The sequence below is a fragment of the Rhipicephalus microplus genome, unplaced genomic scaffold (genome assembly GCF_043290135.1).
Source record: "Rhipicephalus microplus isolate Deutch F79 unplaced genomic scaffold, USDA_Rmic scaffold_23, whole genome shotgun sequence".
Lineage (NCBI taxonomy): Eukaryota > Metazoa > Arthropoda > Arachnida > Ixodida > Ixodidae > Rhipicephalus > Rhipicephalus microplus.
In genome coordinates this window covers 7620222-7908579 of record NW_027464596.1, presented here as the reverse complement: position 1 = coordinate 7908579, position 288358 = coordinate 7620222, and the positions used below count along the sequence as shown (strand labels likewise).

Here is a 288358-nt window from a genome sequence, read left to right as displayed (position 1 = left end):
TTAACCGGGCACAGGTTCGCCCAAATAAACAGTTAAATTCCAACACGAAGTCTCCTGTCTTCGGCCACGTCACGACCCGGTGACATCTGGTGGAGGTGCTGCTTCGTTCAAGTACCGGATGCCCCCGTCAAGCCGTGAACCCAGCCCACGTCGCGGAGAAGACACCGACGCCAACCAGGAGCAGCGAACAAGCCGCCGACAGCAAGGGCTACCACTGGAGTACGGGCTTCTAGAAGACAAGGCGCGGAAGACCAAGGCCATGACCATGACTGCAGCGACAATGACAACCGCAGCATCCCAGCCCACGATGGTCATGCATCAACCCAGGGAACCACCAATTTTCCATGGGTCATCGTTCGAAGACCCTGAGTCCTGGCTAGAAACATACGACCGTGTGGCTGCCCTCAACCATTGGGACCATGACGAAAAGCTGCGTCGTGTGTTCTTCTATTTGGAAGACACCGCAAGGACCTGGCTCGAAAATCGGGAGTCCACGCTCCGAACGTGGGATATTTTCTGCGGCGCATTCCTACAAACGTTTGCGAGCGTCGCTCGCAAAGAGAGGGCCGCTGCTTTATTAGAGACCCGGGTTCAGCTACCAAATCAAAATGTCGCCATTTTCACAGAAGAAATGACCCGACTATTCCGTCACGCTGACCCGGACATGCCTGAGGAGAAAAAAGTTTGTTTCCTCATGTGAGGGGTCAAACAGGAGCTCTTCGCGGGACTGATTAGAAACCCACCGAAAACCGTTCAAGAATTTGTAGCCGAAGCGACCACTATCAAAAAGACCCTGGACATGCGCACCAGACAGTATAATCGTCGCCTGACTGCAGACTGCGCTGCTGCTCAAGCCAGTAACTCCGGAGACCTGCGTGAAACGATCCGAGCGATCGTGCGGGAAGAGCTGCGCAAGCTGTTGCCTTCGGCACAGCCTCAAGTGGATTCAATCGCCGACATTGTGCGAGAAGAAGTTCGGCAATCGCTTCAAGTTCCCCAAGCACCGCTGCCCGAGCCGGAAGCTATGAGCTACGCCGCTGCACTGCGCCACAACGCTCCTCCCCGTCCACGCCAAAACGCCGCCCCAACGCACTTCCGTCGACAGACGCCACCGTCGCCACCACCCCCACCGACGTCATACCGTTCGCCAGCGGCCTAGCGCAGTGCACCGAGGAAGACTGACGTCTGGCGCACCCCTGACCATCGCCCGCTTTGCTACCACTGCGGCGAGGCCGGACACACATACCGCCGTTGCCAGTACCGACAGATGGGACTGCGAGGCTTCGCCGTCAATGCACCGCGTCCATAGCCAGGAGAACGACCTCGTGACATCGCCGACTACCTGACAGGAACTCGGTGGACACCACGAAGCCCTTCGCGTTCGCCGTCGCCCAGCCGCCACACGTCACCGCACCACCGGCAGTATTCTGGCCCAACGCGGGGCCGGTCTCCTAGCCCATATCCGGGAAACTAAGGGCAGCAACCGGTGGAGGTGCGGTTGCTGTGCGACGAACTACCGAAGATCCTCCGACGACGACGACGCCGCGACGGAGGTTTCCGAACGCAACGCCAAACAGGCAAAGCCTTGACGGCGAAAGCTCACTTACTGAAGGTGGCATGACGATGCAACATGGAAGCAGCGGAACAAGCCGACGCAGCCGTGACCCGACGCCACGCCCTAACTGTAATGCGAGACGGCGAACTAGCGACCTTGACGTTCTTGTCGACGGCCACAGTGTGACCGCTCTCGTCGATACTGGAGCCGACTATTCTGTCATCAGTGGGTCGTTCGCCGCGAAGTTAAAGAAAGTTAGAACAGCTTGGAAAGGCCCTGAAATCCGCACAGCCGGAGGTCATCTCGTAACGCCTGCAGGAATCTGCACAGCGAGAGTCACCATTAACGGCCGTATTTATCCTACAGACTTCGTAGTCCTACAGCGTTGCTCGAGAGATGTCATCCTTGGCATGGACTTCTTATGCCTCCATGGTGCTGTCATCAACCTAAAAACAAAGTCGATAACGTTATCCACAGAAGAAGCACTACCGCCGCGCACGCCGTCAGGACATCATGCCTTGAATGGGCTGGAAGAACAAGTCACCATTCCACCTCGCTCAAGCGCCATTATTTTAGTCGGCGCTCCTAAATCACCTTACTTGGAAGGCGTCGTTGAAGGCAGTCAGCATCTGTTGGTCACCCGAAATATTGGCGTCGCAAGAGGAATTGCAGAGCTGCGGGGTGGCTAAGCAACGGTTATGCTCACAAATTTCAGCAATGAGTACAAACATGTGAACAAAGGAACAACGGTCGCATACATCGAAGAAATTATCGAAGCCACCAGTTCTTTCGCCCTCGCCGATTCTGCCGAACCTGCTCAGAGGAACCAAGCCCCTCCCACAGCTTTCGACGTCAATCCCAGACTTTCGAACGATAAGCAAGAACAGCTCAAGGCCCTGCTCCTGCAATACGAAGATTGCTTTTCGTCGTCATCGAAAATTCGGCAGACCCCAATCACGAAACATCGCGTCATAACCGAAGAAAATGCCAGACCACTCCGTCAGAGTCCGTACAGGGTTTCGACGCGAGAACATGAGGCCATGAAGAAACAAGTTGATGAAATGCTGCGGGAAGACATTATCCAGCCAACCAAGAGTCCATGGGCATCCGCCGTGGTGTTAGTGAAGGAAAAGGATGGGACCCTACGTTTCTGCGTCGATTATCGCCGCCTGAACAAAATCACAAGAAAGGACGTGTATCCTTTCCCACGAATAGACGACGCACTTGATCGGCTCCATAACGCCAAGTACTTTTCGTCAATGGACCTCAAGACTGGCTATTGGCAAATCGAAGTCGACGAAAGAGACCGAGAGAAGACGGCGTTTATAACACCGGACGGCCTCTTCGAGTTTAAGGTGATGCCCTTCGGTCTTTGCTCAGCGCCTGCAACTTTTCAACGCGTTATGGATACAGTACTGGCAGGATTGAAGTGGCAAACTTGCCTTGTGTACTTGGACGACGTCGTCGTGTTTTCCTCGAGTTTCGATGAGCATCTTCGGCGCCTTGAAGCTGTACTTCAAGCCATCAAGACTTCCGGGCTCACACTGAAGCCAGAAAAGTGCAGATTTGCGTATGAAGAGCTCTTGTTTCTGGGGTACGTTATCAGCAAGTCTGGAGTTCGTCCCGATCCACGGAAAACAGCCGCCATCGCCGACTTCCCGCCACCCACTGACAAGAAAGCCGTGCGCCGATTTCTGGGCCTGTGCGCCTATTATAGGCGATTCGTGAAAAACTTCGCCCGCATCGCCGATCCTCTTACTAACCTTACCAAGGCCGACGTGGAGTTCAAGTGGGAAACGCCACAGGAACACGCTTTCCAGGAGCTTAAACATCGCCTCCAGACGCCTCCGTTACTTGCCCAATTCGACGAATTCGCCGAGGCAGAAAAACATACTGACGCAAGCAGCGTAGGTCTCGGCGCCGTTCTTGTGCAGAGGACTGACGGACTTGAAAGGGTTATTAGTTACGCCAGCCGATCGCTGTCCAAAGCAGAAGCAAATTATTCCACAACAGAAAAGGAGTGCCTCGCCATCATCTGGGCTACGTCGAAATTTCGCCCCTACCTCTACGGTAGGCCCTTCAAAGTTGTGAGCGACCACCTCGCCTTGTGTTGGCTAGCCACCTTGAAGGACCCTTCTGGTCGCCTCGCACGATGGAGCCTGAGACTTCAAGAGTATGACATTTCTGTCATTTACAAGTCCGGCAAAAAACACTCCGACGCCGACTGTCTCTCTCGTGCGCCTGTCGACCAACCGCTACCCGACGACCCGGATGACGACTACTTCTTGGGAACGATAACTACCGACGTTCGCTGAACGACAGCTGGCCGACCCGGAACTTAAGGCCCTAATAGAATACCTCGAAGGCAGGACCGCCGAAGTCCTGAATGTATTCAAGCGCGCACTTGCGTCGTTCTTTCTACGAAACGGTCTTCTACAAAAGAAAAACTTTTCACCGCTTCGAGCTAAGTACCTCCTTGTGGTGCCTTCAGCTCTGCGACCAGAACTCCTGCAGGCCCTGCACGACGATCCGACGGCAGGACACCTCGGTGTTTCTCGCACGCTCGCGAGGATACAAGAAAGGTACTACTGGCCACGTCTTACCACTGACGTCACTCGTTATGTGTGAAAATGCCGGGACTGTCAGCGACGCAAGACACCGCCGACAAGGCCAGCGGGACTTCTGCAGCCAATCGATCCACCTTGCCGACCTTTCCAGCAGATTGGTATGGACCTACTGGGGCCGTTCCCGACGTCAGCTTTCGGAAACAAGTGGATCGTGGTAGCTACCGACTACCTCACCCGCTACGCCGAGACAAAAGCCCTGCCAAAAGGCAGTGCATCCGAGGTAGCTAAGTGCTTCGTCGAAAATATCGTCCTACGTCACGGCGCCCCGGAGGTCCTTATCACCGAGAGAGGAACGGCATTCACTGCCGACTTAACTCAAGCGATCTTGGCATACAGCCAAACAAACCACCGCCGGACGACAGCGTACCACCCAAAGACCAACGGCCTCACCGAGCGGCTTAACAAGACGATCGCCGACATGCTGTCAATGTACGTCGATGTCGAACACAAGACGTGGGACGCCATTCTTCCGTATGTGACCTTCGCATACAACACGGCGGTGCAGGAGACGACGCAGATATCTCCATACAAATTGGTCTACGGAAGAAGCCCGGCAACGACGCTCGATGCCATGTTGCCCAACGTCACCGACGAAGAAAGCCTCGATCTGATCGAGTACTTTCAGCGTGCCGAAGAAGCCCGACAACTTGCGCGTCTCCGTATCAAGAATCAACAGACGACAGACAGCCACCGTTACAACCTTCGACGACGCTTCGTGGAATACCAGCCCGGTGAACGTGTTTGGGTGTGGACGCCGATACGCCGACGTGGACTAAGTGAAAAGCTTCTGCGGCGCTACTTCGGACCGTACAGGGTGGTTCGACGTCTCGGCCCACTTGATTACGAGGTTGTCCCCGACGGCATCACGAACTCTCAACGACGCCGATCGCGACCTGAAGTCGTGCATGTCGCGCGCCTCAAGCCGTTTCATGTGCGTTAACAAACTGAAACTGTTTTTTGTATTATTGTTTCATCGTAATTTATTAATTGTACTTTCTTGCATTATTATTCTACCTTCATCTTTAGTTAAAGCATCGGGACGATGCCTTTTTTCAGAGGGGGGCAATGCCACGTTCCATTTCCCAAGTTTTTGTTATCGTTCCAAAACAACACACGATTCTCAGCGTAAACCGCGCCTGCAGTTTTCCAGAAGGTTCCGCACTATAGTAGATCATTTCGATGAGATCACACCCACTGTGCGAACGGTACAGATTGTTCTGAAACCTACGCCACCGCCAGCGATAACGCTAGAACATTCGACGGCAAGAGTATAAATGCCGACACGCTTCGCCGCTTGTGAGTTGTTGATCGAAGGCCGACGCTCCGTTCGCCGCTATCAGTCCGAGACTGCTATCTGTGCGAGACTGCTGCTGTAATTGGACTTTCCTTTTACCGGGCACAGGTTCGCCCAAATAAACAGTTAAATTCCAACACGAAGTCTCCTGTCTTCGGCCACGTCATGACCCCGTGACAATATTATCTTCCGCAAAATCGGCATGATAAAACGGAATCGTCACCAATATAAATGTTGTAACAACGTTACTTATACTCGGGTTTCTCATGAAACAATCAAGCGCATGTGAACCCATACGAGGATCAATGCTCTGGATATTGTAGAGACTGCCGACAAAACAACTGCATAATTTAATCACGGTTTTAATACTACTTCCCTCTTTGAATTTCGCTAGTAGTCACTTATGATATAGCGCAGCTCAAAGCGCTAGTTAAGTGAGAAGCTAGCCGGATCGATGCAAATTCCGATTTTACGTTTCTTTTTTGATTTTGTTTTTGTGGGTCCGCAGGACCTTGGAACAGTGAATGTATCGACGCAATTTCAGCGTGCCTGCATATTCTCTCGTGCACCATGGTGCGTAGCAGGTGAGTCCACTTATAAAGGTCCAGAAACGCATTAAACGTGCTAAAAATGAGCAATCTCACGCTTTCATGGACTACGGCGCGCGCGCTCCCGATTGAGACGCTCCTGAGATCTTCAGTACCATAGAACAACAGCACCGCCGATTCTGTCACCTTCCGGAGAATCAGCCGAGATGCGCCGCGGCCACCTCGTTCACTCCACTGCCCCCTTTCAGTACACTGTAGCAGGCCCCGGAAACTCTCAAGTTTTCGCGATGGCCGTAGAGGACGAAAAAATCGACTACGACAGGTTTCGTCATTTTTGCGTATAGTGGAACTACTAACTCTCTGTTAGCGGTCGGATAAGTTAGTGCGCAGTTTTTCTGCTAGGGGCGCTACTTCAATAATTGTTTTTACTTAAAATGTTTCGCGCAAGTTTATAAATCGCTCAAACACGTAGTTTTGGCTCACAGAAACAGCGTAGTAATTATACGTACACGTCATTTGTATTGCTGCTTTCTAACTGAAGTGTAAACACTTTTAATTTACAGCGACGGTTAAGTGGGCTGAAATCCAATTGCTATCGATTTCTTCCGTGGGCATTGGCGTTCGAATTGTTAGGCGGCAAGGGCGGCGACAGAAATTATTAGGGATGGGCGAATAGTGGATTTGACGTTCGAAGCGAATTCGAAGCGAATAATGATTTGGTCGAATAATTTCGAATCGAATAGTTCGAATAGTGTGCATAACATATTATAAAGAAAAATTAGCATTTTTTCATGGGCCGAATAAATTACACAATTTTAAAAAAAAATTAGAACTCATGTACGCACAGCATTTTGTGAAATTGAAAATTGTTAATAGTTAAATTTTATTCACAAATCTCACTTTTTTTACTGCACGTACTCGCAAGTTTTCATGCAAAAATACCAGCTGCTCCACATGGTCTGGGAGCAGCAGTTCCCACCGGCTGCTGACAACATTTCCTGCTGTTGAAAGCAGCCTCTCACTTCTTGCCTGTGTGGCAGGAATTGAGAGGTACTTTTGTGCCACCTTGGCCAGTGCTGGGTAAAGTCGGCTGCCATGGGTCTCCCACGACTCTAAAGGGTTTTCTGACCGGGGAAGCACTGGGGCGCCCAAGTATTCTGCCACTTGAGAAGGGACACTTTCGTGCGCGTTGTCTTGCTGTGCATTAGAGGTTAATGAAGAAAAAACACTCCAAAGAGTGTTAGCTGGGGCTTCTCCATGGCTGGGCAGACAGGTGCCTGGGAACATTCGTGTTGGGCTGGCATTAGCTCATTTGCTGCAGCTGCAAGTGCGGATTTTGCCCACTTTTTTTGACTGTCTTCAGCGTAGCAAACGTCTTTGTAGCGAGGGTCAACTAGCATTGCATTTGCCGGCACACTTGCCATTTTCAAGCCAGGGAACCTTGTGGCAAGACTGCGCAGAAGGCTCCTTGCAAACGATGCTGCTTCCTCGCCTTGAGACGCGTGCTTATGTAGCACCACTTGCACACAATGCACGAGAGGTATCCCTTGGGAAAGTGTCGGATAGCGGTCCGCGAACAGCTCTGTCGTTGCTCGGTCCAGAGGCTGCAACACGTTTACAGCCACAGCCATTAATTTCCATTCTCTGGAGCTTAAGTTGTCCACATCCGAATCGCAAAGTTCAACTGAAATTGGGGCACGAAGTTTGACGAGTCTCTCCATCATGGCATACTCGCTGTTCCAGCGTGTGGGAACGTCTTGAATCCCTTCATGCTGGGCCATGTGCATGTCCTTTTGTATGTCCATAAGCCGTGCACGTGCACGTGCGCTTCTTTTGTCGCGACCTACAATCGATCTACTCTACACTTTGCACAAAGCTGGGAAAAACTTGCCACTTCTCTTTTGGCGTCATTTATGCACAGCTGCAGGGTATGTTCAAAGCAGAGGAGTCCTGACCAGTTGGATTTGGCAACAGCTGATGCGAAGTTCCTGCTGTTGTCGGTAATGACAAAAGTCGGGATGTTGTCGGGCAGACCCCACTCTTCGATCACGTCTCGGAAAAACTGAACTATATTTTCTCCAGTATGCTCCTGCGGCATTGGTTTGCAGGCGAGGGCATAAGCGTGCTGCCTAAAGTCGCGATCCATCATGTGGGCCGTAACACACACGTAGCTGTCGCCGGCCCTCGATGTCCACCCATCCGTTGGTAAAGTGAAGCACTCAGCACCACCGTCGTCGAATATGGCCCTAACGTGCTTCTTCAGTTCATTTTTTTTTGGCCACGTACAAATCCGGAATGACCGTTCGTGAAAAAGTATTCCACGACGGAACGAGGTACTCTGGAATTGCACATCGCATCATCTCGATGAAGCTCGGTTCCTCGACCACGCTGTATGGCTGCAGGCCGCAGGCAATGAACGCTGCGATCTTCTTAGTCATCTCTTGCGCTTTTACCGATGCCCCGCCGCGGTGGTCTAGTGGCTAAGGTACTCGGCTGCTGACCCGCAGGTCGCGGGTTCGAATCGCGGCTGCGGCGGCTGCATTTTCTAAGGAGGTGGAAATGTTGTAGGCCCGTGTGCTCAGATTTGGGTGCATGTTAAAGAACCCCAGGTGGTCGAAATTTCCGGAGCCCTCCACTACGGTCGCCTCTCATAATCATGCGGTGGTTTTGGGACGTTAAACCCCACATATCAATCAATCAACCCTCTACTACGGCGTCGCTCATAATCATATGGTGGTTTTGAGACGTTAAACTCCACATATCAATCAATCAATCGCTTTTACCGATGGCGGCTGAAGTGTAGGCTTAAACAAGCTGGTCACGGTCAGCTGCGATGACAGCCCCTTTGGTTCACTTTTCTTTTTCGGAAAACTGTAAAGCTGATGCAATTCCGAGTGCTCTTTGTAGTTGCCTGGGTGTCTCTTCAAGTGGGTGACAAGCGTTGTCGTGGTACCAGTAGGCGTCTTCAAAACAACTCCGCACGTCTCGCACTGCGCTTCGCCTCGAGCAGGCACTTTCAGGAAAAAGTCCCATATCGGATTCGTGTACGCGCGCTTACAGGACACGGGCGCGGTTGACACCATCTTCAACTGTGGAGGCAGCGGTTACCGAGGGCGAGATAAGCCAACACGCGTAAGCGCGGCTGAAGCTCGAGGAACACAAAGAAAGAAAGCAAAAAAATTATGTCTACAGCAATGCGGGGCGGATTACGCAACGAGCTTTTGGGTGAGGGTTGCCGTGAACATGGCAGCGATGACGTATTTCCGGCTCCTCAATGCATGGCGGAGATTAACAGATGTATGGCAGTCGAGACGTGTAAAGCATAGTCTCAGAGATTTGTATTTGTACCGGCCGTCCGTGGCTTTTGCGGCCTATTCGAAAGCACCGAATAATTCGAAAATACCGAATACCTGAATTCGTATCGAAGCGAATAACGAATAGGGCACAATTAGATCGAATATTCGCAACACCGAATATTCGCCCATCCCTAGAAATTATGAATGCGGAAGCGACTTTCGCTTAATTTGTAGAGCTTGTGCAATTCTTTTACCTCAATGGTACCCAAGTCAGTTTAAGGGCGAATTCAAGAATGCCGCAGTGACCAAGATTGAGGCGTGCGTTTGAAGCTACGTTTACATGGAGTCGATCTGTTGATTCCGCACCGTAAACAGGTAAACCGACACTTCGTTATGTTCTTGTTCAAAGGTCTGACATCGCTTCTATGATACAGTATCTACATATACTAATTCATCATTTGCAGTTATACTGAAAAATACATCAATCACACTTTGTGCTGTGTCAGCTTTGCGTAGCCGTGCAACTGTCATGCACGACACATCCGGTGTGCTGTCATTTAGATGATTGTGTATTGCGTGTGATTTCATATCCTGTATGATCGCGCAATGCAAAGCCTGGTCCAGTGGTTCTCCAAAGGGTGTGTGGGTGGTCAGAGCAATTTTCGGGGTTCTCAATAAACTTCCTGTAACTCTCCATAGGCGCCAGCAGTAATGATTAGTGGTTTTGGTTCGACTCAAGCCTTCGTATTCGGCATCTGTCGGATCATTCAAGGCAAATGGCCACAGAGATAACTTACTCGCACAATAGGAGAAAAATTGTTAGCCACCACGGAAACCGCCGGCCCGGTGTCGCCGCGGCGCCCGTGCTACGGCATCGCGGGCGTTTCCATCATCCCACCATCTGTATGTAAAAGGATTGAACTAGCTTACTGACGGCGGGGGAAGTTCAAACAGTAGTAAGGCTGTTTCCGCGTTTCCCGGCGGCATGTCGCTTCAAAGCACGAAAAAAAATACAGAAAAAACAAACACGGTTCGTCTACCGCACACGCAGCGACCCTCCACTTCGCCCCCCCCCCCCTTGCGCATTCTGCCTAAGGGGAAACCACCGATGCTTAACCCGTCCCTGTCGTGGTGGCGAGATTCCCTCGCGGATAACCATTTATGTATGCTCAGTGAAAGGGGGAGGAGGCACCACCCCTTGCGTGTGGGGAAGCGGCCCTTGGCACGGCGACGCTCTGCCAATAATGGGCTGCAGTAATTAGGCGTCTCATTCAGCCTCGAACCACCAACAACGTTTCTATCCCTTCGGGACGCAACTGACTTTCAACAATGTTTCTCCCGCCAGGTTTAGTTTTTATCTTTACTTTAGAAAACTGACGGCCGATTTGGTCTCTTCTGGAGGTCATTGTGTCACTGTTTGACAAGGCACCATAGCAAAAGGCGTAAAAGCGGAAGTGTCCTCTCTACCATCGCTGTCCTTCAGTTGCCTTCCCCACTGATTTTGAAGGCAGCTTCCCCATTGAACCGGGCTCTGCCGTGTCTTCTTGGGAGACAGAATATAGTTTTTTTTCTCAAAATGACCACCACCACTACTACTGGCTGTTGATGATTTTGGCTCCGCTTGTATGCGTCACTAACCTCTTTTTCAATGGCCCGGGCACCGCCAAAGTTGATGCAATGGTCCAGCTGTTCTGCGAAAGCTTTTCCTTCTGTGTTCAAGCTGTGTGTGTCGTTTCTGTGCTGGCGTATTCTTTTCTGAAAGTTTTCGTCTCGCCGAACTTGGGGAGGGAAGAATGGCATATGGGAATCGGCACAGGAATCTTTGTTAACTATAGCACCTGGAAACGTTCTTCTGGCGGCCGATCTTGGCAATGGTTCTGGGGCAAAAAAAAAAGCACATAATTTTGTCCCCAAGTGGGGACGGCTAGGCGCCTGCCTGAAGTATTAAAACGGGTTTGTGCGCCACCAGGATATCCTCCTTTCCCGCCAACCTCGAACCCATACAGTTGCTCGCTATTGTCTAGATGTGCTGGACTGCAATGGGAAAGGGTTGCTTGAGAAAGGTGACCTTGCTTACGACGGTTCTTTTTGCTGCCAACAACACAATAAAGCTAAATGGATCTCTGCAATCCCTTGAATATAAACGATGCTTCCGAGGTCGAACCCAAAGGGAAAAAAAGAAAGATAATGCGATTTCCTGTGCCATCAGGCGTCGGAGTAAACGCAAGGAGTATTCCGGTCAAACTATTGCTGTTAGCAGGCGTCTGTTACCAGCCACCGTCATTATTTTAAACTAACTTGTTATTCTAGAATCAGAACTCCATCATTAAGTCTCAGTGAAGTTACAGACATTACAGAAGGGGGTTTCAAAGTCAATGTAATGTATGGGGTCTTTTATACAAAAGCGCTCATGATAGGAAACACCTCATAGCAACAGTACCGAAAGGTAACAGTCAAAGAAAAAGACACATCACAATAGTAGCAAATTAAAGAAGTGATTGCATGAAACAGCATTATTGCGACGTATCACAGAAAAAGAAAAGTAACAATAGTGATAATAATAATAATGATGACAATAGTAATATTACATTGAAATTACACAAGAAAAATAAGAAGACATACAGCCATGCATACAACAGTTTCTTAACATTTATGCAAAATACACCGCACAAAAAAGCACGTAATAAATGAAAGAAGTGGTAACTTCTGCTTACTCTGCGTGAAGTGACTCCATTTTTAGCTCTTCCTTTTAGCTTGTGGAATGATCTCGTAGTTTTTCATAGAAAATGGAAGACTGTTCCATAGCGAAATTGTAGCAAATGTTAGAGTTTACATACCATACTTCGTACGAATTGCGGCTAACAGAAAGCAGGGCAGGAAGGAGGGCAGAAATATGCAGGGTATCAGACTACCTCAAAGCTTTATTAAACCATGAAAGCAACTAATGTATAGCAGGGCACATGCTCATGTTTTTTTTGTTTTTTTTTTCGGGCGGATTGTAATACCTCCCGAAAAAAATATATTTCTGGTTATGTATACGCCACTGGACCGGCAACATCGGCAACAACATGGTAACACGATTCATTTATTTCAGTGGCTATATTACTACATTCAGTGAAAGCGCAAAGTGTGTAGTGAATCTTCTGGTATCACTCCCATTTCGCTGACAGTACAAATGCAAGGAGGAGAGAAGCGGCTTGTCTTAATTGTGAACACTATATATATGACTCTGCAGGGACCGCGTGAAAGCTGGGATATTCCAATTGAGGTGACAGCAAAGGTCCCTGAATAGTCCTGCTCTCGCACTTCAGAAACTTGTGCGACGGTTGTCGTTTGTGAAAAAAACTGTGTGTAAAACATACTGATTTAGATGGTAGCCTAATTAAGAACGTACTGGTGTGTATTGTAAAAACTCGCCGTAAAATGACAAAGCAGGAATCTCTACTATATTAAAATTAAGTTACCTAACCGTTCCTGCAAGTGATTTACCTTCTGTTTTATTTTGTGCGCGTGATGAGTGCCAGAAAAAAAAGGAATATTCAATTGAGTGATTCATGAAAAGAGGGAAACAGGCACCTTATTTGTGTCTGCCTAAAAAAATGAAAAAAGAGAGAGAAAGAGAAGCGTCCACTTGCCGTGGTGGTTGTGGGTGGGACCGCTACACCCTCGCTCACTTATTGCAAACGTGCGCGAAACTCAAGGCGCCTGTGTAGGAACGAGAGAGGGGAGGTAGAAGTGGAGGAGAAAGTGAAGGAAAAAGAGGGAAGAAGCTTGTGACAGGCCACTAACACATAGTCGATGACGTTGTCTACTACTGGGAGAGAAAAATACAACGAAAGAGAGGGTGGTATGCACGAAGCCTTAAAATAGAAGAAAGTCCACGCAGGCGCTCGGTCATACCGATACGTGCCTTTGCTAACTTCATCGATGCGCAAACATGCCAGGAAACTGATGCGCCGCGAAATGGTGCCGCAATGTTTCTGCTACAAGCGAGGGATTCTCATTCTTCAGATTTCCTTTCGACTCCAGGTAACTGTCAATGTGATAGGCTGTTTCATGTTTATGTCATACTGTTGTGTTCCCATTGATAACTGTGCACATTGCGGATGTCATTTTGTGTTTGTCAGTGTTTTTTTTCCTTTTTTGACTAACTGTACCTGAACGGCTCTGGATAATTTATGTTGTTCGGAATATCCAAACAGGGAAGAAGTTCACTATATAGAAGATGTAAGCTTGAATAGTTCAGCGGAAAACAGGCGAAATAGCTTTTCTTTATTGCATCAAAGAAATAAGTATTAAGCCGTAATAACAAAAAAATTTTTTAGTTGTCTGCTAGTGTATGTCGGAATGCTATCCTATTTCTGAGCAGATTCTGCTCATGTGCGCCTTCATTAAATTTTGTCGCTTTTCTGTTGGGGGTCCTTCTGGTGCTTCGCCGTGCATGGAGCTCGCCGGGTGCGAAAACTTTCGCTTTCGCCATTGGAAATTCATTACGAATATAAGTATGCAGCTTTCGTATTCATAAATATTGGTACGCCAAAAATTGGTTTTCACGAAAACTTTTGAAGCGCCCTCTACTAAAGATAAATAATTCGCAAGTTTTCGTTAATTAAGCACAACAGATCGAGTCCAACTGCGGCAAAGTATTTTCGTTTCAACATATATGTTGAAACGGAACTAGATGTAGTTCATCACAGTCAGCCTAAGTAGGAGTAGTGCGCGGACTTCGATGAATGCCTTTTTAATGCTCAAATTTAATAGAGCATGACCGCAGCGATATTCCATTTGAAATGTTTATTACAAAACTGTATATTCGATCGAAGCTGTGTTTATATGCTGGGTGTGTTTTTAAAATTGAAATCTCATGACAATTGTCGTTTCGCACAAACTCCGCGTCCACGCTTCAATAGCTTGCCGCACTCAGCATGACACAAGTCAACTCTTTAATTATTGACATGAGCATAAATGTCTATTTTGCAAAGATTGAGTGAGTCCTAATAATACAGGTGCGAATAGCTTGTGATATTCATCACTGAAACTGACGGGCGAAAGCAAAGCCGATCGCGCCCAGCGCGTAGGATGCGTGGCGGGAGACGGGTATGATGCGGAAAGCATTCTTACATACGTCAGCACACAGCTTCGTGTTTTCGTATGATAGATGAAGCATGTCCGTTTCATTCTTATAAATTATAAAGCGGCGCTATTATTATTATTATATTATTATTATTATTATTATTATTATTATTATTATTATTATTATTATTATTATTATTATTATTATTATTATTATTATTATTATTATTATTATTATTTGACCACAAGAAACGTCGCAGTGGCCACTCCACAGTTGTATGCATCCCAGACAAAGAAAAGGTTGCTACTCTAGTTGTTCTATACACAATTTTACAGTAACTGATGAGCACGCGTTCGAAACCCTACGCAAAAAAGTAAGGTGATGCAGCCTCGCAAGTGAGGGGACAAGCAGCTTTCCAGGAAAACGCTCTGCTGCGGCGCGTCATTCAATTTTTGCACGTACTTTCATACGATGATTATCTCTAGAACTACGTGCAACCTTTGTGATTTTTAGAAAAGTAAGTTTGTCATAAATTGGCAGGCACTACAATATTGTAATATTTACTCCTCCACTCAAGTCAATCATTCAAAAGTTAATTAGCAAATTAACCTGCTGACGCTTCTGGGGACACTACCCATTTAATGACCATTCTTACACCATGGCTACTCGAATAACCTTCTGCAGTGACAAATATGCTGTTCATTTTGTGCGTCGAGCATGCACTTTTTTTCATACTAATTTATAATTATCAGCAAGAACTCTCGTACAAAAAATGCAATTACAATTTTATTTACCAAGGGTAAGTCCATGCAAATTGAGATAGCATGCAAGAAAATCTGCATTTGTACATTTCCCAGTAAAGTAGGTTGAGGCAAGTAATTACAGAATTATATCAGGGGCTCAGCTAAAAGAATGCACAGATAAAAGGGTCGAATGTTAATGTATTGGAGTAATGGAGGGCCTGCCACGAAAGAAAACTTCCGTGACCCTCCTCTCTGTTTAGGTTTTCTTTTCAAACTCTGGAGGGTATTTTTGTTTCCAGGTCAGCAGCTTGGATTCATTATGCCAATGCACCAGAGCTGAATGATGCCTCCAAACAAGAGCTGATAAAGAAAACGATGTGCGATATCTACTTCACACCTGAGATGTTCCTGAAACCAGGGCCACGAGCACTTGGCATGCACAGGAGACTCAAGCCAACTGCAGTGCCCACTGTGCCCGTTTACGACCAGACATTGAGGAGTTTTGTATCAAAAGGAAGGCAAGTTTTTCATTTCGTTGCTATGTATTATGATTTGATGTGAAGAGCACAAAAAATAAGATTCAGCTTCAATGGCAGAGTTTTACAGGGGGCCTCAACCACCTCGAGGTATGTTTTTAACTATTGTTTGGTTGGGAATGTCAAAATGCGGCAACAACTTCTTGCAAGGTATGGCAAGTAATTTACCACCAGAGTGCAGTGGTGTGTTAATTTTCTCAGACTTTTACAGGACTCGGCTCATTTTGTATAGCCTTCAAACAGCCACCTTTATCGGCAACGTCTGACTGTGAGACTAAACAGGTGAATTGCACACTACGTAACATCTCTTTATTTATAGTCTTTGCAGCTATCCCTTCAGAGAAGTCCACAAAGTCCATGATAGCAGCGGCTGATGCCTTGCAGACATCTCTCCTGGCGACCAGTATGTTCCTGTTCATGTTACTAGGGTGGGCTATCTCCATAATGCAACATAATCTGTTGTTACATATTTATGCAAACATTGTTTCCTGCAGATCAGCTGCCACCTACTGTTCATGCTGACCATCTGTATTGGAAACTACAAGCTGCATTAGGTGAGTGCAGCTAAAATTGTTGTAGGAAATTCAGTCCCCATTGCTTGGCTTCTTCGAATAGCCATGAGTGAATAGTAATAGTTCCACCAGGGCTAAGCGATGTTCACGTTGATCAATGCAATTCATAAAAAATTTGATCAAAACAATGCTTTTATGCTATATGTAGTACATTTGGTACATTACAAAACCAGCTAGGGATGTACCCTTATTCTGGGTTTTTCATTTCTTCGAGTATGTATCTAGAAGGCCAGCAACAGATTCTCTTTTATAGTTTTTCGACTGAAAGCAGGTTTCTCGCAACAGCTGTGTTGAGCCTATGGTGGTTTTAAAAATTTATAATACCACCTCTGGTTTTTGCCAGTTCAAGGATCACCAAAAAGGTATGGGTCCAGTACACAAGATAGGATACCTAGCTTCTTCAAATCAATGCTCAAAGCTGTTCCCACATATGTTGAAGAAGATACTTGATTTCTTACGATGCATTCACTGCTGCAAAATTTATTCTTCGATTTCATTCCTTTCATTTAGCATCCCCTGAATTGCCGGACTTCCCTGCAACAACAAAAATCAGTGGTGTGCCTAATGGTATGCTAAAAAATTTTATATCTTGATACACTGCAGTGCATTCGCAAGCTGTGTTTTGTGCACATTCTGTGAATAAGCAAAATGTAATCCATTTCTTCAGTGGACACATCTTTGCTACTTGTGTCATCAGAATCTCCAGCTTCTTGCAGTCTTCAAGACTTGTTGAATGCACCGCAGTCATCTCTGCTCATGCACAGTAAGTTCGCTCAGGCAATTATTAAGATCTTTCGTAACAATTACTCAACCTGTACTCTTTGTAGGCACACCTCGAGTTGGGGCCACCGGAGCAATTACCAACAGCAGACTGAGTAGGGCTCAGCCCTTTGTTTAAAGCAAAGTTTACAGCTAGCCAATTACATAGTAACTCCAGTAAGCATGCCTTATTTCTTCAAAACAAGAAAATATTTCCACATACATCATCCACTGTATATATATATATATAAACCCGGTAACCCAGGTCGACCAATCGTATCAGGCATCGGTACAATAACTGAACTCATATCAGGGTAAGTGGACAAACTAATAAGCCACATTCCATGCACCCTCGCGTCGTACATAAAAGACACCACACATTTTCTTCGAGACATTGCAGGTCTCTGTGTGCTGAAAAACTCGTAGTTGGTTACTGTTGATGTCTCTTCATTATATACAAATATTCCTCGCGATGACGGCATAGCTGCATTACAGAACATGTACACAAACCATAGACAATCTAACACCCCAGATTTCTCTGCCATTGCAACTTTGACGAGGATGGTCCTCGAATTAAATTCATTCGAGTTTAACCAAGAGTATTTTCGACAAATCAGCGGGACCGCCATGGGCACCGAAATGGCACCTAATTCTTATACATTTTTAGTTGACTTATGTTGCCTTCCTGATTTGCGCATCTGATACTTGTTTCTTTATTTTGTTTTTTTTTCTTGTGTGTTATATATGTTGTACCCACCCCCTCTTTAATGCCCTACGGGCCCTGAGGGTATTCTAATAAATAAATAAATAAATTATGCCAACTTATTTATGGGAAAGCTAGAATCTGAATTTCTTGCACAAAGTTACTTGAAACCAATGTTATACAGAAGATACATAGACGACGTCTTTCTTATTTGGACCCACAGCGAGGACGAACTTCTCAGCTTTATCGACACTTACAATGCTGTACATCCGAACATACACTTCACACACACATACTCGCAAGTTACCGTAAATTTTCTTGATGTTACCATAACGATAGAAGAACAGAAGCTCTCTACAACCCTATATCGCAAACAAACGGATCGACAACAATACCTCCATTACCAAAGCGATCACCCACGCAACTGTAAAAACAGTATTCCATACAGCCAGGCTCACCGCTTTAAGCGAATCTGCTCTAGAGACGCTGACTTCGACACGAACTCACAGAGGCTAAAACTTATGCTCGAGAAACAAAAATACCCCCCACATGTAATTAATGATGCTGTTCAAAAATCGAGAAAACTAAAGCGTGAAGACATACTTATGAAGCGACCACCACGAGAAGACCCACAATGAACAAACCTCTGCTTGACTTACAGCACAAACTTCCCCAATGTAAACAAAATCTTTAAATGACATTACAACATTCTGGAACAAAGTGAACGTCTGAAACGCGCATTCCCATCCGCTCCAGGCGTCGTTTACCGACGACCACGTAACCCCAAAGACACCCTTGTCCACTCCGAAATTAACACATCACCCCCCAATAATTCATGCCGCCCTTGTTTACAGCCACGATGCCTTGTATGTAAGGCGATGCGAGAAACAGACAAAGCAACCAGCATGCAATCAAAGTTTTCAATTAACATACGAGGAAACATAACGTGCGATTCCTCTAATGTGGTATACCTACTCGAATGCAACGCGTGTGGTATGCAGTACATCGAAACACCATTTAGGATAAGCTTCAATATTCACAGAGCCCATGCGAAATTAGCCCCAAGTCTACCTCTATCAAAACATCTCAATCTTCCCGACCATGCATTCGACAAACTATCAGTAACGCTCTTTTAGACGGGATTTAAATCAAATTGAGAACGTGAACAACGAGAGTCATACCTTATCCACCGATTTAACACCCTCGATAGAGGAATAAATGACAATCCTGGTACACTTGCAGCAATTAAAGCATCAGAAAACAATAACGGCAACAATGAAAATAGTAACTGAGTTCACGGCACTGCAGCTGCGAAGAGCACCGGACAACCCAAAACAATTCCAAGTGTAACTACTCTTCCTAAGTGCAGCTGTCGTCTGTTTTCTGTTTTATTTTACTACCCAATCAATTGTGCCATGCATGACATGCCCAACAGCAACCCTGTGCACAGCCGGGAGGCCCCCACTACACGCGTAATCCAGAAGCGGGCAAGGAATTCGCATTGCGCCCGCTTACCATCTTTTACCGCAATACGGGGCACCCCTCTTTTTCCGACGAAATGTTGACAGGGCGCCGAGTAGTTAAAGGCTTAGAACTTCCTGAAATGCCCGCTTACCAGCTTCTGCCACAATACGTGGCACCCCTCCTTCTACGACGAATTGTTTACGGGCCTCCGAGTACTTAAAGGCTTAGCACTTCCTAAAAAAGTGTAGTTAAAGGCTTAGGACTTCCTAAAAAAGCTTTTTGCCCCACACCGAACCGCCAGTGCCAGGAGGTGCCGTCTGATCGGGAGGAATGCGTTAGTGAAAGGAAACATACACAGACCGCTGACATCAGAAAGGTGAAGGGGAGAAGGGGAAGAGAGATGAAGAGGGAAGTGGAAGGAAGAGTGGAGGGGGGAAGTGGAAGGAAGGGTGGAAGGGGGGCGCCCGAGGGGAGTCCACGGTATACTATTTTTCTCTTCTTCTTCTCTTTTTTCTTCCTTTTCTTTTCTTTTTCTTTACTTTTTCTTTTCTGTCTTTTTTCCTCTTTCCTTGCCCTCTGATTTGAGATTGTATAAAGCTGAGCACCAACAAACTGTATCTTTAATCCTGATGAAGGCCAAAGTCTAGGCCAAAACGTCGAAATAAACCACGTTGAAATAAACCACGTTGTGACCGCTCACGGAGGATCTGCTGGACTAAATGCAACGCTACGGCCACTCAACCACCATGTCTGCCTATATATATATATATATATATATATATATATATATATATATATATATATATATATATATATATATATATATATATATATATATATATAGGATGTAAAGACCTTAAGGACGTGGCTGTCTGCCATAAATATAAAGACAAGAATAGTGCCTCAGGTTCTTGAGTTAATCAAAGAAAAGTTGAAAAATCGGGAGATTCAAGACAGAGCTTGCTGCCTAATTTTTGATGAAATGTCGTTAAAAACAAACCTGCATTATGACCCCAAGGGGGACTTCATTCATGGATATGTTGATAATGCAAGAGAAAGAGCAAGTGGCATAGCAAACACTGCAGTACTTGTGTTAGTTTCTGGGATAGCAAAGAAATGGGTACAGCTTGTTGCATTCTTGACAGGAGATGAAGCAGTTGGCTCAGGACCACTCTTAGTGTTAGTGAAAAAGCTAATCGCTGAGCTGAAGGCATGTGGCCGCTGCGTCAAAGGACTGGTTTGCGGTCAGGGTAGCAGCAATTGCGTTATCGCAAGGACCCTGGGTGTGAGTCCTGAAAGGCCGTTTTTTATCAGCGATAAAGAGAAGACTTACTTCATTTTTGACGTCCCCCGCCTTTTGAAATGTACGAGGAACAATCTCAGAAAGCACGATCTTTACATAGGGGATAAAGTTGCTTCCTGGGGGCACATTAAGACTTTGTATGAGTCGAACATACTGCAGTTTCACGATTGTTCTGAGCATGAAGAATAAGCAATCCAAGGAACTCATGACTTGTGATTGTGATTATGGAGTGGTTTTTGTGAATACGTGTTGTGAATCAAGTGGTTACTTGATAAGCAGGAGTCAACACATCACCTAAACCTTGAATACCTACCCAAGCTCACTGACAAGCACATCTACGAAGGAGCATTTTGTAACATGAAAGTAAAGTGGGCTTCTAAGGTGCTCAGCAACAGTGTTTATCTAGCGATAGAAGCATACATAGCATTTAATGTGCTTCCGCCTCAAGCCACAAGCAGGGCTGAGTATATTGAAGAAATGGATCAGTTGTTTGATTCATTAAATAGTTCTTGTGTCAATATAACGGAGGGAAAAATTAGATGTTCTATTAGTTCCTCAAGAGACCACATTGAATTCTTGCATTGCTTGGATTAAGTATTGGAAATTTCGAGGACCTAGGCAATCAAGAACTATTCAGGGATGGCAGATGACTATAAAAGAAATCTGTATGTTGGGGGAAGACCTACAAAAGTCCTATAACTTCAAATTTTCGCTCACTCGCCGTCTGAATCAAGATCCCTTAGGGAACTTGTTTGGAATCATTTGGCAGCAACATGGCTGTAACAAAACTCCAAACGCTTTTCAGTTCACTGCTGGCCTCAGGCATATTATTGTTGATAAGCTATTCAAGCTGGCTGATGGCAGCAACTGTGAAGCAGATAAGGCTGATCTTCTAACTGAGCTGAAGAACTTAAGACTTGATCAGGGAGGTCCTGCAGTGGCAGATGCCTCTAGCTCAAAAGTTTCAGACATTGGAGGCACTGAAGAGCCAGCAAATGTACTAGAATCAAACATAGTTTGTTATGTATCGAGATACCTAGTGCAAGCATTTCTGAAAAAGGCACCATGTTCGCACTGCAGGGATCTTTTGAAAGACAAAAGGCAAGATCTGTCATCGCCTAGCCAACAATACACGATGTTCAAAGCAGTGGAGGTGCAGGGCAAGACTCTAGGAAATTTGACAGTGCCTACAGAATCAGCTTCCAATTTTGTCAGAAAACTAGAGAAGGCATTTTCTGTTCAGATAGGTACTGTTGCACACTTGAAAGGGGTGTCAGAGAAATTGCTTTGGATGATGATGGAGGTGACCAATGACCCATTTTGCAGTGATCACTGTTTCTGCAAATGTTAGTACATATTAGGATTCCCTGGTATTTGAAATTTAAAAACAGAGAAATAAGGCAATCAAAGGCTTGGAAGTCTACCGCAAAAAGAGAGCAGCAAAAATTGACGTAGCAACTAGAGGCCTCTTTGTGTACTTACATACTGCAGTTTCACGATTGTTCTGAGCATGAAGAATAAGCAATCCAAGGAACTCATCACTTGTGATTGTGATTATGGAGTGGTTTTTGTGAATATGTGTTGTGAATGAAGTGGTTGCTTGATAAGCAGGAGCGCACAGAACGACTAGATCATACCTATTAGGTTTTGGGCACTTGCCCAAAACCTAATAGTCAGACAAGTGGGCTCCGTAACCAAGTGTGATGGGAATCGTCTTAGCCCATTTGTCCGCGGTCAGATGCAAGCTGCAACAAATTCTGTGCTACGAGTCAACAATTGCCTCTTATGAACACAACTTAGCCTATTGCATCTGCAGAAAAAAACTTGAGTTAGGATGATTTTCCACCCATTTCAGGGTGCGTTTATTAGGTTCGCTCAACCAGTTTAACAGTTGTTGCACTCTTAGAACCTTACGTTATTAGTTTTTAGGTGATTGCGTGCCAGAATCGCATGCCGATATTGTCAATAGCCACACCATAGTGGGTACTCTGCATTAATAAGGCCCACCTGTGTTTTTTTAATGAACATAATAATTTAAGCACACCCCACCAGAACGCCCATCCGGGCAGCCACATTGGTTTTGTCTCTTAGTTTTTTTCTAGTTTACAAAGCAATGCAGCCGTCGTGCACACCCACATCCTTTGGCACCTTACCTACTACAGATGGCAGAAACATGTTGAGCAAGGAGCCAGTAGTGTATCAGAAAAAAATCTGAATTTCGGTGGTTTCATAACCTTAAGTCAAGAGTTAAACAGATCGCAACCTAACCGTATTCTTTCGGCAAGGCTACCGGCTAGATTGTTTCAAAGAGGCTGCGTAAAATTGGCATCAGGAAATAGGCAAATTATTATAGTCTACACGGGCGTATGCACACATTTTGTAGCTCAGGTCTTCTCGGCTGTGCGTTCGTGCTTTCAAAGCCACTACCTCACGATGTAACCAAATTGTTTTTTTTGTGTGATTGCTCGCTGGCATATTGAATGATATTTAACCTTGTAATAAAACATTATGAAGCTCACTCTGTCACTCGTGTTGTGTGCGTTAATGCCAGTCGAGCCCTTGATCTCCTGGCACCTTTGCAGCCAGGAGACCTACGCAGCTGACAAACGAAACACAGTTGAAAACATTTACACTTGGTAAGTGAATAAATCGAAGCATATACATTTATTTATATTGAATAACCACAAGCAACCGACGCGAAGAACCCCCAGCTAGCAACGCAGAACGACAGCTATATTACATAACAGCTATTTCCGAGGGATAGACGGATGGATTGATATGGCTGTACCCTTTAGATCAGGCGGTGGCTAGCGCCACCAAGCCGTAATACTTAGTGAACTAAAAAATAGCTTTACTTTTTTCCCCCCTTTAAGTACTGAGGATGAGGACTCATACTGTGTAGTGAAGGGTTTAATTTTAACTTGTGCCTTGACTTTAGCCACCAATCAGGTAACCTCCTTTTTGTTAATTCTACCCGCTTAAAGTCAATTTGCCCTCCCTGTCTTTAAACCCCAGTCGCATGTAGAAGCACCGCCGCATATAGCAGCAACGCTGGATGAATGAATGGATGAATGGATGTGGCTCTACCTTTTAGATTGGGCGGTGGCTAACGCCACCTAGCCGTAATACTTAGTGAACTGACCACTAGATTTATCTTTTTTCTCCCCTTTAAATAGTGAAGTTGAGGACTGGCACTTTGCAGTGAAGGGTTTAATTTTCACTCATGCTTTGACTTTAGCCACCAGTCAGATAACCTTCTTCTAGTTAATTCTACCCGCTTAAAGTCTATTTTGCCCTCCCCGTCTCTAAACCCCAGCGCTTTCAAAAGCTTTGCACCATCTTGCTGAACTATAGGGTGAAGCCCTTTACAGAACATTATCAAATGTTCGACAGCTTCCTCCTCCTCTATACACGCAGTGCATACCGTGTCTACCACTTCGTATTTGGCCTGATGTGTCTTGGTTCGCAATACTCCCGTCCTGGCCTCAAACAGTGGAGAACTACCCCGAGTATTATCACAAATCCTTTCCTTGAAAATTTCCTACTTAGAAGTTCGATAGATCTGTAGTGCGCACTTCTTTATGGTGCCGATTCTCCACATATTTATCTCAAGCTTTCTTCACCTTCTTCCTAACCGATAATGCTTTTTGGTTTGGCCCCTTGCTGTTTTCTAAGTATTTATCCGTCAATTTTCTGGTTCGCTTCCTCCATTTTGTATCGATATTCTTCATGTACAAGAGTCTGAAAACCTTCCTAGCCCAATGCTCCTACCCCATTTCTCGCAATCGCTACTCAAATTTTATCTTGCTAGTAGCTTCCCTGCCCTCAAATGATGTCCATCCCATATCACCTTGTACTCCATGATTTGGTGTACTCCCGTGAGCACCTAAGGCAAGCCTACCTATTCGACGTTGCTCAATTTCCAATCTTGCTTGAACTTTTATTCTCATGCACAAGACCGCATTGCCGAACGTAAGACCAGGAACCATAACCCCTTGACATATTCCTCTCACAACATCATACCTATTGTGATTCCATAGTGCCCTGTTTTTCATCACTGCTGCATCCCTCTTACCTTTAGTCGTCACGTATATTTCGTGTTCCTTTAGGTACTCGGCCCGATGGCTTATTCATACGCCCCGATATTTGTATTTATCTGTTATCTCTAGCGTGACTTTATGTATTCTAAGCTCACTACCTTCATTGTCATTAAAAATCATGACTGCTGATTTTTCCGTACTGAATCTGAAATCTAACCTATCTCCCTCATTATCACAGATGTTTATCAATCTCTGCAAGCCTTCCTTGTTGTCGGCCATTAGCACTATATCATCTGCGTACAATAATGCTGGTAGTGCCGGATCAATAAGTTTTCCTTGTTTGACGAAAAAGAGGTTGAAGCCAAGTCCACTTCCCTCTAATGTGGCCTCTAATCCTTGTAGGTACGTCATGAATAACAAGGGTGACAGAGGACACCCCTGCCTAAGCCCACGTTTCACCTCTGTGGCATTGGATACCTGTTTTTTTCACTTTATAACTACTTTATTACTTTTATAGATTTCCTTTAAAAGATTAGTGACTCCATCTGCCACACCTAGTGTGTCCAGTATTACCAACAAGTCCTTTTGAACCACGCTATTGTACGCTCCCTTGATATCCAGAAATGCTAGCCACAGGGGTCTGAGTTCCTTTTCTGCTATTTTGATGCACTGCGTCAGTGAGAACAGATTGCCTTCAAACCTCCTGTGTTTCCGAAACCCATTCTGCAGTTCCCCCAGCACCCCCTCATTCGGTATCTATGCCAGCAGTCTTTCCTTTATAATCTGCATCGCTAGGCTGTAGACAAGTGATGTCACTGTTAAGGCTGGTGCACACCGGCGACTAGCAGCGATCGCGCGACCATTTGCGACCGGCGACCAAAAAGCGACTGATTGTCACACCGGCAGGGGCTGCATGCGAGCCACCAGAAGTCGCGAAAGCGGAGAGTCACGTCCGGATCTCGTTATCAGCGAGAACTCCAGAGACCTGCGCCGATCAGCTGATCACCGCCAGCTGAGTGAGTGGAGCAAACCGGGCGCGCCGCATTTATTGTTCTCGTCCGTTCTCGCACAGTGTTCCCAACAGCGTCAAGTTCGATTCAAGCGAAGAACAAGACATTGTCATGGTGCTGATGCCCTGGGCCATGGTGTCAGCACTGGCATCACAGATGCCTCCAAGGAAAAAAAAACCGGTAGTGGGTGTGACCGTCCTTTCGATCACGGGAGTTGGCCGGCCATGCGAGCCACCTGCCTCCCGCGCTGCGCTGAGACGACGAGGAGTATTTCCGAGAGTCATACGTATTCAGAAACGGTCCTTGAATTTGATTTACTTGCCACAGCCTACAATACAGCACGAACGCGTGTTGAACGCGGTGTATTAAGTCGTTGTCAAGGCATGAAGCACAAACGCGTTTCAAACGTGCTGTATTGAAGGTGGTGACAAATCAACTTTAAGACAATAAAACGGTTCTGAATACGGGAAAAAGATAGTGCACAGTTTACTTTCTCTTTACTTTGACGGTGTTTAGCTTCTTGCGAATGCCGCCACGTAAATTAGACACTTTGCTCGAGCTGCTGCGCCCCGACATCTCCAAGCCAAGTATTCCGTGGTGGCTATGGTGCCGCAGACCCAGAGGAACGCACTCGTTTGTATTTGGTGGCAGGAAGCCAGCGCAATGAAAAACAAAATAACAAAAATTGAGCATCGCCGATCGGTCCCAGCAGCTTTGCGACTGCAGTCGCGCGACTGAAAAATAGGTCAGGAAGCGACTAGCCAAAGCAGTCGCTTTGCGACCGTTTGCGACCGTTCGCGACTGTTTGCGACCAGTCGCAAATGGTCGCGCGACCGCTGCTAGTCACCGGTGTGCACCAGCCTTTATTAGGACGGTAGTTGTTTATGTCAGCTTTGTCCCCCTTTCCTTTATAGATCATGCTCATCCTAAGTTTTCATCCATCGGGGACTTCACCATCGATTATTGTTCTGCGGACTGCCTCTCTCAAAGTCTGTTTAAACTTCGGACCCAATGTCTTTATCAGCTTTTTCTTTACTGAATCTGAAATCTAAACCTATCTCCCTCATTACCGCAGGTGACCATCAATCTCTGCAAATCTTCCTTGTTGTCGGCCATTAGCACTATATTATCTGCGTACATTAATGCTGGTAGTGCAATAATGTACGCAGATGATATAGTGCTTGTACAGCGCCGGTTGTACAGTGCCATCTCTAGGTCGGATAAGTTAGTTCACAACGCCACCGGTACCCTTATTTTTTTTGCATTGTCAAATTTACTGTTTCCCTTCTTTAAATGGTAGTGTATAGGTGTTCTGCGACAGAACTTTGCCCGAAACGCATCGAGAACACGCATTCGGGCGGTATCATAGCTTTTTTTCGTCCAAATGCAATTTATTGCGTTGGTTCACAGAATTTCGGTGATGTCCGCGACAAAAATTTTGGTGGCCGGTTTCGGCTACCTCAACCTTCGATACAACACAATTAACTTTTTGCCCTAAGCGAGAAACCGGCAGAGGAAAAAAAAAAGAGTTGCGCATTAAGATCGAGCGAGCGCTAGGTGCTCGATTTTCAGCGATGTCATTCGAACAGTAGCCAGAAAAACACGAGAGAAACGCAGGAGAGCGCGTGGTCCGGTGCGATACCCTATACTACTTGTTCTGTTTTTTACGGGCAAACAATCAGTCTGCACACACAAGTCGGTGAACTTACACTCACGTGAAGCAGGCCGCGGACTGCGATGAACGGTGACACTTGGGCACTTGAGCAAATTGCAGAGCAGGGTCACACAAGTTGGCTCGAGTGTGGTCCCTGTGAATGTTCCAGCACTGGAGCGCACACGCACCGATAAACACATCCGCAGGCGCAGAAACGCGACCACGCTGTTGGGACGGATGCGAGCTGGCCATTTGCATGCCAGCAGCAGCACGATGCTGGATCCTTCTCGCCGCTTGCGTGTGCATTGCGCACACTGGCCGCTCTGGCGACGGGCTTTCGCGGACAAGCTACGGAAGAAAAAAAGAGAGAAGGGAAAGGAAAGCTGTCGAAGGTTTCGACGGCTTCTCTTTCTCTCCGATGGTTGGCTCTTTCCACCCGCTCTACGTCCTCGTCTGGTATTCCTTTACTACCCTTTCGCTCTCTCTTTCTCTCAGTCATTTCTTATACACGGAGGAAACGGAGAAAAAGCAGCATAAAAAGAAAGAGGGAAAGCTCTACTCCTTACTTCTTGTCTGCATGCGGTTTACTCGCGGTTTCCAGGCATCGCAAGCGTGGAATAAAAGACTAACGAAACGTAGCACATGACTGGTGAGGTCATCATGAGAGCCGTAGATGCCGCTGTCTTGGTGTGCTCGTAGAGTTACTGTATAAGGTAGCATATACAGTAACTCTAGGTGCGCGAATCGCTTGCACGTGGGAGTGGCGTCATGAGTCCGAAAATTTCGACAAAAAGGAAGAAGAAAAAAAGAAAGGTAATTTGACGCAGGTTCGATGAGGAGAGACGCCTCCCGTTACGTGCCCATGTGGTGGTGGACTGTGCACCGCAGTCGGCGAGCCGACTTCGGTGTCACATATCGTCGGCACGCTGGCCGACAAAACGGCGCGGCAGATATTGCCAGAGGCCGGCACTCCACCTCTGCAGGGAAGAAAATGCAACATGACTTTCCCCTGGGACGTAACATCCCCCGGCTGTTGTATCTTACTAAAAGGCCCCCTCCCTCGAAACATTCGCGTTTAGGGATATGCATTAATTCACACGGCTATTCGTGGGTGAACGAAAACTCAAAAATCATCCCGACATATACAGGGCTGGCAAAAACTGCCAGGAGTGGTGCGAGACGCATAAAACAGCAGTATGCACACGCACACTGATGAAGGAGGGGAGGGCGGGGTAGACACGCAGTGCGTCTGCTCTTAAATTTCAGCTGTGCCTCGAAGGCCGACGGGAAAGCGTCTTTAAAACCGGTGCAGCAGACTGCGTTCAGGTACAATTTCTACACACACAAGCACACGCACACACCAAATAGTTATTACCCGTCACATCCCTTACGGAAACGCCATACATGGCCCATATATAAGTTATATCTGGCCATATATAAGCATATATGGCAGCATATGTGGCCAAATATAAGCATATATGGCAGCATATGTGGCCAGATATAAGCATATATGGATGTATATTTGGCGGAGTCGGTTCATGTATGGGGTTATATACGGCCATATATGACGCGGTTGGCCCATATAAGGAGTCAAGTCCGGCCAAATAAGGCACGGCCACACCATATATAACATATCAAGTGGGTCCTTATATGTGGAAGTGCTCTCTTATTTGGGATGAACCACGTATATATTTAGCACCGTGATCACACTTTTATGCGAATTGTTATAACAATTTGTACACAAAGCTGACCTGCCTATTTTTCATAACAATAGGAGTATTAAATATATATGTGGTTTCTGCTATGCAAAAAAAAAACCGAAATTTCAGGTCAGCTTTGTGTACGTGATAGTTGCAACTCAGTTGAATGCATATATGCATGCATTCGTGTAATTTAACTCGTACATTTTTCATGGCATTTAGGTTTGAAACAATAAGTTGCAATTATTACGACGTAAATAATGTATACAAGAGCAGACATGTTTTACGAGGAAGGAATCGTGTCAAGTCACAAAACGTATTAAAGCTTCCGAACCTCGCTATTATTATAGAGCAATCCTATATGGTATTATGTAAAGACAAAATGCATGCAAGTTATATTGTTCACATTAATGCATTGTTTAAAGTGGCAGCAAGAAATAGTAATTTCAATGCACTTTTAGCTTCCACATCGGTGGACAACATTTCTGATTATTTGAAAGTTTTGATGGCTATATGCTCCCTTCATATAACAAGATTTCTATTAATCCTGTTGACCCCTCATCTGCGATTGCTTTCAGCAGCCATTTACTAAAATTGCATGCGCAGTGCAATGTTTAAGGGAGTATTTTCAAAAACAAAAAGAGCTTACGTGAATGCAACTTGCAGGCACTATTATGATTACATTCAAGATGGAAGTTGTACTAATTTATTGCAAAAATACATCTTGCGTTTCCTTTGGCTACGTATAATGTTCCTGGCTGTGCACATAGTAAATTTATCAAAAACTTTATGATTGCACAAGTGAACAATTATTTATTGTAATGTTTGCAAGCGTCAAATAAATCTCACGTCATAGACATGTACGTTAAGAAAGGTGCAACTGACTCACACGTGATACATATTTAATGGACCATGTAATGAAATGCTGAAGCTTTATAGCAACATTTAACGGAGGCTGCCGAATTCACAAAACTTCTATTTTGTGTCGGTGTGTCATTACTCGGTCGAGGTCACTAAAGCGCACGTGCCATCATCAGGATTAGCCTAAACATTGCCTTGTGAATACAATTAGTATGACACTTTTTTTTTGCGGGCTGGCGTGATACCTAAGCCAAACTCTACATTATGTAAACAGCCCCTTGCTGTGCAGGCGCGTAACGATTCAAACTGCTTGGGAACATATCCTTTCAACACCAACACGGTAGTGCACTTACTTATAAGATATGTATGCCGGTACATACTCACCAAACTGCGCAAGTACACACTCGCGTATAGAGATTCATGGGCACCAGGACACTAGCCTTTCATTCAATGTGGCTAGATATTTTCGGCCATGTCAGAATGATATGAGTGTATTATTATTATTATTATTATTATTATTATTAATATTATTATTATTATTATTATTATTATTATTATTATTATTATTATTAATAATGTTGTTGTTGTTGTTGTTGTTGTATTTCGCAAAACGTCCAACAGCAAATCCATATGCTGTCATACTGTGTCGTTATGTAAGTTTATGAGATCAGTTATCTTGGTGTTCTTTTTGATAGCATGCTGAATTTTTTCTACTTGCATTAAATGTGCTGCCATGCGAGGCCTTCATTCTCTTCCTGTTGGCTCAACATCTCGCGAGAATCCGGTTCTCCTACAGCCTTCTACAAATGGTACACCGTGATATGTTGTGCTCAACTTGAGTACATATGCATATCTGATTTGGAATGGCCTTGCTAAATCCAGCAGTAGCGCCACTGAGTGAGTCCAGAAAAATTTCATAAGCATTTACCCCCATCATTTCACTAGAATCCTTTCAACACTGCTGGAATATTATATTTGCCATCAGTTAATGGCCGGCAAAATCGCGCTGAGCTGTTATTTATTTACAAGCTAGTTCAGGGTGAGATATTCTGCCCTTCTTGGTTGTAATAATTTTCAAACTTTGCGTAAGTTATCGAGAGAGAATCGACCGTTGCATGTACCTACCAGCTTCTTTCAACACTCTATCCTTTACAGAATACCGAGTCTCTCTAACGTCAACTTTCTTGATTCGTTATATTTTTCATAGTCTACAGTCATTTTGTTTTGTCAGTGAGGGCTGCCCTGTCCTAACGTAGATTTGCATATGCACAGATTCTTTCCTTTTCCGTCTTTCAGGAAGCCTTCGGCACGGTTGTGTATATTCCACATTATTTTTCAATCCCATTCCATGAATATCTACTCTTTTGTTTGTTGTTCCCATTGTACATAGATTTTTTTTCGACAGCTCGTTTTTGCTCTTTTCATTGATTTGCTTTTCTGTGGACAGTCTGTAATGTATTGTTTATTTTTGTTTTATTTTCGCGCGCGCCAGCGTGAAAAACCCTGTGGATGTTCTTGGATACATTAAAAATGATTGATTGATTATTGGTTGATTGAATTATAATATTATCATTGTAAGTCCTTGCGAAATAAGATGAAAATTTGGCTGAAGCGCGTCTTCGTAGCCAGCGTACACGAAGCAGCGATTTCAGCTCCACGGAATGCCTGTCTCAAAGGTCCTCCACGTGCAGCTTTTTCGGCTCGCGGGAGTAAGTTGAAATCCATTGTTCGAAAAAACTCGCCTGACTGCATTGGTTGCAAGGGGTGCGCACAGTAAAAAAAAATACAAAAAAGGGCGCCCATCGGATGGGTGGACAATTCGGAGAACGTAGTTTGAAGAAGTGCACGTAGGCGCCCTGCAGCCCTGACGTGGCTTACACCTGTCTGTCCACACAGCAGGAAAGAGAGTGCCGCGGCCCATTTCAAGTAACGACGAAGAAAATAGTTTGCACAAACATTCAGTCGTATGGTAATAACATTGCGTCAATAATTGTTAAAAAATGAAACGTCGTTCGCAAATAAGCTCAGGAAAATTTAGTTCTAGTGAAAAGTGCGTAAACCATTGATCTCAAGGAGTAATGTAATGTTCATTGTGATGTGCATGGCATGCACTGTATCCATCCGCGCCATTGTTGCTTTTTTGCTCGCCGGAGTCATGGGTGCCCTGCTGATCGAGTTTGTTAATTTTCATTCCTTTTGCTCTTATTTCGTGTTTAACTACTGCTCCAATTTACACACGATAATCGCGCAGCTCTCAGGAATCTACTTCGCTGTACGTGGCGAAATTGTGGACGGGCGTGGAAGTGTTTTTGTGTGCGTGTGCGTCTGTACGCTGCTGGATTGGCGATCGTCAACTTTTTGTGCGAGAAAAAAATGGATACCCACGCTTGCGGGCAAGCGTTTCTTCAAAACTTCTTCCTAAAGCAGTACGAATGGACGTGGTGGCTTTAAGGTGTGAATAGGTTATCAGGATTAACAGGCTCCTCGAAAGACAAGTCTCGGTTAAATGTTAAGGTAAGTTCATCATTTTCATTACCTTCGCACGTTGTTCATAAATATTATGATAACTCAAAAACATACCACATTGCATGCTTGCTGAGTAAATAACTTTATGCTAATCGTGGTTACGTCATTAGGCTGTTTTGTTTAAGCGATACGACAACACTTTCTTTTTTTTTTCACTTGATCCAGACAGTGCTCTATTTAATCAAAAAATCTACGCCAGGAAATTGTTGGTTTCGTGCCATTGTACTTTTTCATAAATATATTGATGTAAATATACTTGTGTTGTATTTTTCTCATTTTAACGCTTGAGGAAAAACCAAGGATAAATTACAACTTGCGCAATTACAACTAAAAAAGAGTTGCATATCTCCAACTCCAAGGGTGTCATGAGATTTATGAGCCCACGTTTGAATTTGTCTTGCGTTTGGATTTATCTTTCTTCGTCTACGTTCCACTTGTTTTTATATTTACGCGTGTTTTGATAAGGACACGCAGTTAAAATTTTGTTGCTAGTTTGATTCTTCAAAACAGGGTGCTATGCGGATCTAAATGGAAAACGGATCTAAATGGAAAAACTTAAGAATAACCCGTAATTTCGTTTCCGCCATCTACAATCAGGGTGACATAAGTGTAAATTGGACTGGAATGCGTACATCACAGGCGACATTATCGTTACTGATGTCGCAACATCGCGTGGTTATCTTGAGGAACTGCGCATACCCGCATAAATAGTTACACAAAATAATGCGATGTCACGTTTTAATCCGTGAGCACTGTAGATAGATTTACGCAAGCCGACAAATAAACTGGTATGATGCATTAGGGCTTGCTACTGCGTGAAAAAATTGGGGGACCGTTAAGCTCCGTTTTTCACAGTTGAACGTGATAGCAGTATCGATCCTGTTTCTTGTGCGTAATTCAATCACTTAGTGTGTACTCTTTATTGCATGATGCTACTTGAACAAATTTAATTGTGGAATAGTACTGTGTAATCGAGAAGGTTGAAAGTGTCTCAATGAAGGTTTCGCACATGGCTGCATTTTGTGTAAAAAAGGGGTAACATAGTTTAAAGAACAAGAAATATGTAATTACCGAGTTGCGCGAAAAAATTGAAATACAAAAGGAAGACACCTAGACGCAGCACACACTGACAACTGAAACATTGTTGGAGAAAACAAACATACGTATATATGCGGTTACGGGAACACGTGCGGTGAAAGAAAAGGATTAGATGAGCAGACAGATTGTATAAATGATGGGCTTCCAGGAAAGCTACCTCAGTAGCAAGCAACGTAAGTGAGAGTTACGTGACACATGAATCCCCAGCTTTGTTTATGAAATACGCCTCTCCGATTTCCCGCGCTATACCGTGTCACTGAATCTAGCTTTAACTACCGTATTCCAAACAAGGGCGCGCAGCCACACTCTCTACAATATGATGAATGGTTAGATAATGGTTGTTAATTCCTTTAGAGAAGCTTCGTGATCTACAATTATATAAATAAATTCTAAATAATACTTCCCACACGACAGCGCAGTGCCGTCCACCACACGATGTCCACACTGTGAAAGGAAATGATCAGATGTCTGCTCATCTAGTCATTTTTTTCCACCTCACGTGTTGTCGTAACCGCATACATATGTCTGTTTTCTCCAATGAAGTTTCAGTTGTTAGTGTGCGCTGTGTCCAGGTGTCTTCCTTTCGCACTTCAAATTTTTTCGCGCAACTAAGTTAAGATGAAGTACCAACTCGCCCAGCAGAACGTGCTTCTCAATATAATGTGTGTAAAATGTTTTAGAACTTTATGTACCCACTACGCAGTCGTGAGGGAATACGTGCAGTAACCAGTGTGCCTTTTGTAATGGTTGGCTGTCTTTAGACCGCAAAGTCACGTTGTTAATAACGTGTTGTGATGCTTGATGACAATGTACGCTTGTATCATGCAATATAGCTGCGATAATAAATGTTGTGTTGTGAAACCTGTATGCAGGATACATGTATTTGTTAAGCATGACAGTTATTTTCCTTGCATTTACAACAACAAGAAGTTATTCATGCTTTATTTCCAAGCAGATGCATAGCTGTGTGGTAGAGCACTTGCATGCCATGCAAATTGCCTGCATGATTTCGATCATCACTCAAACCCGAAAATTTACAATATTTGTTTTATTTGCATTCTCTCAATTTTCGATCATTGACAAGACGATTTTTCACGGAGAGCCACCGATGCCTACGCCGGAATTTCTGCAGAATGAGCTCTTTACCACTGTTACGTTAATGGTGCATTATTGGCAAAATGGAAAGTGTATTACGTTTACAAAGTACATTTTTAGTGTCCCGTTGGCAAGAAATATTGTTAAATGCCTCCGTTCCCACGCGCACAGAGACCTTTAGACACCAGTTTTAGCAGTCGTTCTATAGGTCATTAGTCACAATACTTGTAAATAACAAGCTTGCATACCAATCACTTTCGACCGAACTCCTTAAAAGTTGATTATCAACTCATTTAAGTTATTCAATGCACACGCAGTTCATACGGTCAATAGCAAGTCAATATTTCGTTTTGACTGACTATGGACGCTCCATTGACACGCGAGAAAAATTTTAAACATACCACACTGTGAAAAATATCTTTACGAAACTCAAATTGGGTTCTTTTATGCTATTTATTTTTGTCAAGTCGGAATCGATAAAGCGGAATATTTACTTGCACTGTACTATTTCTCAGACCCTGTTGACCATAGGTTCGAGATAAGAATAATCGCATGCAAGACTGACGTGTTTCAAAATGATTTTTACAAAAAAAAATTACAAGATGGAACCAGCTGCCTTCTAGCATTGCCTCTACACTCCCAAATATTTGTTTTATTTCATGTTGGAATTGTTCCGATTTATATGTTAGAACATGTTCCGATTTATATATGAATTTCTCTTGCAGATTGTGATTCAGGTGACTTTATTATTTGTTTGGCTGACTATGTATTTTTTGTATTCTACTTTTCGTAAATGCTCCCCCAATGTAATGCCAATTGGTGCTGTGGGTAATGAAATAAATAGATGAATAAAAAAGTGTCGATAAGTAAGCAATAAATTTAAGCACAAAGAATGTATCTCTTCAGGAAAAGTGGACTAACAGTGATATGTGCCCACCACAAACTTTAAATATGATGCCAAGTTACATTCTAGCAAATAGTTGTTGAGAATAACTTGAGATATAATGAGGATAACTTAATTGAACAAGAATGTTCAGGTGGTATGTACTGCCTTTATTTTGGAGATGATAGTGACTGCATGCAGACCTTTCAACAAACAGGTATATTTCTAGCTGAAGAATGATTTGAGCAGCTATATTTTTTGCCGGTGACACAGGCTGAACTAATATAGATGAATCATTTGAATGGCTTTATATAAAAGCATCCATATAAGGCTATATATGAAAGCATCCATATAAGACCTTATATGGATGCTTCTATATATAGCCATATATGGCCATATACAGCAACACCCATATATGGGATATAAGGCCCATATATGGCTATATCAGGATTTGGACATATCAGGTTATATACGGCCCATATAGGGGATTCCATATATGGGCCAGATATGCCCAATTCCTGATGTAGCCATATATGGGGATTTTTATATAAGTCCATATAGAGGATTTTTGTAAGGGATGTGGTTGTGGTACTCATCCACTGATTCGAAGGTCGCGGCTCGTTGACGAAATGACAGATGCCCTTGTACCAGATCTCGGTGGACACCGGATGATCAAAGTGTCCGAATTTCTCCACTACGGCGTTCCTCATAACTGCATCATGGGTTTGGCACGGATAACACCTATAAAACTAATAAAGAAGGTTGTTAGGAGTTACCGTTAGTTGTAAAGAAGACCGTTATGGTTGGCCGCGGGTTCGATGCCGGCTGCGGTGGTCACATTTCGGTAGAAGCGGAATAGTTGTTGCCCTTTACTGTGCTGTGTCAGTGCACGTCAAAGAACTTCAGATGGTCGATATTTCCGGAGCCCTCCACATACGGCGTCCCTCATTAAAATATCATGATTTCGAGACGTTTGTTTTCAAAATTTATTATTAATATTATTATTAGACATGTTTGCTTGCCGTTGAATATAAGGTTGTTATGCGTTTTTGGGCGCACCATAGTGAAACAAGCAAAACTTTTCTGCTCGCTACTGATAAAACCTGCGTCGACCCAATCTGCTCCTGCGTATCGACTACTTCCGCGAACTACCACGACTTTGTATCTATCTATCTATCTATCTATCTATCTATCTATCTATCTATCTATCTATCTATCTATCTATCTATCTATCTACGGCGGCTGCATTTCCGATGGAGGCGGAAATGTCGAGGCCCGTGTGCTCGGATTTGGGTGCACGTTAAAGAACCCCAGGTGGCTAAAATTTCCGGAGCCCTCCACTACGTCGTCTCTCATAATCATATGGTGGTTTTGGTACGTTAAACCCCACAAATCAATCAATCAATCAAATATCTATCTATCTATGTACTCCCGTGGCTGTTTCGTTAACTTTCTATACATCAAATTGGTATGGCGTGACAATAGTGTATGCTGAACATAAGTGACAGGTCACAATGTGAAAATTATTACGTGCATGTCATGTACAGCAAAATTTAGATGAAATAGTCTTGTGTCGCTGATGGCCGTGTAACTAAACACATATGTACAACAATTGGTAAAGGGCGACATTTTCGTATGAAGAACAAAAACGACAGGTGGCAATGTGAAAATACAACGCACATATCATGTACGGCATTACTTTCATATGCCACGTTGTTGGTGTGATCGCGGCCGTTTCAATATTTATACGTTGGTATACACCAAAATTGGTATATTGGGTGACGTGACTGCATGACAAACATAAGTCATGAAAAAGTTACCAGACAACGCTTCATTTTGATAGTGATGAAATGCAAACATCCGGGCGCTTCGATTTAGGCGCAAGACGAATAACTCTATGTTTGTCTAAATCAAGCCGCCATGCCCTACTGCAGCGCCTCTGTCACAAAAGTAACCTGGTCTTAACATTTCTTGCGCATAATGTTCTACGGTGTGCCCTCAAAGGGGATTTTTCTGCTGGCGGGCAAGGCGAACATGACGTAATTCGCCTCGAAGAATGGTGCACCATGATCACACGTGCGTTCCTTGGTCTTTTTTTTGTTAGCGAGAACCGTAAGAATATGGCAACTCTATGTCTTAGCATGAATGGACCATGTAAGAATTATAGAGGCTCTTGTCTTGTGTAACTTCGAAACTGTCCGCCTGGGTACAGTCTCCCTCCGCAGGCATTAAGAGCGTACGTGCTATAATTCTTGCCTAGGAATGTTGCGCCATTATCGCGCGTGCATCTTTTAGTGTGTGTTTGCATCAGCAGTGAAAAATGTGGTATCTTTGTGTCCAAACAAGTCTGAATCGTCTATGAACCTTGGCTTTTGATTTGTGCAATTTTCTGCTCACGGCAAGTTATAATTCCTTCACCCACTTTTCTTTCTACCTACTTACACTACATTGGTTCTATTAACTTCCCCTATACAATCCTTGGCATTATTGTTTCTGATATTGTCATCTCATAATATTGTGTCAAAACGCGGAAAAAACGAGCCCTTAGGTATACACTTCATATATATATATATATATATATATATATATATATATATATATATATATATATATATATATATATATATATATATATATATATATATATATATATATATATATATTTGCATGTGCCCTGTAGTTCCTGTAGTTGTTGAAACGCAAACGGAACGCGGGCTGCTGTTCTCCAAACATATCAACATTCCTGGTCACTATTTGGAACGCGTAAGTGTCATATTCCTACGATCCAGTGCCATCCTTCATAAAGAAATTCAGATCACTTACCCACGGAATCAACGAGAGCCCTGGGCGACTGACGTGCCTCCGCGAAGTTTTGTGAAACACCGAAAGTTAATTACTCAATTATTTATTTATACATACGTGAAGTCGCGCACATAGGATGATTACTATAGCGCGTGAAATTAAACGAATTCAATGCTACGTGCATCAACCGGCGCGTGTTATTATTATTAGATTTTATTTTCTTGTTTGCGTTTTTGTTTGTTCATCCTTTAAAGAATATCCATTCATTTATTCTGAGTATGACTGGTTGTACACTTTTCTGCAAGAGAGAGCAGATGGGGGGAGGGTGGAGAGGGCACATTAGTTTTGCATCCTGGACAATATTTTCCTAAAGCTGGAGCGGGTCGTGTGTTTCTTGCGTGTGTGTGTGTGTGTGTGTGTGTGTGTGTGTGTGTGTGTGTGTGGCCAGATGCGGCGGGCCAGCCGCCGAACCACGCGAACTTTAACTCGATCCATGTGTGGGATGCGAGTAAGCGGCAATATGTTTCACTTTTTTCCTTTTCCTTGGTCGCCTTCGCTGACGGTGCATCTTAGCTATCCCTAGTAACAATGCAAGGATTACCCGCCCGCTTCCGACTGCTCTCCGTCGTTCCTTTCTTTTTCCTCTTCTTCTTCTTCTTCTTGTTGTCTATTGCATGCCTCGTTGGCCCATTTGTTTCGTTTTTTTCTTCTTCTTCTCTTTTTTTCTTTTTTTTTTGTTTTGGGGGTCTCCAAACTGTGAGGGTGGCCCTCTGCTTACGGGAACTTGTATCATTTCGCTTATATCATCCGAAGAAGGCTGGTCCACCAGCCGAAACTGTTAGGATTCAATAAATATTTTATTGTTTTGTTTCCTATACTGCACTATTCTCGAAGTTTATAGTTTTTATTACAGTAGCCAGAAGAAACTCTGATCATCAAATTCATCTATTTTATACTCATGGCTACTGCAAGTGCTGCAAGGAAACAGTTAACATGGAAATCCCCTTACCATCCCTCAACGTCAGCCATCATCGGTGACTCTCAATCAGAGAACCTGTTCAACCATTCCGACCCCCGTCGAACAAACACGCCCGTCCTCGTGACTCAGTCTGGACTGTTGATGCAGGAAGCACTCTCGCTGCTGGACTTTATTCCACGCACAGTGACCACTCTGGTGTTACATGTGGGTACCAACGACATAGCCTCCTCCCCAGCAGCAGTAGTGTTCGAGAAATACAAAGACATGGTGAGCCAAATCGTGTAGCAGCGACCGCAGATTACGAAGATCTTCACCACATTAGTGCTACCGAGGGCCCCGGACCGCAGGCGCGCCTGCCTCAACCGGCCCTTCGTCGTACGTTTCAACAGAGAAGTGGGCCGCTTCAACCACCTTCTTCGATCGCACTGTCGACGAAGCGGTACTCTCTTCTACATCGATCACGCCTTGGAATGGCTTCAGCCTGGCCGGGTTCTGACGGCTGATGGTATAAACCCAAGTTTTGAGGATGTTCCCTTCATTGCCAGCCACCTGAAATCCTTGCTTCTGCGAAATGTGGTGAGGTCGCCATCAACCTGGCTTGCCGAGCCCACCGAGAGAACATTTTCCTTCCCAGACTGATTTCCCGAGCATCCGCGAAGCAAGCGGGAGCCAGAGCCGACGACCATCACCACGAGCGCCGATGGGGTGCTCCTCATAGATCAAGGAGAAACAGCCCCTACAAGACGACTTAGGGATACGCAGAGGCTGCCGGTGACAGTGCTTCTCCCCCACGCAGGGACTGACTCAACAACCCGTCAGGTACGGCCCGCTCCAGCAGATGTTGGTCTCGTGATTCAATGGCCTTAAGAAAGAATGTTGATAAGCACGTGAGGTTTGAAATGCATGCTTCAAACCTGAAAACATATATTTCATCGGGATTCGCATCAAAGGGTCTCACTGTTCAGCTGCAACCCACAATGAATAACTTCAACGAAAATGAACAGAAACAGTGGAGCAATATCTTAAAAGATACATCTATTAGGTTTACGCAGGTCGTACTACAACACAGTACGCGTAGGGCGGCGGAACTTAAAGAGGAAGAACAGGCGCGGCTAAAACAGTCAAGCTTGACGCAGTCAGAAACAAAAGAGCTGACCAAATACAAAGGAAAAAGATTGACACTTCAGGGCAAGAAAGACAAGAAATTGAAGCGAGACGACGCGTGGCCGACATTAAAATACTCCGCCAGCAACCCTCCCAGAACGTGTACAAATCAAACTGTAACCTCTCGTCGATCTTCCCAAAATAGTACCGATGTCACCAATGAGGTTAACCTTCCCAGAAAATCTTTGACACCTGCGCAAACAAAGATGCTATCAAAAGGTCTACCCTTCTGCCCCGCCTCTGGCAAAATTAAAGAGTTCAAACTTTACCAAGATTTGGACAACTTTGCCAGAACCATGCGTCTAAAAGAATATTTTCATGATCGAAGCAGCATGCAACAAAATAAATTTTCAGATAAATCTTAGACTCCAGGTGAACAACGAGACGAATACATAGACATGTACATTCCAGCCGTCCAAAGTGATATAATCAGGGAATATGAAAAGCACCGAGCCATACGCAACAATCTGTCCAAAGAGGAGCGGGAAGCTTTGCGCTGTTTAAGTGACAGCCAGAGTATCATTATTAAACCAGCTGATAAGGGTGGTGCTGTTTTTGTACTCAACAGGACTGACTACATCAAAGAAGGGCTTCACCAACTGGCCGATGAAAATTTCTTTAAAGAACTCCCTTGTGATCCGACAAAGGAGCATGAAAGTACTATTAAGGCCTCACTAATATAATTACGTAAGAGTGGTAAGATAACGTATATCCTATGCTTAAAATGATGTCACCTGGCAACTCGTCTCCCGGGCGCTTCTATTTACTACCCAAAATTCACAAGATTAACTATCGTGACTAACCTGTAGTTTCCAGCGACGATACTGTTATTGAGAAAATCTTTAGTTTCATTGACTCTCTCATGAAGCACATCCCACAATCATTCCCAGCATACATTAAAGATACCAGCCACTTCCTCCAAGAAGTCTCAAAACTTGTGGTACCTCCAGAATGCTATTTGGTCACCATGGATGTCTCATCATTGTACACAAACATTCCCCACACCGAAGGAATCGCCACCACAATCGCCGCCTATGGGAAAAGTAAATCGACGAGTGAGTTCGTCGAAAGCGCATTAGAGGTGCTCCTAAATCTTGTACTTAAACATAATAACGTTGAATTCGACCGAAAACATTACCTGCAAGTAAACGGAACTGCCATGGGAACCAAACTGGCAACAAGTTACGCAAATAATTTGATGGTTTCTTTGTAGATTCCTTTCCTCGCAAATTCTTCATTCAAACCGATATTCTACCGACGCTTCCTCGATGATATATTCTTCGTGTGGGTTCATGGTGAACATCTTTCCAAATTCATTTCCGATTTCAACTCCCTGCATCCTTCGTTAACATTCGCGCACACGTATTCGCAGAAGCTTGTTCACTTCCTGGATGTCACTGTATCACTCAGTGGCACCACCATATCTACTTCCCTGTATAAAAAACCAACAGACCGCCAACAGCATCTGCGTTTCCACAGCAGTCACCTCCATCACTGCAAAACAGGTGTCCCTTACTCTCAAGCCCTCAGATACAGAAGAATTTGCTCTGAAATCACGCAATTTGACACCCACGCACAGGAATTGAGAACAGCCTTCTTGCGTCAAAAGTACCCCAAAAAAATAATTGACAATGCAATTGAGCGCGCTCGCTCTTTGGACCGAGAATCAACAAAGGGAGAAAAAGGCGTAAATAAAGATATAACTTTAGGGGCAAACTTAATCCTCACGTACTCCGCTACCGCCCTTCGGGTAAATTCTATCCTAAGTCACCACTTCAACATACTTAAACAGAGTAGTCGCCTCTCTGCCACTTTTCAGACTCCACCCAAGGTGGTTTACAGAAGAAATAAAAACCTGAGAGACTTACTGATCAGGGCTAAAACACACAAATCCAACCACCATCAGGGCTATTGACCGTGCGGGAAACCTCGCTGCAGTGTGTGCACATGTATGGTGACCACAGATCCTGCCGAAGACTCCTGTTCAGACTATGTGTACAAAGTAAAGACGACCTTAACTGTGACTCAGCCAATGTGGTATACAAAATTCCCTGTGAGGCGTGCAAACAGGAATATATTGGCCACACGGAAACCGCGTTCCGTTTGCGTTTCAAGAATCACAGGGCACACGTAAAGGGCCTCCCCAATTAGCTGTTCTCCAAACATATCAACCTTCCTGGTCACACATAGGATGATCAATATAGCGCGTGAAAATAAACGAATTTGATGCTACGTGCATCAACCGGCGCGTGTTAGTATTATTAGATTTTATTTTTATTTTTAAGTTCTTTTTTATTATTTTTTGTTTACATTTTTGTTTGTTCATCCTTTAAAGAATATCCATTCATTTATTCTGAGTATGACTGGTTGTACACTTTTCTGCAAGAGAGAGCAGATGGGGGGAGGGTGGAGAGGGCACATTAGTTTTGCATCCTGGACAATATTTTCTTAGAGCTGGAGAGGGTCCTATGTTTCTTGTGTGTGTGTGTGGCCCGATGCCGCGGGCCAGCCGCCAAACCACGTGAACTTTAACTCGATCCATGTGCGGGATGCGAGTAAGCGGCAATATGTTTCACTTTTTTTTTCCTTTTCCTTGGTCGCCTTCGCTGGACCTATCTACCCCTAGTAACAATGCAAGGATTACCCACCCACTTCCGACGGCTCTCCGTCGCTCCTTTCATTTTCCTCTTCTTCTTGTTCTTGTTGTGTGTTGCTTGCCTCGTTTGCCCGTTTGTTTCATTTTTTCTCTTCTTTTTTTTCTTTTCTTTCGTTTTGGGGGTCTCCAAGCTGTGAGGGTGGCCCTCTGCTACGGGAACTTGTATCATTTCACTTAGATCCTCCGAAGAAGGCTGGTCCGCCAGCCGAAACTGTTAGGATTCATTAAATATATATATATAGATAGACAGTTATAGTCTACCGTTAGCGTGATATCGGAGGCTATAGAAATGGCGTTACCATGCAGCAAAAGTTCGTTGCGGACAATGTCTTATAGCTTAGCGCGATAGCGTTTACGTGACCCAGGTTAGAGTTACTGTATATACTACCTTCAGGTAGCATATACAATAACTTTATACCTAAAGGTAGCATATATAGAAACGCTACCCTAGCTGGGATGGTGGCGCCAGCTATCGAAGCGTTAAGAAGTAAGAACAGTGAAAAGGAAAACAAAACAGTATGCCTGCCTGTGCCACACCGCGAAGCATTGTTACAAGTTTATTTTAGTAATATTAAAACTATATAATTATGAACCATGCACGAAACGCGAAAACATTTAGGTTGTCGATTTGTTTACATCGATCTTAGTTACGTCTAGACATGTTCGAAATGGGAAGCTTTCTCGAAAACTATGCCAACTTATCCGTAATACTGGGTCGTCGAAGCACACTGAAGGCACGCGAAGCCACTTTAAACAGTGATTTGCTGCCAACAAAGTGAATCTTTCAACAATTACGCCAAGGTCACTGCAAAGAGGGCGTCCGAGAGCGCCGCCATCGCCCCGCCATGGTTGTCTAGTGGCTAAAGTACTCGGCTGCTGACCCGCATGTCGCGGGATCGAATCCCGGCTGCGGCGGCTGCATTTCCGATGGAGGCGGAAATGTTGTAGGCCCGTGTGCTCATATTTGGGTTCACGTTAAAGAACCCCAGGTGGTCGAAATTTCTGGAGTCCTCCACTACGGCATCTTTCATAATCATATGGTGGTTTTGGATGTTAAACCCCACATATCAATCAATGAGAGCGCCGTCATGTTTTACGTACGACGTACACCTACGCTAACACGGTAACGTTAAATCTGAAAAACATGTCGCGCGTACGGTGGCAGGTACGGGGGACGCACGTATCTGCGCATGCGCACTTCGTTTTTGCTATCACGGTACGCCTGGTATCCCGGTAAGCCCGGCATACTATAACTGTCTAATGATGCGCTCGCTTCCGTGCGCTGTTCCGCTGTTTGCGTTCGATGAATGATGAAAACAGAATCAGTAATGTTGATGGTAAAACAATAAATGTTTACTTTTGTTTCTGCGCAATCACGCACTCGATCGTAGGCCATGTAAGGATTTTACGTAAAAAGGCCTGTGTCGCGCTGCTAACCCCGACGGTGGATTAGATTCCTGTCCCCGGCAGCCGCATTCCGACGGGTGTGAAAAGCAAGATCACACTTCTGCTTGGGTAGAGCAAACTCATTGGTACATTATCATGTGATTTTGAGACGCAAGACACCATACATGGTGAAGATGGACCATTGGCGCACCTATGGGGGGTAAGGGGGTTGTAACTACCCCCCTCCTGTATGCCCCAATATTTTTTTTTCCGAATCCTCTACGTACGCCTTCAAGAAACCTGTCGACCTTGTAATTTCAATTCAGTATATGAATTGACATTGATTTTTCCTGTTAATTCTGAATGAGTGCAAACTGCATCACTAATGGGTCTCTGTTCCAATGTAGTGAAGCAGCTTTGAATGAAAAAGATGCTTTGACATGGTTGGCAGTCACCTGTTTTCTTTTCTTGCCCATTTATTACTCTGACATAGCGCGGAGATATATCAAAATATTCAAAACAAGCTATGGTTGGGGCTGTGTAGAATAATAATGGGTTACCAGACATAGTCATAGACATCGGTGCACATGGTATATGACATCAAAACATATTACAAATATTTATTGTCTAGTTGCATGAGCCATGCGCGCACTCTTACACATGTCCAGTAGAGTTCATTGTGTTGTAACTTTCTTATTCACATGTGAAATCTGATGCACTGGCTTGCATATATTCAAATAATACCTAGTTCGCTGGGACGCTCCCAACGTGTTTGATATCTCATGTACTTAATATATGCCGTCAAACTGTCGCCCGGCAAGATTCCACGACACCAAAGGTGCGAGAGCGATAGTTGCGCAACAAACATGTCATGTTCGTTTGCCTTGAGTGTGCATGTTTTTTTCAGTATAAATGTCATCAAACACATTTTATAGAAGTTATAAGCGCTGTCATGTGCAATAAATGAGTTTTCTTGCTGTGGAAACTAAACACGCCCAATAATGTATATTTCCAGTGACTCTGCCGGTGGCATCCTCGGCACCTCGTTTAAGACCCTTGATACTGCAGTGAATGCGAATTGTGTCCGACAAGCATCATCCTTGTGTTCCTTTAAATAGTAAATAATAGGCTCCAAATTTTTCGCCAACATGTCTTCTTTTTGCGTCAAAGTTGAGCTTTTCAAAACACAAACTGGGAACGATGGCGCTCATGGAACGGTCAATTGAGTTGCGAGAGCTTCTCTGGGTCTAAGCCGCAAATTTTATAACCGCGGGTCGGTACTTGAGATTAAAGGTGTTAGCGATTGGAGCCGCTTTTGGTGCGTGAACGAGGCACAGTATAATTCAATTTGGGACCAAATCAAAGTAGCTGTCCATCCACTAAAAAAAATAACTTTAAGCACTTGCGACCTTAAAAAAACACGTGGTTGGACTTTTCTTTGTGTGTGTTTGTGTGTGTTTTATCGCCGCATATCCAGTTTGCTAAGTATAAAACATGCACGTAAAATTTTGACTGTTTGAAATGGCCATGCCAATATAACTCTGGAAGACATCGAAGAGCAAGCTCACAACTTATTCAAGCCGCATCTGAAAATTATTCTCACATATTCTGAATAACCGTTGTTTATTTGTCAAGAGATGCTAAGTGGTGTATTTTCGCACTCATCTGAATTCCATCAAACCAGAATTTCATTCCCCTTAAATTGGAAGACTCCCTGCTGTCTTTTTTTTTCTCCTGTTCTCGTAACATGAAAAATTAAACTATGAAAACACAGCTTCACTAGTCGGTAGGTTCAGTTCACCTAAAGGAGCCGAAACACCACATCAGACAAGTTTAAAAAAAAGGAAAAGGCAAGATATTCAGGACAGTTACGAAACACGGCTACCCAAAATCTTTCATTCACTACCAACTCGCGGAGAATGGCCGCCGAAAAAAGCAAACATCATTTTAAGAATTCCTTGCTCTGGCTGCGACGCAAACTGCATAGGCAAAACCGAAAACCTCAAAGAAAGCCGGAAACGACATCCGCAATATCGCAGAAAACCACTACACCACAGTCGAACATTTTAAAGACGTGCACCACTGAGTGAATATTTCTGAACCTACTGTCCTGGTGATTGAAAAAAATCACCGGAAACGAATCCTGACATATATGAATGGCTTCAAATAACGCTAACCTCACTCACCTGCCCGTTGTACACGTTGGGCCTTCGCTTCTGTCTGCCCAGTGCAAAAAGGAAACAAAAAGACGTGAGTGTACAGCCTTGCATTTCAAGTATTCTCCTTTCTCTCCCTTACACATCCGCACGTCTCAACAACTTCCCGCCTTCAAATCATTCCTACCCGTCCAGCCCTCTTACTCTTGTGTTCTTGCTGGCTGGATTCCGGGCCGATAGGTAGGTAGTGCGCTCGTGCGCTCCGCGCGCTTGCGATCTCCGGCGTCAGCGCGGCTCTGGCCGACTGGGCTCGCCCTACGCCACCTACTGCCGCCGACGACCTTCGACGACAGTGTGGCTCTGACCGACTGGACTTGCTCTACGCCATCTACCAACGCCGAAAGGAGCTCTCGCAGGTGTGCCCCGTCCTCGGACTCCAGTGACCGTGCTCCCATCTTTCCTGTCTCTTCTATCCCCTCAGTTTGTCGTCGCTCGCTCTGGCTTACCACCTCACGCCTCTTCCTCTCTTCTTCTTCTTCTTACGCTTTCCTACACCTTTACTCCTACCCCTTTTTATCCCTCCTCACCCCCATCCCTTGTGAGCTACTGTGAAGGTGTCGCTGACTGAAGCAGACAGTAACGGGGCTCACTTTTCTCTTCCTTTCTCTTTTAAGAATCACTTCTCTTGTGTTCTTGCCGACACGCACCACCAAGCACCCTTTCATGCGCGCCGAAAGAAAGCCCTCTTCACGCGTCTCCTTTCCCAAAACGTCGAAGAAAGACCCATACAGCTTCCGGAACGCCTGCACAATGCCCGCCCTAATTTCCCAAGATGAGACGACCTCGAGGGTGTTCGCTGCAGTCGATCCACCTGCCGAGCTTTTAGGCACGTTTTCAATTTCGAAGTTAGTTTCGAGATGACGAACCACATTTCCTATTTTATTTGTGAATAGGGGCCACTTACTGCACGCTCATTGTGTGAAATTCCCCACCTTGATCTGAACGATAGTTATAGCACGAGAACAGAACGACGACAAAGAGACAAGAAGGACACGACCGCTAACTTCCAACTCCTTGTACTTCTTGTCTTTTTGTCGTCGTTTTGTTCACGCGCTATAACTATCGTCATATCATACCAACTAGCCCAAACTGCCACACGTCGATCTGGACATTGCAGCTGCTGCAGAAACGCAGGCGGAGTACGCCTGTTCCGTGGCATTCCCCACTGCAAACACCAGAGAAACAATGAGCAACCGCTTCGATGGCATTCCTAGTGTGGGCTTTTTATAGTACAGTTGCTGCGGCGCCAGGCAGATGAATCGTGTCGTCTGTCCTTTAATAGCTGCAGTAGAGTGATCGCACATTTTTCCTGAACCTTATTGACAGTGGAAGGACGTGGCACGCGTTAGTGCGGCAAGGAGAAAGCCGAACTCACACACGGCTTGTTCGTCGAACAGACAGCGACTCCACGGAAGCTGCATAACACGTACGTGCACACGATGATACCACTTGAAGCTTGTTCATATTTGTTGCCATTTCTGAGTAAGCCTTGCTTTTAGTACACTTGTCGGAAGCACGAGTGTCTTTTTTCGTCTGTCAACGACACGATAATACGGTATCTTCAGAGTTACGAAAACCACGTCATCTATAGTAGCACGTGAGCCGTCAGCGTCGATATAGACTCCACCTACCCAGACTTCCCGAGTGCTTTTTTGCACCGCGTCCGTGTGTAGGCAGGCCAAGAAGCCGCGGAGGCAATGATTTTGGGCGTAAAGAAAGGGAAAGATATTAGGCAAGTGTGAAAGGTATTACGGGTGCCATGTTTCTCCTTTTCAATTATTTCTTTTAATATTATTTTCAATTTCTCCTCTCTCTTCTTATTTACCATTTATTTTTAAAGGCGATGGAATCTTTGGTGTGCACCACGGTGTAAGAATGGTGTGCACGCATACCTATACGTTTATTTCTCTTGCTAGAACTTATTTTCGTGTCCGCTGCGTGAATCAGTGCCGACGATGAGCTACCTCGCCAAATCATTCTCGCTGAAGCACCAGTCGAACACGATCCCCATTTACTTCTCCAAAAACGCCAGTGTGCGGATTCACAAGAGCCAGGAACAACGCCACAATGCCACGTCTCCGCCGTGGAGGAAGCGGTGACTAATGAGATGTCGTCCTTTGTTGAGTCTATCGGTCAGGAAAACCTCACCGGCTATTCTTCATTCGAAGGGCATGTGCGGCCAAATGACCAGGTAATATACGCTGGCAAGCTGGTAAGTGGGGTTATAATGGAGTTTACCCATAGTAAGGCTGGGCAGGAGCTATGCCGTGGAGTGTCATCGTCTTGTGACGGGTAGTATACGAGCGCAGGCTTTCCCGATGCAATATCTCGGCATGTTGCGTTTAGGCTAATTGAACTCCCTCATCAACTCTTTCATCTCTTTGCAGGTCAGTGGTTGCTCACATGCTTTGACGGGATTTGAATGGCGTAGGCTGCCTTTCCCAGACGTTTCACCCCTGAAGAATCCGAGTGTCGGGCCGGGGGACGCCTGTGTCTATTCGCAAAATGGGCACAGACATCCCCCGAACCGAACTTGACTTATTCCGCAAAGTGTCATGGTTTTCGGACCAGGAATAAATGGCGCCGACGAGAAGTCACGCTCTCCTGAGTGTTGGCCCAATAAACGTTTTGCAGGCCCAAAACTCGTCTCCGGTAACTGAGGCCTTGCCCCATATACAAATAGAAGAATTTGTGATGTCGAAGTTTGACAACATGGAAGAGTGTGATTGCGGCTTTTAACGAGCATGAGAAAATGTTTCGCAGGAGCAGCGTTCTTGACGCGGACAATTTTCTAGCAGTTTTAGATGGCAAGAAAAACACGATTGGCCATAATCTTGATAATGGTTTCAAGAGAGCAAATAGCCAAGAATGAAAAAAAAAAAACTCTAAAGAGTCCCCTCGAAGAATACGGCGCTAATGCAACTTACTCTAGTTGGAGAACCCAAAATCAGGTTATTTCAGCATTATTGTCAGGTTATCTCAGCAATTGCATTATTCTGCGAAAGCTAGTTTATAAAGTCCATGCTGCTAAATTCTCAATATAGCCAGCGTTAAGCAGTTTTCGATTTGTGCACGCTACGTGGACATGGAAAAAATAGAACTGCGGGAAGAGTTTCTGCAGTTTGTTCCTGTTACTGACCTAACTGAAAGGGGCCTGGCCAATTACATTGGAGCTATAAGGTATAACGGTGCAGCCTCAATGAGTAGTGCTTACAACGGCGTTCAAGCACTCGTCCAACAGCAGTGTGCTAACATCATTTATGTTCACTGTGCCTCTCGCAGCCTCAATTTGAGTCTGTCAAGTGGCATGCACTGTGCTTTGGATTAGAACTTGCATAGTTAACGTGGCGAAAGTGTGAGTTTTTCATGTGAGTCCAAAACGCCAGGCTGCTCTAGGAGGCTAAACTGAAAAGTTAATACCAAAAGCTTGTGTGACATTCCTGAACTCGCTTTGTTCAACGTGATGGGTGCAGAGACAAGATGCTCGCTCTGAATGTGTTTGTGAACATTCTCCACCCAGTTGTGTCTACTGTCCACACATTAGCGAAAGCTGGAATGGTCAGGAATCTTGCTGAAATGCATCTGAGTGCTTTGCAGAGAAGCGAATTTCTTGTCTCTCTCTCTCCTTGTTGCGGAATAATTTTCTCCATGAGCTGGCCGTAAAGCAAATAGTTGCAAACAGTTAACTTGGATATTTCCTCCGCTCTATGTTTGACTGATGACGTTTTGTTTACTGCGCGTAACCTTAGATCCCGCGCTCAAGAGGTATTTCATGATGGTGAAACAAGCGCCAAAAAGCACAAACACCCAGAAAGCAACTCAACATCTTTCTCGCGAAACGAACACTTATATAAGAATAACCCGCGTGTACGTCATGCCAAACCGCCCCTGTTATCATCAACAACGTGGTGTAAAGAAAAAAACCACTCCCATAATCTGTTTGAGCTTGTTTTTGAGCAACTAGAAAATTTCCGTTTGAGAAGTTTTGAGGTCTGTTGCGTGGATATCGCTTTCTTTTACTTTGAAGCTGGAAAAGCTTGCATCTATATCGGCACTCAGCTGGTCTGTCAGAAGCAGAACTGAGAAAGTGGATAGAGGAGGAGCAGGCGAGAGAGCGCGCGGGAGGAAAGAGCCTTAGCGCGAGAGGCTGCAGAGAGAGAGAAAAAGAGAACCAGTGAAGAGCGAACGAGAAGCAGCGCAGAGAGAACACGCAGCGACACTTAAAGCAAGCGAATGTGAGGTAGAAGCATTGCACCAGAAATCGGGGCTTCGAAAGCTTATAAGAGAGAATGTGTTCGTGATGTTAGCGTCACTCAAGAAAGGGGTGCCGACAGCGGCTGGTGGTTTATTGCGAGCAAACTCCTTATCACATTTGATGAAAGGTGATCTTGATGCGTACATGGGCCAATGTGAAGGTATCGCGAAGAGTTAGAGGTGGCCGGGAAGAACAACTCTAAACTGTTCTGAGCACGTGCCTAAGCAGGCAGGCATTAAGCATCTTTGGTGGGTTATTACGGGAATACGCGTCGAGCTACCCCAAAGTCAAGGCCGCTCTCTCGAGGCGCTTTCAATTTACCGTTCAGTGCTTCAAAAGGAAATTTACGACTGCGAAATCAGTGGACGGCGAGACCACTGTGCTGTTTGCGGCTAGGTTGACTCACTACTTTGACCGCTGGGTTGAAATGGCGGGTATAGCGAAGGACTACTCGTCAATTCGCAAACATTTGATTCAGGAGCAATTTCAGAGATGTTGCCACCCAAATCTCACCATTGATCTTAAGGACAGGAAGTCTGAGTCATTTCAGGGAATGTTAGATCTGCCTGACCGCTTCCTATAGATGCCCAAGGTGGAGCTAACCTTGCGAAAGCTAAAAGAGATAGACGAAACTAAGCACAAAGCTACGAAGGAGATAGAAAAAAAGGGCAGCCAGGGAGCATCGCCCAAGTGCTATCTTTGCGGCTAATTGAGACACCAGGCGGCACAATGCCAGAGCAACTTTACAGGAGGACATGATCCTGTTTGTTTTAAATGGGCGGAAAGGATACAAAGCAGAGGCATGTCAACAGAGATCGGAGGAAAATCCTCAGGCTTCACGTGTGTACTCACCCGGCAAGGGAGACTAACTGTAATACATCCATGGTGGATATGTTGAGTTGAAAAGTGGTCACAAGATTCCGGTGGTGAATGCAGTCATGCTGACGCGGCCACGATTCTTAGAAGAAAGAATGCCGGTCGTTGCAGGCACCATTTCCGGGAGCTCTGTGTCGGTACGGTGCGATACGGGAAGCAACACGATAATGGTCAGGCGAAACTTTGTTGAGAACGAGAAGCTCACGGGGGACAGCTGTCCGGTATAATTGGTGGACGGCACCGTGAAGACGCTACCCCAACTCTAATTTATGTTTAAACCCAACTCGGGCACCATCAGCGCATTTATTACGCAGGAGCCCTTGTACGATTTATTCCTTGGGAATATAGAAAGAGTACAAACTGCGGACATCCCGGCAGCCGCCAGTGGAGGACTGATGAAGCAACCGCTGACGGAAGAGAGGGAGACTGCCACAGCCATGACTATAGCCCAGACGAGGAAAGCAGCAAAGAAATTTGAGAAGCTCAAAACACCCGGCGCGGGTGTTGACCCTGAAGCAACGGGTGGGTACGCGGAAGCACAATAACAGGACGATTCGTTGCGAAACTGCTTTTCGCAGGTCGGCAAAAATATACAGGGCAGGAATAAAGAAGGCCCCATAAAATTCAGAATTGAGAAGGGGCTGTAGTATCACACGTTCTTAGAAAAAGTGGGAGATGCGTGAAGCAGCTTAGTTGTGCCGAGGGAACGTCGGGGAGCGGTATTGAAAATTACCCATGACGGAATAATCGGAGGACTCATTAGGAGCCAAAAAGAGAAAAGACCGCATTCTAGACGAATTATTTTCGCGAGCGCTTACCGCCGATGTCAAGGAATCCATTAGTTCCTGCTACATTTCCTTGCGAACGACACCGCAAGGTATAGTACAAAGAGTACCCCTGGGAAAGGCTCCCCTTATCGATACGCGTTTCAAAAGATTGGCGGTCGGTATCGTAGGAACAATAAAATCGCCTCCAAATAATGGAAATTGTTATATGCTTAACCTTAAGGATTATGCGACAAGGTACCCAGACGTTGTCGCTCTACGAAGTGTTGAGACAGAGCAGGTCGCTGAAGCTCTGGTAGAACTGTTCTTGCGCTCAGGGGCACTATGGGCCCTGTAAATCTCAGACAATATCCACTGCCGTTTGCTATGGGAGCAGAAGTAGAAAAGGAGATGAAAGAAAAGGAGCATATGGGGATAATCGAAAGAACCGATCCACCTTATGATTCCCCAGTGTTGCTTGTGAAAAAAATCAGACGGGACAAACAGGCTGTGTATAGATTTTCGTAGTTTGGACGATGTCCTAGTTTCGAACTCAGCGATCCGGGAACGAACTTCCCCTCTGAGCTGATGAAGAAAGTGGCCTGGCTCTTGTCTGTCAAGCAGCTTTACACATCCCCCATCCAATGGCTAATGACATTGGGAAGAAATTCAACGGAACGCCGATGCTTATGCTTAAAGCATGTGCGCTGAGAAGCCTAGAGACTGGGACCGACATTTGGAGCCTTTATTATTTGTCTACAGAGAGGTACCTCAAGCTAGCCTTGGGTTTTACTTTTCAAACTTCTGCACGGCGGCCATGTCAGGCGCCCGTGACCATTTTGAAGGAAGCCTGGAGCAACAAAAACATTGACGAAGAAGCTAAGACTACGCATAAACACGTGATTGACCTTCGCAATCGATTGGAGGAGACTCGCCGAGTGGCCCTCGAAGAACTGGAGAAAGTCGGTGCTCGCTACGCCAAGCTTTACAACCGCAAGGCCAAGGGGAGGTTATTTCAGCCAGGGCACAAGAAGTTGATTTTTCTGCCAACTGGTCAAGGCAAGTTGCTTTTGCAGTGGTAGAGACCATTCGAGGTAAGGTGAAAGAAAAGTGGTGCAGACTACACCATTATTATGACTGGCCGTTGGACTGGCAGAGCTATGACATGGCCTCCAAGAGACGCTCATCGGCATACAGCCCAACCACGGTCGGGGCCTGCTGTAACACCAGAGGTGTCTGTGTGCACTGCAAGAAACACGCATCAGCGTCGCTGGGACACACGGCCTACGTTTGAGGAGATGTGCGTGCACGGACGACGGGTACAAAAAACGCGTCGCGTGTTCGCTCAGCGTTCTCTCTCTCTCTCTGGCCTTTGTTACGGCTGGTCGTGTCTGATGTAAAGGCGCTTCTCGATGCTTAGTATTCTTCACACGTGTAAGTATGTAAATGCATTGTGTGTCTGTGTCGTCAACAAGCCTCGCAAGGGTTCTTCCTTTCACGGCACCTGAGTGACTGCCAGTAGCCCCGCTCCTTGGCCACATCGCCGTCGAGACTCCTGGTGGGCCGAAAGTTTTCCATACAAATTTGTTCAAGAAACGTGATTACAGGAACCTTGCAGGACAAGCAAGACAGTGGAGCGCCATATTTATGGTCATAAAAAACGAAGAGAAGCACATCTCGGTGCCGGAGTTTGAGAACGAAACCATGGAAGACGTCCAAATCACGCCCCAACTGACCGCCATAGATAAATTCTAACTTTATGACAAAATGAACAAGCCAGAAACGATCTTCTCCACCGTTCCGGGAAGGACACGTTTGGTGGAATTCCACTTACAAACGACCACGATGGGCCCTGTAAATCTCAGACAATATCCACTGCCGTTTGCTACGGGAGCAGAAGTAGAAAAGGAGATGAAAGAAATGAAGAACCTGGGGATAATCGAAAGAGCCGATTCACCTTATAATTCCCCAGTGTTAATTGTGAAAAAAATCAGACGGGACAAACAGGCTGTGTATAGATTTTCGCAGTTTGGACGATGTCCTAGTTTCGGATTCAGAGCCCATGCCTGGGGCAGATGCCGTTTTCGCCACAGTCGGAGAGAAGAAATACACTTCTCAAAGGTGGACTTTACAAAGGGATATTGGAAAATTCCACTTTCAGAAGAATCCAAACCAAAGACCGCCTTTTCAACGACCGCGGAGTTCAATTCGTCGTCATGCCTTTTAGGGTAAAGATCTCACCTGCCGTATTCGCCGAACTCATTGGAGGATCGTGGGTTGTCGGGCGAAGCGACGCGGCGCGTGCTGCTCAGATAAACAAAAACAATCTGCCGGCAAATGCCGGCGCTCGGCACATACACCGACTGACTATGGTGGTGTTTTCTGGGAACTGAACCTTCGAGAACACCTAGTGATCAGGGCCGGAACATCTTTTCCAGCGGAATCTATGACCGGGCGGTGGGCCCAGGCGATCGCGGGGTCCTCTGACAGCTACGGCAGCGAGCGTCTGCACAACGAGCTCGGGGCTCCAATTACGACTAAATGCTCGCGACAGACTGTGACTCTGCTGCGCTAAATAGCCCGATGACTAAGGCGTTGCAGACCTTGACGACTGGAGGCATTCGAGCATTGTGCCCAAACCATGGAACGTGACCTTTGTCTGAGGACACCGTGCACGACCTTACGAAGACACCGTGTAGCGGTGTTTATAACAGACGAGCGTGGAGCGTTGGGGGAGAGACGAATTCCGTAGTGCGCCGAGTGCGCATGGTGAATAAACCAACTCTGCATGTTCCCAGTCAGAGTCTCATTCTCAGTAGCGATATACGAGAGCCGGCTTTCTCGGTTCGTACCGGAAAAAGGGGCACACGCATTAACTTCACTTGGGTGAAATCTCGGACGTAGAGCATTACTGCGACGACGTCTTAGTCACAAGCACAACGTGGCAAGAGCACTTTGCTTCGATCACCCACCTGTTTGAACGCACCTAGGCCGCTGGACTGACGGTGCGTCCAAGAAGGGGTAAATTTGGGAAGAGATTGACACCGAGTGGGACGCTGAAGGCTAGAACCACTTGATAAAATTCTCGATAAAATTGAGATCGCACTGCGTCCAAAGACGAAGAGGCATGTGCGAGCCTTCCTATACAGCCCTCACCGGCTGTTACAGAAATTTCATCCCAGGACACGCCAAAATAAGCGCCCCGCTCAAGGAATTGGCAAAAAAGGCGGAAAGGAACATTGTTAAATGGAATTACACGCACGAGAAAGCATTTCAAATGCTTAGGAGCAAGGGCACCCACGGTCCCATTTGACGGCTCATGAACATTGACAAGCAGTTTGTACTCCGCACAGATGCCTCTGACACGAGCCTCGGTACGATTCTATATAGCAAGATCATGAGGGACCACTCCACCCGATTGCTTATGCCAGTAGAAAACTGTGGCAAAGAGAAGAGGCATACAGCACGATTGAACGAGAATTCGGCAATTCCACTCTTTGCCAATTTGCGAACTGGCAAAGGGTGGCATTGTAAAAGCATGTATGCAAAACGCTATAACAAAATCTTGCTTTCACACAGTACAGGGAAGTTTTGACAAGGAGATTTTCTGTCTTGAGACAGTGGGCTATCCCAGTTCGTTGGCTATAGTTTCTGTTTGTGAGAAGCTGCGCAGACAGTCAAGGGTAGGCAACGAGGGGTGTGCTTTACCAGAAACAACTGCCAAGAGAGTGGCGGTGATACCGTATCTACATGGTATATCCCGTAAACTCAGGAAGACAGGCCGAAGAGTGGGTGTTTCAGTAGTTTTTTCCACGCCGAATAAATTGTCTCAGTTATGTGTCCAAACTAGTCCTGTGGGAAGAACGGCGAGCAACTGCAAGATTAAGCACCGTAAAAAGCTTGTTGAGTGTGCAACAGAGATTGTTTGTGGTTTACCTCTGTCTTGTGGACTAGAGTACGTAGGCCAGTCAGGCAGGTGTCTCAATGTAAGACATCAAGAACATTGCCAGAAAGTAAGAAGTGCAGGATGGGACGGTTTTTTGGCCGCTCACCGTTCCGAATTTGGGTGCCAGCCATTGTTCGAAAAAGCAAGGGTTCTCGCGTCCCATCCAAACGAATGCACAAGACTTATTATCGAAGCTATAGCAATCGCTCGAGGCAGCTGCATCAGCAAGCCGTCTATAGCTTAATCTGAAAAAGAATTGGCGTATTTAACATTCGCCACGTTAGTGTCCGGAGCAAGCACGTGGTTTCTTGCAGTCTCTTCTGGCTTTTTGGTTTTGTGTGTTTTTGTTTTTGCTTAAGCAAGTGATCTTACCTGCTTTTCTGTAACATATATATGTGCGTCTTAGTTGTGATAAATCAGTTGAAAGTCCACGCTCATCCTCGTCTCTTGTGTTCGTGTTATGAAATTTTCGCGCTGAGAAGTTTAATAATAGATTACCAATTAGCCCAATCCCACACTTCACTTCAGCTATTTGCGTCGGGTATTCCGATGAAGTTTGCTCCTGCAAGAGTACCAGTCCACCGTAAAACACGTCAAAGTGAAGAAAAACATAGGAGCCCATTGTATGAGCAGGCTGCAAAAAAAACTTTCACAGGGCCGTGCACCAACGTAAGCGTAATAAGGGATTCGAACAGTGTGTGGCGACAACGGCGTCATTTTGTGGTGTCTTCAATATTATGAGGTAGTATTCTAAATGTTGGCGAAGGGGGGGGGGGTTGTGTCAGAAGAGTCACCTGGTCTTAACATTTCCTGCGCATAATGTCCTAAAGTATGCCCTCAAAAGGGATTTTCCTCTGGCGTCCAAGGCGAACATAGTGTTTGTTATGGTGTAATGTGGGCCCAGGATCCAGAATAAATCAACCGGCAGTCAGGTGACTCTGTACACACAACACAGACTTTAACACAACCGATAACTCTTACAATTCACACACAACACACTATAGCGTTCCTTATTTACATGCCAAACGTCCTACGCGCCTCGGCACACGAACTGTCCTACTCGCCGTTATGAATGTTGCCGCTGCGGTGAGGTCGGTCGTCACCGGTGTTCCTTGTGCAGTCACGCTGCCTTGACCGTGGTGAGGTGGTGGTGGTGGTGATAGTGGTGCTGCAGGCCGATAGATCACCAGGCCACTGCAGTGCAGGTTAATGGCCCGTCGCCAACATGAGCCGCCGCCACCTCGTGCCAACACTCGGGCCCCAGGACCCCAGGCCACGAACAGACTATGCTACTGGTCCCCGTGTCAGCGCCGGCCACAGAGCGGGAAGCCAGCTCACCAGGTCCGCAAGGCTGCCGGACACCTGGTTGAGTGACGCAGCCCGAAGCAGGAAGCCAGCTCACCAGGTCCGCAAGGCTGCCGGACACCTGGTTGAGTGACGCAGCCCGAAGCAGGAAGCCAGCTAACCAGGTCCGCAAGGCTGCCGGACGCCTGGTTAAGCGATGTCGCGACCCGAACCGCCGACCAGCAGCTGCCGTTCGAACTGTGTCACGCTCCAACTGCCCGAGCCGCACGCCCCGCTCGCGCTTCCTTTTCCTCGTCTTCGCCTCCAAGGCGTACCGCAGAGCAGAACTGCCATTCCCTCTTCGCCCCGTCACGGGCCACACAATCCACATCATCACACATCCCCCCACTTAAGATAGTTGTGAGCAACTATTCCACTCCACGCCAGGCGGTGAGTAGGCAAAAGTGCAGGCGCATTTGTAAAGAGGGAACAAGTTCACACGAATCCGAATGGTTGTGATCCACACAGCACGTAATTAAAAAAAAAACACACACACATGAAAAATACACAAGTGGAGAAAGATAAGAGCAATTCAGATGCGACTTAAGTAGTCCGCTCCTACATTGTCTGAGCCTTTTATGTATTCTACGGTAAAGCTGTACTCTTGCATTAGTAAGCTCCATCGTAACACTCGATTATTGACGTGTTTGGCTGACTGCAAGTACCGGAGTGGCTGGTGGTCGCACTGAATAATGAAGGGTTTGCCGCATAAGTAAATGTGGAACTTATGAACAGCCCAGACGAGCGCTAAGCATTCACGCTCTATTGTGGAATAGCGGGCCTCTCTAGGCAGCAGATTGCGACTAGCATAATTGATTGATTGATTTGTGGGGTTTAACGTCTCAAAACCACTATTTGATTATGAGAGACGCCGTAGTGGAGGGCTCCGGAAATTTTGACCACCTGGGGTTCTTTAACGTGCACCCAAATCTGAGTACACGGGCCTACAACATTTCCGCCTCCATCGAAAATGCAGCCGCCACAGGCGGGATTTGAACCCGCGACCTGCGGGTCAGCAGCCGAGTACCTTAGCCACTAGACCACCGTGGCGGGGCATCGACTAGCATATGCAACCGGATGTAAAATATCGTCCCCACTGTTTTGCAGAAGCACTGCGCCGATGCTTGTGCTTGAGGCATCACTACGGAGCACGAAAGGCTTCGAAAGATCCGGTGTTTGCAGTATGGGACTTGCGGCGAGCTTGTCTTTCAGCACGGTGAATGCTTTTTCTTGCGTCGGTCCCCACGATACGATGTGATGTTGGCCTTTCTTGGTAAGGTCAGTCAAGGGCTTGGAAATATCTGCGTAGTTCGGAATGAACTGCCTGTAATAGCCCGTAAGACCGAGAAAGGATTGTACAGCTTTCTTCGTCGTGGGGCGCTTGGCGGCTAGGATCTTGTCCAGCGTTTTCAGCATTGGTTCTACCTTCGCCTCGCCAATGCGATGTCCGAGGAATGTAATGGTACGCTCTCCGATCTCACACTTGCTCGGTTTGATTGTGAGGTTTGCATTGCGGATTCTTTCGAAGACAAGTCGTAAGGCTTCCATATGTTCATGCCATGTGCTAGTAGCGATGACCACATCGTCAAAATAATGATGCGCATTCGGCAAATCGCCTAGAACTCTCCTCATAAGGCGTGCAAATATCGCTGGGGCAGTCTTAATCCCAAAAGGCATGTATTTGAAGTGGTAGAGCCCCGACATGCTTGAAAATGCCGTCTTTTCACGACTGTCTGGAGCCATGGGCACTTGCCAATAGCCCTTCGTGAAATTGAATTTTGAGAAAAATTTCTGTTTCCCCACAAGAGCTAGAACAACATCAATTCTCGGAATTGGCTCACTGTCGAAAACCAAGGTCTTGTTCAGCTCCCTAAAGTCAATGCACAACCGTATGGTGTTGTCGGGCTTCTTGACGACAACGATCGGCGCATGATATGGCGACTTTGATTTCTCGATTATGCCCATTCGAAGCATCTCCTGTACCTCTTTTTCGACGTTCTCACGCAGCGCTAGAGGAATCGGGTACTTAGGCACGTGAACCGGCTTTTCGATGACAAGGTCAAGAGAGCATTCGACAAGTTGTGTCTTGTCGGGAAGGTCCGAAAATATGTCTGCAAACTCTTCGCATAATTCTCGAACTTGTTGAAGTTGGTCTGTCTGCAGGTTGGGCGATATCTTGACGTCTGATGCCGTTTGTGTTTGGCATAGACTGAGAGAGGGGATGGTATCCTCAGAGTCGTTGCTCTCACTGTTCGCCTCTTCCCCAGGTGTTGCACTTGTAGTATTCACTGCAGCCACCTGATGAGGAAACGTTATTTCTCTTTCCTCATACTTCTTCAGCATATTCACGTGGAAGACCTTGATGCTCTGCCCTAAGTCAATTGCATAATCAACATCATTCTTGGCTTCAGCAACTTTAAACGGGCCCTTCCACTGCATGAGAAGCTTATTGGTGTCTGTAGGAAGGAGAATTAAAACCTTGCCACTGGGCCGTAGCCTTCTGTGGCGGGTCTTACGGTCGTAATAAAGCTTTTGCTTTTCACGTGCTTTACCAAGTTCTTCATGAGCGAGGTTACAGGTGTGTTCGAGTCGGTTTCGAAGGTCCACAAGGTAAGTGTACGTTGTTCGCACTTCATTCTCAATGTTCTCGTTCGTCCACAGCTCTCTCAAAACACTCAAAGGTGCACGCACATGTCTGCCGTAGATTAACTCAAATGGTGAAAAGCCCAAGCTGGTTTGCGGTACTTCGCGATAAGCGAAAAGAAGAGGAGCAATGTAGCGATCCCATGACCGCGGCTTCTCCTGACACACCCTTTTGAGCATGGCCTTCAGCGTACCGTTGAATTTTTCGACCAATCCATTGGCCATGGCATGATATGGGGTGGTACGAAAAAACTTTACAGTTAGTAGTCGGCCCACTTCTTTCATGAGTTCCGACGTGAAACTTCTACCTTGATCGGTAACCACTTCTCGAGGCAGGCCCACTCGGGAAAATGTTTCAAGGTGGGCTTCTGCAATACTGACAGCGTCGATGCTGGGTAGGGCTACTGCGTCAGGATAGCGAGTAGCGAAGTCAATAAGGGTAAGCACATAGCGGTTTCCCTTATCTGATCGAGGAGATAACGGTCCGATCAGGTCAATGGCGACTCTTTGGAATGGTGTCCGTATGAGAGGCATGTTGCCCAACGGAGCGACTCCGACTTTCCCTTTCGGCGTTGTCCTCTGGCAGACGTCGCACGACTTGACAAACCATCTGATTTCTTCATGCATACCTGGCCAGTAAAAATCTCCAAGGATACGGTCAGTGGTACGTCGCACGCCTTGGTGACCAGCCATAATGCCCTCGTGTGCAACCTTCAAAATCTGTTGTCGAAGTGTCCTTGGCACTACTACTTGCTTAAAGGTCCTCCCCGTAGAAAGGCGGTAATGTCGATACAGTAGACCAGCCTCTTCAGAAAAGTGGTACGTCGTGTCTTTATTGGAGTGAAACTCCTTCCCAATCTTGCTGAAGCAACTTCAGACTTGGGTCGTCTTTTTGGCTTTCAGTTAGCTGCACTCGGGTCACTTCTAGCGAACCAACTAGCGGAATCTTCATCATACTCTCCGTCTTCCCCTGCGTCCGGACGACGGCAGAAAGCAAGGTTGACTTTTCCCAGCATGCCGGGATTTTGCTCGAACCAGTCGATTCAGGGAACAGGGCGTCAGAGTACTCCCAGGTAGTATCTTGCTCCTGTGGTCCTTTTACTCCTGGAATATTGCCGAGCACGAGGTCGTACAAAGGGTTAGTCATGCATAAAGCGTTTACATCACCAACGAAGTAGGGCGTGTGTATCTGTATATTTGCTTCCGATAGTTCCTTGGCCTTTCCATCCAAAAGCATAACTCTTGCCGTCTTCCCGGTCAGGCATCGATCCGGCACGAACTCGCGTCGGACGATGGTCGTGTTGCTCCCTGTGTCTCGTAAGACACGTGCGCCTTGCCCAAGCACCCGTCCTTCGACCACTGGCATGTTGTCGACTAAGAACATAGGTTGGTTCTCGCACTTCTTGGGGCATTCAGCAGCGCATGTCTCATCCTTGGACTTGGCCATAGGGAAGTAATCCTGTTTTTTCTGTTCTATCATGGCACAAGACACCGACTTGTCTTTGCTCTGATCCTTGCAATTGGTGGCTTTGTGGCCAAGCCGCCCACATGTTTTGCATTTCCTCTCTTTCAGGAAGATGGCCAGCTTCGGATTACAGCAACGCAAGAATTGCTCGGCTATGACATGGTCACGAAGACCCTCAAATGTTTTGGGCACATCAGCCATCTCAATCCAGTTATCAAAATAGCTCGAGATCCTTGCTGCTAGTTGTTTCCCTGTTTCGCCATCTTCAGGCCGGGCTTTATGAAATTTGTCTTTATATCCTTGTGCCGTGAATCTGAAGCGCTGAAGTAGGGCTTTTTTCACTTTATCATAGTCGAGGGCCTCGTCAGCAGTCATTCGACCAATGACAGTGAGTGCCTCCCCAGTTAAGCACATGCTTACGGCTACTCCCCATTCATCTCTTGGCCATTCTTGCCCAGTAGCCACACGTTCAAACCTCTGCAAATACGCGTGCAGGTCATCGCGTCGCTCGTCAAATAGCGGTAGTAACTTCTGCGGATTCAGGCATGACGGGTTTGCCGATGGGGCGAGTGCTGCCGCCGCAGATGGCTGACTTTGAGCACTTTCCTGAAGCTGGAGCTTAAGTTGGAGGATTTGCAGCTGCCTCTCGTTTGCTAACCGTTGCCTCTCGTCCGCTAACCGTTGTCTCTCGGCTGCTTCTTTGGCCTCTTCTCTCTCAGCTGCGCGCTCATCTCTCTGCCTAACTTGCTCTCGCTCAATCCATTCGCGAAGTTCCGCACCAGACAAGCCTAACTGAGCTGCTACAGCCGCTAACTTATCGAGATCCATGTCTCTCGTCTTCTGCTGCGTGCACACACCTGACTGGTGATTTCCGCGTTCGAGATGTTACTGGCGGGATCCTGGCAGGCTCACCAAGTTTGTTATGGTGTAATGTGGGCCCAGGATCCGGAATAAATCAACCGGCAGTCAGGTGACTCTGTACACACAACACAGACATTAACACAACCGATAACTCTTACAATTCACACACAACACACTATAGCGTTCCTTATTTACATGCCAAACGTCCTACGCGCCTCGGCACACGTACTGTCCTACTCGCCGTTATGACTGTTGCCGCTGCGGCGAGGTCAGTCGTCACCGGTGTTCCTTGTGCAGTCACGCTGCCTTGACCGTGGTGAGGTGGTGGTGGTGGTGGTAGTAGTGCTGCAGGCCGGTAGATCACCAGGCCACTGCAGTGCAGGTTAATGGCCCGTCGCCAACATGAGCCGCGGCCACCTCGTGCCAACACTCGGGCCCCAGGACCTCAGGCCACGAACAGACTATGCTGCTGGTCCCCGTGTCAGCGCCGGCCACAGAGCGGGAAGCCAGCTCACCAGGTCCGCAAGGCTGCCGGACACCTGGTTGAGTGACGCAGCCCGAAGCAGGAAGCCAGCTCACCAGGTCCGCAAGGCTGCCGGACACCTGGTTGAGTGACGCAGCCCGAAGCAGGAAGCCAGCTAACCAGGTCCGCAAGGCTGCCGAACGCCTGGTTAAGCGATGTCACGACCCGAACCGCCGACCAGCAGCTGCCGTTCGAACTGTGTCACGCTCCAACTGCCCGAGCCGCACGCCCCGCTCGCGCTTCCTTTTCCTCGTCTTCGCCTCCAAGGCGTACCGCAGAGCAGAACTGCCGTTCCCTCTTCGCCCCGTCACGGGCCACACAATCTACATCATCACAGTGCTATTTGTCTCGAAGAATGGTGCGCCGTGATCACACGTGCGTTCTCTGGTCTTTGTTAGCGAGAGCCGTAGGAAAGTTATAACTTCATGTTCTACCAGGGACGAACCAAGAACTTTAGAGGATATTGTCTTATGTAGCTTCAGTACTATTCACCTGGGATGGTAGTCTCCTTCTGCAGGCATGAAGGGTGTAGGTACTATATTTCTTCCCTATAGGAATGCAGCGCCATGAGCGCACGTGTAACTATCGAAAGTAATGAATGTGGTGTCTCTATGTCCTAACATGTCTGCACCCTCTATGAACCTGGACTCTTGACTTGCGTAATTAGAAAAACATTCGCAGAAATAGATGGCTGACTTGCGCTGGCATCAAGGTCGAGCGTGCTATATTGCGTTCAGACGTCTTCGCCACGCCACCGATCGCCAAAGAGAGGGAATGCCTCACAACCCCTTTTCTATCCGGTTCCCTCTTGGCTATCTGTCTCAATCACTTTCCACACACAGGGATTCGTGATGGGGCCAGGAAGTATGAGACGGTACGACCTTTTCTAAATTACTGACGCATTTAATTCAGTAGCAAGTGCAAATAGCGTACACACAAGCTGTCCGCGTACAACAGTTCTGCTGCACAAAATGATAACACACCGGCAAAGTACTCGCGACGTGCGACACAGGATATATGAGCAAAGTAACTGTGACAATACAAGGATGCGCCAATACAAAGTAAACCCACGACGACATAAATGATAAAGTTATTAATTATTAGAACCACGCAATCTCTTAATGCGTCACCTCCCTTCCCGCGAAATTCGTCTAAGAGAGATGAAGTTTGTCTCACGTAAGGTCATGTTGTCGGGGTCTCGGAGCTGGCTGTTCGTGTCTGAGCTCAGGGCTTCCTGGGGTCCCTGTCCAATTCATCAAAGTCTTTATCGTCTTCGTCATCGTCACCTTCGTCGTCTTTCTTAGTCATTTCCATCTTATCCTTCTCTCAATGGGACTCAATCACTTACCTCCTCGTCTTCCATCCCCGACTTCCCTTCCTCATCATTCTGTAACTGCCTCAGTCACCGTCTCATCGACTCTCATCGCTATCTCTTCGCACCGTAATATCTTCCTTTTCAATTCCGTTGTTCTGCCAACTCGATCTCATCGCACCATTCTCTTCGACCGCGGCTCCACGGTATCTTTTCGTAGGACCCGACTCCGTGCCGCCGTGGCACCTCCGTAACACCAAACCAATCGCCACTATCGGCGATTGGTTTGCGGCATATGCGGCATATTTTCTTGTCGGCCGGAGTATGTCAGTTTCGACGGCCGCCCCCGCAGCCTACGCCAGCTGAAAGCCCTCTCCGAAGCAAAGTAGAGCAAGTAACAATGTACAGACTCAGACTTCATAGGGAGAGATGGGCGAGCTGTCCGATGACACGTGAATTACGGGCGACCGGGAGTCCTAATGTTCTGACAAAGCGCGTCGTCTGTAAGAGCCGACGCCCGTAGTTGGAATGCTGTACCGAAATGTTTTCGGCCACCCCAATAGCCCCGGTTTCCAGTGCCCAACGAGCCGATGTCCAGATGGAGTTTTCACGCCTTCATGCATTCTCCACGGCCGCCACTTTTTCGTTTTTCAACGCCACAGAAGGTCACCCAGTGTTGTGACTGGCGCCAGAGCTTACGAGGGAGCGGCGCTCTTTTAATCCTCAAACAAGTAGCCGAACAGCCGGCTGCCTATGCCCGCCAGTTATTGTCCCTCATAGATGGAGGGTGAGGCGTCGTGGTGACAGGACGCCGTAAGCAGTTCGGGAGCCGAACACGAGTACAGTATCTTCCAAGGAAAAGACCGCGGCGGCCACTGCAAATCGCCTCGCTAATTAAGAGAGCTGTTTGGCAGACCCTTTGATGTATGGTGCATTGAGCTTGGGACCCCTCGACCAGCGGCACAAACACTGTGAGGAAGAGCCCCGCTGGCCCCACTTTGGATTGCAGTGATCACGGCTCAATATTGGACGTTCACGTGGGCCGTGCAGGCTTGTTCCCCTCGCCAGTTGTGTGTGATATGTGATTGGACAGTACCATCTGCACGTGTTCCCTGAACTAGGGATCTACGGATCACACCCTTTATAATGGGCCACCCGGCTCATTCAAAGAGCGCCATGTAGAGGAACGCCAGATTCGAGAGCTCGCCATGTAAGAAAGAGCTCGTCATGTACGAGAGCTCACCTTGTATATAATGTAAATGAACCCCCTTCAAGTCGCTCTTCCTCCTGCCTCGACAACTTCATTCCGGACCTCTGGTGCCTGCAAACCCCGGCCGTAACACCAGGCAGAACGCAGTAATGAGCCCTGGAGCCACGGAGGTTGACGGAAAGCCAGACCGGGCCCAGCACAGGCGCTGCAGCAGGCAGAGCACGAGTCTTTTCGGGTTTTCAGTTGCCATAAAGGACCTATACTACTCTCTGCCTCACGATGAGGTATTAGATTGTATAAGGGAAACATAAAAATCTTCGGGGAATTGAACTTCCAATTAAAAACTTACATCAGTGCGCGAGATTCGCTTGCCCTGGTTTTGCGTTAACTTACTTCTACTTTCGTTCAATAGAATGATTGCATTTATCTGGAGAAAATGGGTGTTTCAATCGGCTCATGCATAGCACCTCTACTCAGTGATCTTCTATTGGCAAAAATGGGCAAAAAACTGCAGAAAAAGCTAGAAGGCTCGCATGTCGTGAAAGTATTAAGATACGTGGATGATTTCTTGGTTCTTCTAAATTGTAACTCTTCTATGTTCCACTTGATTGCAACTCAAACGATAGGTGTGTTTGAATATTGTTTATAGACTCTTGTGTTGACACATGAAATGCCCGAGAATGACAAGTTACGCTTTTTAGATTTAAGATTACTTTTTAGCTCACAGCACATCTGTTGACGTTATTAACCACGTGCGCAGAAACCTTTACTTCCCTTTTCTTCCGCTCACAGCAAAGTTAGTTAAGCGAGGCATAGCACGAACCTGTCTTGAGAATGCCTTTAATAGGTCGTGTGCCCACCATATCTCTGCGAGCTTCAAAGCTCAAGTTTCCCGGCTTAAGGCTGCGGGTTTCCCCGAGGCGTTTATCGCTTCCGTTGCTGAGACTATTCTGCGGACTAATAAGACAGAGCAGAGGCAGCGACGAAATCCGAGCAACACCGATACAGAGCATGAAAGGATAGCCGTGATTCCATGCAAACACCAGATATCACACAGGCTCAAGAAAATCGAAAAACGAGTTGGAGTTCGTGTCCTGTTCTGAGCATCGTTCAAATTAATCAGCCTCACCAAATATTCAAACCCCCTGAAAACACAGTCATCAACGGAATGCAGATCAACATAGAAACAGGTATGTGGCATGCTCCCGGGAAGTTGTCTATAGGACCTCAGTGTCATGCGGTGCTTGTTATGTTGGAACGACTGGAACGACTGGAAGGTGTCTGAACAATCGACTTAGAGAACACACTAACAATGTTAGAAACGGGAAAGATGGTTTTCTTGCTCAGTACTGCACTGAGTGCTACTGTGTGCCCCTTTTTAAGGACACAGCGACGCTGTACAAGCACAAAGATGAGCGCCCCCGAGTCATTGTCGAGGCCAGATGGCACGCGAACAAGTGTCCTGCATTACCAAGCCCTCAGTGTCTCTGTTCGAGAAGGAACTAAGGTTCCTCGAAGGTTTCGGTGCGCGCAAGTAGTTATGCTATCTTTGCTTTTCTGGTTCGTTTCCTTATTGACTTTTCTTTGCCTTTTTCTGTGCTTTTTGTTTTCATCGCCACACAATACTGTCCGTAGACAACAAGGCGCCACCCGGTCCTGATGTTTGCGCGGTGGGCCCGCAAGAACTGTCGACAGAATCCTTTCAGGGACTGCAATACGAAATGCGCATTTGTTACCCCGAAAGTTTTCTTTTTCTTTTTTTTCTTCCAATGCATGAGTTTAAGAAATGAACGTAAACATCTTGAAAGGTCCGACGTTCGGTCCGCGTTTGCGGGGACGTCACAATCCCTTCATCTTGCAGAGGAATTTTCCCAGCGGGGAAATTCAAACACGAGAAATACGGGCACATAGCGCCTTCGGGTGGCGCAGTGATGCGGTAGGCAAAGGAATAAGGCATGCGAACGCAGTACACTTGTGATTAGGTCTCGACGGCAGCGCGTCAACGAAAGGAACCAATCTGTGATTGTCCCTCCGTCATCACCCACCACGAAGCCGTTTGATTCCGCGTCTCAACCACGCACAACACACTCGAAACGTTGAGTATTACCGAAGAAACGATGACGCGTTGATAAAATGCACACTGGTCACAGTTGCTCATCCGACGGATGGTATCACACGCAACGTTTAGTCAGATGGGTGGGAGGTTCACTACAATGCGAGCACATCACACACTTCACCTGTAGTGTCCGCCTTTCGCACAATCGAACTTAGGATACACACATTTCAGTAGCATTTTCATACCACACACGCACAAAAATATTTAGAATCTTGTCTAACATCTCAAAACAAACGAAGAGCAAGATGGCGGGGGAACATATGTCATACAGGAAGCAACACTGAGTCGCACTCGCGTATCATCTTCTGCCCGGCCTCTGCTGGACCTGTGGGTGAGGGAAAGGGACCTTCAACGTGAATTGCGTGTTTGAATGGGCTGAGAAAGTAGCGTACCTGCTGTTCTATGCAACTGTGTCATTGGTCGCTGTACCTTAACACCAATCATGACACTCCCTGCCTCCTAACGAGGCGAGATACTTTCGTGCGGGGAGACGCCATGAACCCTTTTCAATTCGAACTTTCACCTCGCCTCGTCGATACTCTGGCTGCTCCATCTCTTCTTAAGGCGCGCACGGAGCATCGACACCGTGTACTGTTCGTAGACAACAAGGCGCTACTTGGTCCTGGTGCTTGCGCACTGGGCCCGCGAGAACCATCGAAGGAATCCTTCCAGGAACTCCACTCCAAAATGCGCATTCGTTACTTCGAAAGTTTTCTTTTCTTTTTTTTGCTTCCAATGCGTGGGTTTAAGAAATGAACGTAAACATTTTGAAAGGCCCGGGGTTCAGTCCGCGTTTGCGAGGACGTCGCAGCGTGTCTAGGAATACGGCCCCATGAGTACACGCCCCCCACTTTTATGTTAGCGCTATATCCATAGCGCATATTGTCACGTTTCTTAAGACAAACTTGGCATGATGGATTCGTTGAGTCGACTAGCCAAGCAGCAGCTCAGATTGATCGTCTTTGTCTTCTGTCCCTCCTGGATCTCACCCAAGCATATCATGTGGCAATAAACCCCCTTTGAAAGCATCGACTCGATGCTCGTAAAGAAAAAAATGCAGGCATACACACGCAGATATAGAGAACCAAAAGAGGGAGAGTGCCAGTACTCGCAGCGCAAGTAAGTAAGTTTCGCCAATGCTGGCGCCAAGCAAAAAAAGAAAAGGCATGAAAACACAGGAGAACACAAACAGCAGCAGTATCGCAATGTCACGGCATATCGCAACACGTTAACCACAAGGGCTACTGTGTGAAATAGGACTTCAGCCGGATGACATGCACGGTTTCGGGCCGAAGCTGTCAACGAGAAGACGCTGCACCCTCCGGAAATACCTCGTAGGTAACATCTGTGACACGTCTAAGAACCTTGTATGGTTCAAAATAACGGCTTAGGAGTTTTTCGGATAAGCCTGGTTGCCAGACAGAGATCCACACCCACACTCGGTCCCCAGGGTGGTAGGTGACGTTTCGATGGCGGAGGTTGTAACGTCGTGCGTCTGCATCTTGTTGGTGACTGGTGTTTATGCGAGCTAGCTGATGAGCTTCTTCGGCGTATTGAGTGTATTGCTCAGCGTCTGGAGTGAGTTTATTGCTTTGGTCGCACGGAAGCATAGCATCGAGCATGGTTCGCACGTTGCGTCCGTAAACAAGTCGGAATGGTGGAAATCGCGTTGTTTCTTGCGTTGCCATATTGTATGCAAACGTGATGTATGGAAGAATCTTGTCCCAGGTTTTGTGTTGTACGTTCACGTACATTGACAGCATGTCCGCTATGGTCTTGTTAAGCCTCTCTGTCAGTCCATTCGATACGGGTGTTAAGCCGTCGTTTTTCGATGACTTGTGCAGCTTAATTTAAAATGTGCTCCATCATTCGTGCTGAAAATGACGTCCCTCTGTCCATAATCACGCATGACGGGGCACCATGCCGTAGGACGATTTGGTGCACAAAGAACTGCATGACTTCAGAGGACGTGCCACGGGGTAACGCTTTTGTTTCAGCATAACGAGTAAGATAATCTGCCACAACTATAGTCCATTTGTTTTCAGAGGACGACAAAGGGAAGGGTCCGAGAAGGTCCATTCTCAAGAGGTCAAACGGTATCTGTGGTGGTGCGATCGGCTTGAGCAAGCCCGCGGGTCTCACAGGCGGAGTCTTGTGACGCTGGCCCTCACGGCGGCCTTTCACATATCGATGTACACTAGTTGATAGTCGCGGCCAGTAATACTGTTGGCGTACTCTGGCGAGAGTTCACGAATAGCCCAAATGTCCTGACGTGGGCTCGTCGTGGCACGCAAGGAGGATCTCGTCACGCCTTTCAGTAGGGACAACGAGTAGGAAGGCTTTGTCGCTACCACGGGCGTCTTTCTTGTAAAGAATGCCTCTTCTTAGACAAAAAGAGGACAGTTCGCGAGCACTGTGTTGAGGGACCTGGGAGTTCCGGCCTTCCAGGGAATCAATAGCTGGGCGTAATTCGTCGTCTGCCCGCTGTTTCGACATAAATTCGGAATCGCTTACTGCGCCGAGAAAGGCATCTTAATCCTCGGAGCCCCTGACAGCGTGCACCACAGGCGCTCGAGAAAACGCGTTGGCATCTTCGTGTTTGCTCCCTGACCTGTGCGCAATCGTAATATCGAACTCCTGCAAACGCAAACTCCACCGAGCGAGACGGCCGGATGGATCTCTCAAATTTGCCAGCCAGCAGAGCGAGTGGTGGTCAGTCACCACTTTGAAGGGACGACCGTAGAGGTAAGGCCGAAATTTGGTCGTCGTCCACACGACTGCGAGGCATTCTTTTTCCGATGTAGAATAGCTGGTCTCGGCTCGAGAAAGAGTACGACTGGCGTAAGCTATTACATGTTCAACGCCACCGTGTCGTTGTACAAAGACAGCGCCAAGTCCGACGTTGCTGGCATCTGTATGAATTTGTGTAGCAGCGTGCTCATCAAAATGGGCAAGAACTAGAGGCTGTTTGCATCCTCTGTCGTAGCTCTGTGAACGTTGCATCTTGTTCTGTGCTCCAAGTAAAAGGCACGTCATCTCCGGTGAGTCGCGTAAGAGGTTCAGCTAGGCTTCGAGAAGTTGGCGATAAATCGACAATACGCGCACAAGCCGAGGAAACGGCGTACTGCTCTATTATCTGATGGAACAGGGAAGGCGGCGACAGCAGCAGTTTTGTCTGGATCAGGTCGCACTCCATCCGCACTAATGACATGTCCCAAAAATTTCAGCTCTTCAGAGCCGAAATGGCATTTTTGGGGTTTCAGCGTGAGTTTAGCTGTGCGAATGGCTTCCAGAACCTTTCTCAGACGCTTCAGATGTTCTTCGAAGCTCTCGGAAAATATGATCACAAGATCGAGGTAGACAAGCCAGCTTTGCCACTTCAAGCCAGCGAGAACTGTGTCCATCATCCTCTGAAAAGTGGCTGAGGCAGAACAGAGGCCGAAGGGAAGAACTCGGAATTCGTAAAGTCCGTTGGAGTCACAAACGTGGTTTTTTCATGGTCTCGTTCATCCACTTCGATTTGCCAATAGCCACTCTTTAGCTCGATGGACGAAAAATCCTTCACGCGTCGTAACCTGTCGAGAGAGTAATCGACCCGGGGAAGCGGGCAAACGTCTTTTTTCGTGACGCTATCAAGCTTCCTGTAGTCAATACGAAATCGCAGCGTTCCGTCTTTTTTTTTTCACTAGAACGACTGGCGAGAACCAAGGGCTGCTGAATGGTTGAATAATCCCGTCATCGAGCACATCTTTTACTTGCGTCTGAATAGCCGCACGTTATTTGGAAGAAACGCGATAACGCTGCTGCCGGATGAGGCGGACGTCATCGTCGGTAATAATGCGATCCTTGGCGAGGTGTGTTTGACGGACTTTAGAAGAGGCGAAGCAAGACCGAGACTCCCTTGAAAGGTCATGAAATGCAGCCTTTCTCTCGTCTGGCAGCGTCGAATTAATGTTGATATGGTCTAGAAATTCCTAATCCTCATGCGTTTCCTCAGACGCGAAGCACTCCGTGACGTCGGCAACAGGGCCTCCATAGGCTACGGTGGTTTCGTAGAAAAGATGCCGGTGCTCGTAGTTGAAGTTCGTAACTAGTATTTGTGACTGTCCGTTAAGGACACGCACAACACTTCGGGCGGCGCATACACCTTGGAGTAGCAGAAGAGATAGGTTGCTTTCAGCCATCACGTCACCATCCCGGAGCTCTTCACAAGTGACTTCGATGGGAACAGTCGCTCGAGGCGGCAGCGTCACACTGTCGTCAGCAACACGCAGCGAAGGTCTACGGCAGTTATCAGCGTCTCGATCTGTTGCGCCTTGAGTCGAGAAGGTCACGATGCGCTCACGGAGATTTATGATGGCACCGTATTCCCGAAGTAAGTCCATGCCGATAATCAGCTGACGTGAACAGTCGCGAAGAACGAGGCAGCTGAGCACAAACGTTGACGCACGAATTTTCACTCTTGCCGTACAGCGACCCAGAGGTGTTACAACGTGTCCTCCAGCAGTTCAAATTCGCGTTCCAATCCACGGCGTAATCACTTTCCTGAGATCTTTTGCTAGCCTCCCGCTGATAATCGAATAGTCTGCACCAGTGTCTACCAATGCATTGACCTGAAAACCGTCAATCAGCACAGGTATGTCAAGTGACACGCGGTGACTTGGTTTAGATGTGGATTTCGGCGTTTCTTCGGTACTGCGATTATTCTCTGATGAAATGGCTTCCGCGTTGCGTGCAAGCGTCGATGAGAGGTCTTCCGCACTTTAAGTTCCAGCGACCTTGTCCCTGAAGGCCCCTGCCTTCAGTTTTCCCGACGAGGGCACGGAGAGCGTTCCCATGCCGTCACCTCGAAACGTGACCCAGTGGCTGCGGGTCTCCTAGGAGGTAGTGACCACGATTGCCGTCATGTAAAGGGTGCACACTGTTGCGCGAGATACTCTTCAATATCCCTCGGCCTTTGACCAATTTGGGGACGAGGTGAATTGACGGAAAATCCACGCAGGCTAAATTGCCGGTTTGGGCATTCGCGGTAATTGTGACCAGCCTCAACGCAATGATAGCAGAGGGGTCGTCTGTCCGGCGTACGCCAGAGATCAGACTTGCGCGTCGGTGCACGGCGACCATCGATGTCCAAACCAGCGTGCGCTGACTGAATTGCGACTGACGGCATCATTGTTTGGATCGGGACGTATGGCATTGTCTGGATCGGGACGTGCGGCACTGTCTCGATCGGGACGTGCGGCACTGTCTGGGTCAGGACTCCTTGACCAGAAAAAGGCGTGGCAGATTGCTAGACTTCCGCGTACATACAACGGCGACTGTCAGTAGACACAGGAGCCGTTTCCGGATCAACCGACATCGGCGGAAAACGATGAGCGTGCAGCACCTGCTGGACCTCGTCACGGATGAGACTGGTGATAGAACCAACATCGATTTGCCTTGTCCCGTACATCTTTTCCATTTCTTCCCGGACGACAGATCGGATGATCTCGCGAATACATTCGGGGCTCTTGCTCCTAGGGTTGGCGAAAATTTCGGGAGTTGAGGCAGCATTCACTTGACGGTCAAACAGGGCAGACCGTTGGTGCAATACTCGCTCCCTGCTGCCGCTTCAGTAAGGAACTCAGCAACACTCCTGGGAGGACTACACACTAAAACAGCAAAAAGTTGTTCCTTCACACCACGCATGAGGTGGCGCAACTTTTTTTCTTCTGCCATAGCAGGATCCGCTCGCTTGAAAAGCCGTGTCATGTCCTCGACGTACATCGAGATGGTCTCGTTGGGCATCTGGATGCATAATTGTAGTGCACGCTCCGCCAGATCGCGGCGGTCGGGACTCCTGTAGGTCTCCAGAAGGTGACGCTGGAACTCGCGGCAAGATGTCAGAACATCAGCCCTGTTCAAAAACCACGTCTTGGCACCGTCCTTTAGGCAAGTGTACACGTTCCAGAGCTTTGCGGCATCACCTCAGTAATTGATCGCTGCGACACGTTCAAATTCACTCAGCCAGTCGTCAACATCTTCATGCTGCTCTCCGTAAAAGGGGCTAGGCATGAGTGGGTTCTGGACGGTGCAGTAGATAGGCGTGGAAGGTGTCGGAGCATGCACGGGATCTTGTGTCAAAGTCATAGTCGCTGCGTCAGTGGTTGGTGTCTCAGATTGTAGGCCTCGTTGGCTGCGGCTTACTCTGTGAACAGGAGTGTCCACGGGTGCAGGGCTTGTGTTCTGGCTGCTGGGCGGGGTCTTGGGCATCGGGTGGATCGTGACAAGTTGTACCCAGCACCTCCACCAGTCTTGTCACGTTTCTTTAGACAAACTTGGTATAATGGGTTAGTTGAGTAGACTAGCCAAGCAGCAGCTCAGATAGATCGTCTTTGTCTTCTTTCCCTCCTGGATCTCACCCAAACATATCATGTGGCAATATGATACTTTTATGCCTGAACATGGCTGAGCCAACCAAGAAACATAATTGTTTCTTTCTTCGCTGGAATAGATAGTCGGCTTCCACTGGCATCAAGGGCGAACGTTCTACAATTCTTTTCAAGCAATAGGGCGCAGTGAGCGCGCGGGCATCGCTTAGTACGCGTTAGCATTAGCAGTAGGGAATGTAGTACATGTATGTCTTAACATAGCTGCACCGTATAATAATCTTGACGTCTGAGAACCTTGACCCTCTAACAACCTTGGCTCTTGACTTGTGGAAATCCAAAACTGTTCTCTTGGAAATAATATTGCTTGCCTGCAGAATATGAACCATAGAATGAAGCATCTGAGCTACGTGTGAGATAATGTGCTTTTGATTTGTATAATATTGAATTGCGCGCCGACGAAGCTGACAGACAGCAGAAAAAAGTGCCGCCACATTCACGAAGTGAATGATGATGAGTGGGCGAAGCTCCGGAGGTAAACCTGGTAAACCATGAATCCTCCGTACATTTCGCCCACTCGATTTTATTGCAACGCTCCCCCTAGCGTACGTCGCCGCACTATATCAAACGATGACACGCGCCATATGTGGCATCATTCCTATTTTATAACACCTCGCATCTTTCATAATCAACTACACGTACCACCGTCTAGTTTATAACATCTTGCATCTTTTGGATGGATGGATGGATGGATGGATGGATGGATGGATGGATGGATGGATGGATGGATGGATGGACGGACGGACGGACGGACGGACGGATGGATGGATGGATGGATGGATGGATGGATGGATGGATGGATGGATGGATGGATGGATGGATGGATGGATGGACGGATGGATATGGCTGTACCCTTTAGATCGGGCGGTGGCTAGCGTAATACTTAATGCCGTCAGCTACAAGTACCGCCATCTAGTGAACACTGCAAGAACTGAACGAGAGGTGGCTACATACAGGGGACGCACAGCCCACGCCTTAAGGAGCTTCACCCCTAATATATACCACGGGACGTTATATTTGGGCTACGTGTTAGACCATGTGCCACGTGGCTGGTGCATTGCGTATGTGCGTTGATTGTTCGCCAATGAGGGTCACCGAAAGTGAAGTGTGAACCACAGAAGCAACCAGTGCATACGTGATTACTTCAAGCATGCGTCAATACTACATTTGAAGTTGAGACCGGCGCCCAGAGAACCTTATACGAAACGTGCTGTTCGCATGCTTCGACAGTCTGCTCGACATTAGAGAAGAGATCCACTCTGGGAAACTATATACCGGGACATAGAGCAGAAAACAACACGTCCGGAAACACAACACCTCTCGTCTTCGTGGAGCCGCCGCCGACCCGTCTCGCCATTCTCAAATGACGCCGGTGTTTAAGGAGTCTGCTGCGCCCAGCTACGTATGTCATTCGCTTGAGCTTAGTGAACTGCGAACTGTAAATATTGATTCAGCTCTCGCTGTTTCATCATCCACTTGTTTTTAAGCATTGTCTACACCAATTTTATAACTTTCACGCATGCTTTACTTGTATTGTGAAGTGTATAAAACTAAATATTTCACCTTGGTTTTGGAACTAACAGCACCCTATCTTTGAAATGTCTTTTTTATGTGTTGGAAATAACCGTTATCTTTGTTTAAACGCATTATCAAAGCTTTTCTTCGTTGCTTGAAAAAGGATCTTGAATCCTTCATACCGGCGATTGGCGCAAAAAAAAAAGCTTTTCTTCGTTGCTTGAAAAAGGATCTTGAATCCTTCATACCGGCGATTGGCGCCATCCAGCTGTGAGCACCGTTTGTCTCTTTTTCTTCAGTCATGTGTTTGTCATTTCATTTTTCGCGGAAATATGTCTCGGCCAGTAATGAGCACTTACACTGTTGTAACTACCATATATAGGCGTTTTACGTTCAAAAACCAAGATATGATTATGAGAGGCCTCGCCGAGACATATTTGCGCAAGGAATAAAATGACAAAGACAGCACTAATGGCGAAGAGGCAAACGGTATCCACAAATATTTATTATTAGAGAAGAGCTTCATGTACACATCCTTCAGTCACGAGTGCGCATACAGGAATAAATGAAAGAAGTCTTTTCAAGTTGTTTTTTTGTATATATATATATATATATATATATATATATATATATATATATATATATATATATATATATATATATATATATATATATATATATATATATATATATATATCGCAAATACTACAAGGTATATACGTAAAAAATACAAACAACGCATGCCACTTTGCTTGGCTTCGTATTATCTGCTGGCTTCAAGGTTTCAATTTTTGTCAGACGTAACATGGCTAAAGTAACTATTGTATATCAGAAATAGTCACGCTTGAATTCAAATTCGTGGCCCATCAAGCGTTAGACGGTCTGTCTCTGTTCGTTATGAAAAAAGCTGCAGATCAAGTCTCAAAAGAGGTCCTTTCGTGTGTTTGTCTTATTATTCCTTGAGCTAATAGGCCAGCTGTAGTCGAACACGACAAACTAGTCTATAACTGTTATATGACCCACTGCAGTTTACCTATGAATGCTAAGGTAGGGCATGCAGACTGCTGGGCTAGTTGTTCGTGCATAGTAGTGCTGTTTAGAAGGCTTCTTCACAAAATGAATAGCCGAATCTGCGTCAGTGCGGCTTCAAGAGGACTGCATTATTCGGAATATGATTTCTTGCAGAGCGCTCTTTGATTTGGGGTTTTGGGATGTTGTTATTTCGAGCTTTTTCAAGACGCGTTACTCTGCTCTCACGACTGACGTAATTCGATCGGCGGGCGGTTGTTTACAATGCGCATATCCTCGTCTGCTTCACCTTTTCTAATTGCTATTTGTTAGAAAGAGTGCTTATTCCGACGCATTCATGCGCTCTTTTCACTCCAACCTAAAGAGGTGAAGGACCATCGCGTGTTCGAATACGTGATTATCTATATGCGGTCCATGAAAAAAACAAACAAAAAGGAAAGCACATTATATAGCTCCTCTCTCTAAGTGGTTATAAAAAGGAAACTAAGAGAAAAGTGCCGCCCATAACTGTCTATCCTTAGGATGACACCTCAACATGTCGGCACAGGGATGGGGTAATGGTAAAAAAATTGATAGGTAAGGAAAATGATAAAGAGGAAGAAAGAGAAGTGCACATTCATTCAGCCTCTTACAGCGCACTCCCGGACCACCGCGAGAAGCCGCAACCGTTCGGCAAAAGCTGCCGAAAAGGCCGGGGAAAAACATTCGCCGAAGAAGGTTGATGAGCCGAAGAGGCTCAATAATGAATGGGATCGCGCGAAACACTCGGCTGGGCGCGTAGCTCAAGCACAGGAAAAAAAATGCCTCAGTTGAACTCACGGGTGGGAGTCTTGATGGCCTCAATGTGGTCGCAATCCAACCGGCTATATCCTCGCCACGCGGCATCGTGTGTAGCAAGGGCTGCAGCACAAAGTTCACGCACCGGTGAGTCAGCCGGCAGCACCACAAGCATTGCACGAACCGTGGCGCCTAACGCCGTCGTCACCGCGTCCTTCAAGTCGGCAGAAGCTGGCGAAGTGGAAGGATGGGCAGCAAGCGCAGTCGTGCAAGGCTAAGGAGTGGTCTCCGAAGTAGTTCGGCCGTCACCGGCGAGAGCGCCACCGAATGAGAGTCCCTCCACTGGCCGGCGTTGTTGACAGTGGTGCGGGCGCGCTCCAGCGTTTGGCGGCGAGTCAGGGGGCCATCTGAAGAGGCAAGGATGACTGCGGATTCGTGCAGGAACTGCCAGAAGGGAGAGCGCGGCTTGGTCGCCGAGTAGTTCCCGCTGCAATTGAGGCAGCGGGAACCTCTGGTGCTTGAACAGGAACACCTCCTGTGGGACCGTGGTGCCCTGAAAGGTGAGTGTGAGGCCCCTAGCTCGTCGGACGCAGGAGACGACTTCGACGGCTGAAACAAGGCTGGCCACAATGCCGTCTTTGTCGAGGTTTGCGTCGACGCCGTAGACGCTGCCCACGCACCTGTACACGCCGCCCACGCAGCTGTTGTCCACGAGGAGTTTCTCCAAAACCGGGGGGGGGGGGGGGAGGTGCCTATGTATGAAGGCTCCCAATAGAAAGTTGACGCGGACGCGCCTAGTGGCCGGGAAACCGCACAGAAATGCTCCGATGGCTTCGCGGGTTGTAGCGAAGAGGTTAGCCTTTTTGCCACTTGAGTGAAAAAGGATAGTGCCGCCGTGTTTTCGCACTAGGAGAGGAAGGGGGCTGTGGCACGGGCACCACTGGTGTGTGTGCGTCCGCTTGGAGAGGGAGTGGGGTGAAGGCGAGCTGGAGACCCCGACATTTTCCCACGTCGTATCCAAGGTGTTCCATGTCGACGAGGCTGGTGTGCTGTGTTCCCATGAGGAATTGAAGGTGGATGGAAATTCCCTCCATGGTGGAAGGGGAGGGGGAAGGGCCAGCTGTCCCCTTCGCTCGGGGCATGGGAGCGGGTGGCAGCGTCATGGCTGCTGTTCTGCTGAGGCCACGAAAATTTCCGCTTGAAGCGTGCAGGCTTTGGCTGTGCCTGCTGCTGCTGCAAGGTCACCGATGACGATGTCGTGGTTGCCGGGACGGATTCCTGTTGGTTCGCCTTTTTGCAGCGGCCTCTCGATGCTGGTGGCATCTGTAGCCGTTCGAAGGGCAGCGCGCTAAAGAGCACAGAGCCACCATGAGCAAGCGAAAATGCTAGAGCGCGAAATTGACGCCCTGCTTGGTTGAAATCTTACTCGGCTCTCCTAGCTCCTCCACTTACCCCAGCGCACATATTACGCACCTATGGCTTTTACTTTAGCTTCTTCATGTCGAAAGCCGTGGAATGCTAGGCGCACGTTTTGAAAGTACGAAACCCATCCGCAGCAGGGTGGAATCGGCGTTCGGCACGTATCTCGGCTCTCTTAGCCGTATTGCGTCTTCTTGGTAGACATCGAGTTACGAACAGAACTGTGTTATGGCCCGATGACCGTGGTTGCAAATCACAGTGGACGGAGCCTGGCGTGCCTGCAACATGCCTGGACCCCGTGTCTTCTGCTAGAGAAGTCCGTGCATGAACACTCAGAGCAGCGTGTTTTTTTTCTTTTGTAAACAGCGGACTTGTCTAAATCAGCCAAGCGTTAGTTATCCATCGCAAAAAAAAGAAAATAAAAAAAGCTTGGGCGGGTACACGCACCCGAAGTGAAGAGGAGGAAGCAAGTTACGCAGGTTGAGCAACTACCGAATAGGCATGAGAAGAAATACACTAGTAATGATACATCGAATGTATGTTCATCGTATTCTGGAATTTGGATGCGTGCTTATGGTGCTCCAGGCTATACAAAATCTGGCCTCTCACTCCTTTAGAAAGAGCTAGAACCATTACGCTTATGCCTCGGTCACCTAAAACGGTTTCCCACTGCGTTTTGTACTTAGAATTGAGAGTTCCTTCTTTTTCGGGCAGGTTTCGTATCTTGACCGTTCCGACGTTTTTAAGAATTTGTGAGTCAGCACTCCAGCAGTCGGAGACAGCATTCATATCCTCTCCGTAATTATTTTTTTTGTGTTAAATGACCAAGGTTTCACACGCTACAACTTATATTTGTACAACGTTTACTGGAACCGCTGAATGTACGTATCTGCGAGATAAGGCCGATTAGCGATAATATCCCCCATGTGGATATTCAATTTCAGAACATTTTCTCTAATAATCCTTAGTTACTCCCCCATCACACTCTAGATCGTTTATTGGAAGAACACTTGCAGAGCATCAAAGCATGTGCAATTGTTACTACAGGTGCATCCCATTGCCACTAAAAGTCAGCTGTTGGTATATCTATCCAGAACTTGGATTGGTCCTATTCACTCTGACTACTTGATTTCATAATCGTTTTTGCGGCTGAGTTTCTGGTACTCGCCTTACGAAAGTTAAACGCGGAAATTTTATCGGCAGATCCTGTGTCTCTTTGCGCTGCAATTTTTGTTGGTGCTGAACCGCACATGATCATGGCGTTTCGTGCATTAATACCACCACATTAGAGAAAAGTTAGATTAGTTTGGGTGCCGGATCACAAAGGTTTGCTCTCAAACGAAATGGCCGATTCGTTGGCGAAGTCATCAATAAGTGGGCCAATTTTACAGTGTTTTCCACTATTCGCTTATGTAACGGCTGCGCGATTTCATAGGCGTACCATTATGATTGATTGATATGCGGGGTTTAACGTCCCAAAACCACCATTTGATAATGAGAGACGCCGTAGTAGAGGGCTCCGGAAATTTCGACCACCTGGGGTTCTTTAACGTGCACCCAAATCTGAGCACATACCATTATGGAAAGCTCCGCAGGTAGATCACTCACAAATTCAACAGAATACCACCACTTATTATATCCCTGCGCCGATTCTCTTGTGACACACGTAAAATAGAAGTCGCAATTACGAGGATGAGCTGTAGGAGGCCGAAACTAAATTTCTACCAACACAGGTCTGGTCGGACTCTTTCTCTAATGTGTGCTTTCTGTGGTGAGCCAGAAACCATGTATCATTACTTTTTGACATATGGGTGGTTTACTACGGCTCGTACATCCAAGTTAGATAATCCTTTACATGATATCGGAATGAATTCATGCCCGTGATTCTGCCCTTTGGAGCTTTTATCTCTGGGTTTGCCGGTGTGAAAGTTTGCGAGGCTGCGTGGAATTATCTGAATGAAACCAAAAGACTAACAAACTAATATTATTATTTTTCTTTGTCGACCTACACATAACTTCTCTTTTTGTTAAAATTAGATTTTGATCTAAGTTATTATCTATTACTAATACAAAACCTTTGTAGTAGGTACAGATCAGTGATTATCAAAATTTTGTTCTAATATTTGTAATGTTTTCATTTTATAAGCTTCTTGACTCTAAAATTGAATAATACTTTATAGGACCACTCAATTATTGGTCGATTCCCCTCGGTGGGTATGAGCCAGAAGTGAAGGTCAACAAAAAGAAAAAGCGGATATGAGGAACTGGAGAAAAATGGAAGCGAATGTCTTCTCGTGAATAAACTTGTCTTGTCTTGTCACCTAGAATATCTTGGCCCATACCCACAAGGGTATTGGCCCCACTGTACCCTACAATGCAATTTTTTATACAATGCTTGCTAAAACAGAGAAAAATCTTATATTAACAGATAAGAACAATATTACCGTTCCTTAAAAAAGGTGAGAAGGGCAAAAGAATTTAATAAACTAGAATATATAAAACAAATTAGCAAATTGTAAGAAGGGGGACAAAGAATTGGATTCATCTCATGGTACCACTAGCAGCGTATCCTTCCGGTTACCTGAATGAATTTCTGTAGCGTTGACAGAATAGCTATTTGACCCGCACCCAACTGACTGGCTTAAAACGATAAAAGGGTGGATGTATTAACTGCCAATCCCAGCATACCAATCGGTCTCTCAGAAATTATTCGACGGAGTGAGGCGAAACGGCGGCATGTGAGAAGAAAGTGATCTATTGCTTCCGGTTCATTTCAAACTGCACATAGGTTAGTTAATGAAAACCCTGATTTGTGAAGATAATAATTTCACCGAGAAACTCTACAGCGAAAGCTTGCGAGTGTCACCTTACATTGATGGGAAAGGCATTTTGCAGTGTTCCATGTGAATTGCAAGTGCAGAAATTCATCAGATTGTAAAAGCGATGTTTCGTTTTTTTTAAGAATAACAGCTGTTTGAATCATTCGAGTGCAATAAAAGAAAACTGAGGAGCTACTGAAACCACCGGAAAATTTGACGACGCCGAAGCGAGCCAGTCAGCAGTTTTGTTTAGTGCAACTCAGCATGCCCGGGGACTTAAAGAAACCAAACTTCTGACAGGCTACGCGGTACGAGAGATTAAAATAACCTGAGAGGAGGAGACTGCTTTGAGGATGGTAAATGCGTACAAACAGACAACGCATCCAAAATAACGATAGCTTTTGATTGTTGAGAACTTAGTTTTTGAAGATTTGATTGATTTGTGGGGTTTAACGTCCCAAAACGACCTTCTGATTATGAGAGACGCCGTAGTAGGGCTCCGTAAATTTCGACCAACTGGAGTTCTTTAACGTGCACCCAAATCTGAGCAAACGGGCTTACAGCATTAATTGTAAACATAATTGTACAATGTAATTGCCAGAAATTCTGCGAGAAAAAATGGCGTGAGGCCAGGCAATCGGAGCGCAAAAGAACAATTAAGATGATAAAAAAAGCTGCCTACTCCAACCTTCTGAAGATTATGCACTGCATCCGTCGGTAAGTCGTTGATGATGATGATGATGAAGATGCTCCTTGGATCATTGGCACCTACCCACTCTGGGGAATCGGCCATGAGGTGGGCGGATCATACATACTGAATTTATGATTAATATTTAGTGAGAGCTGAAATAATTTTGAGATGATTTTCTATTGTACCCTAATTATGAATAATTGTAATTTTAGGTTGCAATTTTTTTCTGTAATATCCCAGAGGCTGAAGATCTTTTGACTAGGAAGGCTGAATAAAAAATTGTTAGTAGTTGATACACCTACCAAATCTATTCGAGTAGCATATAAACTTTTTGACAGCTTTGAAAATATTCCTGTCCCAGTACCCCAATGCAAAGGCCCCAAGTGATTGCAGAATGGCCGACATAACCGGTAAACCACATTGCCGCAGTATAATTTCGATACGTTTTCTCTGTAAGAAAAAACGTCGGCAGCTCAACAAGAAGTGTTCGATAGTTTTGAGTTCGTTGCAATATGAGCAATAAGGGGAGACCTCCAAACCCGATCTGTGCGTGTAAAAGTTTAGATTCAGACTTCTACAACGCATTCTGGTTATTGCCACTTCAGCTCGCCTTGCTGCACACCATTGCCTGCTCCAAGGGAACTGTAGGTGCAAAAAGTCCGGTGATGAATGGCGACTTTGAGTAAAGACAGATAAGGCGTACTTTCTGAACCTTGCCGCAGCAACAAACGCCGTAACAGGAAGGAGAAAGAGAAGTGGACCTGTCAGAGAAACTTTCGCCAGAGAGTTCGCAACTTCATTGAGTACAATTTCTTTGTGTCTCGGCACCCAAAATAATCGCAGGTTTCGCAAAAAATGAGGAACAAGTAATCGCAATAATCTTAGAATATCCGAGTCTGTTGAAGCAGTTAGTGCCGAACACAACGACAATGAATCCGTAACTAAAGCCACAGAAGTAATGGTTAAAAGAATTTTACTTAGGGCTAATATAACAGCTAAGAACTCGTCCAAAAATATTTGGGTGTAATCAGGAAGCCTAACAGAAAACGACCAGTCTAGTTGTGTGGAAAAAATTTCCACCCCGGCCTTTTCTTCACACGGTGAAGCAACTGTTGCTATCACAAACGTAGAACCAATCGGATTTAACTCTTCTTGAAAAGTGCCATTAAGAAAATTACTAGGCAGTAATTTCGCAATGTTAGTAGATATATCGTCATAAGATATAGCTCAGTCACTGAACCTGCCAGTCATAAGCACTATAACGTTGAGCCTTATCTGCAAGGAATCCAACAGCTTCTGGGTGTAGAGGTCGCCACCCTTCAGTCATTTAGTTCGGCTGCCACTAGCAGGTGGCGCCCCTGAGATTGTATATATTCTGCCCCGAATAAAGTGGGAGCCCCTTTTTTGTTAGCTGAGCAGCTGTCGTGCGTATCGTCTCTCTCCGCTTGTGCTCTGCCACGCTGGCGCGGCACCAGCCACAAGACATGGTGTAAGAAGTGGCTGTGTAACGCCCTCTCATCCCGAACTCGCCCGTACCGCACGACGATGGCCCTCGACGGAGTGGCGCCGAAAAATCTCAGCCTCAACCTCCAGCCGCCCGCACCGTTCGACTTTGTGCACCCGGGAACCTGGCCAGCATGGCTCAGCCGCTACGAGGACTACGCCGTCGTTTCCGGCCTGACTCAAGCATCCGGCGACATGCAGGTACGCTCGTTGTTGTACTGCATGGGGCCGGAGGCCCGCCCACTTCTTGAGACGTTCTCGCCCGACACCGCATCACTCGCCCCATTTCAAGCGGTTGCCGCCAGCTTCACCGACCACTTCGTGCATCCGGCGAATGAACTGTACGAGTCGTCGCGTTTTCACCGGCGTGTTCAGTTACCCGACGAGAGCGTCGACGCCTACTACGCCGAACTGTGTAGAATGGTGAAGCGGTGCAACTATCCGTCAGCTGAGGTGGAGCAAAGGCTTGTACGCGATAGATTCGTCGTCGGCCTCCGCGACTCGCGCCTTTCGGACCAGCTTTGCCGGAACGCGAAGTTGACGCTCAAAGAAGCATGGATGCAGGCCCGTCAATCAGAAGACGCCGACAAAGAAAAAACGTTGCCTCAAAACTGCGCAGAGCACTCCCGCGAGCTACACCTCGACGCCGTACGATATAAGAAGTTCGCCTCTCGCCGCCGCAACTACGATAAGCGGCCTTCGCCCCCGCGGAAAGCAGAGCGCTCCTGCCAGCCGTCAACATGTGAATTCTGCAGCCGCGCGCCACATCCACGTTCTAACTGCCCTGCTCGAAACTCCGTCTGCAACTTCTGCAAAAAGAAAGGACACTTTGCAGAAGTGTGCCGCGCGCGGCACGCAAAACAGAAGCTCGGCTCCATTCAGCTACACGCTGTCGGGACGCTCGCCGCGGCAATGTTCGTCGACATCACCGTTGACAACTACACAGCGCAGTTCAAGGTCGATTCCGGAGCCGAGGTGTCCGCCGTTCCGAGCGACTTCCCTGCATTGCCGGCCAAGCTCGACCCCGTCAACAGCCTGCTCACCGGACCTGGCGGTTAGCCGCTGCGCGTGCTAGGTTCGTACATGGCGAGACTTCGGTGGCACGGGAAAATGAGCTCTCAGCGCTTGTACGTGATCCAGTCTCTCACCGTACCTCTTCTTGGACTGCCGGCGCTTCAAGCTCTGGAAGTTGTAAAGTTTCTCGACGAACTTCAGACTCCGAAAGCAACATTGCGTGCTGAGCTCTTCCAGGGATTGGGCACCCTCAAGGACGAGTACACTATCCTTCTGAGACCTGACGCCGTACCCTTCTCCCTAAGTGTGCCTCGCAGGATTCCCATCCCGCTACGCGAGGTCGTCCGTCACGAGCTTGACAAACTGGAGGAAGGAGGCGTGATCCGCATGGTCGACAACCCAACCCCGTGGTGCTCTGGTCTCGTTGTAGTACGGAAAGCCGATGGTTCCTACCGGCTGTGCGTTGACTTGACTCAGCTGAACAAGGTTGTCCTTCGGGAACGCCACATCCTACCAACTGTAGAGCAAGTCCTTGGCCTCCTTGGCGACGCAACAGTTTTCTCCAAGCTGGATGCAACAGCCAGTTTTCATCAGGTTAAACTATCTGCAGACTCCCAAGAGCTCACAACGTTCATCACCCCATTTGGCCGATACTGCTTCTGCCGGCTCCCCTTTGGCATCACCTCCGCGCCGGAGTACTTCCAAAAACAGATGGCAAGGATCCTGGAGGGCCCGGAAGGAGTCGTCAATATGATAGACGACATTCTGGTCTTTGGGCGCACCCGCGAGGATCACGATGCCAGACTGAACCAGGTGCTGTCTCGCCTTGCAAAAGCAGGCCTCACGTTGAACCAAGACAAGTGTCGTTTTGGTGTCTCCGAAGTCTCCTTCCTAGGAGTCATCGTTTCAGCACAAGGCATCAGGCCAAGTCCAGACAAGGTCGAGGCAATCAAAGCCATGGAGGCTCCAACCGACATCGCAGGTGTCCGGCGACTGCTCGGAATGGTGAACCATCTTGCCCGGTTTTTGCCTTGCATCTCAGAGGTCACAGCTCCCATCAGAGCACTTCTAAACAAGTCTGTGACTTGGGTGTGGCAGCATAAACAAAATGCTGCATTCGAGAAAATCAAGGAACTCCTGACATCAGACCGTTGCATGGCCAAGTACCATCCATCATACGCCACCACAGTTTCGGCTGACGCAAGCTCATTCGGACTGGGCGCAGTCTTGCTGCAGACACAGCCCTCTGGAGAGCGCCGCCCAGTTGCGTTTGCTTCGAGATCAATGACCGAGACAGAGCAGCGTTACAGCCAGACAGAAAAGGAAGCACTGGCAACAACATGGGCTATCCAACGGTTTGACGAATTCGTCCGCGGCATCACCTTCGATGTTGAGACAGATCACCTACCACTCGTTTCTCTCTTCGGCAAGATGGAGCTGGACATGCTGCCGCCTCGCATACAGAGGCTCAGGTTAAAGACCATGCGATACCAGTTCCGAATGCTCCACGTGCCAGGAAAGCTGTTAGCTACGGCAGATACCTTGTCACGCATCACCCAGAGGGCGTCCCTCCCCCTGGACACCGTGGAAATGTTTGCAGCTCAAGTTGTCAGCGGCATGTCAGAAGCCTTGCCACTAAGCCCAGAGGACGTGCGACAAGCACAAGAGTCCGATGGCGAATGCAGAGCCCTCACCTCCTTCTGCCAGAATGGTTGGCCACAGAAGTCCAAACTGCCACTGCACCTCTCCCAGTATGCCTCAGCAGCTGATGAGCTCTCTGTCTGCGACGGTGTTCTACTGAAAGGCGCCAGGATGGTCATCCCGCATTCTCTTCGGCCGGCTGTTTTGACGCTGTTGCACGAAGGACACCAAGGCATCAACAGGACGAAAGCTCTCGCTTGAGAGTCCATTTGGTGGCCTGGCATTTCGGCAGACATTACCTCTCTGGTAACTAACTGCGAGCAATGTGCTTCCACTCGGGTGAACCTTGCAGAGCCCCTGGTCTCCACGGTCCTACCTGGACGTCCCTGGGAACTTGTCGGCGTGGACCTGTTCCACCTCCGCAGCCAGACATTCATCTTGGTGGTGGACTACCACTCCAGGTACCCTGAAGTTGTAACCTTGCGGAGCACAATGGCTCAGGCAGTCATCGACGTTCTCAAAAGTATCTTTGCCCGGCATGGGATTCCGCGAGAAGTCAGATCAGACAACGGTCCACTGTTCTCTTCACGCGAGTTTGCAGCATTGGCGGCATCTTACGGCTTTGACCACGTCACCAGCAGCCCGCACTATGCGCAATCGAACGGAGAGGCGGAGAGAATGGTCAGGACCATCAAGGAGTTGTTTCGCAAAGCAACAGACCCTCATCTGGCCTTGCTCAGCTACCGGGACACCCCCGGAGTCGATGGCTTCAGCCCGGCCCAGCTCTTGATGGGACGACAACTCCGAACCAAAGTGCCGAAACAGGACTCCCAGTTATGTCCTCACTGGCCGTCGAGGAAAGACGTCAGGAGAAAAGATGCAGCCTACAAGCAGAAACAGGCCGCTGACTTTAACAGGCATCACAGAGCTCAAGATCTGTCATCGCTCCTAACAGGCCAGTGTGTCTGGGTACGACCTGATCAGGTCAAAGCTACAGTGCTTAGCCCAGCACGCCGACCACGAAGTTATGTCGTGGAAACGGAGCAGGGTGGTGTCCTACAGCGCAACCGGCGTCACCTAGTGCCTTTTGCACCTCCTGCACCAAGGGTGGAACCACCGCCGTCTGAGGAGCAGGAGCCACAGCGAACACTGCCCCCTCTGGAACCCCAGCGAACTACTACAGTGCAACCACCCGGTTCCCTTGGACTGCCCCCTGCAGACAGTGACCGCAGTGATGGTGTGACACGAACACGTAGTGGCCGCCGTGTTGTGCCTCCGAACCACCTGAACTTGTGATGTGCAGTGTCTGGCGTCCTCCGTCTTCCGTCTGGTCTTCAAGGGGGGAGATGTAGAGGTCGCCACCCTTCAGTCATTTAGTTCGGCTGCCACTAGCAGGTGGCGCCCCTGAGATTGTATATATTCTGCCCCGAATACAGTGGGAGCCCCTTTTTTGTTAGCTGAGCAGCTGTCGTGCGTATCGTCTCTCTCCGCTCGTGCTCTGCCACGCTGGCGCGGCACCAGCCACAAGACACTGGGTAACGATTACCTGAGAGGAATGAAAGCGAGGCCACGTTTGCTTGCTTGCTTGCTTGGTCCTTTCTTTTGTGGCTCTCACCCACTAAGGGGGATTGGCCAAGAAGCCGGTTGTTAATGCAAGTCAATACGCTTAGGTCATTCAGGCTAGTGAAAAAGGAGAACTTTGTTTTGATTTGGTGGAATCAATTTGGCACAATGGATAATAGAATTTGTTGAATATGTTATGTGTAATCGTTATATGAAATTCCTCTGAAGGTTAAATAATTACAGTGATATAGCTAAATAATAAATGTTAGATTGGCTAGTGAAAATCGAGAGGTGATCAATGGCTCAGCGCATTGTGTTACACAGGAATTCGAAGAGAGCCCCGAAGACGTTCCTGTCGCTGTGTCCTAATGAAGCAGTCCCGAAAGACAAGATATTAAAAGTAGTAAGTGATATTCCTAGTTTTTAAATATCATTCCGAAACAAGTTTTTCTTTGATTATTGAAACGGTGACATCTGAGAAGAAATGTTTGGGTTCATTAGAGCTTGAGCACAGAGGAGATGGCACCAGACCAGACCTGTTTAAGTAGAAATTAGTAGGTCGTACGCGGCAAAGTAATTTTGTTATAGAGACTTCCAATTTATGCGTGGGACACCAATTATTATTCTCTGCGAAGTGCAGGGGCGAGAAATCTGGATTTTATATCGTAATTTTTGATGAGTCTTCAAGAAAGGAAAGTTTTCTGAACCTCGCTGCTGTTACATAAGCTGGAAGAGGCATCATGATTCGCACAATAGGAAGATCAAAGAATGCTCGCGCGAGTGAGTCAGCCATCTCATTTATAAGTATTCTACGATGGACTGGCACTCATATCATTCGCACTAGGCAAATGTTTGCTGGGATTAATGATTTAAAAGTTACTTGTACTGCTGATTCCGATGATGATGATAAAAATGAACACACGAAATACGAGTCGGTCACTATCACAGCTGTCGAATGAGTCGCAGGAAGTTTACGAAGAGCTAGTATAACGGCCGTTAATTCCATTTCTAATATTGGTGTATAATCTGGGAGGCGTAATAAAAGAACCAGAATAATGAGAGAGAAAAAATACCCAACCTGCCTTCTCGCCACTCATAGATGCATCCGTTGCAATTACTATATTGGTACCTAATTGAGACAGCTGTTCTTCTAATAAGCCAATCAAATACTTAGGGGGCAAGTGTTTAGCATTCAATGGAAAGATGTCAAATTTTATTTGCACTTGGCCGACTGGTTTGTCATATGGTATGATCTCGAATATATCAGAATTTAAAGCATCTAGAAGGGTTTGAACAAATAGCACTCTGGGTTTATATACACGGGACCAATGCTCATAGAAAAAGAAACCGGGCTCGGCAAAGAATTCGAACTGTCGCCTTCTTAAATTGGATTCAGGAAATTCTAAATAGGTTTTAACTGTTAAAATGCCGAATCTTCAAGCAAGAGGGGGTATCCGAGCTTCTTGGTACAAAACATTGTTAGCTGTGAATTTTGACAAACCTAAACAACTTCGAAGAGCTTCTCGCTCTAAGAAAATCAAGGGGTTTATTTTGTATGCTTGTCCACCAGAGAATAGTACACATCCGAATTAAAGAATCGCATGAACGTACATGCGATAAATCATGATGAGCGTATCTCTGCGAAGACCGGAACGGAGCCGGCCAAGCCTACCTAGCATCCCAACAGCGCCTGTAGCCTTAATTTTAATATGTTCAATGTGATCACGCCAGCTCAGTTTTTGATCGTACAATGTACCCAATTATTTAATACAGTTAACTTTCGAAATTAATTCGTGATGGTACTGAAGGGAAATAGTAACTGGTACGTCCAACGGAAAAACTATTATACCATTTTTAGTTACGTTCAGCTTCATATGAATTTTCTGAAACCGGGTTTCAAATGTTGCCTATCAATCTGTAAGTCGAATGTATTAAATGAATATCATAATCAGACGCAAAAACGCAATATCATCTGCATATACATATACGTGTACCTTATCAACTCAGTGGTATTTAACTTAACAAAATGTTAAATAGCATCAGCGATAGAACAGAGCCTTGAGAAACACCTCTCGTTTGGCTATACTTTGGTGGGGAAACACCTCGTTAGGAGCAATTAAATTTTCTGTCTTTTGAAAATTCGTAAATACAGTTTGTTATATATACTGCGGGAAGGTTACGTCTTTTAGGGCATTGATAAGAATAGCATGTTCAACACCATCATATGCCTTGGCTGAATCAAGGGTTACTGGGTTGGTATATGGTCGTCTGTGGTGAGCAAGCTTTATACGAGCCTCTAAATCAACGTGCGTCCACCATATAGATTTACCCGGTTTAAATACAATCTGGCACGTACTGAGTATTGCATTATCTGTTATGAATTTCATAATTCTCTTGCAAAGTATTCTTTATATTAGCATAAATACAGGTGATGTTAAAGCAATCAGCCTAAAGTTATCTATGTGCATTCCTAGTCCCTGTTTTTTAAGAAGCGGTATTATTTTTGCAAGTCTCCAGTCAGGAGGTATCCAACTATTTTCAAGTGAATCGTTGACAACGTTAAGGAGGTCTTCAGAAGAGATGTCGAATAATATTTTTAACATTCCTGAAGTGACAGCATCTGGTTCAGGAGCTGTGTTTGGCAGAATACGAACGACGTGCGCAAGTTCATCCCCACTTACTTCAATTAAATCATTTCCGAATGAAGGTTTTACAAACTTTATTTGTATTTGTGATATAAATCTTTTCTCTAATCCCGATGCACAGACGCGTGCTCTCTTCGTTCCTTTCTTCATCTTCCGTTTCGCTTTCAGAACACGGGTGCCAATTCATCCGGTGGAATGCAATGATATATACATTTATATATAACAAATATAATGTTGCCACGTGCCTTATTACGGCAAGAAAGTCGGCAATACAATTGTGCGTGTGTAATGAAGGATAATAAAAAGGACAAAAGGAGACAAACTCGCTCGTGCCACCCCCGCCCCGAATCTATTTTGCCACCGCATGCCGGGCGAAAGACGACCATTAAATGTGTGCCTCTTCCTCCGAAGTACGCCCCTGAGCTCTTTATTGTCACTAATCAGGAGTGAAATCGGGATTTCGCTATTTTAAATTGGAAAATTTTATTCGGACTGAAACCAGCCTAAACGTAATAGCTCAATTTGTTGTGAACACTAAGCTCTGTGCCTGTGCTCACATCGGTGCTGCCTTTTAGCACACGGGCGATGCGGCAATGACCAGAGTTGTAGAGCGATTGATCCTGCTCAGCAAAAAGTGCTTCATTCTGGACTGTCGGTAGCGTTTTCTTGTTTTTGGCACTGTTGGACAATAGAAAAAAAGTTAAAGAAAGATTTATGTTCTATCAATAAATCACGTCTCGACAATACAAAGACCAACAGTAACGCTTCCGTTTGGGCTAGTTGGTCCGTACTTGGAACATAATGCATGGCTGTGCTTAAAACGCGAAGAAAAAAGAAGATGCACACAAGAAGGGTGCCTACTTCCAAAATTACTACAGAATGCCAAAGCAAGCCTATATCGAAAAAAAAAATTGCACCATCACGTGCCACCGTTACGCGTCCATTGCGACACTCGTACTAGCGACACACTCCCTTAGAGTCGCGCGAAACTCTCTATTGTTTCAATGTGTCAGTATATATACTTTAGCCACTGTATCCGAATCGTTCTAGCGCGACCATTTTATTGCCATGTTTGGAAATATACGGGTGTGTCGCTGATGTGAGTGTCACGATGGGGATGTAACGAGAGCCCATGATGATGTAATTTTTGTTCATACTGGCAGGCTCGCTTTGTCATTCCGTAGAAAATTTGGAATTTTGTGACCATCCTTCGTGTATGTCTTTTTTTCTCCGCGTTATTTACCACCGCCATGCATAATGTTTAAAAATCACCAAGTTTGCCGCGATATTAGGCCTTTTAGCAAATAAATAAAAGAAAACTGCAAGTGGTTATGCCACCTTGATAAAGTGAAGCGTTGGGCTAGTTGGTTTAGCAAATTAAAGTATGAACAGCGTGACTTCAACACGGGGACACAGCCCCGCTACGGTGCTCTAGTGGCTAAGATACTCGGCTGCTGACCCGCAGGTCACGGGATCGAATCCCGGCTGCGGCAGCTGCATTTCTGATGGAGGTGGAAATGTTGTAGGCCCGTGTGCTGAGATTTGGGTGCACGTTAAAGAACCCCAGGTGGTCGAAATTTCCGGAGCCCTGCACTACGGCGTCTCTCATAATCATATGGTGGTTTTGGGACGTTTAACCCCAAATATCATTCATTCAATCAACACAGGGACACACGAACAAAGACAAGCGCGGATGTTTATGCCTGCTGATGATATTACCTTAATATTTTCGCGCAAGTCACCGTGATGTGACAGATTTTGACGGTCTGTGCTAGGGTCTACGTAGTTTCTAATCGTTAAAGATGATGTACATTGTTCACTGATGAGGCCTTAGACTTGGCATTTTGTCGAAGACATGTCATGAAAATGTGAAAGGTGGACTTTGAAGTCCGTGATGTCATGCGTCACGAACAAGCACCCGAAGTTTAAAACTGGAGCTTTGGATTCGACTTTCTCTACAACGATGAAGTTATCGTCATTCGTCGTTGGAGCCATGGGAGTACAATTAATTAGTGTAGACATATTCATTGTTTGTATTTAGTGTCCGTTAAGATCGGTGAGTTTTTCTTCACTGCGGGGCACCGGGATAGAATAAAGGCGGCAACTCTACATCGAGGCGAGGAGAGAAGGCGTGAAAGCACTCGGCTGTTGGACATAAAACAGCAGAAGCACAGCTTCTTATTAGTCAAAACATCGGTATGGTCGCTGGTGCCAGAGCTTAAACGTTACACATTACGCTTTTGCGCCCCAAGAAGAGCACCAACGCCGAGTTCTCCCGAAGTCGGGGAAGTGGGTCCTCAGGCCACAGCAGTTTGTGTCTTCGGCTGAGAGGCGGCATAGGCTCGGGTCAGTTGCAGCTGCCCAGACAGATGCATGCCCTGAGGCGAGTGGGGAGCGCTCGCCGAACCCCACTCCTTGAGTGTTTCCTTGAGTGTATTTTCTGTGTGCTCAACATTATTGAAATAAGTATAGGGGACGGTATTCGAAATTTAACGTAAATATGAAGAAAGAAATGTGGACAAAAAGATAACTTGCCACCAGCAGCGACCGAACCTGCGACCTTCGAATAATGAGTCCGATGCATTTCTACCTATGAGCTACAGTGGCGGTGCATCGTGCGTTCTTATCATATTTCATTTTATGGCGATCTCGGCGAAACAACAACAATCGGATGCTAAAGTAGACATTTTTCTGCTGCTTGCGGTTTGACCAAACCGAAACAGTTAGCATATTTGCAGGCTATAATAGGCCCACAGCAGCTTGACATGTTGGCTCACCTGAGCATAGTACACAACCAAACGCAAGAATTGGACGGACATACATGCGGCAAATCATCATTAGCGTACTTTGGCATAGACCAGGACGGAGTCGGTGAAGTCCAATCATCCCAACAGTGCGTGAAGCCCTAGTTTAAAAGTGTCTAATGTGATTTCGCCAGCTCAGATTTCCGTCATAAAGTACAACTATATATTTATTACAGTCGACTGAAGAATTCTTTCTTGATAATATTGAAGATGAATATTAACCGGCATACAAAGAAAATGTGCTACGGAACTTTGGGTGAAGTTTACTTTGATAATAATATAATTAGACCTGGTTTCTGAATTCGCTAATTATGACATAGTCGAGTGGAGTAAATGTATAACACACTATCATCTGCACATATATATATATATATATATATATATAGATATATATATATATATATATATATATATATATATATATATATATATATATATACTCGTACCTTGTCACACACTGGTATTGAAGTTAACGAAATTTTATACTACACTGGCGAGAGAACAGAGCCCTGGCGGACACCTCTCGTTTTGTTAGACTTCGACATAGATAAACACATAGTTCGAAGCAATAAAATTATCTATCTTTAAAAAATTCATACATCCAACTTCTAATTGGCGGATTAATGGACAGGCCTTCGCCCTGCAGCGGGCGCAGTCAGGCTGATGATGAAGAATGATGATGTTGATCCAACTTGTAGTATACTGCGGGAAATTTCAGTCTTTTAGGGCATTGATGAGATTAACGTGTTCAACACTATCATATGCCGTGGCTAAATCAATGGTTGCCAAAGCCGCATATGGCGCTCTGTGCAGAGAAACGTTGATGCCGAGTAAGCTTAATGCGGGCCCACTGTTGCCGGATGCTACCAAGCAAGCAAGTGAGCACTCATCACAAAACAAGCCCAAAAGAAGCGGAAACACAATAAAAGTTTTCATTCTGGAAACTATCTTAATAATGTTTTGAAAATGCTGAATACGAAAGAGAGTGAAAATCACCTAGTTCTTTTTGTACAACAAGAATATGCGCAAATGTGAACGAAAACACATAGCTACACATATAGTATTGTCTTCTCGGCAGTCTTCATTCAGCGAGAGGCACATTTGGCAGCGTTACTTGTCGATTGCCCCACAACGTATATTTACCTTCAAAACTCAATCGTAACGGAGCGCATAGAGAGGGAATTGGAAGGCCTGAAATCTGCCCTATACATTGATTTAGTAGGAAGGGGTGGGGGGTGGGGGGGGGTCGCAATGAATTATCGCCCCACCTTTTGGAGAAGAATAAACACGCTATGCACTCAAACACTCAGTCATCGACAAACAAGGCATTAGTGAATGACTAACGCGCACTGGTGAAGGTGATGATAACTAAATCAACCATATTTGCTAACACAACAGAATAAAGCAAAAAAACAAAAAAAACACTTGACAAGCGACTGGAAGTCAAGTAACTCGGTGAAAAAAAAATGCCCTGATACTTTTATTATAAGCGGAAATGGGAACTCTGGTCGAAAACTTAACGAAAAGTATTGTTCCCGACAGTTCCCGAGAAGGGGTGTCAAGTAAGTTTTATTAGAGAGTTATAGTATACCGTGCTTACCGTGATACCGGGCGTACCGTGATACCGGAATCGAAGTGCGCCTGCGCAGATACGTACGCTACGCGCACCGCTTACCGTACGTGCGGTATTTTTCAGATTTAAGGTAGCGTAGGTGCACGTAGTGTACGTAAACATGGCGGTGCTCTCGGACGCCCGCTTCGAAGTGATTTTGGCGTAGTTCTTGAAAGATTCACCTTGTTCGCAGCAAACGGCTGTGGCTTCGCTTGCCTTCAGTTAGCTTCGATGACTTAGTATTACGGTTAAGTTGTCGTAGTTTTTGAGATAGCTTCCCATTTCGAACGCGCCTAGGCCTAGCTACAAGATCAATGTAAACAAATCGGCAACGTGGATGTTTCCGCGTCTTGTACGTGGTTCATATTTATTTATTTTTATTATCACAAAAATAAACTTCTAACAATGCTTCGCGTGGTGGCATAGGCAAACATTCTCGTTTTCTTTTCATTTTTACTGTTTAAATGAATAACCATCTAATAGGTGGCGCCACCATCCCACTTGGGAGCACGTAAACCACGTAAACCACGTAAGCGCTATTTCGCTAAACTATAAGACGCTGCCTACAACGAACATTTGCTGCACGGTAGCGCCATTCTCTTAACCTACGCTATCACGCTAACGCTAAACTATAACTGTCTATTGACGTGGCAGCGGCACGAGTAGACGGGCCACGCACCTCCACGCAGATTGGCGTCGTCGACTAGGCGTCATGTCCTCTTTGTCGCCGTCACAAGCGGACGGCTACTTCGGGACTCGTGTCTGCCCTCTTCCATTATGGGTCATCACTCGACCTTAAGCCTGTCCTCCAACATCCCCCGTTGCTCTTCCGTCTTCACCGGGTGCCTCGTTTTCTTTCCTCCCCTCACTTGAACCTTTCCAGATGAAGTTTTCGCTGCTTGGGAGGCCACAAACCTGGGCCTGTCTACGCAACGACTTCATGGTCAGCGCATTTCTACGAATAATAATGGTTAAAAAAAGAAATAGAATTGACAGTGAAGCAGGCTGACTAATACAAACTGGTGCCAAAGCGGGGTGGAACGATGGCTGCACTTTCGCGGCTTCTTCGAAGGGAACTCGTGGCCGCCACCGCCAGCTCGTTTCCTCCACCCATACTTTTTTTTTTCAAGCCTTAGCTCGACGCGTGCGCGCTGCATTGTATTCGCTGCAAAGGATGCCGCACTGCCCGTTGTGATGCCGGAGCTTCGACCGCTGATTGGGAATAAATGGTGGCTGAAGAAGTAGGCAATCCAAGCGGTGGGCGGCGGGAAAAGAACCGCGCAGCAGAACCTGCCTCTTTCCTCAGTTTTCCGTGAACTACGTAAACGCCAGAAGCGGCATGGCAACCGTACAACCACGCGCGCACACGCACACATGCACAAACACACGTGCGCATGGGGAGGCGGACGTTCATACGCACAAACACAGGCGAGCTTGACACTGAATGCATTGCGCGCGCTATTTCTTTTTCACTAGTCGCGTACTTTCACGCAACCGAGTAAACAAGATTGAGCACATGGAAAATGACGTAATCAAAACGGCTTATGCAGTCCTTTTTGTGTGCGCTTAATGTAACAAATACGGCCTTTTCCTACTTACGGTTGCCTAATGTTTGGGGCATTTACATTTATGCAATGAGCAAACGAAAAATAGCCCAAGTAGCTAAATACGGTTGCAAATGACATCTCCTTAACCTTAATCGTGCGATGTTCATTGTGTGTAGCTTCATACCTTTTGCGTAAGAGATATGGTAAAAAAACGCTGGTGCTTTTTCTTGTTTTAACTAATCGAAACTCGCCGTGGACTTCTTACCTTGGTTTACAAATGACACAGTCACTGATGCGAGACACAAACCCAATTAAAGAAGCTCGACGCGGTGATCAAGAAAGTTATGAAGAGAGCACTGGGTCTCCCGCTTCGCACTAGCACTCAAACATTGCTCATGTTAGGGGTACACAACGCGTCTATAGAAATTGCGGAGGCTCAAGAAAGGTGAAAAATAGCAAGAAAGGTGAAAAAGCAATAATTTGCACGGGGAGATCAAGATCAACCCTGTCAGCGACCAGGAGATACACCACGATACCACAGGACTTTGCTGAGAGCATCATCGTTGCCCCCGTTGTTCAGAAATATGCACCAAACCTTCAACGTCCCCAGAAGGGTAGCCCGGGCTAACGCTTTACTGAAGAGGTTGGATAAAGGAGGAAGTGGGGCTTGCTTTGTCGACTCAGCCTCACATAAAGACCGAAATAAGTTCGCTGCGGTAGTAGTTGACCACCAGGGCAGGTGTACCAACTGCGCCACGGTTGCACTTACAAACCGGAAATCGCTGAACAGGTTGCCATCGCGTTGGCTCTGACGGATGATCGATACACCGAGATATACAGTGACTCAAAACCAGCCATCAGAGCTTTCAGCAGGGGCAGGATCACACTACAAACAGTTCGAATTATTAATAGTAAACAGGCCATTGATACACATTACATACATTGGTTCCCAGCGCACCTTGGATCACTCGATGACATTCCCATGAATCCAAATGAATCGGCCAACAGTATCGCCCACAAACTTACGGACCGGAACGCCTGTACACATGGCTTTGATTCTGCTGGATTCAAAAATCTACAATGGGATACGCCCATGACATATAATGAAATTACTAAACATTACTACCTGGGGAGGAGAGAGTTTGCACCCCCTCACTGTACACTAAACAGAGCACAAGCGGTCACACTTAGACAATTACAGACACAGTTTTATTACGCACCGGCACAGGTAAAAGAATGGTACGTTATAAAAGATATGGATGTTGTTTGCAAGGCATGTAAGAAAGAAGTATGCACGCTTGAGCATATGCTCTGTGAATGTAGGTCGCTTGGCCGTGGCATTTCCCGGGAACGGTTTACAGGGATGATAAAGTCTCACGACCGTATCCCCCAAGTCCTGGCTGTGCAATACGCCCATGACAGGGCTAGGAGGCTTGACCTCACAGTCCCGACGTGGGATTAGCCAGGCAGGTGGCTACACCCTGTACAGGACGTATAAATAAATTTATGTCCACCCATCCATCCATCAGATTTTGTCTATAATGTTCACATCCCAATAATAAAGGGCTTCACTTCGAATATCACGGGGGCTTTATTGGTTAACTATTACCACCTATCAAGCCATGTGCATGCGCGATATGAGAAATATGAATGATTCATCAAACTTGAGGAATGTCCATTTTGTCATGGTCTCAAGTGAGAAGCGATCTCTTTTGCAGTGGATGGTTTTGCAGGTACACTAATTAGTATTTATGATATTTTATTTCTCACATATCACGAAGGACGCATGCACGTATAGGAGCGTCAGTAAAAAACAAAGGAGTTCAAACACCTGGAATGTTTAATGGCATACTTTAGCCGCGAGATAACAGAGTAAAAAACCACACAAGGACAAGGACTGACGGCACTGCTACTAATTGTGTGATTTCATGGTTAAACTATTTAATGAAGCAAGTACTAACTAGGCTAACGAACAGTCTTGATAGAGCCCCAGGATCCCGCGTTGCTGAAGAGCAGTATGCGTGAGCGCTGGGTTGGGTTTCAGGAGCGCACACCGCGCTGTTCCTCCCCTTAACTGGCGATGTTTGAAGATGCGCATATCGAGCATCAGAGCCACCTGTCCTTAGTCGTTGAACCAAAACGTTGGAACGTAGTGAGTAACGATCGTTTAAACAACCGAATTTCCCGAATGCACGCTTTCCAAGGTATTGCGCGACTATATATTTATAATATATTGACCAAATGATGACGTAGTTGCTTAGAAGTCTATTGTTGCCTTAGCGATAGAGTCATGAATTGGTAGAGTATGGACGTGCGCAAGTATACCAACCATCGTGATATTCATGAAGTTGAGCCACGAATTTTAACATGTTAGTTTTATGCTAAGAGCTGTTGACAAAGTTCTACCTTGATCACTGCAGCCGCTATATAATGTATTTCAACTTGCGGTTACAAATTCTTTGAGGCTCTAGTTGATGCTGTATACAAGCTCGCCTGTGCCTACATAATTGCGGTATGTTTCAGTTGGTTAAAAGTAATTGAAATTTGCTTTTGTCAGAGCTCGGGATTAGTTTGTTTCAAATAAAATACTGTAAAATTATGGGACTATTTCAAAAACGGTTACATCACCTTTTGCCACTGCTTGGAAAATTGTTGACTTACTCTATTCAAAAACTATTCGAGTGCTGCTGATTTTATGTCGGCCCGTTTTTGAGAAATCGAAATGATGCTAATCGGGGGACACCGTTTCTTCCTAAAATGCAAGTAAAAAGCAAATCACACTCCGAAACAACAACTGTTTTGACGTTTTTAGTGAAAAACTATTCAGATATACACTTTATACTTTCTGCATTGGGCAAAATAGCTGGTAAAATTCTCGGTGCCATTGCCGTTGAACACTCGAGTCTTGAGCTCCTGCGACAATGGAAGCCAAGGACTCTTGTCGGTCAGGGGGGGCACCGTGCTGGGCGCGCGCAATGGAAGATGAAAAAATGCATTTTTGATAAGTGACGGCAAAGTATAATCGCCCATTGCAACACCAATTATGAAATATATAATTGCGCGAAGATGATCATAAAAGTGGTACGAAAGAAAAAAGTGACATATCGACGCTTCCTGTCTTTCACAATTTCGATGCTCACATTCAAACAAATTTTACAGTTGAAGGAAGGAAAATAGAGGGAAAAGAAAGGCAAGGAGGTTAACCAGCCTATAGGCAGCCAGTTTGCTACCCTGCGCATGGGGGAGGGATGGGGGAGATGAAAAAGAGCAGAGAGAGAAGATAGAAACAGCACATTCGGCAGCACATGCGCGCACACTCAGTCATAGGCTACAAGTTTACAGTTGAAAGTTTACAGTTGAAAAGTCCTTGAGCCCCTCCGCGGTGGTCTAGTGACTAATGTTCTCGGCAGCTGACCCGCAGGTCGCGGGTTTGAACCCCGGCTGCGGCGGCCGCATTTCCGATGGAGGCGGAAATATTATAGGCCCATGTGCTCAGATTTGGGTGCACGTTAAAGAACCCCAGGTGGTCGAAATATCCGGAGCCCTCCACTACGGCGTCTCTCATAATCATATGGTGGTTTTGGGACGTTAAACCCTAATATCTATCAATCAATCGAAAAGTCCTTGAATGCGAGGTGTGGCTGTAGGTATTGTTTGTACAAATGATCCTCAAAAACAATCGCCAAAATGAGCAGGTGTACGTGCGCAAAGAACCCCCGTGGTCAAGAAATTTTCGCCTCGTCAAGCTTCCGTCATCGTCTGAACTTCCAAACTACGCGCTTGTTACAGATCAAGAACGCAAAGCGTCAAATGCCATCAGACAAGGAAACAACTGTGAAGAATAATGAACTATATATACGCTATGAATTCCTCCTCATCCTTCATGACGCCCACCCACATGGCACACACCCATGTGTCCGGTATTGATCAACATATGTGTGAATATATTGTGATGAACTTTTACCATATTTTATTGCAGTGCGCTGAATAAGATCCCCCGAGAAAAACAAAAAGAAAGGCTTTTACCGTTGTTTCACCGAGGGCAAATGTCCCTTCATCGAGATATGTTCATCGGTAGGGATTCGTCGTCTTCATGTGATTTATTCTGGTAATTCAAAGCACGACCTCTGAACAGATGTCGCTGCTGTGGTAGCTAAGCAATACAGAAAGTGACTGTCTCGAGGCCCTTTCACACAAAGGCGTTGACGAGGCATTCGCGCTCATACCATCTCTCTAAAGTTTTATTGTCATGCCCGTTTCACCTGATGATCAGTGTATTATCTTATTTTAATACCTATACCTGTTTTACCTGTCTTTAAGGTGAAGCATTTTAGGCCCATACACAGGCACTTAACATAACCATTGTTCACACTCGTTCATATGTACCGGCGCTCTTTGGCCATCAAATGACCCTTGCACAGATAAACATCATATATCATCATAATTCATAAGGTACAGAGAGCCAAAGCTCTCCCACTTTAACTGCAGTTACCTCACATGGCTCCCAAAAAGGAGCCTCAGTTACGAGAAGCTGCCACCATTGTTCACCCGAATTTCGCGCGCTGAAGCAGTTTCTTGGTGCTGGAGGTAGATGAAAGGCAGTTCCCAGTTCCAAGCGGCTGTATTTACCCAAAGGCTGATTTACCAAATTTCTGTGGCACATTGTTTGGGCAAAGTATTGCCTCCTTCATTTAGACCGTGCACTGGTGAATGATGGGGTTTAACCAAGTTATGTGGCACGTACATTACCAGTTTGTGATGATAATAGTTTTTTTAATACCAATGGTTGGGATCCCAAAACCACCAATGATTGTTTTTTTCTGTTTTGGTTCGTTGGACAAGAAACAATTTTCTAAACAGCTTCGCTACTGGACAAGATTATGAGTAATTCGTATTTGGGCAAAGCCTTGCATCCTTACGCGGCTCACCCATTTGCTGCGAACTGCGCCAGCTCGCTGATGCCCAGCGGTGGCTGCAGCAGTCCACCAGCCACGGTCGTGTGCACCTGGTAGTGGTAGCCTTCGGCGACCGCCTTGGCCACCTCGAGGGAGGCACACGTGGAGATCATCGACAGCGTGTCCGCAATGCCGTCCGCAGATTCCACGGTAAACAGGCTTCTGATGAAGGGCTTCACGCCCAGCGGCACGTTGAACACGTTCAACGTGTACTCCAGCAGTGCCTTCGGTGTCGATGCGCTTCCGTCACGCTGCGCGAGGAAGAGATGACTGAGCAGGCCATTGTACGCGTGTGAGACCAATGTAGGAGTAGCAATGGCTCTCATTGATTTACTCTAAACCGTCCGAACAATTTATTTGGTGTGCCGGTCGAAGGTTGGCAGAAATAAGACCACTTCGTAGATTTGGCCCTAGGGAGACCGCACTCAACGTCTAATGAAGCCGAATGCACCAATTACTCTTTGGCAGCTCAACGTCTTGAAGAACAGCTGTCTGCCAATTTACGTCGTTTTGAGTGAATATGCCTTTTGCGTAATGAGCATCGTCAATGCTACTAGCGCTAACGCGTGCTTCAGTTACGTGGTGTATTACCTTTGCGAGTGGCAAGATGCGTTCCATAAAAAACGCCTTGTCATCGGCCACGTCCAACCCGGCGACAACGGTGTGCGGGATGGACGATGGCGCTGTCTTCAGCGTCCGAATGTCCACGTGTGGTGCGAACTGTAAAGGCCACTCGGACGACGCTCGCGCGGCTTGCAACAACTCGTCGACGGGCGCGGCACGGAAGCATGACAACCACGCCGACACCGAGAAGTCCGAGTCGTTGCAACGCAACGCCACCGCCAGCCTCCGGTAAGGCATCACCTGCGCGTCCGTCGGTACGGCGATAGTGTCGATATCAGAATGCGTGCGGTTAAAGACAGGTTCAATGCTTCATGGCAGATGTATTCGCATCGCTGTGCCAGAACGGTTCACACCTCTTGCGGAGCAGGGTACAACTCGGTAAACGTTATGAAATAACAAAAAAAAGGCATATGGAGTACGCCCGCCGTCATATCCCGATCTCACCCAGAGAAAACTTGCTCAAGTGATCCATTCAATTAAGTTCGCTTGTTTTTGTGACGTCGAACACTCTTGTTGGTTTCTACAGGTACACCTTTTGGTGCTGGGTTTAAAGGCGTGCCCTGCAGTGTCTTCGTAAACTTTGCCAGAGATTTAAGGAACCGTATTGAGCCAAAGCAACTACACTGAGCAAGAACGAGCCCCTTTCATGTCAGCCGTTCTCAGTAATGCATATACCGGAAACCCACTGTGCTCCAGTGGAAGTGGTGAACCCCTTGCAGTGAGGAAAAGTAAAAGGCGGAGGGCCAGAACTTACACAACATGAAGGCTAAATTAAGTGCCTTTTATTTCTCCCATGCAAAGAATGGTTCACCTAAAGTGCCACGTGGTAATTCGATCTGAATTGCTTGTGAATGGGTTGTGCGGCTTGCAGCAGCAATCAACCTATTTAGAGCTCTAGTTGTTCTTAAAATACCGAAGCTTAGTAACTCTAAAGTATGCTCGCGGGCATATGCCGCAGAAAACTGCAACAAAAGGCTCTACTGTCGTTTCATAGAAAAAAAAAAAACGTCAGCTCTGCCGCAGTGCAAATAAGCTATGCCGTGAAGCATATTCAAAATAGTGGGGGGGGGGGGGATTTTTAAGTTTAGTTTTCAAAAGTTCAATGCAGTAGCGATAGATATCCTGTCCCTAGTGCGTTCTTCTATCACTCAGTGCATGTCTTTGATTGTGGAATGTCACTCTAGAAGCTTAAATCTGTGTCATTGGCTCAGTGAAAGTTTCGGACGTCGAGTGAAATTTTCGAACTACGTATGCTACGTCTATGGCACCGACAAATGACAAAGTACTTCGCTTTTACCGATCAGAAACTTACGACCCAGTACACGCCATCTGAATCTATGACCTCGCGATGTTTCTTGTGGGAATCTCGAGGTGCCGTCTCCACCCGCATTTTCTGTTGACGCGTTTTCTCGCTCGCCAAGCGTCATCTCGCGGCAGGAGTGGTGCTTTCGGTATGGCGAAACTGTGCTTCACTAATACGCAGAAAATTGTTTTGCTCTCTAGTGTCCCTTTAATGTAAACCTCTCATGTCACACTTGAGATATTTGTAGAAAAGAGTCAGTGTCTTAAGAAGGTCACAGTAAAGGTAAACTAAAAAGCAAAACGATATCTTCGCATATTGACGTAAGGTAGACTGGCAACTATAGTGGCCAGCCTTTGAGGAGGATGACGAAGTGCTTGTGTGGGCGCGTGCTCTGGTGTTGGTGCTTTTGGCCTTTGGTCACGAAAGTAAATGCCCTGCTTTTGTGTCTGCGTCCCTGTGCCTTTGTGATATTTTCTGGTGGAAGTGCGGGGTACGGTAGATGATACGGTCCCCAGAGAGCACCCCTGAAGCAAGCCCATCGAGTAGCTCAGCCGAGCTTACCTCTAAGCACCTACGCTCCAGCCGTCGTCTCCAGGGACTCGAGCCACAGCACGGTTAGCTGCCTGAACGTCAGAGGACCATGAACCAAACACCACCTAACGTCACTGCGCCAGCACCAGTGCACCTGGTTGTCAACCAGCCCAAGATCCCGAAGACATTTCACGAAGCTGCTTTTGAAGATGCTGACGACTGGCTCGAGTATTTCGACCGGGTCACCGTCATCAGCGATTGGACCCCACAGCGTAAGTAAGCTACGCTATGTGCACTGCTTTCTCGAGGACTACGCGAAAACGTGGTTTGAGAACCATGAAGCAACGTTTACGTCATGGGATGAGTTTCACCGGCAGTTCCTCAAGGCCTTCGCCCGAAAGGACAGGAACAAAACAGCGGAGCGTGCTATAGAGGCACGGTTCAAGGCCTTAACGAAAGTGTGACGACTTACATAGAGGGCATGGATCAGCTTTTCAGGCGTGCGGAGCCCTCTATGACTGAATCCAAGAAAGTGCGCCACCTAATGCGGGGTGTTAAAGAAGACATTTTTGCCGGCCTGATTCGAAACCCGCTTAGGACACTTGCGGACTTTCATGAGGAAGCCACTGCAATGGAGAGGGCCCTTCAACAGCGTGCCCGGAAGTATAACCAGGGTGTACCTGCAAGTGAGGTCACTTCTGTCACTCTCGGCAATGACATCAGCGCGTTGCGAGAGATTATCAGAGCTCTCATTAAGGAGCAGCTACAAAAGATGCAGGTGACTACTACACCTGTAGAGCAGCTCTCCGTTGCGGAGATGGTACGCGCCGAGCTACGGCAAGCCCTTCACGCTCCCCCACAGTTCGAGGCGCCCCAACAGAGGCAATGTGTCGAAATGAGCTACGCGGAAGCATTGTGACGTCCTCCATCGTGCAGTTCAGCCAGCGTGTTTTAAACCAATCAGCGACGCACTCAACAAATGGAGGTAGGCTTCCGTCCTCGCAGCCCGCCGTTGATTGCCGAAGCACGACCGAGGAAGAGTGATATCTGGCGTACACCCGACCACCGGCCCCTTTGTTTCCGCTGCGGGGAAGGCGGGCACTCTACCGAACATGTCCATACCGCCGTGTGGATCTCCGTGGATTTTTGCTCAATGTCCCTGTCCACGACCTGGCGAGCGACCACTGGAAATAGAGAGTTTCATCTCGAATCATCGCAGTATCGAACATCGGTCGCACGAGCCCCGCTTATCGTCGCCTGCTCGCTACAGGTCACCGAGCCCCTGCAGCATATTCACGCGGTGCTCCGAGACGTGGTTCACCCAGTCCTGCAAGCCGGGAGAACTGAGTTCAGCGACATCCGGAGGTGAGGCCGCTGACGCTGACTCTACGGAAGATCCTCCACTACGACGACAGCAACGGCAGCAAAAAGATGTACAGACACAGTCAAACGTGGTACGAAGGCTGGTAACATCAAACATTGCGGTAACCGTGAACGACGAAGAAGTAATGACACTAATCGACACTGGAGCAGACACTTCCGTTATAAGCATGGGTCTTGCCTGCAGGCTGAAGAAGGTTTCTACCTAGTGGGCTGGGTCGCAGATACGTACGGCAGGAGGCCATCTTTTTACTCCGGTGGGACGGTGCACAGCGCGAGTCAGTATTCACGGATTTGCGTATCTCGGAGAATTTTTAATATTGCCTTGTTGCTCAAGGGACCTGACTCTCGGACTGGACTTTTTGCACGATAACGGAGCTATGATTGACTTGCAAGAGTCCCAGGGGACGTTTTCTACGGCACACACTTAAGCGCGCAACCCTTACAACAGTTACGTCAATGCTTTGAGAATTGTTGACGATGACCTCACGTTACCGCCGAAGAGTAGCGTGTTGACCTTGGTAACCTGCGACGTTTTCGATGAATTCAATGACTATGAAGGTATTGCAGAGGCATATATGCCGCTGCTGCTCAACTGAAATATCTGCATAACCCGATGCCTTGTTCGGTCAGAGAATAAACGCTCTCGAGTCCTGCTGACCAACTTCAGCAACGAGTTTCAGCATGTCCCTAGAAGCACCACTGTCGCGTTCCTCTGTGAAATTGCCGACTATTCCGATGTCAGCGCAATGGATACGACTTCACCGCATGCAAAATTTCGTGCTGACCTGGGCAGCTGCATTCACGTTAATCCGGACTTGCCAGATTCACGAAAAGAGCGGCTGCTGAACCTTGTGACGGAATTCTAGGTCTGCTGCTCCACAGTATCTAAAGTTTGACGTACTGCCGTTACAAAACACCAGATTGTTACCGAGGAGTCGGCGCGGCCTCTTCGCCAACACCCATACTGTGTGTCCTCGAAGGAATGAGAGCTGGTTAAGCGTCAAGTACAAGAAATGCTGAATGATGATGTCATTCAGCCCTCGACCAGTCCGTGGGAGTCACCTATCAGTTGTCCTAGTAAAGAAAAAAAGACAAGACAATACGCTTCTGAGTCGACTACCGATGGCTTAACAAGTCACAAAACGCGACGTTTACCCCCTGCCACGGATTGATGACACCTTAGACCGTCTGCGCGATGCCCAGTTTTTTACATCATCAGATCTCAAGTCAGGGTACTGGCAAATTGAAGTTGACGAGGGCGACCGTGAGAAAACCGCGTTCGTCACTCCCGACGGGCTCTACGAATTTAAAGTGCTGCCTTTCGGTCTCTGTTCCGCTCCCGCCACATTTCAACGCATGATGGATACTTTACTAGCTGGACTAAAGCGGCAGATGAGTCTTGTATACTTGGATAATGTTGTGTTTTCAAGAACGTTTGACGAACATCTTTCAAGGCTAAAAAGTGTCCTCACTGCAATAAAAAGCGCGAACCTTACTATCCAGCCCGAAAAGTGCTCCTTTGGCTATCAGGAACTCATGTTTCTCCGCCACGTGGTGAGCCCAGGGGTGTTCGACCAGATCCGGAGAAGTTGGCTGCTGTTGCCGATTTTCCTCGTCTTGGAGACAAGAAAGCTCTTCAGCGATTTCTTGGACTCTGTGCCTGCTACCGCCGTTTTGTCAAAGGATTTTCAAAAGAAGCGGAACTTCTTACAAGACTGACACGGCCAGATGTACCCTTCGTATGGACAGAAGAACAACAACAAGCCTTCGTAGAGCTATGCAATCGACTGCAGACAGCTCCAGTGCTGGCACATTTTGACGATACTGCTGACACTGAGATTCACACGGATGCCAGCAACGTAGGAATTGGAGCCATTCTTGTTCAATGGCAGGACGGCGCACAGCGTGTGATCGCTTACGCGAGCCGCAGTCTCACAAAAGCAGATGCTAACTACTCTACCACCAAAAAAGAGTGCCTAGCAGTCGTTTAGGCTATTAGCAAGTTTCGACCCTACCTATATTGCCGGCCATTTCGAGCGGTCAGTGACCACCATTCGCTCTGCTGGCTTGCCAATCTACGGGATCTATCAGGCCGCCTTGCCCGCTGGAGCCTCCGCCTTCAAGAGTACGACATAACGGCGGTCTACCAATCAGGACATAAGCATACAGATGCCGACTGCCTGTCTCGTGCTCCTATTTCCCCGACGTCATCTGACACTGAACACGATTTACCGTTTCTTAGCATCGTCGATGTGGTCCGGAAGGCTGAGCTTCAACGTGAGGACACTGAATTACTGCCTGTCATCCAGCATCTTCAAGGAGAAGACGTTATCGTCCCACGCCGGCTCTCACGTGGATTAACATCGTATTGCCTGCGGAACAATGTTCACTACAAAGCAGCAAGGAAACTTTTGTCATCGCCGTTCCAACGGCACTGCGTGAGGAAGTTTAGCAGGCGTGCCACGATGATCCTTCTGCCGTTCACTTAGTCTTTGCTAGGGCATTAGCGCACATCCGACAAAATTACTACTTGCCACAGCTGTATTCGTCCGTTCAGCTACATCCGCACCTGCCGTGACTGTCAGAGGCGTAAAGTTCTACCCGCAAAGCCTGCCGGCTTCCTCCAACTTTTGGATCCATCTACCTCGAGCACCGTATCAGCAAGTGGGTATGGATCTTCTTGGTCCATTCCCTGCGTCATCCTCAGAAAATAAGTGGATAATCGTCGCAACAGATTATCTGACTCGATATGCAGAAACCAAAGCTGTGTCTAGTAGAACTGCAGTGCAAGTCACCAGATTCTTCGTCCACGACATTGTTTTGTGTCATGGTGCACCTGCTGTGATTATAACCGATCGCGGAGCAGCATTTACGGCAGAGTTATTGCGACAAGTAACCAAGCTGACGCACACTAACCACAAGGAAAACAACAGCTTATCATCCCCAAATGAACGGCTTGAGGGAGCGATTAAACAAAACAATGACCGACATGCTATCTATGTAGATGTAGAGCACAAAACGCGGGATGAAATTCTGCCGTACGTCACGTTTGCTTATAATACCGCTGTGGAAGAGACCACAGACCTAACACCATTTGAGCTTGTTTATGGCCGTCACGTCACAAAACCGTTAGACGTTATGCTCCCTGTAGACCAGGACAGCAGCGGAAATGACAGCGTTGACGACTTCGTTGAGAAAGCCGAGGAAGCCCGCCAGCTTGCACGGAACCGCATTTGCACGCAGCAAGATATCGACGCTCGCCGTTACAACCAAGGCTGAAGGAACGTTCACTATCAACCAGGTGACTATGTATGGGTGTGCACACCAGTTCGACATCGTGGGCTTTCGGAGAAGCTATTGCGACGCTACTTTGGCCCTTACGAAGTTGTGCGCTGCCTCAGTGACGTGAATTACGAGGTAGTTCCTCAAAGCTCGGATACTAAATTAAACCAAAGACGTCCACGTCCAAAAGTAGTCCTTGTAGTACGGATGAAACCGTACCACGCCCGCTAGTTATGAACACTTCGACGTGGCTTATTTTTTTTCGTTGACGTGACCATCTTTTGTCATGGCGATCTCTAGAATTTTAGTCAATCGACCGGGACGGTCGCTCTTGATAGGGCGGAATTGACGCAAGGTAGGCTGGCAACTATAGTGGCCAGCCTTTGAGGAGGATAACGAAGGGCTTGTGTGGGCGCGTGCTCTGGTGTTCGTGTTTTTGGCCTTTAGTCACGAAAGTAAACGCCCTGCTTTTGTGCCTGCGTCCCTGTGCCTTTGTGACAATATTTGGTATTCATAGCATCAGGGCACGCCAGGCGCGTAGCCAGAAATCTTTTTCGGGGGGAGGGGGGATGGCACCCTCTTTTATTTCAGCAACCCCCCCCCCCTTATAATAGCCATTTTCTGCTTTTTACGCCATGGCAAAAAAAGGTTTTGGGGGCGGGGGTGGGACACCTGCCCAGTGTTTCACCTCGTTGCTACGCCCCTGGGTCACGCATCGCTCTACTAAAGACATTCGTAGAAAGGAGTCCCATTGATGCGCGACCTGACATTGCGAAATCCTAATACATGAAAAACGCTTTTCTTGTTAAAAGTGACCCTCTCAAGCCATTGACTCTCTTGTACAAATATCATAACCTCTCTTGAGTGCTTGACAGCCGGTATGGAAGGCGACACGCATCTAGTCACTTGCTTGCTCGGAGTTTTTCAGTGCGTCTCGAATTCGTGACACCCGGCGTGAAACCCACCGGATTAAACGGCAAAAACGATCCGAACACTGTGCCGCGGTAGAAGGCCCGGCGCGCCATGTCCTTGCTCATGTTTTGCGCGACCGAGGAAAGCAGGTAGGCGCCCGATCCGTAACCGACGAGCACCAGCTGCTTGGGGTCACCACCGAAGGACGCCGCGTGATCACGCGCCCACTGTACGGCGCTCCAGACGTCGTTGATGGCCACGTCCATGCGAACCACTTCCGACGGGTGCAGGAATCCCAGCACGCCTTGACGGTGGTTGGGCACCATCACGACCACGTCTCCTGCGCAGACGCAGCCGCCTCATGGTGTTGGAATCGGATTGGACATGTATACGGGACCACGCGCTGAGGAGTCGGTGTATGGCATCATGCGATAGGCGCGATCTATGTAACGATTCCGAGCGCCATATTTGTTTCATTTTTATTTGTATTTCTTATAATAAAACTAATAAGACTGTTTGAGGTTTTACGTCCCAAAAGCACCATATGACAGATGCCGTAACGGAGGGCTCAGGAATTTCGACCACCTGGGGCTCTTGTTAAAGTGCGCCAAAGGCCCGTATTCACAAACCAACCTCGGCCCTACCTCATGTTTTTCTAAACTTCCTGAGCTCTCTACATGCGTAATAAATGCCTAAAAATAGTACCAGGGTGAAAGATATGGACAAGACTGTTTCATGTATACTGGTCCGGTTTATTTATCATGCGCAATAAAGGTTTAAAACCAATAAGAAAAACTCGAGGAAAGTATCAGGTTGGTTTGTGAATACGGGCCTCAAACAATTTCGCCCCCATCGAAAATGCGGCCGCGGCGGCCGGGATTTTACCCCGCGACCTGCGGGTCAGCAGCCGAGTGCTTTATCGACTGGACCACCGTGGCATGTTTTTTGTATTTCTAGCCGTTAGGGTTGATCAAGACGTGCTTACGCGTCTTCTATTGAACCAGTGTTGCGAAGTTGCCACTCTGGAATTGGAATAACTACGAAACAATTCCACATTTTCGCGACCGCAAAATAGAATGGGGACAACGCTTGGGGGAATGGAAAAAGAATAGAATTACGTCTTTTTTTCGAAAACAGGGTATGCTTTTGTTTACGGGTGGTTTTTCAATCTTCAAACGAAAGTCAGAACCTCGAATTCACCAAAAAGCACCAATTTTAAAATGACTGCTGATATCAAACACTGTACATTTACGCACCTACTATATTCTGTGTTCGTGTATTGAGACTTTATTGCTAGAAATTTAGTTTGTGGGCATTCTTCACGCAAGTGCGTTTCTATGCCATTGGCATCCATCATGCCGAACTACGTCGGCGGCTTAACCTTCTTATGTCTTGCGATTTTCTTTCTACCTTAGCGCTGCCCTAGTAGTCCGCTGTCCCCTTATCCCTGACTTCATACGTCGGCGGCTTAACCTTCTTATGCATTGCGATTTTTTTTCGACCTTAGCGGTGCCCCAGTAGCCTGCTGTCCCCTTACCCCTCACTTCATTGTTTTTGCTTCTCTCACCGCTGGTGGCACGCATTCGAAAAAAGCGCTTCTCTAATTATTGATGGAAATTTGACGCTAGCTTGTCAGATGCTTGTGTTTAATACAAAATTTCGTATACATCTACATGTAGCCACGCGCACTTTACATTCCTGGGGCACCGAGTATTTTGGCCACGTGCTCACACATTCGCGTACGTGTGGTCAGAGCTTAACACAACGGCTGGATAGCTGCTATAATATTTATAATAATAAAACAACCTTTAGGAGTAGTATCTCCCGCCCTATTCTCGCTTTTTCTGTGCGCCGCTCAACGCCGAAACGGCAGCTGAGGGGCTGTGGTCTTAAAGTCCAAAGAAGACCCCAATAACGAACTTTGGGGGCAAGTAATGACACTCGCACGTTGACGCTATATATATAGAAGCACGAAAGTAGATAAGCTTCCACATAACAACTGTTTATCCTGCCGACGTTCTGACGGGAGCTCCGTCTTTTTCAATGCATCATAACACTTACACATTTTCCGCGTCTTCTTATAGCTTGTGGATACAAGACAATCGTTATAGCGCGAGAACTGTGTCGTCGTTTTGTTCTCACGCTATAACTATCGTCATGCCATACCAACTAACCCAAGCTGCCACACTTCCAAGTTGTGGATACAAGAGGGAAGGGGCCAGAAGAAAAGTATGAAGAACAACAACAACGACAAAAAGAAAAAAAAACGGGGGGAGAAACATTAAAATATAATGAAAAATCTAGGAGAAGAAGCAAGAGAAACACGATAGGATTAGGAAGGGACAGCATTTCAAGCGAGAAAGGGGAACACGAACGAGCCATGCCATTGTTGTCAACAATATCTCCCACGCACCCAGTTTTCCCCCAAGTCGACAGTGTGACCACCATTTTAGTATTGCCTCTTCCGGTGCAATCCGCTGGCGGCTTGTCCACCTTTGAAGTTTGCGACAAATCTGTGAGAAGAAGCTTAAGCGCTTCGAGCACATGTTGGTGGCGTCGGAAGATATGAAAAGGCCGGTAATTGTTGCACCGCCATCAATATTCATTATATGCATTGGCTCCTGTCATTGAAGGAAAAGGAAGAGTGCGTTAAAGAAGGCAGAAAGAGAAAGAAGGAAAAAGGAAGAAGATTGTACGACATCCAGGCCCCCTTATCTGTGCCTTCCAGCTGTGCTTGAAGCGGCAAACCAATTCTATACGGTCAGATGCATACGCTTACAGCTTTCTTAGGAGGTAATATTATTGTTGCAATGAGAGACTAGAGGCAGAGGATTGATTAGAGAAAAGGTTTGCGTCTTTTAGTGATCGTAACGCTGAGAGAGTGCCTGGGTGTTCATTTATTCCGTTTTTTTATCGTGTAGAATTTGTAGATAAAGATTTCCGTTGTTCCCGTTTTCTGATTATTCGAAAATTGTTTTCCAATAGTGTAACCCTGATGTCATCAATGCAGTGGTCTTTTAATGTGCTGTGTTTTGAGAGTGGAAGGCCTGGCAGGGAACGTACATGTGCCCGATGATTGTTGAATCTAATTCTAAACGGAGTGTCTGTCTGGTCCACGTATTGCATGTGTAGTGGAGCATACGCACCAACGCGTATGCGCCTTCGGAAGACAACGAGAAGCCCGTGCTCTGATTGCGCGAGAACCTGTGCCGCCTTTGCCAGACTTGCTGTTCGTCCATTTTCCGTCGCGACCTCGTTGCGACTCCTCTGTTCTAATAAACATCATCGCATTTGGTGGAGGTTGCTGAGATCCCCAAGCAGACCTGGAGCTCCGCTCTCGCAAGTTGGCCGAAAGACTACCGTACAACATGACTGACGCAGTCGCCAACCAGCCCATCCCAGCACAGCCAGCACCATCGGCTGCCCCGTCGACCTGCCCCGGTGCTACCCGTCAGCGGGACCCACCAATCTTCAGCGGCAGTGGTGAGCAAGACGTCGAAGACTGGCTCTCCTTGTACGAACGCGTGAGTGCCAGCAACAAATGGGACAACGACTCCAAGCTTGCCTATGTCATCTTTTACTTGGCTGACGTCGCCAAGCTATGGTTCACCAACCGCGAAACCGCCATCGCCAGCTGGTCCACCTTGAAGACCCTCGTGACCGAAGCGTTCGGCCGATCAGAGGTCCGCAAGCTCCGCGCTGACCAGCGTCTGCGCCACCGAGCCCAGCAACCTGGTGAGACCTTTACTAGCTATATTGAGGATGTGCTCGACCTCTGCAGGCGTGTTAACTCATCCATGCCTGAAGAAGAGAAAATTCGACATATTCTCAAAGGCATCGAGGATGGCGCATTCCAGATGTTGCTGGCGAAGAGCCCGACCACGGTGGCAGTCCTCGTAAGCCTGTGCCAGAGCTTCGATGAACTGCGTCGTCAGCGTTCCATCGCCCGACAGAGTGTTCCATCACCAGATTCGATCTCGGCCGTCGCACTCGCCAATGGCAACGTTCACCAAGGAACTCTGTCGAACCAGATTAAAGACTTCATCAGGGAGGAAGTCGCCCGACAGCTTTCCCTGCTGCCGCATAGTGACGCGCCCACGACAAGCCTCCCTTCGAATATGCAGCAGGCCCTACGCACTGAAATTTGCAATGCACTCCCTACAGTTCCGGCCTCTTACCCGTGCACTTCGGTGCCATCTGATCTCTCAACTGCTGGCTACGCACCAACTGCGCCGCCTTCACCTCTCAGCTACGCAGCTGTGGTCGCGCGGCCCCCACCGCATCCAGCCGCCTTATCGGCTCCACCTCCTCCGGCCTCGCCTCCAGTCTACAGGCCCCCACCTCGCTTTTTCCGTCCATCTAATGAGTGGCGCACCCGAGACAATCGTCCCATCTGCTTCGCGTGTGGCATCGCTGGCCACATTGCACGCTTCTGCCGCCGCCGTCCCACGCCTGCGCACGCATACTATGGAGCTCCTACCTACGCACCGCAGCAGACCACCACGTCTGCATATGAACAGAGGCACTCCGACTCGGATCGCCACCCATCGACTGCTCGTTTCCCATCACCTCGTCGGCGATCGCCATCGCCTATGCGTCGTCGACCACCTCTCGAGGAGGGAAACTAATCAGTGCAGTTCCGGAGGCACGAACTGCAACTTGTGCGCAATTCCCAAGGCCTCCATTTTCGCCGCAAAATGTTGTTGATGTCGATGTTGAGGGAGTCGCCACATTAGCGTTAATTGATACCGGGGCCGCCGTTTCTGTGATGAACGCAAACTTTTGTAGGAAACTGAAGAAAGTGACCACATCTCTCAGTGGCTTGGTGCTGTCCACGGCTAGCGCGCAACGCATTCATCCCTCGGCTGTGTGTACGGCGCGCGTCGTCATCCGAGACGTTTTGTACGTCGTACAGTTTTTTGTTCTACCATCTTGCTCTCATGACCTTATCCTGGGTTGGGATTTCTTATCACGTCATGAAGCTATCATCGATTGTTCCCGTGCCGAAGTGTCCCTTGTGCCAACATGTGAATTTCCACCACCCGACCGCTCTCCTCTGCTCTGCAAAGTCATCGCTGATGACGACATCACCTTGCCTCCTGAAGCTTCGGTCCCTATTAGCCTTTCATGTCTGGCGCAACCTGACGGCACGGTGGTGTTTACGCCATCTCCGGTTTTTACTGAACGCAAGGGCATCGTTCTCCCATTTGCTGTTCTTACAATTGCGTCTGGTTTAACCGTAATGCTGGTCACCAACCACTGCAACTACCTCATTGGCTTACTTCGTGGTGAAACGTTAGGATATGTGCAACCTGTCGACCATATCGATGATATTATTCTTCCCGACGAAACGCCATGTCACATTGCTGCAATCACTCATGCGTCTGAGCCATCAAGTTCGTCAGCCTTCGACAATGCTATTGACGCAGACCTTCCCCTCTCGCATCGCCGCCAACTTGTTGCTCTCCTTAACAAGTTTCGTTCTTTTTTCGACTTTCAAGAACCTGCTTTGGGCCGCACCACGACTATCGCTCATACTATTGACACCGGCTCACATTCGCCTCTGCGACAGCGTCCTTACCGCGTTTCCGCCGAAGAGCGCCGCGTCATTACGGAGCAAGTAGATGACATGCTTAAACGTGGAGTCATACAGCCTTCTCAAAGCGCTTGGTCATCACCTGTGGTTCTGGTCAAGAAAAAAGATGGCACCGTACGATTTTGCGTGGACTATCGCCGCTTAAACAATATTACGAAAAAAGATGTCTACCCGCTACCACGAATAGACGATGCTCTTGACTGTTTACAAGGCGCCGAGTACTTTACATCTTTGGATCTGCGTTGTGGGTATTGGCAGGTGCCAATGGCTGAATGTGATCGCCCTAAAACAGCCTTTGTAACGCCGGATGGCCTATATGAGTTCAAAGTCATGCCATTTGGGCTCTGCAACGCGCCTGACACATTTGAGCGCATGATCGACACCATCTTGCGTGCCCACAAGTGGAAAACCTGCTTATGTTACCTGGACGACATCGTAGTCTTTTCATCTGATTTCCCGACATATCTTGCTCGCCTCCACGAGATTCTGACGTGTATAACTTCTGCAGGCCTGCAACTTAACTCCAAGAAGTGCCACTTCGCAGCACGAAAACTAACCATCTTGGGACATGTCATCACCAGAGACGGTGTTCTTCCGGATCCCGATAAGCTTCGAGCTGTCGCTGACTTTCCGTTGCCCACATCTCTGAAAGCCATAAGAAGTTTCGTCGGTCTCTGCTCCTACTTTCGTCGCTTCGTGCGCAACTTCGCGTCCATCATCGCACCTCTCACGAGTCTGCTTTCCAACAGCAAAGGCATATCTTCATGGTCACCTGCATGTGACGACGCATTTCGCCAGCTCCGCCGCCTGCTGACCTCACCACCTATTCTTCGTCACTTCGACCCTGCTGCGGCCACAGAAATTCACACCGATGCAAGTGGCATCGGTCTTGGTGCAGTTTTGGCACAACGGAAAGGCACCCAAGCTGAATACGTAGTCGCCTATGCAAGTCGCGCTCTCAAGAAGGCTGAATTGAATTACTCCGTGACAGAGAAGGAGTGTTTGGCCATAATCTGGGCGTTGACGAAGTTTCGCCCGTACCTTTACGGCCGTCCTTTCGACGTGGTCACAGACCACCACGCTCTATGTTGGCTGTCCACCTTGAAAGACCCGTCCGGACGCCTGGGGCGTTGGGCACTTCGATTGCAAGAATACGACATCCGTGTCGTATATCGTTCCGGTCGCAAGCATGCGGATGCCGATGCACTTTCGCGATCGCCATTAACACCAGATGTGGCTTCTCTGTCTCCCCCTTTTACCACCTTGTCACCGCTCGACACGACTGACATGCTTTCGGAGCAGCGTAAAGACCCACACCTTGCCTTGTTAGTCGACTACCTTACCGATCCGTCTGCTGTCCCTTCCACGAGAGCGCTACGCCGGCAAGCAGCCCACTTTTCCTTACGAGACAACATTCTGTACCGCCGTAACTACATGCCTGGTGGTCGGAAGTGGCTCCTTGCTGTCCCAACTCATATGCGCTCTGACATCTGCATGAATTTCCATGCAGATCCCCAAAGTGCTCACGCAGGTGTCCTGAAAACCTACGAAAGGCTGCGCCAGCGCTATTACTGGCGAGGAATGTATCGCTTTGTGCAGAAATACGTTCAGTCTTGCACCACTTGCCAACAGAACAAGACACCTCCGCGGCACCTTACTGGCATGTTACAGCCGCTCCCGTGCCCGGCTCGCCCATTCGACCGCGTGGGTATAGACCTCTATGGCCCCCTCCCATATAGTATCTCTGGAAACCGGTGGATTATTGTCGGAGTCGATCATCTGACACGCTACGCTGAGACTGCAGCTCTACCGGCAGCGACCGCCCACGAAGTTGCACTGTTCATTCTCCGCAGCTTCAATCTACGCCATGGTGCTCCGCGGGAATTACTCAGTGATAGGGGTCGAGTGTTCCTGTCGGAGGTCATCCAAGCTATCCTCGCTGAATGCAACATTATCCACCGGAAATCTACCGCATACCATCCACAGACAAATGGTCTTACTGAGCGGTTCAACCGCACACTTGGCGACATGCTGAGGATGTACACCTCCTCCGACCACACTAACTGGGACGCTGTATTGCCCTTTGTTACCTTCGCTTATAACACCGCGACGCAAGCGACTACCGGTTTTTCCCCGTTCTTTCTATTGTACGGCCGCGAACCTTCCCACCTACTCTACACTATACTACCGTATCGCCCTGGTGCATCTGAGTGCTCCCCGCTTTCGGAAGTCACCAGATACGCTGAAGACTGCCGTCAGTTGGCTCGGTCTCTGACAAGTGAGGCTCAAGGCCTACAAAAGACTCGACCCGACGACGCTCACCGCATAGCTCCTACATTTCGTGCTGGCTCCCTTGTGTGGCTTTGGGTGCCCCCGCACGTTCCTGGCCTGTCTTCTAAACTTCTGGCCCGGTACCATGGTCCCTACCGTGTCATTGACGCGACCTCCCCGGTGAATTACGTCATCGAGCCGTTAACACAATCACCAGATTTGCGCCGTCGAGGACGCGAGACCGTACACGTCGACCGTCTCAACTACGACCCCCTCATTGTGCCTACTCCCTGAGTCGCCAGGATGGCTACCCTTCACCCCGGGGGTATTGTAGTGGAGCATACGCACCAACGCGTATGCGCCTTCGGAAGACAACGAGAAGCCCGTGCTCTGATTGCGCGAGAACCTGTGCCGCCTTTGCCAGACTTGCTGTTCGTCCATTTTCCGTCGCGACCTCGTTGCGACTCCTCTGTTCTAATAAACATCATCGCACATGTTACATATCCCACATTCCAGAGGCTATATGACATTGTCCGAGTCACAGTTTAGTGCTCCTCTTATCCTGCATGTGCTTAAAATCAGAGTGGGTGCTTTCCACCACTGTCGATGTCTGCATGTGTTTGCATACTTTGCATCTGCTTTTCCCGCAAGGGTGATACCCTGCTTGAGGTTTCACGCCTATCTTTGAATTTATTAAATGATCATTTATATTTTTTGGCCACCTATATATCACAAAAGGTGGAGAAGTGAAAATTTTTGATAATCGCACGCTATGTTCCAATATGTTAAAGTGTTTTCTTAGGACCTTGTTTATGTTCAGTGGGTTGCTCGTGATAGTTAATAGCAAATTTTTGTTACGGTGCTGGTCGGCATCTTTCTGGTGGTTTAGAAGTGTGGCGGTCCAGATTTTATGCTTTTTTGATGGCGTCATCGATGATAGCCGGGATATATATATATATATATATATATATATATATATATATATATATATAGAGAGAGAGAGAGAGAGAGAGAGAGAGAGAGTGTGAGTGTGTCTGTGCGCGCGCGCCAATGGTGGATTTCTTGGTTTAGCTTTGAGGGGCGCAGCAGCTGAGGGTTTAGGCTTGTCCGTTATGTCTTGTGCACACACGAGGTTCCCCTTATATATTCCATGGCAATGAAGGCGAAGAATAAGCGCATAAGCACATTCAAGGTACTCGATTAATATACAGAAGAAGTGCGTTTCGGACCACATGTTCCCTGTCTGCCATGGATGAAAATTATCGCGGAAGCGCTCTCGCGCGCCAAAGGCAAAGCGGCTACGCTGACAAAAAGGTTATGCACTGGCGATAGCTCGGGAAGCAGCGGCAAAACGGCAACGCCGACAACAAGCCCCCCGGAGTTAAGTGCGCAGAAAATGGCGACTCTGGCAGAAACTCATTGTACATACTGTACACACGTTGTCACTCTTCACATGCGTGAGTGGACAATGTCACTGGTGATTACGCTAAGAACGATCCCCAGTGCTTCGCTCACTCATCATCCTTGACTTCGTGGAGATGTGTGTTTTTGTTTTGTTTTTCTCCAAACCAAGGCGGATATACGAGGGCACGTAAAAAGCAGGGTGTCGTTGAGACCTGCTCCGCCAGTTAGCACAACGATCCCAGCTGCTCATAGTGTTTCAGTGATGTCGCTATATTAATTTTCTGTTATTATCCTGGCAATTAATTTGCCAACATATTGATACGGAAGAGAATAGACGCCGTATCGACGATGCTGTGGATGAGACATATTTCAAATCAGCAGCAGCGGCGTGACCGGTTTACTAGACACCGAGCGGAGACCACCCTTCGTCCTCCTCGTCAGGTGCCCACGCGCATCATCCCACAGAATGTCAACATGAATGTAGCATAATTCCTGGCGGCAGAAGCGCTGTCTCGGCGCATCTAGATGTCAACGTCAGCGGGAGAGTAATAAGGCTTCAAGCGTGCCCCATGTACGATATCGGTAGTCTGTGGGGCAGTTGAAGGCGATGAGGCAGCAAGGGAACTTTCGTATGTCACAGGAGTAACTTCACGGAGGATTCGATATGGACCTGTGTAGCGAGAAATAAGTTTTTCCAACAAGCCAACTTGACGGGTCGGGACCACAACAGCACCGATGAACCGGGTAAGAAGTGCACGTCACGGTACCGTTGATCGTACAAACGTCGCTGGTTTTCTTGAGAGGCCAGAAAGCGAGCGCGGGCGATTGCGGGGGCGTGGGCAGCCCGAGTGATAGCGTCAAGGCATATTCGCTGGGCGGTGTCGTGGTAGACGGAATGACTGTATCTGGGGGTAATGTAGGTTTTCGGCCGAATAACAGAAAAAAATGGGGAGCAAGCGGCAGTGTCATGGCGAGAAGAATTATATGCAAATGTCACGTATGGCGAAGCAAGGTCCTAGTCAGAGTGGATGGAAGAAACATATTTCGCAAGCATGTTTGTAAGTGTTCGATTCAGACGGTCCGTGAGTCTATATGTCTGCGGGTGGTACGACGTAGTGAGCTTGTGCATCGTTTGACATGACTGAAAGATATCGGCTATGACCTTTGACAAAAAGGTGCGGCCATGGTCTGTAAGCAGCTGGCGTGGAGCTCCATGTTGCAAGATTATGTCGTTGAGGAGGAAGTTGGCGACACCTGTGGCGCAGATTGATGGAAGTGCTCGTGTGGTGGCGTAGTCTGTGGCCACAGCTATTTACCTGTTGCCAAAAGAAGACGAGGGAACAGGGCCCAGGAGGTCTCAACACACGCGAAGAAAGGTTCTGACAAAATGTCAAGTGGTTTAAGGTGCCCGGCGGGAAGTGTCGATGGGGTTTTGCGGCGCTGACATTTATCACAAGCTGCAACGTATCTTCTGACTGAGCGTGAAAGCCCTGGCCAAAAGAAGTGTCGGTGAATCCGGTCGTAAGTGCGTGACACACCAAGGTGACCGGAAGTTGGAAGGTCATGGAGTTCATGGAGAACTGCCGAGGGGAGGTGTTTTGAAATGACGAAAAGCTGGACTGGTCCATCTGGCGGTATAGGACACCATTTGGAACTATAGGACACCAGTTCTGGCAGTATATGACACCATCGTGGAGGACAAATGAACGATGGGACCTGTCGGAAAATGGTGATTTGAGATGTTCGATTATAGCACGCAAGGATGCATCATGGCGTCGCTCGTCACCGATGCGGGTCAGTTGCGAAACGGAGAAGGCGCAAGTATATCGGTGTCGGTGTCAGGGTGGTGCTCAATTCATCGACAGGGTAGCGAGAGAGGCAGTCTGCGTCCTGATGTAGGCGTTGCATGCATGTTGCTGCATGCATGTTGACAAAATACCAGCATGCATGTAGCAACAATATAGTAAAGCTATGATCCGGTATCATATTATTCGATATACGTCCCATAAAACCAGTGCGACACGACACAGGCATACCAGTAAGACAAGGACGCAGACGGCAGCGTTGATTTACACATGAAGATGACAGATCAGTTATGTTCTAAAGGGAGGGCCCCGTAACTTGAGTAGAAGCTGTGAAGAGGGCCCTTATGTCATATTTTTTCCATACAAACACAGAGGGCGTGCAAAAAAATGTATGGTGCTAGAAATGTGGGACATATATTCTCATCAGAGAAGGGACGAGAGTATAATAGATGAAGGTTAGTTTCGTAGCAGGTAAATGACTGTGGTTCTGTTAGGCGAGTCAGTATAGTTCGTTCCAAATATTTAATGCGATATGTGGCAATGTAAATGATTCATAGTGCGAGAGTTTGAATAATTAAGCTGATAGAGACCACTGATTGTATCGGATATGTGGCATTTTGGTATATGTATGTGGTTTTTGGTATGTGGTATTTAGGGACGGATATGGTATGATATTGTGCATGACTTTATATAGTAAAATGACAACGTGGTAGTCAGTGCAGCGTTTCGCTCGAAGAATGTTCAGTAATGGGCATTCGTATGCAATCGAGTCCATTTTTTTAAACAGATAATCGTTCGAAGCGTTGTGTTTCGTGCTGCAATAATTGGCAGTAAAGTGGTGAGGTATGTGAGGCCGTATATGGCAATGGCATATATAATGTGTGAATGTGTAAAGCTTGTATAAAAAGTGAGGATAGTGTGCAAAGGACAATGTAACGCAGCTTGTGCAGCATTGGTTTTTTTATAGATAACAGGCATTGTTTCGTGAATATGTTTGTGCCACTTCAGTTGGCTGTCAAGGCGAACGCCGCAAAATATCACCCCAATCAAGACATTAAAAAGCAAATCTGTTGAAGTTCAACGACGTAACGATCATTGTTCTGGTGTTTCTGGCAGTCGAAAACACTTAATGGTTTGTCTTTGTATTTGTAAGAAGACAATTAGTTTGGAGCCACTCATATAGCCTTTGCAGGACAAACTGACTTTTATGTAAAGCTGTGTTTTCTGTCGGGAAGATATCGGTCCGTGTCAGCTTTCGGGAAGATATCGGTCCGCGTACAAAGCGCAGTCTTCCGAAAGCTAGTTAGGAAAGTCGTTTACGTATGCCAGACGAAGAAAAGGGCCTAAAATAAATCAGTCGCGAATTCCACTGTTTAGTTAATATTTCAGATGAAGCTCATTTCGTACTGCTGCTAGTTCCTGAGATAAATTAGGCTTGGTGATGCTCTACGAATGGCATGCTTTTCAAGATTTTGCTAATATATGCCGGCGTTCACAAGATTGAAAGCTTGGGTTAGGACCATGAAGGTAACCATAGTTGATTATTTTTTTCCAATATAAATTTTATTTTTTTTTCGCAATGGTAATTAAAGTTGATTATGTCGACATTCTTTTTAGATATGCGTATTTTTTAGCATAAATGTTGTGGGCTGTCAAATAGTTGTCTACTCCGGTTATTGTTACCCTCTACAAAAACCTTACGCAACGGTAACAATAGAACAAGGTTTATTTGTCGCAATCTCGCGATGTAAATCTTCGCGAATCACTAACAACCGAGAATGAATAATGAAAATAGTATAGAGCAGAACCGTAACATCATCGTCGTGACAGCGTGCCATTGTGCGTAGAAACAGGCCGAAGAAATAATATTTCCATCAGTGACGAAGCAAACTAAGGCCTGCTGGCGCTCGCACCAATTTCGCGTGTCGGCTGGTCCCGATGACGCTTCAGTACAGCTCAACGGTTGCAGTTGGCAGTGCAGCCGCAGTCTCGGCAGTGAATGCCAAGGTGGCCCGACACCACTGAAGAGACAGTAGAGGTTTTTAGCAAGCTACGCAAACACGCAACGGAAATACGACGTGGTTCCTTTCCGTACGCGCGTACAGTGGTTGCACATGCGCACTCATCAGACGGTTCCTCATGGCCGGCTTTCCGTAACGCGTTTCCGTATATAGCTAGCTAAAATAAAATCTCCACTTTGAGCGTGCTCCTTGAGCCACTCGGTTAATGTGGTCGATAAACCTAATGCCGCAAGACATATTACATATACCGCGCAAATATAAACGGCGTGTTTGCGAATAATCAGCCATGTCAGTCAGTGCTGCCGTCTGCATACTTTTACTGGTACTCGGTATTGTTGAGATGTTTTTAAGTAAAGTATGTCGTAACAACTCGCCGAAGCAGCAACTTTAAATCCAATATTAATTAACTTGAACAATAAATTTCTAAATTTAGGGGACCTTTCATGTCCGGAAAACCGACAGTGTGTGCTCGACCGAAGATTCTTGGAAGAGGAATAATGGTGACTGGAAAACTAAAAAGTGCAGGTGTGATTTCTGGACATTGTCAAATTCAGTCATGTTGCGGAGTATTGCCAATGGTCAATTGTGATCGGCTCTGTGTAGTGCCGGTTCTAGTACATGGTTTAAGCTATGGCTTGTGTATGATAGATTAGGTGTTAACCTTTGTTAGGTTCAAAGTGAAGTCATATAGTTAGTAGGAAATAGTGTAAACAGAAACCACAACATTGAAAGATGGACTAGCTGGTCGTACTTTATAATGAACAGGAAAAGGAAAACGCGCGAAGCACAGCCAGTACCAGACCCCGAAGTCTCGTATTTGGGTCGCTCCAGGTTTTTGAGCCCGCCAAGAGTATGGGCGCTAATTTAACACATATGCTGCTCCGGATGCTACACTTTAGCGTGGTAACGTTCGTTCGCGTACATTCAACCCAAGCCCTTCATTGCCTTGCGATTGGGCACAATGCAGTGTGCACCTACCCTTGGCGGCCAGCCTTGGCCAATCAGAATTGTCGTTAGAGCCCGTCTCGAACAACTTTCCAGAGACGGCCACCACAACAGGCCGGCCCACGCCGCCACTGTGGAGTTCGAGTGCGGCTGCGGGCGTCCAGACGTTCACGTGGAGACAGTCTTCGGTGCCGACCGTGGTGCCGTTTCTGAGCTGGGCGCAAGGTGGTCGCTGTTGGAGGTATTCGTGCACTGCACACGCGTCTTCCGAGGCGGGCAGCGGCAACGGCGCCATGAATCGACGCTCTCCCGCAGTGCTTTGAGCAAACGGGACACCCAGGAATCCCGCGAGTGTGACGCCATGCACGGTCACCAATGTGCCAACCAGCCGGCCCAACTTGGTCTCGACCTACGTCAGAAGCGGAAGCGTCATCGTGGGGACAACGTGGGGATTGTTGCAACAATCCACCAATGATGTAAATATATTGAAACATTGAGCAAGTGATAAAAAAACGGCCCGAAGTGGTGCGGTATGGTCTTACCGTACGACTCCTCCTTTCCCGCTCGATGTGCTTAAGCCACCCCTAGTTTCAGAGGGAGAACGTCCCCTTGCTAACAATGCGCGGGCTGAGGAATGACAACCCCATAGCAGTTTTTGTAAATGCATTTTTGGTGTTGAGGTGCATGCCTTCACAGGAGTTAGAATCAGGAAAAATAATGAGCGAAGAAGGAAGACCGGTATATATGGTAAGGCTTCACCGTAATGGATACTGATCAGGATTACCATATCGTATATCCGCAAATTGGTAAAAGACTGCATTAACTGGTTTCCATGAATAATGTGGCCACAGGAAGCACAGAGCCGGGCTCACTGCAGAAACACAAAGAAACGCCTTCGCCGTGCGATGGGCGTAGCCACATTACTGCTGGCGCCACTGCTGGTGATAGCACAAAGTGGTGGGCGCATTGTAAACAGTGTTTAAACAATCTATGACGTCTCCATGAAGAAACCAGCTTGCACAGCAAATGTATCTGCATTAATTGACGAAGATAAAAAAAAACAATAATGACTAGGTGCTCGACACAGTCATGAGTGCTAACATTTGCGAACTTGAAGTTGGCTTTTGTCGTTACGGTTCGACAAGGCAGATAGGTGGCTAAGCTGCTCGGCTGCTGACCCAAGCATCGTGGATTTGACCCGAGCCGCAGCGGTCGAATTTCGGTGGAGGTGAAATGGTGGAGGCTTGTCACCACGTTGTCAGTGCACGTTGAAGAACACCAGGTAGTCAAAACTTCCGGAGCCCTCCACTACGTCGTCTCTCATAAGCATACCGCGATTTTGAGACGTAAAACACGAATATAATTGTATATTTTGTCGTAAAGTTTTGCTTTTGCATCCCCTTCAGACGTCAGCACTTAGTAGAAAAAATGAGTCAACATTTCGCGCGAGACGAAAAGCACTTGACAGTAACAGCAACAACTCTACGCGCAAATGTTTTGTTACCGGATAGCAGCGGCACTGACTATGGAGGCAGACACGACACAAGCTATCTTCGCTTGCGTCGTGTTGTCTTCTTTTTCACTCCATCGTCAGTGCACGCTTTCTGGTATAACGATGAATGCATATCGTAGTTTTCTGCTTTTCTTCTAATTTTCTTGAGAGTAGGAAGGAGAAGTGTCGCCTCGACGATACAAAAGCAGATAGGTCGATGTTCATTAAGTTCCTTGTTCACATGGCGTCGCCCGACAGATGGCGCGGGGTTGAGCCTCACCAACGACACAGTAAGACGCGGACGGAGTAAATTCGTCATTCCGATCATAGCTTCGAAGCTCCTTTACATAACGACATTTCTAGTGGTAGACTTGATATCGCGGATAAGTTGGAGTGAAACAAGTTATGAAGATCAAGGGAAGGCCTGGCGTCCCTACAGAAAAACTTGGGTGTGTACGGTGGTGTATATTTGTGTGAAGGTACGAAAGAAGAGTATAATGCAGCTCATGGTTTTGTAGAGTAAATGGGATAACAGCTCAGGCTTGAAGCTATCTCAAATATTAAAGGCCTAAAGTTTCTCTATTTTAAGTAGTTTCAGGCTGCAGTGACACCTTGAAAATAGTTTGACAGATTCGTGCTTTTCCTCTTGAATGCATTTAAGAGCATGTTGCACCTAGTACTTCGAGCATTTGGAAGGCAAATGTGGTCACTCGGCAAGATATTACAAGGACGGTGGACCTCCGTGAATGATACACGCATAATGCCTGTGTTCCACACGAGAAGGCTGCAAGGAAGGTAACATTTTAGGTTCGCGCGGTATTGCGTACACAGTTAGGCCATAGTCAAAAGTGAACGTATAGGTTGAGAAAAAAAGGAAAAAGCCACCGTGCTCTACGGGAATGAAATAACCCCTACGAAACTACCACCGCGTGATCGATGAAAGAGCGCTCTTCACCAAAAAAGGACGCCGATTTTCGCTTCCTTCAGCACTGCAGTTTCATCCGCCCCCGTACTATTAAAGCAAAGCTGTTATGGTAGGGGTTCTCCACATGTCGCAGAGAGAAAATGATCATCTTCATTCTAAGCTTCATTGTCATCCTCCTCCTTTCTGCTCACCTTCATTCCCACAATGCGTGTTTTGAATTGTCCGGCGAGGAATGCATTATTTGTGAAGGGTGAGAGAACATGTACAGTGAGCGAGAGGGAGAGGAATGTAGAAAAAAAAACAGGAACATTACCAGTGAAACATTTTTTGGTGGCGGAATATTCAAACCTGCGTACCCACGAGCCGAAGGTGAGCGTCTTAACCACTATAACCAGTCGACTATTTGTGCACGCTAACAGGGAATAGCGTAGCATAGTAAACGTAGTAGTGTGAGGGGGCTCCTAAGAGATGTGAGGTAGAGGAAGATATGTGTAAAGTGGAGGAGATAAAACAGAGGAAGAGATATAAAGAATGGGCGTAAACAGAGAAACAAGAATAAGAGAACAAGCGTGGCCATGTATAGTATCGAAAAAGGTGAGAAGAGATGGCGACAGCCTAGCCAAGTTAAAACTGCAACTATAGGTACCTGCCAGTTCTGCTGTGCCCAGCCTTGCGCTTCTTAGTGCCAGCCGCTTTAGGTTTTTCGTGTACCATTGGACATCGAAAAAAATAAGGGCAGAGAAATCACAGCTGTCCTGCAATAATCGAAACTTTACGAACTTTTCATTCAGTACAGTGTAGCTTTCGCTTCAAGCGCGTGCGTGGAGCGCCTTTTGATAATCCTCATTTTAATAATATTACTCGGGGGGTTAACGTCCCAAAATCACGATATGATTACGAGAGACGCCGTAGTGGAGGGCTCCGGAAATTTTGAACACCTGGGGTTTTCGAACGTGCACCTAAATATCAGCTCACAAGCCTCTAACATTTTTGCCTCCCTCAAAAATGCCGCCGCCGCAGCCGTGACTCGATCCCGTGGCCTTCGGGTTAGCCGTCGACCGCCATAACAGCGACACCACCGCGTTGAGCAATCTTTTCAAGCAAGACATGGGTAAGGTCTGGAGTTCAAGAGACAACTCGTCTTACACGCCAATGGTGCTCTTCGACAGCATACGTATAAACTCCTTGCACTTAGTTGCAAATTATGCTAGGAAATGTATTTCAGGGGCACTCTAAACATAACAACGTACCTTTACTGAGCGTTTAGCGCTCTACCGAGACGCAGTCTCTTCGTAAAATACTGAGCACTTTGCTTTGATACATTTCTGAGGTACCTATAAGGGTACTTTAGTAGCACTATGTGCAGCGATGCACAATACGCTTTGTTGTATCGAAGCAAGCGGGAATAGTGTGTGCATGGATATCCTAAAATATGCGTGTTGTAACGCAAGAGTGAAAGTGCTGAGCATGGCACGTCAGTGTGTTAAGCAACACAAGAGCACACATACTATGCTTTCTGTTCACGTGCGAGGCAATACTTTCAAGCTGCTTGATATTGTAATCGGCACCTGTATGCCTCGCCTTCACCATCGCTTACATGGATTCTTTTCTCGGTGGACACTGTCCTTACAAAAATGAGTTTGGCCTTTATATCACCAATCAGTCACCGCAGTCAGCTTCATGTAGGCTCAACTTTTCTGTATACCTCGTTTGCAGACATTCTGAAGACGCCAAGGAGACGGAAAGAGACCGTTTTCTGATGATGTGCACCTAGATAGCGTGCGCGTGGATGTATATAAAATATACGTATGTGTCTATATATTCTGGACCACGACACATTTGATAACAATAATTAAATGAACTTCACTTTTCAGTCACCCACCAGCCACCTCCATACAGACCTAGTGTGCAGATTTTCTGCAGATGCCGAGGAGACGGCAAGCAGACTTGTGTGATAATATGGGCCCTAGAGTGCGTGCGTGGATGCATATTGTCACGTCGCTCCAGGGGGTGTCGGCAAGATTTATTGACGTCTGAGCAACAGGGCTCTAACCAAGCGCGTCGCTTGGGCTTGCTTGCCAGAGCAGGAGGGGGGCCCACGCGCACTTCTTTCTTCTCTGTGGTGTGAGCCTTCACCTTGGCATACGACCCACTACTAGAAGTAGGTGGCAATATTCCTCCTCAACAAAAAAAAGAAAGAGCATCGTCCCGATGCTGTAAAGTTATTGAAAAAAAAAACCAAAACAAGGTAGCCTAAACGATGAAAAAGGGCACCAATAATCAAATGTTAGACGCGATAAGTTCACCAATGATGAGGCAATTGTCAGAGCACATTAAAAAAAATTACGGCATATTCACGGGGTGAATGATGATGAATGGGCGAAGCTCCGGAGGGATTCATCGGTAAACTGTGAATCTTCCGTGTAATTCGCCCAGTCGATCATCATGTAAAGACGTGAGAAACGCTGTGTGTGTATATACACAAATCAACTTTTATTTGTTCTTAGACGATGGATGGCTTGCGATGTCCCTTGCCTCGCGCGCTTGCACATCGGGATTCTGTCTGCGAGAGCGCGCTGCTGCCGCCTTGCGCTCTCTCCGCTGTGCAGCCTTATCCATCCGGTGACTCCGAGCGCGCGCCAACAGCGAACGGATTTTATTACAACGCTCCCCCTAGCGTACGTCGCCGCACTAAATCGAACGATTGCCTTCAACCAATGACACGCGCCATATGTGACATCATTCCTATTTTATAAGATCTCGCGTCTTTCATCAACTACAAGTACCGCTTTCTAGTTTATAACATCTTGCATCTTTTCATCATCAGCTACAAGTACCACCATCTAGTAAACACTACAAGAACTAAACGAGAGGTGGCTACATGGATGGATGGATGGATGTGGCTGTACCCTTTAGATCAGGCGGCGGCTAACGCCACCTAGCCGTAATACTTAGTGAACTAACCATTACATTTATCTTTTTTTCCCTTTAAATAATGAAGTTGAGGATTCGTACTTCGCAGTGAAGGGTTTAATTTTCACTCGTGCCTTGACTTTAGCCACCAATCAGATAACCTCCTTCTAGTTAAGTCTACCCACTTAAAGTCTATTTTGCCCTCGCTGTCCCTAAATCCCAGTGCTTTGAAAAACTCTGCGCCATCATCCTGAACTATAGGGTGAAGCCCTTTACAGAACATTATCAAGTGTTCGGCAGTTTCTTCTTCCTCTCCACACGCACTGCATACTGTGTCGACCCCTTCGTATTTGGCCCGATATGTCTTGGTTCGCAGTACTCCCGTCCTGGCCTCAAGCAGTAGAGAACTACCCCGAGTATTATCATAGATCCTTTCCTTGGCAATTTCCTTCTTAAAAGTTCGATAGATCTCTAGTGCGGACTTCTTAATCATGCCCATTCTCCACATGTCAGTCTCCATTTCCTTTACTTTTTTCTTAACCGATAGTTCTTTTTGGTTTGGCCACCTGCTGTTTTCTAAGTATTTACCAGTCAACTTCCTGGTTCGCTTCCTCCATTTTGTATCGACATTCTTCATGTACAAGTAGCTGAAAACCTTCCTAGCCCAACGCTCTTCCCCCATTTCTCTCAATCGCTTCTCAAATTTTATCTTGCTGCTAGCTTCCCTGCCCTCAAATGATGTCCATCCCATATCACCTTGTACTCCCTGATTTGGTGTATTCCCGTGAGCTCCTAAAGCAAGCCTACCTATTCCACGTTGCTTAATTTCTAATCTTGCTTGAACTTCTGATCTCATGCACAAGACCGCATTGCTGAACGTCAGCCCAGGAACCATGACCCCTTTCCATATTCCTCTCACAACATCATACCTATTGTAATTCCACAGTGCCCTATTTTTCATGACTGCTGCATTCCTGTTACCTTTAGTCGTCACGTATATTTCGTGTTCCCTCAGATACTCGGTCCCATTGCTTATCCATACGCCCAGATATTTGTATTTATCTGTTATCTCTAGCGTGACCTCCTGTATTCTAAGCTCACTACCTTCGTTGTCATTGAAAATCATGACTGCTGATTTTTCCCTACTGAATCTAAAATCTTACCTATCTCCCTCATTACCGCAGATGTCCATCAATCTCTGCAAATCTTCCTTGTTGTTGGCCATTAGCACTATATCATCTGCGTACATTAATGCTGGTAGTGCCTGATCAATAAGTTTTCCTTGTTTGACTAAAGAGAGGTTGAAGCCCAGTCCACTTCCTTCTAATTTTGCCTCTAATCCTTGTAGGTACATCATGAATAATAAGGGTGACAGGGGGCACCCCTGCCTAAGCCCCCGTTTTACCTCTGCAGGCTTGGATACCTGTTTTTCCCACTTTATAACTACCTTGTTACCTTTGCTACCTTGCTACATACAGGAGACGGTACCGCCATCTAGTGAACACTGCAAGAACTAAACTAGAGGTGGCTACATACAGGGGACGGTACCGCCATCTAGTGAACACTACAAGAACTAAACTAGAGGTGGCTACATACAGGCTACAGGGGACGCACAGCCCACGCCCTAAGGAGCTTCGCCCCTAAAAACACAGGAAAAATGGTCTTTTGGGAACGCGCAAAATAAGGCTTCATGCGCACCACGTGAACTATGTCAGAGGTCGGTTGTTTTCGTTGTACCCATCGTGACGACGTAGCGTCCGGAACCACTTCGTAGTTTACGTCGCTCATGCGGCGTAATACTTTATACTGACCAAAGTATCTGCTCAGCAACTTTTCTGAGAGGCCACGGCGTCGAACAGGGGTCCAAACCCAAACTTGGTCTCCCGGACTGTAAGATACGTCATTGTGACGCATATTGTAACGGCGTGCATCAACCTGTTGCTGCTGACCAATGTGTAGCCGGGCGAGCGGGCGAGTTTCCTTGGCACGCTCTGCAAATTCTTCTGCGTCAGTTGTTAATTCATCGGCGCCTTCACAAGGAAGCATTGCATCCAGCATCGTCTGAACTTCGCGGCCGTAGAGAAGGTGAAACGGTGTAAATCGGGTTGTTTCTTGAACGGCGGTGTTATAAGCAAACGTCACATAAGGCAAAATGCGATCCCATGTTTTGTGTTGGACGTCGATGTACATGGAGATCATGTTTGTGACTGTCTTATTTAGTCGCTCGGTTAAGCCGTTGCTCTGCGGATGGTAAGCAGTCATCGTCCGATGCCTAGTGTTACTCAGTCGAAAAACTTCATCAATAAGCTGTGCAGTGAACGCTGTTCCTCTGTCGGTTATCGCTGTAGATGGAGCACCGTGGCGCAGAACAATGTGGCACATGAAGGACTATGCAACCTCAGAAGCCGTGGCTCGTGGTATCGCCTGTGTCTCAGCATAGCGGGTCAAATAGTCAGTTGCAACAATGACCCATTTGTTGCCGTCGGACGATAAAGGAAATGGGCCGAGAATGTCCATGCCGACTTGGTCAAATGGCTTGTGGGGTGGATCAATTGGCAGAAGTAATCCAGCCGGCTTGCTTGGTGGCGAATTTCGACGCTGGCATTCACGACAGCTTTTCACGTACTGCTTCACGCTTGCCGAAAGTCCGGGCCAGTAGTACGCCTCACTTACTCTGGCGAGCGTTCGCGAGTAACCTAGATGACCAGATGTGGGATCGTCATGACACGCGGAGAGGACTTCGTCCCGCATGTCCTTCGGAACGACGAGGAGGTAAGCGCGGCTCGTAGAGCGGGCGTTTTTTTGTACAGGACATTATCTCGAAGGCAGAAAGACGTCACGACGCGAGATAGAATGCGAGGTATAACGGCGCTATGACCCTCCAGATAGTCGATGAGCGGTCGAATCTCTTCATCTTCTCGCTGGCGTCTGCTCAAGTCAGATGAGCTAAGGGCGCCCAGGAAACCGTCATCGTCCTCTTCGTCGTGATTGACTAAAGGTATGGGTGCACGCGACAGTGTATCAGCGTCTTCATGCTTACGTCCGGACTTATACACGATGGTAACATCAAATTCCTGTAGACGCAAGCTCCATCGGGCCAGTCGTCCAGAGGGATCACGATTGTTTACCAACCAGCAGAGGGCATGGTGGTCCGTCACCACTTTAAATGGACGACCATAGAGGTACGGGCGAAACTTGGTGATAGCCCACATTACTGCGAGACACTCTTTCTCTGCGGTCGTGTAATTCACCTCGGTACGGGACAGTGAGCGGCTAGCATAGGCTATGACTCGTTCTTTGCCGTGTTGAGGCTGGACGAGCACTGCGCCGAGGCCGATGTTACTGGCGTCAGTGTGCACCTCTGTGTCAGCATCATCATCAAAATGCGCAAGAACAGGGGCTGACTGCATCCGCTGTCGTAGCTCGGCAAAAACAGCCTGTTGTTCGGTAGCCCATACAAACGGTGTGTCGTCGCGTGTAAGGCGAGTCAAGGGTTCCGCTATCTTCGAAAACCCTCTAATAAATCGTCGATAGTAGGCGCACAAGCCCAGAAAGCGCCGAACAGTCTTTTTGTCTGTAGGATGCGGAAACTCGGCTACAGCAGCAAGTTTGTCGGGGTCGGGTCGTACTCCATTCGCATTGACTACATGGCCAAGGAATTTGAGCTCTTCATAACCAAAGTGACACTTCTGCGGTTTGAGTGTAAGATCTGTTGATTGAATAGCCTGTAGCACACTCCTGAGGCGGTCAAGATGTTGCTGGAAGGTTTCAGAAAAAACGACAACATCATCAAGGTATACGAGACAAGTTTGCCACTTCAGACCAGTAAGCACAGTGTCCATCATTCGCTGGAAGGTTGCGGGCGCTTAGCACAAACCAAAAGGAAGGACTCGAAATTCATACAGGCCATCAGGGGTAACAAAAGCCGTTTTCTCGTGGTCTCGCTCGTCAACCTCAATCTGCCAGTACCCGCTTTTTAAATCCAAAGAGGAACAATAGTGGGCGCAGCGTAATCTGTCTAACGAGTCGTCGATGCGTGGCAGCGGGTACACGTCCTTTTTAGTCACGCTGTTCAGCTTCCGATAATTGACGCAAAAACGTAGCGTTCCGTCTTTCTTCTTGACTAGGACAACCGGAGAGGACCACGCACTGTTGGAAGGCTCGATGATGCCGTCGTCAAGCATTTCTCGAACTTGCGTACGAATGGCTTCTCGTTCCTTCGCTGACACATGGTAAGGCTGTTGGTGTACTGGGCGGGCGTCGTCGTAAGTGACGATTCTGTGCCTAGTGATTGAAGTCTGGCACACCTTAGAGGAGCAGCGAAGCATGACTTGAATTCAAGCAAGAGTTTTCACAGTGCTGTCTGGTTTTCTGGTGTGAGGTTAGAATTATTATCGATATTGTTTAGAGGCGTATCGGCGGCCTCCACTGCGTCCGACGAGAAGCAGATGAGAACGGTTCCTAATTCATCTGCAAATGCTAACGAAGTGCTACGGAAAAGGTGTCGGTGTTCGTTGCTGAAATTTGTAACGAGCAGTTGAGATCGGCCATCACGTAGCTGCATGATACTCCTAGCTACACAAACACCTTGAGTCATCAGGTGTTCGAAATTACTTTCTGCAATCGCTTCACCATTTCGCAATCCACAGCATGTGACGTCGACAATAACACTGGCTCTTGGAGGAAGCGTTATACTTTCAGCAGAAACGCGAAGAACGTCGGCACGTTGTTGGTCGTCCTGCTTGTCGATTGCTCGGTCGGCTGAAAAGGTGATGCGATTCTCATGAAGATCAATGACAGCTCCATACTCCTGCAGGGAGTCAACACCAAGAATAACGTCGCGTGAACATTCACAGAGCACAAAGAAACTTCCTACAAAAGTATAACCGCGGACCCGAACTCTACTCGTGCAGGTTCCAAGCGGAGCGACGGTGTGGCCACCAGCTGTTCGAATCACGGAGCCATGCCAGGGCGTGATTACCTTCTTAAGTAGTCTGGTCGTTTTCCCGCTTAGTATCGAATAGTCAGCCCCGGTATCAACTAAAGCACCTACTGCATAGCCATCTATCACACCGGAGTATCCAAAGAAAGCCGCACATATTGCTCAGCCGAATCTACACCCTTTACTGTTAGCGTCGATCGGAGGTCTTCAGCACGTCGACTGCCAGCGACCTCGCCTCCAAGGGTCGCTTGCGTTAGTTTTCCCGGCGGAGACTGGGGGACCATGCGCCAGCATGGCGCTGTGGCAAAGATGAAAAGCGCCTCGGCGACGGTGAGCGCGGCTGCCGTCCAGAAGGCGGTGGCATGCGCTGTTGAGCCAGGTAGTCCTCAATGTCCCGGGGTCGCTGGCCATACCGAGGAGGCGCTGAATATACTGAAAAGCCGCGCAGCTCGAGGCGGCGGTATGGACAGTGGCAGTACAAATGGTCCGCTTCACCGCAGTGGAAGCACAAAGGTCGGCGATCAGGAGTGCACCAAACATCAGATTTCCGAGGCGAAGCAAGTCTGTCGTCAACGTAGTGTGCTGGTTGTTCCGCAAGATGCACAGGGCTGGCGTAAACGAGGGGTGGGGGCGTGCGTGTGTTCTCGTAGTACCGTAGAGGCTGCGCCGACTGAAGTGAAACCGTAGGAGGTGCTTGAACAAACAGCGAGGAAGAGGAAGCTGGGCGCTTCAAGGCTTCCGCATAGGTCGCACGGTGGTAGTCAGCCGGGGCGGGTGTGACGTTATCCAGACTCACAGGGTCACGAAAGGCATGATGCAGCTCGTCCTTGACGATGCTTGCAATGGATCTCACCGTAGATAGTGTTGGCGTGGCAGCCTTTTGCAGCTCCTCGCGTACTATAGAGCGGATAAGGTCGCGCAGACACTCGGTGTTGCTCCCAAAAGCCGTGAGAACTTGAGCAGTGGGCGTGTTCACTTGCCGCTCATACAGGGTGGATCGATGCTGAAGCATCTTTTCCATTGTGACGGCTTCGGACAAAAACTCGGCGATAGTGTTCGGAGGGCTCCGTACAAGGCCAGCGAAAAGCTGCTCCTTAACTCCCCGCATCAAGTGACGCACCTTATTTTCTTCTGTCATACTCAGATCAGCCCGTCGGAACAGGCGCGTCATATCTTCCACATAGGTCATGACAGTTTTATTGGGCATCTGGATGCGGGCCTGGATCGCTCGCTCCGCTCGTTCGTGGCGATCAGCACTTCTGTAAGTATCCAACAGCCCGCGGTGGAATTCGGGCCACGATGTCATCTGTTCCTCGTGATTCATGTACCAGGTACGTGCTCCATCCTCCAAATAGAAATACACACGCCGTAGTTTGGCCGCATCGTTTCAGTCGTTCAAAGCAGCCACGCGTTCGAAGTCGACCAACCAGTCCTCAACGTCTTCGAGCTCGGTGCCATGAAATGGCGTCGGAACCTGTGGACTTTCGAGGGTGTATTGAGTCACCGGGGGGTTTTCCGTACCTGTTAAAGTGGTTTGAACGGACGTGCTCATCATACTGGTGTGAACTGTAGGGTCAGCTTCGGGTGGCAATCCCCTGTTCCTGCGGCTTGTCCGATGAACGGGAGTGTTGACTCGCACTGGGCTTGTGGTGTCGCTTCCAGGAGGGGCCTGTAACATCCGTGAGGGGCTACTCAGCACCACCAATTGTCACGTCGCTCCAGGGGGTGTCGGCAAGATTTATTGACGTCTGAGCAACAGGGCTCTAACCAAGCGCGTCGGTTGGGCTTGCTTGCCAGAGCAGGAGGGGGGCCCACGTGCACTTCTTTCTTCTCTGTGGTGTGAGCCTTCACCTTGGCATACGACCCACTACTAGAAGTAGGTGGCAATATATTATAAACGTATGTGTGTATACATTCTGGGCTATGGTACACTTGATGAGAATAACTAAATTGGTGTCACCTTTCAGTCACCCATCAGTCACCCTCCAGTAACCCCTGTACAGACCTAGCCTACAGATTTTCTGCAGACGACAAGCAGACTTGCCTTTTATTGTGGGTCTTGTTTCTGCGTGAGTGAATGTATATAATATATGCGTATATATAGTATGCATGCATTCTGGGTCATGACACATTCCATAACTATAACTAAGTGTGCTTCATCTTTCAGTCACCCATCAGTCTTCCCCCAGTCACACCCTTGCAGACGACAAGTAGACGTGTCTCTTATCATGGGCCCTGCGAGTGCATGCGTGGGCGTATATATTAGATACAGATATAGTTATACATTACGGTTCATAGCATATTCCATAACAATAACGTAAAGGGCTTCACTATTCAATCACCCATTAGTCACCCTCCAGTCACCCTAGAGCGCAGACTGTCTGCAGAAATGCTGCAGCTTTTCTGCATCCCCATGTGGCTGCTTGTCAGATAGTTTAAATGTCAGTAATAAAAACATTTTTGCACATTTGGCAAGTGCAGAATATGAGATAAGTGTACTTTCTTGAAACCTAACAGCCACCATAACTTTGCACGTATTTTTTGTACGTGTAATTGTAAATTTTTGAAGCATAGGAATTTTCCTACCAGCACTCAATGCGCCGGTCAAGAATACACGGCTATATATACCGGATGGTGAGTGTTAGATTGTGAAGTGCGAGAGGTCTCTTACTTGGCTGGTTTACTCAGCTGTTGCTTATACGTGTTGGGTACGTGTTTGGTGGGTCTATGCGCGGTATACTACCCTTCGATGCTATATGTTCTTTGAATGTTTGCGCTAACGCAAATGGTGGCTCTTACTTTTTGGTAATCCGTGATGGGACGCTGTGGATATTCTGCAGAAATGCTGCAGAATTTGATTCATTGATTGATTGATTTGTGGGGTTTAACGTCCCAAAACCACTATTTGATCATGAGAGACGCCGTAGTGGAGGGCTCCGGAAATTTCGACCACCTGGGGTTCTTTAACGTGCACCCAAATCCGAGTACACGGGCCTACAACATTTCCGCCTCCATCGGAAATGCAGCCACCACAGCCGGGATTGAATCCCGCGACCTGCGGGTCAGCAGCTGAGTACCTTAGCCACTAGACCACCGTGGCGGGGTGCTGCAGAATTTCTGTACACTTGCTGGAGACGTTCTGCAAATATTCTACAGAAATGCTGCATCCTCCGCGGCCACGAATGCTCTGCAGAATTTTTACAGAATGGGTGTTCCAATTGCCTACTCGGAGCTGACGGGGGGGGGGGGGTGACAGAAAGTTTCTCACTTGTCTACATATAATACGAATCCCGGGTGACAGCTGCTCTGTAGAATTTCTGCAGATGGGCTGCGATTTTTTTTTTGCAAGGGTGTGCCGCAAGGAAACGAGAGTCCTCGTGCATTTCAACAGTCACTGTCAAACTCCTAAAATGCCTTTTGCAAGTAGACTGTCTAAGTGCCCTTTACAATATAATTCGCACTTTGGCGAGTCGGCAAGGCACCAACAATGCTTCCACAGTGTAGCACACCAACCTGCGCAGCTGGACACGTTGTAAATGGTGTTGAAAGGAACCCCTCGTTGCGCAGGTCTCATGTTTCGACGCCTGGTGCATTCCAAGACTATGCCCCACTATATCACATATGCTACAGGCATGGCATGGCTCTGTGGTGCAGCCGCTGCTTGGCACGCACAAATCATAGTTTGGACTTTTAGGGGAACCTACGTTATTTTACCATTTCAGTATTTGCATCCCTCTTGAATTTCCGCTCACGGGCAACGACTATTTTCCCCTCACAACCAAGGACGCTGATGCCAAAATTCCTGCAACCCTATCACAATAAACAATATTCCAATGAAAATGTAACTATCGGAATTTATGACTGCTGCTGAACAAATAATGAGCATGATAAAATATTATCGGCAGTTTGTGATGGAAGCTGCAGTGCGGAGCGCTGAATCGGTGAACGCAACGATTTCTCCTCTTTCATGACGCTACTGACCTGTAGTTACAAGCACGTGCCATGGAAGGCTCCCGGTTTGACCGACAGAGCATACTAACATTAGCGGGATAGAAAAGCATTGGCGAGTCAGCCGCAGACATTCACCACTTGCCTCGACGTGTTTGGCTAAATATCTGAAATTAATATTTTTCTAAGCTATACATCCGAATATATAAGGTACTCTTGACTTTTCTGCCTCTAGTTTGACCTCAAAACGTAAGAGAGACTTTCTGCTTTGGCGTTAAAGTATGCCACTGGTTCTATACCAGCCGCGGCGTTCGCGTTTCGGTAGAGGCGAAATGGCAGATGCCCGCATATGGCGCGATGTCGCTGCACGTTGAAAAACACTATATAGTCTTAATTTCCGAAGCCTTCCACTACACCGTGCCCCGCCGTGGTGGTCTAGTGGCTAAGGTACTCGGCTGCTGACCCGGAGGTCGCGGGATCGAATCCCGGCTGCGGCGGCTGCATTTTCAATGAAGGCGGAAACGTTGTAGGCCCATGTGTTCAGATTTTTGTGCTCGTTGAAGAACCCCAGGTGGTCGAAACCTCTGGAGCCCTCCACTACGGCGTCTCCTATAATGATATGGTGGTTTTGAACGTTAAAACCCCACATATCAATCAATACACTACACCGTTTCTTACAGTCATATCGTAGTTTTTAGACCAGATACTCCAGATAATAATTATGATTTGGTGTTACAGCAGGGGGGGGAGTGATTTTTAAATGAGAGAGAAGATAAAAGTGAGCCCCGTAACATTCTGCATATGAGTGCGACACCTCAACAGTGGTTATCGAGGGAAGAGGATAAAGAGAGATTAAAAGGGATAAAGTGACAAGTAAATATAAGATACAGAAAGATGGGGACACGGTCGAAGAAGTCCGAGGACGGGGTACCACTCAAGGACAGCTTCACGGTGTCAGGAGATGGTGGAGGACGAGCTGGTCGGCCAGAGATGCGCTGTCGTCGGAGGTCACAGGGGCACAACCGTCCGGCATGGAATCCAGCGAGAGGGTTGGTGTTACAACAGGTGGCGGAAACTTCCTGTACCTCCAATGTATTAACGAAACAGCGTTAGGAAACTCGTGTCGCAGAAATTTCACCGTTGGTGTTGGCACGTCGTTGGTTGAGAAGGACAAATCGTCCGTGAGCGAAAAATCTAGAACGAATAAAAAAAATAAAGGACTTTTCCCGTCTCACTGAGTTCGCGTGGCAAGCAGGTGTCCTACCACAAAGCCACGATGTTACATGCAGCTGGATAGGAAAAAAACAACAACATAAATGCCATGTAGTGGAACGTGTCTCCTTAACGCATTTTGCTCGACGATTGTCACGACGAAAACAAGCCCATTCGACGATTTGTAGTCGCATTTGAGAATCCTCAAACTAAGTCAAAAAACGCCGAGATAGTGGAGCCATTGCCGCTAAAAACACACATGAACTTTCAAATAGCTCTAAAAATGGTCAACTATGTCCATCTAGCGTAAAACATATCGTGCCTTTCCAGAGGCATTGATCAAGCAAACAGGAAACGCTAGATAATATGATGCTATCTGCGGGGAATTGTGAGACTCTTTATGGCCATCTGAGATGGCGAGCGCGCGGCGTGTATCTTGAAGGCGATGCAAGTTTTGCTTTAGATAAAAAACATAGATGTACCACTCGCACCAGCGCGCGTGTGTGTGCATTATCTGTGAGACATTGTGAAAAACGTGTCTCGACAACAGCAAAGTGCTGTTCTAGTAGAGCGATACGGCCACACTGCACAGTCACTGCATTACTATTATGGTAATGCAGTAACTGCTGTAGTAATACTGTGCGAAAGCGCAACGTAACTATAGATACGTTGCGCTTGCGCTTGCGCGCGTTCGTGTGCGTGTGCGTGAGTGGGCAACAAAACATACTGATAAGTATGCACTTAGTGGTTGAAGGGTGCAACTAGGGGCCGGCTTTCACTATCGCGTTCAACTCTTCAAGGTGAAGCGTAAGAGTCCCCCAAATGTTCGCTCTCGCATGTTGACACGCAGTGGCAGCGCCGCTTTTACCACTGGCGGTTGCAGGGCATCCTACTAAAAATAAATCACGAACAGAAAATTTCTTTCATGACATCACTGGTGACGTCTCTAAATATAGGGAAACGATGAAAAATTGAGAGGTGAGGGTGGCCGTGGAAGCCCACCTTTCCCCATTCGCAAGCAAGCGCAATGTGCTCATGCCTTTTTTCCGGTCCACTGGGCCTTAGAGTTTCCGAAAATTAACTATAGGGCACTCTGGCGCTGCGATTGTTCAGCGACCATGGGAATAATGGGACATTTGCCTAGTCTTAGTACTTGCGGACGGCGAATCGTACTTGCGGCTTCGTTTATTGCTGTGTTTCGGTTTTGTTTTGAGAGAAAGACTGAACCCTTTTGAACTTGATGAAGCGCAATCGCTGAACATTTGCTAATATTTGTTTCGTGAGAAAACAACTTCAAGTCACAAGGACACGGAGCCAGAAGCAGGCCACAAGTACGATTATTGGACAAATGTGGGTACTACCCATCATTCCGATGTTCGCTGAAGCGCTGTGTGTTGCAGCTCCCATAGACAATAGCGCCAGAGTTCCCTCTAGTGTATATTAAGAAACTCTATGCGCTGGGCGCTTGGGCGCTTGGGCGATGCGGTCATTCATAAAACTTTGTTAATCTGTTTTTCCAAATTTTGTTCGTTTGTTTTGAAGAGGCGAAAGTTAAGCTGATTGATGTCTCAGTATAAGACAAACCGCAATCGGCACAAATAAAATGAGCTTTTTTATTGCACGTTTCGTATAAAAAACACATACGCATAGCGTGAAAGTGCCAATCTATAAAATCAGCTTTAATTTACAGATGACATACGGACATAATGAGCAAACATTGAACCTAGAATATTGTCACGAAGGCAATGTCTCGCGGAAAGCTTTTTTCTTTTTCAGCCACCACTAGAGTTCGTTATTTGCCAGATGCTCTTGTTAGAGGCGCTATTTAAGGATTTGTCTCGAGGAGGGTGCCTCGAGGAAGAATGAGAGTCTCAACAGAAAGAGCTGCATCCGGTCGATCTCTGTGCGCTTCGCGCCAAACCATGCAGACACCGCACCATGTTCCCGACCAGCCTGCAGAAATTAGGTGCCTTTCTCATCTAACCACTAACACCACCACCCCAAACGAGTGAGGCACCGCTTGGGTCCTCCGGGGTGACCGGGCCCTTGTTTGCGCGTCAAGGCCGTTTTAGAGAAGGTGCCTGTTTCAGAAAGCTGCTACAGTTTTGTTGCGAGGCAGGCTTCACGCTACCATGAAATCTCGTGTTGGGATTGGTTATCCTCGACTTGCCTGATTGGTCCGCGCGCCCGTGGATACTGGAAGACCCTATTTAAGCTGTGACTCGGGCCCTTTTTGTGGGTGAGCGGACTCAGGGTCAACAGCGCATCTCACCACCGGAGACCAGTCATGCAAGCCGAGGAGTATGCCGCCTTTTTCTAGGTCTTGTACTTGTGAGTGCATTGTGTAAAGTCAAATTGTGTTAGATAAATAAACCCACAATGAGTTCTCCCTGAAATCATCATGTCGACTTGTCATCGCTTGCCTGCGCGGAATTCCTCCCACGCTTTTTCGCCCCATGGTCTTCAGAAGCCGGATTCACAAAACTTGCTTACTAAAACATTTTTGCGCAAGAGAAATTTTGTTGCGCAAGTCGATTCACGAAACGAAAAAACGTCGTAAGAGGCCATCGTTGTCACATCGGCCGCTGCAAATAAAGCGCGCTGTGACTGCCCGGGAACATGTCAGCGATGGTGATGCAGTTGCTATATTTGCTTACGTCACCGAAAAGTGCTCGTAAGTGGATTCACGAAGCAAAATTGTGCGTAAAAACAGCATGGCTGAGAGAAAATCCTAAGAGTGGTCCGGACCACTCTTGGGAACAATGTGGCTACTTATAACCTGCTGCCGCGGTGGTATACTTTGGTGCCATGGCAGGTTTTGAGTTAATTCACGCCCATTAAGGGCTGCCTGATGACTGCTGGTGCGTTTTTATTTCTTTCGGCGCTTTGAGCTTCGCGTGTTGTTTCCCTTGTACGCAGTGGATGGTGTTGACAACCACCATCGTCCAATAAGTTCGAAGTCGCAGTAATTGAAGAATTCTATTGGGCGTCAATGGCATAAACTACGCATGTAAAGATTTGTGGTTGAATGAAAACCAATGTGATACGTGAATGGTCGGTGGATTCGAACGCCGCATGGCATAGAATCAACCTTATTTGTTATGTTGTTGTGTTGCGCCCCATCTCATCCAATTAAACGTGCGACTCGAGATCCTTGCCTCATTGGTGGAAATTACCACCAAAGAGGTCAATGGGAGCACATTCTTTGCACGCTATGGGAAATAAAAATGAGAGGAAGTTTTCAGTGAGTGGTTCATAAAGTTTGTGCTCTAGTGTACTTTCATTGGCTCTAACTGTCCAATGGTTGCTATCTCTGAAATACAGCTGTCGATACACTTTGGGACGATCTGGAGCAAAGCGTACTTTGTAAACCAAAGCGTATTAGGGGTGCGCGTGATTACGCATGGAATTACAAACAAATCATGCATCTTCACCTTCACTGTTCAGACACCGATATGGACCGTGATAATACGGCAAGCAATTGGAATGAAATGACCCTAGTAACTTTGTATGACACCAAAAATATGCAAACCCTCACGATTCTGGAGCAAACCTTGGCTGAATTCATCCCTGCGTCAATTACCAGCCATTTAACTTGGCGCACGAACATCATTCAAAGGTAGAGCGAGCCACTGACATGTATTTTGTGCGACGCAGCGACCACTTGACCTGAGAATAATAGCGTTGCGAAGGCGAATCCCCTGTCGCGTGCTCTGATCGAAGCAGACGACAAACGCGAGCAGACGACGGCTTGGCCAACAGGCACAGCTTGTGATTGGTTGTGAAGCAATACACTCTACATCAGCTCACTCCGTGACGTTGCCAAAACACTTCTTTCATCTGGCACGCCTGTCCTGTTCGTCATATCACCCCCCTCACACATAAGAGAAAATTTTTTCACGACGTGAAAATAGTGCAAGTACTTTCTAAGAGCTCTCTTATCATCTTATGTGCTGCGCAGTTGTCGAAAACAACATGGCGTCGTAAACAGCATATCGGTCGGTGCGACTTTCAGCAAACGCTTCTCGCACGAGTTACTTCAGCGCTTGACCGGATGTGTTGTGAATACAGCAGCTCTTTCGGTGCGTGTAAGCAGTGCGGAAAGCTGTGGCAGTGCAATGGTGTACGGTGAAGCGCAGCGAAGCCTGTGCGTCGGTGTGGTTATCAAGCGGGGATCGGCGTTGTTGCGAAGGCGGACCGATCCCGCCGAAGCCACCACTGTTGCGAAAGACGGCGACGCCAACACGGCCCCGGAGGCGCCACTGCTTTCAACTCCGCCGGGAAGGTCACCAGCCGTTTGGTAGCGTATGTTTATCAGCTCGCGACTGCTTCTGCGCAGAGCTGATAAGACAAGCGGACGAGACGACGGTGAGTTAAACAAGGTTTATGTACAGCATATTTACAGAGGCGTTACAATTTCGGCACTGGGGCCGACAGAGACTCGAAGAGCCGAGCTCTCCTCTCTAACACATAGGTCAGCCTTTCGCCTAAGACCGCTGACTCACACACATGTCGGCTCTCCGACACGGGGACTCCTCTCCTAGGACCTCCGATCGCGACGCGCCGCAGGGCTTCTTTTATTTACACCGGGTCCAACCAAAATGTCCAATCAGAAGCGCCGCTGGTCGTCAGGGCAGATTCCGCCAATGGGGTCGCCGCGCCATGCGTCAGACCACCAGACACGCGGACGCCGGCTCGCTGTCACGCGCGCACCTGACTCAATGCACGTGGGCCAGGGAGGCGCCGCGCGTGTTCACTCCGTCGAGTTGATCGCGCCAGGCGGACTGCGGGCTGGCCTTGACCCAGATTGCCTTTTTCAGAGGCACGGACGTTTGACGAGGACTCGCTGGCATAACAGCACCCCCGCCGCCAGACAATGCACCGGAAAGACGAGCTGCTTCCACGGGGCTCGGATGTCAGGTGCGCTCGTTCGCCAGGTCCCTCCAGGTTCGCCTCCAGGGCCATGGGGAGAATACAGCTCCAGACTGGTCCGGGAACACATTCCACTTTTGACGACGGATCCCAGCTCCACTGGCTTGTCGCCACAACTTGTCGACCAGCTTCACTCGTCTCTTCTGACCATCTTCGGTTTCAGCACTTGTCGATGGTTCTGCAACTTGCCAAGAACGGATCGACAACAGACAACACACGACACACGCAAGTGCCTTCGGTCACCCGACAGAACACCAGACAAAGTATCGTACAATAATACCTATCTACGTGTCTATCGGAATTTTGTTCCCTCTACATCAAGAGGCACATGTGGGACAAAAGACCCTTAAAATGACAACTCAATTTTTTTTTCACGTACAACAACGTAACGGATTAGAATACCACATAAAGTTGGCCCCTTGAGATCACTCTAAACGAGAGCGCTCAGCCCAGGTCGTGATGAGGTCAAAATTTTGCCCCGAATCGCCAGCCAGAAACCGAAAGGTTGAGAAGTTACTAGCTGGAACGCACTGCTCAATGCACCTGCATTAGCGTTTACCTTTCCTTTATTTTTTTTTCTTTTATAGCGAACGTCAAAGTTGCGCTGTGGAGCAACATGCTCCACTTCAGTAACCGGCCACTTTTAGGCGACGATACCTATGCGGCACCAAGAGCGGCTCACACTTTCGACGTTGCACATGGGAACAACGATACGGCTTGCTACGGATTGACTCCTCACCGCTTAGCTCGATATCGTGTTCGATCACCCTCGTGTTTCCGGGGCGGTCCGAAAACACGTCTTCAAACTCGGAACCAATCTTTCTCAGGTCCTCTTTCTCAGGTCCTCCTTCACTTAAGCTAGGCTCTAGGTTTATCTGCTCCCGGAGTACTTTCGATCCCCCTTCAATTACCTCACTAGAACTCCAAATTTCTGCTTCCTCTTCCTTTGAAGCATTCAACAACAGATTTACGACCGCTTGATGTTGAACGTATGGTTTCATCAAGTTGTAAATTTTGTCCGGCCGCCTTCCTAATTTCACTTCATAATTTGTATCGCAAGGCTTCGATAATACTTTGGCGGGCCCTTCCCAATCAACCTCAAGCTTGTTCCTTTTGGACGGCTGCAGCAGCATTACCTGATTATCAACTTCAAAAACACGCTTCTTCACCGATTCCTCGTAGTGCTCCTTCGACAGCACTTTTGCCGCGTTTTCCTGGCTTTCCACTAGCGCTTCAATTTGGCTTTCCACTAGCGCTTCAATCGAGAGATCCTCACTCTGCTCTCGAATGTGCGTCTCTCGATCAACTCTCGGCAGCTCGCTCCAACTTTCCGCTACAGGCGAGAGCGTTGCAGCCCTCTCGCTCTGACTCAATGGCGCCATGTCGTCTCCCCTTTCTCCGGAAACCGCGCCGGTCGCGTCGGCGACGGGCCGCTCGCGTGACTGCTCACATGACTCATGCGGAAACTTTCCTTTCTGGGGTTCCGTCGACCCGCCGACAAGGTCACTAGAGAGTTCACCGCATGGAACCAGGTCCAGCTTCCGCGAAAGCTTTCGCGCTTGCGATCGCGTGAGAGCCATGCACGCTAAGTTGGGGAAGAACGATTTGCCCTGCTCTTTGAGAAGCTGCTCCGAGTTGTTGGAGAAAAGATAAGGAAAACGATCATTTAGCGCGGCAGACACAGCCGCTTCGGTGCGAAGCTCACCGAACGGGCCTTTAATGACAACCGTGGCGATTGGTAAGCGAACACTCTGCTCCTCGGCGACCTGCCTGATCCACGCGCATTCTCCTGTGAAGTCATCCGGAGACACCAATGAAGGATGGACAACGTCCATGGTTGCCGCTGAGTCTCTAAGTGCTCGGCACGTTTTCTCATTGACCCTAATTTCTTGGAGATACGGCTCCAACAACCGAATGTTTTTTTTCTGATTCTCGGATCGTTGCGAAGGCAAACTTTTCCTGACAGTTTCTAGCGATGTGCCCTTCCTTTTTACAGTTGTAGCAGATTAGCGGCTTCCGTTTGTTTTCCGATTCAAATGCCTGTGTGGTAGAAACCTCACTCGATTTCTCCGCTTCTGTTTGCCCTTCCCCTACACTGTCCTTCGTAAGAGACGGGTCCTTTTTGAAATTACGGTGCGGAACGGGTTTCCGTTGATCAGGTTTCCTTGAAAAGCCCTCTTTCCTTTCATCCTTTTCAACGCGCACTGCCCTGCTATGCAACTTTCGGCGAGCATAATACTCCTCAGCTAACTCAGCTGCCTCATTTAACTGTACTTCCCCAAGTCTGTCCTGCAGCCAAAGTTTGACATCCTCCTCGATGCATCGGTAGAATTGCTCCAATGCAACGCATTCCACCACTTTATCGCGGTCGTCATACACACCTTCGCCCTTGAGCCATTCAATCAAATCGGCTTTAAGACGAAACGCGAAGTCAACGTGTGACTCATTCCCCTTTTTAGCATACCGGAACCTTTGCCTGAAAGCCTCGGGTGACAACTTATAACGTCTCAAGAGCACTTCCTTAACCTCGTCATAGCTCTCAAACGCTTCCCTCGACAAGCAAGTTATCGCGTCGGACACTTCGCCGGGAAGAAGAGCTAGCAGGTTCCGCGCCCAAAGAGACTGCTCCAAAGCATTTCGCTCACAGACGTGTTCAAACTTGACGAGATACTTCGCCATGTCCTCGCCTACTACGAACGGTGGCAGTTGATCCCGAATTCTAATACCGCTGACCTGAATCGTCGGAGAAGCTGCGCTAGGCGCCTGCGAACACTGTAGGATTGCCAATTCTATTCGTTTCATCTCGAGGCGCTCCTGTCTCTCGGCCTCCTCGCGACGTTCGCGCCTTTCAGCTTCTTCGCGAGCTTCGCGCCTTTCAGCTTCTTCGCGAGCTTCGCGCCTTTCAGCCTCTTCACGTTCGCGAGCTTCTCGCCTTTCTTCACGTTCGCGAGCTTCTCGCCTTTCAGCTTCTTCACGTTCGCGAGCTTCTCGCCTTTCAGCTTCCTCGCGGCGTGCTTTGATATCCACCCAGGCCTCATCGACTTCCTCCGCCGACACTCCCTCATCCTTCATGATCTCAAGGATCGCTTGCTTTCGTTTCGCACGGCCCAAAGTAATGCCGAGTTTCTCACAAATTTCGATGAGTTCCTTCACTTTAAGGTTCTCCATCGTTCACACTAGCCCCTTGCTGTTTGCCCCTGTTAACAATTTACTTGCCGTACCCACTATAAGTCAACTAGCAAGACGCGCAAGCAATTTTTCACTCTCCCGTGTTTACCCCCTCCGCATTAACTTTGGTTTCAAAGCACTTCGACTTTGCTTGAAACGATCAAAGCTCACTCTAATGCTTCACACAGCCCTTCTCTAAACTACTACAACCTGAGCTAGAGTAGTCTGGTGAACTGAGGGGAAAACATCAGGCACTCACCGCATCGATGTCGCTGACGCCGGCCGATCCCGCAGCTGCCAACCACTGTTGCGAATGACGGACCGATCCCACCGAAGCCACCACTGTTGCGAAGGCGGACCGATCCCGCCGAAGCCACCACTGTTGCGAAAGACGGCGACGCCAACACGGCCCCGGAGGCGCCACTGCTTTCAACTCCGCCGGGAAGGTCACCAGCCGTTTGGTAGCGTATGTTTATCAGCTCGCGACTGCTTCTGCGCAGAGCTGATAAGACAAGCGGACGAGACGACGGTGAGTTAAACAAGGTTTATGTACAGCATATTTACAGAGGCGTTACAATTTCGGCACTGGGGCCGACAGAGACTCGAAGAGCCGAGCTCTCCTCTCTAACACATAGGTCAGCCTTTCGCCTAAGACCGCTGACTCACACACATGTCGGCTCTCCGACACGGGGACTCCTCTCCTAGGACCTCCGATCGCGACGCGCCGCAGGGCTTCTTTTATTTACACCGGGTCCAACCAAAATGTCCAATCAGAAGCGCCGCTGGTCGTCAGGGCAGATTCCGCCAATGGGGTCGCCGCGCCATGCGTCAGACCACCAGACACGCGGACGCCGGCTCGCTGTCACGCGCGCAGCTGACTCAATGCACGTGGGCCAGGGAGGCGCCGCGCGTGTTCACTCCGTCGAGTTGATCGCGCCAGGCGGACTGCGGGCTGGCCTTGACCCAGATTGCCTTTTTCAGAGGCACGGACGTTTGACGAGGACTCGCTGGCATAACAGCGTCGATGTATCGACGGCAACTAGCACTCGAGAAGCCTGCAATGTGTGTTTGTGTGCCGGTAACAGTTCGTTCGCTTGACTTTCCAGTCTCTCAGTTTGGTGCTGTGCGACATTTCGGATTGACAGCGTTTTGACACGTTACTTGAGTGACCCCAAGTACGTACGGAAACGTATGAACTACGCGCTCGGTTCCTGCTTCGCCACTAGTTAGCCCGTACGCTTCTATTTACTTGAGAGCAATGTACTGTTGGGGAGTGAAACGATGTTCGTTGTGAACAGTGGTGCTGTGTTGACGTTCCAAGAGTTGTGAACAAGCTGTGCTCGTGTGACCGAAAATTGAAAGATAGCGTTGATAACTGTTTTGCCCTGCGAAGTTGTGGTGGGGCAGCTTGGCGCTTTTTTTTGTTAAGTCGTCACTTCTCCTTTTTGTGATAACCATAGTCCTAGCGCTGTGATGTGATCAACCAAAACTGCGAGATGCTACATTCTGTTGTGGATCGTGTTACTTTGGAAGCGCGCCTAGACTGTTCTTCGGTAACAACTTGAGAGTTTTATGTGGCAGCGAGAGCCCGTGAACGTCAAGGTTCCTTCCGGCCCCCAGAAAAAGCAAAGATTTCACCGGTGCCTTGCTTTGGATGAAGTTGTAGGCCAATATCACCTAACTACAGGTTTCCGAGTTCGTCTGGCCATCGTTTTGCACGCACTAGAGCCTTGACAACAGCCGGTCATGGCCAGTTCTTACACTTTATCAATGGACGTGCACACCTGGCCAGCCCTTCATGGCTGTCATTGGCAGCTTCCAGTCTGCAGATGCCCTTTGCCTGCTGGCCGTACTTGGTTCCTCATGACACCGACGGCTACTAAATGCTGCCATCGGTGAGTTCACCTTGCAGAACTAAATTTCACCGGTACTATAATTCACGCATTTCTATAACGTGTGCAAGTTTTTAAGCCCATCAGATGTAATGTTTCACTATGGTAAGTTGAAGCATGAAAAATTTACTGCTATTGTTATATACATACATATATTATGGAGCAAATACATAAAAAGTTTTTTGTGATTTGATACAGGTGAGCTCTTGTTTGATTATGAGGTTGGGCCTGTCGATTGACCACGTTTGATAGTTGCAAAGTTAATGTGAATTTATTTTTCAGGAGTCAGGTTGCACTTAAAAAATTTATGTTATTTTGGAAAATTAGTTCTATAGGCGATTACCACTGTGGTAGTACTATACTTCAGTAGGACATATTGCGGCACGTATTATTGCGGTACGTAAATTTTACATGAGGCTTCCGTTTATTTCAAAGTGATTATAGCGGATTTTGGTCACTTTAACGAAGTGATAGCTTCCTCAAATAAGTATTAGAAGTGAGTGCTTTTAATGATTGTTTTTAAATATCTCGTTTTTGGCTCTTCACAGATCGCAGAGATTGGTTTGTTAAGGTCCTGTGATGCATCGGTTGCACATTCTGGCACAGCAATTCTCATCATTACTTGGAGCACCTGTACAAAAATAGGAAGGACACGTTCTCCCTAACTGTGCAAGCCTATGTCACTGCTGGGACTGTTATCATTCAGCGGATGTGGCGTGGAAGCATGCATAGCAGCCTCATCTGGAAGGACTGCGATCTGCTTGGGAGCTTCGAGGGCACAAAACTGCCTAACGGCTCGCTGCAAGGTTAGTTTTTCTTTAATACATACGATTACGTGAACACCACTTACTGTGCACAAATTGAAAACCCAAGCATGGTTGCTTTCAGTGGATACCTGTAATATCCTTACACATAATTCTTATTCAACATTTATAGAACTAAATTGCAAGGTAATTAAGAATGTTGAAAGCTGAAAGCCTGCAGCTTATGAATGAAACTCCAATAATCTGAGACTCAAAAGCTTGTGCTTTGAAACGAGCACAAATACTTTGATTCCTTATTGAGCTCTCGAGCTGGTGACTCCCTCTGTGGATCAAGTGCTCTGGAAGGAAATAGCAAGTGGGTGAAAATTGCCTCGCTGTTCACAACTTGCAAGGAGAAAGACCTATTGAAGAAGCCTCAGATGACATAGGGCCGGTAACTGCATCTTTTACCTAATGTAGCTTTTTCTCTCTCAGTGCTGTTGCTTGTGTTTCAGCAGAACATGTTCACCACGATTGCATAGTGATATATATTTTTCTACAAATTGTACCTGATCTAAGTATGCATTGTTGATCTTTAAAGATGACGTTCAGTGTGTTTCAAAGCCATGGCTTCTCATTTCTCTGTCTGTGGCTAGCCTATTTCAGCAGCAGAGCGATGCAGCTAGCACACATGCAATCCAAGTCATGGAGCGCTCCTTTGGTGTTCTGTGCAGGACGCAGCATATCCATCCGGCAAGACACTGGTATCAACAATAATGGTGAGTGTTGGTGGCACCTGTAGGAGCCCGTTGTGTTTGTTGCGTATGATTATTTCCCCTGATGAAGTGCATTTTTGAAAGGTTTTCTCCATTTATAATAATAGATGTCAGCAACAAGCACACTCATAATCCACAAGTTCTTTGTGTCTTCTAGACTGCCCATTTGCTCCTATATGCGGTATGGTGATCTGGCTATGTTAGACAGCCTTAAAGTTATGAACATTGGCTCTTGTGTTGTAATGCAGAATAACTTGTGTTTCTTAGTGAACTTATTTGTGGTCTACTTCTCGCACCTAGTGTAAAGTCGAAATAGAAGAAACTCTATTGGCTTTTTATGCCTGTCAGAAGTTTATGCCTTCATCTATAACATTGTAGTTTTGCTCTTGTATCGTATTAAATATATTTTCAGTCTTCACTGTTTGTGTGTGTGTGTGTTGAGGCTTGTCATTGGCTTCTGAAAATACAATATCTGTAAATATGAGCACATAATTGACAACTATACACTCTTGCATGTAGCATGGTTGTAACAATGATCTGTATTTTTCTAAGTTCCAGCAGTAACAAGGGGTTCGGTGCTCCACGGTCATGTACAGGGTATCAAGAACAGAGCACAGAAGACCAACAAGTATAAAGGGACTGCCAGTGACTGTTCTCCTGCTCAAAGTTTACAACAGCAGAAAGAGCACATTGTGATGTCAGGAGCAGCTGCTGCTTAACTTCTTAGCAGTGCATTATTCAGCAGTTTCTTTGCTTGTATTCGAAATTATTTAAATTTTGCATGGAAGATACCAAACTATGACACTAATTTAAAGGCTGCTGTAGTGTTAGTGGGCAAATATTTTTGAGCTGAAGTTTTTAACATGTGTGTTAAGTGCCTGCGTGCCTCTACATTTACATGCCAGAAATCACAGCATTCATGGTCGCCAATGGTAACTGTGTTTGCATTCTTTGTAGTACAAAAAGTAAAGCCATGGATGCAGTAATCATGTACTTAGTCGATGTAATCCTTCAGTGTACACTCATTTGTATAGCACCAATGATGCCATGAGTGTAAAAGCTCTGGGAAGTGAATCTATGTGGATTATTTAATTTGGAAGGAAGAGGATCATCACTACTCCTAGTATATCTTAACAGTAGATTTTAGTGCTTGGGTATTATCCCACTGCCTGTCCATCCTTCAACAGTCTACTTATCTACTGTTTAAGTGTAACTTTTTAAATATATACTTTGCTCGGATAGGTTTGTTCATAATGTAATTCAAGTGACTTATCATCTATGCAGCTCTACTCAGACTAGAGATAAAAGTATTTCTTTTTATATGTAGCTATAGCATGCATTCACTCGTGTTTTTCTAGGTGCCTGTACAATTGTTTAGCCCTAGAAAAGTGCTGGTATACTCTAATATTGAATCTGGCATCTTAAAATAGTCTGTTAGTTTAAGTAAGATTGTGTTTACAACCAATATTACTATCCTCAGATGAACTGTGAAAACTCTGTGGAAAGTTATTTATATTTTTTGAACTTTGTGAAGGCAAATGTTGTTATGTTCTGTTTCTGAAGGCAAAATGTTCTGAAGGCAAATGTTTATGTTCTGTTTCATGCAAATGACGCATAATTACTTTGCAGTGGCATAGTATCAGTTGTTATTTTACACATATGTGCTGAGCAACATTGCAGTTGAGGCCAGCAGCAAGACATACATGCAGTGCACTGGAGTATGACCTCACATAGTGTACAGTCTTTGCCCACCAGTAAACTCAATATTTTTCAAGCAGACTAATAGACATCTGTATGGGAACTGTGTTGATGTGCAAACTTTGAAGTCTTCTTGAGGAGTGTTTTTCATCATTTTTGTCCAAGTGAAGTAGCTACCCAAGGCCACAACTGGTGGGAATGTTGTAGTTTCCTCTCTCCAAAAGCACTCCTACCAGCTGCCTCAATGTTAGCACGGGGTGAATTCACGAACTGGAAAAATAATTGGTCTTTGTTTTCTTGGCCGAAAGAGTCACTTCCACCGTTGATCCACCACGACGCGCCAGAATAGAAACTTTTAGCTAAATAAAGTTGATTCTACTTTTGAGAAGTGTTTTGGGGAAACGAAATGGCACCTATAGCTGTCAATATAAACGCTGTTTGCACCAAGGAGCTTAGTACCTTATAATTGTATTATTCATGTATTGTCTAGAATTTACTCGCGCTGTGCCAACTTTCAGCCCAAGTGTCCTAACATGCTTTGTTAGTGGGTTGTGAATGAGCCAAGCTATGTAAATAAACAGAGTGATATTGCAGACATGTACAAAATATTGATGCAAAGCCATTTTCTTTAGCATGACATTGTCAAGGGCTTTATTCTTGTGTTTTTTATAAAAACTGCTTGTGACTAGGCAGCAGCGGAAAACTATGCATCAAGCTTTTGCGAGATGGTTCGAGAAACACCGTGTTCAGACATAACAGTGCCGGTGGATTTCTCTCGTAAGTTACTTTCTGTAGTATATTCAAAAGGAGTGTATTAGAATTGTTTTATAGCCATTCATTTTAATATTTACACCTGAGTGTATGTATGTATGTATGTATGTATGTATGTATGTATGTATGTATGGGTGTACATATTTGCAATTTTTGCAACGCAATTTTTGAAGGAGCACAGTACAGCGCTTTTGGGTCAAAAGGGGAGTGAAAGAAGCAAGTGCGAAAGCCTACTTCTAAAAAAATTAGTACCCGCCACCACGCATAATGTCAGGCGGGGCAACCTCTTGAAAAAAAAAAAAGGTGCTCAGTGATTCTGCGAATCGAACAAAGTACCTCCTAGATTGTAGTTGAGCGCTGTAACCGCTCGTCCACTGCAGCAGTGCTTGCATTCGCCCTATTGCTGATATATCGTCATTCCTTTGAATGAAGCCAAATGCAAAAACGTCCGGTGAAACTTTGTCGAAAATAGAAAAAATAGTTAGAATGCGTTTGCCCAAGGTTACTATAGAAGATAGAGACCGCCACGTGTGACTGTATAACCATGCGCTATTTATTCTTGTACATTACTGTGATTACGTTGGGATAGCCGGCTCTAACGTAGGCTACCTTCTCATAGTTTGCCAAATATAAAGGATGATTGGTTTGTGGGGTTTAACGTCCCAAAACCACTATGTGATTATGAGAGACGCCGTAGTGGAGGGCTCCAGAAATTTAGACCACCTGAGGTTCTTTAACGTGCACCCAAATCTGAGTACACGGGCCTACAACACTTCCGCCTCCATCGGAAATGCAGCCGCCACAGCCGGGATTTGATCCCGCGACCTGCGTGTCAGCAGCCGAGTACCTCAGCCACTAGACCACCGTGGCGGGGCTGCCAAATATAAATAAGAAAATAAAAATATATATCGGCCTGTGACAACGCTAATCAACTATTATGAGTTCACTGTCACTAGTGTCACTTTCACTAGATGAAGGCTCAGTTTGCTTCCATTATCGTTATTTAGGAAAGTTTTGGCTCATTAACTCAACTCTCCTAATTAGCATTGATTCTCACATCTAAGGACAGTCACACTTCATCTCGCTTTCTGAGTGGCTGTCACTCCCATATAACGCGTACTCCACTTTTTTATGCTCTCCGAGCATCTGACGCTGCTTTGCGGAGACTTTCCCTGACGTCTGCTGGGCCAGAAAATTGTCTTTATTATCTATCAATTTCAAGCTTTCACGAAGCCGAAACGAGAGTCTTTCTCTCTCTCTTTTCATCCTTTTCGCACATGTGATAACGTCTCTCGACCTCAAGACTCGTATACACGTCCTTTGCTTTGTTTGCGCACTCAAACAACGCTGGACGAAATATTTGCACCATGTTTTGTGAAAAGCAATAGCACTGAGACACCTCCCGACGAGTCTCCCTCATTTTACGTAGACATATACCTAAGCGTAAGCGTATGCACGTTCTCGCATTCCGGCTTTATAAAAATGCTGCGGTGCATGGAACCAGCGAAATTGCGCTCGCAATTTCATTTGATTACCGCTGTTATCTATTTCCGCACATCGTCGGCAGGCACCAAAGTCGCTCATGTGTCTTGTAATAAGAATATTGTAACAAAGGCTACCTTTGACTATAGGTACAAAACACCCTTACGTTCACCACTATACCGTGCTAGATTGCACCGAATTAGTTAAGTAGCAGCGCAGCTTCAATGAAATGTAAGGTGGCTTAAGGCCATCGAGCAATTATTTTTTTTAGCTACAGTCGTTGATTAAAGGCGAGTGCTTGGCTTTGCACAGCTCACCAAAACGTCTATTACAACGTACGCGGCAGCCGGTAAGCGCTGTAGCAGACGCTCGCGGAACTGAAAGTTAGATGCAGCAAATCATTGGCTATCATCGTATACTCTCGATGCTAGATGCTTTGCGTGCTACTTTGATATTATCGGCACACACTTCTTTCTTTCCTTGTCGTTTCATCGGCTATCGTGTGTCCTCCTTGCCCTCTTAAGTGCCGAATAAGTTAAATTCATACCCGCGCTATAGTAATCCCTCCAGATAAGAGAATGTTTGGCTAAGAAAATGCGTAGCCAAAGAGAAAGCTTTGTGAATTCGGCCCCAGATGTGTCTAGCTTAAACAAATCTGAAGTTTCGCTACGAAGTGGTGGAGGTTGCTTGGTAGCAATATTACCGCTCTGAAATTATGCCCCGAGTCAATAACAAGCATTAGGAAACAACCTCAGATGTTCCTACCATGACGGAACCCCCTACCTTCCTCTCCGCGATGTCTATCCCCCAAGTAAAACCTTTCGTTGGACACCCAGTGTTCAGAGGCGCACCGGAGAAATCTATTTCTGAGTGGCTACTTTACTACGAACATGTAACGTCATAGAACAATTGGAACGAATTCACAAAGGTTAAATTTTTATATTTGGCACTAGATGGGGATGCAAAAAAAATGGCACACAACGCAAATTTTAAAGGTTGCCCCATATTCACGGGAAGAGTGGGCGACACTCTTAAAAACTTCATTCACAAGTCGGCACTCGATTGAGATCGCGCATTTGCGTGTATACAACCGGACCCAGCTGCCTTCCGAAACCCCTGATCAGTATTAGTGTGATGTCGCAGAACTTTGTGCTAGGGTCAATCCGTCTATGACAGAAGACGATCGGTTGCGGCACCTTTGGCTCGGTTTGGGCCCGGACATTCAAGAAAAAATGATGATTGCAAACCCGCAAACCTGCGCTGTTGCTTTCCTCCAAATTTTGCAGCACATTATTCTGGCATTTTTAATGAGTCATGCGTCAGGATCCCGCCGATTGGCACCTACTATTCTACCGGCATGCAGTCATGAACGGGAAACATCGTGCCTCCGGTTGGCAAAGCACCCGCCGCAGCAACAATACAGCCCCCTCCGTGTGTCGCCAGCTGCGCCGCGGCCAAGTTGCGTTGCCCGCGGGAGGCTCCCGACCGCGAAAGAGACCTAAAGGCAATCGCCGACTCCATAGCGTCGCTTTCTGACCAGCTCAAAAACATCGAGGACGAGATGTGTCGCTCCCAAATGCCTTGGCCACCCAGAACTTCCCGCGCCAACGACGGGAGTCCCCGATGCCAGATTTGCCACCGCATTGGTCACATAGCGCGACAGTGCCGGCAACGGTTTCGAGATGGCAGGAATGATGAGATGGCAGGAATGAGACGGCACATTGTCGGAAAGTCAGCTTCTTGCAGTCCCCACACGAGCCAATGGTACAGATGCGCAACTTGTAATTGACACCGGCTCCTCCGTAAATGTAATCTCAGAAGAGTCAGCCTACAAAATATGTGCTACATCTGAATTGAGAAAAGACATATAGATGTGTGCTTCCCCCCCCCCCCCCATGAAGCCAAAGTAAGACTTGAGTTTGGCACCACCAATATTCATGAGACATTTTTGGTAGTGAAAGATTGCCCGTACGAGCTGCTAGGTGGCCTTCTTTTCTGTAGAGCAGCACGACTTCTTATTGATGTCTCTAAAAAAGAGCTCGCACTCAATAGGGAAGTTTTCCGGCTACGTGTTAACTCATGTGCCCCTGAACACAATGATATCCTTACAGTGCGGTGCCACGAGCACATCCCTTTGAACCACGCACAGAAGTGGCTGTTGAAGTGAAAGCCACAAGAGACAGAGTTCACCTTGTCGAACCGAACAGCACGCTCAGAAGCGGACTCCAAGTGGCACGCGCAGTAACAAGGATTGCGCATGAGAGAGGCCTCATTTGTATTGCTAATCCTACCATGTCGCCAGTAAATCTCCTCGGCGGAACAAAGCTCGGGTGGGCTTCGTCCATTCATGACGCACAGCTGGCAATTACGGCTCCACAGAATGATCGAGTGCCCAAAAAATTGGACATAGAGGCTGGCGATCACCTACAGTTATCTGAACAAAAGAAGCTGCTGTTTCTCATTAAGAAGTACCGTCATCTTTTCACAAGCACTGATAACCCCATCCGGCAAACGCATGTCGCTGAACACGTGATCGACACAGGTGATTCTCAACCCATTCATGAGCACCCATATCATCATTACCCTTTTGAAAGGCAACAAATTGAGCAACAGGTTGAAGAAATGCTTCGCGATGGGATCATTAGAGAATCACACAACCCTTGGTCATCGCCTGTCGTCCTCGTGAAGAAGCCAAATGGGACTTGGCGTTTCTGCGTCGACTTCCGAAGGGTCAATGAGGTCACTAAAAAAGATGTGCACCCCTTGCCGTGAATTGATGACATTCTCTACGTGCTTCAGGGGTCAAAATACTTCACCACGCTTGACCTTACCTCAGGCTACTGGCAAGTGGGTATCAAGGAGGAAAATAAGCAAAAGACCACATTTGCCTGTAGACCCGGCCCCTACGAATTCAACGTTGTTCCGTTCGGCCTGTGCAATGCCCCCGCCACATTCAAGAGAATAATTTACATGGTCCTTAGCGGCGTTTGTTTGGCCTACTTGGACGACATTGTAATTTTCTCCAAAAGCATGGCAACTCACTTAGAAGATTTGGAAAGTGTTTTTTTTGTCGTTGGACTGGAGCCAGAAAAATGTAGCTTCGCCCATCAGGAAATTAAATATCTCAGACACATACTCACAGGTGAAAGTATCCGGCCAGACCCAGACAAAGTAGCAGCCATCAAAAAATTTTTCAAGCCACGATAGAAGGGTGTGCAGAGTTTTTTCGCAATTCGTAACTACTGTCGGCGTTTCATCAGACTTTTCTCCCTTTTCTCCTACCCTGACAAACTTAACTAAGATGAATGTTCTTTTCGTCTGGGATGTCGCTTGCGAAGCGGCGATGCAATCCTTTAAGAGAAGCTGATCACAGCCCCAGTTTTGCGTCAGTTTGAGCCGGGAGAGCCAATAGAGGTGCACACTGATGCCTGCGATTACGGCATTGGGGCCGTCCTTGTTCGAAAAATAGGAGCTCCAGAACAAGTCATCGCCTATGCCAGTAACCACCTTAACAAGGCTGAGATGAACTACAGCACAACTGAAAAAGAATGCCTCGCTGTCGTGTACGCCTGCGGACAGTTTCAGCCGTACATATTTGGCACTAAATTCACTGTCGTAACTGAACAAGCGAGGCTGGCTTGGCTGATGAAAGTAAGGACTCCAAATGGTCATCTTATGCGTTGGTCACCATTGCTTCAGGAATTCGACATAACTTTGCGACACCGCCCTGGCCTCAAGAATGGAAATGCCGACACGCTGTCCCGTCTTCCTCATGATCCCGCACCGGTAAGCGAAGAAAACCCTTTACCGTTGCTGGTCCTGGATCAGGTGGATGTTGGGAAAAACCAGAGGGCAGATTCTTGGATGAGAGATATTGTACAGCACCTCGAGCACCCGGATGCCCCCGTTGTCAGGAAAGCTAAAACAATGGCGTGGAGCTTCCGGTTGATTGACGGTGTACTGTATTGGAGGGCGAAAGGCTTCCAGGAAGATCGCGCGGCACTCGTGGTCCGTAAGTGCTTGAGATCCGAGATTTTAAGACACTGCCATGACGACCCCACGGCAGGCCACTTGGGTGTTAAGCGCAAATGGAAAAAAGTGTGTTGCCGCTGTTTCGTGCCGAAGATGCTCTCGTACGTCAACAAATATGTATTCTCCTGCCCCGAGCGCCAGACGCGAAAGCAACCACCTGGAAGGCCGGCCGGTTTTCTCCAACTGATCCCATCTTCAGGTCAACCCTTTCAACAGGTGGGCATGGACTTTATTGGACCTTTCACTAAGTCCAAAGCAGGGAACCGCTATATTGTCGTGATTACCAACTACCACACGAAATGGGTTGAGGCTGTCGCATGTCAGGCGGCCACGGCCGCAGAGGCAGCAAGGGCGTTCGTCAAACAGGTCGTGCTGCGTCATGGTGCACCTGACAAAGTGATAAGCGATCGTGGACATTTTGTCGCCAACTTGACCGAGGAAATTTTCCGGCTCGTAGATAGCGAACATGCCACCACGACAGCATACCACCCGCAAGCCATTGGCTTGTGCGAGCGTTTTAACCGCACGTTAGCTGACATGCTCAGCATGTACGTTTCCTCGAACCACCGTGACTGGGATGAATTTTTGCCGTACGTCCTCTATGCGCACAATTCTTTCACTCACAAGACGACCGAATTCACGCCCTTCTTTCTGCTTCACGGACATGAGCTGACACTATTTGTAGATGTTGGGTAGGGCGCACAACGTGGATTCGACTACACCCTGGATGCTATCAAAGTGGCTCGACGACTCCGGAAGGCTCGAAGACTGGTAAAAAAACAGGAGAGGCGTCAGCAGGAGAAGAACAAACGCAGATGTGATGCTAAACGACGAAGTGTTGTTTACTAAGAGGACGACTTGGTGTACTTGTGGACTCTCTCCCGGGCCAAAGGGAAGACAACCAAGTTTATTCACAGATACCACGGACCTTTCCGTCTCGTGCGCTGGGTAGCCGCGAATAACTGGGAGGTGGTACACCAAACTGGAAGAAAACGTGACATTGTTAATGTGAAGCGTTTAAAACCTCTCCACGTCCGATGCTCTTCCGATGCCGACGACGCTCACAATGAATCTGGTGATCATCAGGAGGTGTGCGATCGAGGTGGTGAAGTGCGCGAGTGCAGTGCAAAGAGTGTAACAAGGATTGGGCCCACGAACAACATCGAGGTGTTCACGTGCGTGGGGGCAGTTCGAACAGTGATGAACAGGAATTGCACCCAAGTGTTGTGCACGAGTGCGATTCGCGAGTGGGCCAAGACCTCTTTTTGCGAGAAAGTGTGCGTGGGACAGAGACCAGTGTTCGAGTACAGCAGTGCGAAGGCTCCGACACTGACACTGAACTTTACTCCGGCTGGAAGACATTTCCAAGTGGTAACAATGCACAACAAAATGTCTGTGCTTACGACACAGACACTGAGTTGTATTACAGTGCCAACGAGTGAACTGCGTTGATTTTTGTGTCGCGATTATTTTTGTTTTTCATCTGTGGTTTTAAATATGTAATTGTTTTCAGCTTTTCACCTTTTAGACACATGTATAAGCACCTTTAAATAAGCACCTCACACACTTGTTGAATTCAAAACATTTTTGTGTTTTTGTCTAGTTGTTTTCGCGTTTTGCAGATAAAACGAGTGGGACACTCTTTTTCGTAGGGGGAAGGTGTCGCGAAGGCAATGTCTCGCGGAAAGCTTCTTCTTTTTCAGCTACCGCTGGAGTTCGTTCTTTGCCAGATGCTCTTGTTAGAGGCGCTATTTAACGACTTGTCTCGAAAAAGATGCCTCGACGAAGAATGAGAGTCTGAACAGAAAAAGCTGCAAGAGTTGTGTTGCGAGGCATGTTTCACGCGACCATGAAAACTCATGTTGGGATTGGTTATCCCCGGCTTGCTTGATTGGTCCGCCCACCCGTGGATGCTGAAAAACACTATTTAATAAGAGACTCGGGTCCTTTTTTAGGGTGAGCGGACTCGGGGTCAACAGCGCATTTCACCACCGGAGACCAGTCATGCAAGCCGAGGGGTATGCGATCATTTTTCATGTTTTGTATTTGTGACTTAGTGCATTATGTAAATTTAAGTTGTGTTGGATAAATAAACCCCCAATTAGTGCTCTCCGAAATCATCTTGTTGACTTGTCATCACTTGCTTGTGCGGAATTGCTCCCACGCTTCTTTGCCCCGAGGATCTTCAGATGTGTCTAGCTTGAACAACCCTGAAGTTTCGCTACAATATCATAACCAATGCAAACATTATCAACAGTCGCGAGTATAGGACACGTCGTATTTGACTCAATCACGTTTGTTATGATGGCGTACATAGTTTTCCTACAGAACTTCGGTACTAAATGAGGTAGAAGTTCAGAGGCACAGAGGGGCTTGAAGTGATCAGTATTTATTCGAGAAAGAACGCCGCTGGAAGCAGAGTTTCGGGAAGTTGACTTTTCCTCGTCAGGGCAAAGGCATTGCCATACCTGAGAAAAGTTAACTTGTCAAAACGTTGGCTCCAGTGACTTTCTCTGTAGTAATATTTAGAAGCATTTAGTCCATCACGTGAATTTAAGTGACAGTATTAGAAATAAATACTCACAAATTATCAAAGAGTGGCTACAATAATTTTATGAGCAGGAACCAGCATGTAATTACTAGACATCTTTTGAACTACAGGCCAAAAGCAAAAGAAGCTAAAACAATGTAGCCGAGCCCATTCGAATTCAAGCTTCTCAATAAATGAATTTTTTCGGCAGGAGCCTGGATGCCATCTTCACCAATTAAAAAGCGACACCGCACTTTCGTCAGTCCAGTCAGACTTGCAGAGAGCTGGGTTCATACTCTTGTACTCATGCAAAATCAATACATGCTTAAATAATAGGTCCAAGTTCTTGTGCTCACCCGTTGCCTTTATCAAATGCTGAAAAACCTTCGCTGAACTAGAAATCACCGGGTTAGTATGCCGCACAGCCGCGAAAGACATGTGTTGCCCGATCAAGCCATCTTCGACAAATGCGTGGTTCAGTTGTTTGGCGTGGCTCACTGCGGCTTCCGTTCTCTGCCCGCCACCGCATGCTGTCTTTATCTCTCCTGTATTTGGCATGCACGCCAACCGAGCGAGATGACTGAGTGCGATCTAACTTCTAATATCACTGAGCGGGGGGCGAGAAGGAGATTGATTGATTTGTGGGGTGTAACGTCCCAAAACCACCATTTTGATTATGAGAGACGCCGTAGTGGAGGGCTCCGGAAATTTTGACCACCTGGGGTTCTTTAACGTGCACCCAAATCTGAGTACACGGGCCTGGCGAGAAGGAGAGGTGGCAAGTGCTACGAACTCAAGCCAGTCATTTCCCGAGCTTCTCATGATTTCAAATTAACAAAAAAGGAATAAGAAAACACATACAAACAAAAATAAAAGTTTTTTCAGGGGTGTAAATTTTTTATTTCTAAAAACTTGTGAAAGCCAATAATTGCGAACGTGCACATCAACGTCACTCTGTTCAACCGGATCTGATTGGATGCCCGGCCACCGTTACGAGTGTGCATGTTCCTTGAAGCCAAAACTAGTGCCGAGTTTCCGGGGCCTGGTTACAGTATAATAAAGTTACTGGACGTGTTTCGAGGTAGAAAGCTTTGCTGGAATTATCGCAATCTCGAAAGCACCTATATAGGTAATATCAGCGCATATCAGCTTTAACTTCAGGTTATGCTCCTTTGCCCCGTTTGAAGTGATCGCCGGCGTTATATATATATTTAAGAAAGCCTTGCAGACGCACCATGACGTAGCCTTCTTCGAGCGGCTTGCCGAGCGGCGGGCAACTGTGTTCGCCGGGAGGTATCATCGTTCCTAGGATGATGCCCACCAGCGCCATGACGAGGCCGACGATTATCACGACGCAGGCCACAGCGGACACCAGGAAGACGCTGCGTATGAAGTGCACGATAAGCGTGTTTAGCTCGAACCTTATCAGTTTACTGGCCGTCCGCCAGTCAAAAGCGCAAATTTAGCTGTTTTACATTTATCACTTGGCAATTGTGTGTGAAAGGCGCATTCAGACTTCCCAGACAAATATTATGCGTACGCTTAGTGTGTTAAGACGTTTTGTGTTCTAGGGTATTTTATATCAGACATTGCAGTACTGGATTAGGGTAAATACGCAACTGCTAATTACGTATATTAGCGTATTTACGAAGACAAAACTCATATAAACTCAACTTCTCTAAAAACACTAAACTCCAAAAATACAACACGGTGATCTAGCTACAAGTTATTGCTAGTGTCATTTTTCTAATGTTCAATCGTCGACTCTGTCTCATTTCTTTTTTTTTCACGTTTGTTCGGTCAAAGTCGCGCCAATTTCTTCATTGTAATGGCAGCGCAAGAAAACTGAAGTCAGATCAAATCGTATGACAAGGCTCCGAACTATTTTGTGAAGGGTTTATTTGCAAACCGGAAGGACTAAGTACAAAGATTATCCAAGTGCGCTCGCATACATTGCGAATATGCTGAAGAGTGTTCGTCAAAAAGCGATTTCAGAACTTTAGCAGGCTGTTTTTTCGAACTGCAGGAATGCAACAATAGCGATTTTTTTCTTTATGTGGAAGGCCTAAATGATTCTGCGTGCTTGCACGCAGGCCCGAGTATGAAATTCGTGTTTTATGAGGAAAGTTTTGAAGCTCGAATAGAAATGACGAAAAAAAATGGCAGCATATCCACGGAGTGAATGATGGAGAGTGGGGCGAAGCATCCGTGCGTCCATTCGTTCTTGCTTCCGTCCGTCCATGCGTCCGTCTGTGTGACCGTTCGTGTGTCCATTCGCCCGTACGTGCGTGCGTCTGTTCGTGCGTCCACACGCCCATCTGTGCGTCCGTCCCTGCGTTCGTTCATGCATCCGCCCCTGCGCCCGTCCGTGCGTCCATCCGCCGGTGCAGCCATCCGTGAGTCCGTCCATGCATCTGTCTGTGTGTCCGTTCGTCCATCAATTCAACACTCCAAGTACCACCATCTCGCATCTTTTCATCATATATTCCGCATGTGCACTGCCATCCAGCGGACACTCCAAGGACTAAACTAGAGGTGCCACACGCACACTTTCTTACGGCTTGCGCTTCGTGTCCACTTTCCACCTTTAACCACCTTGAGTTCATGGTATATACTAGTTCACTGTATTTATGGTACTGCGGCCCAACGCTCGCTAAACTTTTCTAAAACCAAGGAGGTTATGCCCGTCGAGTATAACGTAGCAACCCTTTCTTGTCAGATAGTGCTCAATGTACATGCCAATGGCTGCTAATGGGGAATGAGAGACAAGAGAATTCGGCTTTTAGTTATAGCGCACGCTGCGAATTTTTTATTGTTCAACAATGCACAAAAGAAACTTCTCACCGGCACCACATTGGAGGTGAAAATGTAAGACTGGTTACACACTACGACTACTACTACGACTACGAGGGACGAACGGGTGCCGCTATAAAGAGCTTCGCTCCTAAAATAAACCATCATCTGTCTGAACGGAACCTTAGTAGGATGCGAAGTAGCAGCGGGGTGCACGGTGTTGACCCGGATGAAACGGGCGTCGACGCGGGTGCTGGAAGAACTGTTTGAAGCGAAACTCGGTGTAGCGTTTGCTCGAGTAAACGCTTGTTTGAAACGCAAAGACACGGTGTGCGAGAGGCAATGATGCCAACCCTAGGGATTTATCCCTAGATCTAGGGGTTTTTTGTCTCTTTTAAAGATTTGGCGTCTTTTTGTGAAATCTAGGGATTTTTTAGAGTGTTGAAATGAAACGCTATGCAGCTTAATGACTGGTGTTGCTGAGTAACCACGCGTTTTTAATAATAAGTAACTGCAAAGAATGTAATTTTTTGCTAATTTCTATTTTTCATTTCTAACTTTCCTTCGCTATTTCTATTTTTTTCGTTTAAAAGAGCATTGGTGTTGTGCAAGCCGAGAGAGGGCGACTTTGGTTCTGTAACGCGAGCATTGAGAAAGTAATTGCTTTTTCTATGACGCGAAATTCTCGCAGTAACAACCACTGACGTGTGCTGTCGAAGGAACTTTTCCGAACTTGTCGTCGCGAGTGAAAACTTTTCTTCGCAAGTGAAGTGCAACTGTGGAAACTCTGAGGTGTGCTGTACACTCGAAGGAACTTTTCCGAACTTGTCTTCACGAGTGGCTACTTGGCTTCGCGAGTGAAAGTGCAATTGTGACTTACAGTGCACGGAAAAACGCGCGAAATTCACCTCCGCCGCGCACCTTCACTGTGCAAAGTGAAGGTGCGCTCCATGTGAAATGGCAACTTCTGGACGAAGAGACTTTGAGCAAGGTGAGCCGAGTAGAAAGGTAGCGAAAGCATACGATCAAAAACATTTGACGAGATGGGAAGCTGAACCAAAGTACAAGGGATGGCTAGCAGCGAGTAAAAAAGGGCCCCTGTACTTCTACTGCAAGTCATGCAACGCTGATTGCAAAGGTGGAAAATCGGAAATCGACCGCCACCTCGCAAGCTCCAAGCACAGGAACAGTGCTGCAAGCTTGCAATCGACCCGCACGCTGACATCTATGCCTGCAGTAAGTGGGCAAACTCAGCTAGACAAATCTGTAAAAGAGGCGTAAATAAGGCTTGCAGCATTCATCACAGAGCATAACCTGCCATTTAATGTCATGGGGCATTTAGTTGACGTTGTCAAAGCAGCATGCGATGATTCCCAAATTGCAAAGAATGTGAGCTGTGGCCGGACGAAGTGCACTGCCATCGTAAAAAATGTTCTTGGAGAGCAGAGTCGCCAAGACATCTGTGAACTCTTGCGCAGACAGAAGTTCTCTCTGCTTGTCGACGAATCTACTGACAAGGGAACAGTGAAGCATCTGTCCCTTGTCGCCCGAGTGATGAATGCCAACGGCGACGTAGTGGATGCGTTTCTTGACTTGGTACCAGTCAGCGACGGAACCGCCCAGTCTCTCTTCAGCAGTCTGAAGGCAGTCTTTACTAGCACAGAAATTCCATACGAAAGAAACTTGATCGGTTTCGCGGTGGACGGAGCAAACGTGATGATGGGTGCTCATCATTCCGTCGCATCGATGCTGCAAGCACTAATTCCAGGAATTTTCATTCTGAAATGCGTTTGCCATTCCTTCCATCTCTGTGCCTCCTACGCGTGCAAAACACTACCGAGAGGAGTGGAGGATCTGGCCCGCGATGTGTACAACTACTTTTTGTCTCCCAAGCAGACGTCTGCATACCAGGAGGTCCAAAGGCTCGCAGAGGTGAAGCCACATAAGCTACTGCACCCGAGCCAAACCATCAATCGCGCCCCTTGCGGTCTGATTTCCCCTGATCGTGAGGGAAAATGAAGTGAATGAACTGGACAGGGAGTGGCGTCTCCTCCGCAACATGGACCTGAGTAAGCACGCTGGCTTGACTGCGAGCCAGTTTTGGCACGCCGTATCCCAGATGCGAAGAGGCGATGGATCACAAGAGTTTCCTCTGTTGTCAGCGTTTATGAAAAACATTTTGTGCCTACCACACTCCAGCGCTGCGGTCGAACGTGTGTTTTCGCAAGTAAATCTGCTGAAAACAAAGCAAAGAAACAGGTTGTCAACAGACGCGTTGTGCGGCTTGCTGCACGCAAAAAGAACCTTGACGGACAGCTCCTGCTACACCTTCCAGATCACTCCATCGCATTTGAAGCGGATGAAGAAAGAAATGTATGGTGATTAAGACTTCAGAGGGTTGCGTGTCACGATGTCCAGCATTTTCGTCGTCCTGCAAGCCTCGGCCGGCTGCCTCAGTAATTTGCGCATACAGAGAAAAGACTGTTGCAAGAGCATTTCAAGAGGCGTTGCTGTGAAACCAGAGTTGTCTGCTCGAAGAAGCGAATTCACATCGCTCCACAGAAAATATTGAAAAAAAGAGCTGCAGTTGCTGCTAGTAAGCTATATCTTAACTCTAATGAGATTCAGAGCAAACGAGGCGAAGAGCAAGCTGCGTTTAGACTAATAAAGGTGAATACCAACGTGCGAAAAGAAAAAAAATGCAATCTGAGGATTTTGTCTGCTATCTAGGGATTTTTGAGGGGTCATTCTAGGGATAAAGCGTTGCCTCAGGTTGGCATCACTGGCGAGAGGCGTTGAAGATGCTTGAGTCCGACTTACGTCTCGTTGGTGTTACCCGCACGCCGTCTTTATTTTCGAACGCGATTGATGTTCCTGACTCACACCTCGTCGGTGTCGCTGGTCTTCCAATACCGACGCTTGCGTTCGGCTTCTCTGCCTCGTGCCTCGTCGCCATTGACGTCGCCATACGCGAACGCGATCGGCTTCACTAACCCTCACAGTGCCGGCGACAGCCGAGAAAGGTACCAGCGCACCAGTGTAAAGCACGCCGCGACGGCGTCCGACCCGTTGGCGCGATCGCGTGGCAAGCAGGGGCACGCTGTCTACATTGTTGGTGCGCAGCGCGCGCACCTATCGGCTCGCGGCTTCTTCCCGCCAGCAGATGGAGAGATGTGCCGCGGTTAAGATGATACCAACGTGAGCACTGGGTCGAGCGTTGCAAGAAAGGGAGAAGGTAAAGCGAGAGTCGTACGGACGTGGCCTGTCATTGCAAATTGCTAGAAGGCTCCCACCTTACAGCTGCTGCGGACGCGCAACTAAATCTGTCAATCTTTCGGCTCATTTATCTGGGATGAAACTTACCCAAACTCAACCCGCCTCCCGTGTCTTTGTGGTTCAAACAAAGGTTTACTAGAGTAAACGCTATGCCGACTTTCGCTTGAAACCGTTCTTCCAGATAGTTAGAGCGCGGGAACAGAGCAACAAAGACACAAGAAGGACACGAGTTTGTCGTCGTTCTGTTCCCGCGCGATAACTATCGTTATGTCATACCAACTAGCCCGAGATGCCACACTTCTACGTTCTTCCAGCACTCGCGTCGATGCCCGTTTCAACCGGGTCAACGCCGTGTGCACCACAGCTGCTTCGTATCGTATCTGAGTTGCCTTGGGGAAGATGGTTCATTTGTAAAGATTTACAAGGCTAGAGTAAACTGCCTTCTTTTTTTTGAAACAGAAGGTCAGAGCGTGAAGATCAGGGCAGCGTGAAGGTAAAGGTTGCGAAGCTTTGAAGGTTAACCATGATGACTACTGCTTTGCTCGTAATAAGCTGCAAGTAGCATTTGCTTCCTCATACAGGCATGTCAGCAGCTCCAGGTGCCATACTTGCGAAGAGACACAACGGCTTCATTCTTTGCGTTTCATAACTAAAGCGCATGCGTAAGATGCAGCTCGAAACTGTGTTAATGGTCTCAAACTACGTCCTGATGACATCTATGTTTGATGCTAACTGAAATCAGCCTTGCATTCTTCTTCGTTCGCAATCTTCGCGCATCGAATAAGTAAGTAATTGGGTGAAAATAAAACTGATACGCAGGACCTATCTCAGAGCAACCGGTGCTCCCTTCAGAACAAAACAAACAGAACATTCACTTTTGTATACCAAGGGCAGGTGTGCGTTATATTGCGCACTTTTAGAAATAGTGTTTTCTATGAAGTCTCAAACGGACTCACTCGTCTGGCGTCCTCTCTTCGGTAGCTGGCACAACAGCGTGATCTTTCTGTGTCGCAGGTTGATTCCTTGCTGGGGACGGCCGCTGAATGAAAAAAATGAAGTAAAAGACAAGCCGATCTGGCTGTGTACATCCACATCGGAGAAATCAACGCTCATTCATTGCCCTTATTGAAGAAGGAAGATCACTTATTAGAAAGATAGCAATATTTATGAATAGAAAGTGTGCGAAAATTACACAATAAGGATTGCACTGTTAGTGCCTTTATAAACCATACCTTTAAACACGAGCATAATTTAAGTATGCCCACTGCCCACGTAAATACACAGTATCTACACATCGAAAACGGACATCGGTACCATTGATATAATAACCGCTATACGAAACTTCTGGTAATAATTACTTCATGCTGGTAAGAATGTGGCCAACTGTAATGAAAATGTTCTATTGGATACTACGACTTTATATACACTCTAAGCCAAAACGGAGCAACAGGGGTATAGGGGTTGCTCCTTTCAGGGAGCAATTGCATTGCCACTCCCATTACTCTCCTAAAAGGAGTAACTGCAGAGGGAGGAACCGTTGCTCTCCTTTCAGTTCCTCCTTCGGGGGATGAACAGTTACTCCCTCCAGTTCCTCCCTGCAGACCAACAGTTACTCCCACCAGCTGCTCCCTGCCGACCAACCATTACTCCCACCAGTTGCTCTTCTAAGAGCAACAGTTACTCTTTACCGTTCCTCCCACGTGTTCGCAGTTACTCTGTGAAAACCAACTGCACATGCTTCCAGCTACTCCTTGGGGAAATGAGTATTTATCTCGAGTATGCTTGTCACACGCTTAACACATGGCGAGAGCTCCTTGGAAGAGCACTGCTTGGGTGCTTCTAACACAAAAAGTGGACAATATTGAAAGGAAAATAAATGCTTTATTGTTCTTTTTATGAGGCGACGTGTGACCACACGTAAAAGTAGACTTCGCCACACCACAGCCAGCACTAAACAAACACAATACATCAAAGGTTTTCTGCGTCATCCGTGGAAAAACAATCTTGAATTTCTAGCCTAGGGCAGTCTGTGTCATCATTGGTGAGAGAAGGGCAACTTCTCCAATTCTGAAGAACTCAAATTTCGCAGCTGGTGTTTTGTTGCGAAGCGGACCGAATCGATCCCGCCGAAGCCACCACTGTTGCGAAAGACGGGGACGCCAACACGTCCTCGAAGGCGCCACTGCTTTCAACTCCGCCGGGAAGGTCACCAGCCGTTTGGTAGCGTATGTATCTCAGCTCGCGACTGCTTCTGCGCCGAGCTGATAAGACGAGCGGACGAGACGACGGTGAGTTAAACAAGATTTATGTACAGCATATATACAGAGGCGTTACAATTTCGGCACTGGGGCCGACAGAGACTCGAAGAGCCGAGCTCTCCTCTCTAACACATAGGTCAGCCTTTCGCCTAAGACCGCTGACTCACACACATGTCGGCTCTCCGACACGGGGACTCCTCTCTCGTAGGACCTCCGATCGCGACGCGCCGCAGGGCTTCTTTTATTTACACCGGGTCCAACCAAAATGTCCAATCAGAAGCGCCGCTGGTCGTCAGGGCAGATTCCGCCAAAGGGGGGGCGCCGCGCCATGCGTCAGACCACCAGACACGCGGACGCCGGCTCGCTGTCACGCGCGCAGCTGACTCAATGCACGTAGGCCAGGGAGGCGCCGCGCGTGTTCACTCCGTCGAGTTGATCGCGCCAGGCGGGCTGCGGGCTGGCCTTGACCCAGATTGCCTTTTTCCGAGGCACGGACGTTTGACGAGGACTCGCTGGCATAACAGCACCCCCGCCGCCAGACAATGCACCGGAAAGACGAGCTGCTTCCACGGGGCTCGGATGTCAGGTGCGCTCGTTCGCCAGGTCCCTCCAGGTTCGCCTCCAGGGCCATGGGGAGAATACAGCTCCAGACTGTTCCGGGAACACATCCCATTTTTGACGACGGATCCCAGCTCCACTGGCTTGTCGCCACAACTTGTCGACCAGCTTCACTCGTCTCTTCTGACCATCTTCGGTTTCAGCACTGGTCGATGGTTCTGCAACTTGCCAAGAACGGATCGACAACAGACAACACACGACACACGCAAGTGCCTTCGGTCACCCGACAGAACACCAGACAAAGTATAGTACAACATATACCTATCTACGTGTCTATCGGAATTTTGTTCCCTCTACATCAAGAGGCACACGTGGGACACAAGACTCTTAAAGTAAGAACTTGAATTTTTCACACTTACAACAACGCAACGAATTAGAATACCACATAAAGCTGGCCCCTTGAGATCACTCTGAACGAGAGCGCTCAGCCCAGGTCGTGATGAGGTCAAAATTTTGCCCCGAATCGCCAGCCAGAAACCGAAAGGTTGAGAAGTTACTAGCTGGAACGCACTGCTCAATGCACCTGCATTAGCGTTTACCTTTCCTTTATTTTTTTTTGATAGCGAACGTCAAAGTTGCGCTGTGGAGCAACATGCTCCACTTCAGTAACCGGCCACTTTTAGGCGACGATACCTATGCGGCACCAAGAGCGGCTCACACTTTCGACGTTGCACAGGGGAACAACGATACGGCTTGCTACTGATTGACTCCTCACCGCTTAGCTCGATATCGTGTTCGATCACCGTCGTGTCTCCGGGACGGTCCGACAACACATACCCAAACTCGGAAACAATCTTTCTCAGGTCCTCTTTCTCAGGTCCTCCTTCACTTAAGCTAGGCTCTAGGTTTATCTGCTCCCGGATTACTTTCGATCCCCCTTCGATCACCTCACTAGAACTCAAATTTTCTGCTTCCTCTTCCTCTGAAGCTTTCAACAGCTGATTTACGACCGCTTGATGTTGAACATTGGGTTTCATCAAGTTGTAAATTTTGTCTGGCCGCCTTCCTGATTTCACTTCATAATTTGAATCGCAAGGCTTCAATAATACTGTGGCGGGCCCTTCCCAAACAACCTCAAGCTTGTTCCTTTTGGATGGCTGCAGCCGCATTACCTGATTATCAACTTCAAAAGCGCGCTTCTTCCCCGATTTCTCGTAGTGCTCCTTCGACAGCACTTTTGCCGCGTTTTTCTGGCTTTCCACTAGCGCTTCAATTTGGCTTTCCACTAGCGCTTCAATCGAGAGATCCTCACTCTGCTCTCGAATGAGCGTCTCTCGATCAACTCTCGGCAGCTCGCTCCAACTTTCCGCTACAGGCGAGAGCGTTGCAACCCTCTCGCTCTGACTCAATGGCGCCATGTCGTCTCCCCTTTCTCCGGAAACCGCGCAGCTAGGTTCGGCGACGGGCCGCTCGCGTGACTGCTCACATGACTCATGCGGAAACTTTCCTTTCTGGGGTTCCGTCGACCCGCCGACAAGGTCACTTGAGAGTTCACCGCATGGAACCAGGTCAAGCTTCCGCGAAAGCTTTCGCGCTTGCGATCGCGTGAGAGCCATGCACGCTAAGGTGGAGAAGAACGATTTGCCCTGCTCTTTGAGAAGCTGCTCCGAGTTGTTGGAGAAAAGATAAGGAAAACGATCATTTAGCGCGGCAGACACAGCCGCTTCGGTGCGAAGCTCACCGAACGGGCCTTTAATGACAACCGTGGCGATTTGTAAGCGAACACTCTGCTCCTCGGCGACTTGCCTGATCCACGCGCATTCTCCTGTAAAGTCATCCGGAGACACCAATGAAGGATGGACAACGTCCATGGTTGCCGCTGAGTCTCTAAGTGCTCGGCACGTTTTCTCATTGACCCTAATTTCTTGGAGATACGGCTCCAACAACCGAATGTTTTTTTCTGATTCTCGGATCGTTGCGAAGGCAAACTTTTCCTGACAGTTTCTAGCGATGTGCCCTTCCTTTTTACAATTGTAGCAGATTAGCGGCTTCCGTTTGTTTTCCGATTCAAATGCCTGTGTGGTAGAAACCTCACTCGATTTCTCCGCTTCTGTTTGCCCTTCCCCTACACTGTCCTTCGTAAGAGACGGGTCCTTTTTGAAATTACGGTGCGGAACGGGTTTCCGTTGATCAGGTTTCCTTGAAAAGCCCTCTTTCCTTTCATCCTTTTCAACGCGCACTGCCCTGCTATGCAACTTTCGGCGAGTATAATACTCCTCAGCTGACTCTGCTGCCTTGTTTAGCTGTACTTCACCAAGTTTGTCCTGCAGCCAAAGTTTGACATCCTCCTCGATGCAGCGGTAGAATTGCTCCAATGCAACGCATTCCACCACTTTATCGCGGTCGTCATAAACACCTTCGCCCTTGAGCCATTCAATCAAATCGGCTTTAAGACGAAACGCGAAGTCAACGTGTGACTCATTCCCCTTTTTAGCATACCGGAACCTTTGCCTGAAAGCCTCGGGTGACAACTTATAACGTCTCAAGAGCACTTCCTTAACCTCGTCATAGCTCTCAAACGCTTCCCTCGACAAGCAAGTTATCGCGTCGGACACTTCGCCGGGAAGAAGAGCTAGCAGGTTCCGCGCCCAAAGAGACCGCTCCAAAGCGTTTCGCTCACAGACGTGTTCAAACTTGACGAGATACTTCGCCATGTCCTCGCCTACTACGAACGGTGGCAGTTGGTCCCGAATTCTAAAACCGCTGACCTGAATCGTCGGAGAAGCTACGCTAGGCGCCTGCGAACACTGTAGGATTGCCAATTCTAGTCGTTTCAACTCTAGGCGCTCTTGTCTCTCAGCCTCCTCGCTCTCGCGACGTTCGCGCCTTTCAACTTCTTCACGTTCGCGAGCTTCGCGCCTTTCAGCTTCTTCGCGGCGTGCTTTAATATCCACCCAGGCCTCATCGACTTCCTCAGCCGACACTCCCTCATCCTTCATGATCTCAAGGATCGCTTGCTTTCGTTTCGCACGGCCCAAAGTAATGCCGAGTTCCTCACAAATTTCGATGAGTTCCTTCACTTTAAGGTTCTCCATCGTTCACACTAGCCTCTTGCTGTTTGCCCCTGTTAACAATTTACTTGCCGTACCCACTATAAGTCAACTAGCAAGACGCGCAAGCAACTTTTCACTCTCCCGTGTTTACCCCCTCCGCATTAACTTTGGTTTCAAAGCACTTCGACTTTGCTTGAAACGATCAAAGCTCACTCTAATGCTTCACACAGCCCTTCTCTAAACTACTACAACCTGAGCTAGAGTAGTCTGGTGAACTGAGGGGAAAACATCAGGCACTCACCGCATCGATGTCGCTGACGCCGGCCGATCCCGCAGCTGCCAACCACTATTGCGAACGACGGACCGATCCCACCGCTGCCACCACTGTTGAGAACGACGGACCGAATCGATCCCGCCGAAGCCACCACTGTTGCGAAAGACGGGGACGCCAACACGTCCTCGAAGGCGCCACTGCTTTCAACTCCGCCGGGAAGGTCACCAGCCGTTTGGTAGCGTATGTATCTCAGCTCGCGACTGCTTCTGCGCCGAGCTGATAAGACGAGCGGACGAGACGACGGTGAGTTAAACAAGGTTTATGTACAGCATATATACAGAGGCGTTACAATTTCGGCACTGGGGCCGACAGAGACTCGAAGAGCCGAGCTCTCCTCTCTAACACATAGGTCAGCCTTTCGCCTAAGACCGCTGACTCACACACATGTCGGCTCTCCGACACGGGGACTCCTCTCTCGTAGGACCTCCGATCGCGACGCGCCGCAGGGCTTCTTTTATTTACACCGGGTCCAACCAAAATGTCCAATCAGAAGCGCCGCTGGTCGTCAGGGCAGATTCCGCCAAAGGGGGGGCGCCGCGCCATGCGTCAGACCACCAGACACGCGGACGCCGGCTCGCTGTCACGCGCGCAGCTGACTCAATGCACGTGGGCCAGGGAGGCGCCGCGCGTGTTCACTCCGTCGAGTTGATCGCGCCAGGCGGGCTGCGGGCTGGCCTTGACCCAGATTGCCTTTTTCCGAGGCACGGACGTTTGACGAGGACTCGCTGGCATAACAGTTTCCATCAGGCTAGCGCAGCAGAACGTCACCGCAGGCATATGTGAAGCATCTCATTGCTGCAAGAAAAAAAATAGAAGTGTGAGGTTAAACATGCCAGAATCAATTCATAACAATGAGTCACACACACTGCAGCAGCGCTTACATTCTAGGATGTCTACTGCAAAACGAAATGTGAAAAAAAGGAAGGTTCGGCCAAACGTTACTTGGCAAGCCATATAAATGCTGATGTGATAGACGATCTTCACATGATGTCTCAGACAGCAATATTCTGGAAGAAAATGTGCAGCACCTCAACAAGGCATATTTGTAGCAGTTAAAGATACCCTTAGGTTCAGCTAACTTGTTTCCTATACACAGCTGAGTGACATTTCTATGAGCCCATTCATCAATGGGCATTCTAAGTGTGGTCATGTGTGTGGCAAATAACACGTACTGTCCGCTCATGTTAAAATACTTATTTAGCTCGTGCACATAGATGCTCTCGATTCTACTGTTCTATCATACGCTGCTGCGTCTTGAATTGTGCAATACCTGTAGGCACAAGCCAAGCAGGCAAAGCCTGCTTGAAAGCAACCATTTGCAGAGGCTACATGATAATCTTCAGTATATTTCTTTGTACCAGACGCAAACGGCTGGACAAAACTATAGACAAAAAATGTAGACCGTGCTACCTTGAAAAAATGCTTTAAATTTAGTAAACTAGGGTGCATTTGTTCACTCGGTTGTCGAGGAAGCAATATATCTTAAGGCATGCACAGATATTCTGATTCTTTGTTTGACAGTGTCACAGATAGGTTGCCAATACATATATATTTGAGAGCAACAAGATGTGATGCTTCTATTAGTTCAACGTCTTGTTGGTTCACAGCCAAACAGGTTACTGCTTGTTAGACAAATTGGAATAAGCACACCGTGGTTTCCAAAAAAAAGCATTATTAGAAGTTAGCTCCCGGTGTGAATGTCTGCCTATTTATTTTGTACTGCCTTCTACATGTGCCACAAAGACATTTGTTGAGGATGTGCTACCAGTCAAGCCAAGATCGCATACTTGGTGAATGTGATGGAAATACAAACATTAGAAACACTGCCACCTCTAGTAAGAGCATAACACTTCAGTATCTTGGACCAGCAAAGAGGTGCACAAGAAAGTTAAGCCCACTCTTGCGGAACTTTGAACGCGAATATTTCAGAGTGGGGGAGGTCAACATGCTGTGGCACTTTTAAACCCTCGAACCATCTGCAGAAAACAGGGTAAAGGCAAGTCAAGAAACGCTGTTATGAAGGCCTGCGCATGGACAGCTTTGTGCATCTAGGCCCAAGTGTTATGCTTTGTGCAAGCCAAAATCCATGTAAATAGGGAAAGCATACTTTTAGGAGTACCAGCGTAAACAAATCTTTGCAGTTGGCTTTTTAGTACAAACAGCAATCCCTGCAATGAAAACATAAACATTTTATCTTAACGGTAACAGTGTGAGCACACACACGGGCCAGCGGAGCCATGTCGAATTGTCAGTGCCAGTGTAACCATGTGGCATGATGAACTATTCTCTGGCCAACACATGCACAGTTTGCCCCTAAAAAGCGATGCTTTCATATACGTAGTACAAAAAGTCTGCACTTACCAAAATTCACTTGCTTTCTGTACTTTAGCATCGTTGGGAGCATCTGCAGTATAACCAAATTTGTGTCATATCCCTGAAAAAAAAGTAAAAGACATGCATCAAATATTGTTTCATTTGGTAGCAGTGAAGTCAGGTTAAGAACAGCCAAGTGGGAATCAGCCTAATTATGTGCATGCGGCAAATCCCAAACGGTGTTATTGAGGTTGTCGAAATTTTCGTCGATTGGTATTAACGTCGATATGTGACTTCAACGGCATGCCAAGTTTTCACAGCGCATAAAGATTTCATGATGCAGAATAATGACAACGCTAACGAGAACATACAGCATTTATGATTGTCTTTTACAATATTCAGTTTTGCTAAGGTTTTGCATCTCTAAAGAAATCTGAAAGATTTGGGTCATTCCTCCTCCAATTGTTCTGTCAATATGTAAACTGCTCGCTTGATGGTGCGCTTATAAAATAGTACGTTCAGCGCAGAGGTGAAGCAAGTGACGCAGTGATGTGGGCAGATTTTTTTTTAGGCGTGCGGAGAGTGGGGGGGGGGGGGGGTCCGCTTATCTGAATAGGCCGGGCAAGCGAATATGGTCGTCAATTTGGGCTCCCTACGCCCGGCCTAAAAAAATTCTGTGCGCAACCGCCTGGCTATGCCAGTGAAGTGACGCGACAATGATTTGTTCACTTACTGATTTACATACACTTTACAGCTCTAAAAAATGCGGCCCAAGGCCCCAACACTCAGCCGTTAACATTACATAAAGCCAATGGTAGAAAAGTGCCAGTATGAATGCAGCTACAACCCCGCCCCAATGTTTTTTCAAGCGAGGTAATGTTGCGGAAATGAACTTTTAACTGCAAAAGTACACTGGCACTGCAGTGGTGACAGGGGAAGCAAGAGGGTATGCAGGCGGTAATAGAGGTAATTTAGTCCGATACGGCAAGCAATGGATACGGCGAATAAGAGCAAATCATTTCTATTTCAATAGCGCAACCACTCAACAATGTATTGTAAGAGCATTAAATCTTGCTGGAAATGCCACTCACCTGCACGCTGATGCATGCACAGTCCTTTGTCCGACGAGCGAACAGGCTTGCAGATAGCTGAAGACGTGTTTACGATGTGTTTGTTCCACCCAGCAGCAAAATCCACAACTACCTCGCGCTCCATAAAGATAAATATACACTAACCTTCATCACGAATAAGTAGAAACGCAAATCTGCGACACACACACACGATCAAAACATAGCTCACAAGCCCGCACGTCCATGTGCTCGCCGACTACAGACTAAATGAATATGAGTAGTGCGAACGCGAACCTAGTTGCGCCGAAAAAAAAAAACGTCGAGCAGTGGCAGCACAGGCGTCAGCGCAATGATTTCAGTGTGTTCTCCTAATACAATTATAAAAAAAACTGAGGTACACTAAAACCCATAAATAAACATAAAAAGTTGAGTATAATTTTTATTCAGTGCTAGTCAACATAAACACTGAATAAAAATTACTTTGTAACTTACATCGTTTGCTACGCTAGCGCCACACTTGTCGTGCGGGCGCAGATGGCGCAGATTTGTCATTCTGCCCTCAAACTACACGGTGAAGCGTGCTACTAAGTGTATGGCTGATGAGAAGCGCGTCTGGGTCCGCTTTTTTTTTTCTTCTCCGATATATCTGGGCGGGGGGGGGGGGGGGGGGGGCTCTTTATGCACGTGTTTCGGTGCTTGATCGACTTTGACGCCCTTACTTCGCGGACGAACGGCGTGTCTAGGCTATTTTTATCGTTGTTTTGCACGTGTTTCGGCGTTTGGTCCGCTTTGACGTGCAACTCTCCATTCTGCTGCTGCGTGTGTTAGGTATTTGCCGTACTGTATTCTCAGGCCTTCTGTGTTCAGCCAGCGCTGCTATCTTATTATCTACGGATGCTAAAATAAATCACTGTTTTGGTTTGGTGAAGTTTGGCACACAGAACAAACAATAATCTGGCCAATGAATATCAATGTGGGCGGCATGCATATTTGTGTGCGGTGTCCTGCCGGGGAGTAACCGTTGCGTGACGAGAGCATTTACAGCGGTTCCTCCTTCCGTTGCTCCCTTACAAACTTAAGATGAATACAGTTGCTCCCCCATTCTCGAAGAAGTCGGCCATCTTGTTCCGCTTGGTCTTTTCTGAGAGTAACAGTCGGTCTGAAGGAGTAAAAACAGCCGTTGCTCCCATTTCGGCCATTTTTGGCTTAGAGTGTAGGACACGAATTGAAGACGGCGAAAACTGTAGTACGTGCGTTACATAGTGGTGAATTGTTGCATTTTCATTCCTAAACACTCGAAATCTCACGAAGCGGTAATAGGCAGGTGTTCAGAAAAGTGTTCGAAAAAAGCGATGTCTCATAAAATACTGAGGTGCTAATAGGAGTTAACTTCGGGATTCGCCGAACGAGAATGTGCAGCGATTCTTGACAGGACCAGAAGACCCTGTCGGCAACTTTCAAATACAGGCGTCGCCAGGGGTGCGTCAGGGCTATCTACAGCTTAAACATAAACCTGTTGATAACTATGTGGCAAAGCCTTTCCTTTTGCAATAAAAAGCGCAAAGATAAGCTACCCGGATGCACTCATCAGATGTTTATTAGTTTGATCATGGTGTATATGTATTTTTTTGTTCCTGTATATATATATCGTCTTTTTCGAAAAATTTATTTTACCATCGTTTGTTCGCACCATTTTTATTCATCATGAATTAGCAACTCACCCAGAAGTAAATTTTTTCTAATGCATCAGGGGGCTTTATTCATGCAACTACAAGTTTTCCCCATAATTTTCACAAAGAGCTCAATCATATATTTCGCCACATTTTATGTGTTCTTCACTGGGCTAAAATTTAATCACGAGAGAAATTAATAGATGTGAGGAAACTCACAAACAGGGTATCTTACACTGACTGTGGAAGTCGGCTGCGAAGGTATCATGCTTGGTGGCACCATGCTCGATGGCATCGGGCCCGTGGCAGTGGACGGCAGTGTAGCGTGGTCCGCATCCTCCTGCGTTGGTGGACGAGGAGCGTCGGGCGTCGCGACCATTCCCGGAGACTCCTTCGCCTCTCTGGTGCCATCTTCGTCGTGAGTCTCGTGGCTTTTTTTCGACCGTTTGTGTGTCTTGGAAGCGCCCTCTGATGTAGACACAGCTGACTCGGGACTCCTGAGGGTTGTAAGTGGACAAGTATGTAGCATACATGTTGAACGTCTACGCACAGTTTCCCTGCGATCTGTCCGACCGACTAGTCGACGAGTTCGTCCTTCCAGGTTTCGAAAATAATACTCTGCTTTACCCTCATCCACTAGCATTCTAAATAGAAAGACCGCGTGCAATTTCTGGAGGAAAGTACAGACACATCTTCATGCCGATGCGGTCTCCGACAGCTACTGTTCGTTGAATTCAGCTATACATGTTTTCTTACATGCTGGTAATAAATTTTTACAAAAAGAAAGCACATCTTGAGTTTTTGACTCAGTCCAATAATCCCAATGTGGCCTCCTCATCAACTTTGTCGAGAGCTGCGTGGCCGGCTATTTTCTTTCGAGAATGCTGTGTAACGCGCATATCACGCGGGCCCTTTGTGACCGGGGTGTCGCATAAGAACAGTCGTTTATCGCCTTCGATGAAGAAACTATATATAAAGGTTAAACAGAAACGATACAAAATACAAGGCGCTCAAAAACTGCTTCTGTCAGGAACACAAAGAGGCTGGGCAGCGTTGAAGAGAAAAAGTTGGCCTATAGTTTTGGTCCTCGGATTGCAACTGGGCCGGGTGCATTCTGGCACTTCTGTTGGCGCCCCAAGGGGGAGCCCGCTCTCTTTCCCTCAACGCCGAGTCACCGTAATTTTGCCATAAACTTTCCAGTGCACACATTTGTCGGTTAGAGAGCACTGTCCTGGTGTTGCCGCAGTCGTCGTTTCTCCTGACCTTGAGAGAAACAGGGGCTACTCCAGAGGGGGCAAAGAAACGCAGTTAGGGAGCACCAAGAGCACATTGATAACTCAAGAAACAGGACAGTAGACAAATTACTATAATTACAATTTGGCAAATAGGCCTCCAAATATTAGCTGGCGTTGCCCAAGTTTTGCTACATATGGCGAACGTCAAAGATTACTGGCCCGCCGCGGTAATGTGCAGTGACGGTGCTTGGCTGCTGCTGACCTAAGAAATGTCGCGGTTTCTATTCAGGCCGGGGCCATCACGTTTCCGTGGAGCCTGAATGCAACGGGCCAATGCGGCCATTGCGCGTTAAAGAACAGCAGGTAGGCGAAATTTTCAGAGTCCTCCGTCCCCCACCGCGTCTGTCATAATCATATAGTGGTGTTGAGACTTAAAACCAATAATAATAATAATAATAATAATAATAATAATAATAATAATAATAATAATAATAATAATAATAATAATAATAATAAATATAATAATAATAGCACAAACCTGTACATAAACATGCAATAGGAAGCAATATTTCTGACGTGCATTTACTATATGCTGCAGGTCAGACAAGATGTTCGACGCCTAACTAGTTTTGTAACTATGCAGTAAACAAGCCAGATTAGCGTAGAAAAAGGAATTAAATCTCGCAGGATATGACAATCGTAACTTTTGATCAAAAGTTGGGTATATCTTTTTCGGCGGAAACGTTCCGAAACAATTCCAACAATTGCATGTTTCCGTAAAATCATTACGGGGATATACTAACAAATGTATACATGAAGTTCGTAAGAAAACGCATGGAGTTATTGGAACGAATTGACGTTTCATATGATTCACATAGTCACGAAAATGCTCGTTTGTTTGCTGATAATTGATTCTGCAACAAGATAGCGAGTTGCGCTTGTTGGTCGACGTTCATGTTTAAAAGTTAGCTTGAAACGTATCGAAGGCGCGGATAGTGCACCCAGGTCTTGGGTGGGCTTCCAAGTAACCTTTAAACATTGTATTCCTCGTCAGCTTGTCAACGAGCTGCGTCCTTGTCAACAAGACTGCGCTGATCGACAAGGTAATCTCTTGCCATCAGAAACACTTGTGAAGGGTGCGGTACACCGTTACTACGCGCAGTAACACATAGCTACATCCAAAGGTTCGCGCCGGAGGGCGACGGCGCTAGGTGCTCGCACTCACTTTCCGTTCCCGTCGGTGGCTGACGGACGCCGGTGCTTGCCATCCCGCGACTTGTGCTTCTTTCGTAGCTTCGTTCCGCCGGCCGCTGTAGTGGTGGTGCCGGCACCAGCGGTGGTTGTAGGAAATTCGTTGTGCGTCTTGTTCGATGAATCCATGCCACTCAAGGCCCACCAAATGCCTCGACCCGGGAACAGCCACGACTAGCGACAGTACGCAGGCTTCCAGAAACAGGGGCTCGCGTTACGTGTCCCAAAGAATTCACGAGCTTGGCGGGATGCACGAGAGCTGAGTGCTTGCTTCTCGCAGTGAGCAGTTACCCACTACAGGGCATCTGCTAAAAAGCCTGTGCTAAAGCGTGATGGATAGAAATATGTTGAGTTGCGCTGTTCCATTTAGTTTCGTTTTCAGTTCCGGTTTGTTTCGATTGTCATGTGACGCCTCGTGCGGCAATGTTATGTACATATATGTATACATGTGTAAATAAATCAGTTGGTAAAGTGCTGTTCTTCAAGGTGGACGTTCTTTTCTCGGCGCTCCGCGCCCAAGTGGTGGAAGGCTGCGGCCGGCAGCGTCGGCGTGCTGTGGCACATCGTTCTTTCTTCGTCGGCGTCACGGCCAGCTCAACCCCGACACAACAAATACCTTGTTGAACGTCCCGTAAAGTTTAACGCAACCCGTGTTTTTTATTGATTTTGTTGATCTTCTCTCTGTCTCTGTTTTAGATGTGTAGCATCTATTTCTAGGGCCTATGTCCCGCGGCGTCGGCGGCGTTCGCACTCACACCACGCATGCGCAACTCTCCTTCTTCCCTCCGTTCCCCAGCTGATCGTTACTCCCACCACTTCTCTGCTACCACTTACTTGTGCTCGCTCCCTCCTCTTCCTGCTCTAGGCATCCTTCCCAGAGACGTTAGCACTTCCACTGAGAATGCAAGTCCCCTCCCCCCTCTCTCCTCCTCCACACTTCCCCTATCTCTCCTCGCAATGCCAAAACAGTCAGCATCTGCTACTCAGTTTCTTGATTGAAATAACCGACTGCTCGCGTTGCACAACCGCACACTGGCCACCCCGTATACATAGGCACTTGATCTTGACCAAGGTACTGCATGTGTGCGTTGTAGAACAACAAAAATTCGCTGCATGCTCGTTAACTAAAAGCGGACTGCAGGTCTTTGTGTCCAATCGGAGTCCACTGTCTCTCACTGCCCACTCGCAACGATTGGCATGTTCCAGTAAAAAGCAACGGTTCATCACTGCGTGCTTGGCGCCTCCCCAGGTTTCTTTCCTGCGCAACGCCGCGACGAGAGCCAGCGTCAACGTCGCCGCCAGTGTAAGTGTTAGCGACTGCTGCTTCGAATGTATGCATGTGGTTCCCTTTAGCGGGAGATGGCGTATTTTTTCTTTTTGCATTTACTTTTTCCTACCCTTTTTTCTTTCTTACAATGCTATGTTTTGTTCTCTCTTATTCTTTTCTCTCTGCACCTCACCATGACATCTCCCCTCCTGACTCTCATTTGCCTTTACTTTCCTTTTTGCGGCGGCTGCTTTTCCGATGGAGGCCGAAATGTTGTAGGCCCATGTGCTCAGATTTGGGTGCACGTTTCAGAACCCCAGGTGGTTGAAATTTCCGGAGCCCTCCACTACGCCGTCTCTCATAATCATATGGTGGTTTTGAGACGTTGAACCCCACGTATCATCTCATTTGCCTTTCCTCTTGGGTGCGTGGTCTTGAAGTACCACAGCCAGGAAGCCGCACGTGCCCTTATACAATTCTTGAGGGCAATATCGTGGAGCGACCACACGTGAAACCCTGCACTGTGTGTGGTGTGCAATGTACATCTCCTAGCTGTTCTCTGTTTCTCTCTTTTACTACTTTATTTCCCTCTTCCCACGTGTAGCGTAGTAAACTAGACATAAGCTAGTTAACTTCTCTACCTTTCTTATATTTTTCTCTCTCTCTTTCCCCCTTGCTGGGCTGTGCTATACAAGAATATGCTGTGCTCTGCTTGCGAACCTGCATAGCCACTTTTTTTTTCACCCCGAGTTCATCGGCTATCGGCTCCGGGAACGGTGATTTTATTTTTTCAGGATGGGCCCAAGTACTCTTTTTGGATAACACGTGAAAGCACTGAGGGTCACTTTGTTTCCTGCGACGTAAGGTTTTTGATCATTGTTTTATTGGTTGTTGTGATGCAGTGTTTTTTTTTTACAATGTACGTCGAAGTCCACCCCTCAAGCATAGATTTATTTAACAGATGGTAGAATACGACCATATGACTTACTCATCCTTCTCTATCTTCGAGAGCAAGGCCGATTGCTAGAAGTGCGGAGCCTCCTTTTTCAGCAAGAACATATTTCTGGAACAAGTGATTCAAATACGCGGGAAACATGAACACTCTCGTGTCGCTACAGATGCCTTCAACATCTCTCTCTCTCTCTAACAAGCCGGAACATCAATTTGTTGTGCTGCTAATCTAAGGGCCAAGATTTTACTCCATTTAATAAAGAAAATTTCTCGGAGACATGCAGTCCGCTTCAAATCTCTGGGTACGGGGGTTCGAGTCCCACCTCTTGAGGAACTCCTTCTCGGGAAGAGTTTTCCTCTTTCTTACCGCCTCTCTGATGTTTTATCACTTACTTTATTTCTCCCTCTCCGCCTTCTCGTTGCCAGAGAGAGAATTTAGTTACGGAAGGGCAGAAAGGTCGACCTAATCGATGGTGTGCTCCAACCTGCTGCTCTACATCGGGCTAGGGCAATGGGGAAGCAAAGGAATGATGGATAACGCTGGTAAGCTAATGTGAGAATCACGGATTGCAGGGTTAGTTGGTAACTCTTATTGACTCGTCTTTAGTGCTTCCTTTTTGATGACATACGAGCTTCATTGAGAACATTGAGAAAGAGATGTCAAGGTAGGATCCTGTAGCTGGAAACTTGTACCGTTTGACACTTTTACCCACCACAATCACACGTTATGTGGATTTCTGCACGCGGGGTGGCTTGTTGGAAGAACAGCGACAAAGAAGAGGACGAACAACGCTCGTGCTTCAGAATGTCATGAAACGACATTTTAGAACTCTGTACTCAAATAATGCTTAGACGATCGAATAATTCATTTTATGTCATCAAAAGATTAAACTGTCCTTTTATTTTAACCGCCGGTTAAAATAGGCGATCTTCCGTAGCGGTACGAGCCACTTGTAAAGAGACAAGCAAGCAAGAAGTTACTCACAGAGTCGGGATGTTGTTTATTTTAAATAAACCCTTTTTTTCTCGGGAGGCTTGACTTCCTACACAAGGACTGAAATTATGGAAGCCGATTCTGGAAAAAGTCAAATGTAAAAAAAATGTCTCACCAAACAATTGTTACTCTCAATAGTATTTTCAGATATATACTAAGCTATTTACGTAATATCTTCTTACTCCTTTAAATCGAAGTACCTCGATTACTAATTTTGTTTCTATGCCCTCGAAAAACTTGATAAATCATGAAGCCTAAAAAGTGGTTAGTTTATTTGATCAATTCATATTAGTCTCCGGTAATCGACAGGAGAAGAATACATTAGGTCCATAAAATGGCCACAATTAAAGGGCTTAACCGCTTTGGACTACGCATGTGAGACGTCATTGCAGGAACGACATCACTGGCGTCGTGTGCTGTCAATGCACTCTCCACCGGTACGCTCACGCTTCAAACGGAATCCATAAAAGCATCCTGCAGTTTTCGCAAGAGCACATTGAGCCATTCGTGTGACAGGACACTTACTAGATTGTACACTTCAATTTTGCAGCTAACAAGCCGTGGGTTTAGGGAAGCCATTGTAAGTTGGACCACTAGCGGCTGATCAGTGTTCATTTAATTACGGAGAAAGCTTGTACAACCCAGAGAAAGTAGACACGATGCTACTAACATGGCTTTGCACACACTGCAATCCCAGACGAATTATAGCCACGATATAATAAAGGAGAGGGGCAGGACACTTGCCGAAGACCATTACTACTTCAGAAAAACTCATTTAAAACCATCCTCATGAGAATTGTGGAGGGCGGCGATTGAGACGCCCGGCCCCTGGGGCAGTTCCCCTGGCTACGGGCCTACAAAGCAATACAGACTACACGTTGAACGTTCCCTTAACAACGCAAGAAAAAAAGTAGAAAAAAACACGTGCCAATGATGCTGTTAGGTGCCTGCTCAGAATATTTTTCCGAACCTAGCAGTCCGCCGCGCACTGTAACCAACTCAATGCCCTGACTTTTGCCCTGCACGAACCTGAAATAAGCAACCATTCCTTCTTCCAGAGAGAGGTCACTTTTTTCAGCACAGCCCTGAACGACCAGCATTGACAGAATCGACCGTGTCAACTGGATTGCAGCACTTAGTGGAATCCTGGACTGAGGACTGCACCCTCCAGGGATTTGCAAGTCAACAAATAAAAGAATAAGTTTTCTACCATTACGACCGCAATAAAATGAAGGTGCAGGTTTGAGATTGCTTTTGAAAAAGTGGGTACTCGAAAAAGGAGCACACTGAGCACCGCACCAACACAAGCGGCGACTCTCAATTGAGGTTTATTCGAGTTGCACGTGAGGTGTGTCGTGCTAACTCGCCCAAGCAGTCGCTTTGACTACGTTTATTCGTTTGCTTGTGGCACGAAAGTTAATGTTCGCTTGACGTTTGCAGAAGTTTTCGGTTAACGTTTGCAGAAGTTCAGCAGTTTCTCTTTGGTATCCTCAGAAGCAAGATGAGTGTTGCAGAGGTGGCAGCCAGCCCAGCAATAAGGCGCACTAGGCTGTCGTACGAACCCTTGGTGTCCCTGAAGAAGCCTGTTGGGGAATCGCAAAAAAAAAAAAACATAGAAGAAGGCGTGTCAGAGTGGCGGGAAGTGGGAGCGGGAGCGTAGTGAGTAAAAGAGTACTATTGCGCTATTATATCAACACGAGTATAACTGCAACGAAAACACGAATTTACATCATTCAGTTTTCACCTGTGCTATTGTGCAACCAGTGAAGGAAATATCGCAGCGTATTAGCGAGAATGGCGAAACGCGACATTTCCCGCCCCGTTCGCAAACGCGACGGCACGTGGAAATTGATATCGAGCTTGTCAATTTTAATGACAAAACTAGGCCCGGGAATATTTCTGAGACGATCGATTATGTTGTGCGAAGACTCGCTCCGTGTTTCTTGAAGAAAGCTGCACATACTATTGCCATTTCACGAGACATAGGAAGAGCGGACACATGATGAAATATGTCATCGCTACATAACTGACGATCAACACAACAATTGCGAGGCAAGCGCTCAATGAAGGGAAGCGATGAAATCAAGGTATGAGTTGTGAGTTTGTGCTTTCAATATTTCGGGAACGCGAACAAAACATTGGGTGAAATAAGAAAAAATTGGCAGATCCCACGTACAGTGGGAATCGATGATACGAGAAGCACGAATGAGAAATGTTGATATGTCACTTTGAAATCAGCACAAAGTAAAGAGGCGGAAATAAACGATGCCTTCTTCATCCATTGACGTCACGTAACACTAAATTTGGTATATATGGAGCTAGCAAAACATCCGTGAGCGCATTAGAAGGGCCCAATATACTCCAATGCAGCATTGACGCGCGCGCACGCTGGGCACAGCGACGCTACGTTAGCAAAGTGCGAGCACTAATAGTCTTACGCCAGGCGCGACCGGCTTCCGTCGGCACGGCCTGACGGCAACCGGTGCGAAATGCGACAGGCTGCATTTCGCGCCTATGCATTACCCAGACAACACTGCGTCTCCCTCTTTTCGTGACGGATGCCCCGCCGCGGTGTTCTAGTGGTTAAGGTACTCGGCTGCTGACCCGCAGGGCGCGGGTTCGAATCCCGGCTTCGGCGGCTGCATTTCCGATGGAGGCGGAAATGTTGTAGGCCCGTGTGTTCAGATTTGGGTGCACGTTAAAGAACCCCAGGTGGTCAAAATTTCCGGAGCCCTCCACTACGGCGTCTCTCGTAATCATATGGTGGTTTTGGGACGTTAAACCCCACAAATCAATCAATCCACTGCAGCGTCTCTCATAATCATATAGTGCTTTTGGTACGTTAAACCCCACATATCAATCAATCAATTTTTGTGACGGAAGAACACCAGACGCGCTGAAACGCGCATGCGTCAAAGCAACACAGCGTGGCGCGCGCCTGCGAGTATATGGCAGGACCGGCGCCTGGCGCGGCAACGCCGCCGTAATGCGACGAAATGAACGCCGGCGAGCACGCGCACCACGTCACGTCGAAATGTATTGGAGTCTTGACTATGGCATGTACTCATGTTCTCACATGACACGCATCTCATGATTATCATGCTTGCACCAGTCACATGCCTTCGTCATCCATTGGCGTAGCGTAATACCGAGTTTGGTACATGTGAAGCTAGCGAAACGGCCGCGAGCGCATCATGAGCTTGGCATGTAGTGATGTTGTTACATGACACGCATGTCATGATTTTCATGTTAGGGTGTGTCGCTCGTGTTCGCCATTCAATAATGTCATACCATATTAGTTTAGCAACATGCCATGTGAACGAAAAAAGATAGTATACTTGACGAAGCAAGATATTTAGCCGGTGTAACCTGAACAACCAGCAAAAACGCACATGAATTAGAAAAAAAGAAAAAAAATAACGGGGCAAATCTAGACTAACTGCTTATTGCTTTTGTCGCCCTCTCCATGGAACTGTTTTATACTGATATATGCGTTGTTTTGCCTTTTTATATTCATGTTTGATACTTCACCAAAAACACCTGCTTTCGAAATATTTGAAGCAAGCCAAATTCCCGATCACAGCTAGTTCAGCAAGTCCAGGCAAATGAACAGAAATTTTAGCACAGTAGTGGTGCACGCGCATGCTTCCGCTCAGTGCGCCTCCCCAATGCATCGTTTGTCGGCGCGTGCAGCCAGCGATGACGTCATTTTAAAGGCAGCTGCACTGTGGTATGTGGCATGCATCATGTAGCTGGGACCACCCAATAAGTCACGTAGGAAGGTCCACGTCACGCGCAGCACTCTATTGTGCGTCGGAACGGATCTGCGCTCAATGACGGGCCGTACGAATCCTAGCTTAGAAAATGTTGGAGAGGCGGTAGCAAAATATTCTGCGGCTATCAGTGTCACGTGGAGATCGTAGAGGTTCAATGAATGATTCACCCCATCGTGGGAAACATTCATCAAGGCTATGGCACCGCCTTCCGAAGCGCACGCTCCCTTTCCCTTGTATTTTTTGCCAACGTTTACACGGGAGCGAACTAGCTATCATTGGACCCGCACCTACGCTGCCATTACCAACATTCTCCTATAGAATACCCAGAGGACTCTTGCAGTGCGCTAGACAGACCTGGCCAAGGAGGAGATTGCCATTGGCTGGGCCGCCCACGTCCTGGAACATTGTGAACTCAAGAACGCAAAGCGCAGCGGGATCGAGCGGGGGGACTCTGCATGGCTAGTAAGCGTCCGAATCTCATGTTTAAATAAATTTTTACCTCCTTTTCACCCGCGATTTCGCTTTCTCTATTGCTGAAATGTAGCCATCACTCCACGAATAACGCGCAATATCGTGTCCCGTGGCCGGATTACTGGTTCATCGATCCTGATCGTCTCTTATTAGCAGAAATACTCCAATTAGATGTCAACTTTCGCTCCTTTCACGCGCCGCGAGATTTGCAACGAAATGATGGAAGCGGCATATCAGTCAAGAGGAAAGTAAAACAGCTGCATCTTATCGATGTTTACCTACGGAGCAGAAACCGGTAGGCTTACAAGGAGGGTCCAGCTTCCATTGATGACAATGCAGGGAGCGATGGAAGGGTAAACGAGAGGTGTAATCTTAAGAGACAGGAAGAAAGCACAGTGGGCCAGGGAAAAAACCGGGGTTTAGGAAATCACAGTTGCAATCAAGAAGAAATGGACATGGGCCAGGCACGTAGCACGTAGGCCGGATAACCACTGGTCATTAAGGGTAACCGACTGAATTCCGAGGGGAGAGTAGTTTAGGTGGAAAGATGAGATTAACAAGTTTGGACGTATAACGTGGCTGCAGAAAGCACAAGACCGGGTGGATTAGCGGAACATATGAGAGGTCTGCAGCGGGCGCAGTCAGGCTGATAATGATGATGATGGCATTGGAAATACTTGAAACCGATCAATGTAAAACCTGTATTGAAAAAAAAACGTAAGAAACGCACCAACCTGTTATCGAGGGTGTAGCCAGGAGTAGAGGCCCCGTCACGAGACCAGAGACACCACAAGTTATGGGAACCCGACAAGCGCCAAGATAGTCGGTGATCAGCACAGGGGAGAACGAAGCGGTTGCCGAGATCAGCAGGGACTGTACGAGAAAGATGCCGACGAAAGAAACAAATCCTTCCGAGTAACTTAAAGCAAACATCGACGCCGACAGAAGGCCGAATGTCAATGCCGCAAGCAAGCTTCGGTTCACAAAGCCGCGGTCGGCCAGAAAGGGCAAGCCCATGTGGCCTAGAAGCAGGTCGCTGGTGGCGCAGTATGTTCCCATCAGTTCGGCATTAGCCAAGGGCACCCCCTTGTCTCTCGCATAGTCAACTATTATCGATCGAAACATAAATGATGAGTAGCTCATCACTGTGTTTTGGAACGCGAGGATGTAAAACGTAGGTTCACCGAAGAGACGGACCATTTGGGTTCTGCTAGACGGCGCAGTGTTTCGCTTTCCATTGAGGGCTGGCATTTCGACCTCGCTTGTCAGCGAAGTTCCTGTATTTCCCCGCTGTGACGCATTCACCACTGGTGACGGGTAACGATCAGCAACCACTCGCAAGATCCGCCGTGCCTGCGACCTCGGAGAACCGGCGCTCTCCTGGGTGCAAGATTGCTTAACATGATTGGTGCTACCACCTTCGGATGTTGTTGATGCTGGTGCCGGTGCGGCTTCGCAAGATGCTTGATTTTGCGCGCATGTGTTTATATCGAAACCTGGGATCGGTGACTGAGGCACCTGAAATGACAAGTTTTTGTGAGGGAGGTCAGCTGCCTTTATAAAATTATGACATGATCCGTAACTAATATTCTTTAGCGTTATTATCCGCGTATTGTTATCTGATGATTCTTTGTGGAGTCGAACAACTCGTATTGACCCAGATTTTACGGTGTCCCTGCTTTCAGTACTATTTCGGCGAAGACAAGGCCGTTCTGTGAACGGATGCCGCCGTAGCGTTAACACCAGCGCTGTGACGTGCATGAGCAACGCTCCACATAGCGCGAGCGTGCTCCGGATACCGTAAAGAGAATTAAAGTAAGATACGACGGTGGGGAAAATGAGAACGGACAATGTACGACCACCATCTTTAAAACCCATAGAGAAGGATTTGTGCTTCTGGAACGAGGTCGCAATAATAACGGACACAGTATTCTCCACGAAGCCGAGTCCCAGACCTGTCGGGAAAAAAAAAGACGGGAATGTAGCGACAAACTTTTAGAAGATAACAGCGTAGTTGCCTTGATGCATTTCGGCCGCATTCTGTGCAGCTGTTGGCGCGCTATGCCATCTCGTAAATTACACATGCTGCAGCAGTTTGCATGCACCTAAATATACATTTAGTGGTCATGACAAACATTTGCCGTTTAAACACGAACATTATAAGAGGGGCAACACAAACGCCGTAAAGTGACACCACCCCGCTTTGTGTACCACTTTATCCAGCGATAAGCAATGAATATAAGGAATACCCGGGACACGCTTTTTACTTCAGTTTTCTCTAACCATGCTCGTACTTAACTAGGCGGACATTTTTTATACGTCCAGAAAGCAGGCTTCTTAACAGCGAGAGAAACCTACATCTCGTATATGCGTAAGCTAAAACATAAGTTTAAATTTGCTGGCGACGAAGAATATTCTTACAGGTCTCACAGAAATGCTGTGAGACCTGTAATCAGTGTCCATAATCAGCTATTATATATTATCATAAGTGACATCCCCGAATAGCTGGTCGTGAAGGGCGGCAATGATGATATTAGACCAAGCATTGATATTTTGTCGCAAGACTGCTGAGCGTGTGAGAAATCAGAAACTGGCAGGCGTAACACCAGGAGGCAGGGGGGTGGATGAGGAAACAAGAAGGGGTAGCTGATAATTTATTAGAAAGGCCGCTTCGCACAAGCGGTGTCAAGACTGAAGGCAGTGCGGGGCTCCTCTTTTGTTTTTGTTTTTTCACTTTGCCCATTTACTTTCTTTATTGTTTCTATTCTTGGCTGTTATACCTTCTATTAAATCTATTCATTTCAATTTTTAGCTATCTTTCTCTGTTTATCTCTCACTTGCTTCCTCTTTATTACTATCTTTATAAGTAGTTTCGCCTTCGTTATGCCAAGCGACGAGAGCATACGACAGCTCAGGCCCCTGAAGTCTTCCTCCCGGAATATCATCATCAAGGTGCTACAAGAACAAGAGGAATAACAATTCTCCTTGGCGGGAGCGAGCGCTCGTTCTACGATGGTTGCCTATACTGTTCGCAGCTTTGTCTGCGTTGCACCAGCATACGACAAGAAACAGCAACTCGGCTCATTTATGTGCCCCTCACTGAAAATTGGGAGGTCAAATTGGTCTCGGCAGAACAGTTCAGCATAGGACCGCGGACAGACGTTCATTCACTGCAGCAAGACTGGTAACAAGGGATGAAAAGATGCGATTGAGTGCGACAGAAATTTCGCAGAGCTGACAAAATTGGAGAAAATTGGTCACAGAAAATGATATAAACTGCCCTCCCCCACATACCCATAAAAAGAAATGACCACCCATGCACTCAGGACAGATGGCTAACCAAAGAAGCTGAAACGTGTGGCCACAGGCGCTTGCGAACGTCGCAGACGAAACCAAAGTGCCGAGTGATCTTCAGTCGTACTGACTGTAAATTTTAGTTAAATACCGGAAGTTATGAGGAACCCTTCCATAAGGAACCCAGGGTCACATTACAGGAAGAATTTTTTTCGAATTGCTTATTGGTTAATATTATTGGGATCAACAGATTTGCGGCTGAAGTGGCCGGCACTCGCTTTTACGACAAACCTAAGCAGTAAAGATTGCAACGTATCTGACAATAGATAAGAAAAGGTGGTTAGCGTCAAGTCGCAAATGCAGCGGAGGATAAATGAGCTATGGTGGAGGTAAATTGGACAGCAAAGAATGGAATAAAAACAGTCAGATTTTATGACTATTTTATGACGAAAGGTATACATCCTTTGGGGGAGTGAATGAGTGTGTCTTAGATTGCGAAGCAATAACGAGAGATTTTCGCGTGAAATATATTCGTGCTTTAAATGCGCAGAAATTATGAGAAAGTATACTTATAAGTAAAGTAAGTTGAGAGACCAGGTCTGCGCGAGATATAAAGTTTGAATGGAAGTTCTGCGAACATAAATGAATGTGTGGTAGAGAGAAGTAAGGGAAAGCTGGAGGGTTGGAGGCGGAATACCTTGGAACACGCGGAATGAAAACATTTTACAAGAACATTGAACACCGCGAGAAGGGCGGTAGAACTTGACAACTTGTTTGTAAAAACTGGACTTCGTAATGAAGGATAACGAAGAACTTGCTAACTCTTGCTGTAATCCCGATTAAAAGAGAATGCTCCTGGCATAAATGTGTCTGTTACATTGTTTGAAGTACCCGACCACGAGCACGTCATTTTGACGTGACGAGTCCAACGCCCGTTATTTTTGTTTATTTTTCTTTCCGTTTTGATTTTCGGAGCACATGGAATAAGAGATTTATGTGCGCCACATGAAATGAAAAATTGACGGGACGTGGTATGTTCAGTGACATGCCATAGCTATTGCCATGATGGGTAGATTAGATAATGTCATGGTGATATGCTTGGCGCTGCTGCAAGTGAGCAGTGGATGCACCTCCCAGCACTTTCATTTCACATACAGCGTACATACAAATTATTATATGCTACGGTACACAACCCTTTATATCGCTAACTTTTACCTTCATTCACCCTTAATCCAAGAGGCTCACAATCAGAGCTGAGCGCTCAATAGCGCAGTGCCAAACAAAAATTAAGTACTAAATTACGCTGTAATGCGACGCATGTTCTTATTCCCCTCGGAGATGCAGTATTAACATTCGATTTTAACAAGCGCTTACCGTGCACAGCTCCCAAAAGTACAGTCATGACCTCCATGTTAGGTGCAAATGCTGCTAGCATGAGACTTGTCCACAGTAGAACGCTGCCGACGAGAGAAATTTGGAAAATGCTCAGGAAGCGCTGGAGTAACGAAACAACGAGGCCTGAAAATTAAGATTGACACAATAAGTAACTGCATTTCTGTAATTATGTAGAGTGTTAAAAAATAAGCTTTATGGCCTTGTGGAACTTCAGCGCTTGAATGTACACGAAAACCACCATTGTAGATAAACTATATATCTAATTATGTATCCAGTGACGTATACAAAGTGCGACAATAATCAACACTGTCAGCCACCCCATTAACTAAGATTGAATAAACAACGTTTTAGGTCACAGAATCAAACGAGCTTATTTGTCTATGTTCAGAATTTGGAGACAATCGTATCTCTCTACACAGTTCCACTTGAAAAAATTTGTCTAGCTTGTCTGGCCTTCGATATACGCCACTGCCAAATTTAATTGTGGTTTGCATGACTACGCCACGCAAGGCGGTGATGATTGGTTCCTTCCTGATATTAAAAGCATTTATTGCTTCGTATCATCAGCAGGTAGTAGAATAAAGGTAACCGTTATCAGCCTTCGACCCGTTGTCAGGTCAAACAGCCCATGTAACTGCCGTGACATATCGAGGATGAGCTCTGCGCCACTGCTCACCGTCTTGCATGCGAATCATGCTAACCGCACTCATATTTTGCACTAGAATGTCTTGCAGCACAAAGAAGAATTCGTCCACGTAGATCTGCCTCCAACTTTTCATTACAAACATACTCTGTAGCTACAGTCACTAAAAAGTTGATTATTCAATCATGGTTATTGGACAGCACAACCCTTCAGAGCACAGTGATCCAAAGCGTGTTGCTGCATGCACTCGTCTTTGACTGAATGATCGTGTCTCGTTGGCACATTTGGACAAGTGCTGCTTAGCTCTTTGAGTCATCAGATCTGACTGGTCTCATGAACCTTGACTGATTCCTGTAAAATATTGTGCCTGCTTATCCTCAATAGCTTTCCTATCAGCACATTGAGGGCTAGACCCAGATAAACTTGTGCGCTTTTCGTATCAGAAGCTGGTCTTCTTAGTTTGACAGAGTGTATATGTTGGTAATTCGTTTTACCAACATGCTCTCTTTCACTGTCGAAGATTCATTAGCGGTAGGTGGTATGTTGCTCTGTTGATAATCACAAGGCGTTTATTGTGAATGTATCCAACTTCTTGATCTGTACATCGTTCCTTCGCACCTTGTGTATGACATGCGCAAAACTTCCTGGGGACACAAACAGCGACGACACTGGTACCGCTTCGAAAAAAAAGTTATGTCCTGCGTCTCTCGCGGCTTCTGTTATCAGTCTAAGAGGTGTTTTCGCAACACCCTATTGTAATTGTTCCTCTATATATGTTATGGAGCCTTTTTATCACTTGGTGTCGACCGGTGACGGCATTAGACTGCTTGTACCGTAATGCATTTTGAGTGGTTGTCTCGGTTGCTGAAAGTTTCCTACAAATGATTGCACGGCTGACGACCAGTCCTGTAGCCCCACTCATCTGGCTTTCGTGTTCTTCTGTCACAAGACCGCAGCAATGCTATTGTTTATTGTAGTATAGATTGATAAAGGTATGATAAACTTCGGTAATCTTCACAATTGTTAGCAGTTTGATTGTTTTGATAAATTTGAAACTATCGGTTGTATTTCTTGCTCTCAATATTAGGACTGACCTTAAGTTGGAGCTTTTACTAAAGCTGGGGTGCCTAAGGAAGGGTTCCTGCCTTTCGTTATGTTGACGAATCAGTCGCTAAATTAGTAAGCGCTGCGCTTAGGCACCCTAAGCTAGCCCCACGCGTAGCTAGTACGTAGCAGTAACCATAGGTCTACCATTGTACGTTTTTAGATGTGAGGAGCATGCAAGATCTCAGAAAAGGTAAAGAGTCAGGAATCCAAAAGGCTCATTGTATATGCTGTACCTACACTTTTCATGGCCAGTGATGTGGAATATTTCTCAAGCATGAAAATAATTGTTCACAGGTAATGTTCATTCTACTAGTAAAACGCTGGACCATATGCAGTACGATACACAACCACAGGATACGTCATTTTATCGGTTTGCTGATCTGAACACTCTTCTTGAAGTTCAAGAAATCGCATTCAGTCTGGCTCAAAATACGCAGTTAAAGCCTACTTCAGTAATTGTAGAAAATCGTATTGCTTTTTAAAAGCGAGAGACAGTTCGGGCTGTGATAAATGTCCTGCCCACCTGCGCAGTTAAGCATCGCAGCCATTGTGCTGGCCGGCCAAGATGCAGCTTCGTGGCTGACGCCGAACGTGTCCATGAAGTAGACGTAGAAAAGGCCCGAGGTACCAAACACACTCGTGGCGAATAGGACGATAAGAGATCCCACCACTGCAACGCGCCAAGGGGCGTTGGTCTGGTTGACCTTACGCCGCTTCTGGGTTGGTGGCTCATTGTCCATGTGACGTGGCGCATTATGTGGTTCTCTCAATGGTGGCACTGAACGAAAAAAGGTGAAGCCATTACGATTTTGCCTTTTCCCGGCACATCATCACACGACAGTCATTGGACCAGGGCCGTGGAAGATCAGGTCTGTCAGTTCTGTATGTGTCACCGGTCTGCGTGGACTGTGTTGCTCTGCACAGATGTGGATGGCACTGAACAGAACCCACGCAATAAAGCGCACTACAACAACCGATTATATTGACACGTGCGGTTCTTTTGGTTTACGAAGGAAGACGCTATCACTTTCTGTTAAGCGCAACGCAGGCCGCGTTTATCTTGTATGCCACTCTGGAACGCGTTACGACGCGTGTATAAAAAACTGACACGTGCGGTTCTTTTCGTTTGCGAAGGAAGACGCTATCACTTTCTGTTAAGCGCAACGCAGGCCGCGTTTATCTTGTATGCCACTTTGGAACGCGTTACGACGCGTGTATAAAAAGCCGGCGCAGTGCGCCACTGGGCGTCTTTCCTTTTTTTTCCGTCGGCCGACGACTGTTCACGCCGCTGTTGCTATGAGTTGTGTTTGGCCCCGTTTTGCTGGGCACAAGTTCGCCCAATAAACAGTTCGCCTGACACCGCCCTGACTCCTGCGTGCTTCCTCTCAAGTGCTGCGTGTTTCACAACCTCGTGACATCTGGTGGAGGTGCTTCTTGGTCCATGTACCGTACGCCCCCGTCCAGCCGTGAGCCAAGCCCAAGCCGGCAAGAGGACGACGCCGACCCGGTCGTTCGAGTGAGCCGAAGACAACAAGGACTACCGCCCGAATACCTGCCGCTCCCCGACAAGGACAAGAAAACAAAGGCTGCTACGAAGCCGGCATCCACGATGACGGAAGCTAGTTCTTCGGCAACCGTGGTCGTCAACCAGCCCAAAGAGCCGCCTACCTTCCGCGGATCGACCTACGAAGACCCGGAAAGCTGGCTTGACATTTACGACCACGTCGCAGCCCTCAATAAGTGGGACCCGGACGACAAGCTGCGTCATGTGTATTTTTACCTGGAAGACGCCGCAAGGACTTGGTTCGAGAACCGCGAGTCAACGCTTCGAACCTGGGACGACTTCCGCGTTGCTTTCCTGCGCACCTTTGCAAGCGTCGTGCGAAAGGAAAGAGCCGCAGCACTGCTTGAAACTCGGGTGCAGCTCCCCAACGAAAACGTAACGATCTTTACGGAGGAGATGACGCGACTTTTCCGCCATGCCGACGCCGACATGTCTGAAGACAAGAAGGTTCGCCTGCTTATGCGAGGAGTGAAGCAGGAGCTCTTCGCCGGACTGATCAGAACCCCGCCAAAGACGGTACAAGAGTTCCTCTCCGAGGCTACCACCATCGAGAAGACTCTTGAAATGCGGACCAGCCAATACGATCGGCGCATGTCGCCAGACGTCGCAGAAGTCCGAGGACTCTGCCCCGACGACCTGCGCGAGACCATACGTGCTATTGTTCGTGAAGAACTGCGCCGCATGTTGCCATCGTCTCAGCCCCAAGTCGCCTCTCTCGAAGACGTAGTCCGCGAGGAACTACAGCGCTCACTGAGCGTTCCTGAACGGCCACAGCCCCAACCGGAGGCTATGACCTACGCCGCTACTGCACGACGACCTGTCGCCGCTCCTCGCCAACACCAGGACCCAACGTCTCCGCAGTTTCGTCGCCAGCCACCGCCGCCACCCCCGACGCCTTCCCGCTCGCCAGTAATCCAGCGCTCGCCGAGGAAAACTGACGTTTGGCGCACCCCGAACCACCGCCCACTATGCTACCACTGCGGCGAAGCCGGGCACACCTACCGCTACTGCCAGTACCGTGAGATGGGACTGCGTGGCTTCGACGTGAACGCGCCGCGTCCGCGCCCAGGTGAGCGACCTCGCGACATCGCCGACTACATCGCCGGATCGCAGTGGCAACAACGACGACCATCCCGTTCACCTTCGCCTGGCCGCTACGTCTCCCCGGATCGCCGCCAGTACACCGGCCCTAACCGGGGCCGATCCCCAAGCCCCTACCCGGGAAACTAAAGGCAGCAACCAATGGAGGTGCGGTTGCTGCACGACGCAATGCCGAAGATCCTCCTCCGCCGCCGCCGCCGCTGCCGATGACGACGACCACGACGCACGAACTTTCCCGACGTAGTCGCAGTACGCCGCCTGAGCAGAGTCTTTACGACAAAGCCTCGCCGCCTACGCGACATAGCAGCACCGGACCAAGCCGACGCAGCCGTGATCCGACGCCCCGACCTAACCGGAACGCCAGACGACGAACCACCGACCTCGACGTGATCATCGACGGCCACAGCGTCACCGCCCTAGTTGATACCGGCGCCGACTACTCTATCATCAGTGGTCTCTTCGCCGCTAAGCTCAAGAAGGTAAAGACTGCATGGGAAGGACCGGATATCCGAACAGCAGGGGGCCACCTTATAACACCGACTGGAACCTGCACGGCAAGAGTCACGATTCACAGCCAGACGTATTCTGTGAATTTTGTGGTCCTGCAGCAATGCTCGCGAGACGTCATTTTAGGCATGGATTTCCTGGACCAGCAAGGCGCAGTAATTGACCTAAGATCCAGGTCAATCACGCTGTCCACGGATAATGCAACGGCGTCAGACTGCAACGTCGCTCACAATGCCTTGAATGTGACAGAAGAGCAGGTAACCATCCCGCCACTGTCGAGCGTCATCATTTCCGTCGGCACCAAAGCGTCTACCAACTTACAAGGTGTCATCGAAGGCGACCAGCACCTGCTCCTAAACCGTCAGATGTGCGTCGCAAGAGGCATAGCCAAGCTTCATAACGGCGAAGCCAAGGTAATGGTGACGAACTTCAGCAACGAATATAGGCACTTAAATAGGGGCACGACGGTAGCACATCTAAGCGAATTTGTGGAAGCGAGCAATGCCTTCGCCCTCACTGATTCTCAGGGAGCCGCAACGTCGACAGCAGTGTCCGCGCCCGCCTTCGACGTCAATCAAAGCCTTTCCAGGCAGCAACAAAAGGAGCTCAAAGCCTTACTCCACCAATACAAGGACTGCTTCTCGTCGTCGTCGAGGCTTCGTCAGACCCCTCTCGCGAAACATCGCGTCATAACCGACGAATATGCCCGTCCGCTCCGTCAGAGCCCCTACCGAGTTTCTGCACGGGAACGCGAGGCCATCAAGCAACAAGTCGACGAAATGCTGCGTGACGACATCATTCAGCCGTCTACGAGTCCGTGGGCATCACCCGTGGTGTTGGTGAAGAAGAAGGACGGAACCCTACGTTTTTGCGTCGATTATCGTCGCCTGAACAACATCACGAAGAAAGACGTGTATCCCCTCCCACGGATAGACGATGCTCTGGACAGACTCTACAACGCCAAGTATTTTTCGTCGATGGATCTCAAAACCGGCTACTGGCAAATCGAAGTAGACGAGAGAGACCGAGAGAAGACTGCCTTCATAACACCAGACGGCCTATTCGAGTTTAAGGTCATGCCCTTTGGTCTTTGCTCGGCGCCTGCGACGTTCCAACGGGTTATGGACACAGTACTCGCAGGCTTGAAGTGGCAGACTTGCCTCGTCTACTTGGACGACGTAGTCGTATTTTCTTCCAACTTCGACGAGCACCTCCGGCACCTTGAAGCTGTTCTTCGGGTAATCAAAGCCTCGGGACTTACCCTGAAGCCAGAAAAGTGCCGCTTCGCCTACGAGGAACTATTGTTCCTTGGCCACGTTATCAGCAAGTCGGGAGTGCTCCCTGATCCACAGAAAACAGCTGCGATAGCCGACTTTCCTGCACCCACCGACAAGAAAGCAGTACGCCGATTTCTTGGCCTCTGCGCTTATTACAGGCGCTTCGTGAAGAACTTTTCGCGGATCGCCGAGCCACTGACGTACCTCACGAAGGCCGACGTCGACTTCAAATGGGAAACGCCGCAAGTCGAGGCATTTCAAGAATTAAAGCGACGCCTGCAAACGCCGCCAATACTGGCGCACTTCGACGAAGAAGCTGACACGGAAATTCACACGGACGCAAGCAGCACAGGGCTCGGCGCCGTGATCGTGCAGAGGACCGACGGACTTGAAAGGGTCATCAGTTACGCTAGCCGGTCACTTTCGAAGGCAGAAGCCAATTATTCCACGACAGAAAAGGAATGCCTTGCCATCATCTGGGCTACATCAAAGTTCCGCCCCTACCTGTACGGCAGGCCTTTCAAAGTCGTGAGTGACCACCACGCCTTGTGTTGGCTAGCTAACTTGAAGGATCCATCAGGGCGCCTCGCACGGTGGAGTCTCAGACTACAAGAATTTGACATCACCATCGTCTACAAGAGCGGACGAAAGCACTCCGACGCCGACTGCTTGTCTCGCGCCCCTGTCGATCCGCCGCCCCAGGATGACCAGGACGACGACTCTTTCCTGGGACCCATAAGTACCGACGACTACGCGGAACGCCAACGAGCTGACCCGGAGCTCAAGATCCTCATGGACTACCTGCAAGGCAAGACCGCCGACGTGCCGAAAGTATTCCGTCGAGGACTGGCTTCGTTTTTCCTGCGAAACAACGTCCTCCTGAAGAAAAACTTCTCGCCGCTCCGCGCCGACTACCTCCTCGTGGTACCTTCAGCGTTACGTTCAGAGGTTCTGGAAGCTTTACACGACGACCCGACAGCCGGACATCTTGGTGTTTCCCGCACACTGTCACGAATACAAGAGAAGTACTATTGGCCTCGCCTCGCTGCCGACGTCGCCCACTACGTAAAAACATGCAGAGACTGTCAGCGACGCAAGACGCCGACAACTAGGCCAGCCGGACTTCTGCAACCCGTCGAACCACCTCAACGGCCATTCCAACAAATCGGCATGGACTTACTGGGGCCGTTCCCGACGTCAACTTCTGGCAACAAATGGATTGTCGTAGCGACTGACTACCTCACCCGCTATGCCGAAACAAGGGCCTTGCCCAAGGGCACTGCCGCCGAGGTCGCCATGTTCTTCATTGAGAACATCGTCCTCCGCCACGGAGCCCCCGAGGTCCTCATCACCGATAGAGGTACGGCCTTTACGGCTGACCTAACGCAAGCGATCTTGAGGTACTGTCAGACAAGCCACCGCCGAACCACCGCGTACCACCCACAGACGAATGGCCTCACCGAGCGTCTAAATAAGACCATCGCCGACATGCTGGCCATGTACGTGGACGTCGAGCACAAGACGTGGGACGCCATACTCCCGTATGTAACCTTCGCGTACAACACGGCCGTGCAGGAAACGACGCAGTTTGCTCCATGCAAGCTCGTCTACGGACGGAGCCCAACAACGACGCTTGACGCCATGCTACCGGTCGGCACCGACGAAGAAGACCTCGACGTCGCCAGCTACCTGTATCGCGCTGAAGAAGCTCGACAGCTAGCCCGCCTGCGTATCAAGAGCCAACAGACGGTCGACAGGCGCCACTACAACCTTCGACGACACCACACCGAATACCAACCAGGTGACCTTGTCTGGGTCTGGACGCCGATACGACGACGGGGATTGTCTGAGAAGCTCCTGCGACGCTACTTTGGACCCTACAAGGTAGTCCGACGTCGTGGTGAACTGGACTATGAGGTCGTGCCCGATGGCTTAACGTCATCCCAACGACGCCGTGCACGACCCGAAGTCGTACACGTGGTGCGACTTAAACCTTATTACGCGCGCTGATTAGCTGTGACGCATTGTTAATGTAATTTATTGCATGTACTCTCTCTTATGTTCTGTCTTTAGCATCGGGACGATGCTTTTTCAGAGGGGGGTAGTGACACGTGCGGTTCTTTTGGTTTACGAAGGAAGACGCTATCACTTTCTGTTAAGCGCAACGCAGGCCGCGTTTATCTTGTATGCCACTCTGGAACGCGTTACGACGCGTGTATAAAAAACTGACACGTGCGGTTCTTTTCGTTTGCGAAGGAAGACGCTATCACTTTCTGTTAAGCGCAACGCAGGCCGCGTTTATCTTGTATGCCACTTTGGAACGCGTTACGACGCGTGTATAAAAAGCCGGCGCAGTGCGCCACTGGGCGTCTTTCCTTTTTTTTCCGTCGGCCGACGACTGTTCACGCCGCTGTTGCTATGAGTTGTGTTTGGCCCCGTTTTGCTGGGCACAAGTTCGCCCAATAAACAGTTCGCCTGACACCGCCCTGACTCCTGCGTGCTTCCTCTCAAGTGCTGCGTGTTTCACAACCTCGTGACAATATAACCAGCTCTGACTATAGTACTAAGACCATAGATCAATTTTAAATCAGTTTGACAGACAAAAAAAAAGCTTCGACAGTTATTTTTTTACTATCGCCATAAGACAGGGGTGATGGTAACATTAGAAAGAGCCGTTAGGATTTCTACTGCTGCTTCGGAATCCTGAAAAAATGACCATTTTTTATCTCTACACAGCTTTTCAGTCTTCAATATTGCCCAGTAGTAGACAAGAGAAGCTGAAGCCCTTTGAAACTATCTATAGATAGTTTCAAAGAGCCATAAGTTCTCCGAGTCTGCAAAAAGTATAATAATGTTAGTAAATGCAACAAGTATATCAATATTAATAGTTTTGGTGGTTTAACGTGCAAAATCACAATATGAGCCGCGTTGAAAAAAGTAGCCATCAAAATCGCGTTTCTTCAAGATCAGGCTGTGAAAATGACAGAGACTTTCTGCGGCGTGCTCAAAGCCGGAAATTTGAGTTCTGCGGAGGCATCACCTACTGGTGGAGGGGGCAGCAAGGGTGGAGCGCTGACTTCGCAGACTGTGAACCGTGAAAGCTCGTTAATTGAAATTTCCCAAGACCGAAACAACATCTCCAAATTAAGCGCATGCCGATTTACGGAAAGTATTAAAAATAATATACCTCTGTTGCATCGATACGTTCTCATTTTCTTGCTTGATACATAAATCCTGCGTTTTTTTTTCCATAAGGGCAGTGTGAAAACCTAAATTTGCACCAATGCAACTACGACCAGATACTGCCACGTTTAATTAGCCCGAAACGCGCTCAGGGCCTTTGCCTTATAACGTACCACCGCGGACACCGTGCGTGTTCCCATGTGGTGTCGACGATTCCTTCACAAGTGAAACTGCCTGCAACGGATAGTTCACGTATCGCAATGTAAGAAACAAGCTTTATGCATCTTCATACTGAGCCGCCGCTGAACACACTTCATTTCTCAACAGATTCCGCCATCATTTAGGATATGTTAGACTGCGTGCGCATGTTTGCCGGATCCGCATGTAGATGAAACCGTGGTCGCTAACTCGTGATGACAGCGACACGGAGAGTGCAATATTGTTTCGCATATCGGAAAACGCCGTTTTCGCTCTTTTGCGTTGCACATTTGGGACACTCGGCACTCGACACGCTCTGTGGATCGTGCGTGTTGGGGTCAATTGAGTCCGAGTGAATGAAAGTTCCATGTTCTTGAAAAACGCATATGCCGCAAGGGCTAGGGCACACGTCCTAATTATTCGATTCTCTGAATTGGCCAGCTTTTGCTTTGTTACATTCGCATATCTTGCAAGCGTGTTTGCGGCAACTGCTTTAAAACACACACACACACACACACACACACACACACGCACACGCACACACACACACACACACACACATACACACACACACACACACACACACACACAAACAAACTGCCGTATCGCTCTAGGGGCTAAGGTACTCGGCTGCTGACCAGTAGGTCTTGGGATCGAATCCCAGTTGCGGCGGCTGCATCGGTGGAAGCGAAAATGCTGTAGGCCTCAGATTAGGGTGCACCACGTTAAACAACCCCAGGTTGTCGAAATTTCCGGAGCCCTTCACTACGGCGTTTCTCATAATCATATCGCGGTTTTGGGACGTAAAACCCACATATCAATCAATCAATCAATCAATCAATAAGTCAATCGATCGATCAATCAATCAATCAACACACATAAGAACCCGATTTCACAGAGTAAAACTGAGTCCACCGGTAACTAAGCAGCGCGCTATGGTCCTTCATTTCGGGTGTAGAGTCGATAAAGTCGTACATAATGCTAAGAAGGCTAAATAGCTCACCTGAGGGCAGTTTTTTGGGCTACAAAACCTTAAACACATGCGCCCTCGGTTCGCTGGGGCCGGGTGCGCGCGGCCATAAACATCACTGCCTCTGTTGACATCGTAGGAGAGACCACACCAGCGGTACCGAGCAGGCCAAGTCGGCCTCGAATCTATCAAGTGGCCATCGTGCACTCCGTTTGTCAGCTGCGAATGCCTTTGTGTTCGTTAGATTATTTTCCTTAAACTTCCAAAACTGCCCGTGTCGATTTGGCACCATTTTTGAGTATAGCAGGTACTCTTCGTAGTAATTGTAGTGTAAATGCAAAGAAACAAAAGTGCACCAGAAGATAACTTGCCGCTGGCGGGGACCGAACCTGTGGCCTTTGAATAACGCGTTTGATTCTCTACCACTTCAGCGGTGGTCATTCGTCGACTTTCATTATTATCATCATCATCGTCATCATCATCATCATCATCACATGACGGTACCGAGAGCCGCCACCGAATGTAAAAACCTGTTCATGCAACAAGCGAACGCGGGAGAGTGGAAAGTAAAAAAAAAACATGCACAGGAAAAAATAACAATGCCGGCTCAGGGATGTACGGAGCATTATCTCCTCTGTCCTTTGTTGGCGAAATGCAAATGAAAACAGTTCCAATTTTATTCAAAAAACATATAGTTTTCAATTACCTGTTAATGGCCCCTCGGAAATGTCACGTCCATAGTTCAAACTTTTCGCTCATTCGACGAGGAGCCCAAAAATGTATATTACCCTACATCTTATCCTACATTCCCCTACAACAGAGAATTGCATTACCACCTTACTATCCCACACTGCCCCAAGATTTCGGGAAAAAACGGTTGGCAATTCTGATAGTGTGCCCTGCGTGCAGCATGCGTTTGGTTACGCACCACTATAAGGAAGGCACGACTGCCTAAGTAGATAAATGAGGCCACAAGCGTTTGCTTACCCAGCAAGAAAACCCTCTAATACTTTCTGACGCATGACCAATTCTTATATTGTGTTACATACTATAACATTACTATAACATTGAACAATAGCAAGTATATGTTTTCACTGACAATTGTGGTGTTTCTACAGCTGCTTTTATTTTTTTTTTTGGGGGGGGGGTCACTATTAACGTACTAAATGTAGACATTATGGGATAATCAGGGTGAAGAATGGAAGTGCCTCCGACAGGCTGGCCGACGTTTCGGTAGGAGAACCTCCCTTTGTCAAAGGCACCTTGTCATCCTTTGCGTGTTAGTTTTAAGGGGTTTAGTATTTAAAACTAACACAAGTATGGCAAGGTGCCTTTGTCAAAGATAGGTCCTCCTATCAAAACGTCGGCCAGCCTTTCTGAGGCACTTCCACTGTTCATCCCCCTAATTATCTTATTACGTGTTTTCATCTGTCGAGTGGGATCTAGATTCTGTATTTAAATGTAGACATTCGATATTTGGACAGAAGTAGTTATTGTATGAAAACTAGGAATCCACGTTGATCGAAATGTTGGCATGTTGCTAGATTCTGTATTTAAATGTAGACATTCGATATTTGGGCTGAAGTAGTTATTGTATGAAAACTAGGAATCCACGTTGGTCGAAATGTTGGCATGTTGCACATATCGTTTCTAATCTATACCTTAGCAAAACTGACCTTTCAAGACGCCCTACACGACTCTATCATTAGGATATTTAGCTATTTTGCCAGTTACTTAATTTTTATAGCGCAGTCGACAACTTGAATCCATGGTTACCTCAGCGAGCAAACAAACTAACATGACGTCAAGACATTTGAAGTTTACTGGATAACTGTATTGGATGTTGTAATACAAAGTATACACATTTATTTGACGTTTAAGGGGAACCAAGTATTCTTGGAATATTTTCATATGTATTCAAAAGTGCTAGCAAAGTTTTAAATCTGGGCTTCCAAGGATGTACAGAAATGTAGTTATAATGTCTTGCGTAAACTCCTCTCTCACCAAAGCGTATCTGCTCGAGATGAGCGCCAGCTTTATTGCTCAGATCACGCGTAAATTTGACGTATAAGTCATTCTCGCGGTTTCACAGTCAACGTCAATGGATGCCTGAATGGTGAATATAACCATAGCTTACTTCATAGGACAAAAAAAGTAGAAACTGGAAAAAATGTTAACGTTAGCTTCGAGACTGTCAAAAAATGGGTAAATTATGTGCTGCCAGGCAGAAAATAAGTGGGTGGTAGAAAAAATACGAATGTACATTTGTTCAGTACACAAAACACACGAATAGCAGTAGAATGCGCAGTTAAGATCACGGCGTAAATGTAGAATCATGTGGCTAACTTCATAACTATGTTCCCGAGATGGGCATGCCCACAATATATGTCAATGCTGCAAGTTCGGTCGCGGTCATGGTGGTCGCATTTCGATGGAGGCGAAAGGGTAGAGAACCATGTACTATGCCATGTCAGTGCACGTTACAGAACATCAGATAATCGAAATTTCTGGAGTGCTCCAGTGCACAGTGTTTCGTAATTTCATTGTGGTTTTGAGACGTAAAACCACAGATAATAATTACCGTGACTTTTACACTACACGAAGTGGAATTGAATAATAAGCATAAAGTACTTCTCTCACCTTCAGAAGCATCGTCCACGAAGGCAGCGTTGTTCATGTCTCATATCGAAGGCCAACATGCCCACAATATTATTCCCCAGTGGACAGAGACGAAGGTCGAGCAACCGTGTGCTTTCAACAGCTGTTTCGCTACGAGGGAGTACCTCGTGACGCTTTCAATGCTTTCTGCTGCGAAGGACTCTGTAGTGGCTAGAGGAAAACAACACGAAGCAGTGCTACGACGAAGTAACCATTTTAACTATAGCTAAGCTCAGGAAAGCAGTTAAGGACACATCGTAGCTTTAAGTGCAATCCGCCGCATTCCAAGAAGCTGTAGCCATGTGAATAGCGAGCTCGGATAAAACCTCAGTTAGGTCTAGATGGTGCATAATCCTGATGTCAAATTTGGAGCACGAACGTATGACACAGGCCACGTAGAAAATACCAGAAGACACACACAACCACTGCCGAACAGCTGTTTCATTCCTTCATACGACAATGCGTAGACTGAAGTGGAAGGCAGCGCTGCCGCCTACGCACAAAACAATAGATCTACAAAAAATGTTTTTTTTTATTAGATGCTGTTTTCGTGCGCATGTGCGGTCGTGCTGCATTGGGCTTATGTTATGTATTCACATTTTGAGGAACAAAACAGTTGTTAGCCAGCACTTGCGTGTTTCGCGTCTTGTCCTTTCCACGTGATGTGCCTTATGTCTCTACGCTGTAAGTTGAATTTGAGGATAAGTAGAGAACTAACTTGACTAATTATACCGAATCTGTCTCAATCCGTTTGTCCTGTTTATCGCACCAACGTTACTAACTTTGGATGATAGCCCCGCCGCGGTGGTCTAGTGGCTAAGGTACTCGGCTGCTGACCCGCAGGTCGCAGGATCAAATCCCGGCTGCGGCGGCTGTATTCCCGATGGAGGCGGAAATGTTGTAGGCCCGCGTGCTCAGATTTGGGTGCACGTTGAAAAACCCCAGGTGGTCGAACTTTCCGGAGTCCTCCACTACGGCGTCTCCCATAATCATATAGTGGTTTTGGGACGTTAAACCCCACATATCAATCAATCAATCAATCAATCAATCAACTTTGGATGATAGATCCCACTGCTCACTTTCTGAAAATAAAAAAAGGAGGAGTTACGAATAAAGAACAAGTATGGGATAGTTGATGTGCTTTCCAGAGGGCGATTCGTAGGGGAGGTGTGCGGGGAGAGAAGCACTCAGTCAGCGCCGCCAAAAAATTGCAGCAGAAAACAGAAGACACGGCACTAGGTATACCTTTATATTTTGCAACACTGAAACATATATTCGACGGATGCGCAGAACGCACAAGATTAAAAAGTAAACTTAATTTGTTTTATTGCAGGGGTGAATATTACTGACTTAGTCGCGTTGATCACAAATTGGTTGCTCGAAAATGATAGTATGTAATTACTGAAAGAAATAGAACTGAACAAAAGCTTGTTTTCTCCGTTATGTACAACGAAATGAAGGAAACCGACACTGATGTATAAGAAAACATCCGAGCATTTTTGCTGTCTTTAATGGCAGTGTAGTAAATATGAATATAGTGTAAAGAAGATTAAGTGAACTAAAACATAACTTGCCGGCGGGACCGGACTTCCAACCTCCAGATAACGCGTCCGGTGCTTTACCAATGAACCCTTTTTGCTGATCCCACAGTGCATACGCCTTTTTCTAGAAGAAAACCCGTGGAACGACTCTTGATATTGGAGGCTTGCTGCGCCGCGGTGGTCTAGTGGCTAAGGTACTCGGCTGCTGGCCCGCAGGTCGCGGGTTTGAATCCTGGCAGTGGCGGCTGCATTTCCAATTAAGGCGGAAATGTTGTAGGCCCGTGTGCGCAGATTTAGGTGCACGTTAAAGAACCCCAGGTGGTCGAAATTTCCGGAGCCCTCCACTACGGCGTCTCTTATAATCATATGGTGGTTTTGGGACGGTAAACCCCCCATATCAATCAATCATTTTGGAGGCTTTAGTTGTGACGGCATCGGTAAGTTCTGGTGCCTACCTAAACTCTGCCGAAACGGCAGAATATAACATGTGCATTGATCTTACAAAGTGGGTGTGCAGACGTTCGTCCTTCCACACACTTTATTAGGTACTCCTGTGCATGCAAAAGTGACGGCATAATTGTCTTATGCAGCGAAGATTGGAACTTACAAACTTCAACTTAGTTGTGCTGATGCTCTATGCCGGCTATTATTTTGAATTCTCCTTCCGCAACAATAAATTTGTGAACACAATAGTTTCGCGGCAAATTAACAACGTCACCTGGAATTGATTCACTTGATGGCGGCATGCAGAACATGGACAGACAATATATACCACATGTAGAGTACTAACACAATAATCATGACATGGTAGTCATGTATGACATTATTTACATCCACCTCGACACGTTGTGCTGATTTTCGACTGACATGTTAACCTTCCTCATTCGTGCTTCACATATGATCGGTTCCCACTGTATGTAGAATCAGCCAATTTTTTCTGCGTTTTTCAACATGCCACTGTAAACTAAATAACTTGCAGCGATTAAAAGAATGTCATCGCGTCACCCATGTAACGCTGGTGCTTGCAGGAAACTTTTTTTGTCAACCTGTCTGAGGATCACAAGTGTCTTGTCAATGTGCAACGCGTATGCCATTCGCCAATTGGTTAGTAACAACTTTATTGGTTCGCCAATATATATATATATATATATATATATATATATATATATATATATATATATATATATATATATATATATATATATATATATATATATATATATATATATATATATATATATTGAAATTCCTCACAGGCAGTGCCCTGGTTAAGCATCAATCTTGATCAATCTTGCAATTTTTTAGCGGAAACAAACGAAATCGACAGAGTTCAAGCAAACGTTCGGCCAAAATGTATATCGTGAGTAACCCTAGTGCCGCAGTAACATTCCATACGCAACAACTGATGAAAGACCAAGTGTGTTTTTGAAGGCATATTTTATTGATACAGGGCGTGGGTAGGAATGCTGTAGTTTCTATTTATGAATACCTTGAATTACCTTATGATTATAAACTTTTCAAACATGGGGAATTTCATGTTAAAGTAAAGGCGGTTGACTGTCTACGTCCTTGGGACGACGTTCATATTTTTTTATTATACGAAGCACATGCTTCTGTATTCGTAATTGGCCTTAGTTAGCGTACGCCATAACAACATTCCATTTAAAAGTTCGGAGTAGACGAAGCTATAGTACAGTGATTTAAATAACAATGAGGGTAGGAGGGAAGTGATATTACTCGAGCACTATACTGAACGAGCTAGATCTGTTAAAAGACTACTTACATGAGGTTTCCATGAGATGTGTTCGTGAATCCAGATTCCAAGGAATTTTGGTTCACTGACTTGATATAGTCGCTAGTCGCTGACTGAAATCACCATACTATCATTGATCAGCTTGGTAATAGGTCTTAACATAATAAATTTAGTGTCTTGTGTGTTGAATTTTAGTCAGTTTTTGTCAGCCAACCTGACAGTTTCGAGAAGTATAGATTGGTTGAAGCTTTTGCTTCGCCAATGGTGGAGCCTGTATATGAAGAAATATACCTGTGTCCCCGGCGAACATTTTCATTTCGGGTGTGTACTGAACCTCTGTAATATCATTTATATGCAAAAGAAAAAAAAGCACGGGGCCTCATATGCAGCCCCGTGGAACTCCTTTCTATATGTTTAAATATTCGGTCTTTATATGCTAACAAATTGATGTCTTGATTACAAGTAGCTTTTAAATAGGTCGGTTACTACTCCGCGAATTTCATCGCGGCTTCATTTCAGCCGTAAGATTTCATTGTCAACCGAATCGAATGCTTTACGCAAGCCAAAAAGACACCTAACGTGCACATTTTACATCCAATGTTCTCGATTATACGACTTTTTACGATAATTAGTGTCTTTTCTGTGGCCTTATTTTTGCGAAAGGCATATTGATGTGGCGATAAGATAACATATTTCTCAAGATATTTTGTAAGGTGTGTATTTATACATTTTTTCTATTTTTTAGAAGACAGGTAACTCGGATATTGTACGCTAGTTAGTTAATTCACTTGTGTTGCCACCTTAATGAATGGGTGTGAGTTTGGCCACCTCAAGTTCTTTTGGGAAGCTTCCAGTAATAATGAAATAGCCAATGAGATGTGATAATACAGGGCTAAAGTACAGATCCGACAGACTTAACAGAGTTGTACACGTTCCATCTAGAACAAGAACAAAAGCTCGTTCCTCGTCCCTTCCAAATTTTGGAACGGATTCCCGTTATAAGTTTCTGTAATGCCAAAAGAACGCATTACAGTTAAATTTATAAAATTTAAACGTGTCGTTACACTTGACTTATTTATACAAAATGTAGTTTTGTTTAATCCTCAATAAAATGAAGTCATATCAAGCCACATATATCATACGAATTTGACATCGCTGACAGCAGCTTATACAAAAAGAATCCAAATAAACGCTCCAAGTCGAATCGTTAGAGACCACCGGGCATTGTAGACGTTACCAATATTCGCTTTGTTTTTCCATCGACGGCTGTTTATCTTAATACAGTTCGTTTTCTTACTCGCTTCGCACATGCGTTTTCTATATTTTTTTTACCTGGATATTACTGTTCCTTTTCTGGCACTCGATTGCATTGCAGTATATCAGTGCACGTTTCAGAATGCATAGCTTGTTGCCCCGCCGCCGTGGTGTAGTGGCTAAGGTACTCGGCTGCTGACCCGCAAGTCGCGGGATTGAATCCTAGCTATCTACGGCGGCTAGATTTTCGATGGAGGCGAAAATGCTTTAGGCCCACGTGCTCAGATTTGGGCGAACGTTAAGGAGCCCCAGGTGGTTTAAATTTCCGGAGACCTCCACTACGGCGTCTCTCATATACATATGGTGGTTTTGGGACGTTAAACCCCACACATCAATCAATCAATCAATGCATAGCTTAGATTTAATATTTTCTGTATTTATTTCAAGTCATAGCTAACCATGTATCGCCCCCTTCCCCTACACAATGCTCCGATAAGAAGAATGAAAGGTATGTGAATAAATAAATAAATAAATACTGTACAGTTGATTTCTAACTGGCAGCTGCAGTTGCGTGCTAGTCAAGATTAAGTCCCTCACATGGGGCACCTTCCATGTCGTTCTTCAAAGGTGCAGTCAAGATACTGCTCTTCAGTTATTCCGATGGAAATCTTCACCCATGCACCTATATCATTAAATGTATTTCACAGAAACCTGCATAGAAAGGGACAACAGCGAAGCGTTTAATGAGCGCTGATTGAATATTTTAGTGTTTGTAAAAAATAATGTCCAGAAAATGCATTTAAAATTAGTGAAGTTTTCTGTTCGCAGTCGGTCAACACATTTCTGAGTAATGTTGTCTCTGTTTTATTCTATTCTTCTATTCTTTCTTCATAAAGCTTTCTCTCTATTTCTTCCTGTTTCTCTTTCCCACTCTCTCTGTCGCTCTTTTTCCACCTTCCCCCCTCACTGCCCTCACCCAACCCATTGCTATATTAAGCTGTGCTGTGCTCTGCTAACGCGCACATGCTGTAGAGAAACGCGTAGCCAATAAGTTCTCCTACATCCTACTTAATTAGGATGATCACTGAGCTAAGGCATATATACGAGCAAACTTAGTCAGCTAGAATGGTATTTGCATTGGTGGAGTGCTTATACATCCAAGCCGTTGTTGTAATGCATGATTAAAAAATCATTGTTATTTGACATAATCGCTTAGGTGAATGCTGACTCTATAGTGCTGAGTGTTCGTCGTTGGGCCACTATATGAACATTGTAAACATATCGATTCTCTGTATGTATTGAATTTTTCAAAATGTTACGGTCATGAAAAACAACTGCCATTTAAAAAAAACTAGATAGCCAAGTGGCTAACACGCACGCCCTCGAATCGTGGATATGCGGTGTGAAATCTCACCTCACCAAGACTTTTTCTCGTCAAGAATATGTTTTTTTTATTTGTATTCCTTCTTTTCGCTCTCATTTCAGTCGTTATCTCGGCCATTGCAGTTATTGCATCCCACGCCGGCCAAGTCAGTGCACGTGTTTTGAGGGCGAAGCAGAAGATGGATGTTGATGATATGTGAGGCCTAACTTCCCAAAACAACCACATGATTATGAGAGACGTCGTAGTGGAGAGCTTCGAAAATTGCGACCACCTGAGGTGCACCCAAATATGAGCACACGGGCCTACAGGAATTTCTCTTCCATCAAAAATGCAGCCGCCCAGCCGGGATTCAAACCCGCGACCTAAGGGTCAGCAGCAGGGTACCTTAGTCACTAGGCCACCACGGTGGGGCAAACAGAAGATGGAGAAGATGAAGAGTGCTTGTTCATGATGATGATAATGTTCTTTATGCGACAGACGGCAAACTTGAAGCTTAGCAGCTGTGCAGTAAAAAACAAATTGTCCCTTCCGCACGTGGTCGGTCTCGGCGCTTCCTTGCATCTCCGGCAGCGTCTTGCAGTGAAAATCAGGATGCAGCGTAGTTCTATGAGAGACGAGTGGTACATTTTCGTACTCGACGTGATCGGCCATCCACACGGTTCTGCGTGGTGTGCTGCATACGTGCGCGCAACCGTTGCTTGTTGTGGAGCGTTTGCAGAAAGAACGCCGTTCCCCCTGGCATTTCGTCGTAGACGTAACGCGTTACAGTTCCACGGATTTCAATAGAACGGTGGCATTTCTTTTTTTCTCCCAAAAATATTTAGTTCCTGAAACATCATTCCGTACAGTAGTCGTCTTTAATTATTTCATATATCGGTGAACTTTATCTGGTAAATCTTCGAGTAGTAGGAGAGATTTCATGGATTTATTTCCCTCATTTTCATATTGCTTTGTCTTTTCGTCACTAACAGCCACATTTACTAAGTATTGGTTAATTTCCAATTCTGTGCCCTCTAGAATTATATCACAATATTTTACTTGTTTAGGTGTACTTGATGTAACTGTTATTCCAGTTAAAGAATTTACTTGCTTCTATATTTCTGCTGGTACAATGGCTTCGTAACAGTCAAGTTTAGCGTTTCTTATGTCATCATTCAGCTTGTTACGGAATCACTTGAATTCACGCAGTGTTTTAATATACCCAGTAGCAAGAAATTTATGAAAAAGCTCGTTCTTCTGCTTGATTCGTGTCAATAAGTCACTTGATTGATGGTTCCCTCTTCTTACCCTTTCGTGTTTCGATCTGTGGCATCAGAAAAGCAATATTGCAGCACTCAAGAAAGATAGCTATAGAAGTATCATAGAAGACATAGAAGTATTCAGAGGCTAGAAACCCCTTTCATGACTTAAGAAGTCTAGTCAACCTGCCGCGCCTACGAAGTGAACGATAAGATAGCTACTCAGGTGTACCTGGTTGAAGAGACCTGCATGAAGGGAAATAAAAAAAAGCATTTGAATATCTAAAAAAACGACTCACTAGATCTTGATGATTAGTGCCCGCTGAGGACGATAGGTTGCCATCCTAATCCATCTTCACAAGAATGCGTACAATCTTCTGCAGAAAGCCAAACAAGGCCAGCTAGTCACTCGAAAAAAAATGGAACGAAGACCACGAGGTCGTTAAAGGAAGCCCGTTATACTGATCGTAGCCTACGCTGTTCGACAAATCTGCATACGTTAGGGTTGAAAGAAAGGCAGATCATGTGTTTTATTTTGTTTAAAAGGAAAAAATACCAAGACAGTGTCAAACTCAAAATCGGGAGTGCCCAGAGTAAGGCGAAGAAAGAAAACCGATCATTCTATGGCGACTTCAGACAAGACGAAAAACTCGAGAAAACCTCTCAGATATAGCTCCTGCAGACCCTCGTGTAAAAGTCAGCATCATCAATTTTTATACGAACGAAAACTGCTCGTGGACCACACAGGTCCATCAAGTAGGACACGTTTAAAGATACGAGAGTGGAACGAACGTCGGAAGCACTGCTTGAAGACAAAGCACCGGTAAACATTCTGACTGACCTGCATGAAGGGACTCGGACTTGATACAAGAACTCATGAAAAAAAAAGCGTGTGTACTTAGAAACCTTGTATTAGTGTTCTCCGTCGTCACTCACCACTGTCGGGGCGTGGAGGATGTAAAATATTGTGTAGAAGACGATGAGTGGTACTATCATCAATGGGATAAGATCAGATCAGAATATAGGAATAAAGAAGAGGTCGACGGGGGGCTTCGCCGTGGGGACGACGGCTCGTCCTTTTCTCAACATCATTTTGATTCGTCGTGAAGTCGACGTATCAAGCGTCTGTGCGACAAGATCACCATTGACGAAGCATTGCCTAGGTGTTAGTGCTATATACGACGAGCCCATCTTTTATTTCGCTTCTATTCAAATCCGCTCTTTTATTGATTCCTGGTTAGCTTGCTGAGCTTCTACACAATATTCAACACCCATGTTGCTGTTGGCATCGTTGCGCAACAACAAAAATGCGAGTGCTTGATATTTGCGTACGACATTTGTACACATCTTTAGCGCGATTTCGTAACGTTTCACTCAATAAACTACACCACAGTCACATGCCTCACACATGCTTCGCATAAGAGAGATTCCTAAAGTACATGGGATCTGCCAAATTTTTTTCTTAAGTTGTAACTGAGTTTAGTCACCCGTTCGTCATCTCACAATGTTCTCAAGGATAGTTTTACAACCACGTCTCCACGTTTTAAAAATTTTCAATGGCATTTCTGCTCACTATAATAAACACCTATGCATCATTTCAGTGACTCCCGGAGATTGTGTGTGCAATTTTATTATTCATTTTTTTAATTTATTCGGCGCCTTTCCAGCGCCATTCTTCATTCGCTTTTGGCTCGTCGACCAACAGCAGCTTGCGTTCTTTTTAAGACGATAGTCAACCCTTGGCTGGCCGTCCGACATCAGCGTGCTCGTTCGCTCCGCACAGGCGATAACAGTGGATGTCTATATCCAGGCGTCTGCAGGGAAGAAAAAAAAAAGCACAATACGTAAATCACACGGTTTAGCCAACCACCATGATGGTTGCGAACGGGGTGGTCGCACTTCATTGGAGGTGTTTGGAGCGCGTGGTGCGATCCAAAGTCACGCAGTTTCGTGCATGCGGATCTGTTCGTTATTAGGTAACCCCTATAGGTCTCAACAATAATGACGGCGATTACAGGCTGTGAAGTTGACAATACTTACCGGGGTTGGCGACATCCTCAGTGACCGCCGCTGAGCATGCACTCATTCTGGTGGGCATCTCAGGCACCATGAACCATTTGTGGGATTCAATGTCATACCTCTCCACGAGTGACACGATCGTCGTTCCTGTTAGGGTGGGGGGTGGGTAGAGAGACAAATGTGATTGTCAGAAGGTGTGCCGAAGGTGGAGCCGAAATGGTAGAGCGGCGTGTACTGTGCAATGTAAGTGCACGTTAAAAAACTCCAGATGTTAAGAATGAGCCGAGCCCTCCACTACGCCATATTAATATTATCAGCTGGTGTGATCCCTAAAAAACCCTGCATTGCACCGGACGAATCCGAGTTATTCCAGCGAGCTTGCAAACGTCATCCCTGAAGCTCATTGTCTACCTTTTACTACTGCTTTTTCTTTGTCGTGGTACCTATAAGTGAGCTCTAGTTTATCGGCAGGATTTCCTGTCGTTTTGGCATTGTGAGTTTGACAATCGCGATTACCGGAGAAGTGCACATGTGATCAGGTACGGTAATAATACAGAGCCAAAGCAAAGGCCCGCAATGTGAATTACGCAAGGACTTGCATGTTATTAAAGGAGCCCTTACTTCACTTAGACTGGAATAAGAATATTCACTGAACTTGGGCAAGACATGATTTAAGCCCCAGCTTGGCTGCTGCCACCAGTGACCCTCGCTTTAACCATGGACCGAATTCACAGACATTCTCTATCACACGTGCGTTTACCCACTGGTTCCGCATTGCGACTGTAAGAAATATTGTCACACGAACCTTCCTGGCTTAGTAAGTTTTTATGAGTGCAGGGCCTGATCTCAATTTAAAATAGCAAGTTTAAGGGCAAAATGAAATTGTTAATTGCCACTATGCATAAGTTATTTAAGCTGAGCATTATTTGGCTACCAGGTTTTAATATATTTATTTCAGACAGCGAACGTACGTAAGCCATATTTTATTAACGGCAGCTTCACGCTCAAAACCTTGACGCTTAAACGGTTAGCACCGCGCTTAAAGGAACACTAAAGTGAATAGCACTTTACGTGAGAGTGAAAGCGCAATGCATGACACCATCTAAAACGACAACATTATCAACAGCAGTGCCCTATTTACCTTCAAATTAAGGTAAACATTAGGGCAAATGCACAAGGACACACGCGCAGCAGTATGGCATTAGCAAAATGATCCCGTTTACGTCGGAGACAGCCTACAAACATTCACTAGCAATCAAACCAGCTGCACTAAATAATGAACCTTTCGTGCATCAAGACACGTAATAAATTGCTGCTTGTTTGTTTGTTTATTTTATGCAAAAAATAAACCCCAGACGTTTGTATGGGGAATGGCGGGAGTGGTTCATAATGTGAAGTTTCGCCTGGTTGAATTATACAGGTCATGCCGCCTAGTGGGGTCCAGATGAACCAAGCACGTCTGCCATCTTGGAGTCAGTCAATGGCAGGAAATTGTTCAATGGCCGTTGTTGCTGCTGTGGCTCTCAAAGCTTTCCTTCTGTTGCTACTAGTGTCAGCGGCATCGCAGTAAAGCAGGGCAACGTTGTGCATGGCAACAGTGACGTGAAGGTTTTGCTCAAGACGGCTAATTTGAAGTGTGATAACGCAATGCGAAGCACTAAACTGTGATTTTATTTCAAAATAAGCACAATTGTAACACTACGAGGTTTATGGACCTCTATAGTTGTCTTTAGTGCCCATTCAACATTGTTTTATTAATTACGTGGCCCTGTTAAGGTAATTGATCGCAATCTAATCTTTCGTGCTGGGTTACGTTGCGTCGAAGGTCCACTGATCAAGTACACTGTGAAGCAAGCCATAACGCAACATTTTGGGTAATGCAAAACTTTACAAAAAGACGTAGAGATGTGACAAACCGGAAGTGACCATTGTTTGCACTATCTTTGAGTCAGTCTTGATGAAGTTTTGAGCACCCGAAAATGTTGGATTGTTACCAAAACGAAACGCGCGTGTTTGTCTAGCCATCATGTACAAAGATCTAAAATGTAGAAATACGTTGCGCGATGACAACCTCGTCTATTTTAATCCCAATCCCTTACCCATTCGAAATGTTCGGCTAATAATGTTTCACAGGTGATGACTAAATGTCAAAATGGGGAACAACTATCCATTTCAGTGATGAAGGGCTTAGTTGGGCCCCTGCAGTGAAATTCAAGGGACGCATTAGAGCAGCACCTTGCAGTGGCGCGCTAAATATTGCTGGCTGATAAGGAAAGCCCTCGAGCCATGGTTGTCGGCTGGGCTTTTTAATGGTGGGGGGGTGCAAACCAGTGCTGCATCGCGATCACCTGGGGAGGGCACTGCTGTAGCTTGAGTTAGGACAAGTGCTGGTCAGGCTCGAGGGGGCAAATCAATGCCACCTAGAAGGGCAGGTGCCCTTTTGTACTCCCTTGCTGACACCCATCTATTGGAATGATATCACGGTGCTAAGCTGAAATGCGCACGTCCTCAAATTGGCCCATTGGGGGAAGCGGTACTCCAATCAGAGAAAATAATGATGAACCAAAATAATGCAGGCAACTCAACTCTCATGATTTGTAAATGCAAAGGCCCTACTCATTGCACTGAGTTATGTCACGCATCTTAGGGTAGCGATACACTTCCCTGCGTTGTAGTGGCTTTGTGCATTCTTCGGCAGTACGCTGGCGCTCCCAGCCAGCCTTCAACGTCTCGCATGGGCATGTAGACGCGAGCGTTCAAATTCGACACATGATGAAGATATCGTCATGCCTTATCGTGGCTCCACTCTTATCTTGAGCAATGTAGTGAAGCGTCCGCCAGGTACGGCATTCCGCTCTCGCAGAGACTCAAGCGATATTCGTCCCTGCCTCGGCTGCAATGGTCAAGAAGTAGCCAGAATTATCAGCCACAGAGCTGTAGGCATCAAGTATTGCTGGGATAGACGTTTGAGTCCTCAACGTTTAAAACTGTCGTCTTTGTGGGACTACCCCATGCGAAAATTGTGATCTGTCTGTCTGTTGGCGTCGGCCTAGCGATTCAGCAACCCGGTCAAGTTTAGCCCCATGCTGAAAGTCCATCCATAATAATCTGGTAGCTGTGTTAACACTTCTGAAGATTCAAAAAGTAAATATTATGCGTAATATAGACGCAACACCAATACAAAAGTATGTGTTTCTTTATTTAGAAAAATGAATAGATACGTATCGACCACAATGTATATTACGCTGCACTCATATTCTGACCCTATCAACGAAAAAGCGGATGTTTTCTAAGCTTCGCTTAAGCGGCACGGTGCTGTCACCGATCAGTAGCTCTCAGTTCTAAAAAAAAAAACATTCGTTTCTTCACGCCAGATGGTGCCTTATATCACGCAACACTTATCTTCTTGCGCAGAACGTCATATTGATACGCAACCGCCGGCACAGCCTGTCTGGAAGAAAGAGAAAGATGACGTTGGTGGCTGGTTGTTGATGAACTGTCGCCATCTTGTTCGCCGAGCACAGTGCATCGTATTTAATTTATTAAATACGTCACCCGTAACATTATTGGTGGAGGTGGACGACTCCCGTACCTCGATGGAGACGCGCAGCGGTCGCAACACCGGGGACTCTTCGGCTACTTCAACTGCCAGTGCCTCATCCCCACCGGTCTCTCCATCCAAATCGACAACCTACGTCACTCCGCCACCCCTGCGGGATCCTGGAACTTTCTCCGCTGACGGCACCATCGACGTTGACTCCTGGCTGCACCGGTACGAGCGAGTCAGTGCTACCCAGCGCTGGGATCCCACGCTCATGCTGGCCAATGTTGTGTTCTACCTCGACGGCACGCCGCGGACATGGTTCGAAACCAACGAAGCCGAAATCACAAGTTGGGATCTTTTCAAATCGAAGATCCGTGATCTTTTCGGCGATTCATCTGGTCGTCAGCTCGCTGCCAAAAAGACTCTCGCCACTCGCGCCCAGACGACTACTGAATCGTACGTGTCATACATTCTTGACGTCTTGGCGCTTTGTAACAAGGTCGATCAGCGCATGTCAGAAGAAGAAAAAGTTAACCATGTCCTCAAAGGGATTGCTGACGATGCCTTCAACCTGCTGGTTTTTAATAATGTCACGACCATCGACACGATCCTGACAGAATGCCGCCGTCTAGAACAGGCTAAAGCCCGCCGCGTCACCCACGGCATCACGCGCCTGCCGAACACAGCTGCTACTTCCTCGTATGATGACTCCGTCCACCCAGTTCCCCGATGTGACAACCTCACCCGCATCATTCGTCGTGAGGTCGAGGCAGCCCAACCAGTAGCTACTCCATTTCCAACGTCTGATCCTTCACCGACCACTATCTCACTGATACAAGCCGTCGTTCGTCAAGAATTATCGAACGTCGGCCTACACCCCATTCAACCAGTCCACTCTGCCGAGCCTTTTTATCGTCGTCCATCCGCTCCTCGATATGGTTCCAACTACTCTCGACAACGCAATTTGTCCGAATGGCGTACACTGGACGACAAGCCCATATGCTTCAACTGCCGACGTGTCGGTCATATTGCTCGCCACTGCCGCAATCACTGGGCTCCGCCGGCACGCTATGGGCCTCCTACCCAAGCCACTTCTGACCACCAGTCATCCTCAACATTTGATTTTGGTTCCCCTATGCCGACCACATCCTCTGATCCTGCCGCACCTCTGACGAGACCTCGCTACGCCCGCTCGCCATCCCCTGCTCGCCGTCAATCTCGTTCGCCCCCGCAACGCCGTCCTGCCTCTCCGACCTATTCGCAGCGCCCCCGACTGGAAAACTAGGCAGTGCAGCTTCTGGAGGTGAAGCTGCATTGACGACGACCTCTGCAAGAAATCCTCGTGTAACATTACCGACCACCCGGAATCTGTTGAACGTTACTTTAGACAATGTACCTGTGCGCGCGTTGATCGATACTGGCGCGCATGTGTCCATAATGAGTGCTGCTCTTCGTCGCCGCTAAAGAAAGTTGTCACACCCGCCTTGAACCGAGCCATTCGAGTCGCCGACGGGGTAACTGCCGCGATTATCGGCATGTGCTCTGCCCGTGTGACTATCGCCGATAGAAGCACTGCTGTTCTTTTCATCGTTATAGAAAATTGTCCTCATGAAGTAATTCTAGGCATGGATTTTCTCACCGCTCACTCGGCCCTTATAGATTGTTCAGCCGGCTGTCTTGACCTTGAAATGCCTCTACTTTCTGATCTGACCAACCCACCCCAAAGTCGCCTTTGCTGCATTGATTTCGCACGCCTTCCGCCTAACTGTGTCACACATATCGACCTCTTCTCTACACCACCTGTACCTGACGGTGAATACATGGTGGCACCAATTCATGCCGTGATGCTTACGCATGGCGTCGCTGTTCCGCACACCATTTTGACAATCGTTGAAAACCGCACATGCCTTCCTATTGTCAATTTCGCCCTCACTGCCCAAATTCTTCCACAAGGTATCTCCCTGGCCGAAATTACTGCTCTACAAGACCATACGGTTGAACCCTTCGGAGTGGATGATTGCTGCACCTCAGACAATGAACCAACTCTATCACGTTCATCGGGCGTCGACGTTGACCACATGGTACCATCAGACCTCGCTCTTGATCAAGCGGAAGCCCTTCGTCACGTCCTGGAGTCCTATAGTGACATTTTCGACTTCACCAGCACGGCTTTAAGCCGAACGAGTGTTGTTACTCATCGCATCAATACTGGTGACGCGAGTCCCATTCACCGACGTCCATACCGTGTTTCCGCATCTGAGCGCACCGTCATACAACGGGAAGTCGAAAAGATGCTTGCAAAAGACATAATCGAACCCTCTTGTAGCCCCTGGGCTTCTCCTGTCGTCCTGATCAGAAAGAAGGATGGAACATGGCGCTTTTGGGTAGATTATAGGCATCTCAACAAAATTACGAAGAAAGATGTTTATCTGTTGCCTAGAATCGACGATGCCTTAGACTGCCTTTACGGTGCTACGTATTTTTCCACTATCGACCTTCGATCTGGCTATTGGCAGATCGCTGTGGATGAGATGGACCGTGAGAAGACCGCATTCGTCACTCCTGACGGACTTTATCACTTCAAAGTTATGCCCTTTGGTCTCTGTAATGCGCCGGCCACATTCGAAAGAATGATGGACTCGTTGCTCCAAGGGTTTAAATGGTCAACCTGCTTATGTTATTTAGACGACGTTATCGTTTTCTCGCCCACATTCGACTCCCATCTCAAGCGTTTATCGGCGATTCTTGAAGTTTTTTGTCGAGCCGGACTTCAACTGAACTCGTCGAAATGCCACTTTGCTCGTCGTCAAATAACCGTACTTGGCCACATCGTCGATGCCGCAGGAGTCCGCCCGGATCCCGAGAAAATTCGCGCCGTCATGAACTTTCCTGTTCCGAAGTCCACAAAGGACGTTCGCAGTTTTGTGGGCTTGTGCTCCTACTTTCGACGGTTTGTTAAGGACTTCGCCATCATTGCACGCCCACTCACAAACCTCCTGAAGAAGGACACCCCGTTTTTCTGGGGCGCTGATCAAGCCTCATCTTTTTCCCAGCTCACGGCGCTCCTTACAACACCGCCGATTTTAGCCCATTTCGATCCATCAGCTCCAACCGAGGTTCACACTGACGCTAGTGGGCATGGCATCGGAGCAATGCTAATGCAACATCAACGCGGACATGACCGTGTTATAGCATATGCAAGCCGCCTGCTATCTACAGCCGAGCGCAACTATTCAATCACGGAACGTGAGTGTCTCGCTCTCGTGTGGGCAGTCGCCAAGTTTCGCCCATACTTATACGGGCGTCCATTCCGGGTAGTTACCGACCATCACACGCTCTGCTGGCTGGCCTCACTCAAGGATCCCACAGGACGCCTCGCTCGTTGGTCCCTACGATTACAAGAATACACGTTCACCGTAACGTACAAAACAGGGCGGTCACACCAAGATGCTGATTGCTTATCACACTACCCTGTGGAAGAGGCTGCCCATACTGACACCTTTCCAGACCTTCTGTCTGTGATGCAGCTACTCAACCTTGGCCACGAACAACGCCTGGATGCTTCCCTGCGAACCATCATTGGCAAGCTTGAGTCAAGGCCTCGCGACGCATCTCTACAAATGTTCCTGGTAAAAGACGGCATCCTGTATCGCCGTAACCTCGATCCATATGGCCATGACTTGCTCCCCGTCATACCAGCACATCTTCGTGCGACTGTTCTCAACCAACTTCATGACGCTCCTTTGGCGGGCCACTTGGGTGTCTCTCTCACATACGACCGTGTACGTCGTCGTTTCTTTTGGCCTGGTCTTGCCCGCTCTGTTCGACGCTACGTCGCTGCTTGTGAACCCTGCCAGCGCCGCAAAAAGCCATCTTCGCTACCAGCTGGATTCCTTCAGCCGATCGACATTCCCTTTGAACCTTTTTTTCGAGTTGGCCTCGACCTGCTTGGCCCATTCCCGATCTCCAGCTCAGGCAACAAATGGATCGCTGTCGCCACTGACTATGCGACACGGTACGCTATCACACGAGCAATTCCGACGAGTTGCGCAACCGATGTGGCGGACTTTCTGGTATATGATATTATTTTAGTACACGGAGCTCCACGCCAACTTCTCACTGACCGGGGCCGCACCTTCCTATCAGCTGTCGTTGAAGAAATCCTGCGCTCTTGCTCTGCCAAGCACAAGTTTGCCACTTCGTACCATCCGCAAACGAACGGTCTTACGGAGCGCCTCAACCGCACCATAACCGACATGCTTTCTAAATACGTAGCGGCCAACCACCAGGACTGGGACGTTCATTTGCCATTTGTGACGTTCGCATATAATTCGTCACGTCATGACACTGCCGGCTATTCACCATTCTATCTTCTATACGGCCGAGAACCCGCCCTACAATTTGACACCTTGCTGCCCTCGGTCACGGAGTATGCCGGCGAAGCCATCGCGCGAGCCGACCACGCACGCCAACTCGCCCGCAGCCGCCTGCAGGCTTCACAGGAGCACCAAAGACAGCTCTACGATTCCCATCATCGAAACGTGCACTTTTCACCAGGTTCCCTTGTCCTCCTCGGGTCCCCCACTCGGCGTGTAGGGCTTTCTGAAAAACTGCTGTCACGCTACACTGGACCATACCGCGTCGTTCGCCAGGTGACTGACGTTACATACGAGATCGTTCCAGCCGATTCAACGTCATCATCGTCACCTTCAAGTGACATCGTGCACATAGCTCGACTCAAGCCCTATCACCCTCCTTCTACCGCATCCGAGTTGCTCAAGCACCGAGACGGTGCTTCTACCGCCGGGGGGTTATGATACGCAACCGCCGGCACAGCCTGTCTGGAAGAAAGAGAAAGACGACGTTGGTGGCTGGTTGTTGATGAACTGTCGCCATCTTGTTCGCCGAGCACAGTGCATCGTATTTAATTTATTAAATACGTTACCCGTAACATTATTTCTGATGGGACAACTTACCGAGACAAGTATTTGTTAAATAAAATTGGCCTTGAATTTGAGCTTTACAGAAAAAAAAACAATATCAGAAGGACGCACCATGAGCACTATCTGACCGAAAAGGGTTGCTACGTTAAGCTCGCTGAGCGGAACGTCCTTGATTTTAGCAAGGTTTGGCGAGGGTTGGGCCACAGTATCATGAGTATAGTGAACTAGTACATATCCATAAACTAGAGGCGGGGAAAGGTGGGACGTAGACACGAAGCGCAGGCCGTAAGAAAGTGCGCCAGTGCCACTTCTCATTTGCTCCTTGAAATGTCCGCAGGATGGCGGTACTTTTATATGCTGAATATACGATGAAAAGATGTGAAATGACGGTACTTGGAGTGTTCACTAGATGCACGAACGAACGCACGGATAGATGGACGAACGGGCGGACGCACGAATGAATAGATGGACGGATGAATGGATGCACGGACGGACGCACCAATGGACGCACACACGAATGGACGCATGGACGGATGCACAAACGGACGGACGCACAAACGGACGCACAGATGGACGGATGGACGCACGAACGGTCACACAGATGGACGCACGGACCGACGGAAGCGAGAAGAAAATCACGAGTTGACGCTTCGCCCCACTCATCATCATGCTTTCCGTGGATATGATGTGATTTTTTTCTTTGGTGTGATGAAGATGACACATTTAGTATACTGCCTTTCTGACATGGGTCACTACGTCAAAGCAGCTTCATTCTACACTGCGCCGTCGTCGTCGTTGTCGATGTAGCTGTAGTAGGCGCCGCGCGGGCGACCCGATCAGAGGATGAGGAATAAAGGATTATATAAATCGAAATCATGATGGTGCACGAATTGATGATTTCATTACCTCAGAGGCAGTCACCGGAACTTCCTCTCCATATGACGAAGATAAAGTGTCCACTAGAGCTTGACGTTTACGAGTGTTATCTAATATAAACAGGCCATCCTACGAATTCGTTCAGCAGTCTTACCATTGAAGCCCCCGATGACGTAGATATATAGCGCCTTCCAGGATTGCTGCGGTGAAGTTGCTTTTGGGGTTGGGCATGTTGGGCAGCTGGATGTATTTATTTTTCTTGCGGGTCGAACTGCTGCACTGCAACGCGCGAATCAAGAAGGCTCAATAAGACGCCTGAAGAAAGCGCCTAGTCTTACCTTTAAAGACGAAAAAAGCGTTTCATAACACTGGAAGTGTCAGTGCACACTTCAATATAGAATGGCTCGACCGCTTGTTCAAAAAGTACGCGTGCTTTCTTCCTACGGGCATGAACTGGACACGTCCTAAAATAGGTTGCTTCCGTATAGCAGCTGTTGATCAAGACAGTGGAATATCGTCGATGCGTTTTTCATGAGAACCAGAAAGCGAAACCTATCATGCAAATATTGCATTCACGAAAAGAAGACTTAAAAAACAAGGAAGAATATGCATACTTCATCAGCAAGATACTTTTATTAGGCGACATCAAAGTATGGTCAATTTGCGTTGCACTCGCTTCTTTTCAACGTCTAGGAGTAAATACTTCAGAAAAGTAAAAAAAAAGAGTATTGATGGCGCCGCCGTTTGCTCGCTCAGCATTAGCGACAAAGCTACCAAGTGCGTTTGAAAGCACCGTTTGTCGTTGAGCGTCTTGGCCACGAGGTCTTCACAGCTTTTAACGGGTCATCATGGCAGCCACCATCGTGCGCAACTGGCAGCATCCTCCAGGACAAGAGTTTACTGGCAGTACCACCCAGTGATTTCTTGCACGGCTCGCATCGAGACCAGCACGATTCTCCAGTTACGTTTCGCAAGAGAGCGCGTGGCATCGTCTGACGCATCCTAATCGTCACTGGACCCAGCGGCTGTGCCTAGCAGCGACATTTCCGCCGCAAAAGCAACACTATGAATTGCTCAGCATCTCTGCAACATGCAGGTCGTGGCTTGCTAGGACGCGGTTACAGCTTAATATACCGAACAATAAATGAAAGGTTTCTACATATATGTTGGTCGAGATCCACTTTTACAGTCGTGTTATTCAAATATGGGCAAAACTGAGGTCCTAGTAAACAAATGAAAATGGTTCATTTCTGAATTGCACTGAGCGGGAGTAAAAAGGGAAACTCCTTATAGACCAAAAACCTTACTATGCAAGATTGCATCTTCGTGATTCCACTATAAAGTGTGGCAGCCGTACCAGCGAAGACTCATTATATATTGCTGCAATATGCGCCGAAAAATGATCGCAAAATTATGCTAAAAATAATAGAGTTACATTATGAACGATGTTTTGGTAGCGTATTTCAATTACATCACAAGTCATCGCTTGCTAAAGAAAAGCAATATCATTACTAATAAGTGTGCATAGTAATGAATTTACGTTTAAACAACTGGACCAAAAGTTTGTCACTCGTCATTACAGACACCTTTTGTTCGGAAGTAAAGCTGCTATGAGAATCGGTTGGTATGACTTTGTGGTGTGACTTCAGTTCTTGGAGCACGAAGCGAAGACGTCTTGTTTGATATCTCGAGGGCAATGACCTTCTAGCAACGTTACCTAATTAAGGCTTCGATTTCACATGCCAGCCATGCAGCTTTTCTGTGAGTGTGCCTCATTCTTATGCTTGAGCTTTGGCACTCAAATTTCTTTGCCTGTTATGTTTTTTCACTAGGTCTTCGATGTGTCGTGAGCTTATGGCTCATCGTCTTCATTACCTCCTCCGTTGCCCAGAGTTATATTTCACATATCCTCCAGAGTACTACTTTAAAAGCATTGGCCCTAAGTTTATTATGTTCATTATAGATATAGTTCGTAGCTACGCAAGATTTGACAACGCATTAGTGTAGAAAAGGCCGCTTCCACGCTTTTTAAGATTTCTTTGTAATGACATGGCACTATCCTCCAGCAAGAAATCGCAGTTTGTGCTTTCCCGTCGTCTAGTGCGCAAGCACTAGTCGTAAGGTGACCTGAAACACAGGTACGCATTCTCAGAATGCCTAATAAATGAAAAAAAGGGCTTACAGGTAGAAACGCGTGCGACGCCGTTGAAGCCGCCAATTATGTATATTACTTCCTTGTACGCTAACAACTTGTGGCCACTGCGTCGCCAAGGCATGGGTGGCACTTGGGTCCAGATGTTGGTGGATGGATCGTAAAACTCCACGGAATCTAGGACCGAGAGGCCCGTGTAGCCGCTCATGCTGCGAGAGAGCGTATACGCTGACATCGTCACTGTCATCACCATGGGCGCCATCACCACGTAAACGATCATCATAGTTGTGTCATATGTCTGTTTCATTGGAAGCCGTGCTAATACGGGGTAAATTGCACAAGCCCAAGGAAAAACCTCAAAATGTATCATTTTCTGGTGCGGGCACGTCAGTTGTGACATATCTTGTCACGTTTTTTGCTTAGCAAGTGTCCTCTGGCGGCAGGAGCAGTGCTTTAGGTGCTGTGAAAAAGAGCTCAACCAATTCGTGCAAAGCGATTTCTTTTTTTCACTGGCACCGCTTTGGATTCGTACACGCTTACCCGGGCACTGGCGGCCAGTTTTGTTACATTTGTGCTTTAGTAAGTGTGCGCGTAACTGATGTCTAGAAAGTCGAATCACAAATCTTTTAGAGCTAAGCCTAATAAGTGCTAGTGGCATTGATTTTGATGTTTGACTTCACTTCAGAACAAGTTTGAGCAGTTGTTTTGAAGTGAACAAACGAGAGACCACGTTGAGGTCCATAAGATCGCATATGTTAAAACTTCGGTGGCCCGACAGGGTGCTTTTTGAATCGGGGCTTCACGCACAGGAAGGAATGAGACAGCATATGTATGCTGCAGTTTCACTCAGGTTGTACCACACCAGGCGCGTTTTTCTGCCCAGACTCGTGTCTAGTATTCACCTCTTTTATTGGTTTCAACATAGCGATAGCAGCAGCACGTGTTACTACCCAAGAAACTTTCGGTGACTTCATTTATTACTTTCTAACACCGAAACAGGAATCGTGTGTTTTAAGTTGTGCTGGAGTAGGGGAAGACTTTTTTTCCACATTCAGACAAAAGGGGAGGCGCTCAAAGTTAAGGACCAACTCTTATAATGTTGTATCTAGCTTAGAAAAGTGTATATGAAATACTTGACTAGACACAGGAAAATAAAACTTTTGAAAATGAACTGGCTACTTCTTAAGGCTTCTGTTCTTCAACAAGACTAGTTATGCTACGCTGGCACAGAGAACCGCAAGCCATCCAGCACCTGTGTTTGTAAACAGCGATAGAGTCTTACCCTTACAATAACATGAAAGGTGGCTCATCAACACTTACAGCAATCCTGGCTCCTTTCCTTGAAACGGCACTGCCTTAAGCCACCGGAGCCAGCCAGATAGGATCCCGACAACAGATAGTGTCAGTGGGAAAGCGAGAAGCCTTTATGGCACTCCTGTTGAAGGTGCTACCAAGTTAGATGGGTGGCCGTGCATACTTTAGAACCTCATTAAAATATGCTGAAGACAACGTTGGGCACTTATTACACTGGAAGGAGTACCTAGTGAAATATATCTGAGTTTTTACGTTCCAAAACGTCGATATGATTAACGAGCGCGCCTTAGTGCAGACTTCGGTGATTTCCAACACCTGAGCTTTCTTACCTAAATCTAAGAGCGCACCAGCCTCTTGGACCAATTCAGCCTTTATCAAAATCCTACCACCACTGCCAGAATCGAACCAGCAACTATCGGTCCACCGTAACGACGGTGAACCAAGTTACGGTTCTGGTAACGACCATTACGAGCATTGCAATGGCTGCACCATCGTGGCGGCTACTGTCAGAGATACCATACCTAGAACCGAACACAGATTGATACAAAGGTTGCTTCAAAAAGGTAATAAAGGCAAATAATTTACCATACAGCGATAACGCAAGGCTCAATCAAAATCGCCTAAAATATCAATCGTATGCAAATCACCAATTTACTAATAATCGATACATCAGCGTAAATGTAGTAAACGGTTTGCTACACTGAAGGGGCAAAGTATAACAACAGCCATATGACGCTGAAATTCCTCACTTGGATTACTAGTACTTACACTACCATAACAAAGGTTGAAACCCTTTTGGGGGTTCTAACCCACGTGATATTGTGGTTTGGAAGCACCAAAAGATATGTGACATCAAGGAGCCGTTCAATAATGGCTGTGCGCTTTGCGAGATATATGACATGGATTTTTCTGCAACAAATTCAGTTCAGCTATAGGTCTCACTAGACTTGCGAAACGTTGCCTTGCTGAGTGGCAAACATTTCTGCACATTTTAACCAAATCTTTTCGCTTCAGCACTCACGAATCATACCTGAAACTTCCCAGATCTTCCTCTACGAGGAGTGACCATGCCCTTAACATTGCAACTTTTTTGCCCACACTGACATATTCAAATACAGCTTTCCCCCTTCAACTATAGAAGTCTGAAATTTGTTGCCCGGAAATGTTCGTTCTCTACCACTTCAAGAATTTCTAGAAGCCTGTTGATGAATGTTGATTTGTTCTTGTTGTTTTTTCCACTCCTGAATAGCCTCAATATGGCTGCAGTAGGTGAAATTAATAAATAAATAATTATTTAATAAACAATAAACAACGTCACAGTGCTTTAAAAGGTGGTATAAAAGTTACTTCAATCATGCATCACCAACGGACGCAATCGCGCACTTTGGGCACAAAATGTAGCTGTTGCAGTTTGGTTAGGGTCATCACAAAAAAAAAAGGGGGGGGGGGGAGGCGACTTGATGCTACCATGGTGACAAAAGCATTGGTTCGTGTGTACAGTTTCCTCCGGGCCGTGCTGCACTGAAATGCTCCGCTGTGTCGGAGCACCGGCTGTTGGACTGCAAACAGTATGTTACAAAATGCTTTTTTGGAGGCAGGTGGTCAGAAGTATGCTAATAGTATGCGGACTACTGATTCCTTGATTTGCATTGGAACTATGAATCTTTGCGCTTTACCGTATGATAGAAGTCGCGCCGCTGGAAATAGCGAGCACAATTAGAAGGCAAGAAAAAAAAGAGGGAAGCAATGGTTCTTTATAAATTCAAGCTCACATGTAGAGGCGTCCACAAGTGGTGGCGGTGCTGGCATCGCTGCCGGTTTCATGCATGTTGGCAATCTCGGTCCAGTTATTTTTCTTGACGTCATAGCGCTCCGCCGTTTTGATACGCCAGGTGCCATCGTAGCCACCCATGGCGTAGATGTGCCCCTGCGGCAAGGCGACGCCGTCTTGTTAGGTGAAGGGTGTGAATAATCGCAGAGCTCCAGCCCAATTGTACATCGCACAATACACGTCGAACGAAAGAAATATTGCTGAGGAAGTTCTTGGTGATTATAAAATCAATCAGTACACTCTAAATAAAAGAAACATTTCCTGTTCCTCCTGTTAGAGAGCCATCGCCTACCGCATGGGTTTCAAGAAATGTGTCCAAAACTGTTGAAAATCATCTTCACTTGATATTCCTTTAAATCTTTCACAGTTAGCACATCTGGAGCTGCAGATTACAAAAACTCAATTACATTATTAGGGACAGCGATCAAGAAAGTTGAATATTTTCTAAAATAATGGCAATAGGCCGTTATGTCCAATGGTAACAGAAGTATTTCATGCCAAGAACCTGTAGCGGATTTGAGGTGTCTAAAAGTGGCGCCTAGTCAACATTGTGAAGTAGTGATACTCACCTGAATTCAGCGACAGAACTGAGATCGATACGTGGAAAAGTGCAATTGCCACATTTTGCTGAAGCATCCAAACTGTGTGAGCGTTGTTACATTGGCCATCAACTGATTTCGTCGTGTCTGTGTGCGTACTGCCCTTGCATTCATAGCACGCGTAGTGAACAACATGGAAGTACTCCTCCCCTGTAATCGTTGTCTTGAACAGTGACGTAATTCTGATTGTCTGATTCCTGCACTCGTTGATGCTTCGACTTCGGTTTTCCCGTTGAACACGGTTGAAGTTAATTACGGTCAATTATTATTAGAATTCACTTCTCCTATTCTTCAAAGCTGCGAAGGTATTCTCGCACGAACTTCAATTGTTATACAAAACCACCTGGCCCCATTAACTGAAAAGGTGAATAATTTACCTCTTGTAATCATGGTCCCAGATGATGCTTATGGTCGTTGCGGATTCCTAATTTTTGTGGAGTTTGGACACATTCTTCTTAACGCCGGTGTGTAGTTGCCGTTAAAAAAACTCTATATAGTCAAAATACACAGCTTGTCAGGAATCACTAAATAAATTGACAAACAACCTTGTTTTTTTTAAATTATGCCGTTACCCAACTCAAGAAAAACACAGTCGGCTCCATCGACTTCGCACTTCGGTGAGAGGAGAGTGCTCTTAGGCTTTCTGTGAAACGAATTTCCCCCCTTCGTGGAGTGTTATTATTAAAGGGGCCCTGCAACACCTTTTTGTGTAGCCATGCAAATAATTTATTGGAAAAGCTTATTGTCTCACAAATTCAATGCCGCAAAAGTTTTAAGAATCCGTCTAGTACGACCGGAGTTACAAAGATTTGTCACACACTGCAATCGCATTCTCTCTTCTCTCGTCCCGACGAAAGCGCTGGAAGCTAAACAAAGAGGAATGGGAGGGGCAAACAAAAAACATCACGCGCACCTCGTGACCTTGAGCAATTTTTATTTCTTTCGAATACGTGGCATTTTCAGTGCGATCACGCGCGCACGCGTCGACAAATGACGGCCTCCCGCGGAGATCTCTGTAACCACCGAGTGCGCCATGTTAAAATCAGCCAATGGCTGATAGGTGGGCTCACTACGAGTGATTTTTAGGCTTATTGCGTGATTTGTCCAGAGAAGAAAAAACAATTTTTAGCTGACTTTGATAATTTATTGTGAATGCCCGGCCGCATTCTGCGCTATAATATTTGGCATTTCGGCTTTTTCCGACCATGCTCAAAGAGTTTTGCAGGGCCCCTTTAAAGCTCAGAGGGTGCACTGATTTAAGGTGTGGGTCTGAAGTCGAGAGCACCACGTTCTTCGACTAAACGGACACAGTAGATACAGTCGAAACGAACTAAACCAAACCAACACACACTTATTTACCTACTTTTAGAACGACAATGTCGTCAGCTGCATTATTATAACATCAATTGGGATCAAATGCTAAAACAACCTTACAAAAAATTACACAGCACTCAAAAACGTAACGAACACAAGAACATACACAAGGCGGCTTCGACAACACTTGGCTCATCGCGAGGGCCTACGGCAAGCGACTCGCGGTGCCGTTTAACGCAGACGCACTGCTAGAGACAACCCTTCGCACCAACTGCCACCCGCCAAAAAGAGCCACTCGTATTTCCCGTGTCACCACCATGGCTTAACTCCAGGTGTTACTGCTAACGCCACTGTTCTAACCATATGATGATAATGGTGGCATTGATAAACGCTTGCGGGCACAACGCCATCTGCCCCTCAATATTTGCGACTCCCCAAATGCGGCCAACGTGCAAGACAAACGCGTCCCTTGGCGCAAACAACTTTACAGGGGTTGTCAGCAACCCCACAAAGACGACTTGAAGATGATCGTCTTTTTCTTCTCATTCGATGTGCTTACTGGTTTTTCAGTGCCACGGTTCGATAGCTTTCTGGACCTAACGAGGTTTTGTATCGCCTCCAAAATCAGATTGTGTTGACCCAGATCTTAGAGGCAGTGCAAAAGTAGGTTAGGTGAAGCGTATGACGTGACATGATGACGTCATGACGTCATTTTTTCGCACCCCTCGTTTCCGACGCCAATGGTCAAATTTTATCCTTGAGGAGGCCTTTAAGGCTTTTGCTTGAAAGCAACGCCAAATCACCTTTGAGGGTGGTGTACGCGACGCGTAAACGAACTCTCTCACACTGGGAAATTCCGGAGTGGCGCTATTTTGGAACAATTACCAGATTGTTTCAGCACGGTGTTTTGAAGGGTTCCATGCAGGGCCCTTTCTGCTACAACTGAAATGAGTGTCTGATTTTCGCTTTAGGTGAATTATAGAACCGATGTACTACATTTTGTCTGAAGAGACCATTTCATTGCCACGGATTATTCCAAGTAGCCTTGACATAAAGTACCTATATTGGCAGTGCACCACATGTATGGTCTACTATGCACCCTCTGCAAGTGTTGATGTTTCAGACTAGTGAGCTCATCTTCAGGGCGTGGCCCCCATGGTTCGAATACAGCACTGCAATGCACTACATCATTTTCCAACGATGTTAAGAGAGTGTTGCCGAGCCCCTTTCAAAGGCCTCGCAACTAATGCGCACCTCGATTGTATCCACACGCACACCGACTCAACACAAATTCCAGGAAGCTTATCATTTCGTAATGGCAAAAAGTGGGACTCTAGCACCCGCGCTTTCAGTTTGGCGCACACGACAACTTCACTAAACACATAGGTATCGCATATAAACAAATGGCCCTCGCGTAGCTGTGGATAGGCTAAAGCTGAGCAGTACACAAAATGTCTACAAAGGCACTACTGTCATTCAATAGTAAAACGGTTTCTTTTCGTCGCGGTCGCTTGCCTCGAGAAAAGCCACGCTGACATAGCAGCGCGCATGCGTCATGTTGGCCTTAGCACTCCATCTTCCCAGGGGTACCTCGTAGCACACGACAGAGTGGTAGCACTCGCGGCCGTTGAAGCCGCCCACGACGTAGATGCACTGGTTGATCACCACCACGCCGTGGTACGACCTGTGGTGCATGGTGAGTGGATGACCCAATAATAGTTATAACATCACTTCGATACCAATGTTCGTTTCCTGCAACAAGTTACATGCGAGAGCTCATCGTAACGTCCGCTTCGTGTCCCCTCCTGCCTTCGACGGCTAGAGTTGTGAATTTGTCAATGGTGGTGACATTTATCACAGAATTAGCAAACTACAACACTGACGCTTCCTACTACCGTCGTGAATGGGTCTTGAAACGAGAACAAAACTTTGCTGTTTCAATTTTTCCTGCTTCAATAAGGATGAGAAGTACCAATTCCGAAAGATTTCGGCACAATAATGACGTTTGAAATCGCAGTTTTTTTTCTTCTTTATGGACCATGTGTGACGATTGGCCACTATAGGAACTAATACGTTGCGTCAGTGAAACGTCATAGCAGGAGAAGTAGCAAATAGTGCATTCGATTCATTTTTCTCTGAAGTAATAGATTTGTAGGAACCTAGAAAAGAAAAAAAAACAAGAGAGGGTTTTTGGCGCTTCGAGAAGTATGTTGTGCTATTACAGCGAGTGATCTGTTTGGATGCGCTTTTAGCCCCTCTGGGCGCTCTCAAGTGTGTATATTTGCCTTTCCACCGGTTGCCTTGGCTCAGTCGGTGCAGCCTGCGCAGTGTCTCAGTTTTTCCTTAATAGTTTTATCGGGTTGTGTTCTACTGCGTGTTGTGGGTGACTTGGTTCTTGCTTTGCCAACCACGTGCGTCGTCAAACACTGCCGCGCAACTTATCAAAGTGCACACAACGTTCATTTTCACAAGCTGCCCAGCGAGCCACAGCACAGAGCAGCGTGGCTTCGAGGTGTCAACCGTGAGGGCTCGGATGGTATAGGCCCACACTGTGGAGTAACATGGTGGGGCTGCCGCAATCGGAGGTTCTGCCACGCCGTCTCAATACGATGCTTTTAGGGCGCAGGCTTCTTCGCCGTCGTTGCCGCCGCCTTTGTCTAGCTCTGACGATGACCGATTCACGCTCTCATGGGTGCGTCGGGGCTCACGTCGGTGCGTAGAGCCCAAGAGCCGACTCCGCTCTAGCAAACGACGCCGCAGTTCGGGAAGGTCGGCCATCCTACGCTGTGTGTCCGTGACGTTATGGTATTACCATGGTGGTGACGGCGAACTATCATGCTGCGAACCATAGTCGACTAAGGCTGAAAGACATCGCTGTGTCGCCATGTTTTGTCGACGCCAGAGACTTTTCGTTGACTGTCTTAGTGACGTCAGCTGCACAGTGACGAGAATGGGAGCTGGTAAACCAAAAGTGGGCTTTTTTAGATATTTATTGAGGCCAGGCGAACAAACAATGAACAGCCAGGACTCTCAATACACATGTAGTTGAAAGTTTTGGAGAAACGTTTCACGACCCCTTAAAGTAATGGTTGATAACGTTGCGTATAGTTCTGACGTACTGGTGGCCGTTGTCCGAAATAATGTTGGCTAAAGTTAATTAAACAGTGGTAACTACCAGGTATGTGAACACTATACAGTTGGCCGATTGTGCCTATTGAAGGGCATCCGCTGTTAAGAAAGCAGCACTGTTTGTACTGAATAGAATAATGCACTTGTATACGTTCCCATGCACAGCCACATCTGGTAGCGCTCAGTTGGAATTTAGGTTAAAACATGTTACATAAAAGTTTCAATGATGTAATTAGTCGCCATGTAACATAACTCACTTTAGTAACTCTGCATATCAGAGTCTGCCATACGAATTCTCAGCAGGCATAAGATTGTGCGACGCAATACAGCACCTGGACAAAAGGTGAGCTGTTTAGGCTAATGTGCAATATAACACTGTAAAACTTGCGCAGGGTTGAAGCTGTAGCGTGCCTTAATAGTGGACGGCACGAAGTCTTGCGCAATTTTGACCACCAATGCGCTTAATCGGTGCCTGTGGTGCATCTACCGGCATTGCCTGCATGCTGTTGCATCCGCGGTGACTCGCCGCGCATGCCGTCAGTGACATTACCTCAGGCGCAACGGTGAATAAAAGCCGGTAAGTGGCACTCAAGTGCACCTAAGGTCTTTAAGTATACACAAACTCTGCGTAAAATTTGGAAGTACAACAGCCCTCCGCAGCACCACTCGTTCTTATCATTGTCGTTTTAAGGCTTTTTTATGTCATTGCAGAACAAAGACTGTTTCCTGAGCCCTGCACGTGCCTTATCCTGCGCTGATTCACGATCAACGAAAGACAGATATATTCCCAAGAAAATTTAGCTTTAGGTGTGGATAGAATTTCGTTGAATTCATTGGTACCAACGCTTACCTGATTTACATACGTTCCTCTAGTATTTGAGCGCGTCCACTTACCAGCCTGCTGATATTGCCAGCCAAGGAAGTTGCCGAAGTTTACTGTTACGAGGAATTTGATTGGGTGAGACCGTCTAGCGAGTATCAGCCCTTGTTCTTAGTCATATGGCACCCTCTCAGGGTTATGTGGACGGGTGCACTATGAAAGCATTTTTGTTGCTTCAGGTGTACCTGCACCACAATGCACATTGCCTGCGCGCTGTAAGGTCACAAGTGGAAACCACATTACCTAGGCGAGGTGTACTGGTTGCCGATGAGGCGCCACTTGGCGGCGCGATAATTGTACGTGCTCATGACGTTCGTGGCACCGTCTGTCCACCCACCGAACACGAAGATTATGTGCTTGGGAATCCGAGGCGTCAGCCACATCTTATGGGACAGGTCAATACTGGCCACTTCGCCAACCGGCAAAGAGTTTCTGGTGAGTGACTGCATGGAGAAAGCATGTGTACCATTAGCAAGGGATTCAGGAAAGAAGTGTATGTTTAAGGGCTCGTTTTCTTTATTAAACACAACATTAATGAGAACTAACGGATAACGATGCCAAGAAAAGTACACGAAAAGATAACGTGTCACTGGCAGGATTGTAGAGTATAGCAATGAAGAGCGGAAAATGAAGTGAGGGTGAGCAGGAAGGCAAGAAGAGGGGACAATTAGGATAAAAATACAGATGGACAAAAAAACAAGCACTATATATAAAAAAAATATAGAAGAAAAATCATGGAAAAATGAATGAAAGAATGACAGAGAACAAAATATACTATGTTCACTGACTGCGAGCAAGGTATAGTTTGCTAGGCCGAAAATGTATATCCTAGATATTATTTTCTACATCACTCTGAAATATTCTCTCAGAACTTATTAAACACCTGATTATTGTCTCTTTTAATGGTGTTTCCTGTGCAACAGACTTAGTTATAGTCGTACAATGGTGGATATTTCTATTTAAATTTTCGAAGCGCAGTACCTTGACTGCGCCTTTAAAGACCGTAGTGGGATGTGCCACGTGTGTGACATGAAGTAGGCGAGCACAAAAGATGCAGTAGAGGCGGTGGCCTCTATAAACTTTGTCGAGGAGCATTTATTTTGATCCTTTGTACGCGCGTATAACCTCTTGGGGCGATGTTAAATTCATATAAATATACGTACCTCAATGTAAGCATCATTTTACTGACTACAATTCACCTCAGCATTATCTGAAACTACGTATGTATTGAAACCCCAGATGTAACGTTCATGCAACGACACGTTTCAATTTTTAAAATATAACTGTAACAAGTTACTTTTACAGGTGGTCGTTTCGAAATTTGTAAATAACTAGGAACTACCCTTTGTTACAGTTTTAGAGGATCGTGTACATAACTGCCACTGAGCTACGGTGGCGGTCATTCCTCCGTCCGATATATAGGGTATATATGTGCATTTAAACGTGGGCATGTCAGTCAGTGCCACCAGTTGCCGTTGCGGCGAGTGTGGAACACTCTTCTTGCCTGTTGACGTCACGTAGCGCACGATATTATTACGAGTTGGCAGCTTACCAATAATCTTTCGCATGATACCTAAAGGCATAAAATTTGCCAGAACGAGATGTGGCTTCTGATAAAAATCTCCTGACAAGGTACGTTACTCAATAGGGACATTTGTGCCTGAATGAATAGACTTCAGAGAATTTCTGTCATTTCGCGGTACCCTTACCTACTCACGTTTGACGTACAAAGAAGGCGTCATCTTCAAAGTTGTGTTGTGCATAAAAGCTATTGCCAATTTGATGTCATGTTAGTGTTTCCTTACAGAGCAACTTAGTAGTATACACCTAATTGATTTCCAGAATATTACTGGCCTAAAAGGCTGTAAGTAGCAGTAGGGATAAAAAGGTGAAGAAATACATACATACTACGCAAGAAAAGGGCGATTATGGCATGCTATACACTAAATATTCTTCAACAGCAATGATATCATCTGTTATATTGACATGGCTAAACGGTAATCGTTATATTATAAATACAGATAATACATACACAAAATGAAGAATATATGCATTTCATTACGTATTAGGTGACTGATGGGACTCGCTCGCTGGATTTCGTGCTGACCGGTTGTGCCCCCGCGATCTCTTACGACAGTGCAGCTCTGGCCGACTGGTTCACCCTACGTTATCTCCTGACGCCGACAAAAGCTCTCGCTAAGTGGTGCCTCGTCCTCGGGCTTCTGCGACTGTGTCCATCTTTCCTATCTTCTCTTTACTTCCGTATGTGGCTGTCCCTACGCCCCTCTCTCTTCTTGCTCCTCTCACTCTATATATAGCTTTATTCGTCCCTATCCTTTTTTAATCCCTCCTTACCCCCATCCCCTGCGCCAAACTGTGGATTTGCCCTCCATTGAGAGAGAGGCAATAACGGAACTGTGCTTATGTCTGCCTATTCCCCTTTCAAAAGTCACTTATTTTAATGCCTAAATGACGTACCATAAAAAAAAACAGAAAAAGACACACAGCTTGAAATATACAAGTAAACATAGACAAAAATTGAGCAAAGCAACGCATTTACACAGTAATAAAACAAGCCTGAAGTTCCAAATGAAATCTGCTGTGATCTTGCGTTCCACGATATATGCTTGGAGCTCGTTTCATTTACTTGCCATTCGTGGGGAACATGTGTTGTGATATACATCTGCTCGACAGTTAAATAGTCACGTAGTTTTTGAGTGACGAGAGCATGGGATTCGCTTACGAACAGGTTCAATGAAATTAACCTCTTATATTCCTTTTTTGTGGCGGCAATCTTGTTTACCTACCTTTGCCTTCCGTGTGACGCTGCAATTCCAGGCGTTCCAATTCAGTCCTTTCCATTAGCGCGCTTACCAACGTCCACCAGCTGTACATATAAAAGACAAAGTGTCCCGATTTCCTTTGAACCCTTTGCAAGTGGACAATGTTTCCTTTCGTGTGAGGGCCCATACTACCGATGCGTATTCGATTATTGGTCACCTCATCAAGATGACTGGTCACTTTATTCACCTCATCGCCGCAAGATGACACTTCAACAGAGTTTGATTTTTTGAATGAGTTGCATCAATACCAACCAAAGTTCTATACTTGATGTGATGATTGCAGACGAACAATTGATTTAAGAACTTGCGATTTGAGTATACTTCTAATATTTTGAAGCGCCATGATTGTGGCTCACGCAAATTACGTTTAGTGGCATGAAGCAAGCATACCACGGCCTTTTAAATACGCATGAGCCAGAGCACCTGTTGAGCGTAATTGAAGGGTTGCAGGTCACTGCTCGGTTGCACTTCGCAAGCTTCTGACAGAAAAAAAAAACGCAGATAAGTAAGAAAATCAAAAAGTGCATTTTAGTCGAGTTTTCAAATAGTTTGTTCGACTTTCTTAAAATAGCACAAAACACCGGGCCACTACAACGTCTAATGAAGGCGTGCATGTACGTCACGATAACAAGGGAAGAACCCGGTTTGCAGAGTTATAACGGCTGTCCCGGTAATTCACGCTCAACACCTATGTACTGTCTCTGTAACCTTGGACTTGTGGATTTGTCAAAACCTTTTCGAGTTCTCTGTAATGAGAGGTAAATGACGTTAGATGCAGCGTCCACGTTGTCTGACACTACACGCGTCATACGTCAAGAAGAAACTAACCATGGCTTCACGCAAAACACAGTGAAAACAAGACAATAAGTGCTTTTCTGCTGTCTTTGTTTCTCACCGTTCGAAGCGTTATTCGGTGCCGTTCCAATAACGTAGTTGCCAACCCACCCCCGACCAGCTCGCAACAAGTACAAATGACTCTCCACTATTGAAATACAAGTCTGCTAGCTCAAGAACTCTGGTCGCAGACAGCGGAATAATCAAATAAGCTAAAGGCACTTCAAAACCTAATGTTCATCGGTCACAAAGAATCTGTGACATCAAGGTTTCTGATTATTATATACTACAAACACGATGTATATCTTGTGCATCGTTCCGAGTAATGCTATAGAGACGACCATATCGTACAAGACAATGTAATGCTTATCAGGTCGCATGCACCTATTACTATCTGTGTGTAAGCAAACATGACGACAGAGTCCGTCTAGGCCAAGTCATTACCGCTATACACTGACACGCCAATAATCGTGACGACGAGTTTTGATACGTGGTAATTCATAAATATTATGCTCGCTAGCGCTCCGTTCCAGTACATGCATACGCCAATGACCAGCGTTGATGGGTGTTTTGTGCCACTCACGTGGCACTGCACCATCTGAGGCAAACTAGAGCGAGGAACCTCGCGAGGTATTCCTTCCTCGTGGCCATGTCAGCAGAGGTCCACTTAAGAAGGGCGTTAAAAGCGTCCATCTCACTCGGTACGTGCATCCGGTTATCCCCCAGGATCGCACGCATCTCATCGGGTGTAAGGGCCTCAAACTGGGTACTGTTCTTCCAGACCTGCATCAATGGTGTACACACCTAGATAGGTTACTTAGAGATAGACTCATATTTTGTTCGTGACACAATCAACTGCAGCGCTAGAGGCAAATGATGATGTGTTTCACTGACAGTGTCGAACATGGAAGTGTCATGCTGTTCAAACGAAAGATCACACACGTGAGCCAGCTAATTCCTCTATTGCCAACTTGATGTACCGTCACGATAAAAAGAAATGCGCAGAATCCGTGTATTTCGGCACAGTGGACTTCTGATATGACTTGACGAACTGTGCTTTCAGCCAGCGCCACCGTATATACCTTTAGGATCTTGCTCTGGATGAACCTATCGAACTGCGTGCGATGTAGTTTACCAGTCATTCCTGACACTTGGAAAACACATGTGGTGCAATATTGACAGCCAGAAAACGATTGTAGCGCTATTGTAGCAGCCGAGTATTTCAGCCACTAGACCACCGTGGCGGGGCTTTTTGCACTCGTCGGTTTCGCTGATATTACCATGGCTCATTCCATAAAACATTTCCTCGCCGCTAATCGGAACGTCTCCCCGCAGTTGTCTCCATCTGCTCCCGATTTGAATTTATGAATGTGCTTACCGAATAAAACCGAGAATTATTGCTTCTTCTTTCTCAGTGGTAGACATTGTGACAGTAGTAAAGATGGTACAGTGGCGAACTTGCGCAAACCGACGACCAAACAGGAAGACCCAAACGCCACTGCTTGAGGCGTGTTCTCTTTTGAGACTGCATATTTCTGTTCGTGTTGCATCTGCAGAAAGTCGCTTGCCTGCAAGCCGAGCGGTACGATGACTCTGCAACTTTTTACGTGATTCGCGATAGCATGCAGCACGTTAAGGCAACAATCAGAGCGGAGCACCGCAAAAATATTAGGAATATTTTGCGCTTGTCTATTATTTGGGACATTAAACATGTGATGACTAAGAGTCATGGTACGAAAGTAGAAAGAAGACTGCGAGGCACATGCGTTCTAAATGGCGCGAGCATGCGCACCGTAAGGTGATGTTCGAGGCGCGTGACCCGAGCTGGGATCGGTATGGAAGCAGCGACGAGCGGGAATTGTCAACGTAGACTTGCAAAAAGAGGGTTGTCCCACCAGCCAGCGCACTGGTGACGGACCCGGCAAGACTTAAAACTGGTAGCGTGTGACGCGGGCGTCCGAAGAGGTGGCCAGAGAGACCTCGACCTGGTTCGATTGAGGCTGCTCCGGATGTAGCAACCGCGCACAGGAATCACAGACGTGACACAAACCCTCTTCGAAGGAAGCCACCGACTGACAGGATGACAGAAAAACTTTATTAGCAAGTGTGTTTGGACCTACCGGGGTCCCTGGACCACCGCGCTATTCCGCACCACGTCTACAGGGTCAAGCCTCTCGCCGCAATGACATCGGCTGCCCTGGTCACCACAGCAAGCTGCAACGCCGGGTCCCCAGACGAGAGCAGGACCTCCCAGTCCCTCTAGCTTGCGATGGCAGGCTGTCCTAGGGGGGGGGGGGGAGGATCAGCAGGGCAGCTGAATAGGATGTGGGAAAGGGTGGCGTGAGGTTCACCGCAGAGGGAATATTCTGGGGAAGTGCCACAGTAGGGGGCAGCAGCTGAGGGGAAAAAAGAGCGCGAGTTTGGAGACCTATCTATAAAATTTTTTTTGGGGGGGGGTGTAAGAGAGGGATTTGGAGGACTGTAGATGCCACGATTCAAACGGGGTATTTGAACCGTTGGATCTACTCTCCTTGACAGTCCCAATGGACCCGCCACCTCGTAGCATTGGGTGTCACCAAACGTCGCTAGGCCTAACCTTGCAGGCATCATTACATCAGCAACGACATCACGCGATGACCACGAACAACGGCTTCAGCAACAGCGAGGTTCTTCGTAAGCATCCAAAGCATTGAAAGGGAGGCAATGCGACAGATCTCTAGTATTGATGAGCAGCGAATCGGGTGGGTCAAGTAAAGTTGGCGCGAATCGTGAACCAAAACTTGCGTAACAAGGACGGTTCAGTTTGTGCAATTTGGTTGTTTTTTTACACTTCAGTTTTTGTTTGTTTTATAGAATTTTATTTATATCTGGAAGTGAGCTGTGTGTGTTCAATGTGTTGTGCTGTTAAGCGTGTCTTGTCTCAGTTCGGATAAGAAAATGTGTGCAAATGGAGTATACTTCGCAAGCATGAATATACTGCGCTCGAGAAATTAATTTCCCCTGTCTTCGTATTTGTGCCTGCTGGTGTCGGTGATCGTGTGAGTTATTACACTTTATATTTTAAAGTTGAAAGGAGGGACGAGATGTTTTTTTTTTGTACAGAGATAGCCGTTGCTGATTCGCTCGAGAGAATTTGTCTACAGGCGGTGTTCGTAAAATGAATATGGGAAAGCAGTGCGCCTCAACATGTTTCAAAATGCGGCCAGCATTTCTATACATGGCAGTGCGCGAATCATTCAGTAGGTATATGTACAAAAGAACACAGCAGATATTTTATATGCGAAGCATTTCTTAGGGAACTTAGGTGACTTTGAGCGTATCTATCTATCTATCTATCTATCTATCTATCTATCTATCTATCTATCTATCTATCTATCTATCTATCTATCTATCTATCTATCTATCTATCTATCTATCTATCTATCTATCTATCTATCTATCTATCTATCTATCTATCTGTCTGCCTGTCTGCCTGTCTGCCTGTCTGCCTGTCTGCCTGTCTGCCTGTCTGCCTGTCTGCCTGTCTGCCTGTCTGCCTGTCTGCCTGTCTGTCTGTCTGTCTGTCTGTCTGCCTGTCTGCCTGTCTGTCTGTCTGTCTGTCTGTCTGTCTGCCTGTCTGCCTGCCTGCCTGCCTGTCTGTCTGTCTGTCTGTCTGTCTGTCTGTCTGTCTGTCTGCCTGTCTGCCTGTCTGCCTGTCTGTCTGTCTGTCTGTCTGTCTGTCTGTCTGTCTGTCTGTCTGTCTGTCTGTCTGCCTGTCTGCCTGTCTGCCTGTCTGTCTGTCTGTCTGTCTGTCTGTCTGTCTGTCTGTCTGTCTGTCTGTCTGTCTGTCTGTCTGCCTGTCTGTCTGCCTGTCTGCCTGTCTGTCTGTCTGCCTGTCTGCCTGTCTGTCTGTCTGTCTGTCTGTCTGTCGGCCTGTCTGTCTGCCTGCCTGCCGGCCTGCCTGTCTGTCTGTCGGCCTGTCTGTCTGCCTGCCTGCCGGCCTGCCTGTCTGTCTGTCTGCCTGCCGGCCTGCCTGTCTGTCTGCCTGCCTGCCTGTCTGCCTGCCGGCCTGCCTGTCTGTCTGCCTGCCTGCCTGTCTGCCTGCCGGCCTGCCTGTCTGTCTGCCTGCCTGTCTCTCTGTCTGCCTGCCTGCCTGTCTCTCTGTCTGCCTGCCTGCCTGTCTGTCTGCCTGCCTGCCTGCCTGTCTGTCTGCCTGCCTGCCTGCCTGTCTGTCTGTCTGTCTGTCTGTCTGTCTGTCTATCTGTCTGTCTATCTGTCTGTCTATCTGTCTATCTGTCTATCTATCTATCTATCTATCTATCTATCTATCTATCTATCTATCTATCTATCTATCTATCTATCTATCTATCTATGTACTCCCGTGGCTGTTTCGTTAACTTTCTGTACATCAAATTGGTATGGCGTGACAATAGTGTATGCTGAACGTAAGTGACAGGTCACGGTGTGAAAATAATTGCGTATCTGTCATGTACAGCACTGGTACAGCTTGACTGCTTCAAACATGATCATCCTGACCCGTGCATCATGTAAGAACATGAAAACATACCACGCTTATAGCGTGCTCGCGGCCGTTTCGTTAGCTCCACATATACTAGATTTCGTATCACGTGACGTGAATATATGACGAAGGCAAACGGCACATCCAAACATGAAAATCATGACATGGAAGACATACGCGGCATCATTTACCTCCCCCTCATAACATTGTGCTGAATTTAAAGTGACATATCGACATTTTTTATTCCTGCTTCGCATACCATCGATTCCTACTGCACGTGGGTTTTCTCAATTTTTCATCTGTTTTTTCGGAGAGTTAAGAAAGCCAACATGCATTAACAGGAGCCAGTAGCTAGAGGTGGCGGCTGCCGCTAGCCAATAGCTGGCCGATCAAGCGCCTCTTACAACAATGTATTAAATCAACACTTCTGTATTGCCATCTCTCACCCTTGATTCATTTATGTTTCGCGAACAGCCACTACGGTATTCAAATAGAACTTTCTGTTGAGCTAGTTGGTGCATGTATAGTGTAAAGAATAAGTCGCCAACGAGACGAACACAAAAAGTGAGATTTACAAACGCCAGGGCGTTCGTTAATACTACTTGTTGTGTTCGTCTCGCTGACGCGGAATTGCTTCCGTTTACCCCAGAGAATCCACGAGCAGTGTTCGGACAAAAAAAAAACATCGCTGGAACCAAAGTTTCAACAAGAACTTCTTATTCCAATTGTCAACGCATTTCTGTCGTGCTTACTACAACGGTATCAGGAATGATAGGATGCGAAAATTCGTCATTTTTCTGTCTACTTTGAAGTTGCTACTTTCATCAGGTAATAAGTTGTTGCAGGTGATTCAAGTCCATGCGCACTTACCTGATCGAAGTTTCGAAGCAGGTAGCGAAAGGCTTCGTTGGCAAGGTGGTTGTAGCCGTGACTGGACACCAGGTGGTAATTGTCTATGCAGCTCTCCGGCTGGTTGTCACGCTTGAGGAAGTTCACGCAGTGGTTGAGTAGGTGGCTTAGCTGCAGCATTCAAAGCACACCAGATGAATACTGTGTGGTGTTGTGCATTTTAATGAGGAGTTTTTATATACCGAAACTCAAACAATGGTTTTAAAATTATGAGGCATTTTGCGCAGTGGCAGATCGGATGAACTTTGATCGCCAGGTTTCTTTCGCACGCGCATGCATTGATGTACACGGCCATTCTTCCAACCCCTTCAATGAAGATTTTGGTACGAGCTTAAGCTTGAACTTCACGAGTGAACACAATAGCTTTATATGTCTACGTTCTTATGGCCCTCCTGTTCGCCTGCCATGCTTGGCTACTCGGCAAGCAATTGAACCATGCCGCTACCTTCGTGCTGACCACATTCGACGTTTGAAACTTTCCCGTGGCATCCACTGCAAGTAGAAGAGCCGATTTCTTAGCACACCGTATTCCATAAAGCGAGGTAACGAAGTGCCCACTTTGCTTCTGTAATGCAATACGTGCACCACGCAACTGCACAAGCTTTGTTGATGCTGTTGATGACGATGATGAAAAAGGAGTTACATCTCGTACCTAAACTGACCTGTAGCATTTCGGCGAGATCGAGCACCTCTCCGATGTTGTGCTGTCCTACAAGTTCAAGAAGGGGAATGTGGTAGGCGATGTCGATCAGTAGCCCTATCATGTCACTGCCAAGGTCTTTGACAACAATTCGCATGGGTGGCAGCCACTTCTCTTCGGGACTCAGGCCTTCCTTTGCCAGAGCGAAGAGCGTGTAGCAGCCCGAATACCTGTGCGTGATGTCACCATTAGTGCTATCACTAAACGCAGCCCCCCCCCCCCCCCCTGTGAAAAACAAGTGGACTAGGATTAGCCGGATCATGTTCTTGCCTAAAGCGAATTTCCTTTACCTGATCGGTTTTTACTGAACACTCAGATGGAGTCGATGTGAGCATCTCCCTGTTGTTCCTCTCGCTCCAATTTCTGCAATGGGTAGAGTGTCCATTCCGTCGGAGATTATTTCTTGCGAAACTCGTATCGGATTCTTTTTAAGGAGAAAAACTGATATGTCACCAGAGTCAGGGGTCGTTACGATATTAGGCGAGACTTAGCGATACCTCGAGAGGCTGGTGGCTGATGGGTTCAATCCTAATGAAAAGATAAGTAATAAATAACGTCGAAAAGCCACTTGCGGAGTTGCCACTTGTGCTGATAATACACGGATTCGGATTTCTTTTTTCGTCGATTCGGTTGTAAACTTTCGCAGTCGCTTGCCGTGTTTTCTAGGGCGGTGGAACAATTTACGATTTTTCAAAAACGTAGCTTTTTGAATGATCAGCACTTCGTCGCGGAACCTAAAACAGCTTGGGTCGGCGATAGGGGAAATGTTAACTAGGTGACTCAAAAGGATACAAATATCACGCTTGTGGTTAACAAGTTATTGCAGTATTACGGCAAAGACCTCCCCATTGAAATTTCAAAGAGACCACATGCATGCGGAAGTAAACCTGGTTTCTATAGGGAACCAAAGTTTAAATTTGCGTAGCGATGAAAGTTCCGCACCGGGCGCTGGCGACAAGCTCCGCAGAAATTGAGGATAGGCGCGGCAGAGGGCGCAGGAAACTTAGTGCGTTTAGGGTGCCTTGATGCGCACGCCCCCGCTTTGGGTGGAGCCACTCTTTGACGGAGCAGTTGCCGTCACAACCGGTTCTCGGGGAGCTCCGACGCCATTTTCTTGCTTTCCGCTCGCGCCGACTCTCTCGCTCGACACGGAAAGCACCACTTTTCACGCCGTCTTTGCGCAGAATGCCTGGGTGCTGCTTTCCGCAATGCAGTAACAATGCTAAAAATGGCTGCAGAATATTTTCCTTTCCCAGAGACCCAAAAAGACGGCTCCTATGGACCGCTAAAACCAAGCGGGACAAGTGGCAGCCGACGAACCATACCTGTATATGCAATGTGAGTACCTGATTCGCAGCCGTGTGAAATACATATTCCAGCGTGTCTGCACCACTCTTTCTAAGACGCAGACTTGATATTTTATGTGTTCAGATTGGTGGCAACGTAGCCTTTTACAGCGGGGACCAACATATGGAACCTCCAGTGCATTTACAGCTCCTTTTTTTTTCACTTGATATAATTAACTAAGACACAGGCTTGGAAAATACGACCAATCTTTCTGAACCACGAGGGCTGTAACTATCTGAGGCGCATCGCGCTTATTTTAACGAAATTTTTCACTACCTATCGTTGCGCCTACATAGCAGTGTGAGGAATAAATCTGAGAGCTGCCCCGCCGCGGTGGTCTAGTGGCTAAGGTACTCGGCTGCTGACCCGCAGGGCGCGGGTTCGAATCCCGGCTGCGGCGGCTGCATTTCCGATGGAGGCGGAAATGTTGTAGGCCCGTGTACTCAGACTTGGGTGCACGTTAAAGAACCCCAGGTGGTCTAAATTTCCGGAGCCCTCCACTACGGCGTTTCTCAAAATCATATAGTGGTTTTGGGACGTTAAACCCCACATATCATCATCATCAATCTGAGAGCTCAAAACATGTGAAGCACTATGCTTGTGTTTCACAGTGTTGTTTATAAAGGTATTTTATACGTTATGTCGTGCAGGAAAATTATTATGCAGTTTTGACAGTTATTCTAGCTTATCATATCTGTAACGGAAGTAGGTGAAATACTTTAGGAGAATGGCACCTCTATGTTATGCTCCTGTGCGGAAGTCGTGCCGTATTCGTGCAGTTTGTTCGATTTCATTGATTTGTCGTCCTTCATTCTTATTGCTTGAAGGAACAAATCACGTACATTAACAACGTCAATTTTTCGTACACGCGCACTTTGAAGAATGCTGTTTTTTAGCAAAAGCGGGGAGATGGATGGAAGAAGCTGAAACCAAATGCTGTACCAACGCTTTTCCCATTCAAAGGTAGGCACTTTCCACCGTGTGCAGTGTCTTATTCAGTATGAGGGCTCACCTTCGTTATCAAAGTAATGGTGGGCGCTCGAAAACACATCTTTATATATATATATACATATATATATATATATATACACACATATATATATATATATATATATATATATATATATATATATATTGTCACGTGATCACAGAACGACCACAACGTCTGTTCACAGGAGCAGCACTGGACGTCGAGCCGAACCGAACCGAACGTTAGAGCACGAGCACACACCAACCGTCCTCTTCTTCTTTCACACCATGGCACATACTCGCATTGGCGTGGCTAAACCTCGTTCCATGCCTGTGGCATCACCCCCCCTTCGAAAAAAAGTACCACCCCGATGACCAATGCCGATTAAAAGTTAAAGTAGTCGCGTACACGCACAAAGACGCGTGAAGAAGCAGTGTCAGGTGTCTCGGGGGTAGTGTGGCTTCATCCGTGACACATGAACAATGTCGGGCTGCTGGGAACATCGAGATCGCTGAGCTGTGTCTTCAAGCAGAATTTCGTAGTTGACATCTGTGAGGCGCCGTAGTACTCTATAGGGACCGAAGTAGCGGTGAAGTAACTTTTCCGAGTGGCCCCTTTTGCGAACGGGGATCCACAGCCAGACCAGATCACCGGGTTGGTAAATGACATGGCGATGACGTGAGTTGTACCTCTGCGAGTCGATTCGTTGTTGTTTTCGGATCCGCTTGAGTGCAAGCTGGCGGGCCGCGTCGGCGAGCCGGAGAAAGTCGTTCGCATCAGTAGTAATATCGGTCGTGTCAGGCAACAGCATGGCATCAAGCATCGTAATTGCTTCTCGGCCGTGAAGCAACCGGAATGGAGTGAAACCCGTATTCTCTTGAACCGCAGTGTTGTAAGCGAACGTTACGTATGGCAAAATTGCATCCCAGTTCTTGTGATTACGGTCGACGTACATAGATAGCATGTCAGCGAGCGTCTTGTTTAATCTCTCCGTCAGACCGTTGGATTGTGGATGGTATGCGGTTGTTTTGCGATGAGCTGTTCCACTAAGTCTCGTAACGTCTTGCATCAATTGGGCTGTAAAGGCTGTTCCACGGTCAGTGATAAGAACTGTTGGCGCTCCATGGCGGAGGACGATGTTGTTGATAAAAAAATACGCAACCTCATTGGCGGTGCCTCGTTGTAGGGCTTTCGTTTCGCAGTACCTCGTTAAATAGTCAGTAGCGACTACGATCCAGCGGTTGCCATCATGTGACTTCGGGAAGGGCCCAAGCAAGTCCATGCCGATTCGTTCAAACGGTTGTGACGGGGGTGCAATAGGATGTAATAAACCAGCAGGGCGCACAGGTGGGGCTTTACGGCGCTGGCAATGATTGCATGTTTTAACGTAATGCTTGACATCCTGGGTGAGCTTTGGCCAGTAGTAGCGAGTCCGAATCCGGGCAAGGGTACGTGCGAATCCTAGGTGGCCGGAGGAAGGCTCGTCGTGGCAGGCAGATAAAATGTCAGCACGTAGCCCTGGTGGAACGACGAAGAGGTACTCAGTCGCATAAGGTTCGAAGTTCTTTTTGTAGACGATGTCGTTGCGGAGACAAAATGACCCTGAACGTGCAAATGCCGATGGTGGATTCGAGCTGCGACCTTGAAGGTATTTGATAAGTTGTTGGATCTCTGAATCATTCCACTGTTGTTGGGCCAAGTCAGATTCACTGACTGCACAAAGAAAATGGCCATCGGTATCATCGTTCCTCGATGTCGTCGCGAGGGGTGCGCGCGAAAGGCAATCAGCATCAGTGTGCTTGCGGCCCGACTTGTAGACGACTGTAACCTCAAATTCTTGAAGGCGTAAGCTCCATCTCGCGAGGCGCCCTGAAGGGTCCTTGAGATTGGCCAGCCAACAGAGGGCATGATGGTCCGTAACTACTCTGAATGGACGGCCATACAGATACGGTCGGAACTTTGTTATCGCCCAAATAACAGCAAGACATTCCTTCTCCGTGGTCGAGTAGTTAGTTTCCGCAGATGACAAAATGCGGCTAGCATAAGCGATGGGACGTTCAGCGCCGTCTTGCCACTGGACGAGTACTGCACCAAGACCGATGTTGCTTGCGTCAGTGTGAAGTTCGGTGATGGCATCTTCATCAAAGTGCCCTAGTAAGGGTTCACTCTGAAGGCACTGCTGAAGCTGGGAAAAAGCGGCTCTCTGCTCTGGACCCCACACGAAAGGAGTATCCTCCTTCGTTAAACGGGTAAGGGGTTCAGCGATGTTGGCAAAGCTCTGGACAAAGCGCCTGTAGTAGGCGCAGAGACCCAAAAACCGGCGCAAATCCCGTTTGTTCGAAGGTGGAGGAAATGCAGCAACAGCCATGGTCTTTTCTGGGTCTGGTCTAATGCCATCGTGACTGATAAGGTGGCCGAGGAACTTTAGTTCTTCGTAGCCGAAATGACACTTCTCCGGTTTTAGAGATAGGCCTGCAGATCGAATAGCGACGAAGACGGACTGAAGTCGTTGTAAATGTTGCTCAAATGTTTTGGAAAAAACAACGACGTCGTCTAAATACACGAGGCAGGATTCCCACTTCAGACCGGACAGGACGGTGTCCATCATCCTTTGGAACGTTGCCGGTGCAGAGCACAATCCAAATGGTAACACTTTGAATTCATAGAGGCCATCGGGAGTTATGAATGCTGTTTTTTCCCTGTCACGTTCATCGACCTCGATCTGCCAGTAGCCGCTGCGTAAATCCATTGAGGAAAAATATCGGGCATGTCGAAGTCGATCCAGTGAGTCATCTATGCGTGGGAGAGGGTAGACGTCTCTCTTCGTCACTTTGTTGAGCTTCCGGTAATCGACGCAAAATCGAAGAGTGCCGTCTTTCTTTTTAACAAGTACGACGGGTGACGCCCATGGACTGTTCGAGGGTTGGATGACGTCGTCGTCGAGCATCTGTTTCACTTGAAAACGTATTGCCTCTTGTTCTTTCTGCGACACGCGGTAGGCGTGCTGTCGTACAGGCCGTTCGGTAGGGTCCGTTATAATGCGGTGCTTCACGGTTGGTGTCTGCTTGATTTTGGAGGTGGACGCAAAGCAATCACTATACGTACGTAAAATCATGCGTATCTGCTGTTCCTGCGCACAGGATAGCTGGCAATTCACGTCAACCGTGCTGGCTATACCAGTGTTACCTTCGGCAGCAGTGGCAATCGGAGCGATAGTGGAACATTCTGCGTCATCGATGGCTTCAAAGTTCGCGATTGCTGTTCGCTTTGCTAAGTGTTGGTACTGGCCGCCGAAATTCGTGATCAGAAGCTGAGTCCTCCGATGTTTCAGTTTGACGACAGCACGCGCGACACAAATCTGCCGAGCCAAGAGCATCGAGAGGTTAGTTTCCGCGATGCCACTACTCTTGTTGTCACAGTCGCTCTCCACCGTTACGAACATACTGGCTCGCGGCGGCAGTGCGATGGTGTCGTCAGCAATTCGAAGTGTTGTGGTCGGCGCAACTGCATCCTTTCGTAGGGCTGTATGGTCGTTAGATAACGTTATGAGCAGGTCGCGAAGGTTAATAATGGCTCCATGCTCGCGGAGAAAATCCATTCCGAGAATCAGGTTTTGGGAGCATTCGCGCAATACAACGAAGGAAACAATGTACGTCGACTCACGAATTCGGAGGCGGGCAGTGCACATTCCTAGCGGTGTCAATAGGTGACCTCCCGCAGTCCGGAGGTTGGTTCCATGTCCCCAAGGTGTCGTTACCTTTCTTAGCTGTGCAGCGAGGTCAGCGCTTATAACAGAATAATCGGCACCCGTATCTACCAGAGCGGTCAGCGGGTGGTTGTCGACAAGAACAGAGATACGAGCAGAGACCTGTTTGTCGTCGATGGCGCACGTCGGTGAAAGAATGTCGTCGGATGTCGGCAGGCAAATCGGGGGAGGGTCTTGTAACGGTCGATCAACAGCGGCCTCACCCCCAGAGGTCGCTGTTCTTAGTTTCCCCGGCGCGGGCTTGTGGATCTAGGTGATCTTCCTGCAAGGACGTCCGCAAAGGTTGATTGTTGGCCAGGTGACGTGGAACGCCGTGAAGATGGTGAGCGGGATTGGCGACGCGGAAGGGTTGAGGATCGTTGGCTTGCCAAGTATTCGGCGATAGCACGGGGCCGCTCACCATCTCTGGGTCGACGAGCATCCGGACGAAAGCCGGGAAGACCCATGTGCCTGTAGGCGCACTCACGGTAGATGTGACCTGGTTCACCACAGTGATAACATAGAGGCCGGTTGTCGGGAGCACGCCATACACTGGATTTCCGTGTAAGGGGTGGGTTGCCGTACTGCGGTGGTCCCGAGTAGAACGACGGTGCCGTCTGCAGGGTGGACGGACGGGACGGATAGCCAACAGCCGGTGCAGGAGTACGCAGTGCTTCCGCGTACGTTAATAGCGGAGCTTCGGCTGGACGCGGGGCCGTCATGGGTTGGACTTCGGCTGCACGCAGAGTCGTCATGGGGTGCACCAGCTGCCGGACCTCTTCGCGAACGACATCCGTTAAAGCAGCAACATGGGGCGGAGAAGACAGCACGTGCAGCTTTTGAAGCTCCTCGCGTACAATACTGCGCACGAGCTCCGTCAGGTCTTTTACAGTCGTGACGTCAGGTGTTTGTAGGACCGACGACACTGAAGAAAGACTGCCAGGACGTTCATACTGGTACGAACGCTGCCTTAGCATTCTCTCCATTGTCGTGGCTTCGCGAAGGAAATCCTCTACAGTGCCGGGAGGGTTCCGCACTAGTCCCGCGAACAGCTGCTCCTTCACTCCCCGCATTAGGAGGCGCACCTTCTTTTCTTCCGTCATTGAAGAGTCGGCTCGCCTGAACAGCCGCGTCATGTCCTCAACGAACATGGCAACACTCTCGTTCGGACGCTGGTTTCGGGAATTGAGGGGCCGTTCCGCTTGCTCCTTTCGGTCAGAGCTTCGGAAAGTATTTCGCAACTGGTTGCAAAACTCTGGCCAGGTTGTCATAGTGGCTTCATGGTTTTCGAACCAAGTGCGCGCAGAGTCCTCGAGATAAAAGTAGACGTACCGAAGCTTTCGCTGCTCGTTCCACTCGTTGACGCTGCCGCAACGGTTGTAGTCGTCAAGCCAGTCGTCGACGTCCTCATAAGGGTCACCGTGGAACGGCTTCGGAGTACGCGGGACGTTGAAGAACCATGGAGGAGGCAGCGTTGATGTTTCTTGGGTTTGCGTTCCCGCACTAGCCATAGTACTGCCGAGTTGAGGAAATGGTCCGAATTCAGGAGGTAGGCCTAGTTGTCGCCTGCTACGCCGTAGGTCAGCTGGTTCTTCCAAGTCGCGGCTAGTGTCGGGACCTTGCTGCTGATTGCAGTGCATAACAACACTACCCAGCACCTCCACCAGAAAATGTCACGTGATCACAGAACGACCACAACGTCTGTTCACAGGAGCAGCACTGGACGTCGAGCCGAACCGAACCGAACGTTAGAGCACGAGCACACACCAACCGTCCTCTTCTTCTTTCACACCATGGCACATACTCGCATTGGCGTGGCTAAACCTCGTTCCATGCTTGTGGCAATATATATATATATATATATATATATATATATATATATATATATATATATATATATATATATATACAAAAAGCTAACATTTCCATGGCACTGCTACTGAGACCAGAGCTGTACGGTACGAAATACTAATAGTTATGCCACCTCCATGATATTGTGATATATTTTACCATTGTCTTCTCTCCGTTCCAATCTCTGTTTTCTCTTTATTATTATTATATTATTGCTACTGTTGTTGTTGTTATTATTTCCTTTTTATTTTTATCTACATTTTTTTAACAATCACTGTTTCTACGTGTCCTCCCTCATACTTGCGTCACTTTTTCCGCAAACGGTCTTTTCCCAGAAAGCTTCCAACACCCCACCTTTCATCCTTACGCACTTATATTTCTACGTACACGTGTGAGCTGCACATGTGAACCACGTGACACCTACACACCAGCTGCGAGCAAGGAACTTTTAGACTATTTACAGCGTTAAGCTTTCTCAGAAACGCCCCTATAACGACCTACTCAGGCTGAAAAGCATGGCTGCTGTCATTTTCTCCCCCTGCATTTTTACCATATTCTTCGCACTCTCTCTTTTTTTTTCTCTTCTTCATTTTGAATCCCTAAAACCTAGCGTTTTCCCTGAACCTAGTGCATGATGTCACAATTGGCTTGTACATTTTTTGCATCCAGTTGCTCCGAGGAAGCGAAAGCCACCGAGGGAAAGAGCACTGCCTGTGCCAAGGTTAAACCACAAAGAGGTGAGCGACCCTGCCGATGTACCTCACGCCACATCAGACATAGTGGAAATGCTCCCTGAGTCATCTGAAGCGGTATTACAAGAAACGTCAACGGACAACATGGAAGTGAACAGCCCAGGTGTCGAAGCTTTGAACATCAGAATAGCAAACTCGACTGATGAAACTCCCACAGTTAGTGAGACACAAAGAGACTATGCTCAGCTGAAAAAGCAGTTGGTAGACATAGAAAGAAAATACGCCACGCTTAGAGAACATCACAGCATCACTACGAACACAATCCAGAACCTCAGAAAGCAAGTCTATAAGCTTGAAAGTAAGGCTGAGAATTTTGAAAGAAATATACCCTTCTTGAATTCAGAACAGGTTTGTGCTCTTTCTAAAAACAGTACCCAGGATCACACCAGGTCTGTTGAGACAGTTAAACAAGGTTTGAAAATTGAATTCGCTTGCGGAAGGACCGGATACGAGACCCTGAGGAAGTTGCGTTACCCCCTCCCATCTAGCAGGACGTTGGCGCTGAGGATCCAGGGATTGAAATTCCTTCCAGGAATTCTCCAAGAAGTTTTATTATGTGATGAAGTGCAAGGCCGAAACCATGGAAAACGTGGAGAAAGACTGCGTGCTGTTTCTTGACGAAATGGAAATAGCTACAGCCTTTGAATCGGACCGAGCTCAAGACATTATCTTTGGAGGTATAACACTTCCTTCAAAGCCAGAGGAACCCGCTAATCACGCTTTGGTGTTCATGTTGGGCGGAATTATTAAGCGGTAGAAGCAGGTTACCGCTCATAGGTGATCGGATATGAATTAACTGGACGATACCATGGTGCCTTGCTCAAAGACTATGTGCTCGACGTCGTCCAGCGTTATAGCCAGATTTCTCTCAGAGTCCGAGCAGTCACATGTGACATGGGTTCAGCAAATCGAGCAATGTGGCGAGAGTTTGGGTTTTCAAGCCACAGATATTCCACTACCGTCTGCTCAGTACAGCATCCATGTTTGGGAGGCAAAGAGCTTTTTTTTACTGCTGACGCAGCTCATGTGTTAAAGAACCTGAGAGGGCAACTTTAGGCTCCAAAGTCTTCAAACTGATTGATGTCTCCGTGCGTGACAACAAGCTACCGTCACAATACGTGAAACTAGTGCACGTCCAGGTGGTAGTGGACTACGACGCAGAGAGAGAGCTTAAGGTCGCACATGCCCTGTCCAAGGTTCATGTGAGCTGCGGTCACTTCACAAAAGTGAAGGTTGGAGTAGCTCTCCAATTTTTCACAGAAGCCGCACCAGCTGTTAGATTTCTAATAAAAAAAGGGCTGCTTGACCCAGCTGCCGAAACGACAGTGTGGTTCATGGACTTAGTGTCGAAGTGGTACGCTTTGATGTCATCACGCCGTCCCACTTTAGCTCTAAGCCACCGAAATATGGACAAGTATTCTGCTGCTCTGAGCACCCTGCGCCTTGCAGCAGAGACAATCAAAGGAATGAAGATGGGCGCCACGGCTCAGTGGAAACCATCCTAAGCCGGGCTTCTCATTTCTACGACAGTTGTTCTTCGCCTTCAAGGAGCCTTTCTGGGCAATGAAGGCTACGAGTTTTTCCTAACGCGCAGGTTACTTCAAGACTGCCTCGAAAATATGTTTTCTGTTGTGCGCATAATGAAGACAGTGCCAACAGCATATGATTTCAAATGTGCTCTGAGGCTTGTGAGCGTGAGCCAATTTCTACATACACCGCGGACAATAAGCCATGAGCTTGATGATCGAGACTACCTCGTCGAACTTCTTTCTAAAGCGAAGATGCAGCACTCAGAAAACTTGTATGAAGAAATAGACGACTCCGAGATTTCGTTGATTGAGGAGCAGATGGCAACGGAATGCTGCATTTTGTACTATCTTGGAGGCTACATCCTGAAAAGCGTTTTGAAGTCCGTATCCTGTTCCCAGTGCAAGGATGCCCTCCTTTGTGCAGCCAGCAATGAATATGCTTCTTTGACAGTTCTCAAGGAATATGTGAGTGATAGACGAAACTTGATTTATCCGAGCAGGGAAGTGATCCGCACTCTGAAGAACTATGAGGAGCACTTCATGGGCGTTATTGTGTGGTGTACAAACAATGTACACACGATGAAGTCGCCACTACGCTCTCTGACAGAATACCTTGCGAAGGTAGACCGGCCATGCCTGAGTACTAGCGCAGAACATAAGGAAGAAATAGGCAAGATGCTGGTAGCCACCTACACAAGACTGAGGCTACGCATACATTTACGTCAGAAACCATTCTCACACGCCGGAGGTCACAGAAGCAAAACTTGGGCTGGTGTTAGTCTACCTTAACAGCAAGGCCTTTTTGTATCCTATATGCGCATACGCATGAGAAAAAAAAACTCGACGGAATTAAGCACACAGTTCATAATCATCTTGTCTGTGATATATTTTGCGTAACGGTATTAAATGATTGTACTCCATCGCGTGTCTTTGTTTTGATTACCTAGTGCATGACAGAGTTTGCCATCATGTAATCATGTAGGTGGCGCGTAATAGTGACAATGGTAGTAAGGATGCCGGGCATTCGTACTTATATACACAGCGGCTATCTACTTTAGCATATTTCTCTTACTTTCCGCTATGTCTATATGTGAGCGCGACGACAGAAAGCTCGCGGCGACGGTGCAACTACGAAGACGAGCAGTTGCCCACCGTGGTCAGCTTTTATTATAAGAGAAAGAATATTAATCTCTATACCTTCGCTAATCCTCTCGAACTAGCGGACGCGTCACTGAATGTTCACTCTCGCTTATCATCTACTTTGGCAAAGGAATGAATATCGAAGCTGAAGTAGAATGCAAGCGCCTACTGTAAGCAGGAGCCACCGCTATCGAGGCGCTCCCCGCGACCGGCGGATTCAAGATAATGGCGGTTGCGCTAGCAGACGACGTGGCTGTCCTCACCCTAGGAAGGCGATCGCATCGAGGCACCCTAAGTGCGTTTTGCCGAAACAGGAGGACGTGCGACACGCGCAGAACGCGTTCTGTAGTCGGTGCGGAGAACTTCGGTGCCGTGCCGTCAACTTGGCGCGCTGGAATGAGAATCTCGTTGTGCGAAGTTGCCTTATCGTGATGAAACAAACCAAGCCATGGAAGCACCAGCGAGGTCTGAGATATTGTTGTGTCATGGACTCCCAGAACAGTTTAGACAATACCAAGAGATGCTCTCCACGTGTAAAGCTGTACCCGTTCCCCGGAAAGTCATGTCGGGGAACCCAATACTCCGCCGGGTTCGCGAAAGTTAAATCGAACATAAAACAAGAGCTGGAAAAAGTTATGGACCGCCTCTCTGAAGGCAACCCTGATGGAATGCGAAGCAGCAGCGGTGCTCATGCCATTGACCCCGTTGAAACGGGCGTGGACGCGGGTGCTGGAAGAATGGTTTGAAGTGAAACTCGGTATAGCGTAGCGTTTACTCGAGTGAATATTTGTTTTAAACGCAAAAAACGGGAGGCGGGTTGGGTTTTCTGTAAGTCATCGCAAAAAGACTGTTCGCTCAATGTGCGCTCGAACATTGCTGGCGGTGGAGAGAGAAAAGCGAGAGAGGTGACACGCGGCGAGTGATGACAGGCTTGGGAGAGAAGGTGACGTCAACGCGTGCATTTCGAGAACTGCGTGACCTACTTGGCACCGCCCCAACATCTGCGGCCAGGGGAGCGCAGTGCGGACGGAGGTACAGCGTTACACAGGTTTTCAAAGAGCTGCTTCGCGTCTAAACACGAGGCGAGCACTTCAAATTGACGCGCAGTGGTTAAAGCTGAACTTACTGCCTCACGGTGAAGTCAGCGTGTCGTGTTCCCGCGGCGTGGAGGACATGACTCAAAAAGTCTAGGAAAGTTTCGATGACACGACCGTACAAGTTCAGTTTTTACTTATTTTTAGCTCACCGCAAACGTTTGAACACAACAATACGCGGCTGATATTGCTAGATACCACAATCATTATCATCATCATCCTCCTCATCATCATCATCATCATCATCAGCCTGGCTACGTCCACTGAACGACAAAGGCCTCTCCCATGTTCCGCCAGTTAACCCGGTCCTGTGCTTGCTGCTGCCAATTTATACCCGCAAACTTCTTAATCTCATCTGCCCACCTAACTTTCTGTCTCCCCCTAACCCGCTTCCCTTCTCTGGGAATCCAGTTAGTTACCCTTAATGACCAGCGGTTATCCTGTCTACGCGCTACATGCCCGGCCCATGTCCACTTCCTCTTCTTTATTTCAACTATGATATCCTTAACCCCCGTTTGTCCCCTAATCCACACTGCTCTCTTCTTGTCTCTTAAGGTTACACCTACCATTTTTCTTTTCATTGCTCGCTGCGTCGTCCTCAATTTAAGCTGAACCCTCTTTGTAAGTCTCCAGGTTTCTGCTCCGTAGCTAAGTACCGGCAAGATACAGCTCTTATATACCTTCCTCTTGAGGGATAGTGGCAATCTACCTGTCATAATTTGAGAGTGCTTGCCGAATGTGCTCCACCCCATTCTTATTCTTCTAGTTACTTCAATCTCGTGGTTAGGCTCTGCGGTTGTTACCTGCCCTAAGTAGACAGTCTTTTACAATTTCAACAGCACTATTACGTATCTCGGAGCACTGCTCCTTTCTGAGGTTGTTGTACATTACTTTCGTTTTCTGCAGATTAATTTTAAGACCCACCTTTCTGCTCTCCTTGTCTGACTCCGTAATCATGAGTTGCAATTCGTCCCCTGAGTTACTCAGCAATGCAATGTCATCGGCGAAGCGCAGGTTACTAAAGTATTCTCCATTAACTCTTATCCCTAACTGTTCCCATTCTGGGCTTCTGAAAACCTCCTGTAAGCACGGGGTAAATAGCATTGGGGAGATTGTGTCCCCCTGCCTTACACCCTTCTTGATTGGTATTCTGTTGCTTTCTTTATGCAGCACTATGGTGGCAGTTGATCCCCTGTAGATGTCTTCCAGAATGTTTATATATACTTCATCTACGCCCTGCTTCCACAGTGTCTGCAGGACGGCTGATATTTCTACTGAATCAAACGCCTTCTCGTAATGTATGAAGGCTATGTATAGTGGTTGGTTATACTCTGAGCATTTCTCTATTACCTGATTGATAGTGTAAATGTGGTCAATTGCTGAGTAGCCTGTTCGAAATCTTGCTTGTTCCTTTGGTTGATTGAATTTTAATGTTTTCTTTACTCTGTTAGCAATTACCTTTGTAAATAGCTTGTATACTACAGAGAGCAAGCTGATCGGCCTGTAATTCTTCAAGTCCTTGTCATCTCCTTTCTTATGTATTAAGATGATGTTAGCGTTCTTCCAAGACTCTGGTACCCTTCCCGTCAGGAGACACCTCGTAAACAGGGTGGCTAGTTTTTCTAACACAATCTGTCCTCCATCTTTCAGCAGATCTGATGTTACCTGATCCTCACCAGCAGTTTTGCCTCTTCGCATGCTCTCCAAAGCTTTTCTGACTTCTTCTATCATTACTGGTGGGGTGTCAACTGGGTTACTGCTAGTTCTTATAGCATTAGGGTCGCGGTCGTCTCGGCTACTGTACAGATCTCTGTAAAACTCCTTCGCTATTTTAACTATCCTATCCATATTGGTAGGTATTTTGCCTTCTTTGTTCCTTAGTGCATACACGCGACTTTTGACTATCCCAAGTTTCCTCTTCACTGCTTTGACGCTTCCTCCATTTTTGAGAGCGTGTTCAATTCTCTCCTTGTTATACCTTCTTACATCGCATACTTTACGTCTATTAATCAACTTCGAAAGCTCTGCCAGTTCTATTTTGTCTGTTGTACTTGAGACTTTCATGATTTGAGGCTTCTTAATTAGGTTCTTCGTTTCCTGGGAAAGCTTGCCAGTGTCCTGTCTAACTACCCTGCCTCCAACTTCCACTGCACACTCCGTAATGATACTCGTCAGATTATCATTCATTGTATCTACGCTAAGGTTGGTTTCCTCACTAAGAGCCGAGTACCTGTTCTGCAGTGACACTCTGAATTCCTGTACTTTCCCTCTCAGTACTTTACCTCCCACATGCATACGTCAAATAACTCACGGCCCTCAGTCCCCAGAAGCTGCGAAGCTACTTACCACGGCGGTGGTGAGATCTGCAACGCAGCAGAGGGTGCTAAGAATCTCTGGATCCGGAAAGGCCGCCATTGAAACCCGAACTTGGCAACGTTTAACGCTGGAACATTATATAGTGAGGGACGTCTAGCTGTACTATTCGAGAAACTAGAGGGTGTTAAATGGGATATAATAGGGCTCAGTGAGGTTAGGAGGACTGATGAGGGCTATACGGTGCTACAGAATGGGCACGTCCTTTGATATCGGGGCTTGGCAGACAGAAGAGAACTGGGAGTGGGGTTCCTAATTCACAGAAACATAGCTGTCAACATAGAGGAATACTATAGCAATAATGAAAGGGTGGTAGGTATCGTAATTAAACTAAATAAAAATACAAGATGAAGGTAGTACAGGCTTACGCGCCTACATCCAGCCATGATGACGCTTCAGTTGAAAGCTTCTATGAAGACGTGGAATCGGCAATGAGTAAGGTAAAAACACAGTATATTATAGTGATGGGCGACTTTATAGCAAAGGTAGGGAAGAAGCAGGCTGGAGACCAGACAGTAGGAGATTATGGCATCGGCACTAGAAACGCCAGAGGAGAGGCACTAGTAGAATTCGCAGAACGCAATATTTGCGGATTTTGAATACCTTCTACCGAAAACGAGAAAACCGCAAGTGGACATGGAGGAGCCCTAATGGCGAAAATAAGAACGAAATAGACTTTATAATGACTGCACACCCAGGAATCGTGCAGGATGTGGAAGTGGTTGGCAAGGTACGATGCAGTGGCCATAGTATGGTACGGTATCGAATTCACCTAGACTTGAAGAAGGAACGACAGAAACTGATACGCAAGAAGCCAATTAATGAGCTAGCACTCAGAGGGAAAGTACAGATACCACATTAAAACAACCATTATATGATTTTTATAACCTGAAAGCATTAAATCGATAGAGTACGCGGTTTCTTGTCGACAAAATGAGGCTTGCGTCGCGTCAAACGTCGTACATGGTATTGTCATGGAGGACCTTAGAATTGCATTGTCACACCGACTCGGGCGTCCTCGTCTTCTATCATCTACTCCACAACAAAAACGTGACTAACGAGCTTTTTCTACTCTTTTGTTAGATTAGCTTTTCGGAAATGCTTGTCCAGCTCGTGGCGTCATCCAATGGCGGATTCGGAGTGACTCACAAACTCTGCGTTGGAGCACTGCGCTTTGGCGGAGGGCAACAAAGGGGAATTTACCACTGCAACACACGCGCTCCCACTATAGATGGTTTCAAAATTGCAACCGTTGAACGCCAAAAAGAAAAAAAACTTCTGGTCACCTCATTTACCAGCTCGTAATGTCAAAACCGAAAGGACATTTCCACGTTTTTTCAAGGTTAAGGAAAGTCTCTCATTAGTTTTTCAGGTAAAAAGAACGTACCTAATGTTCAAGGCCATCTCGCAGTTTTTATGTAGCTGAAAAGAACATTTACTTGATTCTATTTGAATAAATAATGGAACGAAAGTGTAGAAAATCAGCGGGCTATTTCTTAACTCTCTTCTTGCCCACCTATGCTATTCAAGCACATCGGTGGACGATACCGGAAGTGGTCAATGGTCTGTGTGGTAAACAGTGAAAGGGTCTATAGCAAATGGCAGGGTAAGAATGGAAAGCGATGCGCACGTCTCTCTTCTTGCTTGAGTAGGCACGCTGAGCACAGCGTCGCTGCGTAAGCAAAACGTAAGCTCTGACGTGAGGCGAAACTGACGCGACCGGCGTCCGTTGGCGCACCCAAAGTTCGCACCATTTCAATGCACAAAGTGCTTGCGAATTCTGGTCAAATCTGCTGATCTTTGCGGAGTAGTAAAAGTTGCTCTGTGGAGAAGATCTCACGACATAGCTGCTCCAGATCTGCCAATGGAACATACGACGACAGCCGCTACCATGCCTATGTCGGTAAAATGACAGTAATGTACCGCAGCCGCATACACCGAGAGAGCCGACAACGCCGAGTGCAACGATTGTGCTGTCCAAGAGAGCGCTTAGGTCCTCTTGTTGTTCTGCCCGACTTACGCAAACGAGAGGCTTCACTTCCGTACTGATAGAAATTACGTAAGCACTTTCATTATCGTGGACATTGCGAGCGTGTGGTTTCTCATTATTTTAGAGCGATGCGATGGAGGTGCTGCTGAATTTTTCTTAGGTACATCGGGCTGATTCAGCCGGTGATCAAACGCAAAACTGTTACGCTGGAAGCAATCACGACTTCATTTCCTCCGCTATTCGCAACTCAAATGAACATGAGAGGGCGCTGCGGAGCTGCAGCATGGCGGATTCACGGAGGTCAATGCGTCCGCTGTCTCAAACACAAATATTGAGTTTTCTGCAGTGTGATTGCAGTTCGCGCTGTTTTGTAAAAGGCGGGCGAATAGTTGACGCTCGGCATCTTATTTTAGTCGGCACAAGCGGTCAGGAAGCTCGAGCGGCGTTTTTAAGATGGTCGCGTTGTGTGCACATGGCTAAAGAGAGCCTACGACTCTCAGCCTTGATTAAGGCGCTTGTTTCTTTAATCCTTATTCTCTCTCTCTCGTGACGTTCACCAATATGGCACTTTTTCGATTACGAATAGCGTGTTTGCCGATAGCTTAGAGTGTTGGGGTCAAACGTACATTCATGCAATGGCAAAAATGCATTGGACCGAATAAGGACTACTGTGGAGAGAATATTGAAAAGTAAATGCGTCCTTCACTAGACCCGCATGTTTTCACAGCAAAAACTAAATTAAGCTGTTTTTCTGACTCTCTGTAGGAGTCAAATGACACTTTTTATAACCCAAATATTTTCAAGAATGGCAAGTTTTATAAAATTTCTGCTTCTGTTGCGCTGTTTCAGGAAGTCGAGCTGGATGTCCTGGCCTTTTTTTGGATAATTATTTGCTAGTTAGCTTAGTAGCATAAAAAAACTCCGGTTGCTTCATGCTCAATCAAAGAATGCGTGTTCGTCGGCATACCAAAAAATGCAAAAACTCGGTATCAAACGACGCCATCATTGACATTACGAGTCATAGAAACTAGTGACATCACCAGGATGTCTTCTGATGAAGAAGGCGTGACACCGTCACTTGGTCCCAGTTGTGCCGGAGGCAGTTCAGAATCACTAGACGTGGGTGGAGGGCATGATTATTAGTGCACTATATGAGAAAACAAACCAGTTTGCTATCACCTTCTACCCATCTTTTTTTTTTGCATAACAGACGTGGTGACTTTCAAGGCTTAGGCTACAAGACGAAGTGAATTGTACTCTCGTAGCTATCCTAGAGCTAGAGCAAACAGAAAGTAATCTTGAAAAACCAGAAGTAACACAAAGTGAATGTGAGAATATACAAGGTTAGTCAAAAGTTCCCAGACCATTATCCTATGTATTCTTATGGCAGCGTGGGCTGGGAATTTTCGGACACCTCTGTACCTTTTAGGATGACACGCCAATCCACTATCGGAAAGACCACGTAGTGTTTTTTATTATTTGCGGCTTTAATTTTGTGAAAACTAACTCTATTTCAGCCTACCATTTTTGGCACCTGGTGCCACCTTCTAGGGAGGGAAATCTGGAGACGCTTTATAGGAACAATTTTTCAAACCGACGTTTCCAAGAAATTAGTCAATCCACCCGTCCGTCTAATCTATCTATCTATCTATCTATCTATCTATCTATCTATCTATCTATCTATCTATCTATCTATATCTATCTATCTAGCCGCCTTCGACTCCCCGCCGCGGTGGTCTAGTGGCTAAGGTACTCGGCCGATGACCCGCAGGTCGCGGGTTCGAATCCCGGCTGTGGCGGCTGCATTTCTGATGGAGAAGGAAATGTTGTAGGCCCGTGTGCTCAGATTTGGGTGCACGTTAAAGAACCCCAGGAGGTCTAAATTTCCGCAGCCCTCCACTACGGCGTCTCTCATAATCATATAGTGGTTTTGGGACGTTAAACCCCACATATCAATCAAGCCGCCTACGACTTTTTGCTCTCCTGGCCGTTTCGATAATGGTATCGACACCAAACTTGGTATGGCATAGCATGACTGCGAGACGGGATACCATAACAGCTGTAATATGCACACACTCAGGCGCATCTCGCCTCTCTGGTTGGGTATTTGATTGATTAGAACTAACATGGAGTTCCAGATAAACTTTGATGCAATACAAAGTTTCCCCCGGTGGGCTGTAACTGGAAATGATAGCTAGATGTGTGCTTTACCGTAGGTGCGCACCTGACCGTCACTATGAAATGCCATAATGCAACTTAGGTGCAACCACGACGAAATTACTCACGCTATTTTAATAACTATTCATTTTTGTTTCGGAAGCGATAAATCGGGAAAGGTTTACAATGAAATATTCGCCTGTGTAGTGAAATATTAACTATGAAATATTCACCTGGCACTGAATTTAAAATCAGAGAGAGGGTTAAGTTGGACAATTCAGTGCTGTTCTCCCTGTCTTGTGTAGCTTGTTCATGTCACCTTTCCGAGATGGTGCCGTCCGTACTAAGCTTGATTTAGAAAAAGTAGAAAGAAGAATAACCAGCCTAACCTGCTGTCAACTAATAGGTGAAAAGCTAAATTTTACTAATAGGCTTAGCGTACATACAGGCATATAAAAATACCGAGCTCATCTATTCTGCAGTTGTATAAGAAAAGTAAAAGAAATTTCTTTGAGCGCGAACATTTTATTTCTGCCTTCGCAAAGCATGCACGTATAGGAGTACATAGGTAGTCAGCGGCAAGGCAGGCCAGCGTCACTGAAACATTTTCTTTATTCTTGGCAAGACACAGAAAGCAGCCTGGGAGTTAATCGCTGTTTTCGTCAAGCTCTGACATCACAGACGCTCTTCGGCGCATGCGGCCCCGAAATTCCTTGACACGCCCGTTCTTGGATCTCCATCACTGCAACCTAGTCCGCGTGGTGTTGGTCGTTGTGTACTGCTAGCAACGTACAAAAAGCCTGCGTTCCTGGCTCGGCATTGTAGTCACCGGCAAGGCGGGCCAGCATCATTGAAACATTTTCTTCATTCTTGGCAGGACATAGGGACAAGCCTGGGAGTTAATCGCTGTTTTCGTCAAGCGCTGACATCATAGACGCTCTTCGGCGCATGCGGCCCCGAATCCCTGTATACGCCCGTTCTTGGATCTCCATAACTGCAACCTGGTCCGCTTGGTGTCGGTCGTTGTGTGCCGCTAGCAACGTACAAAAAGCCTGCGTTCCTGGCGTCAGCGGTAAGGTGGGCCAGCGTCATTGAAACATTTTCTTCATTCGTGGCAGGACACAGTGACAAGCCTGGGAGTTAATCAGTGTTTTCGTCAAGCGCTGACATCCTGGACGCTCTTGGGCGCATGCGGCCCCCAAATCCCTGGATACGCCTGTTCTTGAATCTGCATCACTGCAACCTGGTCCGCTTGGTGTCGGTCGTTGTGTGCCGCTAGCAACGTACAAAAAGCCTGCGTTCCTTGCTCGGCATTGCAGTCAGCGGTAAGGCGGGCCAGCGTCACTAAACATTTTCTTCATTCTTGGCATGTGGGTCCCTAAACTTCACCTTGCATATAGTGATTTCGTTATGGCCGCTGTCTGCACTGCACTGTCTTTTTTGTGTTGAACACATCATGTAACAAGCCCGTCGAAGGCAAATTCCTGGTGTGCTCAAGTTGTAAAGCAAGCTTTAATCTAGGAACAAATTGTTCCGCGATCACAGCCAGTGCTTATATCAAAATGTCTACGGTTAAGCGCGAAAGGTGGGCTTGTCAGATGTGCAAGTCTGGCATGGGTTCGGGTGATAGCGATGGTTCACTTGTTTTCCAGTTATTTACTGTTGATACCGAATTGGACCAGCTGACTAGCACTGTTGAGATGCTTGTGTCAAAAGTTGAGGAACTGGTCTCTTTCAAAGAAACCTGTGAAAAGATGGCGGGCTCTGTGACTGAAAATTCAAACGTCTATTGGCTTCCTGTCGGAAAAATACGATTCCATGCTCTCTGCTGTGTCTTGTGATTGATTGAAGATTGATTGATATGTGAGGTTTAACGTCCCAAAACCATCATATGATTATGAGAGACGCCGTAGTGGAGGGCTCCGGAAATTTCGACCACCCGGGGTTCTTTAACGTGCGACCAAATCTGAGCACACGGGCCTACAACATTACCGCCTCCATCGGAAATGCAGCCGCTGCAGCCGGGATTTGATCCCGCGACCTGCGGGTAAGCAGCCGAGTACCTTAGCCACTAGACCACCGCGGCGGGGCTGCTGTGTCTTGTAACCAAGCCGAATTCTCTCATCTAAGATGTCAGGCGGAATCGGTTTCCGTTACAGTCGCCCATTAAGCTCAAGTTCTTGACAGAACGACAGTGCAAATAAATGAACTGGAGTAATATATGACAGACGTAACTTTGAAATCCATGGTCTCCCTTCTAAACCAGGTGAAAACCTGAGGTCCTTCATTAGTGACGTAGCTGGGCGTTCGAACCTAGTAAACTTTCAAGAAGATGAAATATGCAAGGTACATCGTTTGCCAACCCACGGTAAATCTGCACGCAGCCCACCAATTCTTGTGCAAGTACAGAATACTTCAGTAAAGAAAAATGGCTTCGAGCTCCAAATGGCCTTCGTGGTCTTGCCCAGTCTGATAACTTTCCTCGTTTGTTCATTAATGAAAACTTGGCACGGATGAACCAAGAACTCTTCCGATTGACCCGCTTGAAAGGAAAAGAAAAAGGTTATACCTTCATGTGGATGAGAGACGGAAAGGTGCTAGCAAGAAAAGCTGAAGGAGCACCTACCATTCGCATTGAGGAACTGTCGGATTTGGATAAGCTGGCCTAAACATGGCAGATATGGAAAGTATCACCTGCACTGACTTCGCGAATGCAGCTAAATTCCTTTCTGGTGCCTCATCTGACGGCTTCAACGTAGCGCATGTCAATATTCGTAGTCTTCGAAAACATTGGAATCAGTTCTGTGCCATTACTTCATCATCTCGCTTAACTTTCGATGCTTTCGTCCTTACTGAAATCAACATTTCATCCAAACAATTCTCACAGTTCGCTCTGCCGGGTTACCAAGCCTTTTCATACACACGCGCAACAAGAAAAGGAGGACGCATTGCTGTTTTTATAGGCAACAGATGGACAGTTTCACAGCTATCTTTTTTCCTTTTCACAAGCCGAAGTGTTAGCACTGCGCTTGAACACGCCCACTTTTTCAGTGACTCTCTTATCGGTGTACCGGCCTCCCAGTTTCAATACGCGCCTTTTCTTATCTTAACTTGAGTCCACACTATCATCCTTATCGATAGAAGAGCATGTGTGCATCATAGGAGACGTCAACATTGACCTTTTGCGTCCCACTGTAGGCCTCGTTGCTGAATATCTAGACAAACGTTCGAAATGGGGCTTAGAGGGCCGAATAAATCAAGCGACTCGAGAGGTATTTTTGGCTGGCAAGCTCGTTGTGTCGTGCATTGACCACGTTTTAGTGCGTGCGCAGAACCTGCTCACAAAAACCGCAATGGTACAGACGAAGATAGCTGACAAATACTTTGTTTGCGGCTCAATCAACTGTCCATATATGACGACGATGCCAACCGTTACAAAGAAAATAAATTTCGGTGCTAGATCCCGAAAAATTTGATAATCTGGTAGATCATTATGACTGGAATTCTTTTTTGTCAATAACGTCTCCTAGTGATCTCTACGATAAAGTTGTAGAAGCGTTCATAAGCTTAAAAAAAGTGCGACGCGAACAATACACATTAAACAACGTAAATTGGATAATAAATGAATGTCAACACATTTACTCGCTGCAATAAAAAAAAAGGACTTGCTTTGGACACAATGTAAGCGTCATCCTAACTGTTCAGACTTGCGAGCCTAATCTAAGCAAAGCAGAAACAAGGTTAATGCGATGATTCGCTCGGCTGAACGAACCCATTTCCGAGACAAATTTAAGGATGCCAGTAACAGCAGCAAAAAAACCTGGGCGTTAATGAACACCTTTAGAGGCGCAAACACTCGCGTCAATATTTTGATTAACTTTTTTTTCGAGTCAACCCAATAACGCATAGGAGATTGCAGATGAATTTAACATCTTTTTCTTTCGAACAATTAAAGACACAAATTCCCAGGTAGGCCCGTGCACTCTACGTCACAGTGTTAGTGAATCGGCTTATCGACCTTCAATCTCACAAGAGAACTTACGGTCTATCATTTGCAGTTTGAAGTGTAAAAAATCTGCTGTTATTGATCGTGTTTCTATAACTGACTCTCGCCCTACATTTGAATACACCCATGAAATTGGGCTAGCACTACTAAATCGCATTATTTCTAGTAGATAAATTCCCATAAACTTGAAAACATCAATAGTTATACCTCTACATAAAAGCGGTGCGCATGATAAAATTGAAAATTATCGTCCGATATCAATTCTGCCTTGTATAGCACAAATACTAGAAAAAACATTTGTTGTTAACGATGGTAAGCTTTCTCGATAGTCACAACATTTTATCGCCTTGCCAGTATGATTTCCGACAGGGGAGAAGTACTTAGACACCATTGAAAGACTTCTCTGATCAGTTGAACGAGGCGTTCGATAATAACAAAGTTGCCTGTGTGCTCTTTTTTTGACTGCAGCAAGGCGTTCGATAGTGTCCATCATACCTTGTTATTGGATAAACTTTTTCAGTTAGGGTTTAGGGGTGCTTTCTGGTCTTTGTTGACAAATTTCCTACAAGGCAGGCGTCAACTTGTATCCGTAACCGGCGTTCCACAGGGATCAAATTTTAGTCCACTGCTATTCAATATTTTTGTAAATGACTTTCACAGCGCGATACCGCTTTCTCTATATCAATACGCCGACGACGCTGTGATCGTGACGACTGCAAACAACTTTTATGAGACGATTACTCTTCTTCAGTCAGCTGCCACTAAAGCCATGGATTGGTTTCGAGATAACCCATTATTATTAAGGTGTCTAAAGCTAATCTAAACTGCCTCCATAATCCAATGAAGAAAGTAACCCTTAATTATCCTTTCATTTTGCATTGTTCTGACTGTTCATCCAGCTCTTGTAGGCCATTACAGTATTCATCTGTTGTGAAATACCTTGGCTTATACATTGACAGCGACCTTTCCTGGAATAGTCATCTCGCCTATGTTTGCAAAAGACTTCGCGCTGTGTCATGTATATTATATAGCATAAGATGCGACAGGCCGTTTTCAGTACGTTAGATGATAGCAAACGCTTTAGGTTACAGTATACTACGTTACGAAATAACTATTTACGGACACTGTGCTGTCCGATGGCACAATAGAATAAACAGAATATTGCGTCCGATTAAAAAAATATATATCTTACGACCTGAACATGAATTCTGAGAGAGACACTTTCAAAACGCTGTTTATGCAAAACTTCAATGATCTGTTAATTCAAACGATTGTTTTAACCCATTTCTGGTCCAAAGAATTCCTGGTTCCGTATGTTATCTCGTTCTTCAAGGCCCAAAGTACGTTACTGGAGGCCGCGGTGCTCAACCAAGGCTGGTTTAGAATACGAGCCCATTATGTCCCAACCTAATTCAATGTACAGCCCCCCAGAATTTTTCGCACAAAACAAAATACAAATTAAAGAAACTGCTACGGCATATCTGTCTATAATTGTAATGCATGTCGTGTGTTATTTCATATACACTCATTCGCAAGCAGGATGCTGCACAATCATTCAGTGTGGTACTTTGCTTAAGAAGCATTTGTTATAATTCTGTTCTTTTTTCCTTTATACCTTTTCACTTTCAATTGCTGTAACTATTGTATAATGCTTGTAACTAATGCTTGTATGTCCTGTTGTTTCCAATCTTATATACATGTTGTTTTTGTCCTATCATCCCTCTTAGGCCATGAAATACAATATTGTAACGCGTCCGGTTTGTTTTGTTGTTTGCCAGGCTCTGCCACTCAAGCCACCAATTGGCTTTGGCAGGCCTAGTCCCATGTACTGTTTTATTTGAAGAAATAAAAGGTATTATAATATAATTGTATTTATTATTATTAATATTATAATTCTAACTCTTATCTGAAATATTGAACTTCTAATGCCAGGATACCTAGCAAAAGTTTGTTTTTAATCCAAACGCAGTGACTATAATTTATGTACCTGAACGACAAAACCAGCAAGAACGCATGGTAACGGAAGTAGCCGAATGTAACCATATTAAAAGTGTTTTGACAAATTGTATTTTGATAGGACCCACAGGCTTAGTTTTTTTATACTTTTCAGTAGGGTGCACGGGTCCATGAAAGTCATTAATCTCGCAGTGCGCGAGAAGGAAGCGCAAGTGCGTTTTGCAACTTTTTTTTCTCAGCTGAGGACACACCATCCGCACTGCACGACGGTAGAAGTGACCCGAATGGCGACGCACAGGGGACAGCGGAAGAGTTATTGGAGGAGTAAATGACAGCTTATAAGTAGGTGTTCATTGAGAACACAGATCAAGAAAATTGCTGAGGCCAAAGTGAAATAAGTTTTTGTAAGAAAACTTTGTTTTTAGTTGCGCTAGTTTTGTTGCAGATGTAGGAGACAAGTCCAAAATAATAATCGTTAATTGGTGGAGGGTGGCGGTGAGACGTGCTAAACCTAGACAAGAGAGAAAAACCAAACGACTGAACGGTATCGGTGTTATCTGGTTCAGTTCTTTTGCGAACGTGTCTGCACACGTTACCTCATTAGGAATTCATACAACCAAGCTCAGTAAGCTCTCGTTATAAGCTATGCAAAGAGAATGAATTTGGCCAGCAAGAAAGGATGTGGGAGTTTTTGGCTCAGATGGAGGACCAAAAAAAAAGATGCGAGGCTTAGCCCCCTGTCGACCACGAAGTACCAAGAAGTAGATGGGCGCCGCTGCCTTCCCACCGCTCCCTTTCCTTCTAAACTAACGCATCTTGCTACTAAGAAAGGGATGCCTAAAGGACGTACTAAACGTTTTTGCTCAGGTTGCAACTGGCTATGCAGTGCATTTATGTAATGTTCGCACCTGCCTTAACGGTTCCCATAGCAAAGTGTTCCACACGGACAACACCGATAGTGTGCGAGAAGGTCACTATGTTTACCTGGCAGCTACCACAAACCGATGCGCCCAGACTTCAGAGCCGGCACGAGGCAGGAAGACGACGTCGCAAAACTCGCAGTTCTTCCGCTGTTCCCTCAATGCAGGCATGGACCTAGCAGCCGCTCCTGGCGCGAAGTCACGCCGCTCGCCAGTGTCCTTGAAGAGGTGCGTCGCCTCTGACCAGATTGTGGTGATGTCCCCGTTACCTGGCTCGCCCGGTGCAGGGTTGTTGGCGGGGTTCATGGCTATGGCCGCGGCGCACATCACTTGGCTGCCAGGAAAGCTAGGTGGCCAGTTCAGGGTGATGGTCAAGGGCGAGCGCCACGTTAGCCGGACCACACGCCTTCGCACCCTCCAATTGGTAAAACATTCTGGCGCACGACTGCGCGAACGCCCGCGAATGGTTGCGTTGATAATGATGATGATGATACTTAAAATATTGGCACCTACCCACTTATGAGTTTTTTCCGAGAGTTGGGAGGATCCTAGAGTAAGAATTTCCAGCGCGATATGGTTGAAGAGCATGTTTCACGAATATTTTGGCGCCACGTGGGCGTCGTTGTTAACGAAAAATCACCGCCGTGTCCATGACAGGAAAATGGAGCAAGATCCTTGGAAAGCAAATAATACAAATTTGCGGCTTTGAGTAATGATCGAACAGAGGCCGTCGGTGTGGCAAGCAGGCATTCTATCACAGGGCCACTAGATTTGTTGTTATTTTGAAGCTGCTTTGGGAAAATCGGGGGCCTTCAAGATTCACCTTTACCAGTTTAAGGCGATAGAGCGATATCCTGCACTGTACCTGGTGCGTACTTCAACTACGTAGTGCTGACTTTTTCTTACGCGATGGTAGTCTAGAAGTTCTAATTGTAGATTACTACAGTGTAATCGATAAAATTTAAAGAGGCTTGAGTCAATAAAACTTTTGCATATGGCTGCGTTTTGTGTAATGAGCAGCATGCTTTGAAGCACGACCAATCAGGCGCATGAAATGTTTTCGAATTCAGTATGCACACACAAAGTGGTTACGCACAGTAACGAGTGTGCCTTTTGTGATTGGGGGCCGGCTTTAAACCACGAAGTCGTTATCATAATCACTTGTTCTAACGCCCGATGACAATTTACGCTTGTGCCACGCAATATTGCTGCGATATTACATGTTCTCATCTCAAGCCCGCATACCATTACCATTATCACTTGAAAAGAAGGTATATAACATCTGCATGTTACATTTTTGTATATTATTTTACCACTATTTTCTTCCTTATCCACTGAAACCTTTCAGCCCTCTTCCCCATCCCTATACAGAGTAGCATGCCAGCGATATATAGATGCCAGCAAAATTATCTGTTTTTCCAACAGTATCTCCCCCTGTTAATTAACAGGATTTATCGAGAGTTGTGTGTTTCTACAACATGCCATAAATGCCACGACATCATAGATTTTGCTCATATGCTCTGGACTTGCTCCGCGTTACGCAGAGACAAGCAAAATACTGAAGAATGATGAAACGCAGCTTTGCGCAGTACTACATGAGAGGTACAATTATGGGCAGTTTAATGGGCCCGCGAAGCGGCTCAAAGGCAAGGTATTTCGGTCCCAACAACGTGGAAGCGGCCCGCTTCGGGCTAGGACACTAGCACGACCTGTTGGACCTTCTCTTAGTAGAGTTCCTTCTTTCATCAATCCATCTCTCTCTCTCTCTCTTTCTCTCTCTCTCTTACCGGTACATATCTAGGGAGCGACAACTGGGAGGCTTGCAAAGTGGGTTCAGGTTAAATTAGGGAGGACGTTGCGAGCGATGGAAAGGTAGATGATAGGTGTAACCTTATGAAACAGGAAAAAGCAGAGTGGATCAGGCGACAAAGGGGTATTAAATATATCATTGTTGAAATCAAAAAAGTAGAAATGAGCATGGGCTTCAGACAGGAAGCGCGTAGGCTGGATAACCGCTTGTCATTAGGGGAACTGACTGGATTCCAAGAGAAGGCAAACGCGTGTGAGGAGGAGAGAGAGATTAAGAAGACTGCCAGCTGGGCATGTTAGTACAAGTTCATGATGAAACAAGCGCGGGTACTTACGAAGACTTAGAAAGGATGGTCTGTCCAGTGTCCTTCCTAAGCCTTCACACATTTTGACACTCATTTCATCGTGAAACTGAAAAAAAGGGCAGGTGTGACGGGGCAGCAGAAAGCAAAGGACCAGGATATTTGGTGGAACATAAGAGAGGTATTTCCCGTGCAGTGGGTGTGTTTGAGCTGATGATGATGATTGTGGTGCGAACTTCATAACTGTGCTTGCGATAGATTTTAAATTATACTTTGAAGTGGCCAATGTTGCATCGTTTCTGTACGACGCGGCTGCGGCATGAACCAAGAACTGAAGGAGGCTAGCTGTTTAGAAGACATTGCGTACGAGACTTGATAACCCTATCGCAATCTTCTGTTGCACGCCAAGCTCAAGTGTCCTCAGTTTTTGTTTTTTAAGTGCTCTAGTTTATTGGTGCGCAGTATAAGTGGTAGGTTTCTTTTCGGTTTCCCTATGTCGGGGCTCACACCCACTACAAGTTCGTCAAAGACATCAAGCGCACGGCCATGGAGGCTAGCTTTAGCGGTATGAACAGAAAATGCGAAAGAATGGTAACGAATAAAAACTCATTGGCGATGTTTGCACTAACTTGCGCATGGTCCAAACAAGCAAAACTATCTGTGTTGCTTCTAGACTGTTGTTATTTCACGTGATGCTAGGTTATTTCTACTCTGATTATCAGCGTGGGTAGGTTTGAGTCGAACCATAAAAAGTTAGAAACGTGACCCGGACGTCCGAACTTCACAGACAGAAATTCGTGGTGAAAGCAAGCATTCGTGCCTCTCGTATAGATGTGCGGGCTCATCATCGTTGGCGTACACCTCCCATCACTTCGGGGTCATCTCGCATCCACCGTCACCTCGTATTTTCTCGTAGTCCACACTTCGGGGTTTTCGGGTCACTGCCGTCCTTTCGCAGGCTCTCGTTGTTGAGCAAACTGTTGTCTGTTATAGAGGTTCATTATTGAGTAGCGCGATACCCGATTTCTGAGACACACATCCGCTTCTGATAATGATAGTTTTTTTTTTACTCGTTGGACATAGAAAGGTTTTCTGAATAGCATTGCTGTTAAGAAAACGTGAAAATGCTGTAAAAGAGGCAAAAGCCTTTGCCCTAAGTGACCACTCCATCGTAGACAAAAGCATGGGTCCCGGTTATTTATTTTATCTGCTTCTCGACGGTATTCTAGTCGTTGTACTCATACACAATGCCGGCACTAAATTGCACTGGTCTTCCAGAGATGAACCTGAAAGCTGGTTCACCTAAGTAAGGGCTCCTAAGTTGGGTAGTCCGTTCATATGAAGCAGAGTTTAAGGGACTAAACATAAATGAACAGCTGAATATTTGTGAAGATATGCCGGATACAAGATATGTAGTCCGGAGACACCCCGCCCAGACGACCGACGTGCTGGAGCCGATAGCCTTCATTGCCGATAGATTGAACAAATAGTCCCGCTGATGCACTCGGCAACGTTCAACGAGGACGGGGTCTACGACTCGTCCGCCTAGTGACGCCAGTTTGCTGTGCGCGTCCATTATTAGTTCAGGCTTATTTACACCCGAGTCTGAAGAGAAAAAGACGTGAAAACGTTAAGTTCTATTCGACTACAGTTATTGTTGTATTGCACATTGCACCGACAACTGAATGTTTCTCTAAGTGTGGTAGAACATCATCCCGGAAGTGTCCAGAAAGGGCTCCAGAAGAAACAGTGTTCGAAATAGATTGACCTGTGCCACCTTGCCTAACGCCACATTTTCTCACCCTAGTTTTTGTTGGTGCTCTTATTGCAACAATGTCTTCATCTTATACTAAAGGACCGCGTTAAAATGAACTAAAAAATCTTATACTAAAGAAGCTTACTAGAAGACAGCCGCCATTTGGGGAATGGTTCACGCCAGGGGCGTCGGCAGAAATGCTTCCGAAGGGGGCACCACCTTGATCTGAAGTGGCGGTTCGGCCGGCAGATGTGGTTGAGCATTATCTTGTGCCCTGTATGTAATATCTAAAAAAAGTTTCGGAGTAGGGGACACGGCCCCTGTGTGCCGCCACCAGGCCACTGCTTCACACTTCCACTTCCACGGCACTTTGTCATAAGTACACTCGAAGTGACTCTCAGGCTTTATTAACACCATATACCACAGAATGTGGGAACGCAAGAAACAAACGAAAAAGCCAGGTCTGTGCGAAGAGCAAAGTGCAGTGAAGGTCACGTTAGGGGTGCGGTCTTGATAGGTGTGTTTAAAACATGATGCTGCTGTAGACATGAGCCCTGCTGCAAATACAAAGTCCTCTGCAACGTCAGTTGCGAGGTACGTACCTACTAGGGACTAAATCGTAACGTATCACCAAGTAGCCAAGGGCACATTTAAGCAATACGTACACCTACATAGCAGTGCGCTCATTGCTTGCTTTGGTAGGAGGACGGTGAACTCCGGCAAAACCCTTTGTAATGAATCGCAACTCGTAACGCGCTTGGTTGGTGTAACGCCTTCTTAGACTAAACTCTTTGACGACAAAATGTCGTTGAAGAGTTGAACTCTTCGAACTCTTCGACGACGAAAAGCTTCCAACATTGGCGTGGCTGTGAAATAGAACACTTACGGGCCAAGCGGAAAGCCTGGGGTCAAATTCACTTCGAAACTTCTTTTATTTTTTGCAGTGGAAGCTGTTATTGGATCACAGCAGTCGATTTTGTGAACGTAGTTGTCCGCTATCACCGGTGTCCGTAACAGCTATCGTGCGGAATGAGAAGAGTATACGCAGGCTTTGAACGGAATCGAAAGCAAGGTGTTCTTTGTGGCAGTCGAGTATTTCACGACAGCGCAGGCCGGTGCTTGAAATTCCTTTGCAAAACAAAAAAGAGAGACATAACCTAGGTGTCACGCAGAGCAACGAATAGCTAAACGATGATGGGGCGGTATAATATTAAGAAAACACCAGGTCTCACTCAATGCGTACACAACGCCTACAGAAGTGTCTCCGGTAGCTGGCTTCTTCACCGTATTATAAACATTGCCATAGCGGGCACTTCGACACAACGGAAAATTACGGTGATTTATAATGGAGTCGGTACCTTGAGACTGCCTTTGCAGATAGTCGCCCCATTTCAAGATATTCTACAGAATTCCATTCAATATTGGTTAGATATGAGATGTAGGAACATTACACTACAGAAAATAATAGAAAAGCGACCCGCCGTCGGCCAGTTCTCGGCACTGGGTGCGAGGAATGGTCAGAGAACAAGAACAACAATGGGCTCTGAAAGGCCGCGCCTCCATTTTTGACTGTGACCATGTGGCGTGTTCCCCGCCAGTGTGGAGTTTCACAGGGAGAGCTGTTACGGGCTCACAACAGCAGCCGGGTTTGGTACCGTATAATTGAGCATCACTGCCTGCGTCACCACCGTTATCCGTAACCACCATCGCGTGACACGAGAGAAGAAAAACGACGTAAATCGAAAAATTCTCGGAGTTATTGGGAATCAAATCCAAGACCCCTGCGTGTGAGCCGTGTATTCCGCTACACAGCTAGGCCAGTGCAAGAAAATATTTTGCAAACAGAACCTATGCAGGCTTCATGTCGGGGAAGTAATCACGTTCACATGTGTAGGAGGGCATTTTAGAAGGGTAGAACAACAACCAGCTGCCACAAAATGCGAATTGCGTAACAAGTGTGTCGCTGAGTTCTTACAACCCATTAGAAAACGCTCAGCCTAAATTCCTCATAGTCATGAGTGACAGCATCAACAAAGTGCATATAATGTCTTACAAGTGTGTAGAGGGCACCATGATTTTCTGAAGAACAAAGAATGGATGATCATAGGCTTCCCTACTTCACAAGAACTATGCTGATATTTGGCGTTGTGGGAGCCACGAAAGTATAGCTGCAGTAGACACCCCAAAGGTGTTTAGAAATCTAAAAAGAGCATTCTTCCTGATTTCACTGTGACTGCTGTGCGTACCACGCAGGCCTGGCGATGTTTACTCTTTTCGAAATTCGCGCGATAACTGCGACATACACCGGTGGAGACAAAAAGAAAGTTGCGCAGTTGTCCGATGGCGGAGATGGTGGATAAATTTGTCACCAAAATTGATTGATTTGTGGGGTTTAACTTCCCAAAACCACCATATGATTATGAGAGACGCCGTAGTGGAGGGCTCTGGAAATTTTGAGCACCTGGGGTTCTTTAACGTGCACCAAAATCTGAGTACACGGGCCTACAACATTTCCGCCTCCATCGGAAATGCAGCCGCCACAGCCGGGATTTGATCCCGCGACCTGCGGGTCAGCAGCCGAGTACCTTAGCCACTAGACCACCGTGGCGGGGCGTCACCAAAATTGAGTGTCATGAGCTCGGGACAGGTTATATACCCCATAAAAATTTTGACGTAAAAAATTTGGATGCGAAAAACCAGTGGGCTTACTGCTGATGCTGAGGAGTGAGGGCAGCAAAGAGAAGTCAAGCTTTTTACTCAGACGATGAGGGCCATATTTAATTGAAATGAGAGGACTCTACATTATAGTTTTAGTTTATTTATTTATTCATTAATTTATTTATTCATACTCTAAGCATACACTCCTACATGAGTGGGTATACAACAGTACTGCCAGAGCATTCATTACAAAAGAAAATGAAAAAAAGACACGCTCTTTCGGTAAAAAAATAAACGAAGCGAATTCAAGAGCAACAATGGGCATGTCATGCAAAGCCACTTCCTAAAAAATTTAAAAATAAACAATGCAGTGAGCTATACTCGCGCATACGTACACACTCAGTAACATGCCTTTGTGAACACGCAATAACAAGTGCATGCAGGTTAGAAAAAAATGCAGATACACCAACGGGGAAAAAAATCTCGCAGCTATGGCACCTGTGTAAAGTTTCACGGCATACTAAATAACAGCGTATTCGTGGTTCGAGTATAGCAACTCGAGGTGCAACTCGAGCACGGATACAAAAGTGGCCACAGATAGTGAGCAAACAATATCAGATGGAAGGAAATTGTATAGATCTACTTTTGAAGAAAAAAGCAGCATGTTAGTCTGCTGCGACGCGAGAATAATTAACCTAGTACATTCATTATAGTTAGTTTTACTGGAAAGACCTCGGGGCAGCCCCTAGTCAGACTTGGTCAACGTTTTGTGGTCGTGATAAAAGAGATACAGAAATTTAAAGAAGCTAGCTTCCTCCAAGAGGCCAGCGTAGGTGTCTCTGCATGCCTGTTCGAAGCGCGGTTACACTGTTATGCACGGCATATTTTGTGTATATGAACCTAAGGGCTCTGTTCTGTATCTTTTCTAGTACGAGGCATAATATTATAGATGCGACTTCCATACAATGATGCCTTATTCTGATATAGGCCTAATGAAAGTCCTATAAGCAGTGTTACGCCTGAGAGTCCACACCAAACGTCAATGCCTCTGCAAAGGCAATCTGTGTCAAGACCAGTGATCGAACCCACCTGACGCGATCAACTCAACGACGTCATCAAGTGGCGGCACCGGTCTGTTACGCAACGCACAGCGAGCTCCCTCAGCCCATGAGCCCGTTGAAGCAATCAGCGCCTTCCAGTCTGGCGAATCTTACGCAATGCGTGGCTACGTCACTCGTCCTTGGGTGACACCACGCGCAGCGGCTCCGGAATTGATGAGAAAGACGTGGCCCGCTGGCGGGCCTCATTGGAGGATTCTGACAAGCTTGGAGAAGTACAGCTAAACAAGGCAGGAGAGTTAGCTGAGGAGTATTGCACTCGCCGAAAGTTGCAAAGTAGGGAAGTGCGCGTTGAAAAGAATGAAAGAAAAGAGGGCTTTTCAAAGAAAGCTGATCAGCGGAAACCCACTCCGCAGCGTGATTTCAGAAAGGACCCGTCTCTTACGAAGGACACGGTAGGGAAAGGGCAAAGGGAAGCGGAGAAATCGAGTGAGGATTCTAAACAAAGCACTAATACCACACGGGCGTTTGAATCAAGGAAGCCGCTAATCTGCAACAACTGCAAAAAAGAAGGGCACATCGCGATAAACTGTCAGCAAACGTTTGCTTTCGCAACTATTTGAGAATCGGAAAAGAACAAGCTGTTGTCAGAGCCTTATATCCAAGAAATTAGTGTGAATGGGAAAACGTGTCAAGCACTTCGAGATTGAGCGGACGCAATGGACGTTGTCCATCCTTCATTGGTGTCTCCGGATGACTTTACAGGAGAATGCGCGTGGATCAGACAAGTCGCCGAGGAGCAGAGTGCTTGCTTACCAACCGCTACGGTTGTCATTGAAGGCCCGTTTGGAAAGCTTCGCACCGAAGCGGCTGTGTCTGCCGCGCTTCCCGATCGTTTTCCTTATCTTTTTTTCTAATACCTCAGAGCAGCTTTTCAAAGACCAGGGTAAATCGTTCTTCTCCAACTTAGCGTACATGGCCCTCACGCGATCGCAAGCGCGTTAGCTTACGCAGGAACTTGATCTTGTTCAATGTGGCGAAGTATGAAGTGAAAAAACTGCTGAATTGTGTGACCTTGGCGGCGAGTCGACGGAACCTCAGACAGGAAATTCTTGGTGCGAGTCATTTGAGCAGTCACTCGAGCGGCCTGTCGCCGAAGCGACTGGCGCGGTCTTCTTATGCGGAGGAGACGACATGGCGCCATTGAGTCAGAGTGAGAGGGGTGCAACGCTCTCACCTGTAGCGGAAGGTTGGAGTGAGCTGTCGAGGGTTGACCGAGAAACGCTCATTCGAGAGCAGCATGAGGACCTCTCGAATAAAGCGCCAATGAAAAGCGTAAACTTGGGGAAAAATAGAATGCTACCTTTTTTGAGAAGGAAGGGCTCCTGTATCGAAGCTACACAAATGTCCAAGGTAGCAAGTATGAGCAGCTCTTGGTGCCACAAAAGTATCGTCACCAACTATTGTAACTGGCGCATAAAAACGCGTGGGCAGGGCATCTCGGCATAAAAAAAGACCAAGGCTAGAGTTTCCGTTGAGATTTATTGGCCGAAATGCTCGAAGGATATCGAAGACTTTGTACACTTATGCGACACGTGCCAGAGAGCGGAGAAATCCATGGACAAGTGGAAGGCACAAATGAAACTTGTGCCCATTATCACAGAACCTTTTCGGCGCCTAGTAATTGATATTGTCGGGCCATTGCCAGAGTCAAGGCAAGGTTGTTGGTACATCCTGATGGCCCTCTGTGTAGCCACAAAATTTCCGGAAGCGATACCACTTAAGGATCTCAATTCCCCTCATGTCATGAATGCGCTGATATCTATATTTGCACGCGTCAGATTTCCTGCTGAAATCTAATGCGACAATGATAGTGTCTTCACCAGCTGCCTTACCTCTATCTTTTTTCGATAAATGCGGATTAAAACTTGTGCACAGCTCAATCCATCACACGCAATGTAATCCGGTAGAGCGTATGCATCCCGTTTTCAAACGGATACTGAGAGCTCTTTTATACGAGCACATATCGACTGGGAAGCGTGTATTCTTCCCGCTATGTTCGCTTTGAGATCAGCTCTTCATGAGAGTCCTGCTTTTAGCCCTGCAGAGCTTGTGTATGGCAGGAGTTTGAGAACACCATTGCAAATGCTACGCGAATCCTGGGAGGGATTTGATGAGAATCCTAATGTAGTTGCGTATGTTCTGGACCTCCTTTAGAGGCTTGCAAAAAGAAAAGATCTTGTGGAAAGCCACAAGAAGGCTGCACAAGTGTTGCCAAAGGAGTACCACGACAAATCGGCAAAAAAGCGCTTCTTTGAAGTAAGTGGTGAAGTAATGCTGCTGCGGCCGTCCAAAAAGAACAAGCTTGAGGTTCATTGGGAAGGGCCAGCCGAAGTATTATCAAAGCTTTCTGATACTAATTATGAAGTGGAACTTGGAAAGTGGCCAAACAAATTTTACCTTAGTAACTCGATGAAACCATACGTTCAATGTCAAGCGGTCGTAAATCTGCTTTTGAATGCTTCAGAGGAAGAGGGAGCAGAAATTTTGACCTCTAGTGATGTAATCGAAATGGGATCAGAGGTAATCTTGGAGCGGTTGAACCTAGAGCCTAGGTTAAGTGAAGTCCAGAAGGAGGACCTGAGAAGGATTGTATCCGAGTTTGAAGACGTGTTTTAGGACCGTCCCAGAAACACGACGGTGATTGAACATGATATCGAGCTAACTTGTGAGGAGCCAATCTGTAGCTAGCCTTATCGTTGTTCCCCTGTGCAAAACCAGATCATGAAAGAGGAGATCGATAAAATGCTGGCGTTGGGAGTCATAGTACCAGGCGAGAGAGACTATACATCCCCTCTAATATTGGTTCAAGTGCCGCGAAAAGTTCCGAGGCCATGCATCGATTATCGGCGTCTTAACGCCATAACTTGAGACCAAACTTACCCGATAGCAAACCTAGAGGAGAGGGTAGAAACTGTGTCAGAAGGCGAGGGTATTGGCAAGTAACCCTTACGGAGCACCTCAGCCGCTATGCCAAATTCGTTTCTCCATTTGGAACGTATCGTCCACTTAAGCTGAGCTTTGTATTGAAAAATGCGCGTTTTTGTTTTTCAGGCTTAATGGACTGCGTTTTCAAATGCCTACCTGAGTTCGCTCTGCCGTATTTTGACGATGTGGCCATCTTCCCAAACAACTGAAAAGAACATGTCGAGCATTCACGCGTCGCGCTGAGCAGGTTGAAAGAAACTGCTCTTACCATGAAACCTACTAAATGTCACCTAGTGTGCTGTGAGGTGTCTTACCTGGGACACGTTGTGGGGCATGGCTGGCGTAGACCTTCAGAAAGTAAGCTAGCCGCCATCGTGAACTATCCACGACCAACCAAAAAATCTTAGATAAGGGCATTACTGGGCCCAGCTGGATACTATCCGCATTACGTGCAAAAATACTCTAGCATTGCCAGCCCTCCAACTGACGCACTTCGAAAGTACGAGCCAGTTAAAGTAGTATGGGACTCAGAAAAGGAGAATGCGTTTTCCCAGCTGAAACAGGCCCTAAGCAAAAAGTCTGTTTTCATGGCACCCGATTTCTGTAAGAGATTTGTGATTCAATGCGACGCGAGTGATCGCGGCATGGAAGCTATATTGTGCCAGGAAGACAGTGCTGGTAACGGAAGGCCAGTTTTGTAATTAAGTCGAAAACTCAGCTGCAGGGAAGAAGCATACAGTACCTCTGAAATGGAATGCGCTTGCCTCGTGTGGGCCGTTCAGAAGCTAGCCTGGTGTGTGTCCGGTTCTAGGTTTGTGGTCGAAACGGACCACTGTCCTCTTACCTGGTTAAATAACATGTCGCCTAAAAGTGGCCGGTTTCTGAGGTGGAGCATGATACTCCAACAGCACAGCTCTGACGTTCGCTATAAAAAAGGAAAGCTAAACGCTAATGAAGACGCACTGAGCCGTGCGTTTTAGTTAGTACCTTTTCCACCTTTCGGTTTCTCGCTGGCGATTCGGGGCGAAATTTTCTCCTCATAACGGCCTTAGTTGAGCGATATCGTCCAGAGTGATCTCAAGGGGGCAACTTTTTGTTGTACTTTATTTCATTACGTTGCTGTGCGCGTAAAACTTTGAGTTCTCAATTTAAGAGCCTTGTGTCCCACATGTGCTTCTTGATGCAGAGGGAACGAATTTCCGTTGAACACGTAGCTAGGTATAAGTTGTACTATACTTTGTATGGTGTTCTGTTGGCTGACCGAGTGCACTTGCTTGTGTCGTGTGCTGTTTTTTGTCGAAACGTTCTTGACAAGTTGCAGAACCATCGACAAGTGCTGAAACCAAAAATCGCCAGAAGAGACGAGTGAAGCTGACTAAAAAGTTGTGGCGACAAGCCAGTGGAGCTGGGATCTGTCCTCAAGGAATGAATGTGTTCACGGAACTGAGCCTAGAGCTACATTCTCCCCATGGCCCTGGAGGCAAAACTGGAGGGACCTGGCGAACGAGTGCGCCCGACATCCGAGCAGAACAGTTGATGAGCAGAACTCGTGGTAGAGTATCAGCCATGACAGGGAAGATAAAAGCTACGTGTGGGCTGTTTTTTCCGTGTTCCTGTCGTGTTCTTCGACTGCTGAGGTGTTAGATTTGAGTTTTGGTTTCATAGTCTCTAGTTAATTTTTCGCTATTGAGTTTACCTCAATCTGTTGTGCTGACGGCGACCAATTTTCCTGACCAGGAGCGATCGCCTGGTAAACGTCACTGTCACCTAATAAATTGCCCTTAGAGTGATTCTTACACAGTGGAGTCAGCAACATTTCTGTCACACTGGTATCTACAAATGGAGGTTTGATCAGGCTCACGAATCACCAGGCCATCTAGCAAAAACTGAAAGCCACATCAAACAACTTTCAGACCATATCCGACATGCGCTACTTCGGACAAGGTGACATAGTATGTAGGTCACTGGACCAGACCTGTGGGCCAGATTTTTTTTAAGTGTGCTTCGTTCGCGTGAACCCCGGTGAGTGCTTTCATTCTGCTTCACTTTGCGTGTAATAAAGGCTCTGTAAAAGGCGTCAGTTTCAAATTGAGTCCAGAAAAGAACCTAGACAGACTGTACGGAGCAGGCATAATATCCGTTTACCATAGTAATCGCCTGAATAATAACGACAGGATACTATGTGAATCTGTCATTGCGACTTTTGTGGGCACAATTGCCCATCGAAAATAAAGCTATGACCTCTGATGTTTCACGTCAAGCTCCTGACTTCCCGTCCAGTTTAATGTAAATCCTGTTGGACATTCAGCCACAGTGCGGGTGGATGCGAGTCATATCTTCGTTGCTACGCTTGCGGTAAAAGCCACTCCTTAGGCGAATGTCTCGCAACATGAGATAAGTGGTGCCTTTGCGGAGGGATTCGCTTTGCAGACAATTCGGAATGCTCTGCTCGCTCTCAGAAAGTACAAATCCTGGAGAATATAGACTACCGCTCGTGTTCACGCCGGGAAGCTATTGATATAGTGAAAGACAAGGCCTTCGGATATTGTGGTGTAGCAGCATAATACAATTCTGGTCTAGACTTTAACCAATAACAGGTCATTCAATCTGCTGTAAAAATGCAGTGGATAAATATTATCTGACCTAACTAACTGTCTAACGCAAATCATGTCAACTCAAATGACGCAAAGAGTGCGAGTTCAGGCTCCTAAAGTTCCTCAACAATGAGATATCACCCGTTGACGCCATTCAAGTACATCTTTGTGCTGGACAAGCTATCTAAATGTGCAGACAAGGCTAAACAGCCTGTTTCACACTGGTATATGCCCCCATCACGCACAAGCGATGTTGCAGATATCTAACTGGAGATCCGAGCTTATGAGAGTACAAGGTTAACTATCTCTGTGGATCTAAAGTAAAAAACAAAAAAGAATGAGTTGTTGCTTTCCAGAAAACATGCCAAAAAGGACAAGGCATTTACCTATGCGGTGAACTTAGCTCCATCGGTCAAGTAGAAGTTCTTCGGTGGAACTACCGTTCTATATTCTCTGCCTCAACTAACATAAAATATTATTCTCTCAAACCCAATGGGCAGGACGCTGCGGTCGCCGAGGTGAACGGACGCTCTTCACGTCGGCTGTGTACTCATGAAATAATTTCGCAGCGAATACAGCCAGGCACCACTCGGATTTCTTTACCATCGAATTCTTCTTGTCACCGAGAATCCGAAGATACCATATTCTAAGGTAGGTGATAATTTATCGAGGTTTTACTACCGAAAACCAGCCCCCGCCAAGCAGCCTCTAGTATTCCTACCACCAATGCTCTGCGTCAACTGGGCAGCCTTACGATAGCCAGGCCTCAACGTTCACGCCATACAGGTTGTAATCATCAATAATGGAGATAGCTCAGCAGTATAAAGACGTCACCCAACGGGACCACAGCATATGCAACGGATAGACAGAAGTTCGAAACAGAAAACGTGCTAAGGAAAGAAGCCAGCAATGCCGTGGTAGCCCTAGTCCTACCCGAACGCTGTGAACGCGCGGTGCAAATCTGATATACAGGATAACAGAGCCAGCAAAATACCAAGACTGCCGACAGGCGACGACCAAATAGTCATAAGGCCAAGAGGAGGACTGCAGCTATCCAAACTCAGATTAACGGAGCTAGACAAAGCTGTGTATGAAGCAGTCGAGATTCCTTATGAAGCAAGAGAGACAGACACTATTTGTCCGAATAACGTCCAGAACATTTTGTTCGTCAGCATCCCAAACCATGACCATGCAGACAAATACCATGTTATCAAGCACATCAAAGCCGATGACAAGTTGTATGATGCGGGATCATACGAGATGGCCTGGAACTCACTGCTAAAGGTGTAATCAAAGGATTTTTTTTGAAGAAAACCGCACGAGACATCACCGCAGCAATTAATACAGCTAGAAATCCTATGGCGATCGCAGCCAAACGTCTTGGAAACACCACGGCAGTTATAGTCCTTTTTGACGGAAGTAGAGCCCCGACGCACGTCATATACAGAGGAGTGCTCACGCACTCTCCTCTACACAGAAAACAAGTGGATTTGCGCAAACAGTGCAACAGATTTGGGCACAGCAGCGACGTGTGTTGGAAGCCAAACGACAAGTTATGTGCGGGTTGTGGAACACCTGATCCGAGTGAGGACCACCACTGTCAGCCACGATGTCAGCTGTAGGGCAAGGCTCATACCACGAATGACAAACTCTGCAAGGCCAAGTTCAATGCAGCCTATATCGTAAAGAACGCCAGTGGTTCTGACAACCGCAACAAACGCACGAAGAGAGCCACCCCCCCTACCACTGAGCTAACTGAACGCGGGAGGTCAGAATTCCGGACGAGGGCAGCACCTGGGTTCAGATGAAGATCTTGGCCCTGCACATTACCACGCGATCACACTTCCCAGTCTCCGGGACCGAGAAAATGCACTCCATCCCACTCCAGATCCCGGTCCAAACTAAAGGGTGGCAACGGCAATCAAAGGAACCCCGCCTTCACGGTGAGCTGGTCAGACGTGGTTATAAAGGGCCGCACCCTGAGTCTTCGCGGCAGACTGCGCATAACGTCAGTGATATAGCTGAGCATAAAAAGAAAACGCTGGGCTCACAGAACTGATATCCCAGCTTATTCAGGAAATTCAAAGCCTTTTACAATGCACATATAGAAATTCCAATCATTGCGTTCCGCGGGTCAAGAGCATCCCGGAGAAATACCAGATAACCGAATGAACGAGGACAGAATCCTGCCACCTCTCATAGAAAAGATCACAAGTCTACTGACAAAACCACGGCGCAAACCTCGAACCTTAATCAAACATTGTCAGAAAACAGTTAAGGAACAGACAGAGGCATCCAACAACCCCTTGCTTGCAATATTAATGATCATGAATAGATTAGATAAACTTGAATCTAACGTAGTTGATTTCAACCCTCAAACACCTCAGCTAGTTCTAGCTACCAACCGTGCGATGAGCACTGAAGGCGATTCCCACTTATCTCAGGGCACGACATTAGCGGCTGCATCAACTAATCTCATGAGGCCTGCCTCCTTTCATCCCCTTCCTCTTCGATATCCAACTCCAAATAGGGAAGCCCAGAAAACAAGACCTAATTGTTTGGCAGGAAAATTTCAGGCGCTATGAGGGAAAGAGAGCAGTTCTGCCGCAGCATCTTAGGGACAGAACTAAACCGGATGTTCTGATTTTGCAGGAAATCCATGGTTTAGCTAAGCTACCGGGATATCAGGTGATCGGCCGCACAACAGGAGATAATAGAACACTAACCACTCTTTTAAGGAAGAGACTCATGGCAATCTGTCATTAACCCGCAACACAGAAATTGAGCATACACTCGTAGAACTTGCCCGAACAAGAAAAAAAAATCTCCGAGCACATTTATTCTGAATTTGAACAATAATCCCACGCGAATACGAAAACGCTTCCTTCTTCTCTTTAATAAGGCCGTGGAAATTGCGGGAACCAATCAACTCGTCATAAATTGAGACTTCATCGCTCCACACAGTGCTTGGGGATACGGATACACAGGAGCCAAAAGAAAAGCGCTATGGCAGGATATTCAAGGAACAGGCTTAACTCTCATCACCAACCCCGACTCTCTTACGCGTATGGCAACTGGGCTTGCGAGAGACACCACTGCAGACCTAACGTTAGTTCTTAATGCGGGGATCGTTAAATGTAAAACACTTGCGATGATCTGGAGAGTGACCATCTAATATGAGGAATCAGGATAGAAACCATTACTGCCGCATAACTTAAGGGACAGATTACATGAACCAACTGGGATAAGTTTGGGAAAGTCGGCAATGCCAAAAAACAAGACCCTAT

At 46.9% G+C, this 288358-nt stretch overlaps 7 protein-coding genes across 11 annotated transcripts; 2 read left to right on the top strand and 5 right to left on the bottom strand.

Annotated features, from left to right (window-relative positions):
• Positions 1 to 58764: 58764 nt before the first annotated feature.
• LOC142786422 (uncharacterized) lies at positions 58765 to 61065 on the bottom strand. The gene has a single exon (XM_075884108.1). It carries the CDS (start codon positions 61063 to 61065, stop codon positions 58765 to 58767), a length of 2301 nt encoding a protein of 766 aa, XP_075740223.1.
• Positions 61066 to 84082: 23017 nt separating this feature from the next.
• On the top strand, positions 84083 to 85099 carry LOC142786421 (uncharacterized). The gene has a single exon (XM_075884107.1). The coding sequence runs from the start codon at positions 84083 to 84085 to the stop codon at positions 85097 to 85099; it is 1017 nt and encodes a 338-aa protein (XP_075740222.1).
• Positions 85100 to 87045: 1946 nt separating this feature from the next.
• On the top strand, positions 87046 to 88119 carry LOC119172865 (uncharacterized). Its single transcript, XM_037424010.2, has one exon. It carries the CDS (start codon positions 87188 to 87190, stop codon positions 87989 to 87991), a length of 804 nt encoding a protein of 267 aa, XP_037279907.2. The 5' UTR covers positions 87046 to 87187; the 3' UTR covers positions 87992 to 88119.
• A 3287-nt stretch (positions 88120 to 91406) lies between these two features.
• Positions 91407 to 110182, bottom strand: LOC142786420 (carboxylesterase 4A-like). The gene is made up of 4 exons (XM_075884106.1): positions 109910 to 110182; positions 102413 to 102685; positions 101795 to 102072; positions 91407 to 91581 (listed from the first exon to the last, which is right to left on the bottom strand). Exons 1-4 carry the CDS (start codon positions 110180 to 110182, stop codon positions 91407 to 91409), a joined length of 999 nt encoding a protein of 332 aa, XP_075740221.1.
• A 13633-nt stretch (positions 110183 to 123815) lies between these two features.
• LOC142786384 (uncharacterized) lies at positions 123816 to 181775 on the bottom strand. Its single transcript, XM_075884046.1, has 5 exons — positions 181140 to 181775; positions 178915 to 179176; positions 168380 to 168462; positions 162589 to 162736; positions 123816 to 124307 (listed from the first exon to the last, which is right to left on the bottom strand). The coding sequence occupies exons 1-5, from the start codon at positions 181292 to 181294 to the stop codon at positions 123849 to 123851; spliced, it is 1107 nt and encodes a 368-aa protein (XP_075740161.1). The 5' UTR covers positions 181295 to 181775; the 3' UTR covers positions 123816 to 123848.
• Positions 181776 to 183366: 1591 nt separating this feature from the next.
• LOC142786376 (uncharacterized) lies at positions 183367 to 206966 on the bottom strand. 5 transcript variants are annotated; one of them, XM_075884035.1, is made up of 5 exons: positions 206504 to 206964; positions 195587 to 195841; positions 193293 to 193436; positions 189359 to 190579; positions 184361 to 185960 (listed from the first exon to the last, which is right to left on the bottom strand). In XM_075884035.1, the coding sequence occupies exons 1-5, from the start codon at positions 206538 to 206540 to the stop codon at positions 185845 to 185847; spliced, it is 1773 nt and encodes a 590-aa protein (XP_075740150.1). In that variant the 5' UTR covers positions 206541 to 206964; the 3' UTR covers positions 184361 to 185844. The 5 variants fall into 5 exon arrangements, with proteins under 5 accessions (XP_075740154.1, XP_075740150.1, XP_075740151.1 ...); XM_075884036.1 differs by lacking the exon at positions 206504 to 206964 and adding an exon at positions 202557 to 202593; XM_075884039.1 differs by lacking the exon at positions 189359 to 190579 and having other exon boundaries at positions 183367 to 184458; positions 206504 to 206966.
• An 8367-nt stretch (positions 206967 to 215333) lies between these two features.
• Positions 215334 to 272212, bottom strand: LOC119170255 (uncharacterized). Its single transcript, XM_075884105.1, has 11 exons — positions 271971 to 272212; positions 246039 to 246246; positions 245338 to 245487; positions 236536 to 236735; positions 233799 to 233967; positions 230312 to 230466; positions 229009 to 229060; positions 227256 to 227434; positions 225228 to 225352; positions 215732 to 215857; positions 215334 to 215505 (listed from the first exon to the last, which is right to left on the bottom strand). The coding sequence occupies exons 1-11, from the start codon at positions 272210 to 272212 to the stop codon at positions 215492 to 215494; spliced, it is 1620 nt and encodes a 539-aa protein (XP_075740220.1). The 3' UTR covers positions 215334 to 215491.
• Positions 272213 to 288358: the final 16146 nt, after the last annotated feature.

Coding starts and splice junctions, on each gene's coding strand:
- LOC142786422 (XM_075884108.1), bottom strand. CDS start 61,065: ATGGCTGGTCACCAAGGCGTGCGACGTACCACTGACCGTATCCTTGGA.
- LOC142786421 (XM_075884107.1), top strand. CDS start 84,083: ATGGCCCTCGACGGAGTGGCGCCGAAAAATCTCAGCCTCAACCTCCAG.
- LOC119172865 (XM_037424010.2), top strand. CDS start 87,188: ATGGCTCAGGCAGTCATCGACGTTCTCAAAAGTATCTTTGCCCGGCAT.
- LOC142786420 (XM_075884106.1), bottom strand. CDS start 110,182: ATGGTGCCCAACCACCGTCAAGGCGTGCTGGGATTCCTGCACCCGTCG. Junction 102,686..109,909: donor CGTTTTTGCCGTTTAATCCG/GTGGGTTTCACG, acceptor ACGGACGCGCAG/GTGATGCCTTACCGGAGGCT. Junction 91,582..101,794: donor GCGCAGTTCGCAGCAAATGG/GTGAGCCGCGTA, acceptor ATTGTCCAACAG/TGCCAAAAACAAGAAAACGC.
- LOC142786384 (XM_075884046.1), bottom strand. CDS start 181,294: ATGGATTCATCGAACAAGACGCACAACGAATTTCCTACAACCACCGCT. Junction 168,463..178,914: donor AGCCGACTTCCACAGTCAGT/GTAAGATACCCT, acceptor TTTTTCATTCAG/CGGCCGTCCCCAGCAAGGAA. Junction 124,308..162,588: donor TCGAAGAAGGCTACGTCATG/GTGCGTCTGCAA, acceptor CTTCTGACGTAG/GTCGAGACCAAGTTGGGCCG.
- LOC142786376 (XM_075884035.1), bottom strand. CDS start 206,540: ATGAACAACGCTGCCTTCGTGGACGATGCTTCTGAAG. Junction 190,580..193,292: donor ACTTTTGGGAGCTGTGCACG/GTAAGCGCTTGT, acceptor TTTTCCCGACAG/GTCTGGGACTCGGCTTCGTG. Junction 185,961..189,358: donor GGCTACACCCTCGATAACAG/GTTGGTGCGTTT, acceptor ATTCCCCAACAG/GCTTCTTCAGGGACACCAAG.
- LOC119170255 (XM_075884105.1), bottom strand. CDS start 272,212: ATGAACCCCGCCAACAACCCTGCACCGGGCGAGCCAGGTAACGGGGAC. Junction 246,247..271,970: donor CGGTTTGTGGTAGCTGCCAG/GTAAACATAGTG, acceptor CATCACGCACAG/GTATTCGGGCTGCTACACGC. Junction 229,061..230,311: donor ACTTGTGGACGCCTCTACAT/GTGAGCTTGAAT, acceptor GTTCGGTTCTAG/GTATGGTATCTCTGACAGTA.